General features: G+C 39.7%; 4 protein-coding genes and 1 long non-coding RNA gene across 40 annotated transcripts; 2 read left to right on the plus strand and 3 right to left on the minus strand.

Annotated features, from left to right (window-relative positions):
* Nucleotides 1-20,016: 20,016 nt before the first annotated feature.
* Nucleotides 20,017-25,069, minus strand: LOC117201199 (uncharacterized). The gene is made up of 2 exons (XR_004483168.2): nt 24,940-25,069; nt 20,017-24,861 (listed from the first exon to the last, which is right to left on the minus strand). It is a non-coding gene; the product is annotated as an uncharacterized LOC117201199 (long non-coding RNA).
* A 24-nt stretch (nt 25,070-25,093) lies between these two features.
* On the plus strand, nt 25,094-54,484 carry AP1AR (adaptor related protein complex 1 associated regulatory protein). Of its 6 annotated transcripts, XM_033427746.2 has the most exons (12): nt 25,094-25,525; nt 35,697-35,745; nt 36,239-36,265; nt 38,856-38,881; nt 41,232-41,328; nt 42,501-42,599; nt 44,530-44,588; nt 45,407-45,480; nt 46,552-46,680; nt 49,801-50,062; nt 53,449-53,483; nt 53,572-54,484. In XM_033427746.2, exons 1-11 carry the CDS (start codon nt 25,443-25,445, stop codon nt 53,450-53,452), a joined length of 909 nt encoding a protein of 302 aa, XP_033283637.1. In that variant the 5' UTR covers nt 25,094-25,442; the 3' UTR covers nt 53,453-53,483; nt 53,572-54,484. The 6 variants fall into 6 exon arrangements, with proteins under 6 accessions (XP_033283637.1, XP_033283635.1, XP_004269610.1 ...); XM_033427744.2 differs by lacking the exon at nt 53,449-53,483; XM_004269562.4 differs by lacking the exons at nt 53,449-53,483; nt 53,572-54,484 and having other exon boundaries at nt 49,801-52,569.
* Nucleotides 53,296-67,565, minus strand: TIFA (TRAF interacting protein with forkhead associated domain). 3 transcript variants are annotated; one of them, XM_012532965.3, is made up of 3 exons: nt 67,272-67,561; nt 66,632-66,821; nt 53,296-58,251 (listed from the first exon to the last, which is right to left on the minus strand). In XM_012532965.3, exon 3 carries the CDS (start codon nt 58,225-58,227, stop codon nt 57,670-57,672), a length of 558 nt encoding a protein of 185 aa, XP_012388419.1. In that variant the 5' UTR covers nt 58,228-58,251; nt 66,632-66,821; nt 67,272-67,561; the 3' UTR covers nt 53,296-57,669. The 3 variants fall into 3 exon arrangements, with proteins under 3 accessions (XP_012388419.1, XP_012388420.1, XP_004269609.1); XM_012532966.3 differs by having other exon boundaries at nt 66,632-66,859; XM_004269561.4 differs by lacking the exon at nt 66,632-66,821 and having other exon boundaries at nt 67,272-67,565.
* Nucleotides 67,566-67,596: 31 nt separating this feature from the next.
* ALPK1 (alpha kinase 1) lies at nt 67,597-219,355 on the plus strand. 29 transcript variants are annotated; one of them, XR_007477318.1, is made up of 19 exons: nt 78,650-78,807; nt 91,592-91,643; nt 139,762-139,993; nt 144,273-144,427; nt 177,696-177,894; nt 179,219-179,263; nt 181,624-181,683; nt 183,741-183,827; nt 184,580-184,656; nt 185,530-185,625; nt 187,722-187,826; nt 188,516-190,649; nt 193,277-193,430; nt 196,740-196,902; nt 198,178-198,364; nt 200,379-200,523; nt 200,747-213,341; nt 215,372-215,565; nt 218,819-219,355. XR_007477318.1 is itself a non-coding variant. In XM_049709631.1 (17 exons), the coding sequence occupies exons 4-17, from the start codon at nt 139,873-139,875 to the stop codon at nt 199,730-199,732; spliced, it is 3,783 nt and encodes a 1,260-aa protein (XP_049565588.1). In that variant the 5' UTR covers nt 67,597-67,713; nt 91,592-91,643; nt 106,185-106,304; nt 139,762-139,872; the 3' UTR covers nt 199,733-200,197. The 29 variants fall into 29 exon arrangements, 19 of the variants coding, with proteins under 19 accessions (XP_049565588.1, XP_049565581.1, XP_049565589.1 ...); XR_007477316.1 differs by having other exon boundaries at nt 200,747-206,063; nt 209,462-213,341; nt 215,372-219,355; XR_007477317.1 differs by having other exon boundaries at nt 200,747-206,063; nt 213,298-213,341; nt 215,372-219,355.
* Nucleotides 219,356-228,755: 9,400 nt separating this feature from the next.
* On the minus strand, nt 228,756-231,223 carry NEUROG2 (neurogenin 2). The gene is made up of 2 exons (XM_012535191.3): nt 231,085-231,223; nt 228,756-230,708 (listed from the first exon to the last, which is right to left on the minus strand). The coding sequence occupies exon 2, from the start codon at nt 230,705-230,707 to the stop codon at nt 229,874-229,876; it is 834 nt and encodes a 277-aa protein (XP_012390645.1). The 5' UTR covers nt 230,708; nt 231,085-231,223; the 3' UTR covers nt 228,756-229,873.
* Nucleotides 231,224-238,032: the final 6,809 nt, after the last annotated feature.

Here is a 238,032-nt window from a genome sequence, read left to right on the forward strand (position 1 = left end):
TATATTAGTCTTAAATTGTCTTTTCTTGAAATGTCTTTGATCTGGAATCAGAGTGAATGCTAGTCTCATAAAATGAGTTGGGAAGTATTCCTTTCTCTTCTATTTTCCAAAAACATTTGAGTAAAATTGGTATATTTCTTCCTTAAATGTTTGGTAGAATTTACCAGTGAAGCTATCTGAGCATGGAGTTTTCTTTGTAGGGAGGGTTTTAATTACAAATTCAATTCAGTCTAACAATGTCTGCCATCAAGTTGGGATGTTTGAAGCATTTATAGTTAATGTACTTATTTATATGACTGAATTTAAACCTACCACCTTGTTATTTTTTCCTTTTTCTCCAGCAGTGGACTGTCATTGTTTGTTACTTTATGGGTAGTTTATGGTGGGATGTAGAGGGTTCTTATTTCTCCTGCCCATCCTCAGCCTTAGGCAGGCCATGTGTACCCAGGTGTTTAGGTGTAGGCTTTCCCAATTCTTCTGTCCCTCCCAGCTCTAGGAATCAAACTCTTGGGAGTCTTAGGCTGGAGAAGGTTTTCTGCCTCTTCTCCAGCAGCATACAGCTCTTCTTCCCAGTACAAGACTCGTGGTTGGGCAGAGGAGTTTCCTGTCCTTCTCACTGTGGCATATGGCTTTTGCTTCTGTCCCTTCCTCAGCAGCACTATACCTATGCCTGGGCCCTGGGAGTAGAATGGTTTCCTGCCCATTCCCCAGAGGTTTACAGCTTTTACTTTGCATGTGAGAAAAGTCTAGAAAGTGGACAGATTTTCACCAAGGACATGCTCTTAGATCTCCTGGCCTATACCCAAGATTGTACCCACAGTCTTTTTTGTGAACACCAGGTAGAGACCAATGGACAAGAATTGACAAATTAATGACTCAAAAGTTCCTATATACCCTAAACTGTCAGGGTAGCCCCCACTCAGCTTTAAGGTTTTGTTAAAACTTTAACTGTTTTCTTTTTCCTGCTTTTATGACAACAACCTCTTCTGTCTATGCTCTGCAAAAGGTGAAACAGGTTGTCTGTGCCATTTCTCCATGGCGAGACTTGTCACCCTTTAGAATTTACCTGTTTGCCTTGCAACCTCAGTTCTCTGATGGGTTTGATAAGTTATTACCTGGCTTTTTTCTCATTGTTAGGATGCAAGTGACACTTTTTTTTTTTTTTTTTTGGCCGTGGGAGATGTGCAAGGAGATAGATGAAACAAGACTGGCAAAATGAGTGATGGCAGATGGAGATTAATATTTTTTTTTCTAATTCTGTATATGTTTGAAATTTTCCAGAAGAAAAAGTTTTTGAATAATTGCCTGAAGATTGAAACACTTTAGAGATTAGGCTTCATATTCTAGAAACTGCTTTATAATTAATATTTATTCTAAAATAGAAGAGTCTTTGATAAACTGTATTTATAAAGTAAAGGATTTCACCTCTGAAAGCAGAAGGATGTTAGAAAGAGTGGTGAGGAATTTGCCCTAATAATTAACTCAGAAGCTCTGATTATTGCATTTCCATCCCATGACCTCTGCAATCTTCTTGTTTGCCAATGTTGCTAACTTCACTCAGTGTAAAGAAGTTAATTTTCTTGTCAACTGAACTTTGAGTCTTTTTATTACCAGTTATTACAGATACTTGTTGAGATTTCAATCCTGGGAGAAAAGACCCCAAGGATGAAGAAATTTTATTAAATACTCCAGCCCTTAATAAAAAGATTCTATTTCTAATTTTATTTTTTTATTGAAGTATAGTTGATTTACGATGTTGTGTTAATTTCTGCTGTACAGCAAAGTGACTCAGTTATACACATATATACATTCTTTTTTTTGTATTCTTTTCCATTATGGTTTATCCCAGGAGATTGGATATAGTTCCCTGTGCTATACAGTAGGACCTTGTTGTTTATCCAGTCTAAATGTAATAGTTTGAATCTACTAACCCCAAACTTCCAGTCCATCCTTCTCCCTCCCCGCTCCCCCTTGGCAACCACAAGGCTGTTCTCTATGCCTGTGAATCTGTTTCTGTTTTGTAGATAGGTTCATTGTTTCCATATTTTAGGTTCCACATATAAGTGATATCATGTTATTTGTCTTTCTCTTTCTGACTTACTTCACTTAGTATGATAATCTCTAGTTGCATCCATGTTGCTGCAAATGGCATTATTTCATTCTTTTTTATGACTAAGTAGTATTCCATTGTATATTTGTACCACATCTTCTTTCCTCATTCATCTGTTGATGGACATTTAGGTTGTTTCCATGTTTTTGCTATTGTGAATAGTGCTGCTATGAACATAGGGGTGCATGTATCTTTTTGAATTATAGTTTTGGGAGGTATATGCCCAGGAGTGGGATTGCTGGATCATATGGTAAATCTATTTTTAGTTTTCGGAGGAACCTCCATACTGTTTTCCATTGTTGTCTGTACCAACTTACATTCCCACCAACAGTGTAGGAGGGTTCCCTTTTCTCCACACCCTCTCCAGCATTTGTTATTTGCAGACTTTTTAATGATGGCCATTCTGACCAGTGTGAGGTGGTACCTCACTGTAGTTTTGATTTGCATTTTTCTAATAATTAGTGATGTTGAGCATCTTTTCATGTTCCTACTGGCCATCTGTATGTCTTCTTTGGAGAAATGTCTATTAAGGTCTTCTGCCCATTTTTCAATTGGGTTGTTGGTTTTTTTGTTGTTGACTTGTATAAGCTGTTTGTATATTTTGAAGATTAAGCCCTTGTCAGTTGCATCATTTGCAAATATTTTCTCCTGTTCCATAGGTTGCCTTTTTGTTTTAGTTTTAGTTTTAGTTTTTTTATGGTTTCCTTTGCTGTGCAAAAGCTTGTAAGTTTGATTAGGTCCCATTTGTTTATTTTTGTTTTTATTTCTATTGCCTTGGGAGACTGACCTAAGAAAACACTGATACAACCTATGTCAGAGAATGTTTTGCCTATGCTATGTTTCCTTCTAGGAGTTTTATGGTATCATGTCTTATGTTTGTCTTTAGGCCATTTTGAGTTTATTTTTGTGCATGGTGTCAGGGTGTGTTCTAACTTCATTGATTTACATGCAGCTGTCCAACTTTCCCAGTATCATTTGCTGAAGAGACTGCTTTTTTCCCATTGTATAGTCTTGCCTCCTTTGTTGAAGATTAATTGACTGTAGGTGTGTGGGTTTAGTTCTGGATTCTTCATTCTGTTCCATTGATCTGTATGTGTGTTTTTGTACCAATACCACACTGTTTTAATTACTGTAGCTTTGTAGTATTGTCTGAAATCTGGGCGAGTTATGCCTCCTGCTTTTTTTTCCTCATGATTGCTTTGGCAATTCTGGGTCTTTTATGGTTCCATATAAATTTTTGGATTATTTGTTCTAGTTCTGTGAAAAATGTCATGGGTAATTTGATAGGGATCACATTAAATCTGTAGATTGCTTTGGGTAGTATTGCCATTTTAACAGTATTAATTCTCCCATTCCAAGAGCATGGGATATCTTTCCATTTCTCTGAATCTCCTTTAATTTCCTTTACTAATGTTTTATAGTTCTCAGTGTATAAGTCTTCCACCTCCTTGGCCAGGTTTATCCTAGGTTTGTTTGGTTTTTTTTTTTTTTTTTGGTGCAATTTTAAAAGGTTTGCTTTTTACATTCCCTTTCTGATATTTCATTATTAGTGTAAAGAAATACAACTGATTTCTGAATGTTAATCTTGTATCCTGCTTCTTTGCTGAAGATTCTCCTATTTCTTAAACCACTCTCTCTGGCTTCTTTTTCTTTGCATAACCCCAATGCTCCTTGACTGCCAGTCCACTCTATAGCACTGACCATATATAAGGTGCGTAGTATGTGCCAGGCGCTGTGGCAGATACTTTTATACATATTACCTTCACATCATACAGCCTCTCCTCCATTTCTACAGGTTCTCTTGTTGACCTCATCTGTTGCTCTGCCTCAAATCTCAATTCTAGCATCTCTAGGTCTGCCCTTTGTCCACAGGTCTAGGGCCACATTCCCAACAGATGGACTTCTTCATATTGTCCTCTCTTGTCCCTCAAACTTGATATGTCTGACACAGAAATACTTATGCCATTCCAGCTGCCATTTTATATCATGCCAGAAAATATGTGCTAAAAAATTACCACAGAAAATATTAAAACATATTTCAAGTCACACTAAATATTGAAAAAATTCTATATACCTCAAACCCTACAAAGTTGTATTTTTTAATGATGTGACATTCCTTATCTATGTTATTGACCATGCTAAAAGGGAAATAACTCTTACCTTTTGGCAAAATAGCTGAAGAATTATCACAAAATATATTAAATATTCACTATAAGCTGAAAATATGAAAATGTAATTCCTAAAAAGGATGAACTCTCAAGAATTTGGGGGAAGAGCTTAATAAAAATCATTCTCTGAGTTAACTTTCACAATGTTAGAGTGTTCTCCCAAATTAAACTGCTCCTTAATTTTATCAAAGGGAATAAATATAAAGATAACTTTGGGTATTTTTTATTGTTGTCTATAATGGTGTCATGCTATGTAACTGAAGAGTAATGATCATTATAGGGTCTAAAATAAGAAAGCCAAAGAGCAATGTTTGTCAATATTTATCAACTTTATTCATATCAGAAGGTAACTTGATTGACCAATTCAAGCATTTGAATCAGATTCACTTTGTCTTTTTTTTTAATTTTTTATTTATTTGTATTTATTTTTGGCTGTGTTGGGTCTTCATTTCTATGCGAGGGCTTTCTCTAGTTGCAGCAAGCGGGGGCCACTCTTCATCGCGGTGCATGGGCCTCTCACTATTGTGGCCTCTCTTGTTGCAGAACACAGGCTCCAGACGCGCAGGCTCAGTAGTTGTGGCTCATGGGCCCAGTTGCTCCACGGCATGTGGGATCTTCCCAGACCAGGGCTCTAACCCATGTCCCCTGCATTGGCAGGCAGATTCTCAACCACTGCGCCACCAGGGAAGCCCTCACTTTGTCTTTATATAATAGTAAGAAGCTCTTCTGGTTTGATGACAACTCTCCACAGGTCCACCCAGCTACCTTTCCTTTTTGCTGTACCAGATGGTCCTTCTTTTTTTTTTTTTTTTTAATTAATTAATTAATGGCTGTGTTGGGTCTTCATTTCTGTGCTAGGGCTTTCTCTAGTTGTGGCAAGTGGGGGCCACTCTTCATTGTGGTGCACGGGCCTCTCACTATCGCAGCTTCTCTTGTTGCAGAGCACAGGCTCCAGACGCGCAGGCTCAGTAATTGTGGCTCACGGGCCCAGTTGCTCCGCGGCATGTGGGATCTTCCCAGACCAGGGCTCAAACCTGTGTCCCCTTCATTGGCAGACAGATTCTCAACCAATGCGCCACCAGGGAAGCCCAGATGGTCCTTCTTATTGGGAAGAAATGCAATCAAAAACCAACTCCAAGATAACTGAAAAATTGAATTCCTGTGCCTTAAAGCTAAGACCTGGGCCTTCAACCACAGGTGACTGATCCATTTATAACACAGCCCCTCCCTAGGGCTGAACAAGCAGAATCTAGTTTCCCCTTTCCCTGCCACATCTTATAGTCACCTTCATTTGTGTAAAATTCTGCTTGGTATGACCTAATGAAGTGTTCCAATTTTTATTACAGGCCTAGAATTCTGCTCTTCATTCAAACAGTAAATACATTTGCATTTGCCTGAAATACTTGAATGGATTTTTTATAAAATTTATTTTAAGAAAAATTATCAATGTCTTGTTAAAATACTTGAATTTGTAAAAGGAGAGAAAAGTCCATAACTTTGTTATTTTAATACAGCTGTTATCATTTTTTTGTGTTCTAGTCAAACTGCTTTGCAAAAGAGTGACAACAGTTGACAACTCAGGAATGTATGTATACAGTGGCAATTTTTTTCAGTAAAAGGCCAGACAGTAAATATTTCAGGCTTTGCAGGCCATACAGTCTGATGGAACTATGTGACTCTGCTTTTGTGGTACAAAAGCAACCATAGACAATACAGAAACAAGTGTGGCTCTGTTCTAATAAAACTATGAACATTAAAATCTGAATTTCACATAATTTTCATGTGTCACAAAATATTACTCTTTCTTAATTTTCTCTCAGCATTTAAAAATGTAAAATACAGTCTTGACTTGTGGACCATACAAAAGTCAGTAGCAGGTTGGCTATCCCTGGCTCATAGATGGCTAGCCCTGTTTAAGACCTTATCTCTAGTTGTGAACCATGTCCTGAGCTCCACAGCCACAATTTCGGCTTTTTCCTGAACATCCCAACAGCACCTCAAACCAAAACCATTTCAAACCTAACTCAGAACATATGTCTCATCTAAACTGTTTGCTTGTCTCAAATCTCCTATTTCTGTTCATGGAACACTGTCTCCCAGTCATCCAGACCTGAAGTTTAAAAATCATTCACTACCCTTGTCAAGTCCTGTCCTGTCTCAAATATGTCTCCAGTTTGCAATTCCCACACCCAGCATCCGAGTTCAGGCTTTCATTGTTTAGCCTGCATTGTTATTGCAGTACTATAATTGGTTTCCATGCTTCTAGCACTCCAATGTATCTAATATATTGTTGTCAGAATACGCTTCCTAAAGGGCTGCTCTAATTATGTCACTACGGAACACTATCTTAAAACTCTGTGTAACTCTATTGCTTGTCAAATTAAATACAAACTTTTCAACTAGCTTTCAAGACCATCCAAAACATCCCAAATATCTTTCTAGTCTTGCTTCACCCTAAACCTTTGTTCATTCATTCAACAAAAGTGAAGGAGCACCTATTAAGTACCAAGGCACTGTGCTGGATACACAAGGGGATACAATGATGAGCAAAAACCCCATGACCTCTGCCTTCATAGAGTTTACAGTATAGTTGTGGAAAAAGACATGAGTCAAATAATCACTTAAAAGGTATAAGAAGAACATGAAGCAATATTTTCAAAGTACTGAAAGAAAAGAACTTCAAATCTAGGGCTTTACATAAAACTAAACTATTATCTAAGTGTGTGGCTGAAATAATGATTCTTTCATGCACATAAGCATCAGAACATTCATCACATAAAGACCACCTTTGAAAACACTTCTAGAAGTGCTCCGGCAATAAAAAAACAAAAACAAAAACCTCTGGAGGCTTTGAGATCTATGGGAGGCAGGTCTACTTTAAACTTTGATAGGCCTGATTGTGGTGATATTTTACAGCTGTATACATATGTCAAAGCTTATAAAATTGTACTTTAAATATGTGCAGTGTATGTATGTCAATTATACCTCAATAAAACTGGCAAATATTTGGTAGGAAAAATATTTTAATGTTAATGTACAGTTTAAAGTAAAAATAAAAGGAAAAAGAGAATAAAAGATACACCTAGGTTATTTTTTAAATCCATAAATAAATGTAAAAATATGACTGTGACTATAGAGAGAGCATAGATGCTCCACCCCTTTTCCCATATCTTGCCCTATTCATCTCTTCCATCTTAGGAATGGCTGTTCCTAAGTTATAGCCGTTCATAATTAACCAGTGATCTAGTAAACAAAATGTTTCTCTGAGTTCTGTGGGGCGCTTTGCAACTTAATCAAACCAAAGGAAGAGTTCATGGGAACCTTCAATATACAGCCGGTTGGTCACAAGCACAGGTAACAACCTGGGCTTGCGGTTGGCATCTGGAGTAGGGAGGGATTAGGGAGTACTGTGGAACTGAGCCCTCGACTTGTGGAATCTGATGCTGTCTCTGGGTAGATAAGGTAGAATTGTAGAATACCCAGCTGGTGTCAGAGCATTGCTTGTTAGAGGTGTGGGGACAAAATCTCCACCCCCATAACTTAGAATTGGGTGCTCAGAACTAAACCCTCCCCCCAATTTACAAATTAGGAGCCTGAGGCACAGAAAAGCTAAGTGTCTTGCCTGAGGTCATACCGCCCGTGAGTAGTAGAACTGGGATTACAAACCAAAGTAATCTGGTTCAAGGGTCCACACTCTTAACTATGAAATTAATAGATGATGAGAGAAGAGAAAGAATTTCAAGCAGATGAAACAATACATGAAAATACCCCATGTGCTTGGGGAGTATGGGGATTCAACGTAGGCCAGTGTGGCTAGGGCAGAGAGGGGAAAGAAACGTGAAGATCTCTCTGAGAGGAAGTAGAGGCCTATTATGCAAAACCTTCTAAACCAGGTTGCAGAATGTTGTCTTTATTCTTAGAACAATGGATACCATTTAAGTCTTGTAAGTAAGAACTAATAGGAATTTTGAAGATATTATTTTGGTTTCAATGTGGAAAAGAGATTAGAGAGGGCTAGAGTGGATGTGAATAAACTCATTATTGCAGTTGTACACTTGAGATATGTTGATAGTTGAACTATGATAAAAGTCAGCTTGGGGCTTCCCTGGTGGTGCAGTGGTTGAGAGTCTGCCTGCCGATGAAGGGGACACGGGTTCGTGCCCTGGTCTGGGAACATCCCACATGCCGCGGAGCGGCTGGGCCCGTGAGCCATGGCCACTGAGCCTGCGCATCCGGAGCCTGTGCTCCGCAACGGGAGAGGCCACAGCAGTGAGAGGCCCGCGTACCGAAAAAAAAAAATTAAAAAGTCAGCTTGAAGAAAGAAAGGCAAGCTGGAAATAAACATCTTACTGCATAACTCAGAAGTCTTTTCCTTTGTAATAATTAGAGGCAGATTGATATTGGGAGGGAATGGATCTGCTCCGAAACTCTCAAGGTGATGGTAGACATAAAACTCAAGTTCTGGTACAGTGAAGCCTGGAGGAGACTGCTAGTGTCCTGCCCACTCTAAGCAGAATTTTTAAAAATAGGCTATCTTTGGAGAAGAGCAGACAGCCTTCTCCCATAGAGAAAGTATTAGAAGAACACAGAATATGGCCCCTAGTGAATAACTATTGTTCAATGTGTGCCAAGTGAAATTTTATTATGTACTTTGTTTAAATACTTTCCATAAGAACTCATCTCCAATCTTATAATGGAAGTCAAAGGGAGAAATAAATTCCTACAACATTTAACTTGGAAGAGATACTAGATATTATGTAGCCACATTCTTCTTACAAACGAGGAGCCTCATCTAAGCTGTGATGTTAATAATTTAATAAACAGTAAATTAACTTGAAAAGTACCTGGCAGAACATGACACATTTAGCCACTTAATAAGTAATATTTATTAGTATTATGCTTAACATCACTATTTTTGATAAATATTATGTTAACAATAAGAATTCAATAGATGTTTATTCAGTGAGTTCTATGTGTCAGATGTTGGTCAAGGCCTGGAATATAAAAATAACTAAAACACTATCCTTATTTTGAACTTGATATGTTCACATCCTACTGATGATTAAATAAAATACGTAAAAGGCTAGATTACAACGTGGGGGGATAACTGCAACATAGCAAGTATTAAAGCATTATTTTTAAAGTTTTGTGGGAATTCAAGCCTTATTACTCACAGACCCCATGTTCTTCCCACTCAACCATTTTGTCTATTCATATAACCCAATACACACACACATGTATACATACAAACTCAGAGGCAGGTTAAAAATAATACACTCATATTCCAAATTAGAGAAACACCGAATTGAAAGTGAAATTGGTTTTAGCAGAGGGATTTTCACAGCGTGGACACTGTGAAAATCAGTATTCGAAGCTTAAAGCTTTTGTGGTTCAAAATTCAACAAAATGGCATATACCTCACAGGTTTTTCCTTTTATTTTAAGAACAATTTGGATCCCAAAGAGAAAATAACCAGATAATAGGCTATCAACCTAAACTTCATTTGGATTTTTATGTTTTACTGGGAGAATCCATGCTTATAAGGATTATTTTTGTTTAGATTAAGATCCCACCAACCTCACACATAGCAGAGTGTTAAATATATTAAACTTGAGAAGGTTTTCTGATACATGTAGTAGAGGACATTTCTTTTCTGCTCAGCATCCTTTCCTTTGGATTAATATGAAATCTCATCCATTCCATATTAATAGTTTCAGTCCATGCAAATCAGGTAAGACTGTCATGACTCAAACAAAACCTATTAAAATATCTCCAGATCATCAGAGATTTCATATCTGGTAATTAGGAGGGAGTGTAATGTTCTATTTTTCTGGACAAATGACTTTTAAAATGAAGTAGATTTGGAGCAACACTAGGCACCTTTCCATTTTGATATTCTCTTTCTGAGAATGAGGTCAGGCAAAGATGGATAATCTGAGTGATGGAAAGAAGTAAAGAGTCCTAAGGATATCATTTCAACCCTTGTATCTAGCTGTGCCTTAAAGCTCTAGCTCCTCCCACTGAAATTTCCACATATGGGAACCAAAAGAATATGTTTTCCACTTAAGCTTGTATGAGTTGAGTTTCTGTTGTTTGCAACCAAATGGTCCTGATGCCTACATGCTGGTAGTACATAACATTTATTGCTATTATTATTTCACAATTATTCAGCACCAGCAATACCTCAAACAAAGTACTGTACAATATAACAGGTTTAGCATCACAATTCCTATCATCTAGGAACTCATTTAAATTCGGTCATGACACATATATACAATGGAATATTACACAGCCATAAAAAGAAACGAAACTGGGCTTCCCTGGTGGTGCAGTGGTTGAGAGTCCACCTGCCGATGCAGGGGACACGGGTTCGTGCCCCAGTCTGGGAAGATCCCACATGCCGCGGAGCGGCTAGGCCCATGAGCCATGGCCGCTGAGCCTGCGCGTCCGGAGTCTGTGCTCCTCAATGGGAGAGGCCACAACAGTGAGAGGCCCGCGTACCACAAAAAAAAAAAAAAAAAAGAAACGAAACTGAGTCATTTGTAGTGAGGTGGATGGACCTAGAGTCTGTCATACAGAGTGAAGTAAGTCAAAAAGAGAGAAACAAATATCTTATATTAACGCATGTATGTGGAACCTAGAAAAATGGTACAGATGAACCAGTTTGCAGGGCAGAAGTTGAGACACAGATGTAGAGAACAAACATATGGACACCAAGCTGGGGGAAGCCGCGGGGGAAGCCGCGGGGGTGGTGGGGATGGTGGTGTGATGATTGGGATTGACATGTATACACTGATGTGTATAAAATTGATGACTAGGAAGAACCTGCTGTATAAAAAAATAAATAAAATTTAAAAATTAAAAAAAGAAACTAATACTAAACTTTCTTTGGGTTATTTGTATGGAAATATGTTAATATAAATGTTTCAGACATTACATGAAATTCCTAAAAATCTTATATATTCTGGTATAATGTTATAAGTCATAATTCCAGTTATTACTTTAAAATGTATATCTCAGAAATAACTAAATTTCCTTGTCAATTGCATTATTATGAACTTTCATCAAATCTTTAACCGTGGTCATTTTTAAGTCTTTTGTCATTTACAGACAGTCGTGGGTGTACTCTGATGCTTTTGCAAAAATGTTCCCATAAAAGGGTTTCATCTTCAAGGAATTCACTGACAAGTACAGGTTTCTGGTAACTGACTATACTGCTGAACTGAATGAATAAGCATTTAGAACTCTAATGGAAAACTGATGAATTCATAAAAGTGCTAAAAAAGATCAAGATGAAAAAAAAATTAATTACATGGGACTGAGTTAACTGATGAGGATGATTATAATTTTTGTGACTTTCTGTTTGAATAAAAAAAGATGTGATGTAAATTTATGTAAAAAGAACTTAATGTAAAACAATGCCACTCTTCTCACATATTTTTTCTTGTTTTGGAAAATATAGATATTTTCTGTTAAAAACGTGATTTATGCTGACACATAATAGGTTGATTATTGTTATTATAAGTGAATTAATAAATATTTTTAAGTTTAAAAAAAAGATGCAGACGTAGAGAATGGACTTGAGGACACGGGGAGGGGGGAGGGGAAGCTGGGACAGACTCAGAGAGTAACATTGACATATATACACTACCAAATGTAAAATAGATAGCTAGTGGGAAGCAGCCGCATAGCACAGGGAGATCAGCTCAGTGCTTTGTGACCACCTAGAGGGGTGGGATAGGGAGGGTGCGAGGGAGATGCAAGAAGGAGGGGATATGGGGGTATATATATACGTATAGCTGATTCACTTTGTTATAAAGCAGAAACTAACACAACATTGTAAAGCAATTATACTCCAATAAAGATGTAAAAATGATTTAAATAAATAAGGCCATGAAAATGAGAAGGATATTCACTTGTCAGGAAAGAAGGTGAGGTAAATAGAAAGACTGTGATACTACACTGATCTCTCTGATGTGCTTTTCCTTAGACATTGCCCTTACCCATTCAGAGGACAATCTGTAGTAATTTTACTAGATTAAAGCAAGTATGAGAAGGTAGAATAATAACCAACAAGAGGATAACTCAATTGCCATATACTCATAAAACTAGAATACAACACCAGTAAAATAAATGCACCACAGCTCCACACATCACATTGATGAATCTCAAACACAATGTAGAGTGACAAAGCAACTTCAGAATACTACAAAATCATAAACACTTAATGTACCACTAGAAATATATAAACAGAGTAAAACTATAATGAAAATTGAGGAAATGATCAAATTAATATTCAGAATAGTAGTTACTCTTGGTAAGAAAGGAGAGGGATGTGACTGGAGAGGGGCAGATAGAGGCTCTCAAAGGCATGGTTAACATTCTATTGCTTAATCTGGGGTGAGAGCACATAGGTGTACTGGTCCCTATTGCTGCTGTAACAAATTATTGCAAACTTAGTAGCTTAAAACATTAAAATTTATTATCTTTCAGTTTTGAAGTTTAGAAGTCTGAAATGGGTCTTACGGGGCATAAATCAAAGTGTTGGCAGAGCTGAGAGCTTTCTGGAGGATCTAGAAGAGAATACATTTTGGGGCTCTTCCAGTGTTTAGAGGCTGCTGCATTTCTTGATTTCTGGCCATACTGCTCCAACCTCTGCTTCTGTCATCACATGTCCTTCTCTGATTCTGACCTTCCTACCTCCCTATAATAAGAATCCTCGTGATTACATTGGGCCCACACAGATAATCCAGGATAATCTCCCCATCTCAAGATCTTTAACGTAATCACATCTGCAAAGTCCCTTTTTCCATGTAAGGTATAATATTCATATGCTCCAGGGATAGTACATGGACATCTTGTGTATACGGTGGGGAGGAGGGCAGGGATTATTCTTTCCAACACAATGAGTGTTTGTTTTATTTCTTATGTCTTATTCATATTTTATATATATTCATAGTGGATGCCGTAGTGTACCTCTCAAAATTCGGTTCAGGCCTAAGGCACTCATGCCTTCTGGGGAAACTGGCAGCTGACAGTGCCCTCTCTAGGAACTGCCCTTAACCAAAGAGAGGCACTTCACCCGATGTTTTCCCCTTCTCCAGAAGCAGCAGATACAGGCAGATATAGGAGTATAAAGGCCTGCCCTCCAGAGCTGCCCAACAACTCCCTCTGCCCAATCTTACTTCTTTTCCTCCCCTTACAGGCACTGATCTCAAGAACATGTCACAGTAGATTCCCTGAGCATAAATCTCCCTCTCAGTGTGTTTTCTGATCTACAATAATATCATTTTGTAAAGATAAAATATTTCATGATCATTTAAAAGAATTTAAGGACTACTTAGGGCACTAGTAGGGAGTAAATAAATTCAGAAACAAAAACAAGATGAATTGGAGTAAAAAGAAACTGGAAGCACTAAGTCCAATTTAAAATCCTATGGAAAAGGACACAGGTACCCCAATGTTCATTGCAGCACTATTTACAACAGGCAGGACATGGAAACAACCTAAATGTCCAACGATAGATGAATGGATAAAGAAAATGTGGTATATATATACAATGGAATATTACTCAGCCATAAAAAGGAACGAAACTGGGTCATTTGTAGAGATGTGGATGGACCTAGAGTCTGTCATACAGAGTAAAGTAAGGCAGAAAGAGAAAAACAAATATCGCATATTAACACATATATGTGGAATCTAGAAAAATGGTACAGATGAACCTATTTGTAGGGCAGGAATAGAGATGTAGACGGAGAGAACGGACATGTGGACACTGTGGGGGAAGGGGAGGGTGGGACAAATTGGGAGATTAGGTTTGACATAAATACACTACCGTGTGTAAAACAGATAGCTAGTGGGAACCTGCTGTATAGCACAGGGAGCTCAGCTCGGTGCTCTGTGATGACCTAGATGGGGGTGAAGGGCGGGGAGGGAAATCCAAGAGGGAGGGGATATAGGTATATGTATAGCTAATTCACTTCATTGTACAACAGAAACTAACACAACATTGTAAAGCAATTTTACTCCAATAAAAAATAAAATAAAATAAAAATAAATTTGAAAAATAAAATAAAATCCTATAGATATCTAGATACCTAGTAAATGCTTTGATTGAGGAATTAGCAGTAGATTTCAAAAGAATTAGATAAATCCAACATTTCAAAATAACTTTCAATATGAATTAGCAACTGAATGGTTAACACTTTTAATTTGGACGTTTGGATTTAGTCCCAACTCTGCTTCTTAACTTCTGTGAGCTGAGGTTTTCTTACTATGAAATGAGATAATTGGCTGCTGATCTCTAGTCTAAATAGTTCTAAAAATATTTTAATCCAATCACAAAAATAGTATTTACACCAATTAAAAGATCTGAAAAATGAGAACAGACATAAACCAAACAATTTGCCTTTGAAAAAAATGCTGAATCTTTTGTTCTGCTAGCTATTAGGTGCTCAACATGGTTCCTGTACTCTAAAAGAAAAAGTATGGAAAGTCCAACCTCTCACAGAGGGTCAGTGATAATTCAAAATCTACATTTGAAAATATTTTCCTCTCTACTGACAAAAGTCTGAATAGGTCCTGACTTTCATATTTTACACTGTGTAAATTTCAAATACAACATAACTAAAGAAGATTAACTCAGTATATCTCTTTATCTACTACTTCACTTGGAATATTAATACTGAATGTGTATATTCATGCCATGACCTGTTTTAGAATAATACCTTTCATGTCTATTATGTCATTAGGAATAGTATATAAAATATTCTATATTGTATATAACTATAATCTATCCACACAAGTGAGGATTTATATGGCTAGGGAAGATACATTATATGAAATGGTAAGCATAGACAGATGTTCCCTGCAATCACTGAGCCATTTGGTTTGGAGCAAGCCCTAGTAGCATAGATCTAAACCACCACGGGCTCACAGATTGGAGAAAAGTCCATTGTGGAGTAAACACTCATTTATCAGCAAGTGTGTGTAGTGCAGGACATGTGACAGACATTTCATCTGGAAATCTAGCCTTGGCCTAAAGCCCCAAAACAATTTTAGAACTCACTAGGTACTCTGAACTGAAAATAACACATCCAAAGCATAAGAACCAATTAAGAGACAAACCAACCAACCTACCTCTTAAGATTAGGAAAAGTACTGCTTTAGACTTGCTCTTTAGTTTCCCATGTCCAGTTTGATATTAGCCTCCTAGAACCATAAAGAAAAAATGGTTTTGAAATCATATTTGGGCCTAAATCATAACTTTGCCACATTTTGGTTTTTTGAATTTGGATGATACCTAATTATTTTAGCTTCAGCTTTCTCATTTGTAAATCTAACTTCCTCGTTGAGAAAGAAAAATGAAATAATTAATTTAAACTACTTTAGGATTCTAAAAGGCTATGCAACTGTGTTTCTGTTCTTGATGAAGTTGGTTTTGATGGTGAGGGGTTGACAGTGTTACCACCTTATTCATAATCAATAGAATCAAGACATTAGAAGAAAAAGAAAATGCCACAACAGCAGCATGAAAGAGGAGGCTGGTGGGGCAGGCTTTTTTTCCATTCAATAAATGACTAACAAAGGCAATTACATTGGAAATAATATTAATATGGGATTTGTATACTAAATCAATCCACCTTCTAGGCAGCCATCCTAGTTAACCAGTGAACCTAGCCCTTCTTCCCAGATGTGCAATTCATAAAACTTATCAATCCCATAGGAAACAGTTAACCAAGCCATGTGCCCATTCTTGTATATGTCAAACAACAACAAAAAACACAAAATCACTAAATTGATGGTCTCAAGATTATGTTTCTAATAACTGCAGAAAAATGCTAGCACAAGTTCAGCTCTTGTCAAGCCATTGGTTCAAAGGCATAACAGATTATAGAAAAGGAGAAAAGAGGCTAACTTAGAATATTATAAATGACACTGTCAGTAACCAGAATTCAAATGCTAGCTGTTCCATGAATGAACTGTTTTACTTCATATAAGCCACTTTGCTTGGCTGGGCTTCTGCAATTACAAATGCATTCTTTGGCTTATTTATTCAACAAATATTTCTTGATCACATACTAAGTACCAAGCACTGCTTTAGTTGCTAGTGATTCAATAGTGAGCAAATACAGATATAGTTCCTACCCTCATGGAGTTACTAAAACTTGTTTCACTTTGTAAATCAACTATGCCTCAATTAAAACAAAAACAAAAACCTGCTTCACTGGATTATTGTGAGAATGAAACAAGTTAATATACTTAAAATATTTTGTTGTAATGTACTACAGGTAAAATCTAAATGCCTCAGTGCTCACCACTCTTTAATTTATTTAGGTTTTGAAGCATTTAGAAAAGTATAGAGAATAACATAAACCTGTATGTATCTATCCTCCAGCTCTAGTCAATCTTGCCATTTTTGCCTCATTTTGTTTCTTTGCTTGCTTTAGCTCTCCTCTCCCTCTTTTTCCCAATCTTATTTCCCTTCCTTCTTTCCTACATGTAGCTACTATCCTGAATGTTGTGTTTAACATTTCTATGTAGTTTTTAAAAAATAGTTACTACATAAATTAGTACCTTACGGTAGCATTGTGTATTTTGGAATTCCATTTAAATTGTATTACACTGTACACATCGTTCACCAGTTTGCTTTTTTTCATTAAAAATTTTATTGGAGATTTTAAAAAATATTATCATAGTACTAGTTCATTCATTTTCAGTGCTATAGAGAAAGGACTGGCAAACTTTTTCCATAAAGGGCCAGATGGAAAATATTTTAGGCTTTTGGGGCCATATTGGCTTTGCAGCAACTACTCTGTGCTTTGACACAAAAGTAGACATACATGACACATAACAAATGAGGATGGCCATGTTCCAATAAAACTTTATCTACCAAAATAGGCAGCTGTGGATGGTAGTTTGCCAACCACAGCTGCTGAGCAGTAGTTCTCAACCTTGACAGAACATTAGTGTTACCTGGAGAGCCTTTTAAAAAAACCCATGCTAGGTACTGAGACTAGATTGGTTAAATCAAATCTCTGAAGGTGGCCCCCGGCACTACTGGCTCCCCACTCCCTTTTTCTCAAGAACTTCCAAGGTGCTATTAAAAATTTTTACAACTGATATGCTAATCTAAATTACTATAGAAATCAATATATAGATTCAAATATTAAAAATGTATTTCACCTTTGTCCTCTATACTATAGAATTATGTTAAACTGCTTGTTAGTAACATAAATTATAATGTGTATCATTCATCAAATCATCCTAGTTATTTCCAAATCATTTACTGAATTTTACAAATTGCCATTACGATCTTTTATTTTACATAGGTGTCCCTTGCTGAATGATACCCCTCTCTTAGCCATGACTTGACATAGGAAACTATATCAAACTGTTTCAATAAACTCTGCACTAAACTGAGAGTAATCAGGCAACTTTCAGTCTCAGTACATAAAGAAGTTCTCTTAATATTGCTACCAAGCACGGGCTCGCTGCCAGACATGCATAGAAGTCAATACTATTGCACCGGCCTTTGAGAAAAGAAAGAGCTTTACTGCAAGGTCGACCAGCAAGACAGGAGGCAGGGCTCAACTTTTTTGAATTATGGAGGATAGGCTGGTATGCACAACTGCTGGTGGGGCAGGTTTCCATTGGAGAGCTTTACACTTGGCCATAGATGGTAAGGTATGTAATGGTGGGTTTCAGCATCGGATCTTCCTGGACAATGGACCCCTTGTTTCTGAAAGGGTTCCAGTGTTCAGGTTCCAAGGGGAGGAGATGTAGGTTCTGAGTGTTATTTGAGGGGGGCTTTCCTTCTCTGCACATGTCCAGGTTACATGACTTGCAGTTTTGGCTCTGCTGTATCTGCAGGACAACTAAACATCCTTTTTATCAACAGAGAAGGACCAGTTTGAGCTGGTCCTGTGGTTATAATATTAATAATTTTAATTGTTAAAATATTGACCTATAATTTTTTCCAATTCTCATATTACTGTCTAAGATTTTTACATAGTTATTAACTCTATTATCTCTTACAGGATTATCATACTTAATTCGGTTAAACATAATCCTACAATCCAGAAGAAGCACAACACTGCAATGATTATGACTAACTCTGTGTCTAGGCTTCCTGGGTTCAAATACCAACTCTTCAACTTAAGTTTTGAATATCTTGTTTATGTTTTAGTATACCCATTTGTAAAATGAGAGTGATAGTGATAATTCTATGACCCAAATGTGATTCTATGACCCAAATATGTTAATATATGTTTATAGTGATGCCTGACACAGAGCAAGCAGTATATAATTTAGTTCTCATTTTTACTCTAAAAACAAATGTTGTGTGCCTGTGATGGAGGGTGTAAAAATGGTTTTAACAAAGTCATCCTATTAAATAGAACTGAAAATAAACAGGATAATAAAAAGGGCATCCTCTGGCTCCAAACCACCCATGTAGGTCTGCTTATCCTCTGTGACCTTGTGTCTGTCATGGAATGTCTCCTATGCTGGAAGAACTTGCAGCACCTGAGCAGGGACAAAGGTGGCCTCCATTACTGCTATTAACTGATTTCTGTTTCTTCATAGCTTTCTCAAAGTCCTAAGGAGATTACAGTTCCCACAAGTGACCATTCAAAGGTGAATCCAAAGGCGAGTCAGCCTGCAGCAGGTGGCCACAGCACTGGGGAGGGAGTCAGACTGGTGCTGAGCATTTGTCCCCAAGGGCTGCTCCAGTGGGACAGAAGCCCATTTTGGCCTGGAGGACATTGTATATTGGGTGCTACCACATGGGAGCCACAGCAACCTGGCTTATAAACCTGTAGGCTGGCAGGTACCTGCACATACTTCCAGTGGTACCCACGTTGACCTCCACCACCACAAGGACCAGGTGATAGGCTCAGGCAAAGAATAGGCCAGTCCTTTGGGGGTTCTCTGGGACATCCAATGGCAGTGCCTGGGAAGCAGGATTTGGCAGATGGGCAGGACCCAACTAATCAAAATAGACACCAATCACAGGGCTGGAACAAGGTCCTGGAAGCCTCTCTCTGTGCCAGGAATTAACTTTTTAGTTGTTAGATTCTATATGGATGGGAGGGAGGGTCTCTAAGTCTACTTTTATTGACTATTTTTCTTGATTATAGTCCCACTTTTCTGCTTATTTTCATGCCCATTAAAAAAATTTACAGATATTTATGTAAAACAGCAATGAAAACAAAAATGTAATTTGTATCATTTTGATTATTCCCAGAGAGTGTAAGCCCTTTCCTCAGTTAGGGTGAGGGTGATTATTCAGATTATTCCAAAAGTTATGTTGAAGAGAGTCAAGCCACACGTTTTTTTTAGCTTTAATTCACCCATAATTAGCCCAACTCCCAACACATTAACTCTATGTCTTTTTTTTTTTTTAAGTATTTGAGTTGGGAGGAGGCTGGGTACTTTCAGATAATTTTGGCTCATTTTTAGATTCAACTCTGATAAGGCCCAGAACACCAAACATTGTGAGGATGTAGAGGAGTATATTTTTTATATCTATTTTCCAGGCTTTACTCCTTATTGCTGCTTTCTTGGCAATGTTTGGGTGTAAGTGGTATGTGGAGAGGGGAGAATTGTCAAGGTGCGTAATTTATTTTCAAATTTGGAGCTTATTCCAGTTATCTATTGCTCCATCACACATTACCCCAAATTTCGCAGTTTAAACATTTGAAACAAAGACATTTGAATGGAAATAAAACAATAAAATTTGAAATAAGATCATTTTATTATGTTCAGGGATTATGTGAATCAGGCTGGAAGTAACCTGCCTCCAGGGAGCAGGAATCTTCTAGAGGTGGCTCCAATCACACACACGCTTGTGGGTTGATCCCGACTGTTGGCTGCGAACTCAGCTTGGGATGATCCAGAACATCTCCACATGATCTTTCCTCATACCACAGCAGCTTTAGACTCCTTACATTGCAGTTGGGGTTGCAAAGTCATGCATCGCGAGAGGTCCAGCTAGAAGCTATAACACCTTTTATGATTTAGCCTCAGAATTCACATATCATTATTTTCACCATTGTCACAAACTTGACCAGATTCAAGGCAGGGACCATGAACACTACCACTCCGTGGAAGGAATGTCATTGTCACATTGTAGGAAATATTCTGTAGGATGGAAGATACTGTTCAGGACATTTTTGGAAAACTCAATCTACTATAGTCTTCTTCCAAATTCCTGTGCATCCCACAAGCCCACATTACTGTCAAAATCTTGGTTGGTTTCTTCTCATCTCCATCTTTGACAAGCTAATTCTCCATCTGCCTGTATTTAGACCAGGTGCCTACTCCCAAGTGGGAAATTGCTGAGGCTTTCTGTTCATTTATGAATGCCTCATTTCTCTTTGAAAAGCAGTTCCTCAGGGTTTTCTTTCATTCTTCATTCCTCGCTGACCTCATTAAAAAATATGATTTTAACTTTGTTGAGGTTTTTCTTGTTGTTACCATTTGTCTTTCATGTACTTCTACATCTTAACTGAAAGCAGAAATCTCTCCTTACTGTTTGATTTTAATATCTTCATTTTTCATTTCTATTAGTTGTTTTAATTAACTATTCTCTTGTATTTCCTTGTTTTCTTTTTTATAACATTAACTATTTTAAACATACTTATTTTAGAGTATCTATCTGCTTGCTTTATTACATTTATTCTATAAAATGCATGGGATTTTTTTCCCCTCTGCTATCCCTGTGTCATGCCTATGTCATGGTAGTTTGTAATATGTGATCGCAGGTTCATTTTCAGTGTGGTTTTATATCCATGGGAGTCCTGTGTAACCTAGATGGAAGTTATATCCCTCCCTCAGACCAAATATGTTCTTGCTTTGCAAGAAATCTCAAGGGCATCACTGCATCAAAACCACTTTTATGTTAATTTCTTGGCCTGGCATTTCAAAACTCTGAGGTTACTGTAAATTCCAACTCCTTAAGTAGAAAGAAGACAGACCTTGTGGTTTTTTTTTCCTAACCCAGATCACATCAATATTAAAAAGCTTCCTTTATATCTCCCACCTTTCTTTGCCCTGTTTTTTGATGCTACAACTCAATTGTGCAGACTACCTTTCTCCTTTGCTGGCAGGCTCTATGCTGGGATCTTCCAATAAGGGTGCTAGAGGGACACTGCAAGGCTGGAAGAAGCAATTCACTCTTTTTCTGCTGTTCTGTTCTCCATATGGTGGCAAGCAGATGAGCAGGAAGGAATCCTGGCAGTGATTACCACAGTGGCCACAGCCCTCTACTTCAGTGGTGAATGCCCCCTAGCCTACAGAAGTGGGTTCACCGGCAGACAGCTTTCCATCTAGCTTCTCAGTTACCACCATGATAGGCAGCATGTTTCTATGGCATCCACACTGTCTTCTCAGAGGTCTGAATGTCTAGTATGTAGGGCCTTCCTCTAAATGTCTAAATTTCTTCCCTCTTTACTTTTCCTCAGTCCCGGGCTGGTGGCAGCTCCCAGCAGTAGCTACATCTGTTAGACCTTCAAGTTTCCTTCTAGCATTAATCACTACTTACCTACCTAATGATTCCTTGTGTTAAATTTTCCCTGCTCAAATCACTAGTACACAGTTTCTGAACAGGCAAGAAAGATCTGGGACAAACTCTACCCAGTGGAAGCACTTCATATTAATCACATAACTGTTCTTATTAATCCCTCTCTTTGTGAAATGTAAATGTTGAATGAGCAAAGAAGGAAGGAAATCACTCAGTGTTCATTTTACTCAGTGGTACTGACCAACTAATGAAGCACATCACACACCCAAAAGTCAGAATAAACGGGTCACTGGAGATTCAGCCAAGATTTAAGTAATTTCCCCTTCTACTTTCCCTTTTATCTTTAAGCCCATCTTTGCATCCCTTTGTTCTTGGAAAATCACTTAAACGGTCCATTTACCTATTTAGTTATGCAAATGTAAAGTAAAAGACCACTGCAGAAATAAAGTCATTTGAGAAGAGTGATTTTAAGGAGCTAAACCCCTCTGTAAGATAATGCAAAGGCTGTCTGCATTGTAGGCAGAGTTGTTTCACTTGGACTTTTTTTGGAGAAATGTTTGTTTTTTAAGTATGAACTTAAGCTGTGACATGCCTGCAAAATGTTAGGACTTATTTTTATGGAAATATGCTCTTTTCAAGCCACTGTTGAGCATTCAGAAGCTGAAACTAGGTTTAGTGCACCTAAATTTTCACTTCATAATGAAGGTAAATACGTACAAAAGAACTAGGCAATGCTGGGTTAAGTTAAACCTGGATTGGACTGTTGGTCTTTTACACAGTTAAGAATTAATAACAAGACTTTAGAAATCATGATACTGGATTATTGTGTTATGGTGAGATTGAGGGCTCCGAAGACAAACACTCCTAACTGGTAGGGGATGAGGTCTCCCTGTAAGTCGGTGGATATTCTAACTTTCAATCATCCTGGAAAGAGGCAGATCATGGGAAGATAAGGCCTGAGAGTTTGAGAACTCATTCCCACGTAGGCCACACTTGCTTAGAGCCTGATCTCAAGTAGTAATGTGGGGTATGCCTGAATGCATGCCTAAGAAGTGCAATTTTGAAAAAGCTAACTTTTTTCATGGGATGCCAAGGATTTAGCTACAAACAAAAGAATAACTTGTTGATGAAAATCTCCTTTGGTCTGTGGATAATAATAACAGCTAATACTTATATTACATTTATGGTATTACAGATAATTACAGCATAATATACAGAGTACACGATTGGAATTATATGTGTAATTATATTATTCTAAGCACTTACTTTTATATTACTAAGCATTTGATTAAATGCTTAATCATTTATACTGACAACAATCCCATAAGGTAAATTTCATTATTATCTCCATGTTGTAGTGGTCATATCTAGTATCCTGTGTAAATTTGGTAATTCAAACAATGCTCCAATGAATTAAAAGGATGCATCTACATTGATAAACTCAGTGGACGAGTGTGGCAATGAGGAGCACAGAATTCTCCCCCTAACCCCCAAAACAGCACGATGGTAGCAACCAATCTCAAAAGAACAAAAAGTGATTAATAGTCAATACAGAGGGAGTTCTGAGCGAAGAGAGATTCCAATTTGGAACCAGATAATCCAAAAGACAGTTCAAGGTATAGACTGCATCCTGATGGACTCCAGAGCATCTATAAGAAAAACTCTTGCTTTGACTTCAGGATAAACTACGAGAGAGAAAGGAACTTTGAAAGGGATGGGGAAGACAGAGAAAGGTCCTATTACCTGGAAGGTGGACACATGGGGTCTCTCTAGAAGGCTGACATTAAGTGCCCATCATTGTAAATAATCTATTTGTGTCTCTTACTGGTTACCTTAATATTCTGCCTTGGCAACTGCCATATAAATGAATTCTTTAGCTGTGATACACTTGTCAATTTTGTCTTTACTGATTTCATACCCATGCCCAAATGTAGGGTTGAGAAAGTGATACTGTATCCATTCAGTATAATTTCCTGCAGATTCATTTAAGGTGTGTGTATCAATAATATGTTCCTTTTTGTTGCTGACTAGTATTCCATAGAATGGAAATTCCATTGGAATAGAAATTCCAACTGGAATAGAAATTCCAGTTGCTTTAAACATGTAGAGTTAAATTTTAAAGACTATTTCACAAATATATTTGCTTGATTTCAGGGGCTGAAACGGGAAAAGAAAATACAGTCACTATTCAGGAAGTCATTCAGTCATTCTGCCAACATTCACTGATGGCAGACTATTGGGCCAAATATATCCCTATACACTTGATTCCGAAAAAAGACTAAGACCAAAATAAAATCAAAATTAGTGAAGTAGCAGGGCTAAGGTTGAAACCCAAGTCGGAATAGAATTCAGGAAGCAAGAAAATGAGTAGGTCAAAGAATATGTTATCATTAATAACAATTTTCTAAAATGTAAAAATATTCCTAAAAATTGGCATGTCTGGTTAGTTAGTAATTAAAACATCCTATCCACTAGACCAGGCGTTTACTAAGCCATGACTTACACCCGATTTTAAGGCCAACCACAGAAAAAAACCTAGTTTTAAAGGAGCACTTGAGGAGGGTGCCGCAAACCAAGTTGCATCAGAGTAGCTGTCTCTTCCCACCTACTACTGTTCTGGGAAGCACGCTTGGACTGGCAAGGCTGGTGTCCCTGAAAAACCTTAGCCCTCTAACATATTTCCTCTGGACCCCAACCGCTCCTCCGAAATTATTTGACGGTTCGATTCGAAACCGAACAAATAAGGCCAGTAGGGCACTGTTTATAAACTTCCCTACAATGTTGACAAGTATGGAGACTGAAACGCAAACTAGAGACGAGAGAGAAAAAATTCTTAGTGCTTCAAAACAACCACAGTCAGTTCCCTGACTCTATTTGCCACTTATGGTGTAATATAAACAAAACCTAAGCACACACCTCACAGAGAAGTGCCCCCTTCACACCTGATGACTCCTGGCCCGGGGCTCTAGGTAAGCCGCTCACAAGGCTTTGGTACAAAGTTCGAAAACTGAGCCTTGATAGTGTGACACCGGAGACGCTCGGGACCCAAAAGCGGGAAACTGCAAGGAAAAAAGATTTCCTAGTCAGGTCAATATCCAACAAAACAAACACCCACACCCACGAATTGAGATGCGTACCCAAGAGCTGGCGGAAGTGACGTAAGGCCAGTCGCCGGAGGAGGCGGGGCAGCCGAGGGAACGGCCTATTGGGGCCCGGGAAAGCCTGGGGGTGTGGCGGAGACGGTGGCCAGGCGCCGGCCTGGGCGCGCCGGGGGCGGGGCCTGGGCGCGCGACTCGCGGGGACTGGCCTCTTTCGGCGCCAGGAGGCGGTCACTGGATCTGAGTTTGGGGATCTGAGGCGAGCGAGGGGCCATGAGGACAACGAGGGAGTCTAGAGCCCGCTGCCCGGCCCTCCTCCCTCGCACAGCGGCGACTCGGCGGCCGCTGGAGTAACCGCTGCCTTTGTTCCGAGCGCCTGTCCCTCCCGTCGCCCTAGCCTCTCACTCCGCCGCGCTCCGGCCGGCCCGCCCTCGGTCCCCGAACCCCCATTCGGCTCGTGCCGCGCGGATGCGGCTGACGGGCCTGAATTTGGGCTTTGAGCTGGAGGAGGAGGAGAAGCGGCGGCACCTGGGCGGCATGCAATGGGGAACTGCTGCTGGACGCAGTGCCTCGGACTCCTCCGCAGGGAAGCTGGGCGGCTGCAGCGAGTAGGCGGAGGCGGAGGGTAAGCCCCCGGGGGGAGGGGCCCGGCGCTCGCTGGCTCCTCCTATTCGGCCCCTGGCGGGGAACCCCTTTCACTTCCCCAATGGCTTAGAGGAGGCTGGGAGCCCCGGTACCCTCACAGCTGAACAGGCGTCGAGCGGGTTGTCGTAGTGGAGGCCCTGGGAAAGAGGTAGAGAAGGGGGCGGGGTGTCGCTCTTGCCTCCTCCGAGCGAGATTCTCGCTGGGCGCGCTATCACGCGGGGAAAGAGTGACGGGAGGCATCATCTCTAGGAAGCACGGGGCACCCTCACATGAATGGTCAGTAGAACAGGATCCACGGCGACCCGAGCACTCCCTACGTTGAGCTTGGTTTATTGCTAAAGCTGGTAGTAGCTATGTGTTTGATTCTCTCTTTGGCTCTGACAGAGCAGGTGGAGAATCTCTTCCAAAAAGTTGATGTCTCTGAGAGATTTTTTAGTAGAAGTCATTTGGATGCTGGAGTGAAATAAGGTTTCAGACATTGAGCACTTCTTTGATACTTGCGAATTGCTGGGTTTCCACTGGGCATTCGGATTCTTAATGTTAATAACAAGAGGAGCAGTGTGTAGCTTTTTCATATTAATTTTTTGGAATTTCGAGGGGAATGCCATACCCTGATTGCTACCCACAAGCTCTGTAACACTAGGGAAATCACAGTCCTTCTGAAGTTCTCTTGATTAAATCTGGGATATGCCTAGGTTTTTCTACCCACACCATCCATAGAATAATAGAATTTTGTAATTATTCCATTTTTGTGTTTTTTATTTCATAAGGTAGTGAAAAACTTAAATTCCTTGGAAATTGGCTTTGTTGTTGTTGTTAAATATTTCCCAGGAATTCAAACTTAGAATTGAAAATCTGAACCACACCACTTTATGTAAGGAATAAGACATTAATTTTGCACTCTCTGGAACAGATTGCTAAGTTTTCACCATCTGTCCCATTTAACCAACATCATTAGGTAATAAGATGTTCAACATACACATACTGAAAACAAATGATTTATCATTTGGATCTTTTGGCGATGTAGATATTATATGAGTCACTCATTCGTTCATCAGGCACTGTGTGACCTCTGATGCAGAGTAGTTAGGGTTTTACACTAAGTGTCCCTTGAATGGAAAAGTAAGGACTTGAAGACTTTGTGCCTAGTTTTAGTATTTTGGTTTTCTTGACTTAAGGGTTATTACTGTTACAGGGGAACATGGCAACTCTTTTATCTTGTCAGCAAAAGTCATCTAAGTTACTTCTAATTTTTATTCGTAGATACTCATAATAGTCAAGCTGCTTAAATAGGCTTGCCTAAGGACTAGGTGCCACAGAATCTTTGGCTTTGTTAATATTTTTATTTGTTCATTTGTAGTTGTGTTGTAGAATAACTAAAAATAGGATCTTATACTCAAATTAGGTAAGCAAAAATCATTTATATTTCACTTTGGAGTACATTGTTTGGTGTCTGGGATTTTGGGGTTTTGTTCTTTCATGGTGATTTTACAAACTGAAAATGTTTTCCTTAGAGTATAGCATTAAAATTACAGGTTTTACTCCCTGAGCACATGAACTTGACAGCATAGGGAAGGGTAAGGGGAAAATCAGTGAATCATTGTGAGTGTTAATTGTCTGTAGATGTGTCATAAAAGCATAATAGCTGGATCTGTACTCTTCTGGCTGTGGGCAAAACTTGAACAAACAAGTTCTATTGTGGCAGTGAGAGTCTGTGGGTTGTGGACACTGTCATCTAAAACAATATAATAATGATATCCATCCTTTTGTTTTAATCCATAAATGTAGGTTTGAACAGTCAGTTACTTGAATCTTCTGATTAACTTATTGTTTTATATTCATTTTAGGAGCTTCTAATAAACATGCAGAGAGGAAGGTGGTTATAGTTCATTGTTGTTTACAGAATAAGGTTAAACTTTACCTCTCATGTTAGTAGTTGCTTTTTTTTAATCACCTGGTAGTTCTGATTTTCTTTCAGTTATAGGTCTAGGTACTTAACTAGTAGTTCATCTAAGGGCAAAAAAGTTGAGGAGCAATCTGAAAAACTTGATTTATATTTTGTCAACCGTAGGTGGAAGAATCCTGGGCTTTCTTAGGCTGATTTAAGCTGGGCCTCACAAGGGTACGTTATAATCCAGGGCCTGATTTCTTAGCCTTGTAGATTTCCCAGGGGTAGCTCAGAGTCAGATCACTCACTTTTCACTATCCAATTTCAAAACCAGAATTACCTATTTTTAAATTTATAACATATTAGAGAATTCTGGTATTTTATATTCTAGAATATGTAGACTAGTCAGAATATCAATATCAGTGTTAAGGTATGTCAGAAACCTTGCTACTAATAAAGTTATTTGATGGTTAAAGCAGAGGGAGTTAAATATCTTCAAGGAATAACATTTAGACATCCTAATGAGTCATCCTTTTTCACTCCAGGGAGTTTTGCCTACCACACATTCTAGAGGGCTCCATCTGCTGGTCAGCTCTCCTTTTTTTTGGGTAGTACGAGAAATCTTTTGTATAGACACTTATCGTGTTCTTAATTTTTTCTTTCTCAAACTGAAGGTCCAATTAAGTTTTGTTGTGTTGTATTTTAATTCCTATTTCTATCTTACCATATAATTGCACGTAGTGGTTCCAGTTAAGATGTACTGTAGGTTTATATGAAAGTATGCTCATGTTTTATATCTCTCTTGATATTTAACATTTGTTGGCCTTTTTGGCTGCAGCAGCAAAGTTGCCTTCAGACAATAATTTACAGTGATTTGGTGTTTTCTTTACTGGTAAAAAATGATTTTAATAATAGCTGCCAACATATGATTACTTCCTGTGTTCCAGGCACTGTTCCTAAGTATTTTACACTATCTCATTTATTCCTCACCACAATTCTGTGAGGAAGGTGAGTACTATTATATACACTGTAGGTTGAAAATTGAAGCTTAGAAAGTTTAACTTGCCTAAGATAGCAGAGCTGAGATTGCAGCCCAGGTCCCTCTGAACTGAGAGCCTTTACCCTTAACCACTAATATCTCATGGTTTTGTATTAAACATTATAAACATTTTATTAAACATAAATATTATAAACATTTAGTTGCTCTATCTCTCTGTGCATTATCTTGTACTTTGTCACTGGGAGCTCTTATGCATATATCTCCACAACTTGGCTCTTTATTCTGTGTGATAAGCTGTCTTCCTTTTCTTGAAACTATGCACTTGACCTCTGCAACATTGCTTTTATCTTTTTATTTTCCTGTTCCTGTCCTGGCTATATTTACTCTCTCTACCCATTAAATATGGAATTTTTCTCTGTCTTTTCTTTATGTAGTTCCCTTAATTTCATCCACTCCTATGGTTTCAACCACCACCACTTCCAAATCTCATGTCTTCTGAACAGACTTCTTTTCAGAGGTTCAGCACTGTATTTTCAGTTGCCTATTGAAGAGATATACTTAGATGTACCAAAGCTCCTCAAATCAACTTATCTGAAGTATCTAATATTTAATATTTGTGTCCCATTAAATATCCGAAATAGTGCATTTCCTTTTCCCCTAGATTTTTTCTTCCTCTGCTTCGTGTATTCCCTAATCAGGGATTAGGGACTCCCTTAACAGCTCTGTTCTACCGTCTCTATACTACCAACTTCATAGTCCTCACTAATCAGCTATTCAGTCTTTGCTTAATACATACTGAACCTGTTTCCTTCCTCTGTGCTTCTTCCTTAAACTTTGTCTTTCACATTGCTCTCCCTGTTGTATCTCTACACTTCATGCCATCTCCCCTTCCTGTCAGTAGAGTTAAGCTTTCTAAAAACCACACTGGATCATGCCATTCCCTTGCTTAACAATTTCCATCTGCGAACTATTTCCTACAGCTAAGTTGCTCAACCTTTTTTTCCTTCTGTGACAGATGATGAGTTGCATGGCATTCAAACATGCAACATAATGTCCATCTGAATACTCAGGATTATATGCAGTTCTGCATTTGGGTAAAGAGTATGATCTCACTCTTTGTTCTCTCATTCAGAAAATCATGTCAGAATACAAATCAGAATAACATTAAAAGGAAAACAATGACTCTATTCTAATTTCAAAAAACTTATTCATAAACCTTAGTATTTTAACTTTTTTGATAAATGATAACCTTCCAATTCAGAGTAGTATGAAGTGCAGACTCCTGACAAGATAACTTAACCTATTTTACCAGCCTAATTGCATTTTCTAATTATATTTTCCTTACAGCATAGCATTAAAATTGTAGATTTTACTCCTTGTGCACATAGCGTGGCAGCACAGGCGGGGGGAATTAGTGAAAGGATTCTCTGCCATTCTTTCACTTGGTACATCCCCAATGGCCTGTATACCAGTTGGACTATACCTGTTTCTGTTTTCCTAAATGAACTTGTAAAATCTAGAGAACAGTATTTTCTCCTTTTTTTTCCTCAAGATAATTCCCTAACTTTGGCATCACTCACATAGTTAAATATATATCTTACCAGTTTTATGTTGACTTACTTTTTAAAGAGACCGTATAGAGAATGAGAATTTTAAATATTTTATCATAATGTATATTGCTAAAGTATACTAATCAGTAGTTATTATTGAATGATTCAGTTTGGTTTTCTGCATGTTTGTCAGCTTTGAGAAATATACAAGCATAAGATATTTCTCTTGAAATCTCAGAAGTTAGGAAGGAAAACAGTAGCAGACTTAAATGGATATGAATTTCCTGAACATTCTGTGTTGTACCTTGAAGACTCCCCAGGGCTGTGTTCTGAATCTCACTCTGTTCTTCCTTAATATATTTTCCTTCCTTAATGTACTTTCCCTGGGTGATGGCAGGAAAACAGATGACCTTACCTACTACCTGCATACTAATGAGCTCAGTCATCTCAGTCTGAGCCCTGAATATCTTAATTGCCTACTGAGTATTTCCCCTTGGGTATCAAACATAACCTCAAATTCGGTTTGTAAAGTTGAGCTCATCTTTCTTTCCTGCTCACAGTTCTTCACTCCTTTTCTTCATTTTTTTAAAGCCCCAACCATTTTTACTACTTTGTGTCCTACTTTGTGAGTAGTGAAATAATATACGGTTACCAAAGCCATGAACCTGCGAATCATAATAAACTCCTCCCTTTCACTCATCCTCTAAATCCGCGTTGTCAAGTTCTGAATGTCCCCTACCATTTTCTTCAGTGGTTTACCATACTTCTAGGATAAAGACTGAAATATTTAATGTAGCTTTCAAGACCTCACATTATCTATTCCTTGCCTTTTTTTTTTTTTCTGCCTCATTTGTGCCACACTCTTCCTTGAATCAGTTTCTTCCCTTTTTAGTTAGATAACTCCTACTCATCTTTTAGGTGCCAGCTCAAGGATTATTTCCCACAGAAGTCTTCCCAATCTGTTTCCTACCCTCAGGGGATGAGTTCTCACACCATGATGGAACCATCTTCCTTATCCTCTCAGCACTTCCTCAGGTTATAATTATATCTGAAATAGTGTCATTATTTGGTTAATGTCTGTCTTCCGCTCTCAGTGTAAAGGAACAAGTTCATGCCTATTTTGCTTACCATTGAATACACAGCTCCAAGTTATGTGCATAGTATGTAGTAGATGTTTAGTAAATACTTGTTGACAGAATTAATGTATGCAGTCTTGATCTTTTCATTCCCCTTTGCCTTTGGTAGCTGCTGCTCCCTGAAACATTCCTTTCCACTACTTGGGGGCCTGGCTAATTCCTTCTCCTTCAGCTGATTTTTGATGCTCTTCATCTGAACGTATCCCTTTCAGAGCATGGTAGTTGTTAATTTACCTGTGTGTCTACCCCATTAGACTGTAAACCTCCTGGGTACATGGGTCAATTTTTACTCACTTCTGTACTTTAAATATAAATACATAGCTATGACTGTCATTCAGTTATCCAGGGAAGTAAGAAAAATTAGAACATTCAAAATCATAGACACATAAATGGCAACAGTTTCTGAAAGAAGAAGGTGGTCAACAATTTCAGATGCTGCTCACAGACTGCAGAGGATGAACGAGAAAGAACTAAAAGACCTCTAAGATCCCTTCTAGTTGTTTGTCTCCTCTAAATCAGGCTCCTCTTAAAGGACAGTGACTCTTTTTGACATGTTTTCCATCTTCAACATGTTTAACAGGAGAATTTGTCTCTTCCAAGGAACACAATAAATGTTTTGAACATCCAGTCTTCCTCAATTTGCCTTCATTAGGGAGGGGCTTATTTAACAGTAAATATTATTACTTTATTATTACCACCTATGTTGATGCTGTTCTACCTGGAAAATCTGTTGATGGATCATCCCTTGAGATCTGAATGCTTAAATCTTCACTGAAGTATTTGGTACTAATTGAAAAACAATGTGTCCATCATCTTCAATGTAATAGTTTTTGCCAGGCTTCTATTTGTAACCTTTCCAATTTTTGTCTAGAAAAGAAGAGTCTTGGGAAGCTTTTAATTTTTAATAGACTGTGGAACAGTTTACCATGGTTCTTCATTATTTTTTTATAATGTCAAACAGAAGATATAAGGAAAGACTATTATTTTAACAGATACTATACAGGAGAATATGAAGAAAAGGAACAATAACAATGTAGGATTTATGAGAATTTTTTAGTTATCTTTTACTTAAGTCACTTTGATATGAGTATTTGCCTGCTTTCCGTAATAACATGTAGAAGCATAAAAAACTGCATTTTCATTCTATTCTTGATGAGACTGATTTTATCCTTAATAAAAGATTGTCTTGATATCTGCCTTCACAACATTGACAAATAAATATATATGCAAGAATTGCCACTTTTGTACGTCTTTACTTTCAACCTTTTCCAAATACCTTTACATGCCACGATCATTCAGAGTATGATAGCCTATCTTTTCTACCTTTTTAATATCGTTTACATATTTGAGTCTACTTTCACATCGTCAGCGATAGTAGAATAGTTATATAGAAACTTACATTACTTAGAGACAGCTCTCAGGGGCATAAGGATTGTGTATAAAGGAATGTCCATGGATGGCTTTGGAGAGCAACTAACACACCATTGTAAAGCAATTATACTCCAATAAAAGATGTTAAAAAAAATTTTTTAAAGAAAACACAAAATATCAGGACAGTTTTTTTTTTTTTTTTTTTTTACAGTGGTGTGTTAGTTTCTGCTGTATAACAAAGTGAATCAGCTATACATATACATATATCCCCATATCTCCTCCCTCTTGTGTCTCCCTCCCACCCTCCCTATCCCACCCTCTAGGTGGTCACAAAGCACTGAGCTGATCTCCCGGTGCTATGCAGCTGCTTCCCACTAGCTATCAATTTTACATTTGGTAGTACATGTAAGTCCATGCCACTCTCTCACTTCTTCCCAGCTTACCATTTCGCTTCCTCATGTCCTCAAGTCCATTCTCTACGTCTGCATCTTTATTCCTGTCCGGACAGTTTATAATGGGAAATACTGAAAAAGTCACATTGGAAATGTGTTAGGCTTTTAAGAATCCAATAATACAGAAAGATTTTAGTTTCAGTTTCTTTCATTTACTGCTTAAGTAATGGAGAGCACTCTGAAATCTGAAAGGATACTTTCAAAAACTGGCTTTCTAATTACTTTTAAAATATGTATCACAAAGTTTCTCATCTTCTTTTCAGATAAATTCCAGGATAAAGCTCTTCTAATAAAAATGTTACCCGAGTTTGCCAAATTGCGTATTACTTTAATCTATCAATATAATCTTAGCATTTATGGTAGTAGGAGTCAGTATGTGCCCTTTGTGAGTAATAAGGTCTCAATCTAATCTGTCCTAAAAGGAAAGCTTAAATTTTCTTCCAAACTTATTTTGCTTTTTTGTTTTCTTTCCATTAAAATTTTTTTTGCTATTTTTTAATTTGCTCTTTTGCCATTCTATCTCTTAGACTCTTGTTTACTTATTAGACAGGACTTTGGTTATGGGGACAGAAACCCAAATCAAACTATCGTAGGCAAAAGGTAGAATTTCTTATAAGGATACTAAGTTTGTCAAGTACTAAGGAAACTATGGGCAGGGCAGGGATGCAACTGGTCCTTAGGAATGACTTCAACACTGTCAGAACACTCTTTCAATTGATTTCATTCCTCTTTGCAGGTTGTCAGAAGTATAACCCCTAGCAGCTCCCTAGAGCTCTCAGGAGGGTATATGTCTGCTCAGTTTCTGTATAACCCTGAACCAATCAAATGAAGTCTGGGGGATGGCTATGATCTAGGTTGGTCAGATAATCAGGGAGCCAGAGTCATGCAAGAGCATGATTGTCCTCACCATAGTTAGATATGGAGAGAGGGGACAGAAAAGATAGATTTACAACAGCCAACACCTTGGGCTTCTACTGAAGTTAGCTATATATCTGTGTAAAATTGGGACAGAACACAGTACTCTGCCGTCTAATGTAAGTGTAGTGCAACAGTTACTTCCCTTGGTTTGTATTGAGACAGTCTTAGCTTCAGGCTTTGCTTCAGCAGTGAAGTCACACTGATGGCTTATACTGGGATGCTTGGTATTAAACTTTATTTTACTATTCAGTTATATCATTCAGTAAGCCTGGAAGAGGAAATAGATTAATCAGAGACAAACTCTTCATTCAGGGAAGAGAGTGATGGTTGCTGAGGGAGAACGTATAGCACTTTATGAATGAATCCTAATGCCAGAACACAGTGCTACTGGAAGGCTCAACTCATTTCTGTTTTTATTTGAGAAATAGGGAAAATAAAAGAATGGGAGCACTAGATGCCTAGAGAATTGGGGTATTTTATTTATATTGGATATGTTCCATGAATTATTAGATCTATGGGATGACAATACCAAATGTTCCGTTTCTACCAATGATCTCTTAATGGGCAATAAAACTGCTTTGCATCTGTTAGCAAATAAAGATTGTACTGGAAAAATTGCTTTTTTTATTCTTTATGGTAATAAAAACTTAGTCATGATAATATACCATTCTCTTTTACTGAGCCCATCTGCCACCTCTGCACACATACACACATAATACAAAGCATTCTGACCTGTCCTAACCCCAGGATTCTTCCCATCTCTCAAAGGGGTGCTTTTTGTTCAAGAGTCCTGACACATTAGGAACCCACAGTGTGATTTTGGATCCCCATGGGAGGATGGGGGGGTCTTCTGTGTCATCAATTTAGGCAGCAATAACAGGATCCACATTATAAGTGAAAGTCTTAAAATTTCCTGGTACTTCCAGTAGTAAAGGACCTTGAGGGGCTCTGTCCTGTACCAGCTTTCATACTATAGTAGTTAGAGGACATATAGTTAATAGAATGTGGTGATATCTTTGGAGCAGATATAACAAAGGAGATGCTTATTTGACTACATGTAAGTTTCACTAGTAGGAGCAGAAGATAATAACTAGAATTTTTAAATTTCAGCTTTATTGAGGTATAACTGACAAAATTGTAAGACATTTAAAGTATACATTGTGGTGATTTGATATATGTATACATTGTGAGGAGAAATTAAAATTAAAGTCAATATTTCACCCTAGTTGGAAAAATTAATGTAATGGATTATTTGGTAGATGTATATGTGATGTATATTGTTTTTCATTTTCTTTCTTTTATTTGTGCAGGCATGGGATGAGAATAAAAAGCACCTAAGCTTTATATAAACACATATCCCACCATCTAGAGATAACTATTCTTAGCATATTGGCCTATATCTTTTTTAGATTTTTGTTGTTTTGCAAATGTTTAACAAAATTGGGAACATGTTCTTATACATTATTTAACACAGCAGTACTTTAACAAGATATTTTTCTTGATACAGTAAAAATAATGAGATAAAATTTTAAATTTAATTGTATTCTGTTCTATGTAGTAAATATAGTAAATTAACTTATTATTACAGGTATAGTAAATATTAGGACCAATAGAAAAATATTGGTTGACTAAACACTTTTAAACCTACAACTAAGTTTAAAAATCTGGAGTGTTTATATTCTTATGTAAGTTTAGTGGTTCCTTTTTGTAAATATAAGATACTATACATTGGAGAATTTAAAGTTGCTTTTGAGGAAATGTTTTTATGCCACTATATTAACTCAGTTTTAGGATTGATTGTAATTTTTAAAGTTGTTTTCCTGTTTTTCTTCCCAGATCCAAGTATTTTAGAACATGCTCAAGAGGTGAGCACTTAACTATAGAGGTAAGTAGAGTCGTAAATCTGATTGAATAAAACTACCTTCGGAAGGGCAGGAGAGACACTTTTTTTTAAGTAAGGGGAAGGCTCTGTACCTAAATTTAGTACGGACTCTTTATATTTTAATATTAGATAGCTAGTGAATAGGAAGAGAATTGGAGTGGTGGGGGAAGCATGAATAGGGGAGAACAAGTTTGCAAAAGATTAAGATCCCATTCTTCTAGTAGAATTGTTATTTCTACTTAAGAAGTGGTGGGATTTTTTGTTTGTTTTTGTCTTTTTTCTGCCCTATACAACTGAGCGAGAGGGTACACTTCTATCAATTATAGTGGCTTATAGTAGCCAGTGATTCTAGAGACAGATCATTGGTCTGCCCTAGTAGAGGTGTGGCAGAATCAAAACAGCAAGTTGATTTTGAGCAACTCCACCATATAATTTTTTGTGAGATATGTACCTTAGACAAATATTCATCCTAACACTCACTTTCTTGTTGTTTCAGTTTGAGAATCTAGTAGAAAGTGATGAAGTAAGTATTTTCACAGCAGTATAAAATTCATATTTGTTCTCATTAGTCATCTCATAAGTTCTGACAATTATTTTTTTAATTTTTATTATATTCTTTTATTTTAGAATTTTTACTTCTTAGTTGTTATTTTTACTTTTTAGTCCCTTATCGTTTCCTTCTTTTACTAATTTATATTAGCAAATTATTCAGAATTTTCTATTATTTAACATATGTAATAATATATATACTACATATATATTATAGTTTCATACATCAGTTATATATTATATGTGTGTGTGTATATGTATACATATACATAAAACAGGTTTTTAAAGTATTCTGTAGAACTTGAGAAACTTTAAAAAAAGATATTTCTAACATCTTGCCATCTTACCTAAGGTAAAATTCCTCAGCAATCCAGAGTAGACCCATTGTTTGACCATAGTTTTTATAGATTTCTGAGGGTAGAATTTATACATGTTTGTTCTGCAATCACTTTCTGACTTTAGCCATTATCTTTTTTATAAGTTATTCTTTTTGTTGATTTTTGTATTTCACCTCATCTAAAAATCAATTTTAAGATGCATCCCAAGTACAGAAATGTTAAAATGAAAAAAAAAAATACATTTTAAAATTAGTGAAATATGGTATACATTTCTTATGCACTGGTATAGTTAGAAGAGTTTTAGTTTGTGTGTTACTTTCCAACTTTGCTAAACTAATTATATGAGTTGGTGTAAATTATTTAACCTGCCTTGGGCCTACTTTCCACATCTCTAAAGTATATTTGACTAGAAGAGCATTGCAAGTTTTTTTTTTCTTCATCATTTTTGTTTTCTAAGGAAAGAGAAAAATGTATTAAACCAAATTTAAATTATTCTTTAGCCCAGCATTTCCCAGAGTGTGTATAGAATACTAGTCTCAGAGTGTAAATTGGCATATTAAAGGTTCTGGGAAGAACTATTAGAAAAATTGTTAAAGAACTGTTAAAGAAAATTATTTAAACTTGTCCAATTTAGCATTTCCCAAATTAATTTGAGTATAAATCTGTTTTTAAAATAGTAATACATATTTATTATTATCTGGTAGAATATATTTGAGGACCTGTCTTAGCCTTTTGTTTCCCAGTAAAATTTCTCCCAAATATTTTAGTGTTTCATAGAATCTCGTTTCTTTCCCTTTTCAGAAGTAACATTAATTTTGTGTATTTTTTTAAACAAACACTTAACATATTTTTAAAGTTTCTGACAAGTACTAAATGTAAGATTTCTGTTAACCTTCAATATAGTTCATCCCCCCATCATACAGCTCTTTAAAAGAATGTGTGATTCCAAGTGTTTTCCTAAGGTGCGTTTTGTTTGGTTTGAGTTTGTTTGTTTGTTTGTTTTGCTAACCAGTCTTTTCCTCTCTCATGTCATAGTTAGTGTTTGGTTTAGTTGAATGTCACATCCTGCTTTGTAGTGCTTTTTCCTAAGTTAATTTGGACCATTTGAAATTTTATTTCTGCTGTTACTTAGTCATATATTTTAATTGTGAGATGTGAATAGCACAAATGTGTAAGAAATGCATAAATCCAAATCAGTCTTGAAAGTAGTTACAGTTTGCTTTGGAGGAAAAAACTGTAGGTAATTTCAGAATCCCAGGAAAGAACAAAAGCAGTCTCGTTATCTGTGGTAGTTACATTCTATGAAGTTGCCGTAAATACTGAATTAGTGGATACTGGAACATTACTCCTAGGGGAAATACAGAATTAGCTTCCTACAGGCTTCTGATCACAACATTTTCATCAACTGATCAATATATAACCTTGTTTTATGTTTCTGTTTGACACCTTATTTTAGTGTATATTATTGATTCATTAACTTTGAACTCACTAACAACAGCGCTAATAATTCATGCCTGAATGAAGCTTATCTAACACATGTATGTGTAGGCACATGTAGGCATGTCACACCTTCTTATGATTAGGAACAATAGACAGCACTTCAGCACTACACATGGGCGTCATTTTAAACAGCAAAATCAGGAACAAAAATGCAAAAAGTGACACTGCATAGGCTGCAAAGAGGGCACAGTAAGAGTGCTGAAACAGGAAGGCAGAGCATCATCTTCTACTTCAACTGGGAATGTGTATGTCAGGCAACCAGATTTTTTGCTGCTCTGTGTATGCCCATGAATGACCATAAGAGTGAGGGGAGCATTGGTTTTGATGTTGCAAATAAATTTTAACTCATTGGTGAATTTTCAAATCTGGAATCTGCAAATAATGAAGATCAATTGTAAATGATGAGAACATAGAGAATATGTTGTCTAGTACCATCTTGAACCCAGAAGGTCATTTGGTGTAGAGTAAATATTTGTTATAAAAAATTAAGAAATGTCCAACAATTGGTTGCTATATAATTAAGATAGATAATAAACTAAATTTTGCCTTTGAGAAATAGTAAAATGTTAAAACTTTTTGTTTAAAACACTTTTAATAATGAAATTTATTACCAAGGTAAAATAGATAAGCAGAAAATATTTTGATTAAATAAAAATTTTATTGGCTTGCCTTAAATAGAATTCAGCTAGTGAAATTTGTATAATTGTTTAATTAATTCTTGCACAGGGGGAAAGCCCAGGAAGCAATCATAGGTAAGGCTTTTTTTTTTTTTTTTTTTAATAAAACAAGCGACTTCTATGTGAACTATAAGAAGCTCTCTAAAAATCCAGGCTCTGTCATTTGCTTGCTTTGAGGCATTGAACAGTTTACATTTCAGGACCTTGGTTTTCTCTTTCTATAAGATTGAGGCAATATCTCAAAAGGTTGTTTTGAACATTAAAGAATTTAATCTACATAAGTGCCTAAGTGCTTTCCTACTGAACGTAAGTTGTTATATATATTTTAGTTTTAAAAAACTATTTAATATATTAATATTGATAAGTACATTTCTTTGAATTTGTAAAACTTTATCCCCCTTTTGCTTCCTTATGACATTCTAAAACTTGTTTTACTAATCATGTTTTTTACTTTATATAAGTAATACCTCAAAAAACAAACAAACAAAAAGCCCTAGGCAGAAGTTAGGGCTAAAGGAACAAAAGTAGGAGACATTACCTTATACATGGCTGGTTATAACCATGATAATTATCAAGACCTGAAGTTGGGGAAGGGGGAGGAAGTGGGGTGATTGGAGCATGGAGAGAGAGCAGTTGGTCTGAAGACTGAATAGGCAGACACTAGAAGAGGATTCAGAAGATAGCCAAGAAGCAGTGGGCAAAAAGAACCAGGAGAGCATAGAAAGCCAAGGGAGGAGGTAGAGACAGACTGACAGATGGAATGGAGGGAATGGTCAGCACTGCCACATGAAACTGAAGAAATATTATAAGGACTTAAACTGTCTCATATTTGGCAACATAGAGGCCATTAATTACCTTTGTTAGAGTTAGTAGAGCGATGAAAGCAGATGCAGACTGTCGTGAGTTGATGAGAGAATGGGAAGTAAGGACATAGAAGGGAAGAGAAACACAGTTGTTAGGAGCAAGGAGCTAGACTACTTGGGTTCAGATTCTAGCTTTGCCACATACTATATGACTTACTTGGACATAATCTGTCTTCATCTCATTTCCCTCATATGTATGATCTCTGTATCTACCTTACAGGGTTGTTTTAAGAATGAAAATTAGTCAATATATGTAAAGCACATAGAAAAGAACCTGACACATAGTAAGTGCTAGATGTGCTATCAATAAACTTTTAATTTCAGACATTTTGGCTGAAATGAGAAGGAGAGAGCGAGCAGTAGTTAGAGATAGATATAGGTCAAATGAAAGTTTTTCCTTCTTCCTTTCTTTCCTTCCTTTCTTCCAATCTTTTTTTTTTTTTTTTTTTCTTTCTTCCAATCTTCACAAGGAAGAGAGGTGAAAACAGACAAAAAGAGTAGACTGAAGAAAAGAGGTACTAATTGATGGAGCAATGTCCCACAGAATTCTCTGGAGTGAAGGTGGTATGGGGTAGCATCAGTGATGAATGAATCAAGTATAAGTGTGACAGGTGACCTTGAACAAATTAAGGAATACCACCTCTTTAGAGGAAGGAGGGAAGAGTAGGGAGGATAGACTTAGGTGAGAGGAGGACTGGCAAGAAGTTGAGGGATTTGATGGTTGGAGACATGCTCGTCATGTCTCAGAGTGGGGTGAAATTGACTTCTAAGAGAAAAGACTTTGAATGAAGAACTTAAGGAGTGTGTTTGTGAAGATTTTGAAGTAGTTAGCATAGGATGTGAGAGGGAGTTGGCCATGTATAAGTAAAGGGTTATTGCTAGGGGCAGAGGGCCAAACAGATGTAGGATTTTCTCTCACAGCTCTCAGCAGAAAGAGCTAATCATGGAAATGATCCAAGGTCAGAGAATGAGTAATCTGGGTGAATAAGGCATAATGACAGGTGTGCAGGAAGGCGAGTATGTGGGTAAGAAAGTACTTCAGATTTGCCACAGAGTCCACACTGGTTGTAAGTGAAGTAAAGCCAGAAGATGATCAGGATCGATAAACTGAGAGAAAAGGGAGGATCAAGGGCCTGGGGTGGTTAGAGGGATTGAGCAGGATAAATAGGGCAGTGGGTATGAGAGTTAGGAGTTCCAAAATGATATGAGGGCTGAGATCAGAGTATAGTATACTGAAGTTTATATTTTATGATGAACATTTTGGGATATAGTCAGATGGCTGAAGAGCCAAAGTAAAGGGAGTCCACATTTCTTTAAAGTTGATTTTAGGGCTAAAAAACGGTACTCTGATAGTATATCATCTTATATACCAAATTATAACAAGTATTAGAATGTATGATTTTTTACTCTAACAATTGAAATCATAGCATCAAATTGCTTTAATACATTTTTGACAGTAAAATTTCATAATTTCACTGATTTTATGAGTATTTTATTTAACTTGGACTCATCAGCACTTTTTTTTCCTTTTCTTTCTTTTTCTGCCTTATTTTTCTCTGTAGGCCTCTTACTGAGGAAGAAATTGTTGACCTAAGAGAGAAGCATTATGATTCTATTGTTGAAAAACAGAAAGATCTTGATATGAAAATCCAAAAAGAGGTAAATAGTCTTATGTTGCTTAAGTATATATTATCATAAAGTCTCTGTTTATATGGGAAAGATGTCATTAAATAATATATTGCATGTGAACCTAAATTTAGATACATAGAGGTGAAAATGAATTAAAAGTTAAAAAATTATTCCAGCCTATAATAATTTGGTTTAGTTTGGCACAATTTATCAGAAATCATATGCTGCCAATAAGTGAAGAGAATACATTCTTCTGGAAATAATTTCTGAATTCACAAGTAGGGACTCTGGCAAGATACATGCACCTTTGTGTTTAAAACTAACTTTAAAAATTACTCTGTTTCACAATAAGTGGTTTATTTTTTAAAATCTTTTTTTTTGTCTTGGATTTATTTATTCTTAGTAAGTGAACCAAGTACTTCTAACAATCATAAATGTTATATTTACTTTAATATATTTACAGAGGTGGCCTGTAATTATAGTTTTGCATTCACTAAACTAAATGGAATACGTCATATTCCATTATACATTTAAAAATAGTCTGTTTAGTACCAATTAGTGATTTCAACAGCATTAACTTAAGCTACACAATAGATGCTAATATTAGGCTAAAGAAAAATATTGTGTTGAAATTTGATTTTTAAATTTGATTTGACTTGCAGTAGATTATCAATAAAGCAGTTCGTATGCTATTATGAATGGCAGGAACTTAAATTTGGAAGTAATTTTTTAATAACTTGATGGTAGTAAAATACAGGACATGTGTATCAATGCACCATGAACTTTGTGAAAGCTTACTTCGCTTTGGTAGACAGTGATGTGATTGACCTTAGTTTTAAAGACCTTGGACTAAGGAGGGCCCAAACCATGAAACTAATCAGGGTGATCGGCATTGGAACGATTGTTGAGAATGAAGATCACTGCATAGTCTAAGGAAAGAAACAGTTTTGTATTTATGCAAACTAGATGCTCTACTTTATAATTCAGCTTCTAAAGAATTCTGTAACATGTTTGATATCATTTGAATTATTTTGTAAAAAGAGAAATGAGAAATCGCAGAAATTTAATTCTATTATGCTTTGTAGAACTCAGTTATTTTTTTAATAATTTATTTTTTATTTTATAAATAGAAGCATTTTATTTTTAGAGCAGTTAGACAGGTTCTGATTTTTGTTAATCCTTATTGTTTTGTTCATGTACAGTTAGCCTTACAAGAAGAGAAGTTAAGACTAGAAGAAGAAGCTTTATACGCTGCACAGCGTGAAGCAGCCAGGGCAGCAAAGCAGCAAAAGCTCTTGGAGGTGAGGGGAAAAGACCCCGACATATATTAGGGCTGCTTTTCTCCTGATTTTCTTTGACAAATCTTAGTTGGGACTTTTTCCCCCTAGAATCAAGGGCTTCTTGTTTAACAACAAATGTATTTATTCCTATACTCTTAGGAATTTTAAAGGGAAATTAGTTGGTCTTTAACAGCTAGAAATAACATCAAATTATATGCTTGTTACTGAGTGCTGTTTAGCTTTAAATTACCAGAAGCTAATTCTTGTTTATCCCAAAAATGAACTTTATACTTTTCCAAAATTCAGCATTCTTTTGGAAAAATAAATATACTCTGAGATGAAACATTGCAAAACTAACCTTTAAATATCATTTCTGCAGCATTTTTTAGTTTATTTTGTGAGGTTTTTTTTTTTTAACAATTTCTTGAACTGCTAGACTTTCTTATACTTCCTAAAATTGGGTAAGCTGAGCGATTTTGCCCCATAGGAATACTCTGTATTTCTCATCTTTATATTTGTGTCTTTGGGAGATTGGGAGTTTGGGTCTTGGGAAATCTTTGATGTAGTATCAGAAAAAACAACAGATTTATCATATCTTACCATGCTGTATTCAAACATGGCATTGTTATAATGCCAGACAGCTATTAATAATAGACATTTATGGAGCCCTGGCTAAGTGTCAGTAACTGTTCTGATTAGTTTACATGTTTTACCTTGTTTAATCGTCACAACAATCCTAAGAGAAAGGTAGTGTTTTTAATCCCCATTTTATAAGTGATGAAACCAAGGGACAGAGATGTTAAGTAACTTAAGATCCTACAGCTAATAAATGGCAGAGCCAGAATTCAAGCACTGCTTAGCCACTTTTCTATTTAGTATTTAGTATCTTCCTCCATCTTTTGCCTGTGTGAACTCTACTGCAGTGTTAACTGAAGTGTAGTACAAGGATTATGTCACATAATTATTGTAACTTAGATGAACTAAAAAATCATGTATCATTTTCTGTGTGATTTCTATGGGACCCATGCTCTTCATCTCTCTCTCTTTTTTTTTTTTTGGTGTTTCAACAGATTAATTAGATTATGTGAGGGAGTATCTTTTTTATTTTTATTTTTTACTAACTTCTAAGTAATGGGAAAGTTTAAAAATTAACTCCCTTCTACTAAGAAAGGAAAGTATTTTTCTGGTTATAATTTAGACATCTCTTTTTGCTATAATAAATTCTCTGCTGCTTACCTTTTAAAGACTAAAATGATTCCATATGCAAAATCTGAGTTCCTGAGTTTTTTCTTCCTTGAATAAATATTGATATGGGAACACATAGCAGTCTGTACACATATGCTGACACAAAGATACACAGATACATGCAAATTCATTTGATTTTAACAGTAGCCCTATGAATTTGCTAGGACAGTATTATAGCCATCTGTAATTTACAGATGAAGAAACGGAAAATAAAGGACATGCCAGGGACATACAGTAATAACTGTCAGAGCCATAACTCTGACAGGTTTTCTAAATCCTCTGTTTTTATTATTTCTGAGTCAAGCCAGCCAGGTCTTTTAGATTTTTTAATTGCTACTTATTTCACCCAGAATAGAACTTCATATACTGTTTTAACTATTACTTTCCAGTTATTAGAAGTTCTTAGGTGTAATAAGGAAGTCAGATATACCAATATATATTTTTTAAGTTATTTTTTAATAACAGTATGAATATTCTGACCACTTAAGGATTATACACTGAAAAATTGAGAGAAATTCTACCCATGAATAAGAGGATATAGAAGTGAACAGTGATTAATTTAAGGAAAGAAAAACTTCAATGGAATAACTTTTAAAGTTTTTTTTTCCCCGAAACTAGAAAATAACACTTTCTGGCATTGCATGAATAGTGTTAAAAAACATAATTTTACAACAGAGTGATTTTGTGTTGCATTATGTTTCCAAAGCAAGAAAGACAGAGAGTTTTGCAGCAATACCATCCTTCAAACAATGGAGAATATCAAAGGTAAATAGTGAAATATACTTCTTCCCTTTGTGGTAGAAAATATTATTTCCAAAGAGAACACAGTACACCTCTGGATGCTTATATACATATTCATGTGTATATGTTGCATAAAAAATGATTGCTTCTTGAAGACACTTGTAAGAATACTGAGAACATTTGCTTTATGTTGGAAAATGATCATCATTTATTTTAAATTGACTTTATTGCATTCTTAAGAGTGGTCACATCTTTCATACAGAATATGATGCAATAGCACACTGAATGCCTTTGGATAAATCGTTTATGCCTTGGTTGTTTGTGTTTTCCTTAGCTCCTCTCTTTTCTTATAATAAAGTTTATGTGTGATCTTTTTTTTTTTATGGCTGTGCCATGGGGCATGTGGGACCTTAGTTCCCCGATCAGGGATCAAACCTGTGCCCCCTGCATTGGGAGCAAGGAGTCTTAATCACTGAACAGCCAGGGAAGTCCCTATGTGATCATTTTTTAGAAGATGCATTTCAATGTCACATTTCCAGGAGTATTTCCTACTCACTCAAAGAAAATTGTTCATGCTTCATTATTGTAAATTACAAGTTAGACTTATGGCTAAGCTTTGGATTTTGACTTCAAGACTAACCAAAATCTTATTATTTTTCAGTTTATTGCTAGCATTAGGAAAAGTAAGACCTGTTTTGACTAGGTTATTCTAATTGTACAGCAATTATGAATTTGTATGGAATAGACCTTTTCAAACCAAAATGCCATCATTTAACTTAAGCATGAATTATGTTGTATCTACTATGAATATATAAAAAAAAATTATTTCACTTTTATTACAGTTCAGAACCAGAAGATGACTTTGAATCTTGTTTGAGAAATATAAAGTCACAGTATGAAGTATTTCGAAGTAGTAGTAAGTCTTTTAAAATATCTGCGTTCATTTTAAGGTTACTTTATGCCACGTTAAACAGATAATTGAAGATCCTGGCTCTGTTTTTCTAGAAGAACTTTCTGCCCTTCAATTTGTGTTGCCCAAATAAGTCAATTAACTAGTCCTTAATTATACAATTTTATCTTTCCTTTTTAAAAAGGAGTTGGAGAAACAGGAACAGACTCACAGATACAGAGAACAGACTTATGGTTGCCGGTGGAGGGGGGAAGGGGAAGGGATTGATTGGGAGTTGGGGGTTAGCAGATGCAAACTATTATATATAGAATGGATAAACAACAAGGGCCTACTGTATAGCACAGGGAAGTATATTCGATGTCTCATAATAAACCATAATGGAAAAGAATATGAAAAAGAATATATATGTATTAACTAAATCACTTTGCTGTACAGCAGAAATTAACACAACATTGTAAATCAACTATACTTCAATAATATAAATTTTAAAAATAAATAAAAGGAGTTGGAGCAAAGAAAAACCTCAGGCTATTTCTGTAGATATGTATAGGGAATCAGGAATTCCTTTTTCCATTTCCACTCTGTTCTCACCTCTCCTCCTCCCAGAAAAGGGAAGCAGGTACACAAAAGTGTATTTATTTTACTTACTACAAATTATAAGATTAAACTTTTCTCCAAGTTTCAAAAGTCAGAACTCCTGTGCTCCCCAGATAGGAAAGAATAGTAGTGGTTCCTTTTGAAAATATAGGTGCTTTTCATTTATCATTTTTAGTTTTTCATTTTTTTTTGCCCCCTTTTGTAATTGACTATTAAAAATACTGCCTAGAGTTCATCATATTTTAAATATTTATAATTCATTTAAATTTGCATGTGTACTGTGCTATATGGCAAAAAAAAGTAAAAAGAAAGCAGGAAAAGCTCTTTATACTATTTCTAACAGAAACTTACCAGTGTAATGATTTCAATAATTGTTTTATATGATGTTATGATTTGAAGAGAGGTGATTATTGCAAAATAAATGGTTGTAGTAAAAGAGTATAGCTCACCACATCTAATTGTATTTGGTGTATATTCTAGGACTCTCATCAGATGCCACGGTTTTGACACCAAATACAGAAAGCAGTTGTGATTTAATGACCAAAACTAAATCAACTAGTGGAAATGATGACAGCACATCTTTAGATCTAGAATGGGAAGATGAAGAAGGTATTTTATATTTACAATTTTCCTGAATATTTTTTAAAGGAATTTTGCCTTTTTTTTTTTTTTTTAATTTTATATATTTATTTATGGCTGTGTTGGCTCTTCGTTTCTGTGCAAGGGCTTTCTCTAGTTGCGGCAAGCGGGGGCCACTCTTCATCGCGGTGCGCCGACCTCTCACTATCGCGGCCTCTCTTGTTGCAGAGCACAGGCTCCAGATGCGCAGGCTCAGTAATTGTGGCTCACGGGGCTAGTTGCTCCGCGGCATGTGGGATCATCCCAGACCAGGGCTCGAACCCGTGTCCCCTGCATTAGCAGGCAGATTCTCAACCACTGGACCACCAGGGAAGCCCTACCTGAATATTTTTATTTAATATGTGTTAATTTATAGAAATCTACTTTGTGTTTTACTTTATTTAAACTGAAATGAATGCAAGGCCTTGAAAAATCAGTGTAAAAATTTCTTAGACTGTTATATTTTATCATTTGTTGTAAATTGTTTAGAAAGTTTCTGAATTCTTTTTTTTTAATTGTTTTTATTTTTGGCTGCATTGGTCTTTGTTGCTGCGCATGGGTTTTTCTCTAGTTGCGGCGAGTGGGGGCTACTCTTCGTTGCGGTGCATGGGCTTCTTATTGCAATGGCTTCTCTTGTTGCGGAGCGCGGGCTCTAGGTGCGCGGGCTTCAGTAGCTGTGGCACACGGGCTCTAGAGCGCAGGCTCAGTAGTTGTGGTTCACCGGCTTAGTTGCTCGGCAGCATGTGGGATCTTCCCGGACCAGGGATCAAACCCGTGTCCCCTGTATTGACAGGCAGATTCTCAACCACTGTGCCACCAGGGAAGTCTGAAAGTTGCTTAGTTCTTAGTGTTTCTTGAGATTTAGAAAATAAATGTTGTTTCTCATTTTAAGGTTTTTGTAATCCAGCCCATTTTACTCTGTAGGAATTACTGCCCGCTTGTGAGCAACCTAAAGCCAAAATTTAATTAACTTTTGGTTCATAATAAATAAGCAATTTGTTAGTTCTGTTGGTAGTACAAAAGCCATAACACAGACATGAGTTTGAATTTTACCTGGTATATCTTCCCAGCTATAGTACTTTAGATAGGTTTCTTAATCTCTCTAAACTGCAGTTAGTTCATCATAAAAAGGGAATTATAAACCTACTTTGAAGAATGATAATTCACTATTATATACTGATGGTCTAAAAAAGCTTGGCACATAATAGACAGTCAATAAATATTTGAACAAATTAAATCATGAATGTTAGGAGGAGTAAATAAAATTTATATAAAACACCCAGTACATAGTGTGGCACATAGCAGGTACTCAAAATTATAGCTAAATGTGGACTTTTTTTTTTTTAAATATTCAGCTATTTCACTGAATAAGGCCCAAGTCTTTATTTTCATTTTAAGAAATAGGTAATCCCAAAAGGAAGAATCAGTTACAGAATATGGAACTTTAACTTTAATTTTTTTTAATATTCAGTATCAAATATTTCATAGAATTTTGAGATGGAATAGACCTTAGATATACTCTAGTTGAGCCATTTGTTTTATCAGTAAAGAAACTGAATAACTTTAGCAAAGATTGCGTTAATTTACTTAAGTCTTCTCACCTAAACACTGTTTCCCCAACCCTATACTTTTGTTATTGTGTATTTATATCCCAATCTAGATTTTAAATTTATTTTTATTTTAGCATCTTGTTCAATTTGATCTAAAGCCTTTCAGGTGTTTTAATTCCTGATTGGTCATCCTTGCTGTATGCTAATCAAATTTTTAGATAACATGACTTTCAAGTTTGTTATTCAAATTATTATAACAGAATTATTAAACTAGACTAGGTAGAGGACAGAACCCTCCAGAAACCTGATGATGTCTAATCCAGCTTCCTTTAGACATATTATTCAATTAAATACAAATCCACAAACTTATATTAGTCTCCAGCTCATATTTTTATTGTGTCTATAAGGATGATTTAGTTTGCTAGATTGAGTGTGCAATTTTGGGGGAGTGACAGACAATAGTGATAGATTTATTTATTTTTTTAAAATGTATTTATTTGGCTGCACCAGGTCTTAGTTGTGGTATGCAGGATCTTTAGTTGCAACATGTGAGATCTAGTTCCCTGACCAGGGATCGAACCCCAGCCCCCTGCATTGAGAGCGTGGAGTCTTAACCACTGGACCACCAGGGAAGTCCCTAGATTTAAATGTTCTTTTATTATTGTAGGATCTGATTCTTTAAGCTCAGAAAACAAAATTATTGGGTGTGTCTAGAGATATTCTCTTATAATCTCTTTTCTTAGATTTTAATTCTATTAGCAGTGTTGATTCTGCACTTGCAAATTCAAATTTCTTTTCTGTCCTCCCTCTCTTCCTTCTGCCAAAATCATGTTTTTTTCTTCGAAGATTTTTGATGCTCACTTTACTGATCAGTTTCTTTCTGTTCAGAATTAGATCTAGAACAGTTTACCCTAGAAATGTCTCTACTTTGTTATACTAGAGTCAGACTAGCAAAAGAGCATAGACTTTGAAGCCAAACTGCATGGAATCTGTTTCTTGCCCCACTACTTCTATTGCTATGTGACCTTGGGCAAATCACTTTCCTCTTTCTGCCCTAGTTTCCTCAACTGCAGAATGGGGGATAATGATAGTACTGTAGGTAACTTCATAGAGTTGTTGAGGATCAAATCAGTTAACATATGTCAAGTGCAAACAACATTAACTGGAACCTAGTAAGTGCTGGAAATGTGTATTTCGTTATCATTATCATTAGAGTTACTATTATCTCTGAGAAATGAAATTGTCATCTAGGTAGGAAAGAAGTTTTGCAGACACACTAATTTGGCCGTATAAGACTAATAGCAATTGAAATCCTCCATGCATTCTGCTTTACTTATGGCTCTTCAGAAATTTCATCTTACTAGATTACCAGTGTTGCATAAAACTGTCCTTTGTTGAGTATTAATGTTCACTGTAGGATTATACCCTAACATTTCCCTTAAGAAAGGCTTCCGTATGACTGGCTTTTTAAGTTAATTCACAAATCAAGTCTGATAGTTTGTCTTTAATATAGCTCTTTAAATCTTTACTGAGATTTCTAATAACCCTGCCCATATAATAGGAATGAATCGAATGCTTCCAATGAGAGAACGTTCCAAAACAGAGGAAGACATTCTCCAGGCAGCACTTAAGTATAGCAGCAGGAAGACTGGAAGTAATCCTACATCTGCCTCGGATGATTCCAACGGGCTGGAGTGGGAGAATGATTTTGTTAGTGCCGAAATGGATGATAATGGCAATTCTGAGTATTCTGGATTTGTAAATCCTGTATTAGAACTGTCTGATTCTGGCCTAAAGCAATATGATGTGGATCAACAAAAACGGTAGGGAAAAATTGTGTGATCTTGTTTATCAGTTATGACCAAATGTTTAAAACCAACTAGAATGTATAAATGGTTGTGCTGAGCCTTTTTGTAAGAGGGGAAGTAAGAAACATGTTATAAATGCTTATTAGAAAGGAATAGGAATGATAGGTTATATCTGAATTGCTTCAGAATTAAGTGCAATTTCATCATCTGCCTTCTGCTTTTCAAAAACAATTTAATGGTTCTGTCATGTTATTAATTAAATTTCTTTAACTCTTTTCTTCATAGCAATCCTGTTTACTGTTTGTAGATTTTCAGCTTTTAAAATAGTTTTATTAATTTCACCTTGAATGCTTTCTTAACTCTGTTTCACTAGCTAACTGCGAAAGTATTAAGGCATTTTGTGTTAATTCTCAGCAGATGTGAAGGGATCATGAGGAGGGACTGCCAGATTCAGATTCAGAATAATGTTCCCTTTTCCAGCATTATTCATTCCTATGACTTACTTAAATTTTATTATGTGATAGTAAGCACAATTAATTTGAGTAGTGACCCGAAAGAAAAGCCAAAGTATCAGTTTCTTTCTACACTTGTTGCATATCCTACTATAATAATGTTGACTCAATCTGAACAAGGTATGTGATATGTTAAGATAATCTTTCAGAGTTTGGACACTTAAAGTGAGTAATCAAAAGATATTTAAGAAAATATATATACTTAGGTGGGTTTTTTTGTTTTGTTTTTTTGTTTTTGTTTTTTTTGCGGTACACGGGCCTCTCACTGTTGTGGCCTCTCGCGTTGTGGAGCACAGGCTCCAGTCACGCAGGCTCAGCGGCCATGGCTCACGGGCCCAGCCGCTCCGCGGCATGTGGGATCTTCCCAGACCGGGGCACGAACCCGCGTCCCCTGCATCGGCAGGCGGACTCTCAACCACTGCGCCACCAAGGAAGCCCTATACTTAGGTTTTTCACTTCCTTTTCTGTGCCACTATAAATGAATGTTGACTTTAATTGATATAGTAAATTTCTATCTGTCATTTTTTAAAATTCTGTATTTCCAATGAATGGTCTTGAAAGATTTTACACAGAACATATTCTCTGTGCATGATTTATTAAGAAGGGAAAACCTGAAAAAGGTAATACGGGTATTTCAAAGTAAATAAAATCCTTTCTGGCATGAAAGAATCCATTGATTTTATTAAGCTTTCCTTTGCCTTGTAATACAACATGCTTTAATGGGATGGAACTAAGTAAATCAATATATATAACTGAATTTTATGATATACAGTTAACTTTTCTTTTCTCTAAAGTTTACGTATTAATTTAAAAGGCCAAGGATATAAGACACTCCCTGATTGCTTGTCTTGATTTTGCTGAGGATTGAATATGACTTTAGTAAGCAAACTGTTTTTCAATTTTTCCTTAGTGTTTTTTTTTTATTTTTCTTGCAACAATGACAGTGCATGTTCTCGAAAATATAGGAAGGTCCAGATATAAATAGTAATTTAAAGTTCTTGCTATACTTTAAAAATATCATGTGGCCCTTTCAATATTTGAACTGCTGGGCAATGACATCTATAGTTTTGTCACCTTTTTTTATCTCATAGAAATAAATATGACACTTTAAATATGTAAATATATTAGGTAATGCTGTTATTTATGTCTCAACATAATTTAAGTTGTAGCTATGTCATTGGAAATATTTTAAAGATAATCTATATTCACGTTGCCTGTGTTATGCTTTTTAAAGTTTGTATACATCAGATGTATATTTTTGGTTTGGCATAAGCTACTATTGTAATTTTTCTTGGCATTTTGTTCATAAAGAATTTTTTGAAGGAATGGTAACTTCTCAAAGATTGTGAATAAACACATTTTTACATTTAAATAATTTGATTATTATAATAAATTATTTGATTATTACTAGTTTTACTCCATAAACATGCAACAGTTTTGACTCCTGGCTTGTAATTATTTTATTAAATCTGCTATGAAGACAAAAAAGAATGAATTGGTAAAGCAGGATGGAACTAAACTTGAAAATGTGTTTGAACTGCTAAGAAAAGGATATCAATTTTCTTGCTTTGTATGTTTATAAAAAGCACTAGAAATAACATTTATTCAGCAAATATTGGAGAATCTACTACTGTATCTGGTAGGGTGTTAGGGAGAGTGAATTTTATTTGATGTAGAATAGGAAGCCACTGACTTTTTGTAAGCCAGAGTGTACAGTGATCAGATTTGCATTTTCGAAAAATTCCTGTAGCTGCTATGTAGAGAATATGCTGTAGGAGGGCACAAGTGGATATATGTATAGTACTCCCAGTGGGACATGGTGTGGCTTGGATTGATAATTGCTATAGGAATGCAGAACACATTACCTTTAGAGGTAGACCAACAAGATTTTTTTTCAGTTTTATTGAGATATAATTGACACAGAGCACTGTATAAATTTAAGGTATACAGCATAATGATTTGACTTACATACATTGTGAAATGATTATCACAATAAATTTAATAAACATCTATCATCTCATAGATACAAAATTAAAGAAACAGGAAAAAATTTGTTTTTCTTGTGATGAGAACTCTTGGGATTTACTCTCTTAACTTTCATATATAACATACAGCAGTATTAATTATATTTATCATGTTGTACATTACATCCCTAGTACTTATTTATCTTATAACTGAAAGTTTGTACCTTTTGACTGCCTTCCTCCAAATTCCCTCTCCCCCTACCCTCCACCTCTGGTAACTACACATCTGATCTCTTTTTCTATTTGTTTGTTTGTTTGTCTGTTTTTGAAGTACAATTGACTACAACACTATGTTAGTTCATGTTACACAACATAGTGATTTGGTATTTCTATACATTTCAAAATGATCACCACGATAAATCTAGTTACCATCTGTCACCATCCAAAGATATTATTACATAGTTATTGACTATATTCCCCGCACTGTACATTTCATACCCATTACTCATTTATTTTGCAACTGGAAGTTTTTACCACTTAATCTCTCTCACCTATTTCTTTCCTCCCCTTACCCGCCTCCCCTTTGGGAACCACTTGTTCTCTGTCTTTAACTTTCTTTTTTGTTATGTTTGATCATTTGTTTTTTAGATTCCACATGTAAGTGAAATCATACAGTATTTGTCTTTCTCTAACTTATTTCATTTAGCATTATACCCTGTAGGTCCACCCGTGTTGTCGCAAACGGCAAGGTTTCATTTTTTTTTATGGCTGAGTAATAGTCACACACACACACCATGTCTTCTTTATCCACTTATCTATTGATGGGCACTTTGGGTGCTTTCATTATCTCTGCTATTGTAAGTAATGCTGCAATGAGCGTTGGGGTGTATATATCTTTTCTAATTAGTGTTTTTGTTTTCTTCAGATAAATATCCAGGAGTGGAACTGCTGAATCATATGGTAGTTCTATTTCTAATTTTTTTTTTTTTTTTTTTTTTTTTTTTTGCGGTACGCGGGGCTCTCACTGTTGTGGCCTCTCCCATTGCAGAGCACAGGCTCCGGACGCGCAGGCTTAGCAGCCATGGCTCACAGGCCCAGCCGCTCCACGGCATGTGGGATCTTCCCGGACTGGGGCATGAACCCGTGTCCCCTGCATTGGCAGGTGGACTCTCAACCACTGCGCCACCAGGGAAGCCCTATTTCTAATTTTTTTGAGGAATCTCCATACTGTTTTCCATAGTGGCTGCACCAATTTACATTTCTACCAACAGTGCACAAGGGTTCCGTTTTCTATACATCTTTGCCAACACTTGTTATTTGCTGTCTTTTCGATAATAGCCATCCTGACAGATGTGAGGTGATACCTCATTGTGGGTTTGACTTGCATTTCCCTAATGATTAATGTTGAGCATCCTTTTATGGCCTGTTAGCCATCTGTATGTCTTCTTTGGAAAAAACGTCTTCAGATCCTCTGCCCATTAACTGTAGGGTAATGCATTCAGCATGGTGCCCTGGCGACCTTGCTCACTTTGCATATCTGCATAGCCAACACTCAACCATAGCCTGACCCAGGTCTTGACAGGAACCCCTACGATCCTTCCTGGAACATGGCAAGACAGGCAGTCTTAGAGGAGCCACCACAAGGCCATTTATCATCTGCCTCCCTGGCTTGCAAAAGACTGCCATGAGGCAGTTTCTCAAACAACTCCCTGGTTCCAGCAAGGCAAGGGATGTTCGCCTCACCCGCATTCAGGTACAGATGTAGGCTAACAAGACTGCTTGGTTGGAGTTTAGAGTTAGCTCCTCAGTAACAGAGCTACCCTCCACTGAAGGCATTTGTCATCTGGCCCCCTCGGTTCAGTGTTAGCTCCGGACATCCCTAGCGACCAGGGATGTGGGACACTGACTCCTCACTGGTCCTGCTTTTTCTGTTTGTGTAAGTAATAAACTGTCTAAATCTGTTTGAGTTCATTGCCTTTCTGTTGGCCAAATCTATGGAAGTATGACAGCCAAACTAGCAGCTACAGCTACTCTTGATGATAACTTATTGGTTTCTGACTTAATAAATGTAGTGGGAGGAACAGGTTTGGGAAATTGGAGGAAATTAAGAGCTCTGTTTTGTAAAGTTAAATTTGAGGTATTTATTTTTAAAAAAACCTGAATGAAGATGTCTGCCAAGTAGGTGATGGGATATATGTCTACAGCTCAGAGAAGAATAGGTACAAGTTTAGGAGTCAGTAGTAGGTAAATAGTAATTTAAGTAATTATTCCAGCTGAGATCCCCCTGAGGACGCAGACAGGCAGAGAAGCCCAATTAAGTGTTGCCCTTCAGAAGTCAGGGGTAGAGAACAGGCCAAAAGAAGCAGATAGGGGAGGAATTCGAGGAACCAAAGAATGTGGTGTCACCACAGCCAGAAAGAGAGGAGTCAATGATATCAAATGCTGCTTGGGCACTGAGAGAAAGGGCAGGTGCATCAGCTGGGCTTGGAAACATGAATATTGCCTGTTCCATTTTTTCAAATGAAGGGATGGAAACTGAGAAGTATCTTGTAAGGGGTGAGGAATAAAGAATGGCCAGTGTAGACAATTATTTGAAAAGTTGCGGTCAGAGCAGAGAAATGGGGTAACTGGAGGGTATATGGAGTTGTGTGAAGGTTTTAAGATGCTAGAACTTTTAAAATGGTATAACCAGGAATTATGCCTGCTTTTATTTTTCTTTCCAGTAATTGGAGCGTTGTGCGACTCGTGGGGATCTTAGTTCCCAGACCAGGGATTGAACCTGCGCCGAAGCGCGGAGTCCTAACCACGGGACCGCCAGGGAATTCCCATGTCACACCTTATTTTGACTGTCTAACCCCAGAAGTTTCCTGTTTTAAAATATTACTACTTTGATTTGGGTTTTTGAGAAATGATTCCACTAACAGTATTAAGAAAGCCATTGTGTTCCCGTGCATCTCACGATGATCTCTTCTATGAAGATGCTAGTAAGCAATGCCAAACTGGCTCATCTCTAGTCCCTCAGTGGCCTTCCACCAGCAACAAAATGTTGAAACCAGCATCAGTGCTAAAACCACTGCTTTCCTATTTTTTTCACCAGTGTCCCTGCCCTAAATGCATCACTTAGAGAGATACCTGGCCAAATAAATATTTTCATGTAGGTTGTTTAGTAGAATGATGAGTGATTGGACTTGAGTACAACTCATACCAACTAGAAGCCCAGTAAATTCCAATCACAATTTTCCAAGTGCTCATCCTCCGTCATCACCTGAAATGGAAGATCTAATTGTTTCAATCAGGCTCCAGAAAGTAAAATAGTAACCTTACCTGTTATTTTAACAGATGATAACAATTACTGTAAGGAATTAAACAAGTGTTAGAGAACTGGAAATGTTAAAAGGGCCATGAGATAACATGGAATCAGCTACTAAATATATACACACAAAATGTGAACAACAGTTATCTCCTGGTAGTAAAGATTATAGCTAATTTTTCCACAAGGCATATTAAAATTAATACTACACTCATGTTAGAGCCTACAAGTAATGCTTCTTCAAGTCAGTCAATGCAGTAGATAGTAGAGACAGAATCTTCTACAATATGGTTATATAATCACATAGCATATGAGATTCCACCATTGGAAAGCACCCCCTTGTCATAAAGTTGCAGGTTCAAGAAGAGACTGCCTATGACTGTAACACTGGCACCAATTAATACACCCCTTTACTTAAAGAGCCCAAGAAAAATCAGTTTCCTGGGACAAGTGAGTCCTTAAGAGGTGAACAGCGAGTCTCACAACTTAGCTGCAGTACCTAGTATCAAACACCAACATTTTTGTTTGCCCTCACCCACACCCCACTGTGGCCATTTTTTGAGAAAACTCTTTTCTTATCCACATGGTCACTGACTGGAGCAGCCATTATTTAACGTGACCTGTGGCAAGTTCGTTGGTAGATGGGTGGGCACCTGACACAAGCTGACCCTTCTCTTGGACTGGAATTGGGAGATAAGGTTCTCTTTGGGTGGGTGATTGGTAACATATAGAACTTGGGAGCTACTGGTGGCCATGTGCCTCCATGCGGGGTGAGGAACAAATAATGGAGCCAATATGCATTGAGGGGCACAGCTGGATGTGTCTGAATCCCCAGCCACAGCCTCTGCCTGCGGCCTACTGCAGTCCTCCCTTAAGAGCAGTCTAAAAACAGTTCCTCCCTTTCTTCAGAGTTTCAAAGAAAATGGTTAGAGAATTAAACTTTGACTTTATTATGTATATGGATGCTGCTAAAATTTTGAATTCATGGAATTTAAAACTCTGTAGTACATAAAAAACTATTTAAAATTTGGTAATAAAAATGAAAAATTGGGAATCCCTGGCAGTCCAGTGGTTAGGAGTCGGCACTTCCACTGCCAGAGGCCGGGGTTCAATCCCTGGTCGGGAACTAAGATCCCACAAGCCATGTGGTGCAGCCAAAAAAAAGGAAAAAGAATTCTAAGCTTAACACAGTGGTTTGTTAAAATGTTTAAAATATTGGTTTTAGATACTGAATACAGATAAGGAAAGCGGTATTCTTGGGAATAAACAGTATAAGTCTATAGAGAAAAAAAACAGAAAATCAAGGTATTATTGCTCAAATAAGTCTTCCCATATTAAAACCACAATGACACACTAAAAAACATGATGCTCTGTTCCAATGCTCTGGTACAAGTACCAACAGGCTACAACACCCATAATAACTTGTTTGTAGCCCTGACCTTGAAAACAAATGACTACTGTGAAATAATATGACCAAACCAAAACTTACAAACCAAAATGAAACAATATAAAACATAGAACCAAAATCAGGCATAAGAAGAAAGTAACATAACCATATTTTGAGAACACTATTCCTTCATCACAGAGGATACTGTTTGTACATTAATGCTCACAGATGTACACGTACAGTAATCCTTCACATATCCAGCAATGCAACAGGTGACTAAATCAATGACTAACACAAGTTACAGACTTCAAATGATAACACCAGATCTCAAATTTGACAAAGTAATAGATGACAGTAATATACTACACTAAGAAACTCTTAATAAGTGGAATGTCTGTAAAGTGTCTACAGAGTTCTTCATCCTTCATGATTCCCTTAGCCCTGTGCGTTTACCATTCATTTTCACCCATTTCTATAGGAGAATTGTTTTGGGTGGAACAGGATGAATAACTGCCACACTCAGGTATGCGCTTCTGTGGCAGCCAGTTGTTTTCTTGCAAGAGTGGTCTTGTCGACAAAGAAAATTCAATCTCAAAAAATTCTAATGACTCTCCATCTTCCTTCTCCATCAGGAACTGATAGTCCCCAAACCTAACGAGGCATTTGTGTGGCAGGTCCATTTTATTTAGGTAGCCCAGCTCCTTGTTGTCCACAATCAGATTGGTCTTCTTACTCATATTTTTAATTTCAAAAGAGAGAACTGAGCTATCAAACTTTTTAAATAGCTGCAAAGAAAACTGAACTCGGGAAACCTGTTTGTCCTGAAAGGTATAATGACAGGTGTTGGAATTTCGGCCAAATTTCACCACTTCGCTGGAGGGGAGTTTTTCTCGGTTAAAAAACCTTATTGATTGGAATATTCCATTTTGCTGGTGGCCAGGATGGTAAACAGTCATCTGGAGACAAGTTACTGTCTCTTCTGTGTCGGCATCTTCGAAATTGGACATGATGTACACCAGAATCTGACCCGCCTGCAACAATCAAGTCAGCACGTTAGTTCACTCCCATACATCAGGCATTGAGATCTTTGATTCTAATATTTTGATGAAAATCTTCTGATTTATTTAGACTTTAAGAAAACAATACATAGGCAGGATACTTTCAGTTAATGAGTAGATATGTGAAATCTTGTACCAAACCCCATACGAACTGGTGCATTACTTTTTCCTCTCTATTTTTCATTTCTAGTTTGACCGTAAGACCATACATATAATCTGGACGATAACAAGGAATGACTATTGATAAAGTAATTTGGGGGGAGCATAAAGAAACTTCCGTTCCTTTTTCATTTAAATAGAGTGACTTGGTCCCAGACCAAACATGACAGCTGTACTTTAAACAGAAAATCAGGAATAAAGAAATGAAGATATACACATGAAGAAAACCTACAGTTTATTAACTGAATTAAAACTTAATGTATTATGAATTTTGTATTGTTTTGGGTGGAACTAGATGAATAACTACCACACTCAGGTATGGGCTTCTGTGACTTTTGAGGTATTATGTATTATCCTGATTAAAGACATGTAAAAGTTATATACAAATAACTGCAACATTTGTCCTTTATATCCTGACTTAGATTTCTAGGAGGTAAAGGGTTAAAAATAGTAAATGCTTTAAAAGTTTACTTTATCCTATAATTTTTTAATTTAGACATTACACACTTTTTATTTTAAAAAAAATATCTCCATGAGGTAGTTCTAAATATCATAGTCTGTACTTGTACTGGAATTATTCATTTTTGTCAATGGTTCCTAATGACTGGACAAACTGTCATTAGCCACAAGCAGCTCAATCTAACTGCTGTTAACCCATCCCTCTAGAGTGCACGGCCCCATGGTGCCCTCCACCTCCAACTCACTATATGTACCTTTAATAATCAGTGGAGTAGTTTAAGCAGTAAAACAGACAGAAGAATTATTAAAATCTATGAGAGGTTATTTTGACCCAAAGCTGCCATTTTAAAATGAATTTATTTTAAAAGAATTACACGCACATGATTTAAAAATTCAAACACTTAAAAAGGATTTTTTTTAAGTATCTTCCCTCCACCCTAATCCGTTTTTTATTCTTCTAGAGTCAACCACTATGTTGCTTTTATCCTTACAGAAGTCTTCTTTACACCTCAAGCAAAACTGTGTGCAAAGACACATAACACATTTCTACACAGAGAGAAAAAAATTTCTTACACAAATAGGAACATACTGTATTTAGTTCTAGACCTTGTATTTTTCAATTAGTAACACAAATGGGTGATTTTTTCCATATCTATACATATAAATATACCTCAATCTTAAACAGCTGCATAGAATTCCTTTAATCTAGTGTGGCAGTAAATTATACCAGTAGGTAGAGTGATGCTGAGTGCTCCCTGCATTCCTTAAATACTATACAGTATTTACAGTGGGGTTTGGGGAGCAATAGCCTTAAGCGAAGTTGATTTGTTTTATTGGTTTTTGTTTGCCATCTATATTAGATACTGGTATCAAAATTATGCTGGTTAAAAAGAAAAAAACAATGTTTTCCTTTTCTTTCCATGCTTGCTACTGTTTACTTTTAAAATACAATCTTCTGTTTTTCAAAGTTGTGTTGCAAAAAATCAAACTCAGTTTATTCAGTTACTTAACAAATAACTAAGCAAAATTTCTTTTTTATTGATTTAGAAACGTATTTTTAGTTTTAAATTTACTTTCATAATAGGTTCTTTTTGGACATTATTTTACCATATCGCCTTACCCAAGCAACAAATGTCCAGCTATAAGCAGAAAAAGAGAAAGGAATGCTCAGAATCTTGGAGCAAGGGTGATAAAAATTACTATGAAACCAAAGGCAGCAAGAATTAACACACAGTGGGTAGAACTGGTTAATCACCATGATTTGAAAATACTTTAATTACAATAATAAAGTCGTTATTCAAGAAACAGCTTAGGGGACTTCCGGGAAGATGGCGGAAGAGTAAGACACGGAGATCACCTTCCTCCCCACAGATACACCAGAAATACATCTATGCGTGGAACAACTCCTACGGAGCACCTACTGAACGCTGGCAGAAGACCTCAGACCTCCCAAAAGGCAAGGAACCCCCCACGTACCTGGTTAGGGCAAAAGAAAAAACTAAACAGAGACAAAAGGATAGGGACGGGTCCTGCACCAGCGGGAGAGAGCTGTGAAGGAGGAAAAGTGTCCACACACTAGGAAGCCCCTTCGCGGGTGGAGACTTTGGGAGGCGGAGTGGGGGAGCTTGGGAGCCGCGGAGGAGAGCACAGCAACAGGGGTGCGGAGGGCAAAGCGGACAGATTCCAGCGCAGAGGATCGGGCCGACCGGAACTCACCAGCCGAGAGGCTTTTCTGCTCGCCCGCCGGGGCGGGCGGGACTGGGAGCTGAGGCTCCGGCTTTTGTCGGAGCGCCGGGAGAGGACTGAGGTTGGCGGCGTGAACACAGCCTGCAGGGCGTTAGTGCACCGCGGCTAGCCGGGAGAGAGTCCGGGGAAAAGTCTGGACCTGCCGAAGAGGCAAGAGACTTTTACGTCCCTCTTTGTTTCCTGGTGCACGAGGAGAGGGGATTAAGAACGCTGCTTGAGAGAGCTCCAGGGACGGGCGCGAGCCGCGGCTAAAAGTGCGGAGCCCAGAGACAGACATGAGACGCTAAGGCCGCTGCTGCCGCCACCAGGAGGCCTGTGTGCGAACACAGGTCACTAGCCACACGCCCTTCCGGGGAGCCTGTGCAGCCCGCCACTGCCAGGGTCCCGGGATCCAGGGACAACTCGCCCGGGAGATCGCACGGCCCGCCTCAGGCTGCAACGTCACGCCGGCCTCTGCCGCTGCAGGCCCGCCCCACACTCCGTGACCCTCCCTACCCCCCGGCCTGAGTGAGCCAGAGCCTCCGCATCAGCGGCTCCTTTAACCCCGTCCTGTCTGAGCAAAGAACAGACGCCCTCCGGCGACCTACACGCACAGGCGGGGCCAAATCCAAAGCTGAGCCCCTGGGAGCTGTGAGAACAAAGAAGAGAAAGGGAAATCTCTCCCAGCAGCCTCAGAAGCAGCGGTTTAAAGCTCCACAATCAACTTGATATACCCTGCATCTGTGGAATACCTGAATAGTCAACGAATCATCCCAAATTAAGGAGCCCTGTGGATGAAAGGCTCTTGGTGCTGCAGCCAGGAGTCAGTGCTGTGCCTCTGAGGTGGGAGAGCCAACTTCAGGACACTGGTCCACAAGAGGCCTCCCAGCTGCACATAATATCAAACAGCAAAAATCTCCGAGAGATCTCCATCTCAATGCCAGCACCCAGCTTCACTCAACGACCAGCAAGCTACAGTGCTGGACATCCTATGCCAAACAACTAGCAAGACAGGAACACAACCCCACCCATTAGCAGAGAGGCTGCCCAAAATCATAATAAGTCTACAGACACCCCAAAACACACCACCAGACGTGGACCTGCCCACCAGAAAGACAAGATCCAGCCTCATCCACCAGAACACAGGCACTAGTACCCTCCACCAGGAAGCCGACACAACCCACTGAACCAACCTTAGCCACTGGGGACAGACACAAAAAACAACAGGAACTACGAACCTTCAGCCTGCAAAAAAGGAGACCCCAAACACAGTAAGATAAGCAAAATGAAAAGACAGAAAAACACACAGCAGATGAAGGAGCAAGATAAAAACCCACCAGACCTAACAAATGAAGAGGAAATAGGCAGTCTACCGGAAAAAGAATTCAGAATAATGATAGTAAGGTTGATCCGAAATCTTGGAGATAGAATGGACAATAGAATGGACAAAATGCAAGAATCAGTTAACAAGGACCTAGAAGAACTAAAGATGAAACAAGCAACGATGAACAACACAATAAATGAAATTAAAAGTACTCTAGATGGGATCAATAGCAGAATAACTGAGGCAGAAGAACGGATAAGTGACCTGGAAGATAAAATAGTGGAAATAACTACTGCAGAGCAGAATAAAGAAAAAAGAATGAAAAGAACTGAGGACAGTCTCAGAGACCTCTGGGACAACATTAAACGCACCAACATTCGAATTATAGGGGTTCCAGAAGAAGAAGAGAAAAAGAAAGGGACTGAGAAAATATTTGAAGAGATTATAGTTGAAAACTTCCCTAATATGGGAAAGGAAATAGTTAATCAAGTCCAGGAAGCACAGAGAGTCCCATACAGGATAAATCCAAGGAGAAATACGCCAAGACACATATTAATCAAACTGTCAAAAATTAAATACAAAGAAAACATATTAAAAGCAGCAAGGGAAAAACAACAAATAACACACAAGGGAATCCCCATAAGGTTAACAGCTGATCTTTCAGCAGAAACTCTGCAAGCCAGAAGGGAGTGGCAGGACATATTGAAAGTGTTGAAGGAGAAAAACCTGCAACCAAGATTACTCTACCCAGCAAGGATCTCATTCAGATTTGATGGAGAAATTAAAACCTTTACAGACAAGCAAAAGCTGAGAGAGTTCAGCACCACCAAACCAGCTCTACAACAACTGCTAAAGGAACTTCTCTAGGCAAGAAACACAAAAGAAGGAAAAGACCTACAATAACAAACCCCAAACAATTAAGAAAATGGGAATGGGAACACACATATCGATAATTACCTTAAATGTAAATGGACTAAATGCTCCCACCAAAAGACACAGATTGGCTGAATGGATACAAAAACAAGACCCATATATTTGCTGTCTACAAGAGACCCACTTCAGACCTAGAGACACATACAGACTGAAAGTAAGGGGATGGAAAAAGGTATTTCATGCAAATGGAAACCAAAAGAAAGCTGGAGTAGCAATTCTCATATAAGTTATATATATATATATATGTAGTTTGCTTGAGTGCAGTGTTTTTTGTTTTCTGTACTGAATTCATTAGCATGGGTCGGTATAAAATTTAGCATAGGTCAATATGTAATTTGTAAACTAATAAGGTCTTAAAAGTGAGGAATTAAGTCTTTTAAATTTAATTATTTATTGTAAAGAGCAGAATAGCATACATAAACAGGTGCCTAAGGAAAACTTGTATTCTAATATGGAACTCTCATGAACACCTTTTTTTTTTTTTTTTTTTTTCTTCTAACGGTATGATAGTAGGCCATTTGATTATTTTTATGGCTTTAACTTTACAACAATGAAATATTCGTAAATTTTAAAAAGTATTTTTCTTTATTTGATGCGGGTGGGATACTGGAGAAATGAAAGGTCAAACATCTATTGAGGAATCCATACTTGTCTATATATTGTGTACTTTTATTTCAAGAACTGATTTAAAATTCCTAAAAGGATGCTATAATAAGTTATTATGCCATTTTACAGACTGAATTAAGTGAATTTCAGGGAGGTATGAAACTTGCCTAAGGCTATCCAGCTACCAAGCGGTAGAAGTGAGAATTAAATCCAGGTATACCTATTAAAAAAAAAAAAAAAAAAAAAAAAGAAGGCGAGGGCAGCACCAGGGTATGGGGTTGTTAGTTTTATAGGGGTGAGTAATTTCATACGCTGATGAGTGGGAGGAGTATTCCAGCTATTTTGGGGAAGGGGTGGGGATTTCTAGGAATTGAGGCACCGCCCACTTTTTGACCTTTATGGTCATCCTTGGAACTGTCGTGGCACCTGTGGGTGTGTCGCTTAGCTTGCTGATGTGTTACAATGAGTGTATACTGAGGCTCAAGGTCTAGTGGAAGTAGACTCGTCCGCCATCTTGGACCTATTTTGTTCTAATCAGTTTATGTTGTGTCCTCGGGCTATGTAATTCTTTTAAAGGTTGTGCCCTGCCCCCTTTCCTCCTGTTTCATATTGAATATATAATATTTACCAGAGTATGTTTTAATAATTAATACATGATATATTGTATAATTAATTTATATATCATATATATAATGATATCTATAGGTATTTGTTCTAATAAGTCATTAAAAATAAATGAATATTCTTTTTCTTTCATAAAAAAAAAGAAAATATAGTTAAATAAGAACTGAAGAAACATTTTTAATACAATAAAAATCAGGAAACTGAAAAAAAAAAAAAGAAACAGCTTAGAATAAATATAATAAATCATGAGATGATGCAATTAATGGTTGACAGGAAAACAATTAGCTGATAACAAGTAAAGAGCCTAAAAAGAAAGAGCAAGGGCTTCCCTGGTGGCACAGTGGTTGAGAGTCCACCTGCCGATGCAGGGGACACGGGTTCATGCCCCGGTCCGGGAGGATCCCACATGCCACGGAACGGCTAGTCCCGTGAGCCATGGCCGCTGAGCCTGCGCGTCCGGAGCCTGTGCTCCGCAACGGGAGAAGCCACAGCAGTGAGAGGCCCGCGTACAGCAAAAAAAAAAAAAAAAGAAAGAAAGAGCAAGAATCTGTCATGATTTCCACCTTGTCTAGGATACACTGCCATCACTCTAATTCATTCTTGGACTTTGGACAATAACAGTTCCAAAAGGAGACCTGGATTTTAAAACATGGTATATTCTGGATACAGTCTTTTGGTAACACCCAAATTTGTGTTTTTGTGTTTTTTATGTAACCTAGTAGCTTAGAATTAATTCAGTCTTTTGAGAAAATCCACCATCAAGAAAATTTTGCCCCGTACAGGCTCTTATGCCTAGTACCCAGGGGAGATATATTAAAGGAAAATTTGGCATTCTGGCTTATAAATCAGTGGCTATAAGTGTCTTGGGGTGACTCAATTCTAAGCTTTTGATGAACTTCTGGGTTCACAATTGTAACCTGTGTTACTATCAAGTATCTGCTGCCCCTCACTACCAGGCCTATCTCTACTGGTTCTGCCCCTTTAGAAAGATGATACTTCCCACTCCAGTGACAACCATATCAACGAAATGTGAATGGAAGTAACATGAAGCTTATTTCCGAGCGCAGGTTTTAAAAACCACTGTGTAGATAGACCTGCCTCTTCTCTTTCCGTGTGCCACCTCGGTGCTCCACAAAAGTAGCAGCTCAGCGTGGGCTCCCAGAGGGAAGGGCCAAAGACAGAGCCATAGAGACTCATAATATAAGCAAAAATTAACCCTTCTTGTAAGGTGTTACTGAGCCATAAGGTACCCTGACACATGTACTCACCTATCTTATGAATGTATGAAATGATAACAAAGACTGACAGTAACAAAGGCTGCTACTTACTGTATGCCTTTCATGTGCCAGGTACAGGGCTAGCCCTTTATACGTACTGTCTTACTTAATTTTCAAAATAACGCTGTGAATCACCGCTTCACAGATGAGGGAGCTAAGTCTCAGAGGGTTTATCTAAGTAACCCAGGTCACAAAGACAGTGTCAAAGGCAGGATTCACACAACAGAAATGCACCCTCTCTCTTGCCCACTACAAACATTACTCCCAAATACCAGTTACTTCACAAACTATAGCAGCTAACCAGTAGAGAAGAGGGCCATGGAGGTGTCTGTCAGAACTAGCAGGACACCAACCTAGAATCTAGCGTTGGGGAGGCAAACACACTGTTACTGGCTCCTCATAAGAGGAAGAGGCTGTGAAGCACCAGGTTACTTCGATTATCAGTTAACCTTAAGCCTTCATGTATGGATGTTGGCAGGTCACTAATAATTATAGTGGGTTGTTAGGGAGCTCCAAAATTTAGGAAACCATGGTATCTGACCTCAAGGAACTCAGAAACTAACATTCATTAGTTTGCAGAGCTGCAAGTTCCCTCTACAAAGTGACCTGAATCTCTGACATTTCAGAGTGGTCAGTAGAAAAACAGAAAAGACAGAAACTAACAAAAAAAAACCTAAAATAATAAAATTGTTGGATTTTTTATTTAAAAAGTCACTAGCGTGCAGGTGCTCAAAAGCAGCTTTTTCAAATCTGTTTGGCCTAAGTTATCAAAGAAACAGTAACAATGAGCTTATATAGTGGTATCAGTGGTTACCTCTGGAGAGGGAAACTGGGATTGACGGTGGAAAGGAGACTTGTCACTGCACACTCTGTACTTTCGGAATTTTATACCATGTGCATCTAATATCTATTCAAACATATAACAAATATTTTCTTTACAAAGTCACAAACCATCTGATTTTTATGGAACTAAATGGAGTTGGAGATTATCATCAAAGTGGGTTTAAACCATGATCTCTGACATCAAAAAGCTGTAAAACACTGTAATGATGTCTGACATACAGTAATATTTGTGTTAACAAATGAACTACAATAACTTTGCTGTCACTGAGCTAATAGGAAGGGAAGAGAAACTTGGAAGCACAGCAAAAGACAACTATCCTGACCCCCCTCACCAGGTCATCACCCTGTAGTGTGGTTTTGAAGACATCCGTGAACGCTATTGTTCAGCAGAATCAATACTTACTTAAGTAACAGGTCTTGCTAAAGGAGTCGTGAAAACCAAAATCAACAGGACAAAAACCTTAGTAAAGCTCTGTTTTTTCCAGAGACGATGTCTTCTTTCTCCCACTGTGCGTTGTAGCCAGCCAACATTGCAGAGTCCGGTTCTCCGTGGCTGCGGACTTCCGCTGCGAGGCTCAGGGTGTATTCTCGCTCTAGAAAATTTGGGAAATTCCTCCTTTCAATCTGAAAGCTGGAGAAAGTCCCAGGAAACAACGGATTACGTTATTTTCCTAACCAAATAGGCTGAAGCAAGGCAGGTCTACATGCAACCGCTCGGTGAGCTACACTTCATAAATGGAATTCCTTTTTGTTTACTGACTAGAGGAGGGAAAAAAACTTTGCAAAGCACAGGAAAGTACAAGGAAAACCCATCTCCAATATTTCCTTTCAGTGCTCCCTCGCTCCATTTATAAATATTCCTATAGTTTGGGATCACGCCGTAAATAATCGCTCAAGCGTCTGCCCGCAGCCGAGTCCGCGGGAGGGGCAGATGACTCTACGCAACGCCCCGTAAGACCCCTCGACAAAGCTTCCCTCTCCGGGCGATAAACAGAAAAGACGCAGTCTCCACTTTACACCCCAGACCTCCCCTAGACAGGTACCTTGGGGTCCCAGAGTCCGTGAACTTCCCTTTGCTTTCCGGGCTAGGCACGAGGTCAAAGGACGCGACCTGGAGGAGGCCCTGGATCGAGGGGTGGTCTCCGCCCGCCGGCCGCGCCGCCGCCACTGCGGTCTGCGGTGCGAGGAGGGGGAGCAGATGTGAGCCGAAGCGGAGGGACAGGGCCGAGCGGGGAGAGAGGGACGCAGACGCAACCCAGCCGGGGCCGCGGGGGGCTGCGGCTTTCAGACGCGGCGGCGCGCACGGCGACTCCTTCTGTCGGCCGGCCGAGTGCGCCCTTCCGCTGAGCCCTTAATTCCGAAAGCGCAGAGATTCCCAGACTCCACCCCGGCCTTGCCAGCCCCACTCCTCCCCCTGCCTTCTCCGTGTCCGACGCTGCCCTGTCAGACCAGAAATCCCAGCCTCCAGGCCGGGTGGGATGCGAGGTAAGCCGGCGAGGACCCCACCTCCCAAACGAGGGCCCTTCCGAAGAGGGCGTGGCTTTCGAGCCGGATTTTGAAAAGGGGACTGAATCACTTCAACATTAAGGGCGACTTCCCCCCACACACTGGGAGTGTTGGCCTGGGACCAGCGTGGGGAGAGGCGAGGTGTTGAATTAACCATCAAGCAAGACAGGTGCGGGGCGCACGTTATTCTTATGCAATCCTCACAGTCGGGAGAGTAGGTCCACTTTACAGGTGAGTCAACTGAGGCCCAGAGAGTGATTAAGTTTCTGAGCGAGGAAGAGGCAGAACTTGCTCCAGAGCTCCTGATCAGCCTCCTGGTACCCATGGTGCCCTCACCTTACACTCGAGCATCCAGGCGCTCCCTGTCTCCCCATCTACCTGAAGGCAGTCCTCACTCAACACCCAGGGTCTCGGGTTCCAAAAGTAAGGGCTAGTACCTGATGCAACAGCAAACAACCTCCCAGGAGTCCTTTATAGCTTAGAGTAAATAAGATGATACTATTTCCCTGCCTCAGGGAGAAGATCTGGGATGAACTAAAGGTGGAGAGAGCATAAAGACAATAGGTGTCTAGAGGGAGACAGGAGACTGTATGAAGAGAAAAAGGGCTGAGAACAGCAGTGGGGGGGACAAAGCTTCTGGTGATCGAGGTCATACTGGCTTACTTACTTCAAAGCTTGGGAAACCGCCCACCAACTCTGGTAAATGTCTGATGGAAGCCGCTCATTTGTCTGGGTTCCATCCTTGACTTCAGGAGAGGGCTTGTTTATGGGTCTGTTTCACTGGTAATAAAATAACAGTGATGCTTGCTGCGTCACCACTTGATAAAGAGGTTCTGAGGAGAGGTTAAGTATTGAACTCTCAAAGTTACATGTAATCAAGAACCATAAGCATGAGGAAGGACCGGTGCATCTATAAGTGAGGCAGATTCCTGTAAGGCTGCAATTTTGTTTGTTAATCATCAACACTTACTATTTCTCCCCTGAAAGACAGTCACAGTATCTTCTTTCAGTCAAAGAACATTAGAGCAGGTGGAAGATAAGACATGCAATTTGACTACACCAATAAGCTCACACAATGAAATAGTATTACCGGAATTGGAGTTTCTGATCTCTAACCTTTAAAATTAAATGAGATGTGAAAATGCTTTATAAACTGCAAAGGACTATTTAAGTAGGTGTTATCGATAACACTAATCGAGAAGATGCAACAACTGTTAAAATTCATGATGCTGAACATTATTCCATTTTTCTCTTTCCTTTAAGATGACTTATTTGATTTACTAAATGACCCAAAATGAAATTTGAATAAGCCTTCAATTCCAGATCAGTATCTAATCTCAGTAATGGTTTTCACCCTCTGACAACTGGTTGAAAACAATGGGCCTTGAACTGAAAATGGCTTGTGCAAGTTGAGAAACAGCCAAGAGTGCACATATGAAAAGTTTCTGTTCCTTAAAGGTTTGAAGGGACAGTTGGTGGCGGCTACCTGCTCCTGGTTTCAAACTATGCTACAAAGCTTTATAATCAAAACAGTATAGCACTGGCACAAAAACAGACACAGATCAATGGAACAGAATAGAGTCCAGAAATAAACCCATGCACCTATGGTCAATTAATCTAGACAAAGGAGGCAAGAATATGCAATGGGGGAAAGACAGTTTCTTCAATAAATTGTGTTGGGAAAACTGGATAGCTACATGCAAAAGAATAGAACTAGACCACTTTCTTACACCATAGACAAAAATAAACTCAGGATGGATTAAAGACTTAAATGTAAGACCTGAAACCTAAAAGAAAACATAGTCAGTGTACTCTTTGACATTGGTCTTAGCAATATTTTGGGGGTGTCTGTCTCCTCAGGCAAGGGCAACAATAGCAAAAATAAACAAATGAAGGTACATCAAGCTAAAAAGCTTTCACTCAGTGAAGGAAACCATCACAAAACAAAAAGGCAACATACTCAATGGGAGAAAATATTTGCAAATGATATATCTGATAAGGAGTTTGTATTCAAAATACACAAAGAACTCATACAACTAACATCAAAAAAACTAACATTAAAGAAAGGGTAGAAGACCTGAGTAGACATTCTTCCAAAGAAGACAATACAGATGGCCAACAGGCACATGAAAAGATGCTCAGCATCACTAATCATCAGGGAAATGCAAATCAAAACTACAATGAGATATCACCTCACATCTGTCAGGATGGCTATTATCAAAAAGACAAATAAATATTGGCAAGAATTTGGAGAAAAGGAAACCCTCCTGCACTGTTGGTAGGAATGTAAATTGGTGCAGCCACTATGGAAAACAGTATGGAGAGTCCACAAACAATTAAAAATAAAACTACCATATGATTCAACAATTCCATTCTTCTGGGGTATTGATCCAAAGGAAGCGAAAACACGAATTTGAAATTGTATATGCACCCCAATGTTCACTGCAGCATTATTACAATAACCAAGATATAGAAACAACCTAAGTGTCCACCGATAGATGAATGGATAAAGAAGATATGGTAAATATATACAATGTTATATTATCCATAAAAAGAATGAAATCTTGCCATTTATGACAACATGAATAGACTTAGAGGGCATTATGCTACGTGGAATAAGTCAGACAGAGAAAGATCGATACTGTATGATTTCATTTATATGTGGAATCTAAAAAAAAAGTGAACAAACAAAACAGAAACAGATTCATAGATACAGAAACCATACAGGTAGTTGTCAGGGGAGAGGGGTATGGGAAGGTGGACAAAATAGGGAAAGGGGATAAAGAGGTACAAACCTGCAGTTATAAAATAAAGAAGTCACAGAGATGTAACATACAAGATAGGGAATACCGTCAACAATATTGTAATAACTTTGGTGAGAAATGGTAACTGGACCATGGTGATCATTTCATAAAATATAACAATATCGAATCACTATGTTGTACACCTGAAACTCATATACTAAGTCAACTGTACTTCAATTTTAAAAGATTTTAAATCACTAATATGTAAATTAGGCAAAGTACTCTGTAATAATTGCTTCATTTTGTTACTGTTTCTGTTTGTGTAAAACCACTAGAAACATTTTTAATAGAAGAGATTATTTTACAATTCTACTACAGATTTTACTTTTTTTACTGTTATTCAAGATCAAAGTTTAAATATAGTAACAGTAGCATTTACAGAGAAACATGAACATCGTTCTTTGATAATGAAAATGTCTTTGCTGTTAAAGGAACACAATAGGACTTTATGTGATGAAAGTTTACTAGATATTACAGGAAGAGGTTTATAAAATATCCTCATCTCAGCCTGTGATTTCTCTGAAAGCAAGAGAATTACTAAAAGCCCGTGTGAAAATACTTCAGCCAAAGTAACATCAGTCTGAAGAAATGTAAGGATTCCAGCATGTGCTACCATCACGCATGTGCTGATGAGAACATACCTACTGAAAAGCACTTTTTAGGGCCTCTTATTTGCAGATTTCCGTTTCGGAAAGGAGCAAAACAATTTTTGTTTTGGTTTCGATGCGGTTGTGTCATTTTGACAAACCCGTTCTTTGATTTTGAAGTTTCAAGAACTTTCTCTTGCACTCAGAACTGCTCATGAGTTTTCAACATCTTTTAAATTACACGGAATGTGGATAGACTCCTTTCCTGTGAGTTTAATGAAGGAAGGCTTTGGATGGCTTTAAAGCTTGGTTAACTTCACTTGACACAGCCAAATGCTGTGAGTGTTGCTGGGTATATATGGAGTAAGCTAAATGCTTTCTGGAGGGTTTAAGTATTCCTAGGCTGCTAATTAGAGAGATTAAAAGGAACCCTTCAGAGAAATGGTACCTCAAAGGTCAGACCAGAATTGTTTATCAAAGCAAAACAGAAGAAACACTAGGCATCTATATTGTTGATACCAAAAAAAAGAGGGATTTACTATCTGAATTAATGATGAATCATATAATCTGGAAATAACATAAAATGCCTACAATCCAATAAATTTCTATCTAGCTTTGAACAATTTGAAATTTCCAAATCGTATTAATGTTAAACAATAAAGTAAAATTTTGTCTCAGCTCTCATATTCAATTGATGATGTCCCCTTCAGTAACTGTTTCCCCTTCTATCACTACCACTCACCTCCATGATATGGGTTGCAACATAATTTCTAATTCAGTTACTTCCATGTTTGGAATTACAAAAATATTTGTCCATGGAAACAATCTAAAAAACTGCTTTTAGATACTTTCACTAGCCCATAACTAAGCTGATATACCTGAAAGCCTCCTGTATTTCACTTAAAAATCAAAAATAGAAGAAGCTAATTTGTGGTAATACAATTGCACACTATAGAAAAAAAATAGAAAGTGTTGCTTTTTTGCGTTGCCTTGTGGCAACTGGGTTATATGATACTCGCCTTGTGCTCGGTGCACTCTAAGCACCTTGGATACAGACTCATCTAACTCTCCCAGGCCCAGCTAAAATGTTCAGATTCAGAGTGACTCAGTTCAGGAGTGTCCCATCTCAGGGCTGATGCTCTCTGCAAACCTGTGAAAACATTCAGAATCAACTGAGATAACTCACTTAGCTCTTTTCCCATTATCTGCTAAATGGGAGACAGGAGTAGGCCCAAAGTATTGAGAATGAAGGAAAACTAGCCTAGACTTCACTTTCTCCCTATTTGGGGGTCAAGCATCTGCAGTTAAAACAACTTAGATCTATGTGGAAAGATCTGATGGATGCATCACTAAAGCAAAAAACCAAAGTGCAGAACAAAAATGCTATATTTGTAGGGGGGAAAAATGTTTGTTAATGCATGAACTATCTACAAAGAGATCCAAGAAATGGAACTGTATACCTGTTAGTCTGAGAAAAAGAATTTGGGAGACAGAGGGCAGAATGTGGAGGTGGGAGAGATTTTTCATTGTGTACTTTTTCAAGCTGTTTGGATTTTGGTCTCATTTGCAAGCAATATGGTTCCATGCACACACAAAAAAGCTTTTTTAAGAAGAACCAAATGAAAGAAATCTCCTGAGAGAAAGGTCTCAATGCTTTGATGCCTCAATATTTTTCACATGAGGAGAACTGCAATAAAATTCAGGCTCTCAAGAGAGTGAGCAGATGGTGAGGAGAAAATTGGAGCCCCCAGAGGCAGGACACCTGGAGGGTGGAGGGAGAGAAGGAGTCACGCTGTCTTGGGCCATTTGTCCGGCCCCTCCTTGGGCAGTTATGGGGAAGTTGTGTGGTAGGCAGAATTCTAAGACAGCCCCCAAGATTCCCACCCTGTGGTAAACACAGTTTGTAAAATCTCCTCGCCTTGAGTGTGGGCAGAATCCATGAATATGATAGGATATCTTCCTGTGACCAGGTTTCTAATCAGTTGTCTTTGAATCCAAAGGGAGATTATCCGGTTGGGCCGGACCTAAACATGTGAATCCTTAAAAGGGCTCAGCCCTTCAGGAAGTCAGAGACACATGCCCCTGCTGGCCTGGACACAAACATCCATGTCAGGAACTGTCTACAGAGACCACACGGCAAGAAACTGTGGTTGACATCTAGGATCTGAGAGTGTTCCCCAGCCAACAGCTACCAAGAAAATTGGCAACCTTGGTCCTATATATGGAATTCTGCCAACAACCTGAATGGGCCTTGAAGGAGTCCCCCCAGGCCTCACACGAGAACTGCAGTGTTCTCAGCTGTAATGTGCCCAGATTTCTGACTGACAAGACCTTGAAATAATAAATGGATGCTGGTTTTTTTTTGTTTTTGTATACCAAAGGACCTTTATTACTTTTCCTCTAAATTCTTAAATACTTATAAAATGTCCATGCTCTAGTTATAGTATCATTTTATAGACACTTAAAATGCATCTTCATTTATAAATATTTTACATTTAGTTCATAGAACAGATCATTTAATGGGTACTGTTTTAAGCTGCTAAATTTGTGGTAATTTTTAGACAACAGTAAAACACTAATAAGGTCTTTTGATTAGAGGAGCCCAGTGGATAATGAGAGTCTCCAGTGGATCCTGATCCTGGAATCCCCAGTCACTTATTATGAGAGCTATGTAAGCAGGAAAAGAAGGGCCAGTTTTGGGGGGAGGGATGCATTATTTCTACCTGTCACATATCCTCCAAACCAAGTAACTTAATTTTGCCTTGTTAAATCTAAACTTTGTCATATAGTACTCCTTATTAGTGTAATTTTTAGTAAGAAAGAAAATAACAACCCCACACCTCCTCCTCTTTAATGTTTAAATATTTACATTTCATTTGTTAGTGCTTTTCCATTAATTTTTTTTTTTTTTTTTTTTGGTTGCACTGGGTGTTAGTTGTGGCAGGCGGGCTCCTTAGTTGCGGCATGCAGACTCTTAGTTAGGGGATGTGCGTGGGATCGAACCCACGCCCCCTGCATTGAGAGCACAGAGTCTTATCCACTGTGCCACCAGGGAAGTCCCAGTGCTTTTCCATTAATTTTTAAAATCTAATGAATTACTAGCATCCTAACAACTAACAACTTTATACTACTAATGAGTGATTAGACAATATACATTATTTAATTTATAATACAATAATTTCATTTTCTCATGAAATAAAACAGAAAGTCTTTCCCCAGAAAAATGCCATACCTGGAATAAGTTCTCTTTTTATCCTCCATCTCTGGTTCTTTCTTTATGCTTATCATCATTGTGCTGACAACTAATTCTGAGAAGAAAGTTCCAGAATGACATTCTGGCCATTATGCCCATAGAAATCTCACTATTCCCTGCTGTTTGTGGCCTTCATGTTTATTATGTAGTTAGTTATATAATAAAAGGGTTAAGTTGGTCTTGAGATCATATTGCTCCATCACTGAAGACCTTTGCAAAGAATGTAACCCCCTCCAAAAATAGGCTCCACCTGGATATTTTATTTAATGTAGGCTTAGATGGAAAGTTTCTCTTTCTACTCTATTTATCTTACTAGGATTTTAAAAATATTTCATCTCCTTTCTACCACTACTCCACTGAATTTGTTCTTGTTAAAACTATCCTTGACCTACCTGCCAAGCCAATGGACACTTTTCTATCCTCATCCTTCTCACTTCTCTGCATCATTTGGTACTGTTGACCACTCCCACTTTATTGAGATATGACCCAGCCACTCTCACCTACCTGGCTTTTAGGAAGGGCTGGCTTCATGAGGATGTGACCTGAACGGTGGCACAGGGCCCCATACTCAGGGCCTCATGCTTGGCTCTGCTGTTGCCATCTTGAAATTCTTAATAATTTTTGGACAAGAGATCCCACAGATTATACAGCCAATCCTGTTTTTAGAGCATAATTTTGTTTTGCTTTCTCTGCTGTGATCTACACATTCTTTCCCCATCTCGTTTGTGGCCCCTCTTTTCTGACATGAATACTGGTATTACCACACTTGCTCTTTGTGACTTTTCACATCCTCCCTCGGTAAACTCTAACTACAGTTATTGTTTTTGGACAGCCTCTAAGTCGTTTACCCATACTTCTATGTCTGTCACACAAGCCTGTGAACCTGTCTCCTAAATATTTCTTTCTACTTTTTTTTAAATTTTATTTATTTTATTTGTTTATTTTTGGCAGTGTTGGGTCTTCATTACTGTGCACGGGCTTTCTCTAGTTGTGGCGAGCGGAGGCTACTCTTCATTGCAGTGCACAGGCTTCTCTTTGTGGTGGCTTCTCTTGTTGCAGAGCACAGGCTCTAGGCACATGGGCTTCAGTAGTTGTGGCACGCAGGTTTCAGTAGTTGTGTCTCGCAGGCTCTAGAGCACAGGCTCAGTAGTTGTGGCGCATGGGCTTAGTTGCTCGGCGGCATGTGGGATCTTCTTGGACCAGGGCTCAAACCTGTGTCCCCTGTATTGGCAGGCAGATTCTTAACCATTGCGCCACAGGGAAGCCGGTATTTCTTTCTGCTTTTTATCTACTGTTATTAATTAAGCCCAGTCATGATTGCAGTATAGACCAGTGCAGTAGTCTTCTAACTCAATTTCCTAACTCCAGTCTTGCCTTCTAATCCATCCACTACCATGATTTTCTCCTGGAATAAACCTTGTCCCATAATCCAACCTTCCTACTACAATGAGCATTCTTTCTAAAATAGTTATATGATTTTACCATATTCCTTAAATTTTTCTATGATTCCCCAGTGCTTTCAAGATAAAAGTTCAAACTCCTTAGAATTAAACACAAAGCTCTCATATTATGAGCTAACTCCTATCTTTCCAGGTAATTTCTAGCCATATATCCACCAATCTATCTGTCGCTGTGATTGCATTAAGGGTATTTCTTACGTGGTCAGTCTGAATCCATGGCACCAATGTAACACTAGGCACAATATAAATGCTCTAAACATGTTATCTGAACAAATGAATGATATCAGCTTGTTTTAGCGATTTATAGTCAAGATTAGAAAATAGTCAAACCTAGAAAATAAAAATGAATATGATGGTGCAACCAGTTTTTCTAAGTGATTCATAATGTACTTCTTTTATGAGTGTACATCTCACAATAGTTGAGGCTTGCGTTATTAGTTTTCCATCTCAAAGAATTTTTATCTTTGAAATCTTTCTAAAGCTCAACATTGTGATCATAAATGAGACATTCTATCTTTGTGTTTCCATGGCTCTGGGAATTCTACCAGAAATCGCTATTGGAGACAGATTCAACTGTTGTCCAGATAGTAGGCAAGATAAATGCCTCATTGCATCCCTCAAATAAGGATGATAAAAGTATCAGTACCCTTTTTCTCTCTTTCCATTCCCAAGTATCCAATGCCCTCTTTTAGGCTCTAGAATACTGAATTTCTAACATTTTTGCTCATTTACTCTCAAACAGAATTTTACAAAAACAACACTCACACATTTTTAAGTTGATATCCATCTTTTATCAACACTTTAAATAGTTGCAAATGATCTAAGTCAGATGTTTAATAACTCTTTTAGATGTACCCAATGGAAATTATATATGCTAGTAATTTGCTGACCCCATCATCCATTTAAAAACACAGGTACAAGTTCTTGTACATGTACAAGTTTAACAACTGGAAAGTTTATATTATTCATCTCCTTTAACTTTTATTTCCTTTCCACTTTCTCCATAGAATTTTCTCCTAATATTAGTAGTTTATATGCTTGAAAGTTATTTTAATCATATTTCTTGGGAATTCCCTGGTGGTCCAGTGGTTAGGACTCCGCACTTTCACTGCTGAGGGCCTGGGTGGGGGAACTAAGATCCTGCAAGCCAAGCAGCCAAAAAAAAAAAAAAAAAAAAGTCATATTTCTTTACAATAAAAACATGTGCATACTAAAATTAAACATTTTTAAATTTCTTTTTTATTTCCTCTGACCATAGACTTTAAGTGTTAATTTTTTAAATACAGAGTTATACATTACAAGGATTATGAATTCATAATAGATTAGAAAGACAAAAATAAATGATATATTCTGGTGAATAACTATTAAACAGAATAAGATTTTATGGAAAATGCATTTCTCAGTGAGATTTATAAGGTTTTCTCTCTTTTTATTATTTAGTTATTTATTTATTTTTTTGTGGTACGCGGGCCTCTCACTGTTGTGGCCTCTCCCGTTGTGGAGCACAGGCTCCAGATGCGCAGGCTCAGCGGCCATGGCTCACGGGCCCAGCCGCTCTGCGGCACGTGGGATCCTCCCGGACTGGGGCACGAACCGGTGTCCCCCACATTGGCAGGCGGACTCTCAACCACTGCACCACCAGGGAAGCCCGATTTATAAGGTTTTTAAAAATTAGTTCATGGATGAATGTTACTGAAAGCTGGAATAAACCAGCATTCTACAAAAAAAAATGCATACAAAGAAAAGAGAAACTCTTTACATAAATAAAAGGAGATAGAAAGAGTTTTGATATACAATTCATTTGGTTATTTGAACTTCTTCTAAGGTCATATATTAAGAATTACATAGTGATCTATCATAAAAATTTTTTTAAGTTGTCTAAATACTGAGTATTTAGTACTTAAAATACTTAGTAGCTGAATACGTAAGTAGTTTCTTTTTCTGTTTTGTTGAGAAGCAGAGTTGGAAACCATCCAGCTTGCCGAAGGATTTGTCACCCACTTATTCGTCATTCAATTTCTCAGTTTGGGGGAACTATATCAAAAAGGTTTTACCAAGATTTATCAAATTACTACTAATGAAATGTCTTACTCCTTCACTGGAGAGGACACTTCTTTAATCCAGCAGGCTCAGAAAGGACTGAGGAAATTACAATATTGTTGACGTCAACAACTTTTCCAATAAAATGTTGTTAAACATTTAAATATCTTTTCATGTACTTTTGATATTTTTTTGTCAAAATTTGGAGCCGCAGATTTAGATTGAAGGACGATATCCACTATATAACACTAGTTGATAGTCCTCACTGTTAAGCCAGTCAGCCCAATGAGATTTTCTATGAGATAAATTCCAACTTCATTTTTTTTTAATTTTTGAATTTTATTTAATTTATTTTTTTATACAGCACGTTCTTATTAGTCATCAATTTTATACACATCAGTGTATACATGTCAATCCCAATTTCATTTTTCAATTCAAAAACTTGGTAGTATAGGTGTCCTTGTAACAATAAGCTCAATTCTGCACACTAATTCTAAAATAGATGGAGCGCCGAATGGTGCTGTAACATGAATTTCTTTTGATAATAGATCACAAACAATGTCATGTTCATTGTTTCTTACTAACGGTCTCTTTCCTCGGCTCTCAAGGGGACTGGCTCTCCATTCTGACTTAGTCCAAATAAGGAGTTTTCTTGCACTTTCTTTAGAAGAAGGAACTTTTCTGTAGTAATACAACTCCCAGAATACCTTTCACTTAAGCAATTCCAGAACTGCTGAAAGTCCCGGAGTTGAATTGCACAATCAAACTCTGAGACAATAACAGTCTATGTTTTCTTTCAAATTCCTACTTCCTGAAACGGAGGCCGTTTATGAGAAACAGTATATTTCAGGGAGGTTGTGCTATAATTAACTTTTTTCAGAGTTAGATTTGCTAGTTTTATAGTGTATTTCCTCTTCTTCGAGATAAAGGTGAGTATCAGCCTTTTAATGACAAAAACTCAGTAGATGTGGGTATAAAAGATGACATAGTTTTTAAGGCAGTATTTTCTTAAATTGTGACCCTGTTTCCACCTGGTGGCCTTCTCTACATTGAAATAACTTTGGAGCTCCAAGAACATTTGCACTTCTGAAAACTCCCCAGAAAGGGAGGGGGAGGGGAGAAGGACCACCTACAGCAGTAAAGTTAGGTTATTAGGAAGAGAAAAGAAACCAGCTTCTTTTTTTTTGAATATTTTATTTATTTTTGGATGCGTTGAGTCTTCGTTGCTGTGCGCGGGCTTTCTCTAGTTGCGGTGAGCGGGGGCTACTCTTCGTTGCGGTGCTCAGGCTTCTCATTGCAGTGGCTTCTCTTGTTGCGGATCACGGGCTCTAGGCGCACGGGCTTAGTAGCTGTGGCTCGCAGGCTCTAGAGCTCAGGCTCAGTAGTTGTGGAGCACGGGCTTAGTTGCCCCACGGCACGTGGGATCTTCGCGGACCAGGGCTCGAACCTGTGCCCCCTGCGTTGGCAGGCGGATTCTTAACCATTATGCCACCAGGGAAGTCCCGAAACCCCTTTCTTTTAAAGGCTTAAATAATGGGTACTTCCCTGGCGGTCCAGTGGTTAAGACTCCGGGCTTCCACTGCAGGGGGCGCAGGTTCCACCCCTGGTCAGGGAACTAAGATCCCCCACGCCGCGCTGGGCGGCCGAAAAAGAAAAAAAAAAAAGTTTATATAATAAAGTCCTCAAGTCATGAGACTTGCTAGAACTGCTGCTAGTGAACATCTGGCTTTATTTATCACTGAATTATGATCTTTGATTACAGGAACTGGGATTACTTATTTGAAAAATTAACCTTGGGACGTTTGCCTGGAGTATATAGGTAGTGATAACAGAAACTGTCACTTTTATCATGGCCTCAATAGTTTTGCCAGGAAACAGATAAGGCTGAAAAATTGCTCTTCTCATTTGGGATGAACCCCGAGGGGAATTCTGGATGTGGAGAAGCATTATGTAGAGAGAAAGTATGAAAAATTAAAATCCTTCGTATTTCTATTCAAAAGAGTCCTTTCATTAACCAATTTTAGCATTTAAAATTAGGGGTCCGGATGACTTTTTAAAGCCACAGATTAAAACCTTTAGAATTGTTTGGAATTTGCAGGTGGGTGAGGGCGAAAAGAGAGGCAGGATCAGAAGGGAGGGGACTTTATGTCACAACATAATGGCATTTCTGTTTGCTTCTATCTCCCTCTGCCTTTTCTTTTTACTTAGTGCAGCTAGTACTCTTATGAGAAACAATATTCGGTTTTGGTTGGCTGATACTTCATTGTTAAGAACATTTTTAATTCTTCACATGTAATCACTGTTGCTGTACAAGTCTATACATGATGCTTCATCATAGTCTCAAGATTCTGTTGTTTCTCCTCTTTCCTCCTTGACCTCGAATTCAAGTGAACCAAAAAGAGTATTAGTAATTATACCACAGAAGCTGTGCACCCCTAGGTCTGAGTGGTGTGTCAGCAGATTACATGACTGTACGGTGTGCATTATTTTGGGTAAGGGTGGGTGTAGGTTAATTTACCGCTTGGATAACACAACAGATGTAAACAAAAGCCAAGTCAAGTCTTTATATCCACTGACCAAAATAATTTACTTCTGTCTTCCCACCTCCTTTGTCCAAATCCTGTCAACCTGCAGCCTCAAAAGAAACAAAACACTTTAAATTATTCTAGCAATAATTTACTCTCCACTTCAAATGTCTTTTTGAGTCTGAGATGAATTCTTCAAGTTCTTCCCCCAACAAGACTCCAAAATTTTATAGCATCCACTTGCATGAGTAGAGAGACAATAACTACTTTAAACTCTAAAATATTATTTTTTGAAGTTAAAAAAAGCTATATGTAAATTGTGATGGATATTATAAAATCTCACATAAAATAATACTGATTTGCGCCTGATTTGTTAAGCTGTAACAATCCCCCCTTAAGTGCTATGTGATCTAAGTTTGGGTTTAGAACCTGGAATTTTCCTTAAGAATAAGTGTGTGCATTTCAAAATATTTCTGAAATTCCATGGCTTCTCCCATTCCAAAATTTCACTGACCCCTTTCCCAGAACACAGCACATGTACTATTTTTCTGTCCCTTAATCTTTTGCAGAGAATGACAGCTTTTCAAAATAAAATGTTCATTGTAAATGCTTTTATTTCCTGATATTTTAAGTTCTATGGGTTGAAGAACTTTAACAAGAATGGACATTCAAACTTTTGTTGTAAACTCATTCCATATTTATGGGTTTTTTTAATTTATTTATTTTTGGCTGTGTTGGGTCTTTGTTGCTACGCGAGGGGCTTTCTCTAGTTGCGGTGAGTGGGGGCTGCTCTTTGTTGTGGTGCGCGGGCTTCTCATTGCCGTGGCTTCTCTCGTTGCGGAGCACGGGCTCTAGGCGCGCGGGCTTCAGTAGTTGCAGTGCGTGGGCTCAGTAGTTGTGGCTCACAGGCTCTAGAGCACAGGCTCAGTAGTTGTGGTGCACGGTCTTAGTTGCTCCGCAGCATGCGGGATCTTCCCGGACCAGGGATCGAACCCGTGTCCCCTGCATTGGCAGGCGGATTCTCAACCACTGCACCACCAGGGAGGCCCCATATTTATGTTTATTGTATTTGTTGCCGCTCTATATGGGGGACTCTGTTTCTTGTTATTGACAGTGACATCTATTTTCTCAGGATGTTGTGATTTGCTCTGTTTATAGAGTTCAGTGGAGTAGGTGAATTTAAAAGTAAGAATATTATCTGATGCTATCATTCTTCTATGTCTGAAGAACAGAAAGAGATGATCATAGCTTAAATATCAGTTACATATTAATATCATTTGCCCAAAGTATGGTATACAAATTACTGTTTTTAGGTGTCACATATCCAAACTGAAAATTTGAGTTGTGCTTAGTTTAATGTGCATTAAAAATATAATTAGCTTTTAAAATGTATGATTTCATGGATATTATTGCCCAGAAAGATGTTAAGTAAAAAAGAAAGTGAGCCACTTTACTATTGATTTTAAGGAAATGATTAAATAACTACTGTTACAGATAATATGCAGATATGGTCAAGATTGTGAAAGTGGCATGTAAATGGCTAAAATTTTGGAAATACTGCTGTAATGTGTTTGAGAAGTGGATATTTTCCGAACCAGTGCAATATCTTTGAACTTCACTGGTCCTTGGTGACAGAGCTCAACTGATAATACAATCTGTTGAAATTCCTAATTATAGATGTACAAAATATAGATAGAGAAATGCTTTATCAAACTTTTATCAGACCTGCGGTCCTCATGAATTGTCATAAAATCGAAGAGATGCAGCATGTAGCTAATATTTTTTGAAATAAGAATCATAGAGAGGGTGAATTATCCCAGAGTAAGCATTGTAGCTCCATTTTGCTGGTTTCATTGAGATACCATTATCTCTGAAGTGGGGTTCAGGTTGGGGCTGAAGGGTGGGAGTTGGGGAGAGCATCATCTAGGTCCAGGGCCATTAACATAACATGGTATGTGCCAGTGACCATTAAAATGGTCATATTGGCAGTTTCTTTTTGGGAATTCATTCTAGGGAGGAAATAATTCTACGTTAAATCCCGTGGAGACCACGTAGCTCCTATGCTAGCAGACCAGGCTGACACTGATCTTCAGTTACTTGCTGCTGAATTTTGAGAGGTGGAAATAGCATTACAGAATCGTAGAGTTGGAAAGGACTTTAGAGACCTTAGCAACCACCCCTAATTTTATTAAAAAATTTTTTTTCTTTTCTTAACATTAAAAAAAATGATTTTGTATTGGAGTATAGTTGATTTACAATAGTTTGTTAGTTTCAGGTGTACAGCAAAGTGATTTAGTTATACATATACTTACATCTATTCTTTTTCAGATTCTTTTCCCATATAGGATATTACAGAGTATTGAATAGGTCCCTGTTGATTAACTATTTTATGTATAGTAGTGTATATATGTTAATCCCAACCTCCTAATTTATCCCTCCCCCCACCTTTCCCCTTTGGTAATCATAAGTTTGTTTTCTAAGTCTGTGAGTCTGTTTCTGTTTTATAAATAAGTTCATTTGTATAATTTTTTAGATTTCACGTGTAAGTGATATCATACAATATTTATCTTTCTCTGTCTGACTTACTTCACTTAGTATGATAATCTCTAAAACCCCCCTAATTTTAGAGGTGAGTAAATTGAGGTCTAGCAGGGAAAGGTGATTTGCCTAAATTCATACAATTGGTTTGTGACAGCGCCAGAATTAGAACCCAGGTATCCTAATGCGTGATGAATAGAAAGAGCCTGGGAGCAAGAGACTTACTGTGTGGCTGGGATCCAACATGAAGTGAACAGATCACAGAGTTCAGGGAATTCATGAACAGGCAGTATCTAAAAGTCTAAGAAGCCATGAAAGCAGGTCTCTCTCCTACTCACCATAAATGACAATCTGTTCACCAATGCTAAATATAGTTAATAATAAGTATCCATTATTCATTAATGCATATTTATTGAGCATATTCTGTACAGTAGTCCCCCTTTATCTATGATTTTGCTTTCCATGGTTTTAGTTACTCTCCATCCGGAAATATTAAATGAAAATTTTCAGAAGTAAACAATTCCTAAGTTTTAAATTGCCCACCCTTCTGAGTAGCGTGATGAAATCTCGCGCTGTCTGGCTGGGGCGTGAATAGCGTGGATCGTCTGTTTGTGGAGTGTAGCCGCCCATTAGTTACCTAGCGGCCATCTTGGTTATCAGACCGACGGTGGCGGTATATGATAGGCAGGCGCTGCGTTCAAGTCACCATGATTTTACTGAACAGTGGCCCTAAAAAGCCAGAGTAATGGGCTTCCCTGGTGGCGCAGTGGTTGAGAGTCCGCCTGCCGATGCAGGGGACACGGGTTCGCGCCCCGGTCCGCGAAGATCCCACATGCCGCGGAGCAGCTGGGCCCGTGAGCCATGGCCGCTGAGCCTGCGCGTCCGGAGCCTGTGCTCCGCAACGGGAGAGGCCACAACAGAGAGAGGCCCGCGTAACGCAAAAAAAAAAAAAAAAAAAAAGCCAGAGTAGTGATACTGGCAATTCGGATATGCCAAAGAGAAGCTCTAAAGTGCTTCCTCTAAGTGAAAAGGTGAAAGTTCTCGACTTAATAAGGAAAGGAAAAAAAGTCGTGCGCTGAATTTGCTAAGATCTACGGTAAGCAAGATCTACGAATCTTCTGTTCGTGAAATTGTAAAGAAAGAAAATGAAGTTTGTGCTAGTTTTGCTGTCACACCTCAGACTGCAACAATTTTGGCCCTAGTGCATGATTAGTGTGTAGTTAAAAGAGAAAGGCATAAAATTTGTACAGTAAGATATTTTGAGAAAGAGACAGAGGGAGACCACATTCACATAACTTCTTTTACAGTATATTATTACAGTTGTTCTATTTTATTATTAGTTATTGTTAATCTTTTACTGTGCCTAATTTATAAGTTAAACTTTGTCATAGATAATGTGTGTAGGGTATATATAAGGTTCGGTACTGTCAATGAAAATTCACTTACCAAGTTAAGAAAACGTTAGTGTCGAAGAAAGGGAAAAAAAAAATTGACTTTTGCGGTTGAGCAGGCATTCCCACCTTTGAAGAGGTCTGGTTAATGTATAATGCAGATGAACACGGCACACTAAAGGGGGAGGGAGGAGGCCCAAACGGACAGAGAGAATTTTATGCTTAAATTTTCTTGTCCTACTTTAAAATACAAATTTTATTTCATCAGTACTATTCACGGTTTCAGGCATCCACTGGGGTGTCTTAGAACTGATCCCCTGTGGATAAGGGGGGACTACCTGTATGTCAGTCTTATTGCTACAAGGCTTATATACATTATCTTACTTAATATGCACTACAGTTTTGTGAGTCAGGTACTATTATTTGTCGTATTTATTTAATAAATGGTAATAATTATTATTTCCACCTCTTGGCTGTGCTGTTAGGGTGACTCCATTACTCTACCTCATGCAGTACACTTCCTCCACCTCTAATTGCAACCATTTGCTAGAACTCTGCCAGTGTCTTTTCACATCCCTTGCAAGTGAGATGACATACCTGCCAGACCAGACTTTCCCCAGTACCTGCAGCTGTGTTTGTCCTTCAAGTGCCTTCCTGACTTGAACAGATAACTCCAAAGGAGGTTCTGGCCTTACTTCAGGCTCCTGCATCCTGCTATTAAGTGCACTATGCCTGCCCTATACACGATAGGAGAGATCTTTTCTTAGGAAAATTTAGATAAAGGTTAACACTCACTGATGAGGGTTGGGATTAGTCATCTGTGAGAGGTGGGATGTAGGGGGCAGGCAGAGTGGTAAGGATGTCTAGTTGCAAAGTAAGGCTGAAAGAAAAACAGAAGATAACACATGCAGTAAACATCCCTAAGTTAACCATAGGACATAGTAAAAGGAAGTGCCACCAAAGTATGTACAGTGTCACCATGTTTTGTTAAATCACTTCTGAATATATGTAGGCATCGTAATTGAGAGGCAAAAATCAGACTGCTTAATTATAGTCAAAGAATACTCAAATTTTGAAAACTTACACTTTTTAAAACTTCATTATGAGTATTATAACCATGCACAGAAACAATGATATCAAAATATTTATAGCGCTTATTTATTAGTGAGACCATAGGTAATTCTTATTTTCTTTTTTACCATACTTTTTCTCCAGATTTTCTACAATAACACTTTTTGCACTCATAATAATAAACTGTTTCAAAAATCTAAATTCTTGGGCTTCCCTGGTGGCGCAGTGGTTGAGAGTCCGCCTGCCGATGCAGGGGACACGGGTTCGTGCCCTGGTCCGGGAAGATCCCACATGCCGCGGAGCGGCTGGGCCCGTGAGCCATGGCCGCTGAGCCTGTGCGTCCGGAGCCTGTGCTCTGCAACGGGAGAGGCCACAACAGTGAGAGGCCCGCGTACCACAAAAAAGAAAAAAAGAAAAATCTAAATTCTGAAATAATACATCAGAGATTACTGTGGCACAACCTTCAAGACTTTTATAATTTAAATACTTCTTGACCAAGGCTACTGGGAAGCATCCAGTAGGCTGGTAATACCTCTCACCTGCAAGCTAGTAGCCACTGTGTGTGAAAAAGGAAGTCAGAGTGGAAGAAAAGAAAAGCATTACTTATTATGCAACAGATTTCAGAAGTTCCACAGCATCTCAACACCGTAATTCCCCCAAGTCACAGTTGTCAAAGGAAAAGCTTTTTAGACTGAAAGCTGCACACATACAAAGTGAAAGGCTGAGTGAACCTGAGGGAACCAAGGAGTTCCCCTGGCCAAATTTCCCCAAAAATATGTATCCTTTCCAGTCACCCCATCTGCTCCCACTCAGCATCTTCTGAATGCACAGCTCTTCTAAGAGCTGGTCTTTCATTTCACTCTCCTGGAAGGGTGTAGGCATAAGCTGAGGCAGATCAGGAGTTCAGTGTGGACATCTTGAAAGTGTGATGCTTATTGCATATCCAAGTGCACATATCAAACAGTTGAAAATATGCTTCTGAAAAGTTCAAGAGAAAAGTTTGAACTGGAGATAGAAATCAGATGACTTTTAAACAATACGTGGTATTTAAAACCATGAACTGAATGAAATCACCAAGGAGTGGATCTAGATGGAGAAAGGAGGAGGGCCAGAGACTGAGCCTTTGCACATTCCAATATGATGGGGTCTAGGAGAGGAGAGGGAACCAACTGAAAAGTCTGAGGAGTGATCAGTGAGATAGTAGGAAAACCAAGAGAGTGTGGTATCCCGGAGGGCAGTAGAGGAGGAAGGGACTGTGTACATGCTGTTGGTAGGTCAACTAAGATGAGGAGTGAGAACTGACCATTGGATTTAGGTATGTGGAGTTATCAGTGACTTTGACCAGGGCAGCTTCAGTGGAGTGATGGAACAATAGTCTGATTGGAGTACATTTAAAAGAGAATGGGAAAAGACAGGTTGAAAGCTCAAGTAGGAACAGTTCTTTCAAGGAATTTTTGCTGCAAAGAGCAATAGCTACTGACGAAAGTGAAGTCAGGAGACTTTTCTCCTAAGGTGAAAGAAATAATGGCTTGTTTGTAAATTGATAAGAATGAGCCAGTGGAGAGCAAAAACTTGGTGATGTAAGAGGCAGAGAGAGGAGAGCAAAAACGTGCATCAATGTGCTTGAGTAGAGAGAGGGGTAGAATTATTGTGTGAATGGAATGATTGGTTTTACATAAGAGAATGGATTATGGTTTTCTCTGGGTACATGTCCAGTAGTGGGATTGCTGGGTCGTATGGTAGTTCTATTTTTAGTTTTTTAAGGAACCTCCATACTGTTCTCCATAGTGGCTGTGTCAATTTACATTCCCACCAACAGTGCAAGACGGTTCCCTTTTCTCCACACCCTCTCCAGCATTTGTTGTTTGTAGATTTTCTGATGATGCCCATTCTAACCGGTGTGAGGTGATAACACATTGTAGTTTTGATTTGCATTTCTCTAATAATTAGTGATGTTGAGCAGCTTTTTTTCATGTGCCTCTTGGCCATCTGTATATCTTCTTTGGAGAAATGTCTATTTAGGTCTTCTGCCCATTTTTGGATTGGGTTGTTTGTTTTTTTAATATTGAGCTGCCTGAGCTGTTTGTATATTTTGGAGATTAATCCTTTGTCCGTTGATTCATTTGCAAATATTTTCTCCCATTCTGAGGGTTGTCTTTTCATCTTGTTTATAGTTTCCTTTGCTGTGCAAAAGCTTTTAAGTTTCATTAGGTCCCTTTTTTTTTCCATTACTCTAGGAGGTGGGTCAAAAAAGATCTTGCTGTGATTTATGTCAGAGTGTTCTTCCTATGTTTTCCTCTAAGAGTTTTATAGTGTCCGGTCTTACATTTAGGTCTTTAATTAATTTTGAGTTTATTTTTGTGTATGATGTTAGGGAGTGTTCTAATTTCATTCTTTTACATGTAGCTGTCTGCTTTTCCCAGCACCACTTATTGAAGAGACTGTCTTTTCTCCACTGTATATCCTTGCCTCCTTTGTCATAGATTAGTTGACCATAGATGTGTGGCTTTATCTCTGGGCTTTCTATCCTGTTCCATTGATCTATATTTTTGTTTTTGTGCCAGTACCATATTGTCTTGATTCCTGTAGCTTTGTAGTATAGTCTGAAGTCAGGGAGTCTGATTCCTTCAGCTCCCTCAAGATTGCTTTGGCTATTCGGGGTCTTTTGTATCTCCATACAGATTTTAAGATTTTTTGGTTCTAGTTCTGTAAAAAATGCCATTGGTAATTTGATAGGGATTGCATTGAATCTGTAGATGGCTTTGGGTAGTATAGTCATTTTCACAATATTGATTCTTCCCCAATGTTCATTGCAGCACTATTTACAATAGCCAGGTCATGGAAGCAACCTAAATGCCCATCAACAGGCAAATGGATAAGGATGATGTGGTACATATATACAATGGAATATTACTCAGCCATAAAAAGGAATGAAATTGGGTCATTTGTAGAGACGTGGATGGACCTAGAGACTGTCATATAGAGTGAAGTAAGTCAGAAAGAGAAAAACAAGTATCATATATTAATGCATATATGTGGAATCTAGAAAAATGGTACAGATGAACCAGTTTGCAAGGCAGAAATAGAGACACAGATGTAGAGAACAAACATATGGACACCAAGGGGGGAAAGTGGCTGCAGGGGTGGTGGTGGGATGAACTGGGATATATGAACTGACATATATGCACTAATATGTATAAAATAGATAACTAATAAGAACCTGCTGTATAAAAAATAAATAAAATAAAGTTTAAAAAATAAAACAGATAACCAACAGTGACCTACTTTTTTACAAAATAAATTAATTAAAAAGAGTTGTTACAGTGTACACTCTCACAAAGCAGTATAGGCAAGTGATTTTAGCCCTGTTTCATCCAGTGTGCTTTGTAATTTTGTAATTATCTGTTTTTATTAGTTTCACATTTCTCAGATTTATCTACCTCCATGTGAATCAGATGGTCCAAATATGTTAATGAGACCAACACTATCCATTTAATTGTTTCAGGAGGTAAGAGTTTTTTAATCACTAGTTAAGTAAACAAATCAAAGGGAATGTCCTACTGATAGTAAATCAAGACCATCATTTCCATACACAAGAGACAACATATTAAAGTTAATATTTTTACTGACATAAACAGTTCCTTGATTTTTATCTCAAGCATTTAAAAATCTATTTTGTACTCTATGACATCTCGATAAACATTTGTTGATTTTCTTTTAAACACACACACAAAGAAAAAAAAGAGAATGGGTGATTCATCTCTGACATCAGATGGGAAGGCAGGGTGTGGGGTGCAGCTGCTGTTAGATTGGTAGAGGGGGGTGGCAGTCTGTGGAAATCCTCTTCTGATTGCTGAGAATGAGGGTAGAGGAGGGAGAGAAAGTGTGAAATAGGCAACTAAGAGATTGGAAGGTGAATGGACCCAAGAAGTGCAGTGTGATTGCAGCATTAGTTGCTGAAGTTCTGTTTTGCTGAAAGCCTGTTTTCGGTTTTAAGGTTCATTGGATTCACTGGCAAAATAACCACTCGTTTCACATAAATAGCTTTAATCAATTCTTTAATGAAAGGTGATTCAACTTAATTTCAATATACAATCATTAGAAGGAAAGAAACAAGAATATTAGGGAAATGTAACAGGGTATACATCACTGAATTGGGCTGACACCTACTTCCGGATCAAAATAGCAGCTGCGAAGTCTCAAGTGACAGCAGTCTGGAGCCCCAATTGGGAAAGGTCCCAGGCCGTGCATCCACCCCACGGGTGAGACTTCAGATTGGAGTTCTGGGGGCTTCCGTTTATAATTCCAGGCCGCAAATTGATACCATCAGTTTGCGTGCAAAAATGCAGCTCTGGATTCACTTTTTAAAATGCTGTTGATTTCACCATGTGAGTCACAAGATTTTCCAGACCCTGGGGGACTGGCCAGGTCTCCAGGGCTCAAGAAATTCCAAGACCCATTCCCTTTCTTATCATAAGCGCCACTTGACTTGCTAGCAGCAGTTGTTAGGTGTGCAAGCAGGGGCGGCGCAGTCCGGGCAGGGTCACAGGTCTGTCAGAGGCCTGCTTCTGCCTCTGAAGCCTGAATATTAGTTTTCCCAACAGGTTCAGAGTCAGAAATTTAAAGTGAGAACAGGTGGCACAGTTATGTTTTCTTCCCATCATTGCTCAGCTGTGTAAAAGTTGGATTTAACTAAAGTTGTTATTTTGACATGCAAATATTAAAAACAAGGGAGTCAAAGGTGTATGTGGATGGTGATTATCATGATTGACCATGGAAATTAAGCTGGTTAAAAAGAAGAGACAGGACCTCAAAGGGGGTGAGGGTCTATGGAAAGGTGACAGGATCAGTGGATTAGAAGTCCCAGTGGAATGTTAGGATTGTTGGATTTGGGAGACTCAAAAGGGACAAGATGTGTGGTAGTGGACAGAGAGTGGAATACATGAATTTGAAAGTATGGAAGAATAAATTTGGTCATAACAAAGTGTAGGCTGTATGACCTTGGGAACGAATACCTAAAGTTGGGTTAAGGACAAGATCTTTGAAGAAACGATTTCAAGGAACTGAGAACCCCTCATCACTATATAGTTGAATTCTCCAAGAGTAGGGGTGGTTTGGAGAGAATAGTAAGGATCCAGGAATTAAATGCCCTGGGAGTTGGCAGTTGACAAGAACAATGAGGGACAGTGGGTGATGACATGAAATTCAAAGCTGTGGGGAGGAGGGCTGTGCAGCTTAAACAAGGAAGGAAAAAGCAAGGTCCAAAGTGGCAATAAAACACAGGAGGCTGCTTACCCAGAACTGGTGGTTCAGGGGCGCTAGGTACCTAAGCTGCCCCTTGAGAGATTTTTCAAGGTGACTGAAAAATGTAAAGCGTTATGAAATGTAATATATTGCCTTTTTTTTTTTTTCCGGCCACGCTGCTCAGCAGGCATGTGGGATCTTAGTTCCCCAACCAGGGATCGAACCCTTGCCCCCTTCAGTGGAAGTGCAGAGTCTTAACCACTAGACCACCAGGGAAGTCCTGTATTGCCATTGTTAACATATGAAAAAGTAGTGATTATTACTGCAAACTCTTTTAACAAAATTTTTGTACAAATAACCAGGGGAATTCCCTCTCTCTGGCAAGCCCCAAAAGTAATAAATAGATTTTTTTTAAAGTCGGTGAATGGGAGTTAAGAACTTCAAGAGACAAGATATCCAGTAGGGTTTTTTCTGCAAAGGCTCGCTATTTCCTGCATAACAAAATTATCAGATAGTACCACCCCTGATAGTTTAGACCTGCAATAGTGAGGTTTCTCTCCTTTATGGTTGAACTGCTTCAAAAGTCTAAGGAGAGACTTGAGACCTCCTCCTCTCTTTAAGGGGCTCGGGTAAGGGGGAGACCAAAAGAGATTTGTCCCCCATCAAGCACTCTGGACAGGATCTGGTCTTCCTTGATGTGATATTCCTCCTCCTTGTGTATCTAAAGTGAGGAACAGCGATGACCAGATGTAACTTCTCCACTCTCGCTGGGGACACAGGAACATGAGTTTCCTTTGTTCTCTTACCCGGATGTTTCAGATAGCAAGCATGCAACAATGCCTATGACATAATGCAGGAAATAAAGAGTAGAGATTATTTCCTACTGTGTTTATACTTTTATTATAAGAGAGGCCTCTGAGTTTAACTTTCTTTTTCTTAACTAGGAAGTTCTCCTAAATCAGAAGTGGATTGAAATCTAATAAACGCAGATTTTGGGTAACTTTTCATATAAAACTTCTGAATTAAATTCTTTTTTCCTAATGATATAGCTATATGTAGTCATTGTAGAAAATATGAAAAGAAGAGGAAAATAATCAAAAAATATTACTTAGAGTCAAAAACTCAATATTTTGATGTATTTCCTTCTGATTATTTTTAAATTATTTTCTTAAATTGTGGTAAATTGCACATAAAGTTTACTTTTGTAACTATTTTTACGTGTACACATTTAGTGGTATTAACTTACATTCACGTTGTTGTGCTACCATCACTCCCATCCATCCACAGGATTCTTTGCATCTTGCCAAACTGAAACGCTGTAACATTAAACAAACACTTTTCATTCTCCCCTCTACCCGCCCCCTGGCAACCGCCATTCTACTTTCTTTCTCTGAATTTGACAACTCTAGGGACCTCATGTGAGTAGAATCATGCAATATTTGTCCTTTTGTTACTGGCTTTTTTCACTTAGTACAATGTCCTCGAAGTTCATCCATGTTTTAGCAGTTGTCAGAATTTCCCTTTTAAGGCTGAATAACATTCCATTGTACGTATATACCACATTTTGCTTATCCATTTATCTGTTAATGGACACGTAGTTTGCTTCCATCTTTTTTTGGCTATTGTGAATAATGCAGATACCTCTTCAAGCCCCTGCTTTCAATTATTTTGAGTATGTACTCGGAAGTGGAATTGCTGGATCATATGATTATTCTATTTTTAATTGTTTGAGGAACCACCATACTGTTTTCCATAGCAGCTACACCATTTTATATTCCCACCAACAGCGTGCTAGGGTTCCAACTTCTCCACATCATGGCCAAAACTTTTTCTGTTCCTTTTTTTTTTTCATAGTAGCCATCCTAGTGGGTGTAAGGTGGTATCTCATTGTGATTTTAATTGTCATTTCCTTAATGGTTAGTAATGTTGAGCTCCTTTTCATATGCTTATTGGCCATTTGTATATCTTCTTTGGAGAACCGTTCAAGTCCTTTGACTGTTTTTTAGTTGGGATTTTTGTGTTTTTGTTGTTTGGTGGTAGGAATTCTTTATATATTCTGGATATTAACTCCTTATCAGCTATATGATTTGCAAATATTTTCCCCATTCCATTGGTTTCCTTTTTACTCTCTTCATTATGTCCTTTGATGCACACAAGTTTTTTAATTTTGATGTAGTCCAATTTATCTAAAGGTGGGATACCTCCAACTTTATTCTTCTTTTTAAAGATTGTTTTGATTATTTAGGGTCCCTTGAGATTTTATATGAATTTTAGGGTGGATTTTTGCTGTCTCTGGAAAAAACATCATTGGTCCTCAGTGACTTTTTAAAATATAATTGCTATCATACTGTATGAACTATTTTATATTCTGCTTTTTCTTAACATTATATAATATAGTTATCCCATTAAAAAATAAACATTAGTTCTTTTTATTGAAACACTTCATGAACATACTGTACAGTGACTACATAAAGGAGAATATAAAATGGAAGTATAACTGAAAGATTAGAAAACATTTATGCCTCAAATTATGTGACATCTGTATACTTTTCAATACTATAATCATAAAAGTGAGAAAAATTTGATTTGAGACATATCAGAGTATTAGGATGCAATATTTATACTGTGAGTAGGAAGGAATGACAACCAATTGTATTAGTTTAAAAGACTTAAAATATATACTTATATTACTTTTGACCAAATACAACTCGAATTCATTTATTTACTCAGCAAACATTACTGAGTCTCTGTAGTTTTTGAAGCCCTGGAAACCTAGATATACATTAGATATGGTCTTCACTCTCAGGGAAAGGCAATAAATACTAAAATTTCATGAAAGTCTAGTATGTGTCATGAGCCATGTGAGATCTTAGTTCCCCGCCCAGGGATGGAACCCGTGCCCCCTGCAGTGGAAGCGTGGAGCCTTAACCACTGGACTGCCAGGGAATTCCCTCACTTTCTTTTTTAATCTTTGCATTAAACCTATGGGGAAGCAGTGTTAGCCCCATTTAGAGATGAGGAAAATAATGTTCATTTCATAAAAGCTGACCAAAACAATAAAATAATTTGGAAATTGCCTGACGGTCCAGTGGTTAGGACTCCACGCTTTCACTGCTGAGGGCCTGGGTTCAATCCCTGGTCAAGGGATAAGATCCCCCACAAGCTGCACGGTGCGGCCAAAAAAAATAAAATAATTTAACAACAAGGTCCTACTATATAGCACAGGGAACTAACTATATTCAATATCCTGTGATAAACCATAACGAAAAGAATATTAAAAAAAGAATGTCCATATGTGTATAACTGAGTCACTTTGCTGTACAGCAGAGATTGGTACAACATTGTAAATCAACTGTACTACTTCAATAAAAAAAATTAAACATTAAAAAAAAAAAAAAAGCTGAGCTACCTGTTGAAGGTGACACAGAGAATGAGTGGCAGAACTAGAATACAAGCTCAGGGCTGTCTGTGTCCACAGCTCATGCTCTTTTCACTCTCCCAGGTTGCTTTTCAGCGATTATGACCTAGCACAGGAGACAGGAGTATATACAGCTAACTGTAACATGAACAAAAAACTGTGATAGCAATTAATTCTGCTAGATAAGAGTCAAGAAAGGCTTTAGGGGGATGGCATTATAATCTAAGACTCGAAAATGGAGGATTTCATTAAAGGTGGGGAGAGTAGCATTCATTCATTCATTCATTCATTCACTTATCTGTTCATAAACCTGCACTGAGCTTCTCCTGTGTGTTAGTTACACAGCTAGCTCCAGTTGTGTGCTGGAGATTCAAAAGAGAACCAGTGAGACACTGGCCACTCTCAGGAGTCACAGTCTCTGGGAAGACAGTTAAGTAACTGATGTATGACAGAGCCTCGGACCAAGCTCTGCCACAGAGTCAAAAACAAAGTGCTGGGGGATGCTATTCCAGGATACTAAGGGCAGGTGCTCAGTGGCAGAAACTATGCTGCACTGTATATAGTGCTGAGCATGGCAGGTTGGACTCTCCATGCCAAGATCAGAGGCTTGGACTTCATCCTATAGGCAACAACAAGCCAACAGACATTTTTAAGTAGAAAAGTGACACAGTTCTGTTGTTAAGAAGCTATCTGGCAGTCCGTGAAGAGTAGAATGTGGAAATGGGGGAAGAGACGGGTAACAGGAAAACCAGTATAGAGGCTAACAGTCTGAACTGGAGAGGACCCAGTACAGGCAGCAACAGGAGAGACAGAGAGCGTGGAGACCACATTTATGAGAAGTTGGCAGACCTCCTTGACTGTAGGATGTGTAGTGAGAATAAGGTAGGAGTCAAGAGAATAGTGTGAACAGAGGATTCAGGTGATATGTATGTTCAGAACTACTGCATTATTTGAAAGTGAAGGACCTATGGAGCATTTCATAAATAGATAATACTCTTTTGAATTATCAGTATTTCTTTCATATATTTAGTCATTCTAAAATACTCTAATAGTTTAATAGATTTTTTTCTCTCAAGCAATTTAAACATGCCCTGCAGTGCTATTTACACTGTTAATTTGGTTAGCAAACTCTTTCTCCGTAGTACAAGTGTAATTTTTATTGTTGTTATATTAAAACATCATAGAGATAAAACAATGGATTAATTTTTTTTCTATAATGAAATTCAAAAAGATTAATGGATTTTTACTGAAATGGAGTTAAAAGAAGATTATTGGTGAGGTAAATATGTCACATTTTAATGTTTCAAAATGTTTTCCATTTTCTCACATCATTACTCAGTCTTGTAATTTATTAGTATCTTTTTTGTTCTGTGGAGTGCAATATTTGTTTTCATTAAGTAAAAATATACATCTAGTTATCTCATGTGCCTGTGCTGTTATGTGCCACCAGAAGAGGGCGGCAGTGAGGCGTTAGAAAGAATAAATTTACAGGCTCTTCAATTGCTGAAAGACAGTTAAGATCATGATGTGAATGACGAAAACATTTGTTCGGGCAGACAACCTAATTAACTGACTCATTTTCTGAGCCAGAGACTATGACATAAACATTGTCACAGAATTTTCAGAAAATCTGATGATGATCTTATAAAGCAATACGGTAATAAATTTGTGGAAATTTCTGTTAAGATTGGTGAGGATCGACACTAAGAGATACTCTGAAAATTTTACATCAGTTTGCAAGGAGGAGATTGGAGGGTGAATTAAAAGTAAGCATGTTGTTTCTTGTCATTTCAACAGTGTAGGCAGAGAATGTAATAGTTTATAGAGACAATAAAAGGCATTATCTTCTTTGAACATTATAGATATTCCTGAAATAAAAAGAAACATTTCGAACTTATCAAACATGCAGTAAGCAATGCATACGACAAATTGACTAAGAGAGGTTACCCAGACATATCCGGTATCTTCTTTTATAAATATTTAACAACCACAAATTTTTTTTATTGAAGTATAGTTGATTTACAATGTGTAAATGTTGTGTTCTGATGTACAGCAAAGTGATTCAGTTATACATATATATACCTTCTTTTTTTAATATATTATTTTCCATTATGGTTTATCACAGGATACTGAGTATAGTTCCCTGTGCTATACAGTAGGACCTTGTTTTCTTTTTTTTTGATTGTTCATCTTTTATTATTATATAGCTTAGTAGTGGAAGAAATGATTGTGGTCAGTACATGTATGAAAATTATGAAGGTCATGGTTTAGATAGTAGGACCTTGTTTTCTATCCATTCTATACATAATAGGTTGCATCTACTAACCCCCAAAATCCCACTCCATCCCTCCCCCTTGGCAACCACATGTCAACAACAAATATTTCTGAATACCTCTTATGTGCTAGGAATTATTCCAGGTGCTGAATATTCCAGGATATAGAACAGAACAAAACAGGCACATTCCCTGCCCAGTTGGAATGTATATTATAGTGGGGAGGATAGACTTTACACAAAGCCTCACAATTAATTCATTAGTTACAGTTGAGAGAAAAAATGGAAACCAGTCTACCACAGGGCCCTAAATAAATTAGTTTGGGCTCAACCCCCAAATTGGAAATTCAGTGAAGTTTTAAAAAGGATTCAAGAACAACTTGTCTGAAGTTCTTAATACCCATTTATATTATTTATGTCGTTCACAATACATAAAATGGATCAGGTAAAATTTACAGAGTTGTGAAAATAACATTGTAAAAGAGTATTTGGGTAGTTGATATGCAGCAATAAAACACTTTGCCCATTTGAAGTGTTGTAAAATGCCCCTTGCCTCCTTAGACTTCTGTTTTGTTTCTTTGACCTCCATTGTATGCACTTCCCTCGGTTGGCTCAGCTCTCTAAGCCAGAGCTGAGATGGTTCCCCAGCTGACTCTGATGAGATCCATTAAGGTGAACCATAGCTGGGTTCTCAAAGATGCTTATCGATTCTTTTATTCATCCTTAATTGATTATCTTTCCAATTCTCCACAGCACCTGTTTCAATCCAGGATCTCTCTTTTCAAGCTGAACTCACTCCTGCCAGATTTCCATCTATTTGACTTAGGTTACCGGGTTATCCATGGTGAACTCTCAGATTTTCTCTATATCATTAGCCATTCATTTCTCCTTCCATTCTGCCTCAGAAAAACAATGTTCTACCTTGTGTCCAAGCCTACTCCTTCTATCTTCTTAAACCAACATCTTTTTACCTATTTTGTGATTTTTCTCATTATTCATAGTCCCTTTCTTTCATCTCTCTTTTTAAAAAATTTTGCCTTCTGACATCTTCTCCTTAGCCTATGCACATGTTCAAATCTAATGATTCTTATGAAATATTCATTTCCCTTGAGACTATATTCTTTTTCCTTCCCTTAACAGCAGTGCTTCTCAGAATAGTTCTGTTAAACTTCCTTGTTTAACACTCATGCATCAACTCTTCTGGTCTGTCCTCTTCTGAAACATCTATTTACAAGATCAATGAAAACATTCCAGGCACCCAATCTAGTTGCCTCTTCCTAGTTGTTATCCTGGGGCTTCCTGTAGAACTTGTTGCACAGTATCATGTCTCTACACTCTCCTGGTTCTCACATTTCCAGCTGCTGCTTCTGCAGGCCACTGTTTCACTCTTTGACTCCTGGATAGAGGCATTCTCTAGAAGTCCATGTCTTCTTCATATCCAACCTTTGCTTCCTTTAATCTCATGTAATGGCTTCAATTATTGCCCCTGTGTGGATGATTCCCAGATTCATCTCCTGTTCTAATCTCTCTCCTCAGTTTAACTAACATTTCCCACCTCTTGTAGAGAGCGCCATTTCTCTACAAGATTTCATGGGCACTTCAAGCAGAAATGGCCTGAACTCATCATCTCTCAGTGGTGTCTGGGCACCCTGGACTACCTGCTGGTTCTTGTTATGATCTGCAAGATCCTTCTGCATCTTTGCTCTTGCTGTGTCCCCATCTCATGCCATCTGTCTGCAATGCATCTCTTCACACCATTTCCCTCGTTTCCTATACCCTGCCTCTCGCCCATTTTTCCCACTTGTTGGTGTCTCCGTCCTTCAGTGTTTGGCTCATGTTTGGACTTCTGAATAAACAATAACTGAACTAAATCTCCTCTCCCCCATCCTTTACCCATTCTTTGCTTAGAATTCAACTATATCTGATCACACTCAGTCTTGTATTTGAGATACACATTTGTGTTTGCTGTCTCTGTTAAACCCTGAGTCCTAAAAGTACTGGGACTATGTCTCATTCATCCTTACATCCCCTGCAGACCCTGGCACATAGCAGAAACCATGGAAATTTTGCTTAGTTTGCATTGTTGGAAGAAAAGTACCACAGATCTTAATTTTTAAGAATTGTTACTTTTGAAGAGCATGGAATTTGTAATATGCAGGCTACAAATTTGGGAGAATGTAGAAAGTATAAAAAATTTATAATGAATAAAGTTGACATTTTTACCTTTGTCCTATTTTAGACAGACTTTTAGGGAATTTTACTCTGCAAGAGGCTTGTTTAAGGGTGATGAAATTCTTGGAAATTAAGATTGTTTCAGGGTCTGGGATTTTATTTTACTCTCCTTAGAGTTAATAAGTTAGCCTGCTACTGTTCCATGGATGCTGGCAGAAGACATGAGACTCTTGGGTCAAAGGCAAAGGACTTTACTACTCAGAGCACAGCAAGCAGCATGAGCATCATGTTGCCATCAGTTCTTCATGTCCTCCTAGTCCAAAGGAGTGATACTGAGCGATCCAGGTAGATGTTAGTGGGTTTCTGCTGCAGCCAAGGAACATTGAGCTTGGGGAATCCACTGCTTTTATAGCAAGGCTACTCTTTGGCCCAGAGTAAGACATTACCTCATCCCTCAAGGCTGAGGCAAATACAAACCTGATAGATAGCCCAGGCAAGGAGAGATTGGTCTGGCATTCTTAACATCCAGCAAGAACTTGCAGACATGCCCACAGCCCAGGGTGGACTGCCCCTCCCCAAATCGTGTGGTGAGAATAAGGATTGTGGTGATCCTGGCACATCAGAGGGGCTTAATACATACTTGTTGAATCAAATTAACTAATTAATGAGAAGAAGGGGAACCACTAAGGAACTGAAAAAAGGCAAAGAGTCCCCTGGTTAGGATGACCATCCCCTGAGAAAACAGTTCTAGATTTCAGATCTGATTAGGAGAGGGCTAATGAGAATAAGCTATTGTAGGCCGCCTGGTTTCATAAATAAAATTTCTAGACACCTTACCTCATGGCAAGTGAGTCTATGACTCATATACAAAATAACTGCTAAGTCCAAACAACCTAAGGCAATGTCTGTAGCTTGCTAAGTTAGTATTACAGTAACTATAGTTCTTTACATCTGCAGCCTTTTGCCATATACTGAATTTCATTGCAAGTTTTAAAGAACTTTAGACACTATACTCATTTGGGAACTTTTACCAGACATGATTTTTACTTTCTCAAAATGGTAAGTTGAACTACAAATCAAAGTAGAGTCTGCTAGTAAATCTGATCAGAATTAAGCACTTCCTTAGAAATTTGCAGTTGAACAAATGACATATCTTACCCTCTCAAGATTCTCTTGAAAGAAGGGAGTTAACCTGAAATATCTCGTCAGTGTATAGAAGTGAGGTACCTGAGACATTCAAGTTGGCAGTCCAGACTTCGGAGAGGAGTTTATTTTTACATTGATAATTATAATTCCTATTTCCAGAGACCACATTAGCCCTAATGCCTGAAAAACTTAGGCAACCATCACAAAAATTTTATCATTGCATATTTCACCTTTTAGCCACTCCACTCCCCATTTTTTGGGAGGCTTTCCAGTCTTCGTAAGCTATTGCTGCAGTGTCACTGTTCCCCATCTGCTGCTCTTAAAACTGGAGATTGACTGCCTCCAGGGTTTACAAATGTTTCTTCTTACCTTAGATAATTTGAACTTCTAAGCAGCCACAGGATTTTTTCAGACTTTTCAAGGAAGGCCTTGTTTTTAAGATCTGTAATTCCCCTGCTCTCTCCTCTCTGCTCGCAAGGAAAGTCACCAAGGTTCCCCTTATGCAGGGTTAGAGGGCTTTTGAGTAACCCGTTCTTCATTCAGAGCCTTCCACTCAGACTCAAACTTGTGTCCCCACATAGGCCATATGTCTGGGAACCCTTCCATACCTCATGGTGAGTTTTCAGCCCTTCTGAGGTGCTTTCCTTTTCTTTTATCAAGTTATGGAAACTTTCATCATTCTTTTATCTTTTTTTTTTTTTTTTGCGGTACGCGGGCCTCTCACTGTCGTGGCCTCTCCCGTTGCGGAGCACAGGCTCCGGACGCGCAGGCTCAGTGGCCATGGCTCACGGGCCCAGCCACTCCACGGCATGTGGGATCCTCCCGGACCAGGGCACGAACCCATGTCCCCTGCATCGGCAGGCGGACTCTCAACCACTACGCCACCGGGGAAGCCCCATTCTTTTACCTTTGAAAATCTTTGCAGTAGAGATGAGATGATCATCATTTCCTTCACCGGTCATATCCTCCTTACCAACAACCCGTTTCCACACAATTTACTTTCTTCTTCCCTGACTGCTGAGACTGTCCCATGCAACTCCCCCTCCCTCCCTACCAGAGTCATTGTTGCTGTACCTGATTGGACCAGGGGTGGATACCTGATTGGACCAGAGGTAACAAGCTGTGTGTTGTGCTAAGATTTTGTCTTTGAACTGAGGATGCTGAGACTGAGTCAGTTTCTGTTGAGGGCTTGAATCAGGAGGGCATGTAAAACCAGGGTAAGTGGATCAGATACGGATGGTCTACAGAGAGGAATAAAGCCGACCTTATCTGTTCTGTTCACCTCTGCACTCTTACCACCTAGCATGGTGCCTGACATAGTAGGCTTTCACTAAGTCTTGGTGGAATGAATGAAGCAGACTGTGGAGTGAGAGAGAGAGATTATTTTTGCCTCCAACAAATTTCCATGTCCTGATTGTAATCCCTCATGAAGACTATCTTCATTTTCTGTCCTTACGTCCATGAGATATCCTTGTGTCCACCCAATAATTTCCCCTTTATGTTAAAGCTAGTTTGGGTATGTTCTGTTCCTTGCAGCTAAATTAAACTGAAGAATCTCCTAATTCAGTCTTTAAAGTATTCTTGTCCCCAGGGAACTATGGTTTCTCACGCAAACTAGTTATTTCGGTAGCCTATCCAAAAATTACTGGATTCCAGAAGTGGGCATGCCTCCACTTTGCCCAAGTGAACCTCACCTTTGGGGACAGAAAAGAATAGAAACTCAAGTTCAACTAAAAATAAAGAAAATACCTCCCCAAATAAATCTTCTTGATCTTCTAAAAAGGCAAACTCTGAAGAAAAATATGACAGAAACTGCAAATTGAGGATCCTTTAGGAGAGAGGGTTGGACCTTAGGCATTGTTGATTGAACACGACTTTAAATTTAAAGTCAGTGGAGAGGGCCAGATATGATCAGGACACACTTGCCAACCTAAGCTCCAGGAAGAGGGAGAAGAAGAGTGGGTCACAACTTTACCCCGGACTTCTGGAATGCTTCTGGAATACTACTGGACTAGCTTGGTGATGCAAGAGACTGCTTCGCAGTTTCTGGTTGTACTCTTGGCTGTTGTACAGCACGTTGAGGAAAAAGGTTATTCTTTCCTGCTCCCTGCCTGGGAGGACACATATTTATATGTTTACCTCAAGGCAGGGGAGTAGTTGAAAAATACATAGGCAGTCATTGTAGGCTTGAAACACAGAAAAATGGAATCCTTGGGGGCAGTATGGTGGGTTTTTCAAGAGCATAGATTTGAAGTGAGACAGATCTCCAACTCACTAACTAGCTCTATGTCCTTGGCTAAGCTGCTTAATCTCTTAGAACCTCAGATTTCTCATCTACAAAATGAGAATAAAAGTACTTCATAAATGTGCTGTAAGTATTAAATTAGTTAATGTTTATAAGTTCTTAGGCCAATGGTACCAAGCTAAGGGCTCAGTAAATGGTAGGGATGATTAGGATTATTAGTGCTTTGTAATACGAGCATTAATGAATGTGTGTTATTTTTATGTTAACCAGAAGGGAGGTTGTATTTTTTTAAGTTAAGAAACATGACACTAAAACATGTATTTCATAGCTCCTCTTCACTGTTAACTTTTTAACGTAAATCCCTGCGTGTAGACAGATGTAAAAGAAGAGTCCAGGAAATATCTAACAAGACAGTAGTTATGCAGTAAATAGCCATCAGTTGTGGTTATCAATCAACAGCAGTATAAACTCCCCCAAAAGGAGGCACATGTGAATCCTCCCATGCAATCTTCTCAAAAGCAATTGTAAATTGTATGACCTGCAGATGGCGAACTTGGATCGGATGAGTATTAAGCAATGACTACCTAGAAAAGAAAGCAGTGGTTTTTGTTTTGTTGAATGGAGGGCTAAGTAAAGTGGATACATTAATAAAGGCTGTACAAGCCAAAAGCATCCTTTGCCGACACACTGGGTTCCTTCTTCCAAGGGGACCATTAATCTGTCTGTCAAAGTGAGTCCACCCTCAATCATATGTGCTTTGAGAGACAAGTCTGCATTTGCTTCTGGTAGAAATGTTTTGTTGAGTATTCATGCTGGTTGCTAGTCACTGATATAAAGAAAAAGAGTATCAAGTAGGGAACATCAATAGATTTCTTGTAAGTCTCTTGAGGGGTACAGAAATGTTACCTTCTCAGAATATCCATATGTAACACTATTTAATTATCTGAACCCATTGTACATGTCCAAAGAGTCCACATGTTTTGATGTGTATAAGTAATTATATCCTCCCTTGCTTGATTACGCCACTGTTGAGTATTTGTTCTGTACCCTCCCCAAGGCAATCCTTTAGGGACCAATTACCATCCTTTAGTGACATCATTTCACTGGCTGAAGGAAATTTCTAGAGTACCACACTGGGCATTCAGGACTCCTAAGGGAGCTCTGTAGTACTTTGTATAATCTATGTGCCCTACCTTCTGGAGAAACATATTTTTTTTCCTCAAAATTCTACTTTGGAGTACAGGTTTTACTATCCCAGATCACAACTACATGAGTTTGTGGGAAAATTAGTGTGACTTTCCAAAACTGCCTGTTCCTGCAGTGACCTGAGATGTTTTGTTGGTTCTTTCAGTTGTGAAAAAGCTCAGCAACTCACGCAACAGGATGGATTGATGACTTTTAGCTGCATTATAAAGCAGGGTCACTGTCCCCAAAGAGCCTCTCAGCTTGTGGGTCAGGTGAAGGGACATCTCTAGGCCTCTATAGTGCCTTTGCCTTGTCACCTATCATGAGGCTGTAATTATTGTCTACATATCAGCCTCCCCACAACTGTGTACTTCTAGAGCCCAGAAACAGTACCACGTTTATCTCTTTATCCTTAAACATTTTGTGTCTGGCACATAGTAGGTACTTACAAGAATGTTGAATGAATTAAAGAATAAATATATGTGCTTGGGTAGAACAAGCAGCCAGGAAGGAGGAAAGGTCAATTTAGGGGAAAAAAAGAGGAAGATAGTCCACCTACCCATGAGGGATTGTACCTATATCAGACAAGTATTATTCCTAAAGAATAGAAAAAGAGGAAAGAGCAGTGGATTGTGTGCAGCCTAATCCTTTTATTTTTACTAACCAAACTCTCAAGAGACTGACATATACACCAACATCCTGGTTGACTATTGCCAGTGGAGAGCACATCTCTCCAGAGATTGCATTGTGTCCCAATTCCATGTATTTCACATCTTCATTCATTTCACAATACAGACTACTAATCACTATACGGTCACGGCATCTTCATTCATTTCAAAAGGAAGAAAGTCCCTAGCTCTCAGGATGAGGCAATTCTGGTTTTCAGGTAACTTCTAAAAGCTTCTAAAACGTTGTAGTTAGTCTAAGCCATGGTAAATAGAGAAGTTATCAGAAAATTCAGAAATTATAAGATCTTATTTAAGAGTGGATTTGGGTCTAAAGGCACCCACTGGTGTAAGACAGAACCTAGAGGATGGGACTGAGGAACAGTCAGAAACAGACTCTGAAAGACAGTCCAAATAAGAGGAGCCACACATCACATAAGTGTTGCCCATGGAATTGACAATGGGCATCTGACATGAAATAATAGGGATGCTCAAGGATATGAGGACTGTGCGCAGTGAAGAGGAGTGGCCCTGTTGCACCTGCACATGGTAAGCAGCCAACAAATCCTGGCTGAGTGAACAGGTCATTCTGTGGCTCAGCTGCTGCTAAGGGAAGTCATGAACTGCTTTGCTAAAGGCAGGGTTTATCTATAAATAGGAGCCAAAGTGACATGCACCGTTAAAAGTGGGTATAAACTAGTGCAGGAAAAGTTAAAGTGAAAAGCACTGATCAGAAACCATTTAGAAGAAAGGAAGGAAGCAGTGTCTGGAAACCTGAAGTGAATGAATCATTACAATGGAGTTTATAGGAATCTCTGAGCTTCTAGACAACCAGTTTAAAAGAGAAACATGCTAGATTGTACTGTTCTCATGAGTCAGTAAAGTGTGTAAATTCATCTGGAAATGCAGACTCATTCTTAGAACTTAATTCTAGAAAGAATTTATTGTGTAGACAGTTAAATAAGAAAAAGAAGAGGACATTTGATAAGTTTTGTGAAAGCTACATATATATTATTCACGGACTAAACTATAAAGATCATCACCACCGACACAGCCTAGGTAAAATGATAGGTGAAAAGAGATGGGGAAAAAACAAATAGATTACTGTATGAACATATACACTACCATGAAAGCAAGAAAATATAAATGTTGACCACAGCTCCCCTTTTTGCAACTATTATGAGGCTAGATTTATAGCTTCCTTAATGCACTCTCAGTAAGGGGAGGAAGCGTAGTATGAGAGGTTCTACTCCCACTTCTTCCCTATGATCCCTGGATCCATGTGATCTGTCCTTGGGTGAAACACACCATATATTGGTTATTGATTTGGAGCATACACCATTTTCTCTATGCCAGTACCCCAACTTCATAAGATGCCCTCCAGCTGGCTCTGTGAGTCTTTGTAACAGACTATTGCACTTCTCTACAAGGCCAGCTCCTCCTGAGTTATGGTAAAACCAATGAATCCTGTGGGAATCCTATAGCACTCTTGGCCAGAAGTAATAGTATATGGATTACTGTGGGCTGAATAAGCTTTCAGTAAGTTCACAGAAAGTTTTGCTCATAGAAGCATAACAGGGAAGTAAAATCTATATGCATAACATATTCGAGTGAGAAAAATTGCTACCAAGTCCACAGTGAAAGAGGTTCAGTATAATCAGTCAGCAGGAGGCTAGCCACGCCACCCTGTTCCCCACACTTGGAGCTGTATGGAGGTCTCAGCATGGGTTTCTGCTGCTGGCATTTTAAGCGTTCAATTGAGGTGGTTGCTGGATCTGCCTTGGTAACAAGTTCTCGTGGTTGAGCCCATGGATAACCTCCATCTCTGTCACCACGGCCACTTTGCTTTTGAACCTACTGAGGAATAGTCATGTTTCTGGGGAGAAAGGATAGCTGACATTTGCAGTACTGAGCTTCCTGCCCATCTGATTATTGAGTCTCCTCTGTAGTGAGAGCCCTTTGCTGAGCATTCACATGAGGCACAATATTCTCACAGCGTGAACCTATTTTGAGATGTGTATACATGTACCTCTACCCTAAACCTCCTTGTCATCCAATCTTGTTCCTTCCAACTTGCTCATCATTGAAACAAACCTTTAGGCTCTATGTATAAATCTTCACTATGATGATCTTTCTTTCTAGGTAAAATATACAATTAGATGTACTTCTCAAAGTTCTGCTTATTGTGAAGATTTATCTTCCTACTTGTCCTTCATGGCCAACAGTGTGGAAAACTCTAACGCTGCATCAATTTATTTATGGCCATTGCCAGTATATTATGCATAATCATTAGTAAATCAGTCTTGAACTGTCTCGTCCCTGTCCATAAGGTAGTCCCTTATATGTGTGGGTCCAGGAAGAGGTGGCATTACAGCAAGAGTAGGGGCCACGAGAGTTGGAGCCATTTGCTCATGAAAGTTTCTTGTGCTTCTAGAACGTGGTTGAGGGTGACCTTGTATGTGCCATTTCATCTTGATGATGGAGAGCTGCTCTGCGCATCCAAATTTAACAATAGGTCCGTCAAACAGCATCTAATTTGGGAGAGACAGCACAGGTATCATTATCAGTTCATTTCCCATGACCAGATATTCAGTCTTTACAAGAACCCAACAGAAAAAAACAGAAGTTTCTTGAGGACATTAGTTATTTGTCAAAGAGGTATGGCTTTGCTGTCAGTTCTAGGGGCTGTACTATTATTGTGTTATTTGGAAATTCCATGGGCTCAATGATCTGCTACAGAATGTTGTACACATTAGATTTCCTGGGTCACAAGAGCTAAGTGGCAAGAGTGGCTTTTTCTTTAAACTGAACTGGCTGAAGAATATTCATTTGCTGTGAGCCTTCCTTAAATATAGAAGCCTCATGGCTTATTCAATAAGTAGGAAGGAGCAACACCAATGTAATATTATTTTGCCTCTCTTATACTAGAATCCCACCAAATGTGTGTGCCTCTTTCTTTGTGGAACTGGATACAAGGTGCAGCAAATTGTCTTTTAGTTTGGAGGGGATACCTCAGTGTACCCCAGATCTCTAGACTCCCAGAAACATCAGTGAATTAATAGATCTCTGAACTCTCGTGGAATTTGTCTCTTATCCTCAGTTACATGTGTGTCTTACCAAGGCGTCTTATGTATTTTCTACTTTCTAACCAAATTGTGATAACCAATCCCACCTAATGAAACAGCACAGTGAATCTAGAATCTCTGGTAAATGTACCCATGTTAATCATTTTGACCCAAGGGAGCTATGTTCTTTTCTCCTTCCTTAGTCTAGCATTTTAGAATTTATTTTCACACACATTCCCCTAGTTTCTGTTGATATCAATATAAGTCAGAAAAAAATCATGCAATTTTTTTTTTGGTGTGTAAGCCCACTCCTCCAGGTGTAACTTGGTCAGACTCTTTTTCTGCTATTTAGATACCTCAGTTTTAAAAGGTAAGACATTACAGCTTCATGATTTTTTTCCTTTCCCTTTCTTCCTCTCTCGCTCTCTCTTTCTTTCTTTTTCTGGAAACCAGAATAAATTGGCTTTATTTTTATTTATTTTATTGTTTAACTTAACATACAGTAAAATTGACCTTTAGTTTGGTCTTTATTTTATAATTTTAACACATATATAGATCTGCGTAACCAACATACAGTGGGGATAGATAGGGAAGTACCCTGCATAATGGAAAGTAGGTTCACTAATAGAGTGGGTAAAATGAGATTCAGATAGATGTCTTTAAGCATTCAATCAGGGGAGGACAGCAGACAGAAATTACAGTTTGAGGTATGAATTCTGATGTGTAAAACAAAAAGCTTTAACAGCAAGCAAGTTACTTAATTTCCTTGAGCCTCATTTGCCTCTTTTGTAAATAGGGATAACCAAAAATTAATGAATGAAACTTACTAGCTAAATACAATTTTTAACGTCTTTATTGAGATATAATTTACATACCATAAAAGTTACTCATTTAACAGTACAATTAAATTCTTCTTAGTAAATTTACCAAGTTATGCAAATATCACCAAAATCCAGTTTTAGAACATTTTAATCACCCAGTGTTCCCTCATGCTCATTTACATTTAATCCTTGTTCCTATCCCCAGCCCTCGTTCTACTCCATTAATCCTCTTTCTTTATCTCTTGACTTGCCTTTTCTTAAAATTTCTTATAAATGGAATCACAAAATATGTGGTCTTTTGTGTCTGGCTTCTTTTACTTAGCATGATTCTGAGGTTCATTTATGTTGTAGCAAGTTCCTTTTTACTGCTGAATAATATTCTGTTGTATGGGTATGCTACACTTTCGTTTCATCAGCTGATGGACATTGGGGTTGTTTATTAAAAGTATAGATGATTTAGGAGAGGATGACATCTTTAAAATATGAAGGCTTTGAATCCATAAATATTATTTGGTTGGTTGTTCTTTTGTTCACCTCAGTAAAGGTTTCTTTCCTCTTATGGCTCAGATTCACCTCTTATTAAATTTACACTTGGCAGTTTATATTTTGGAGATGTGAGTGGGCAACAACTGTGTCTACTATAGTTATCTTTAGTTATCTTTTTTTTCATTTTCTTGGTCAGATATTAATAGTAGTGTTATGTCAGCCTCATAAAATGAACTGGAAATGTCTTTTACACTTTCCTGTCTTCTGTAATAATTTAAATATCCTGGAAATCACATAAATCTGAAAGATTTGGTGGAAATTGACTCTGATATCATCTGAACCTGACACCTTTCTTTTGAAAGTAAGAGAATTTTTTCACTTGTCTTAATTATAGTCTAGATTTTTTTTCAGTTTTGATAGTAAATCAGAATTATCCTAGAGGGCTTCCCTGGTGGCGCTGTGGTTGAGAGTCCGCCTGCCGGTGCAGGGGACATGGGTTCGTGCCCTGGTCCGGGAAGATCCCACATGCCACGGAGCGGATGGTCCTGTGAGCCATGGCCGCTGAGCCTGCGCGTCCGGAGCCTGTGCTCCGCAACGGGAGAGGCCACAGCAGTGAGAGGCCTGCGTACCGCAAAAAAAAAAAAAAATTAGAAGTGTGGGGGAAAAGTGACGCTAAACAGACACTCAGGAAGAAATGTAAGAAAGAATAGGAAAATCACCCAGAAAGAGGTGCCTTAGCAGCTTTAAAGTGGTACAGACACAGAAGGAGGCACGCCACCTAGGAAAGGTATTTGTTAATGTCTGGATGACTGTAATAAAATCTTTCAGAGTATGTTTTACCTTGGAAATTACTGGACTATAAGAATAAGCAGAGAATTATACTAATTATAAATGAGGCTTTAGTCTGAATTTAGGTATTGCCAGGATTAAAGCAAGGGGTACAGCAAGAAAACGTACAGCAAAGTTTTCTTTGGTGTCTGGAAGTGCCAAAGTTGCCTACAGCCACGGAAATAATTGGTTGCCTGCCTCACGGCTCAGTCACCTCAGAAGAGCAGGCAAATAATTCCTGCCACTTAGTAGGTGTACGGCAAATCCAGGCCTATTTTACTCCAAGCGCTGAGTTCTTTCCATTGTTCCAAAAAGACTTTCTGGCACATGCTTGTGAAGAAAATGGCGAAATGAAATAAGGAACACTGTTGTGAATTGCATTTTAACTTGCACACACGTTCAAAAATATTTGAAATTACCTATAAAGAGACACATTCATATGTCTAGAACTACTAAGCCAATGGTAAAGAATGTGGACCAAGTAACAAAGGGTCTGGGTTAGATGGTTTGTACAAGATTATCTAAGTGAAGGACAGCATGGAACTGATCACAAAATCTGAGTTTCCTGGGAGTAAAGGCAAAAAGGGACATAGTCTAATAAAAAGAAATATTTCCATTTGGTATGAAAATCAAAGTGTCTCCTGTTTTAATCATAGGAGAATTTACCATGTGGCACTTTAAGTAAAATAACATTAAGCAGTATAATGGACATCTTCAATAGCAATTTTTACCAAATAATTATTTTCAAAATTACAATTTATAAACCATTTTTTACAATTTAATTATAATCAAATAAGAAAAACAAGATCAATTTTATTTATAGTACAATCTAAGCATTAGTAAGGGAATATCATCAGTAGAAGGATGTACTCACTTTAGTTTTTAACTAAAAAATTACATTTTCTGCAATGTTGTACAACTTTTAGTTTGTTATATTTTGTTGAAATTGGATACTGGATTATCTATCTGCTGCATAGATAATGCTAGCTAAGTCATCTTTGTCTGCGGAGAAGTGAGCTACTACAAATTACTTCATCTAAATGTTTAATGTTATCCTATAAAAATAGGGTAAAGAAAAGAAGACCTGTGACATCACTGAGTCTCTTTCCTCTGATTATCCACGATCAGATTCCCTAGATGAAAGATGTGGTTAGCACTTGATGCTAATCAAAGGACCCAAAATACTTGGATATAGTTCATTTTAATCTTAGTTGAAAACATTGTGGATAGACACTTAGGAAAAAGTGAAATCAGCATAACATCTCCTCTTCAAGTACAATCCAGCTTTCAGAGTGGTAACGTGGATTTCGGCCTTCTCATAATTCTCCTTGATGAAAACAGAAGGATTTCACAGCACAGAAAGCAGTGGTTTATGAGTCTGGGTACAGGGGACGCACAAGAGAACTCTGTTCATCGTCTTCAAAGTGATGCAACGATGGCACGGCTGCTGCTGTGGCTACATGTAATATAGCCTGTAGCTCTTTAAAGAGGATTAGCTTTAGTGTGCTGGGAGCATTCAATGCTGGATTTCACGTAGAGTAGAATATGCTAATGAAATGTAAATATCTATGGCAAACATGGCATAATATCGAAAACCCTCAAAACTGAGCTTTGTCTCTTGCACAGTGGGAAACCAAACTTTATCATATCAGAAGAAAAACTAAAAGAGAAACAACCTTTTACTCTTCTGCCTATGCATCTGCTGCTATGAAAAGTGAATTTAAATATATACTCATATTTGAACTAAATTAAGTTGCCATGTCAGTAGAAAAACCAAAGTTCAGTCATTCAAAAACATCCTACTAGATCTGTGTCCAGAGATGAACGTGAAATAATTCATCTTTGTAGAAAAGGATATACATATAATATGAATTTTAAAAAATATTTTAACACTTTTTTAAACACTATTTTAGGATTACAGAGGGCTTGCAGAGTGGGTCTTTTCCCCATTTCACCTTAAAATTTCTTGCTTGTAGTTTTTACTTTTTGCCTGTACAATGTCTTTCTGCTCAATATTGGACAAATGCATCTTTTTCATAGTTTTCCATATAGTGTTTTTACTACTTTCATAGGAAGCCAATGTGAGATTTGATCGGTTTCTTAAAACTGCACGTATACTTAGTTAATATGAAAATTATTTTCACATATTTAGAATTTCAGACCATATCTGGCATTGGGAAGGTGAATTCATTATAAGGTGTATGCTTTGCAAACCATGTAACTCTGTGTAGCCTCTTGGAATCTATAGACGTGGTTCCCAAAGATTGAAAAGCCCCCTAAAGATTTCATCTCAATTGCTGGGAAATAAAGATCCTGCAAACACATGGAACCGGGTGCCTGTGGCTCAATTTCCAATGCGTGATCTTTCATTAGTTACTAGCATTTCCCTACACTCAACCGAGTAGCTTAGGTTCTCTTGGTTTTTGTTGATCGGTGGTGTGTGTGTGTGTGTTTTATATCTCCGTTTTGAAGGGTTTGTCTCTGTAGGCTTCGAGGGATGGTAATACATATTCATGAAAGAGCACTCTTTCCAGTCCTTGCCACCGCTGACAAAGCCTTAGCTGTTTCACACAGCAAGCTGGCTGGGATTGTGTGTGGGGCTGCATGGCCAGATTAGTGCAAACAGCAAGCCCACTCCTCTGCTTGTTAGGCCTTGCCTTCCTGACAGTTTCCCCAATTGTCGTTTGTGACAAGGCTGTCATTAGGTGATGGCTTCTTTTGGCCATTTTCAGATAAAGATAATTTCATTAACTTCCATTTTATTTGACAACAAGCTGTTTGGGAGAGAAAGGAAGTGCTTCAGTAGTTTATGGATTAGGGTTTTGTCACTTCAAAGGCATCTTTGATCTAAAAATATGTGCTGTACCAAATTCATTATGTCTTTCCTTAAAGAACTTTTAAATTTATTGATCTTCTCCTCAATTATTCTCCTTTTACGTCCAGTAATGATGTGTGAGATGGTAGTGTTGGGAAAAGCCCAAGGAGGAGGGTGGGGAAAATACAGCCAACTGGTCACTTCTGAGGCCATTACGAGAACGAAACAACAGGTGCTTTTGTTTAGTGTCAATTCTCTTCTGAATCTCTATGCAGACAAAGGCCCCTCTGCTGTCTGAAGATCAACATGAAGATATCATACCAATAGAATAAGAGAAAATTATGTTTGGCACTACAGCCTAATGAAGATTTTGAAAACTTCACAATTTATATAAAAATTGTGCCCACAGTTGTCTTCGTCCTCACTATTGAGTCCATGAGTTTTGAAAGCCAGCAAATAAGTAATGGAGAAAGAGCAAGCACTTCTTTGTGGACCAATAATTTGGCTTCCCCTAGAAGCAATCCTACATTTTGCTGAGGCTCACCTTGCTCCAGTTTTTATAACTGGATCAGTAGAAGTCATACAGAGCAGAAAATGAGAGACTAAGAATACATAAGTGAAAATTTACTTTAAAAACACAGCAAGAGGAGCATGTACAGCTAGTGGCTCTCTTGTTTAGAAGGTCCACTTACCCTTTTTGCCCTCCTTTTGTTGTTGTTGTTCTAAACAATTGCTATATGGAATTAGTGTTTTAAACAATGCCATGGACAAAGAGGTAAATAGTTTATATCCAAACTATCACAGTTAACTGTTGTCTTCTAAAACGTCACATATAATAACCTCAATTTACAACAGCACAAGCTACTCACTTCCATTTCTACAACTAGGAAAAGGGGGTTAAAACAAATGCCTTAAATTTGGGGGGGGGTCTAAGTATTTTATTAGCCTCTTGACAGACTATTTTATATTTTAGAGATATTCAGATGCTATTGATAAGTTTATTTTAGCAAATCATAATTTCAGAATCTTACACATTAAAGGAAATATGTGAAGTATGACCTTAAGTTCCTAAAAGCAATACAAATTGTTTCTTTTGAAAATCAGTTTTGTGAATTTCTAAAAACTAATAGAACATAACGCCTTTCATTTTGAAAAATTAGTTTAGAGGTTTGGGCCTCTAAACCAAGCCTAAGGAGGAGGCTGGGGAAAATGGGCCCTCAGTACTCCTCTTCATAAAGTCAGGATAGAAATAGCCCTCAAATAGTGTCAGAAACATTTTCCATGTGTTAGGTTATTTCATCCTTATTAAGAGGTAGATACGATTATTAGCTTGATTTTACAGATAAGGAAAGTGAGGCACGAAGAAGTTCAGTAACTTGCCCACTGTGTCATATCCAGGAAGTGGTGGAGCCAGATTTGGGTACTTTGGGTCCAAAGCCTCTGTTCTTAATGCTTGGGCCTGGGAGACACGGGGCCTAAAATATCTAAATAGTCATCTCCTAATTCCTTCTGGTGCTGAACAAGTAAATGTTAGTTCTCATCTCCCCTGCCATGTCTTTAGCTCCCCAGTCCTGGTCGTTTGCTCCATACAATCCAGGGAAATGAGACGAGAGAGTGCATGGGGAATCTTATTCTCTGTTTATGTTCATCCAGTTTTCCTTCTGCCTGCACGTTAAACACAGGGGGATTGGCATGCCAAAATCTGATAAATTCAGACAGTAGGGTTCATGGTTCATTTTGCTGTCTTTTCAAGGAATCCTGCATCACTTCATTGAAGTTCTGTGATGTAATCTCTCTTGACTGTTTTAACCAGAAACCCTTGATTTTGACTTCCTTGTGAAATCAGTAAAAGCTGCTTTGGAGGAGGAAAGAAATAGATTTTGAGGAAGGTTTTGGGGAGAGATCTCTGTTTTGTCTTAGAGTTCACCTGCTTTGTGACACGTGAACGCACCACATAAACTGGCAGACAGCAGCACCATCAGCCTGCCTCAGAAGAGACGAAAGTAAACACCCATCTCAAAGAGATTGCGCTGAAATATGATATCAGCTGCAAGAGAAGGCCATCTCCTACGGTCAAATGAGAAAAATCATATTATCCTCACTGTGGTATACAAATAGCTTGTAAGCCACATTCTCCGTTTGAAAGATAACAATAAAGTGCTAACCTCGCTGCTTCGGGCCAGCCTGATCCCATCTCCAAACACAAACACTCTGCCTCAGTTTTGGCTGCGGGCTGTGCAGTGGCCTCCCAACCCCACCCTTTCTTTCCCCCTGTTAATTGGCTGAGACCACCAGAATTTGGAGGACACAGATGTCACTGATAGTTTTCCTAGGGAGCACATTCATGCCCATCTGTTGCAGCCTAGAAGGCTGTTCGTATATCCACAAGGCCTTCATTTAATTCTTGTCAGAAAGTAATGTAAATCCAGTTTACCTCAGAGGTCGCAGCCAAGATTTATGCCAATGAGCCCCCTGCAATTTACACACACTGTAGTTGTATAGGATGAAAAGAAAGCCTTTCATGTTGGTGCATATTAACAAGAAAGCCTGCCTTCTGAGAGGGGCTTTTTGATTGAGGTTTTTCCTGATTTTAATACAGCCGATGCCAGTTGGTATACTCAGCTTTAGAAAGAGAAAAAAATCTAATCTTTAAACTGAAGTTTCTTCTTTTATAAGAGGTAAAAGAGAAAGAGAGAAATCCTAGCAAGTGGCACTGCCATGTCTTTAATTATCTTTATGAGACAAAACTCCCCCGAACTTGGAGAAGATAGAGTGTGACAGGAGAGCGTGTTCTGGCCTGAGTTATTGCTGCTTGAAGTTTAGAGAGAATTCAGTTGTAAGCAATTGTCTTTCCAATGTGAAAATAGTAGGAGTGACCAGCTGAATTAGTCTCTGACTTTTCAGCTGTCTCTCTCTAGTGTATTTAGAGGAAATTGTGGAATTTGATTAACTTTCTTTGGACCCGGCTGGGTAGAAATTGATTCATTAGTAAAATGGAAGCATACATACGTGATACACACATATATATTTATAGAATTACTTTATTGGAAGTCTAATAAGAGTACCTAGAAGGGCTTCTGTTAATCCTACCTTTCTGTATATTACTGCATTCTGAAATGTTCAGGACTATGTCAGTAAGCTGGAAGGCAAATGATTTTAAAAACACCCATGGGGTCAAAATCTTCTGGAAAGTTTGAATATGCCCCTTATTCAGTATGTGACCTTAAGGCAAATTACTTAACCTCCATGACCCTCAACTTGCTTATCTCTAAAGTGGGAATAATAAAGCCTACATCATAAGGGATTATGTCTGAGGTACACAGTACCTAAAGTATAGAAAGTATTCAACCAATGAAAAATTCCCTCTCCACGCTGCCTTTTGGTGACAGCAAACTATGGATTAAAAATATTAGTTAACTTAGCTCAAATACCCTAAACATTCAGATCATCAGACTACTTCTTCATATTTAAAAAATGTTTAAAGACAGATGAAGTTGGAGATTTTCCTTCCATAGTTTGGAATTTTCATTTTGTTTAACTTTTTAATTCTGTGAAAAGTAGAAAAATAGGAGCATGTCACATAGTTTTGGTAAAAGCAGCCATGGCCTCTCTACTCATTCACAGTCATAGCCTCTGATTTCCCAAGACAGTGTTAATAGCGGGTGTGCTTCTTGTGTTTTTATAGACAGAACTCATTTACCCGTGCTAATGGCTTTGAAGTATTTGATATGATTATTTTTGCACCACATTTAACTTTTTGTTTATGTTTTGCTTAAGATAATATTGAAATTCGGGTGTGATTTCGAAGCACAAACTAACAGAAAAATGCAACAGAGTACGCTAGAAATGTTATATGATGGGTGTGTAGGTAGAATGGGGCCATGATAAAAAACACAACGTGTTGTTGGTAACTCATTAGGCAGACACTCCAAATGTACATCATCACAGTCTGGGCTTAATTACAGAGTTGGATGAAGCCATAGCCTCACTTTATAGAGCCTTACTTCACATTAGGGAACTAAAGCCCAATTTTGTTGACTATCGAAAGCAGGGACTAGGCAGAATTAAAATAATTTCAGAAATGTCTTTTGCTGCTTCTCAGAGTTCATCAAAGCCATTCCTTTTTGCTTACAGTCCTCAAAACAGAGTCTTTTAAAATTTTTTATTATGAAAGGTTTCAAATATGTGCAAAAGTGGTGGGGGCAATATAAGAAATCTGATGTAGTTTGATTCAGCCTCAACATTTAACGACCTATAGCCAATCTCGCCTTATTTACATTCTCACTTTCTCCCCGCTTCCATGCCCTACATCTCAGACTTCATATAATTTCATCTGTAAATATTTCAGAGTGTTTCCTTAAAAGATATGAACTCCTATTTAACGTAACCACAGTACTATTATCTCACCTTGAAAATTAACACTGATTCCTTAATATTATTTATTGTGACTTAATATTATCAGTCAGAAAATGTCATTCTCCCCACACCGCCCCGCTTTTTAAAGGAACTTGATTACTTGGCTCTCACGTTCCAAATTAGTTGTTTTGCTTCCATGACACAATCGTTTCATGAATACTCTTTCATAATGACTTTCATTGTGGATGTATGTAGTTGGTATGTTTTGTGATATGTTGTAGTATCTTCCTAGAATGAAAATTTATCACCTAATTGAAAAATAAAAATTGAATCATTATTCTAGTCCTACCCCACCTTCACTGATTCGTTTGGATAACTGTTCTCCAAACTTATTATCTTCAAATGAAATTACATGAGAAAGACCACTGTAGAACATGGATAAAAATGAAACTGCTCTGGGGCTAAGCTGCTGACCACTAATTCAGCTCATTCTTTCCCTGTGTGGGTTCTTGCAGGTTTTGGTATGTGAGTGCTTTTTTAATAAATGTGTACCATTTTCCCATTTTGATTTCAGGGCAGACGAATTGCTGTGCAAAGCAATGTAAAGAATAAGAAAGGATTGCATGCATAGCCAGTATGACAAAAAAAGACAGTACAGTGCTTAATTTTTAAGTTTACTACCACTGAAAAGAATGTTTCACTTAAAGTAATTAAAAAGTTTATTGTAATCAGAAAAATCCACTGTGCTCATAATGACCCCACTTCTCAGTTGGCTATATTGGGGCCTCCTGGGAGGAGATGTTATTTGTTCCCTGTCAAGATTAATCTGTAAATGCAGTCACCAGTTAGACCTCATCAGTTCTTTCCTTCCTCTTCATTGGTCCCCCTGGAAATATATTGCTGCTTGAATAAGGTCAAATTAGGATACTTTTTCCCAAGAAAAAACATAGCAGTTGTTATTTCAGTGCTTTAAAGTTTGAGAATCAAGCCTGTTTTTTTAAACAGACCGTGTTATACATTTCTGTCACAGAATCAACAAACTACCAAAATAATACATACTTTTTTTCAGTGTGTGTATTGGTTTCTTCCCCCACAAAAGCCAGGACACAGAGTGGTCTCATGTAAAACCACAGTGGATTGGATATTTAATAGCTTGTGTCTAACTCATGCAGATAATCCCAGTGAATTCCCACTGAACTTGGACAGATCACTAAACTTCTGACTCTACTTTCAAATTGGCACCATATTACTTGCTACCTTCGTCACTGTAATGTTATAAAAGTAAAATTATCAATCCAGTTCTTCTATTTCCTTTTGTCAAGGTGTAATATGAAATGCCTTTTCTTCTATAATAGTTGGAAGTATAGAATAAGTTCTCCAACTTGTCTAAATTTAAATAAACTCATCCTGTGAGTCAGAATGTTGCTTTGGAATTTTTTGTAAGTTGAATTATATACTCATTTTACTTCCCCAGTAAGGTTGTCTTTGAGGGTTGGAAATGTTTATTCTGTTTCTTGGTAACCTTTAAAAGTTTGAAGTACAGTATATAATGGATACTCAATAAAGGCTTAACTACCATTCAGCAGTTTGCAAATACAGTCAGTATGTATTATTTTATATTTTAAACCTCTAAGTTAGCTATTAAAGCCAAGCATTAAGGAAACAGTAGGAAACAAAACTTTTTTGCCAGTAATAGATGGTGTAGAAAGCTAGTGTGTTTCACTTGCCTTTTTTGATTTTCTCATTTTTTAAAAATTTTCTGTATCACTGTTAATTCTGTACTGGCAAATATTCCTTCATTAGCTAAAAGTAAAGAATAGAATTAACACCAAGTCTCAGATCTCTATCCTCTTTATTAAAGAAAAGAGAAAATGAGAGTTCTTCCACTTGAGGAGCTACCAAAGAAAGTGAGTGGAGTGGCTCAAAACAATCAAGTTATCCCCCAAATCAGGTGATTTAACACACTGAGAGCATTTGCTCCGTGACTGAGCGGCATTTTACTGAGTAGCACAACTTTTACAGAAAGCATAGAATCCTGAAATTCTAAAACGTACTCATTTTCCAAGTCAGCCTGATGAAGTGAGGGCCTTGGGGTTCTCCGCAGGTACAGAGAGAACAGAGTAGGTCTGATGTTCTACTTGAGCCTTTTTGGCTAAGATGAGCCATGTTGAGGACTCTGTGTGTTTGCATGTGCGTTGGGTTGCCTACCTCAAGAGGTAAATACCCTCCAAATTAAATGTGCTATCTTTCCTTTTTAGACACTTCTTCTTCCTTTACCATCTTACAGAAGTAGTAAAATTCTGCTGTAAACTCTTTGTCCTACGGAGCCCCTTGCCTCCAGGCTCTACTTGGTTGTCACCATGTTGAAGTAGTTTGGTGTGTGGATGTTTGCCCCACTGAACGATATTTTTGCCTGTGGGCCCTCAAAGTGTGTGGATATCTGAGTGGTTCTCCATCACAGTCACTTGCCACTGGAGGAAACACAAGTCCGTACTTGTTCCCAGGCCAGAAGGAGGCTCCCTGCCAAGACCCATCGGTTGCTGCTGACATGCACACGCTGTGTGAATCACACGGCCCCATGGTGGACTTTTATTATGTCTGCCCAGGAGTGTGGTCTGCCAATCCCTGGTCCAGAGGCCCACCCCCAGGCGCCTTTGACATTTCAAGTATAAAGTAAATAAAGAGCTTTGCATGTGTCTCAGAGCAAAGAAGAAGATGAGGGGCCGGGGGTGTTTCTGTCTGATCTGTAATCCAGTGGACACACTTTCCCTTAGCCACTTCAGGACTCACTTTTCTGACACTTCAGACAGCTGATTAAACCAAGTTGGCTGGGTTTAAGGGGTTTTTTTCCAAGCAAATAAAACTCACATCTTTCCTTCTGAAGATGTCTGACTGGTCATAATATTTCAATTCTCTAACAGCATGTCTATTCATTAATTGAATGTGGACCTGGAGAATTATTTAGGTGATAATCCCATTTATTACATGGCTTTATACTGGGAAAAATATCAAGAACCTGAAGACTTTGCATAGCCAAGCAATTTTCTTTCTCAAAACCATAAATGCTAATGAAGCCAACAAGGAAACCAAATCCAAAAATAAAAGGTAAACTAAGGAGAAACTGGGTGACCCTTTAAAAATAAAACTTTATTTCTTGAAAACTTTATTTATAACAGTAACTGATACCTACAAAGCACTTATTACATGCTAGGTAATGTTCTTCATATTTTACAAATATTAACTCAATTGATCCTTTTAACACTCTGGGAGATTGGTCCTATTACTACCTCTTTTTTAGAGATGAGGAAACTGAGACATGATTTGCCTAAGGCTGCTCAGCTAGCAAGTAGCAGAACTGAAATTGAAACCCAAGAACCCTGACTGCAAAGAGCAAGTGCTTCATCTGGCTGCCTGTTGAAGACCATCACAGTGAAACTGCAGTTCTTCATTTCAATACCTTCATTTTTCTGCTGCAACAGTTTCAGAGCCCCCTCATCCCTTTTCTCCAATACAGACTGCTCCTTTGTGGGCTATCTCTAACTTCAAAATCTACATGGTTATTTGTAAAATAACTCTCTTGGCTGTGGGAATTATAGATAACAGATTTGAACATATTTTGTTGCAGAGTTAACCTTAATCCTCGCATTTGCTGGCCTCATCAGAAGTATATAATGCTTCATAGCCCTGGCAATTTTATATCACAGTACGCTTCATGCCATTTGCGTATACATACCACACCATCACCTGGACTTTCCTCCTATTCCGTCCCTGGAGACTTCCAGCAGCTTTGCCATTCTGACTCTGTAGGAATAAACAGAGCATTTCAGTTGCTTCATCCACCACAGCACAGACTACTCCATTTCTTCTTTTAAAGAAATTTCTCTTTTAAAAGAAAACTGTTTCTCTTCTAGCAAATTACACTTGCTGAGTTTATCTCCAGAACTCTAATGTCTATTTAAAAGGGAGCAGGTGTGTTTTGAGGACAAGTCAGAACCCTGAATTCTTACCTGATCTCTGCTTGGGGCTTGGGGCAAGTTACTTGACCTCCTTCTGCCTCTTCACCCCCTCTTCATGGCTCAAATTCTTTACCTAGAGTTTGGGTAGACAATATCTGCTTCCCAGAGGATATGCCTCAGATTGAAGGCCCTCCAAAGTTTATAAAAATCACTTTTCCAGGACATCCCTGGTGGTGCAGTGGTTAAGAATCCGCCTGCCAGTGCAGGGGACACAGCTTCAAGGCCTGGTCCAGGAAGATCCCACATGCCGGGAAGCAGCTAAGCCCGTGCACCACAACTACTGAGCCTGCGCTCTAGAGCCCGCAAACAACTACATAGCCCGCGTGCCACAGCTACTGAAGCCCGCACACCTAGAGCCCGTGCTCCGCAACAAGAGAAGCCACCGCGACGAGAGGCCCACGCACCACAACGAAGAGTAGCCCCTGCTCGCAACAACTAGAGAAAGCCCGCGTGCAGCAATGAAGACCCAATGCAGTCAAAGATAAAAATAAATGAATGTATTAATTAAAAAAAATTTTTTTTCCTACTCTGCAAATGGCTCCCAGTATCATGGCAGCTCTGGATTTGGGGACATAATGGAGTCGGTATATGGGAGTGCTCTTCTCTTCTTTGAGGTGCAGAAATACAAAGAAAACTCTCCTAGCAGGACCATTTGGTAGTCATAAGCACAGGAGCCCTGAGCAGGACCAGATGGCAGGCCTGACTCACCTTGACCTGAGATGTCGCTCTTCTAGCCATGGGGGCTAGGCTAATAGTTCATCAGATGTCACCATGGCTGATGAAGTAGGTAATTGTAGCCGGGGAGTATGAGCAACAGACCCTGCAACTGTGGCCTTTTCTTTTTCCTCTTCTTTCTTCCTGAGGCCGGCAGGTAACCCGTTTGTGACCCGGAACACTCTCATTGCACTTTCCTGTGCAGTCAAGTTTGATAAACACATTCAGCTGCAGGGAACTGGAGAGGGTGGGGCACATTAGCAAGAGAGAAAGAGGGAAGAGGCAGCTTTGGCCTCCAGTCTCCCATTTTAACAAGGTGTGGCCCTCAGGCTGGAAATCTTGATATAAAAAAGCCATAGCAAAGAACTTCATTTTCACTTACAGAATTTTCTAAAATCTATTTCACTTTTGTTTTTTTTAATCACAGCACACTCCATTTTCTTTATAAATGGAGTGAAAGATAAATTGAATTTCTGGGCAATCTAGTGTTTGTTAAACTAATGGTTCAAGCTGCCTGTCTCATCAGTTACTTCAGTAGCCTATGCATACTCATGACTTCCCAACGCAAGAGGAGGATCTCTTCCTTGAAGTCTCTGCTCACTTCATTCCCCAACTAGATTTCTTTCCTTATCTTCTCTTCAACTATTACAAATCCTACCCTTGAAAAGTCCCTGTGCAAGTGCCCTTACCTGCTCTGAAATCCTGTCTTTTACTGTCTTTCAGTGGAATCACTGGCTCCATCCCTGTGGGTGGGAACTGACTTCAGACCTGTGCAATACTCCTAGACTTGAGTTTCCATTATATTATTTTTAATTTTTTCATTAAATGTCAAATAGATATCAAAAAATTGTAAAATAGGTGTAATATACACAGAACACGGTGAATACCCATAGATCGAACAACCAATTTAAGTAAAAGAACCTATCACTTTCTTTGAAATCTCATGTGTCCGTATACCTACCTCCCATCTTCTTCACTCTTCCCTCAGTAAATCCACTATTATTTTTATTTTTTAAGTCCTTGTTGAATTTGTTACAATATTGCTTCTGTTTTATGTTTTGGTTTTTTGGCTGTGAGGCATGTGGGATCTTAGCTCCCCGACCAGGGATCGAACTTGCACCCCCACCGGTATTGGAAGGCGAAGTCTCAACCACTGGACCGCCAGGGAAGTCCCCACTATTCTTAATTTTTAGTTTATCATTCCCTTTTGTTTGTAATTTTACCTTATATATTTGTATCCTATGTATGTTGTTTAGCTGTGAATGTTTATAAATTTTATGCATGTATTCATCTGTGACTTCCTTTTTTATTTCGAAGATTCATCCATGTTGTATGTAACTGTAATCCGTTCATTTGCTTATTCTATTCCAGTGTATAACTGTACTTCAGTTTTCTAATTCATTCTCCTATATTGATGGACATTCAGATTGTTTCCTTTTGTTTGTTTGCTATTACAAGCTGTCACTGTGGACAGTCTTACACATGTCCTGTTGACACAGGTCCAGGAGCTTCCCTAGAGTATATGCCTAAGAGTGACACTGGGTCATAGTGTGTGTGCATCTTTGATTTTACTGGATAATACCAAACAGTGGTGGATGGGAGTAACTAATATTGACTGTTCTTGACAACTGTTATCCAACTTACATTTTTTTTCCCAATCAAGAAGTTGTGAATGTTTTTTCATTGTGGTTTGAATATATATTTCCAAATTACTAATGAGGTTGGACACTTTTCATAAGTTGATTGGCCATTCATGTTTACTTGTGTGAAGTTTCGTTCAATTATTTTGCTCATTCTTTTTCTACTATGTGGTTAGTCCTTTTCTCATTGGTTTATAGGAATTCTTTACACATTCTGGTTAGAAATTTTTTGTCAGTTACATATTTTACAAATACTTTCTCCCAGTTTGTGACTTCTCTTTTCACTTTCTTTTTTGATGACTTTTTACTAATCAGAAACTCATCTTTCCAGTTAATTAAATATATGTCTTTTCCTTTATAATTAGCATTTTTTTGCAAGTGTTTAAGAAATTCTTTCCTAACCAAAACTCATAAAGATATTCTCTTGTAGGTATTCTCTTTTAGAAAGTTGCATGGTTTTGTCTTTTTTTTTTTCTTTCATGGTTTTGTCTTTCACTTTTTGGTCTGTGACTTGTATTGATTTTATTTTATTTTTTCAAAATATTTATTTATTGGTCTTCCCTGGTGGCGCAGTGGTTGAGAGTCCGCCTGCCAATGCAGGGGACATGGGTTCGTGCCCCTGGGAGGATCCCACATGCCGCAGAGCGGCTGGGCCCGTGAGCCGTGGCCGCAGGGCCTGCGCGTCCGGAGCCTGTGCTCTGCAACGGGAGAGGCCGCAGCGGTGAGAGGCCTGCGTACCGCAAAAAAAAAAAAATACATATTTAGTTATTTATTTGTTTATTTTTGGCTGTGTTGGGTCTTCGTTGCTGCGTGCAGGCTTTCTCTAGTTGCGGCGAGCGGGAGCTACTCTTCATTGCGGTGCGTGGGCCTCTCAGTGCAGTGGCTTCTCTTGCTGCGGAGCACGGGCTCTAAAAATGCGGGCTTCAGTAGTTGTAGCATGGGGGCTCTAGAGCACAGGCTCAGTAGTTGTGATGCACGGGCTTAGTTGCTCCGCGGCATGTGAGATCTTCTTGGACCAGAGCTTGAACCCGTGTCCCCTGCATTGGCAGGTGGATTCTTAACCACTGCACCACCAGGGAAGTCCCTATATTGATTTTTAAAAAATCAATTAGCTCAGTGTCATATATTGAGCTCTGTAATAAATCAAGTTTTCATATGTACGTGGGTCCTTTGCTAAGCTCCTGATTTAATTTAGAAGATCCATTTGGTCTATCCTAGTGCCAGTAATTTTTGTATCATTTAATGTCATTTTGTATTAATTATTGACATCTGGTGTGACACCCCCTCTCCTCCCTTGTTATTTTTCACTAGGAGTATCTTGATTATTCTTGAACTTTGTTCTCCCACATAAATTTTAGAATCATTTTGTAAGGATGCACACAAAGACAAGCACACACAGAGCTGTTTGTTTTGCTTGGAATTGCATTAATAATTTAGATTAACTTGGTGAAATTGATGTCTTGATAATATTGAGTTTTCCATGCCACTAACATGGGGTATCTCCTCATGTATTTAGATTTTCATTAATATCTTTCAACGAAGTAAGTTTTATAATTTCTCTCTAAATGTCTTGCATATTTATTGTTAGAATTATTCTTAGGTACTTTATATATACACATATATTGTTTTTATTATAACTTACATATTTTATACCATTGTAAATGGTATATTTTTATTAAATTATATTTTCTAGCCATTTGTTGCTGATTTTAAAAATAATTTGCATAAGGTTGGATTTATTTGCCCAATCAAGTTTACCGGTAATTTGTCAATTTCATTGGTCTTTTGAATTTTATTTTCTTGATCTTCCTATTATTTGTTTTTTTATTTCATTAATTTCTGCTCTTTATTTTCTTTCCTCTACTTTCTTTTAGTTTACTTTTTCTATTCATTTCCTTAGTTTTGGTTATATAAGCTTAACTCATTAATTTTCCATAATTCTTTCTTTCTCTGTTATAAGTATTTGGGCTATAAATGTCCTTCTACATTGCACTTTGACCAAATTCCACACTTTTTGATATGTAGTGCTTATCATTCCATTTTAATATTTTCTAATTTTCATAATGAAAACTTCTTTGAACTGTGAGTTATTTAGAAGCATATTTCTTAATTTTCATTTATATAAGGGTTTTAATCTAGTCAACTTTTCATTATTGATTACCAACTTAATTGAATTTTGGCCATACAGTGTCATCTGTATATTTTTTTTCTTAATTTTTAATTTTTTAATTTTTTTTTTTTTTGCGGTACGCGCCTCTCACTGTTGTGGTCTCTCCCGTTGCGGAGCACAGGCTCCGGATGCGCAGGCTCAGCGGCCATGGCTCACGGGCCCAGCCGCTCCGCGGCATGTGGGATCCTCCTGAACCGGGGCACGAACCCGTGTCCCCTGCATCGGCAGGCGGACTCTCAACCACTGCGCCACCAGGGAAGCCCTGCCTCATGCTTTTTAAACAGTTTTTTTAAGAAAAACTTGAGGAAATAAAATCTAATCTGAGACCTGAGGGGAGAGCGGATTTGTTTAAGGAAGGGGAAGGAAAGGGTGCATTATAAGTCAAGGCAGCCTGGCAAGAAGAAGCGGGTAGCTTAATGTGGAGGAAGAACTTCCAGACTCGCAGGCTCAGCGGCCATGGCAAAGGGGCCCGGCTGCTCCGCGGCATGTGGGATCTTCCCGGATCGGGGCACGAACGCAGTCCCCTGCGTTGGCAGGCGGACTCTCAACCACTGTGCCACCAGGGAAGCCCTTTTCTTAATTTTTAAATTTTATTTTATTTATTTTTTTATACAGCAGGTTCTTATTAGTCATCAGTTTTATACACATCAGTGTATACATGTCAATCCCAATCGCCCAATTCATCACACCACCACCACCCCCCCCCTGCGGCTTTCCCCTCTTGGTGTCCATACGTTTGTTCTGTACATCTGTGTCTCAATTCCTGCCCTGCAAACCAGTTCATCTGTACCATTTATCTAGGTTCCACATATATGCATCAATAAATGATATTTGTTTTTCTCTTTCTGACTGACTTCACTCTGTATGACAGTCTCTAGATCCATCCACATCTCAACAAATGACCCAATTTCGTTCCTTTTTATGGCTGAGTAATATTCCATTGTATATATGTACTACATCTTCTTTATCCATTCATCTGTCGATGGGCATTTAGGTTGCTTCCATGACCGGGCTATTGTAAATAGTGCTGCAGTGAACATTGGGGTGCATGTGTCTTTCTGAATTATGGTTTTCTCTGGGTATATGCCCAGTAGTGGGATTGCTGGATCATATGGTAATTCTATTTTTAGTTTTTTAAGGAACCTCCATACTGTTGTCCATAATGGCTGTATCAATTTACATTCTCACCAGCAGTGTAAGAGGGTTCCCTTTTCTCCACACCCTCTCCAGCATTTGTTGTTTGTAGATTTTCCGATGATGCCCATTCTAACTGGTGTGAGGTGATACCTCATTGTAGTTTTGATTTGCATTTCTCTAATAATTAGTGATGTTGAGCAGCTCTTCATGTGCTTCTTGGCCATCTGTATGTCTTCTTTGGAGAAATGTCTGTTTAGGTCTTCTGCCCATTTTTGGACTGGGTTCGTTTTTCTTTTGATATTGAGCTACATGAGCTGTTTATATATTTTGGAGATTAATCCTTTGTCCATTGATTCCTTTGCAAATATTTTCTCCCATTCTGAGGGTTGTCTTTTCGTCTTGTTTATGGTTTCCTTTGCTGTTCAAAAGCTTTGAAGTTTCATTAGGTCCCATTTGTTTATTTTTGTTTTTATTTCCATTACTCTAGGAGGTGGATCAAAAAAGACCTTGCTGTGATTTATATCAAACAGTGTTCTTCCTATGTTTTCCTCTAAGAGTTTTATAGTGTCTGGTCTTACATTTAGGTCTCGAATCCATTTTCAGTTTATTTTTGTCTGTGGTGTTAGGGTGTGTTTAATTTCATTCTTTTACATGTAGCTCTCCAGTTTTCCCAGCACCACTTATTGAAGAGACTGTCTTTTCTCCATTGTCTATCCTTGCCTCCTTTGTCATAGATTAGTTGACCATAGATGCGTGGGTTTATCTCTGGGCTTTCTATCTTGTTCCGTTGATCTGTGCTTCTGTTTTTCTGCCAGGACCATATTGTCTTGATTACTGTAGCTTTGTAGTATAGTCTGAAGTCAGGGAGTCTGATTCCTCCATCTCGTTTTTTTCCCTGAAGACTGCTTTGGCTATTCAGGGTCTTTTGTGTCTCCATACAAATTTTAAGATTTTTTGTTCTAGTTCCGTAAAAACTGCCATTGGTAATTTGATAGGGATTGCATTGAATCTGTAGATTGCTTTGAGTAGTATAGTCATTTTGAAAATATTGATTCTTCCAATCCAGGAACATGGTATATCTCTCCATCTGTTGGTGTCATCTTTAATTTCTTTCATCAGTGTCTTATAATTTTCTGCATACTGGTCTTTAGTCTCCCTAGGTAGGTTTATTCCTAGATATTTAATTCTTTTTGTTGCAGTGGTAAATGGGAGTGTTTCCTTAATTTCTGTTTCAGATTTTTCATCATTAGTGTATAGGAATGCAGGAGATTTCTGTGCATTCATTTTGTATCCTGCAACTTTACCAAATTCATTGATTAGCTCTAGTCGTTTTCTGGTGGCATCTTTAGGATTCTCTATGTAAAGTATCATGTCGTCTACAAACAGTGACAGTTTTACTTGTTCTTTTCCAATTTGTATTCCTTTTATTTCTTTTTCTTCTCTGTTTGCCATGGCTAGGACTTCCAAAACTATGTTGAATACTGGTGGTGAGAGTGGACATCCTTGTCTTGTTCCTGATCTTAGTGGAAATGCTTTCAGTTTTTCACCATTGAGAATGTTTGCTGTGGGTTTGTCGTATATGGCCTTTATTATGTTGAGGTAGGTTCCCTCTATGCCCGCTTTCTGGAGAGTTTTTATCATAAATGGGTGTTGAATTTTGTCAAAAGCTTTTTCTGCATCTACTGAGATGGTCATATGGTTTTTATTCTTCAGTTTGTTAATATGGTGCATCACATTGATTGGTTTGTGTATATTGAAGAATCCTTTCATCCCTGGGATAAATCCCACTTGATCATGGTGTATGATCCTTTTAACGTGTTGTTGGATTCTGTTTGCTAGTATTTTGTTGAGGATTTTTGCGTCTATATTCATCAGTAATATTGGTCTGTCTTTTTTTTTTTTTTTTAGTATCTTTGTCTGGTTTTGGTATCAGGGTGATGGTGGCCTCGTAGAATGAGTTTGGGAGTGTTCCTTCCTCCACAATTTTTTGGAAGAGTTTGAGAAGGATGGGTGTTAGCTCTTCTCTAAATGTTTTATAGAATTCCCCTGTGAAGCCATCTGTTCTTGGACTTCTGTTTGTTGGAAAATTTTTAATCACAGTTTCAATTTCATTCCTTCTGATTGGTCTGTTCATATTTTCTATTTCTTCCTGGTTCAGTCTTGGCAGGTTGTGCATTCTAAGAATTTGTCCATTTCTTCCAGGTTGTCCATTTTATTGGCATAGAGTTGCTTGTAGTAGTCTCTTCGGATGCTTTGCATTTCTGTGGTGTCTGTTGTAACTTCTCCTTTTTCCTTTCTAATTTTATTGATTTGAGTCCTCTCCCTTTTCTTCTTGATGAGTCTGGCTAATGGTTTATCAATTTTGTTTATCTTCTCAAAGAGCCAGCTTTTAGTTTTATTGATCTTTGCTATTGTTTTCTTCGTTTCTATTTCATTTATTTCTGCTCTCATCTTTATGATTTCTTTCCTTCTGCTAACTTTCAGTTTTGTTTGTTCTTCTTTCTCTAGTTCCTTTAGGTGTAAGGTTAGATTGTTTATTTGAGAATTTTCTTGTTTATTGAGGTGGGCTTGTATAGCTATAAACTTCCCTCTTAGGACGGCTTTTGCTGCATCCCATAGGTTTTGGATAGTCGTGTTTTCATTGTCATTTGTCTCTAGGTATTTTTTGATTTCCTCTTTGGTTCCTTCAGTGATCTCTTGGTTATTTAGTAATGTATTGTTTAGCCTCCATGTGTTTGTGTTTTTTACAGTTTTTTCTCTGTAATTCATTTCTAATCTCATGGTGTTGTGGTCAGAAAAGATGCTTGATATGATTTCAGTTTTCTTAAATTTACTGAGGCTTGATTTGTGACCCAAGATGTGAACTATCCTGCAGAATGTTCCGTGCACACTTGAGAAGAATGTGTAATCTGCTGGTTTTGGATGGAATGTCCTATAAATATCAATTCAATCTACCTGGTCTATTGTGTCATTTAAAGCTTGTGTTTCCTTATTAATTTTCTGTTTGGATGATCTGTCCACTGGTGTAAGTGAGGTGTTAAAAGTCCCCCAGTATTACTGTGTTACTGTCGATTTCCTCTTTTATAGCTGTTAACAGTTGCCTTATGCATTGAGGTGCTCCTATGTTGGGTGCATATATACTTATAATTGTTATATCTTCTTCTTGGATTCATCCCTTGATCATTATGTAGTGTCCTTCGTTGTCTCTTGTAACATTCTTTATTTTAAAGTCCATTTTTTCTGATATGAGTATTGCTACTTTAGCTTTCTTTTGATTTCCATTTTCATGGAATATCATTTTCTATCCCCTCATCCTCTCTGTATGTGTCCCTAGGTCTGAAGTGGGTCTCTTGTAGACAGCATATAGATGGGTCTTGTTTTTGTATCCATTCAGCAAGCCTGTGTCTTTTGGTTGGAGCTTTTAATCCATTCACATTTAAGGTAATTATCGATATGTATGTTCCTATGACCATTTTCTTAATTGTTTTGGGTTTGTTTTTTGTAGGTCCTTTTCTTCTCTTGTATTTCCCACTTAGAGAACTTCCTTTAACATTTGTTGTAGAGCTGGTTTGGTGGTGCTGAATTCTCTTAGCTTTTGCTTGTCTGTAAAGCTTTTGATTTCTCCATCTAATCTGAATGAAATCCTTGCTGGGTAGAGTAATCTTGGTTGTAGGTTCTTCCCTTTCATCACTTGAAGTGTATCATGCCACTCCCTTCTGGCTTGTAGAGTTTCTGCTGAGAAATCAGCTGTTAACCTTCTGGGAGTTCCCTTGTATGTTATTTGTTGTTTTTCCCTTGCTGCTTTCAAGAATTTTTCTTTGTCTTTACTTTTTGCCAGTTTGATTTCTATGTGTCTCGGCATGTTTCTCCTTGGGTTTATCCTGTATGGGACTCGCTGCGCTTCCTGCGCTTGGGTGGCTGTTTCCTTTCCAACGTTAGGGAAGCTTTCGACTATAATCTCTTCAAATATTTTCTCAGGTCCTTTCTCTCTCTCTTCTCCTTCTGGGACCCCTATAATGGGAATATTATTGCGTTTAATGTTGTCCCAGAGGTCACTTAGGCTGTCTTCATTTCTTTTCATTCTTTTTTCTTTATTCTCTTCCACAGCAGTGAATTCCACCATTCTGTCTTCCAGGTCACTTATCCGTTCTTCTGCCTCAGTTACTCTGCTTTTGATTCCTTCTAGTGTAGTTTTCATTTCAGTTATTGTATTGTGCATCTCTGTTTGTTTGTTCTTTTTTTTTTTTTTTTCCGGTATGTGGGCCTCTCAGTGTTGTGGCCTCTCCCATTGCAGAGCACAGGCTCCAGACGCGCAGGCTCAGGGGCCATAGCTCACGGGCCCAGCCACTCCGCGGCATGTGGGATCCTCCCGGACCGGGGCACAAACCCGTGTCCCCTGCATCAGCAGGCGGACTCTCAACCACTGCGCCACCAAGGAAGCCCTGTTTGTTTGTTCTTTAATTCTTCTAGATCTTTGTTAAACATTTCTGGCATCTTCTTGATCTTTGCCTCCATTCTTTTTCCAAGGTCCTGGACATCTTCACTATCATTATTCTGAGTTCTTTTTCTGGAAGGTTGCCTATCTCCACTTCATTTAGTTGTTTTTCTGCGGTTTTATCTTGTTCCTTCATCTGGAACATAGCCCTCTGCCTTTTCATCTTGTCCATTTTTCTGTGAATGTGGGTTTTGTTCCACAGGCTGCAGGATTGTAGTTCTTCTTGCTGCTTCTGTCTGCCCTCTGGTGGATGAGGGTAACTAAGAGGCTTGTGCAAGTTTCCTGATGGGAGGGACTGGTGGTGGGTAGAGCTGACTGTTGCTCTGGTGGGCAGAGCTCAGTAAAACTTTAATCTGCTTGACTGCTGATGGGTGGGGCTGGGTTCCCTCCCTGTTGGTTGTTTGGCCTGAGGCAACCCAACCCTGGAGCCTACCCGGGCTCTTTGGTGGGGCTAATGGCGGACTCTGGGAGGGCTCACGCCAAGGAGTACTTCCCAGAACTTCTGCTGCCAGTGTCCTTGTCCCCACAGTGAGCCACAGCCACCACCCGCCTCTGCAGGAGACCCTCCAACACTAGCAGGTAGGTCTGGTTCAGTCTCCCCTGGGGTCACTGCTCCTTCCTCTGGGTCCCGATGTGCACACTACTTTGTGTGTGCCCTCCAAGAGTGGAGTCTCTGTTTCCCCCAGTCCTGTCGAAGTCCTGCGATCAAATCCCACTAGCCTTCAAAGTCTGATTCTCTAGGAATTCCTCCTCCTTTTGCCGGACCCCCAGATTGGGAAGCCTGACATGGGGCTCAGAACCTTCACTGCAGTGGGTGGACTTCTGTGGTATAAGTGTTCTCCAGTCTGTGAGTCACCCACGCAGCATTTATGGGATTTGATTTTGCTGTTATTGCCCCTCTCCTACCATCTCACTGTGGCTTCTCCTTTGTCTTTGGACGTGGGGTATATTTTTTGGTGAGTTCCAGTGTCATCTTGTTGATGATTGTCCAGCAGCTAGTTGTGATCCTGGTGTTCTCACAGGAGGGATCCAGAGCTTGTCCTTCTACTCCACCATCTTGGTTCAGGGCCCTCCTCTCTTTTGTTATTTAGTTCATGTCATCTGTTTGATATTAATCCTTTGAAATTTGCTGAGATTTCTTTTATGGCACAGCAGGTGTTAAATTCTTGTAAATGTTCCAGGTATGCTTCAAAATAATGTGTATTCTGCTACTGTTGAGTATGCTGTTTCATAAATATCTATTAGATCCGTTGGTCAATTCTGTTGATCAAATCAATGATATCATTTCTGACTTTCATTTGCTTAATATGTTAGCTTCTAAGAGAAGTGTGTTAAATTTTCCCACTATTATTATGTATTTGCATATTTTTCTGTATGATTCTTTCAATTTTTGTTTCATATATATTAAAGTTATGCTACTAGATATATGCAAAGTTAGCATTGCCATACCTTTCTGGTGAGCTGAACTATATCATTGTGAAGTGACCTTTTCATCGGTTCTAATGCCTTTTGCCTTAAAGTCTGTTTTATCTGATATTAATATAGCTACATCAGCTTTCTTTTAGTTAGTATTTTTCTATATCTTTTTTCATCTTACTACTTTTAACATTTCCATATTCTTATGCTTACCTAAATCCATGTAGCTATTTTTTTTGTTGTTTGTTTGTTTTTGCTTTTTTTTTTGATTTTTTGCGGTACACGGGCCTCTCACCGTTGTGGCCTCTCCCATTGCGGAGCATAGGCTCCAGATGCGCAGGCTCAGTGGCCATGGCTCACGGGCCCAGCCGCTCCGTGGCATGTGGGATCTTCCCGGACCAGGCACGAACCTGTGTCCCCTGCATCGGCAGGCGGGACTCTCAACTGCTGCGCCACCAGGGAAGCCCCATGTAGCTATTTTTTAATCTAGTCTATCATTATCATTTTACTGTAGTATTTAACCCATGTGTATTTATTGGAAGCATTAATATGTTTATGTTCCACTTTGACTGAATTCCATTTTGATATGTAGTATTTGTCATTCCATTATAATATTTTCTAATTTCCATAATAGTGACTTCTTTGACCTGTGAGTCATTTAGAAGTATATTTCTTGATTTTCTTTTTTTCTTGCCTTCTTTTAGATTGGTTTTTTTCATTTTTTTTCCTTTCACTAGTTTCTAAGTTATATGTTTTATTTTAATTTTTTATGGATTATCTTAGACATTTTATCATAGTCTAAAATTAATGTCTCCACTCCTCCTGACCAACTCAAGAATCTTAGAAAACTTTAATGTCGCTCACTTTCCTCCTGACATATATGCTGTTGGTGTTTGTATGTGTATTGTTCTATTTTTTTCATCCACAAGACAGACATTGTTTCTGAAGCGTTATACAATCAATGTTTGTTTATACTTAGCCAGTAACTTACCACTTTTATTATTATTACTTCTCCTTGAATCTCAAGCCTTTCATCTGTGACCACTTTCCTTTTATCTAAAGTACATACTATAGAGGTATGTTTGGAACTGTTGATGTTTATTTTTAAATACCTTTATTTTGTATGGTTTCCCCTCCTAGCATATTAAAGCTATCTTTTCACTGTCTTCTAGTTTCCACTCTTGCTTTTAGGTAGCTATCTATAAATTCATTGTTATTTCTTTGAAGATAATCTGTCTTTTCTCTCTGGCCATTTTAAAGATCTTCTCTATGTCTTTTGTGTTACCTACTTTCACTCTGATATTTCTAGGTATGAATTTTTATTAATTTATCCTGCTTGAGTATTATGGGAATTTTGATTATTGTCTTTCTCCTGGTCTAAAAGTTGTTAGTCATTATCTCTCCAAATTTCTTCTGCTTCCTCAGCTTCTTTCCATCTAAGACTCTGAATATATGTTAGAGCTTTTCCATCAGTCCTCTGTGTTTCTTAATCTGTCTTGTATTTTCCATCCCTTTATCTTTTTCTGTTGCATTCTAGGTGATGTGTTCTGATGTATTTTTCAGTTCAAAAATTCTGTCTTTAGCCAGAGCTAATATTTTATCAAATATATCCAATGCCCTGAATTTAAAATTTTTATTATGTTTTTTGTTTGTAGAAATTGTATTTGATTCTTTTTCAATATGCTTGTCCCTTTTTATAGTTTCTTGCTCTTTACTCATACACTCAACATTACTCTTTCAGTTCTTTAAACATGTATATTTTGTAGTATATATCTGATAATTCCATTATCTATAGTCTTTTGTAGGTCTAATTTTACTATCTGTTGTTTCTGCTTTCATTCATTGTTTCTTTTTATCTTATGCATTTTGTGAGCTTTGACCAGGAGCTCATGTTTCTTGGTATTTTATAGGTGACAGTCTTTGAAACTTGGATTGAAATCAGATTCCTTTAGAGAAGATTATGTTTCATTCCACCAGTTGCCTGAGAAAACCACCAACCTGGGCTCATTTGTAAATAGTTTATTTAAAAATAATTATCAGCTAGATGGGGCTTCCCTGGTGGCACAGTGGTTAAGAATCCGGCTGCCAATGCAGGGGACACAGGTTCAAGCCCTGGTCCAGGATGATCCCACATGCTGCAGAACAACTAAGCCTGTGCACCAAAACTAATGAGCCTGCGCTGTAGAGTCCACAAGCCACAACTACTGAGCCCACGTGCCACAACTACTGAAGCCCATGTGCCTAGAACCCGTGCTCCACAACAAGAGTGGAGAAGACACCACAAGGAGAAGCCCGTGCACCACAACAAAGCATAGCCCCCCCTTGCTGCAACTAGAGAAAGCTCACGTGTGGCAACGAACACCGAACGCAGCCATAAATAAATAAATAAGCAAATAAAATCTATTAAAAAATAATAATTATTATCAAACAGAGGTTTTGCAGACCTGTGCCTTCCAATTTGCAAGGGAAAAATTTTTGTTCTCCTCCTTGAAGCAGCATGTTTTGCCACAGAAAATTTTCCTGGCAGGTAGGGGAAGAAGATGAGAATATATTTTTAGCTCACCCCTACACTAAAAGTGCAACGTTTTAGGATCACAGTTTTATGCAGGGGGGAGTCTCCTCTTTTACTCCCTCCTGGGTAGGCCTTTGGTTTTATTTCCTATCCTCCCATGTTCCAAAACAGTGAAAACCAGTTTCAACTCACAGTGTTTGGCAAATACACTCAAGACAAACGCTAGCCTCTGTGTTAACTTTCTGGGTTCCAGCTTTTACTTGATTTTTGTCTTCTGAGTAGTCCTTCCTTTTTTGCCATTTCATTGATATATTTTAGATATTTTAACACGTTTTTCCAGCATTTTTAGTTGTTTTTCCAGCATTTTTAGTTGTTTTCAGCAGGAATGTTGGTCAGAGCATATCGTCTTCTATACTGCTAGAAAGAGAAGTCTACCCTTTAGGTTTTTTGTGGCTTAGAAGTTGCCTTCTCCTTCTCCCTTTTCATGCAGTTTTAAAATGCTAACAAATGGCTGTCACCCAAACGTATCTAATCAAGCTGCACAGTTGTATTACTCTCCAGTCAGATTTCTTTTTCTCCTTTTATTTACCCATTTCGACCACCAACCAGTGAAAGAGGTAATATGGTCAGAGTTGATGTGTGGTGTTGCTCAGAAGAGGGTGAAAAGGTGGGAAAGGCTGGATTGTCATTGCTGGGGCCTGATTAGAGAAACTTATTCTTGTTGTTCTATGTGGGAGACCAGAATATATTTTCTCCTAAAAACAATGTGATACATAATTTTGAATGTAGATGAAAAAGTACTTTTAGTATAATTATTCATGTGCATATGAATTAAATGAGCTCTTTAAACTTGCTTATAAATTTAACCAACCATTAATTAAATTCCAACAAAGATAATTTAAATAGAGCATTTAGAATACAATCATGTGTGATATGCTTTGAATAGTTCATTTTTTATATATTTATGTCTTATTCCTCTAATTACATTGTAAACTTCTTGACAGTAGGAGTCATCTCTTTTACCTCTTTATGCTTCCCCACATCTTCAAGCCTAAGGATTCTCACTAGTTGGCTGGTCATTTATTACAAAGGTGGCAGCCAGTAGACCATGGAATACCTTTGGAGTTCTTTTGTTTTCCCTAATTTACCCCCTAATAAGTATACTGATTGTCCAGTGAAAAAAACTTAAACACAAATGCCAAAAGAAATGGGGCTTTGAATAATCCACTGATGTGCTTCTTTCTAATGATGGCTGATTTGCCAGTTATTCTATAAATCAGCTACTCAGCTAAATTCTTAGTCATTAATAAAACTATTCATATGCCAAAATCAAACACAGAGTGTATGAACAAATAACCATTTGGCTGTGTGTGTGCATGTGTGCCTTAGAGTATATGAGTCTAACTTATTCTAGAGTTATCTGTTTGCATGTTTGTTTGCTTTTTCTGGTCTCTTTCTATTTGATTTTTAAAGAAAAAATATATGGGGAGATGTTAAAATAGAAAAAATAATTCATAGATTATAAAAAATATTGGGAAACATCCATTTTCCAATTTAGAAATAATGTATAGCTCACAGAACATCACAGTTCAGGGGGGCAAAAATCAATATGTGTTAAAATTGAAAATGATTCTTTTATAAATGAAGCTGACCAAAATTTTCAGCGGGACTGTTGCCTGAAGGAAAATTTCCTGGGCTCCAGCCTCTGTTATGCCTAACAATGAACCATACAAGTCTAGACAGATGGTTGGATTCCACAGTGTTTCTCATGTTACAATATTTCTTCCTATTGTCTCTCCTGAATTCTACAGGGAAAGGGGGAAATGCTATAACTTTCAAAAAGTATAAAGAATATCTTTGGTATAGTTTGGGAAGTCACAAGTAATAAACATTCATTATCTTGGAAATCTCTTCTTCCGTTTTAGACATGCTTTCTTGGTTAAAATTTGATTGCTTATGTTGAACTGTATGATTTAGCTTCCTTACTATCTTTATTGCTAGAAGTAGAAGGTGTATTTATGTCTTTTCTCGTCTATGTTCCCTGTCTCAAAGTATGCTAACATCATCTATTCAGTTTTGAGCTATGGTGAGGTAGAAATTTGGGACTCATCCTTAAGACCATTCATAGCCATCCAACACCAACAGTGCATATACTCCCTAAACAGTTCTCAAATCTGTCCAATTTTCCATATCTCTGATATCATCACTCTGGTCCAAAGTCCTTGTATCTCTCACCTGGATTATTGCAATAAGTACCTAACTGATCTTCCTGCAGTCACCCTCTTCCTCCCTGCCCCCTTATATACAAACTACGTCCAAAACAGAGTGATCATTCCCAAATGTAAATCTGGTTGTGTTCCTACTGCTACCAGTAGTTTTCTGTGACTCTTAGGGTAAACACAAAATTCCTTACCTGGCACACAAGGCCCTCCACAGTCCCTGCTTACCTCTCCAGCATCACTTGATGTCAGCTTTCTCCTTTTATGTCTAGTTCAGCCAACCTGACCTTCTTTCATTCCCTCTATATTTCCTTCTACGTTAGGACTGTTCCCTACCATTTTAACTTCATTAAGCCCTGTTCCTCTTTCAGAGGTTAATTCAGGCATCACATCCTCAGAGAAGCCCCCCTTGACCTGCCCTATCCTTACCCAAATGCTTAGGTCAAGTCCTGTTGTTTGCCCTCACAAAACCATGTATCTTATCTCTCTTTCACAGCACTTAGACAAAAGGAAGAGATTTATGATCCTGTGCATCAGGAATCAGGGTTTCAAGTGAGGAAACAAAAGCAAAGAAGAATATTTAGTAATCAGCCTCTAAGATTCAAGCCCATACTTCTAACCCACAGAGAAGAGTATGCATAAAAATATTACACTTAAGGGTTCTGAAAAGAGCCAGGAATTTTTCAGTAAATAAATATCAGATATTCTTTAGTCTATCTATTCTTTAGATAGACAACCTGGTCTATCTAAACTGCTGCTGAGTATGTAATTTAAGACCTGGAAACATTTTAACAATTGTTCCCAACCAATCCCCTCAAAATATAGATGAGAAAAGTGAATCTCAAAAGTGAAACTCAGAGGTCTCACAAATAGTTAATAGTAGAGAATGAAGTGGAATTAGTTGTTGAGCACTATTATGTATATTAGTTTTCCTATTTCTAGGTCTTTTCTTTACTACATACTCTCTCTGCTTAAAATATTAACAGAAACAAAGCAGTTAAAATTTATAATGGAAGACTACTGTCTACCCTAAGAGGATGATACAGCACTAATAAAACATTAAGCCTTTAGACAAAGGGGTGATGTGCTATTAAAATTATAGTGCAGTTTTATTTCTTTGTGCATGAGCTCTTCATATTTTCTTTTTATACTTCTATTTCTATATGAAGTCCTATAAAAAGGATCCTGGGAAAGTGAACTCCCTTCTTGATTTAATTTAGGACTTGAAGAAAAGTGAGAGTCCTACTCACCCGTTACTCATTCCAAACAAAGTTTGTTCTTAACTTTCTCATCCACCAACTGCATTTCCCAATTTCCATACTAACCTTCCATTATAGTCACCATCTCCCTTTTTCAGGGAATGGTGGGAATGGGCTATCATTGCTACATGGCCTCTTGCTCACTCTAGTCTACTGATTAACTCTCTGACCAGCCCTTACTGTTTAGTTCTTTTCATAGAAAGGCAAGCTAATGGTCAGCTTGTACCACAAAACATTGACATAAACACTTGAGCTAAAAGGGACACTGAAAACCATTTAGTCCAACAACCCAATCCATGCAGGAATACTCTATGAAACATCTTAAGCAGAAAAGAGATTAAATTTATATTTATGTTTAAATGCTTCCAGTAACTAATTTCATGACTTCACTTAATGTAAATGCTCTTTCAAGTAACAAGACTGTTGTATGAAAACTCTGCTTGTGTTCTTCATCAATGAGTACATGATTGTCTTCATGAAACAAGTCTGTTGCATCCTAAAACTTTGCTTTGGCACTTCTACGTGTGTGTGTGTGTGTGTGTGTGTGTGAATGAAAACCTAAAGTACAGCGAGGATAAAATTCAGGTTAGAATGAAAATTACAGAGTTTAGATTTCACAGTTCATCCTTCATTTTCTGTTCCTGTTAAGTCATAGAATAGATAAAAGATAGAAAAACACTTTCTTGCTATTTCAGATTCAAAACCAGCTTCTTAAAGTGAGGCCATTGTGTAGCAGAGCACATTTTCCCCAACACCAACACAATAATTCACTGGTTTAATAGTTTTAATGATTACTAAAACAGTAAAATATTGTGTTTCATGGATCTGCTAGATAACAGAGGGAATAGATCATATATCTGTTGTACTTTCTTCCTTTTCAGATTCTCTTTCTTTGGTAATAAGATTCTACATGCCATACAAGAGTGTCACAACCAGACAGCAGCTCCACTGTCTATTCTGGCAAATTCAGAAAGAGAATAACTTCCTTTGTTTTGTTTACAATGTACATTCTTTAATAAAAGGAAAACAAGCAAAATGATTTGTTAAACTACTATATAGAAAATAAACAACAAGGACCTACTGTATAACACAGGGAACTTATACCCAATATTTTGTAATAACCTATAAGGGAAAAGAATTTGAACAAGAACATATATATATATATATGTGTGTGTGTGTGTATGTGTGTGTGTGTGTGTGTATGTATATGAAATTGAATCACTTTGCTGTACACCAGAAACTAACACAACATTGTAAGTCAACTATACTTCAATTAAAAAAAATTTGTTAATCAAGAGACTTTTCAGTATTTGTCAGGCATTTTTTGTACAGTCAGTGGGTTATTTTGTTCCTGAAATTACTTTGACTGCAATAGCTCATTACAGTATACTCATATTTATATAAGAAGTCCCTCAGCTGTATATGTGTTAAATGGAATATAAGTAGATCTATCCATATGATAGATCTAGGAAATTGGGTTTTCTGGGATTACATTTCTTTATTTTATTTGGCAATGTGCCTGGCAGTGAAGAGCTTTAAATTTGGCATCTGTCATTGCCTATTTTGGTCCAAATTATATGATGCTAAATACCATAAAGAATACTGCACAGGGGAAATCAGCAGTGGGTTATGAGAGTGGTAAACTTCATATTACCATGTGCTTGTGTCTGAATATTAGAACTGTTAGCCAGATGCTTCCTGTAGACTCCCAGAGAGGCAAGAAAGTGTGGTGCCCCTGGGATCCAGAGGCACTGATATGAGGTATTCAGAAGATACATGAATCATAGGGTATATTCATTTCATTTGGCTCCATGTGATTCCACTGACTTCACTGTGGGTAACCAGATCTGCACCAGGACCCTTTCCCTTCTGCTCTCTGATGACTTCGAGGTGCTGCCCATCTAGACCAGGCCCTGCAGTAATTTCACACACTCCCCTAAGAAAGTCCTCAGGGGCTGTCATGTATTTTCATGTGCTTGCTCTATTATCCCTCCCTGCTTGAGTCTTACAGATAATTGATGACGCTTCAGTTAATCATCTTTCCCCCTCTTTTGTTCACCAGGTACCTCAGGCTTGAAGGGGCTCTTTTATTGAGAATCGATGTCTTCTCCTAGGTAATTGATCACTGTAGACCCAGGGACACTCGACTCATCATCGAGGGAGGGTAATCATCATGAATAATCAAAAAGCTGTAGCTGTGCTACTGCAAGAGTGCAAGCAAGTGCTGGACCAGCTCTTGTTGGAGGCGTCAGATGTGTTAGAGGAGGACAAGAGGGAGGATCAGCGGTGCAGAGGTGAGGTCCTTATGGGAGGTGCTGGGGGGAATGGGGAGCAGCAGGTTTGCTCTCCTTTCCCCTGTCTGAACAACACATTCTCATCTCTGCCCTATTTTTCTTCTCTTGGCAGATGACCACAGAGAGATGAGTGGATTTCTAGGGCATGAATGGGACATGGGCTGTGGGTGGACGGGCAGGGGAGGAAGCCCACTTTGTTGCAGTGAATTGCTGTCAGTTCTAATTTTAAGCTTCAGTAAACATGAGGCCACAAGAAACAGTTTAGTTCAAGAAGAACAAAGGGTCCAAGTGGGCTGGTGCACGTAAATTTCAATTATTAAAAAATTGAAGCAACTTCTGAATGGTGGCACATACTTTTTTTTCAAACTAGGCTTTTGTGCCTCATCAGTTTCCATAGACTTCTACAGTTTCCACAAATATGTCATCTCATCTGTCCTATCTCTCTTTTTTGATCGTCAGTACATTTTCTTATCTTGTATTTACATGCCATTTGTAAAATAAATCCACTCATACTGATAAATGCTTATTGCATCATTATCAGAGTTTAAGAATTTGGCTTTTTTGCTCATTCATAGTTTGTGCCGTTCATAGTTTTAGATGAGTCATTGTTTGGGAAGTTTCAATCACAAAGTCTAGAAAGTTAAAGCATTTCTGATTTCTTCTTTAGCCAGTTTTGAAGAGGCAGCCTTCTTAGATTTCTTTTTAGCATTCAGATAAATTTCCCTTCATTTCTATCAGTGTGTCCCTTTTATGTGCTTTTAATATTTTTCTTTGTATTTTTAGTCATTTGCTATTCCTTACAGAAATAAGATCCCCATATAAAATGCACACTCCCCATCTCTTTTGTTGTTGTTGATTATGTAATGGGAAAAGGTTCTAGGAGAGTCTTTTTCCCACATTCTTGTATATAGGCACATATATTTTTATAAGAGAACTTTTAGGTGCCTTTAGAAGTCTAACTTTTTGTAACCTGTCATCCAGGCTCTTTTCCAGATAACATGCCCCATGTCCAGTTGTTGCACAGCCTTAGTGTTTTCTTTCTTTACTAGCCAGATACATCAGAGTCTAACTTCACTTGCTCCAGTGCTGGTCCTGGTTCTCCCCAGGGGCAGTGCGTTGTGTTCTGTTATTACTCCTGAAGTTTTTCTCTTCTCCTTTTACTACATCATGTCCTTTGTCTCTTCAGCCCAAATTCCTTTAAGCTTTGTGTTCTCCTTAGTGAAGACTCTGAGCCCTCATTCAGGAAGGATTTTCATTTTCTTTTTCTTCCCAAGTGCCACAGAATAGGAGAAATAATCAGTTTAGTTCCAGATAAGGCAAATCACGACTGCAAAATCACTCAATTAGCCATGGCCCTTCAGGTAAGCTGCTTGGGGAAGTAAGTGACCAGAGAGGCAGAGGAGGCTACTGCTTGGTCAGGGGCGGACTGCTGGGGTTGGCTGAATCCAGTAAACCAATGGTGGAGGAACCCTGTGCTGAGCCATTGACAAACTCAGCATTCGCCCATCGCCACTGCCTGTTGCGTGGTCCACCCGAGCGCCATCAGTGTGGTTGGACACAGTCTGAACACGGAGCCTGTCCCTCGGCAGGTGGTTTCTGAACAGCTCTAGCTCACGGGTCGGGCTGCCACCACCACTGATGTCATCACCCGCATGTGCTCCCAGAGAAAGGCATTAGTACAGGGTCACTTAAGGCGACAGGGCCAGCCGGTAGACTCGAACACAAACACTGTGGGTTTTATTCTTTTCCCTCTTCCTCTCAACCCCATCCCTTTTCTTCAGAAATTTTCATAGTCAGCATGGGTGACTAGTCCTAGCAACTCTAACCCACTGGGATAGAGAAGGAACTGAAATCCAAAAAGAGATATATTTTTAAAACGTACTTCAGAGGCATCTTTTATTTCAGTATTCCCCAGTGGACTATCCACGTTCTGGCACGATCTGTAAGGAAACGGTGGTATGAGGAGGAAAAAAGGATTTGTGACAAATATATCATCATGAAGAAATTTTGAAAATATTTAAAGCTATTCATTGCCAAAATGCAGTGAAATTCTGTGAATCCAGAAATCACATTTCTGTTGTCATTTAACTAATCCTTTGACTCCTGAGCTTGACACTCATGGACAGAGTATCCAAATAATTTATCAGAATTGAAGTACTTTTGAGAGTTAAAGAGCACTATTAATAAGTACGCTATGATTACATAGGACTGTCCTAAGCAAACAGAACTGAATAGTCATCCTATTCATGACTATTTAGAAATATCATTTAAGAAATTTTCTCTATATGTATATTGGAAACATTTTCAGAGATTAAAATTATGTCAGTGGTGGTAAGAGGAGATTGTGACCACATAGGCTTCCAACCTTGTGGTTTTGCTTTCACTGGGGGAGTGCCATTGCACAGAGGGTGCTCAGTAGTTCTGGGTTACTGAATGGGGCAGGGGGTGGGGGGACAATGGTTTCAGTGTGATACTTGTAAGTTATCCTTAGTAGTCAGTCCAGATCGATCCTTCATTGACATAGCCCATGCATTATCCCCTCAATGCCAAGCAGTCCTTCCCCTCAGGAGACTTCCTTACATTTGTCCAGCTGGTGGCAAGGACTCAAGAAGACATCATGAACCAAGGCAGAGTTAGCTTTTCTTCCTTCTCTTCTTTTTTTTCACTCTCTTTGTCATATCTCTTTTGTCTTATTTAGCATGTCTCATGTAAACATGAGACTAATCTTTCTTTTAACCATCATGGTGTGATTTACAAAAGTGATAAGATGTGATGCCAGTTTTCAGGGAGCTGACAGTCCACAGTTCAATGAAAGGATAGATGTGGCTAGAGAACAGTGGGATGAACGCTGAAAGGAGCATGCACCTGTGGGTTTGGGAGCACTCATGAGGGACATCTCAATTCCACTGGGAGATCATGGCAGGGCTAATGAGAAGTGGCAGTGTTTGCGCTGAATGCTGAATGAAGTCAGTGGGCCTGAGCTTGGTCATGAGGCAATTGAGGGAGGGCAATGCAAACAGTGAGGACAGGATGCGCAAAAGTATTGGAGAATTTTGTGCAGAGCAATGGCCTGGTCCATCTTGTTTTTAGCAAAATGGATCAACAGTTTGGAAGATGAAATGGATGGGGGGAGATAGAAAACAATGATTCAGGAAAGAATTACTGATAATTAAAAGGAAGAAGTCGATTTTAGGATCCACAGAATTTGATAACCAATTAGATTCAGGGAGGAAGAGAGAACAAAAAGTCTAGACCAACTTCTGGGTTTCAGACTTGGGCGAGTCAGTGAATGATAGTAGCATTCATCAAAATAGAAAACAGAGAGGGAAATACAATATTTAGAAAAAAGGTGATGAGTTCAGTTTTAGATATGTTGAGTCTGAGATGTCTGCAAGACAAGCACCTGGAGATTTATAGCTGGCAGTCATATATACAAGTCCATGATACCTTATTCACAGCCCTGGAGGGGGGTCACATGTGCTGCAGAATTCAGAATTTTTTCAAATGTTAGAAAGGGAAGTATGGTGTATATACACTCCAGTAGAAGCTGGGGCAGCATCTACAGTCAAAAATTAAAATTTTCAGAACAAAATGTTGACTAATCTCACGATAACAAGATTATAAATAGCCTCTAGTCAATTCAAGTCTGGTTCAGGTGCCAAACTTAAAAAAAACCTTCTAGTTTGCAGAGCTTTTGGGTTTCCCAAGTTTGGATAGGAGGTTGTTGACTTATATAATTAACTAGGTTTGATGTCTATTAAGAGATTAACTATATCTCCTAATGTGAAACAAGGCCATTTCATAATAAATTGATATGGGTTTTTTTGCATTCATTGTCTATATTCAAATGTAGTCCACAGGGAAAGTCTGAGGTGAGGTGAGGTCTTAGAGGAGAAAAAAGAGGTTGCATTACCCAGCTGCCACAAGCCCCAAATGCCATTCCATCTCAGTCCCGTTCTCATTTTACAGGAAAAATAATATTTCCTTCGTTCCTTTCTCTGATTCTTCATGCAGAGATAGTCACTGAAGTGCTTTACTTCCTGCTAAAACCTTTTTTAATGCCTGACTACCCCAATTTACCCGTAGGGCGAAGTAGACCAGGGCCACCCCTGACAGATAGCTTTTTGCTATTATTCTTTGAGTCAGAACCACCAGGTTAGGCCAGCCAGCAAGAGGTAGGAAAAATTTTTTTGCCACTGAGGTGCTTCATCATAACATTGGTAACTCAACAGCCTTTTCTTTGACTGCAATTTCCTTACCTGAACTCTGACCTTTGCAGCTTCACTCCCCAGCGAGTTAAGAACCCTGATCCAGGAGGCAAAGGAAATGAAGTGGCCCTTCGTGCCTGAAAAGTGGCAGTACAAACAAGCTGTGGGCCCAGAGGACAAAACAAACCTGCAGGATGTGATTGGCGCCGGGTTGGAGCAGTTACTGGTAGGAAGAGCCACACCACCTGTTCCTCTGACACCCCCAAGTGAGGCATTTAGCCTCTAAGTGGTCTAATAGATTAAATTTCTTTGAAGCATAAAACAGCCCCTACCCTTATGGTCGGCTCTGCCAGATTGACTAATGTGTGTGGGGGGAAGCTTTTTAAGAGGGTTTGCTTGCCCATAAGACCTTCTGTTGGAAAGGCAAATCAAGTACAAGTGAAGAAGTGTGGTCATGTCATGCTGAAATATTTGCATGACTTAAAAAAATATATATATTCTTTTAAGTCTTTATTGAATTTGTTGCAATATTGCTTCTGTTTTTTATGTTTTGGTTTTTTGGCTGCGAGGTATGTGGGATCTTAGCTCCCCGACCAGGGATTGAATCCTCACCCCCTGCATTGGAATGTGAAGTCTTAACCACTGGACTGCCAGGGAAGTCCCTATGTGCATATTCTTGGTGGGCCAGAAGCAGTAGTTTTGATTCCACCATGCCTCATAGCATTTTTATTTTGAAATACTACTTTCTAAAAGTTGGGTAGGTTAAAAAAATAAATTCACCACTATTGCATCCATGTGACTTGCTGTCTAAGCTACTGAGGTCTGGCATGTCCCTTCCCTGAGCCCTGCCTGGAATCCTGTTCACTCCCTTATCTCCTCATGATTCACACTGTTCAGGAAGTATCATGTCAAAGTCATTGGCATGCTTATTCCTCAACTCATTTATTGGAAACTAATCAAATGGGTACCTCTACCTCAGATAGGAGAGAGCCTCAAGAATAACACATGAGCTCAGATTTGAGCTCAGATTTCAGGCTTAGGTTCTGGGGATGCTACTAGGAGTGCCATTTTCCTTTCTGATAGTGTTTGGTTTTTTTTTTCCTACATTCTCTTAGATGATTATCAAAGAAGAGACTCTATTAGCTTGTATTTTTTTTCTCACATAAAATATAGACGTTTGTCTGGAGACCAGGCATTACAAGCAATGATAATATTCCCAAAATTTTATTTTATTGGTTTACATGGGAATGTGTTTTGGGGTCATCCCAAAATAAATGTATAGATATAGACATTGTTTTTACCTATTAAAACAAAAATCCAGGGAAGATCCCCTAATCTATGTACACATAACAGCATTGTTGGAAACAATGACTCCAACAGTCATTACTGTGGTCCAGTCATTACTGTTACTGGAGGAACAGTAACTTCCCCCAAAAAAACTTTCCAGCCCTCCAAAAAACAAACACCCAAGGTTAAGCAGACTCAGGACCGCAAAGGAAAGTGAATACTTGGAACGAATTCAGTGGTGAACCAGGGGTTTTAAATAAGTGTGCTTGTTGTTAGTGGAGAAGTGGAATGGAACAAAAACTGTAGTGTGTATATCACTGTAGGGTTTACAAAATGCTTGCACATGCATCATGTCATTTAATTCTCAAAGTAGCCCTCCAGTGATTATTACCATTATCAAGCCCATTTTGCAGATGAGGAAATTAAGGTGCAGGGAGATTAACTTGCCTAGGGGAACAGACCAGTGAGTGGTGGAGCTGTGACTTAGCCCCTTCCTCCGTCCTGCTCCAGTTCTCCCTCTGGAAGCCTCAAGGAATGAACTTGACAGCACAGGTAGAAGTCCTGAAACTTGTTTACTCTAATGCAAGCTGTAGAGTAGAACTTTCTGCAATGTTGGAAATGTTCTATATCTCTGTTGCCCAATACATTTAGCCCCTGGCCACATGTGGCTCTTGAGCACCTGAAATGTGGCTCGAATGACTGAAGAACTGAATTTTTAGTTTTATTTAATTTTTAAAATGAACTCCTGTGTAAATAGCCACATGTGGCTAGGGCTACTGTTTAACTGGATAGTGCAGCTCTAAAGCAATGGTGCTTTAAGTTAGACCTCCCAACAACAGCACTAGCATCACGCAGAAACTGAGTCAGATTCCTGGGCCCTGCGCTAGTCTTACCAAATCAAAAACTCTGGGTGTGAGGGCCTAGCAGTCAACATTAGACAAGCCCTTCAGATGATTCTGTTGCATGTTAGAGTTTAAGAATGACTGCTGCAAAAAATAGGGTGGCGATTAATTGGGCAGCTCTAAGAATCAGTCCATTAGGCTGCTTTAGCCCGTAATGTGTTTAACCTGGGAGCTCTTTGAACTCTGAGCATCATTTTTTTTAGATTACCCAGCAAGCTATAAATTAAAGGCAGACAGCCTGAACAGGAATGTGAGTGGAGAAGGGCTTGGAAAGCCCTATGTGATTCGGCCAGTGGCATATAAGAACTTTCTACGGCTTCCCCGGAAGGTAAGAGAGCAGGATAGCTTCACAGAGGGAGTGACCCCTGCTTTGGGGCTTAGAAAGTTCCTCTGAATTTCCAGCATAGGCTGAGAAGCTGAGATGCAGCACGTCACTATAACCAGGGTTTTATTCCCTTCATTCCATGCACGCTTACCAGATCCCCCTTGCCGTATTCAAAGCTGGTGGTGACGTTGGCTGAAAAACTGAAAATGGTGTTTTAAAAACTTCCAGGTCTCGCTGCATTTGGGGTTAATGTGAGTTGAGAGACAAACAGCTCATAGTTGTTAGACTATTTCAGGAATCCATTCATTATTCCTTCTACTTTCCCTCTATATATTGCACGGATGTCACAATTGGGGGGAAGTAAAGGCATAGAGAATTTAAGAAGTTTGTGCCCCGCTCACAAGATCACTCAGGCGCAGCTCTAAGAATCAGTCCATTAGGCTGCTTTAGCCCATAATGTGTTTAACATGGGAGCTTTTTGAACTCTGAGCATCATTTTCTTTCGCTTACCCAGCAAGCTATAAATTAAGCAACCACACCTCCTAAAGACTCTCAGGATGCTTTCTTATTGTGTCAGACCCCAAGTGCACAACTGCTAAACCACTCTGTTTTGTAAATACGGAGAACTATAGCACCCTGTGAACTCGGGCTACTATTAATATCTTAGTTTGTCAAAAGTATCTCGAGGAAATTCCATGATCCATGATTTGTTTTTGTCCCGTTATCCACTGGTTTCAATATCACACTTTACTGAAGCTGGACGACCTTGTTATAATATAATTGTGAGATTCTGTTCTTACATAAAAAATAGTTAAAGGCTGCTGAGTTTGTCTTTTCCGTTATCTCTTCTTACCATTTATTTTATAAATCTAAATTTCCGTGATTTTTTTTTACCTTGAAATGAATCCTTCCCATAAAAAGTTTCCCTTCCATTTTAAAAATTAGCATTACACTTGGAGTGTAAACGCTGTCTTTAAGTTAATTCCACAAATAACAGGGCAAAGTTAAGCATAGAATTGTGCTGAGCGCCTGAGTTAGTAAAATTAAGGGTCATTTCTAATGTTCCTCTCTTAGGCTTAACTTAATCAAGAAAAATCGTATGTGTTTTGTGCTCTCCTTTCTGTTCTCCACAGCCTCCCCTGTTTCCTCCCTCTCCTAAGTCCCCATCCCCCCAATCTTTTCTCCTTTGGTGTGTGGCCACAGACAGAAATTTATGGCAGGGGCCAACCTCCTTTACACTCCACACAAAGCTTGCTGACTTGAGAGAGTTTGTCTGCTCTCTCTCAGAAAAAACACCTGCAGCATGCTCCCCAAGAAACCTGGAGAGATGGGAGATTAATGTGGCTGTAATAGCTGGGCAGTGTTTTTGGTATTATGCCCTCTCCCCAGGTAGATGGGTCTTTTCTGAGATGATACCAATTATTTATTGCTGAAACATCTGTTGATAACTGCAGCTGCCCTTGCGAAACAAAGCATATCACGGGGTCACAGGCTATAGGGACCTAAAATCCTACCTCATGCTAGTTTTAGACTATTCAGCAACACCCTCAAGTCCATGGGTTACCGTCATCTTCAGTGTCTTATCGTGCCATAGAAAATACTTTGTAAACACTGCCCTGCCCTGCCCTACAAGCTTTGAAGTATTATTTCATCTTCATCGGTAATTTATATTCCAGTGCCATTGTACTGTGGGAAAAAGAGGGGGAACCTTTTTTGTTTTCCATTTAATTGTATATCGCCTGACACTTTGACCTGTATTATTAGTATTAGTCAGAAAAAGGATTTTCTCCCTCTCTTATTTAAAAATAAAATTTCAAGGGAAAGTAAGCGCTCCTTCAGCTCCTTTCACTCAAAACAATGTTTACACTCTGAGAGGGAAAGATGAAAAGCACAAGCAATTTTTTTCAACTGTCAGAGAAGGGCATTTCAGTTTTTGAAAGAGAACAGTAAGGCCCTTATAAATATCATTCAGCAAAACCTTTGATGGATTTTTCAAAAGTATTGAAGGCTTTTAGCATTAGCTTCAGTTTAGCTTGGTTTTGGGAGGACAGAGCAGAGTTCTAACTAGTAAAACTGTCCTTGCTTGTGAGATGCCAGGACGCAAAGGCACTGGCCTCAATGTGATTGCCAACTTTCGTGATTTCTTCAGTGACTTTCACACTCCTGAAAAGGACAATTTCTACACGATTAAGAGAAAATATGAAAAGAAAACTTTTGAAAGGGAGATAAAGGGCCTGTTTAGATTTGCGTGTCAGTGGCAGTTGGGAGCAGACAGGGCTGCAGGGCCAAGAATTGTTTCATAGACCAGGGTTTTGAGCATTCCCTGCAAATTTGGGGGTCCTGATGCAGGGACTGGCCTCTTCCCAACCCTGCTTCTGTGTGGGGAGGGAACCTGGATTTAGTGTGGTACCTCTGTAAAGAGACACACCGTTTATAGGTTGGCTAACTATATACAGTACAAGGAGATGAAGCAAGCTCACAATGAGGGTATTTTTTCCATTTCCTTTTCAACTTCACAACCATGAGGATGGACAATATAACCGTTACTCAACAGACTTTTAGGGAAATATCTGTGCTACCTTGCAGGGATTTGAAGAGAGACCAAAAAAATAACTGTTTTCTTATGCTCATATGGTTGAAAAACATTTGTGAATGAATCCAGTTTGATAAATTTAGCTTTCAGAATATTGTTTCTAATATGTCTCTTTAGATAATCTAGGTGCCTTTAAGTTGTTGATATTTGTAATTTTGAACTACTTAAAATATTAAAGCGTCAAGAGTTAAAACATAAATAAATATGAATAAATGTAAGAATCGCTCATTACAAGACTGCAGGGAAATATTTTTAAATGTCTAGTATGGGGCTTCCCTCATGGCGCAGTGGTTGAGAGTCCGCCTGCCGATGCAGGGGACGTGGGTTCGTGCCCCGGTCCGGGAGGATCCCACATGCCGCGGAGCGGCTGGGCCCGTGGGCCATGGCCGCTGGGCCTGCGCGTCTGGAGCCTGTGCTCCGCAACGGGAGACACCACAGCAGTGAGAGGCCCGCGTACAGCAAAAAAAAAAAAAAAAAAAAGTCTAGTATGAGTAACCTAGAAGCAGAGAGGTAATAAAGAAGGGCCTTTAGCAAAAGATAACTAAAGTATGAATTTATTAGAAAATGAAATATGAGGTCAAAGAAAGATACGGGTATGAGGACAAAGTAAGGGGGTGAGATGCTATCCATGGGAACAATAAAATTTCCTCCATGAATAAGCTCTGGGTTAAAAGATGTTCTTAAAACTAATTTTAAGACCATTTATTTCAGGCACCAGTTTTCATATTAATAATAGAGAACTCAGAACAGTAATAGGTGCTTTTGGGGTTATGATTTGTTCAGCAACTTATTTTCTCAAATGAGGTTTTCATCTTTAACTATGTCCTTTGGGGCTTTAATAACTGAAATCTTTTTCATCAGGATGCTAAAAGCAAAGTGAATATGAACTGTATATTTATTCATTCATTCAGGAAAACTTTATTGAGTATTAACATGTGGCAGGCATTTGATATAGAGCACTGAGAGTAATGCAAGAGAAATAGAAGACCTAATTCATGTTCCAGAAAAACTACCGGAGTGAAGAGATAGGGCAACCCTTTGTCAAAGGCCTGCTTGTTGGAATGGTTTCTCCCATTTTTTAACCACCAAATGTGTGGCGGGTAGTCAATACATATTCTTCTAATTCCTACAGACTTAGCCATATGACCTGTCCTACCAGTGAAGAGTGATTAGAAGTGACAGAAGCTTTATAAGCCATTGCATAGTTCAGCAATTGGGTGCTTTCCTTTGCCTCATGAGAAAAAGAAGGGCTGCTCCCTCAGCCTGGATCCTGGAAAGGGCAAGATACATGGAGTAGAGTCTCCGAGTTGGAGACAGACTGCACCCAATGTGAAATATGAACAAACACCAAAAACTTTGTTGTTAAAGGCACTGAAATTTGGGGGGTATCACAGTTTTACCAAGTGTTATGGGTTGATTTGTTCCCCATCAAAATACCCTGATGTCCTAACTCTCAGTGCCTCAGAATGTGACTTTATTTGAAAATACTGCCATTGCAGATGGAATCAGTTAAGATGAGGTCATAGTGGCGTAGGGTGAGCCCTTAATCCAATCTGACTGGTGTCCTTATAGGAAGACAGCCTTGTGAAAACAGAGACACAGAGAGAATGCCATGTGACGATGGAGGCAGAGGTGGAGTTATGCAGCTACAGGTCAAGGAATGCCACGGATTTCTGGCAACACTAGAAGCTAAGAGAAAGGCAAGGAACCTTAGAGAGAGCATGACCCTACTGACACTTTGATTTCAGACTTGTGGCCTCCAGAACTTTGAAACAACACATCTTTATGTTTTAAGCCACCTCGTTTGTGGTACTTTGTTATGTCACCCACAGGAAACTAGCTTATGCACATGTAGAATATAATGAAACAAGAAAGCTTTCAAATGACTTCAAGATTCTTAGCATGTGGTCCTCTGCCCCCATAGGGAGGAAGGCACAGTCCAGTCAAGAACAGAATTTGTTCCAGAGAACATTTCAACAAAAGTAGTGTCTACAAGGGAAAAAATGTAGGTTCTGGTATCTAGTATCTGTATTATTTCATCCCTAAACATGACTGGAGAAAGTAGACTGGAGAAAACATATCACTCTTCCTACTTCATGCCGTTTTGAGCTGTAATACAGCAGCCCACTAAACATCTCCATTTGGATGTCCCAGATGGCTCAAGTCCAAGAGGTCGAAACCTGAACTCCTCATCTCCCAGCTCCTTCTCCCTCCGCCAACTACGTTTTATCCTCCTCCAGTGGTCACGTACCATTAAATGGTACAATGAACCACCCAGTCACCCCGGTCAAGCCCTAGGAATCTCCTGTAACTCTTATCTCCCCCTCAACCCTCATTTCTTATTGGTTATCAAATCCTAATTTTCCTCTTAAATATCTCCCAAATGCATCTTCTTCAACCCTAGTGCAGCTATACTAGTTCAGCCCCTATTATCTCTTTAGACCATATCCAACCCTCTCCCTATTTCTAATCATGTCCCATGTGTCATAAGGATAGTAAGGTTATACTGCAGGAAAAAACCCAAACAACTCCAAAATCTTAGGGGTTTAAAGCATGTCCATCTGAGGGAATGTTGGTGGGAGTTCAGCCTTATGTCACTCCCCTTCAGAGACAGCTTGATGGGATACCTATCATTTAGAATATTGCTGGTTGCCATGGCAGGGGCAAGGGGAAATTGTGACTTGCACAGTGGCTCTTAAATACTTCCATACAGAAGTGACCATTGGTCAAGATAAGCCACATAGTCACACCTCATTTCAAGGAGCCAGGGAAGCACAATTCTACCATGTGCTCAGAAGGAGGAGACCCAAGAAATACATGGGCAGATAGTACCCATTATTGCCATGACTCCCCAGCTTTTCTCCACACTGTAACCAAAGCCATCTTTCTAAAAGAGCAATCTGACATTTCTTCTTGCTTAAAATTTTTAGGGTGAGGGTGGAGGAATCTCAGTTAATTTAGAAATAATAAATAAATAACATGTATATTTTACAAAAGCATCTAATACTAATCCTGAACAATAAAATCTAAATAAATTTGAATGAACATTTTTATTAAAGTGGTGAGATTACAAGTTACTTTTATTCTTTATATTTCTTTGATTCCATAAGAGACATCTCTTACCGTTATAAACAAAAATATGGAAGGGGATTGAGAAAGAGAAGAGCATCTGTTGTTCAGTTGCCCTTAAATCTAAATAGGATCAAATGTTCAAAAACCTAAGTGAGGATAGTAAAGTTATGCTGCATTGCTTCTCTAAGAGCATATAAAGTCAAACACTGAACCGCTCAGATTCTAATGGAGAAGCTAACATCATTAATTAAATGACATCGACCATGCATCTTTTCACTGATAAAGTGAAGATTCAAAATGCCGTGCTCTTGTTTCTGATTCTTTTCTGTTCCCATTTGATGGCCTGCTGTAAGCTAAGTATCATTATTCTCCTGTTAAGTTTTTGGAGATCATTTTAGCACACATGTGTGAAGACACATACACACACTTATGTAATATACACATTATTTTATATATCTACATAATTGATATTCATGAATACAAGTTATTTCTTTATCAAATGATAGAATACCAAACCTGGAGGGCAATTTAGAGGTCATCTATTTCAAGCCCATCATTGGATACATGAGCAAACTGAAACCCAGAGAGAGTAAGAAGTGGCTTGCTGTAAGTTGCACAGCCCATCAGTGGGAGCAGCAGGACCACAGCACCCAGGTTTCCTAGCCTGAGCCTGGCGTGTCCTCCATCAGTCTACACAATTCCATCCTTCACACAGGGCTGTTGCAGTGCTGGGGCAGCCTTTCCCTGCTGTATTCCTATCATCTCTGCTGCCCTGTAACCTGCCCTCTGCCTTCTCTGTTAATGCGATTTGACTTTTTTACTCAGAGCAGAATTAATTGAGACAAATTTTATAATTTCCAGTTACCAACATTTAAAACTTTAGTTTCCTCTGCTGAACATTATAGTTCTTCTTTTGAAAAGAAGCCAGCCAAAAGGTTCAGATCCATCAAAAATGAATTTCATTTAATAAGTAAAAATCAGGCACCAAGAGAATGGAGCCTTCGGAGGATAAATACTAGCCCCAAGGCCTCTGTGTGTTCAGACTTCGGGATAGAGTATGATTAAAATCACCAAGTATTTAAAGCCTGCTCTACAACTGTGCCAAAAAACTGCCCCTTTTTATACGGTACTTTCAAGCTTCAATGGAAGATAAATGAAAATGGTGACTTGTCCTTAAAATTCAACCAGTGAAACTTCGGTTGCCACAGAATCAGGCATGCGAGTTATCCCTTTGATGAGGACTAACCCTATGGCATGGATTTCACGTCTCCTCATAATGAGGCCCAAAAGCTGAGCCAAGTCTTGGAGGAGTTCATCAAACTAAGACAAGTGGGCAGAGCAGCCCAGCTCAAAATGCAGAAAATGAACAGATTGAAGTGTTGGGCAGAAAAAAGAAAGTGATAACCTCCTGAAAATGATCAGTCCTAGGGATGTGCTTATTCAGTCCTGTCGGCAAGTAAGAATAACATCACCTCCATAACATATCTGATACTGTTTATATTAGTTGAACCACAGTGTTGTACTGTATGTCAACAAACACCAAATACAGGCAATTTCATGTGATTCGATACGATATTCTCTTCACAACATATAATATTGATAAAACCCTGCAAAATATTTAGAATTGATTATGTCCATTTTGCAGATGAGATGATTAGCTCAGAGAGCTTGAGAGATGTTCCCCATCCATACTACTAAGTGTGGTGAAGCTGGGATATGACTCCAGACCTCCCCTCTGTGCCACCCCCATCTGCCTGCCACCATCCTTTGATGATATAGAATCACCTGCCCTGCTTATTAAACCAACTTGCCTCAGAGGGCAGAAACCAAAAATGTTTAAGCTCAACAAATTCATAGATGAGTGGAATTACTTCTTTCTTTTTTTGGATGTGTTTGTATAGAACAAAAGAAGATTTTCACTATCCCATTGATTAATTCGTTCTGAATCTGTTGTCTTTAATTTTTTTTTTTTTTTTTGCTCATCAGTAAAAACTTTTGAGCAGGCACTCTGATACACATTTATTTATTTGTTTAATAAATTATATGCATGTGCTACGCATACTATGTTATACATATTTCTTTAGGATAGAAATTTAAGAAGAACAAAACAAAGATTAAATGAATATTTTAAAATATTTTTTTAAACTGCGTTACTGGCACAAGAACCTTTTTGTTTGTGTTAAAATTGTAATTGAGTATGTTTAATTACTTTTTAAATTTCGCTTAGCACTTTCTTTTGAAGATATGGCTAGTACAGTTTATTTCAGTACTTAGTTCTGACTGTAATAGCTGAAAAATTGTCTCAAAGATATGTAGATACGAATAAGAGATAGGCTGTTATTGCTAATCCATGCTGCTCGTATTTCAATCCATCTACCAATTATGAAAAATCATTTGATAAAATTCAGCTGGCAAATTTCCACTTTCTTCAGTGTCAGTTGTGTGTTTCTGCAAGGTAATCAGAAGACATGTTTTAACAAACGATGTCAAAACTCATTCAGATTCTTCATTTGGGAGATTTTTAAACAGGTGGAAAGTTTCCCATTTGTGTGAGTGTTTTTTATATGTGATACTTTCTTTTTAGTATGAAAATCACAATGATGAAAACACTTCCAGCCTCATTATCTGAAAAATATTTTCAGAATACCTGTTGGATAACATACTATTGTCAGCTACTTGTCATCACAGAAAAGGTTGGCAAATTTGGAGCACTTGTCTGTTTCAATTAGCAATAATCGCACCTCGGATAAAATTTATTGGCTATGATACTGCCAAAGCACAAAGCTAGCACTTGTCTTTCTTTTATAGAAAGACTTCCAAACTCTTTACATTTGACTATTCTTTAAAGCACTTTGCCTTGAGATTTTTTGCAGTCTTTCTCCCTCTCATTATGAATTAACATATCTATGATTTGTGATAATATAGCCTGTAAATCTACTTAACCAGGTATAAATAAACTGCAATACAATAAGCTGAAAACAGTCCAGTGGGTGAGTCCTCATCATCAGCCCCTCCAAGATGAGGAATTCCTTGTGTACCATCTGTGATGAGTCACCATCTGACATACAGGCAAAGTAAGGGGCTGGGGTCTACCCAGTTTTTAAAATGTTAGTAAAGCTTCCTTACTTTCTCATCGGTAAACTTTGGAGGAAACTTTTGGAATTTTCTTTATATTTTGAGATCTCAGGTACTGATTCCACAGGTCTACCCTCAACCCACTCAAAATAGTGTTATTATTTATGGAGCATCTACTAATGCAAGGCACTTTACATATATTTTTCTTTAATTTTCTCAGTAATCTCTGTGGTATTATTATCTTTATTTTATGAAGTATCTCTCTCTAGTAACTGATTTGATTTGCTTCCTCCTGAGAATAGTCTCAAACAAATTGATTTCTTTTCCATACATATGTATAATCTGTCACATTTTGAAAGTATTACCAACTCAATTCTGGAACTTTTTATATTTCTTCACCATGTAAAGACTGGAAGCAAAATATGTTTCTTTCATGGTTACTGAAAACCTTCTATCATGTTAGGCATGAATTATTCCCACTGGTATTGTATAGGAAGTTAAAAATTTCTGGGCCTCTGGAGTCATCCTCAGGTAGAGTGTTAAAGGGGCATAGGGGTTGGGCTCCTAACATTCTCTCTCAGTAACTCTCACATTTTATTACTTTGAACACAAGACTATGGCAGCTTCTCTTCACTCTTTGTGTAAGGCCAAATCTTTGCCTAATATGCTTAAAATGCACATGATTTAGACTTACTTATGACTTTAATGATTTATGGTTGAGTTCTAAATGCTGCTCAAGGGGGTGACTGAATCAAGATTACCTGGTGTCTGTGTGCTTGTGTGTCTATGTGCGTGTCTGTGTGTGCACGTGCATTAGTTGGGGAGGGAGAGGAAGAATGGGGAAAAGTATGGCTTTTTAAAAAATATATATTCCCAAGTCCTACGACCCAGAGATTCTGATTTAGTGAATAATCATTCCTTAAGTTGACACTTCCTAGTTTAGTAGTCTGAGATTTTTTTAATGAGGTTTTATTAAAGCAAAGCTAACCCTTACTGTTAAAACATTTATTTCTGCTTTGCTTATGTAAATGTGATTCTCTTGGATAATAAGATTCTAAAGTGACAGATCAGTCTGTTTCTCTAATCATGCATCGCTCCTAAAACTGCAAAAGGCACAATAAACTCTCAGTCCTTTCAGTGATAATTATTACTTTAAGAACAAGTAAAAAGCCCTAGGGACAATGAAGTTCAAACAGTTCTCTTTGTACTATATATCTGCCACTATTCTAGTATATGGTTTTGGTAACAGTGACAATGACAATCTTGATAAAATTAAGGTCATATAGGTAGAGATTAAGGAAGCTAACTTGGGAGCTAGACTGCCTGAGTTTGAATCCAAGTGCTGCCCCTTATTAGCTTTGTCATCTTGGGTACCTTACCTAAACAGTTGGTTTCCATTTTTCTACCTCTACAGTGGTAGTAATAACAGTGCCTACTTCATAGATTGTTTGGAGTATTAAGTGAGTGGATAACATAGAATGCTTAGAACAGTGCCTGGCATTCAATGAATGATAGCCCTTATTATTGTATAAGCTAACTGACAAAAGGACATGGCTTAGGACCAGGTGGGATTATTATAGTTATGAGGCAAGACAGATAGAAGCTAAGATCAAATAGTGTAGTCAAGCCTCTAACTCAATTTTGCCATCAGGACATCAAAAAATGACTGTGATATATTTTCAGAGTAATCCATTAACATGTATAGGCAACCTTTCAAACAATGCAAACAACTTAACATTCCAAATAGTATGTTAGTGAATCTGACAGTTTGAACTTCTCCATAAGAGTCCCTCCCCAAATACCACCAGATACGCACTGCCACTGTTTAAAAAAAAAAAGGAGGGAAGTGGTGATCAATAATGAAGTTGTGGGAGGACCTAGACAGCAAGACTTAGGTTGTCATGCTAGCCACTTCCTCTGCAACTTCATTATTGATCACCTCTTCACTGAGTTAAGATAGAAGCTGCTTCTATCTCAGTGACAGCCACTGAGATAGAAGAAGCTTCAGGTCGCGGTGACTCAGTATTATGGATTGCTCCCTGCAGAGCCTTTGGGACAAAGCCTGAGACTTGTTAGCCTTAACCCTCGATGGAACACACTGGTCGTTAAAAGGGGTAATATCCACATGGGGTAGACTTAGTTCCCAGGAAACAAAGGAACACCCCACCATAAGTTACAAGGGTCTTCCAATTCCATATCAGTTAAAAAAAGACTTTTACCTTTGACCTGACTTTGTACTCTTCGGGGAGGAGGGGCATGTTCCCATAAGCCCGATTGGTTGGGATATGGGAGAAGAATGCATCCTCTTCTTCATCAGATAACTCTTCCTCTCAGGACCCTTTTTTGGGGGACTTGCAGTTAATGCATTGACTCAAATTAGAATCCTAATTTGCAGTCTAAATATTAAGTTTTAATCTCCAACTCTGATACTCATCTGTGCTATAGTTTCTATAAGCCTCCCCACCCAACCCATTTAGCTGGGAATTTTCATCTTCAGAATGTTTACAGATCAGATAACACCGGGTCTGTCTTCCACTGTTGTCTTTTCAGTGAATATCAGATGCATCTAGGAGATGCTTAATAAATATTTTGTTGAATAAATGCATAAATTCCCACTAAACCATGTGCCAAGAATTATTTGCTACATTATAAAGCTTCAGGTGCAAAATTTTCCCCTATTAATGTAGTATATTGCAATGATGAGTTCCCTCTCATTTTTTTGAGATTAAGCTCATGGGCCCCAAATCTGTTAGTTCTGTCCACAGCAAAGTGTTATTTTGATTTTCATTTTTATTTTATGGTTATTTCTAGTGGAAAGGTCCTTTAAGAGAATATGGCTTTACTATGGTTTTATAGGCATTTTCATAGTTAGAAAAGAAAAAGGATCCCAATTTCTCAGGCTTCTCTAACATTTCTTTGTCACTGCACATAATCATGACATCGGTTTCACTAATAAATGTTTTCATAAAAATATGGACTTTATACCCAATGATAAAAGTCTATATTTTTAAAGCATGCTAGCTTGGAAACTAAAATCCCTCTGTATTCCTTTTGTCTGTTTTGATCTTCTTTAATTATTTGGTGTTTTACTCCCTGAAAAAAACTTTGATCTATCAATATTTTCACTTATGCCTCATATAACAAATGATCATGATCTAAGATCTGAAGTAGCACTAAGGCAGCCATGCATGCATATGTGAAAACAAATGAATTGAGGAAACAACTAGAGAGCCATGAACTAATTCATTTATTCAACAACTACTTATTGAGCCACTTTTCAAGGCACTGAGTCTACAGCAGTAAACAAAACAAAGTGCCTGGGCACTGACATTCAGTGTAAACGAAAAGCTTATATTTTGGTGGGAAAAAAGGAAATAAACAGGTAAACATTAAAGAATATACAATTTAATGTTGTAGGTTAAGTGCTATGAAGACAAATAAAGAAGAGTCAAGGAAAGGATAGCAAGTGGATATAGATACTATAATTTTAGAGAAATGCTCAGAGAAGGCTTCTTTGAAAGGGTAACTGGGGCCCAAATCTGAATGGGGGAGCCTTGCAGATAGCTGAGGGAAGAGCATTCCAGACAGAGGGAACAGTAAGTGTAAAGGCCCGAAGCACAAACTTGACTTGGAGGGTGAGCAGGGAGGCTGCAGAACAGAGAGAAATAATGAGAATGAGAGGAAATAGTGAAGTAGTCAGAGGCACAATCATATAGGGCCTTGTTGGCCAAGACAACAGATTTAAATTTTATTTTAATTGTGATGGGAAGTCGTGTTGAAGTTGAGAGCAGAGAATCAACATTATTATTTGATTTACATTTTAAAGGGATCACTTCGGTTGCTGTGTGAGAAATGTGGGGAGAAGGGGGAGAGGACTTAGGTGGCAAAGGGAGGGATTCAAGTTAGAAAGCTGTTGCTTGTATCCAAGCAAGTTTATAATAATGGCTTGAACTAAAGTGGTTGCTCTAGAGGAGGTGAAAAGGGGTCAGATCTTGTGCATGTTTTTTTTTTTTTCATCTTTATTAGAGTATAATTGCTTAACAATGGTGTGTTAGTTTCTGCTTTATAACAAAGTAAATCAGTTATACATATACATATGTCTCCATATCTCTTCCCTCTTGCATCTCCCTCCCTCCCACCCTCCCTATCCCACCCCTCTACGTGGTCACAAAACACCAAGCTGATCTCCCTGTGCTATGCAGCTGCTTCCCGCTAGCTATCTGTTTTACGTTTGGTAGTGTATATATGTCCATGCCACTCTCTCACTTTGTCCCAGCTTACCCTTCCCTCTCCCCGTATCCTCAAGTCTATTCTCTAGTAAGTCTGCATCTTTATTCCCATCTTGTCCCTAGGTTCTTCTTGACCTTTTTTTTTTTTTTTTTTTAGATTCCATATATATGTGTTATCATACGGTATTTGTTTTTCTCTTTCTGACTTACTTCACGCTGAATGACGGTCTCTAGGTCCATCCACCTCATTACAAATAACTCAGTTTTGTTCCTTTTTATGGCTGAGTGATATTCCATTGTATATATGTGCCACATCTTCTTTATCCATTTATCTGTTGATGGACACTTAGGTTGCTTCCATGTCCTGGCTATTGTAAATAGAGCTGCAATGAACATTTTGGTACATGAATTTTTTGAATTATGGTTTTCTCAGGGTATATACCCAGTAGTGGGATTGCTGGGTCATATGGTAGTTCTATTTTTAGTGTTTTAAGGAACCTCCATACTGTTCTCCATAGTGGCTGTATCAACTTACATTCCCACTAACAGTGCAAGAGGGATCCCTTTTCTCCACACCCTCTCCAACATTTATTGTTTGTAGATTTTTTGATGATGGCCATTCTGACTGGTGTGAGATGATAACTCATTGTAGTTTTGACTTGCATTTCTCTAATGATTAATGATGTTGAGCATTTTCATGTTTGAGCATGTGTTTGTTGGCAATCTGTATATCTTCTTTGGAGAAATGTCTATTTAAGTCTTCTGCCCATTTTTGGACTGGATTGTTTGTTTTTTTGATATTGAGCTACATGAGCTGCTTGTAAATTTTGGAGATTAATCCTTTGTCAGTTGCTTCATTTGCAAATATTTTCTCCCATTCTGAGGGTTGTCTTTTCATTTTCTTTATGGTTTCCTTTGCTGTGCAAAAGCTTTTAAGTTTCGTTAGGTCCCATTTTTTATTTTTGTTTTTATTTCCATTTCTCTAGGAGGTGGGTCAAAAAGGATCTTGCTGTGATTTAGGTCATAGAGTGTTCTGCCTATGTTTTCCTCTAAGAGTTTGATGGTGTCTTGTCTCACATTTAGGTCTTTAATCCATTTTGAGTTTATTTTTGTGTATGGTGTTGGGGACTGTTCTAACTTCATTCTTTTACATGTACCTGTCCAGTTTTCCGAGCACCACTTACTGAAGAGGCTGTCTTTTCTCCACTGTGTATTCTTGCCTCCTTTATCGAAGATAAGGTGACCGTATGTGCATGGGTTTATCTCCGGGCTTTCTATCTTGTTCCATTGATCTATATTTCTGTTTCTGAACCAGTACCATACTGTCTTGATTACTGTAGCTTTGTAGTATAGTGTGAAGTCTGGGAGCCTGATTCCTCCAGCTCCGGTTTTCTTTCTCAAGATTGCTTTAGGGCTTCCCTGGTGGTGCAGTGGTTGGGAGTCCGCCTGCTGATGCAGGGGACACGGGTTTGTGCCCCGGTCCGGGAAGATCCCACATGCCACAAAGTGGCTGGGCCCATGAGCCATGGCTGCTGAGCCTGCGCATCTGGAGCCTGTGCTCCACAAGGGGAGAGGCCACAGCAGTGAAAGGCCCGCATACTGCAAAAAAAAAAAAAAAAAAAAAGATTGCTTTGGCTATTCGGGGTCTTTTGTGTTTCCATATAAATTGTGAAATTTTTTGTTCTAGTTTGTGAAAAATGCCAGTGGTAGTTTGATAGGGATTGCATTGAACCTGTAGATTGCTTTGGGTAGTAGAGTCATTTTCACAATGTTGATTCTTCCAATCCAAGAACATGGTATATCTCTCCATCTATTTATATCATCTTTAATTTCTTTCATCAGTGTCTTATAATTTTCTGCATACAGGTCTTTTGTCTGCTTAGGTAGGTTTATTCCTAGATATTTTATTCTTTTTGTTGCAATGGTAAATGGGAGTGTTTTCTTAAATTCACTTTCAGATTTTTCATCATTAGTGTATAGGAATGCAAGAGATTTCTGTGCATTAATTTTGTATCCTGCTACTTTATCAAATTCATTGATTAGCTCTAGTATTTTTCTGGTAGCATCTTTAGGATTCTCTACGTATAGTATCATGTCATCTGCAAACAGTGACAGTTTTACTTCTTCTTTTCCAATTTGTATTCCTTTTATTTCTTTTTCTTCTCTGATTGCTGTGGCTAAAACTTCCAAAACTATGTTGAATAATAGTGGTGAGAGTGGGCAACCTTGTCTTGTTCCTGATCTTAGTGGAAATGGTTTCAGTTTTTCACCATTGAGAATGATGTTGGCTGTGGGTTAGTCATATATGGCCTTTATTGTGTTGAGCAAAGTTCCCTCTATGCCTACTTTCTGCAGGGTTTTTATCATAAATGGGTGTTGAATTTTGTCAAAAACTTTCTCTGCATCGATTGAGATGATCATATGGTTTTTCTCCTTCAGTTTGTTAATATGGTGTATCACGTTGATTGATTTGCATATATTGAAGAATCCTTGCATTCCTGGAATAAACCCCACTTGATCATGGTGTATGAATCTTTTAATGTGCTGTTGGATTCTGTTTGCTAGTATTTGAGGATTTTTGCATCTATGTTCATCAGTGATATTGGCCTGTAGTTTTCTTTCTTTGTGACATCTTTGTCTGATTTTGGTATCAGGGTGATGGTGGCCTTGTAGAATGAGTTTGGGAGTGTTCCCCCCTCTGCTATATTTTGGAAGAGTTTGAGAAGGATAGGTGTTAGCTCTTCTCTAAATGTTTGATAGAATTCGCCTATGAAGCCATCTGGTCCTGGGCTTTTGTTTGTTGGAAGATTTTTAATCACAGTTTGAATTTCAGTGCTTGTGATTGGTCTGTTCATATTTTCTGTTTCTTCTTGGTTCAGTTGTGGCAGGTTGTGCATTTCTAAGAATTTGTCTATTTCTTCCAGATTGTCCATTTTATTGGCATAGAGTTGCTTGTAGTAATCTCTCATAATCCTTTGTATTTCTGCAGTGTCAGTTGTTACCTCTCCTTTTTCACTTCTAATTCTATTGATTTGAGTCTTATCCCTTTTTTTCTTGATGAGTCTGGCTAATGGTTTATCAATTTTGTTTATCTTCTCAAAGAACCAGCTTTTAGTTTTATTGATCTTTGCTATCGTTTCCTTCATTTCTTTTTCATTTATTTCTGATCTGATCTGTATGATTTCTTTCCTTCTGCTAATTTTGGGGTTTGTTTGTTCTTCTTTCTCTAATTGCTTTAGGTGTAAGGTTAGGTTGTTTATTTGAATTGTTTCTTGGTTCTTAAGGTACGATTGTATTGCTATAAACTTCCCTCTTAGAACTGCTTTTGCTGCATCCCATAGGTTTTGGGTCGTCGTGTTTTCATTGTCATTTGTTTCTAGGTATGTTTTGATTTCCTCTTTGATTTCTTCAGTGATCTCTTGGTCATTAAGTAGTGTATTGTTTAGCCTCCATGTGTTTGTATTTATTGCAGATTTTTTCCTATAATTGATATCTAGTCTCATAGCATTGTGGTCAGAAAAGATACTTGATACGATTTCAGTTTTCTTAAATTTACCAAGGCTTGATTTGTGACCCAAGATATGATCTATCCTGGAGAATGTTCCATGAGCACTTGAGAAGAATGTGTATTCTGTTGTTTTGGGATAGAATGTCCTATAAATATCAATTAAGTCCATCTTGTTTAATGTATCATTTAAAGCTTGTGTTTCCTTATTTATTTTCATTTTGGATGATTTGTCCATTCTTGAAAGTGAGGTGTGAAAGTCCCCTACTATGCTTGTGTTACTGTCAATTTCCCCTTTTATGGCTGTTAGTATTTGCCCTATGCATTGAGGTGCTCCTATGTTGGGTGCATAAATGTTTACAATTGTTATATCTTCTTCTTGGATTGATCCCTTGATCATTATGTAGTGTCCTTCTTTGTCTCTTGTAATAGTCTTTGTTTTAAAGTCTATTTTGTCTGATATGAGAATTGCTACTCCAGCTTTCTTTTGATTTCCATTTGCGTGGAATATCTTTTTCCATCCCCTCACATTCAGTCTGTATGTATCACTAGGTCTGGAGTGGGTCTCTTGTAGACAGCATATATATGGGTCCTGTTTTTGTATCCATTCAGCCAGTCTGTGTCTTTTGGATGGAACATTTAATCCATTTACATTTAAGGTAATTATCAATATGTATGTTCCTATTACCATTTTCTTAATTGTTTTGGGTTTATTATTGTAGGTCTTTTCCTTCTCTTGCATTTTCTGTCTAGAGAAGTTCCTTTAGCATTTGTTGTAAAGCTGGTTTGGTGGTGCTGAATTCTCTTAGCTTTTGCTTGTCTGTAAAGGTTTTAATTTCTCCATCAAATCTGAATGAGATCCTTGCTGAGTAGAGGAATCTTAGTTGTAGGTTTTTCTCCTTCATCACTTTAAATATGTCCTGCCACTCCTTTCTGGCTTCCAGAGTTTCTGCTGAAAGATCAGCTGTTAACCTTATGGGAATTCCCTTATGTGTTATTTGTTGTTTTTCCCTTGCTGCTTTTAATATGTTTTCTTTGTATTTAATTTTTGACAGTTTGATTAATATGTGTCTTGGCGTATTTCTCCTTGGATGTATCCTGTATGGGACTCTCTGTGCTTCCTGGACTTGATTAACTATTTCCTTTCCCATATTAGGGAAGTTTTCAACTATAATCTCTTTAAATATTTTCTCAGTCCCTTTCTTTTTCTCTTCTTCTTCTGGGACCCCTATAATTCGAATGTTGGTGTGTTTAATGTTGTCCCAAAGGTCTCTGAGACTGTCCTCAGTTCTTTTCATTCTTTTTTCTTTATTCTGCTCTGTGGTAGTTATTTCCACTATTTTATCTTCCAGGTCACTTATCTGTTCTTCTGTCTCAGTTATTCTGCTATTGATCCCTTCTAGAGAATTTTTTATTTCATTTATTGTGTTGTTCATCACTGTTTGCTCTTTAGTTCTTCTAGGTCCTTGTTAAATGTTTCTTGTATTTGCTCCATTCTATTTCCAAGATCTCAGATCATATTTACTATCATTATTCTGAATTCTTTTTCAGGTAGACTGCCTATTTCCTCTTCATTTGTTAGGTCTGGTGGGTTTTTGCCTTGCTCCTTCATCTGCTGTGTGTTTCTCTGTCTTCTCATTTTGCTTAACTTACTGTGTTTGGGGTATTCTTTTTGCAGGCTGCAGGTTCGTAGTTTCTGTTGTTTTTGATGTCTGTCCCCAGTGGCTAAGGTTGGTTCAGTGGGTTGTGTAGGCTTCCTGGTGGAGGGTACTAGTGCCTGTGTTCTGGTGGATGAGGCTGGATCTTGTCTCTCTGGTGGGCAGGTCCATGTCTTGTGGTGTGTTTTGGGGTGTCTGTGACCTTATTATGATTTTAGGCAGCCTCTGTGCTAATGGATGGGGTTGTGTTCCTGTCTTGCTAGTTGTTTGGCATAGGGTGTCCTGCACTGTAGCTTGCTGGTCGTTGAGTGGAGCTGGGTCTTGGCGTTGAGATGGAGATCTCTGGGAGATTTTCACCTTTTGATATTATGTGGAGCTGGGAGGTCTCTTGTGGACCACTGTCCTGAACTTGCCTCTCCCACCTCAGTGGCACAGCCCTGACGCCTGGCTGGAGCACCAAGAGCCTGTCCTCCAGACGGCTCAGAATAAAAGGGAGAAAAAAAAAGAAAGAAGAAGATAAAATAAAATAAAGTAAAATAAAAAAAATAAAGTTATTAAAAATAATTACTAAGAAAAAAAATTTTTTAAGTAATAAAAAAAACAAAACGGACAGACAGAACCCTAGGACAAGTGGTAAAAGCAAAGCTATACAGACAAAATCACACACAGAAGCAACACATACTCACAAAAAGAGAAAAAGGTAAAAAATATGTATATATCGTTGCTCCCAAAGCCCACCTCCTCAATTTGGGATGATTCATTGTCTATTCAGGTATTCCACAGATGCAGGGTACATCAAGTTGATTGTGGAGATTTAATCCGCTGCTCCTGAGGTTGCTGGGAGAGATTTCCTTTCTCTTCTTTATTCACACAGCTCCTGGGGTTCAGCTTTGGATTTGGCCCCGCCTCTGCGTGTAGGTCGCCGGAGGGCATCTGTTCTTCGCTCAGACAGGACAGGGTTAAAGGAGCAGCTGCTTCGGGGGCTCTGGCTCATTCGGGCCGGGGGGAGGGAGGGGTATGGATGCGGGTCGAGCCTGCGGCGGCAGAGGCCAGCATGACGTTGCACCAGCCTGAGGCATACCGTGCGTTCTCCCGGGGAAGTTGTCCCTGGATCCTGGGACCCTGGCAGTGGCGGGCTGCACAGGCTCCCCGGAAGGCGGGTGTGGATAGTGACCTGTGCTCGCACACAGGCTTCTTGGTGGCGGCAGCAGCAGCCTTAGCGTCTCATTCCCGTCTCTGGGGTCCGCGCTGTTAGCCGTGGCTCGCGCCTGTCTCTGGAGCTCCTTTAAGCAGCGCTCTGAACCCCCTCTCCTCGCGCACCAGGAAACAAAGAGGCAAGAAAAAGTCTCTTGCCTCTTCGGCAGCTCCAGACCTTTACCCGGACTCCCTCCCTGCTAGCTGTGGCGCACTAACCCCCTCAAACTGTGTTTACACAGCCAACCCCAGTCCTCTCCCTGTGCTCCGACCGAAGCCCGAGCCTCAACTCCCAGCCCCGCCCGCCCTGGCGGGTGAGCAGACAAGCCTCTCGGCTGGTGAGTGCTGGTCGGCACCGATCCTCTGTGCTGGAATCTCCGCTTTGTCCTCCGCACCCCTGTTGCTGTGCTCTCCTCCGCGGCTCCGAAGCTTCCCCCTCCGCCACCTGCAGTCTCCGCCCGCGAAGGGGCTTCCTAGTGTGTGGAAACCTTTCCTCCTTCACAGCTCCCTCCCAGAGGTGCAGGTCCCGTCCCTACTCTTTGTCTGTTTTTTTCTTTTTTCTTTTGCCCTACCCCGGTACGTGGGGAGTTTCTTGCCTTTTGGGAGGTCTGAGGTCTTCTGCCAGCGTTCAGTAGGTGTTCTGTAGGAGTTGTTGCACATGTAGATGTATTCCTGATGTATTTGTGGGCAGGAAGGTGATCTCTGCGTCTTACTCTTCCGCCCTCTTGAAGCTCCTCCAGATCTTGTGCATGTTTTAAAGGTAGAGCCAACAGCATTTGCTGATGGATTAGATGTAGAGTATGAGAGGAGAAGAGCCACAAACTTAGAATGAAACCTCTGAAGTTTTGTCCCTCAGCAAATGAATGGATGAGTTGTCGTTACTGAGATGGAAAATCAAGTATGGCAGAGAAAATAAAGAGTTTTGTTTTAAACATGTTAAGTTTGAGATACCTAACTGACATCCACATCGGGCTATTTATTGTCTAGGCAATTTCATACACTAGGCAGCATTGCAGGAAAGAGACTCAGGATGGTATTTAAATTTGGGATTGTCAACAGAAGTGATATTTGAGGCCATGGGACAGTCTAAGTGAATGTAGCTAGAGAAGGGAAGCCGTCTTAGGACTGAATCTTAGGGCTTTAACATTCTGAGGCTGGAAAAGAAGGATGCTCCAGCAAAGTAGAGTGAGCAGCCAATGAGGTAGGAAGAAAAGCAGGAGAGTGTGAAATGCCAGAAGTCACATGAATAAAAAAAGAGGGGTTGATTGTCACAGCCAAATGGTTCTAGGAGTTTGAATAAGATGAGGATTAATAAATGGGCATTGGGTTTGGAGGTTGTTGGCAACCTAGAAAAGAATGGGTTCAGTGGAGTGCTGGGGATGAAAGCTATAGATTTAAGAAAGAGTGGGAGGTGAGGAAGCAAAGACTGAGTTTAGACAACTCTTGAGATTGGCTGTAAAGAGGGACAGAGAAATGGGACAGGTGCTGGAGGCAGAATGCTGTGGACTGAATATTTGTATCCTTACCTCCCAAATTCATAGGTTGAAATCCTAACCCTCAAGGTGATGGTTTTGGAGGGGGTGCTTTGGGAGATGATTAGGCCTTGAGGACAGAGCCCTCATGAATGGGATTAGTGCCCTTATAAAAGAGGTCCCAGAGAGACATGGAGAAAAGATGCCATCTGTGAACCAGGAAGCAGGCCCTCACCAGGCACGGAATCTGCCGGTTCCTTGATCTTGGACTTCCCAATCCCCAGAACTATGAGAAATAAATTTCTGTTGTTATATAAACCACTCAGTTTATGGCATTTTTGTTATGGCAGCCTGAAGGGACTAAGACAGAGATATATGGTTAAGGGAGGACTTTTTAAGATGGAAGATATTGTAATGTTTGTATGCTGATGAGAATGATCCAGTAGAGATGAGGAAATTAATGATGCAGAAGTGAAAGAAAGTATTTACAGGCATAATGTCCTAGAGTAAAGAAGGCAGGATAGAATTGAGTATTTAAGTGGGGGGTTGGCCTTAAACATGCCAATAGGAAAGTAGGGAGGACACATGGGTTACAGTACAAGAGGGTTGGCAGATTTGGGTAAGAGAATAAGGAAGATGTCATCTCACTGACTGTTTCCTTAGTGAGATAAGAAGCCAGGTCATCAGCTGAGTGTGAGGAGGTTAAAGGGGCTGTGGCAGCTGGAGAGGAGAGCAGAAGTATAATAGTAGCTGGGTTGTTAGGCCATGCTAAGGGCCAGCCTCAGGTCATGGTCATAAATTTGAAGTGTTATGGTTGTGTATTTTTCTCCAGCCACATTCACTTGCTTGGGTAGAAGCTCAGATTAGGCAGAGAATTACATATAATTTGAAAATATTAAGTGACAATAAATAATATTCATCTTACCCTCCTGTGTTCAGAACCAACTGAAAGATAGATGCAAAAGAGCAACCTTTATTATTCTAAAACAGATAGGAGAATGTAGCTTTAGGTTTTCAGACAAGTGGGTTGGAAAATTCTTCACTTCAGACACATCTTATTGCTGGCAGGCCCCTTCCCTTACTGTAGAACAGGAAGGAAGACTTGAAGAGAGGAAAGAGGAAGGTCTGAGCCAGGTATGCTACTCCCATCAGATAACTCACTCCACCCCCAGTAGGGAGGAGGAGTGAGGGGTGGGGTAAGAGGCTAAAGGTCAGGCTAGCTCCCGGGTTCTCAACTCTAGAATCATGGGAATCACCTGGGGATCATCGGTATCACCTGGGCATCGTTTAGAGAAACATGCCTGGGTACACTTCCAGAGATTCTGATTTAACAGGCTTGGGGTGCCATCTGGGCATCTGGATTTTTAAAAGCCTACCTAGGTGATTCTAATACAAGGCCAACATTTTTCCTTGACAATAAACATGGTCAGAATTGCCAGACAAATATGATAGAAGTTGAAAGCAGCAAAGGAGCGAAGAATGCCTATTAAAAAGTTGCTATGTTGATGCACCATGGAATTTAAAGAGGCAAGTGAGGACATGAGGGATTGATGGCGTAGCACACACACACACACAAAAACCCAGTAAGGGCAGCAGATAGTGTGGGTGTCCCCAAAGGGTTGCAGAATTACTGGAGTTGGGCTATCCAGGAAGGGAGCTGGGAGAATAAGAGGTAAAGATTAAAGAATCAAATGCTGGAATTGAGATTCTGATTGTGATGCCACCAAAGTAGCAAGTTCTAAAGTGACTGACCATGAGAGTGACTAAGCTTAAGTGTAGAACAAGATCCTTGGAGATAAGGAGGCCATGGCAAGAGAGACCAGTGTGCTGGGTGAGTCATCAGTGTAGATGCTGAAATCACCATGGTGGCTGTAGCAACCTGGAGTCCAGAAGAAAGGTAAGACACGCAGGTCCACAGTACCCGGGGCCGTGAGGCTCACCAGGATCCTGGGTGGGTGGCCTCTGTTTTGATACTGCTTTCTCGTTCTTTTAACAGACAGCCCAACTCCATTCACAGTAGATTTGAGAGAGGGAGGGTAAGAAAGCAGGGATAGATGATCCAAATTATTATCTTTAGGTATTGAGATTGAGAGAAAGGTTATAACTATTTCTGGAAAGTGATTGAATCTGCATGCCCCACTGGTAAAATGAAGGAAAGATTGGTGAAATGTTAACAGGCCCTGAATATAAACTGTAAGAAGGTTCAGGATTTTTCCTCTCCTCCTCCTCACGTTTCGGTGGGTGAACAAACGTGGTGCATGCTGTGCCTGGTCTTCCCTTGACCTTGAGTAGTCCAGTTTGATCAGTTGACTCTTACTCAGCCTTATTGTTGATATATAACTATGCAGCCCTCAGTCACTTTTCATTTGTTTATTCGGCTAATTCCTCACCTCAGGACACTTCCCCCCTCCCTTTCCCCTGCCTTTTTCCTATCTCCCAATTTGCTATGCAGCAGTAATTTCCCCTTACACTGCGCCTGCCAATTGCAATGCCAGATGGCTTCTGTTCTGAGTCCCCTCACCCAGCCCCCCTTGAGAACAGCTGCCATTGTCATTGCTGTGAACACATCGTGGCTTTGAACCCATAGCTGGGACCCAAACTTGATGCTCAGCGTTGGGAGGGGCTAGCACTAATGCCAGGAGCCATGAAAACAGCACACACTTTTCCTGCTGCTGTTCAGTAAAAGCCCTTAGAAAAGGCTCTTTCGCATTTTTTCAATCATCTGCGTATTGAAATCTCATTGTGGAGTTTAATTCCTTTACCACCTGACTCAGCTTCCTCGCCATGAAGTTCCCTTTGTGCCATAAACTCAATTAGGACCCCATATTTCCCATCCTGAAAACAGATGTGAAAAAACTGTGGTGTGTGTGTGTGCACATTTGTGAGCCTGTCTCTTTAGAGCTCCAGCATACACACTCCCTTATCTGTATCCATATATTTTTATTTAAACAGGTTCATTCAGGAAGAAAAGCCACAATTCAGTGGCTATTGGGACAAGCTTCCTAAGTCAGCCTCTGAGGAAAGATAATAAAACAGAATTCCTTTTTTTTTTTTTTTTTAATCTTGAGTTATCCTATGTTGGTTCCATCACTAAAATTCTGTTACTGTGACACCATCTTAAAAGATTATATTTTTGAGCCCTCTGTGATGGCAGGTCAGTCGTGGGTCTAAAAACCCAGACAAAAAGAATCCTGAATCAAATACCACGTAGACCAATATGCATTTCAAAGGCACTGCCACGTAGTCAGTGGGTTAGGGTTTTTGTGTTGTTTTCTTTCTTTTTGGGGGAGTGGGGGAGGGAAAGGGACTCTCTTTCATGTTAATCTAATTGTGCATAACCCAGGCACATTTTACCATGTAGGGAAACGTTCTCTTTAGCGTCCTTCCCTACCACACACTCAGGCCTCCTTTCATTCCTCCCTTTCTGAAGTCAGAGTGCTCCCCCGGTGTACATTTGGGGGAGATTCCCAGGATGGTGATGTATTCTGCTTTGCTGCTGAGGAATTTACTATCCCCCCACTTGGCAACAAATGAAAGTGGGTATTAATTTCTCAGAGTGCTGGTGGAAACGCGAGAGAGGGGCTGCAAGAATGATACCCACCTAAATCTGTATGTAGTGCACAGCAGGCCACCGTTTCAAAAGAGGGAGAGAAAAGACAATGACAAGAAAGAAAAGATTCCCCTGAGTTGACTTCTCTGCATTTTGCGTCGTTAGGTTTTGGAGAGAGATGCGAGAGGTTCGGGCCCTGAACAGAGTCAAATTATGCAGCTGCGGGGATGCCAGGTCCTCCAGAATAGGATGCTTCGTTTAGATTTTCCACAATGCTATTGAAGTGCTTATTTTCCTCCTGAAGAGACACAAACAGATGCAAACTTCTGTAAACACTTTAGAAATGAATTCAGTGAGTTTGGCCTCTCAGCAGTGCTCAATAGCTGACAGAAAAATGTCTAATTAGTGCAAGTGGAAATAATAGGGCCACTTGGATTCCTTCCATCCTCCTCCAACTCTACTTTTCCAAGGAACTCAAAGGGCCTTTGTCTGGCAGGTCACCCTCTCTCAGGCTTTGTGCTCCAAACTATTAAGAGTAGAAGGGGGAAAAATAGATGAGGGAATGTTCTCTGCTCAAATATATGGCGTGTTCACGCAGGATGCAGAATGGGGTGTTTGTGGCATCCTTTACAGGTGCTCGGGAGGGATTCCTCCATTGGCGACAGCCAAAAGCAACTCATACGTGCACGCTAAGAAGCCTCCCTTTCAAGAACCAGCTTTCCTTCGCCAGTTGCCATAGAGCCTGCTCATTTTCCTTTTTTTTTTTTTTTTCCTCAGCTTCCAGTAACATCAGTCCTTAGACTTAGTGAAGAGAAGAAATTAAATGAGAGGTTTCACCATTTTCTGAGATAAACCTTAGAGATGTTATATGCATGATCTGTTATTTCCTTTTTACTCTGTTGAAAATTCCACTGACATTTCTTTTAGGAGCCTGTCTTTGCTTGTTGTTATTTCATCATACAGGAGAATGGGAGCACGTGAACGGAATTCTTTTTTCCTATTTTTTTTCGTAGTGTTCCTCTTCATTTATTAAGCACCCACAATGTGCCAGGCTCTGTGCTGAACATTTGACCCACATTTCCTCTAATCCTAAAACAGCACTGAAAATTGGTACTATCCACATTTCACAGATGAGGAAATTGAGACTAGGAGAGGTTTAGTAACTGACCATGGCAAGCAAATGGAGGACTTTGGACACAGTCCAGATACCTGTGGTTTCATCTCAGACATTTTTTTTATCTCTAGAAGTTGGATTTGGATCATTTTTTATATCTCCCATGTCCCTAATCCCACCTAATTTTTACCCTACCTTCTTGAACTTATAAAATACAGTTAAAACTGTCATTCGGGGTTCAGTTTCTATTGATTTCTTTTTCTTTTTAGTGTAATTTTTGACTGGATGCCAAACATTATAAATTTTACCTTATAATATGGCAGATAATTTGGGTGCCTATAAATATTCTTGAACCTTGTTCTGGAATTCAGTCAAGTTAGGAAATAGTTTGATCCATGCCATGCTTGCTTCTAAACTTTCAGAGTGGGCCAAGAGCCATCTTCCTCTGAGGTTAATTTTGTCTCACTACTGAAGCAATACCCTTCTGAATATTCTACCCCCTGCCCTGTGAATGACATGATTTCCTACTATGGCTGGTAGAAACACAAACTACATGAGGCTTGGGGATTGTTTCCTCTGCTCCTTTCAGATGGTTCTTTCCCCGGCCTTGGGTGGTGTCTTTTCATACATGAGCTGATCAGTAGTGTTCTGCTGGAGACTCAGAGGGGACCCTCTGCAGACCTCTGGACTTCTTGCTTTGTGCAGCTCTCTCCTTCTGGTTCTCTGCTCTGTGAACCCTGGCCACCTTAGCCTCTACAGACTCCTAGAAGCTCCATCTCCTCAACTTGGGAAGACCACCTCACTAGACTTGTGGAGCGTCCTTTCAGCTCTGTGTAAGAAATTCCCAGTTGGAGTAATCCCCAGCTAATCACCAAATTATCATTTGGTCCTTTGGTACCAACTTTCACTAGAGAATTTCAAAATGCTGAAATTAAAGGCCATCTCCTGGAAGGTTTTCTTTTCTTTCTCTTATTTTTTTTTTTTTTTTTATTTTTTTTTTGGCGGTACTTGGACCTCTCACTGTTGTGGCCTCTCCCGTTGCGGAGCACAGGCTCCGGATGCACAGGCTCAGTGGCCATGGCTCAGGGGCCCAGCCGCTCCGCGGCATGTGGGATCTTCCCAGACCGGGGCACAAACCCGTGTCCCCTGCATCGGCAGGCAGACTCTCAACCACCGCGCCACTACGGAAGCCCTCTTTCTCTTATTTTTAAACACATAACAAGAACACTCTTTTCAATTGGGGTTTGTTTTTATTTGTCCCTGTTTTTTTTTTTTTCTTATAATTTTTTTTATCATAATAAGAGATATGGGTTCCTTAGAACCACTGTTTGGACTCAGTGAGTGGTGAGTTCAGCCCTAGCTACAAAGACCCAGATTCCTGTGCCCAGATTAGGCCCTACTCAAAATCACCTTCATCAGACACAGGTGGAAAGCAGACGAAAAACTGACCCTTGAGAGACTTGGGTTCCTCAAGTATTAGCTGAGGATGTAAAGAAATTGAAACTCTGTGCACTGTTGGTGTATTGTAAAATGGTGTCAACTCTATGGAAAACAGTATGGTGGTTCCTCAAAAAATTAAAAATATAACTACCATTTAATCCAGCAATCCTATTTCTAGGTATATATCTCAAAGAATTGAAAGCATGGCCTCAAAGAGATATTTGCACACCCATGTTCATAGCAGCACTGTTCACAATAGCTAAGTGGTGGAAGCAACCCAAATGTCCATTGACAGATGAATGGGTATAGATTCATCCATACAAAAATTGGTATATACATACAATGGAATATTATTCATCATTTAAAAGGAAGGAAATTTTGTCACATGCTACAGCACAGGTGAACCTTAAGGACTTTATACTAAGTCAAGTAGGCCAGTCACAGAAAGACAAAAACTATGATTCCACTTATATGAGTTACCTAGAATAGTCAACTTCATAGAAACAGAAAGTAAAATTGTGGTTACCAGGGGCTAGGGAGAAGGGAGAAAGGGTTGTTGTATCAAGTTTCATACTTGCAAGATATAAAAGTCCTGAAGATCTAATTCACAATAATGTGACTATACCTAACACTACTGAACGCCATTCTTAAAAAAAGCTGAGATGGCAAATTTTACGTTCTGTGCTTTTTACCACAATAGAAAAGAAAAAAAAAGACGAGTTCCTTCCTGCCTCACCCTGACCCTTTTGGCTTTGTAACTTTGGAAAGTCAACTTCTCAGCCACGGTTTCCTTATCTTACTTAGATTTTTTAGTTACTATAGATTTAAATGAGTTCATTTGTGTGAACGTTTTTCATAAACTAGATGGTACTACGAAGATGGAAACCATTATTATCAGGGAGGAAAGGGTGGAGATTCAGCCCTAGAGAATTGACCGGCCTCTAAACATTGCATCCCTTGTAGGAACTCAGTTACCCCAAAACTGAAGTGAAGCACCTGTGAGAATAGAGAGCAGAACTAAACATGAAGCATGTACCTCAAAGAGAGGAGACTCACTCTGGCTTGCTGAGTACCCTCCACAGGGTACATAGTCATGAGCAGGGTGACAGGAATAGAGATGCTGTTTCAAAGAAAGGTTTAAGGGAGCCTGGCAGTGGCAGAAGCTGCAAGTTCTACAGATGGCAGCTGAGGTTGCAAACCAAAGGGCTATATTTATGTGTAGCTAGCATAGAAAGGACTCTTGATCAGAGACTGTCCTTACTAAACAGAGCTGGGCATACATAAAATCATCAATTTCCTATTCCATCTTTAAGTTTACATTTCATGAATGTCAAATGACTGACATGTTCTCATTTTAAAACTTGTGTTTTTCAGATTGATAGTTTATTTGACAAACCTCAACTGCAGTTTTGAGCATTTCAGTTTTAGTTAGGCTTTTTTGGTTGGGTAAAACAGAGGCTCACACAAGCAAACTCATAAAATGGAGTGTACATTGTTATGAAGATACACATGGAGCAATAAAGGAAACCTGTAGCTCTAAGAACAGCACTTGTGAAAAGGTGGCTTTGGAGTCATATTCTTGGATCTTCACTCTGGTGTCGTCTATAAATGTAGCTTAGCTACACTCTACTCTCTGCTTCTTCCCATCCTGCAACAACTGGAAAATTTTTTCTATCCTTCTTAGTTCAGATCAATAAGTTCATTTTTCAAGCCAGGCCACAGAGTCATGGGCCAAGTGTCAGGTGTGTACTCTTAGGTTAGCCTTGGAGCTGGTGGTAAGATGGGGAGAGGGGATCAAAGTCAAGTAGCAAAATACATTGCTGCTTCAAAGGCAGTGGCTGTGGGCAGAGCAGTTTCCCTTAGAAAGGGTTACGGTGTGTCAGGCAGTGATTAATGTTGGGGTAACTAACACCTCTCTTCCCCTCCTGGAGCAAACTAAGATATAAAACAAAAGAGGAGTTAGGCAGACAAGAGATTAAATATTACCTTTAATTCTGACAAAGGCTAAATTGAAATATATAGCTTGGTATTAGAACAAGGGGGTCTGCTAGATGAACCCCAGAATTATGTTGACTTCCCCATTCAGTCACAGAAATTACTGGGCCAAGCAGAACACCCCATATAGGGTGGCTTTCTGATATAGAAGAGCAGAGAAGAATCCCTGTTTCCTTTAGACAACTCATTCCCAAAAGAAAAAAGAGAGGAGCTAAGCCATGCATGCCCAGTTTCTTCTTCCCAATTTTTCTTATCAGTGTAGTCCACCTCTCCTGGGACAGAGTGGGTAAAGGAGTAGAGAGAGGCCAGGAGTGCTACAGTACTTGAGCTCCCTTCACGTGGAAGGAAACATCAAAGGAGAGAAGAGGTATTCCCCTAACAATTGGCATCACTATCACAGTTTCAGTAGTGATCAACTAAGAACAAAAGGATAAATACAAGAGCACATTATCACTTTTCAAACTTAAAAAACACAGCGATAGGTTAAAACCCTTAAGTTAAGAAAGCATCAGTTTGATAAGAGAAGGATTATTGTGCTGATTCTCGGTAGGCAAGGTATAAATGAAAAGAAATAGGATTCTAGGAGTAAGAATAGGAGGAGTGATTCAATTGGATGATTAAAATATTGGTTTTGACCTTTAAATAAATAGAACCTGCCTCTTAGGATTGTTGTGAGGATCGAATAAATTAATACATATAAAGCTCTTAGCACTGTGCCTGGCACCTGGTTTTGCCCAATAAGTGTTAGTACTTATGTGGTGAAGAAAGCAATGTTTGTATGATAAGATTGTGGTGGGAGAATGGGCAATGCTTACAATGCCTTTCTAGGCTTCATACGTGAGCTAACATGCCCAGAAAAATCTCTGCTTGATATAGTTTAGCAAATGGAGAAAGTACTAGTGGGTGGTAAACTCATTTATGCTAACAGCTGCATGACTTTCAATGTCTTTTGTATAATACCTTAAGAGGCCAAAAGATGATTTTTTCCATAAAAGTTTGCCTCATTTATCTCTACTTCTCACTCTTTATGTTATACTTTCATTTCATGTCTGTTTTTTTCTTATTTTATTCATTAACTAAACATAATCATATTAAACAAATATAAAATATTGCCTAGAAGTCTATATTTCTTCTTTTTTTTTGGCGGTACACGGGCCTCTCACTGCCATGGCCTCTCCCGTTGCAGAGCACAGGCTCCGGACGCGCAGGCTCAGCGGCCATGGCTCACAGGCCCAGCCGCTCTGCGGCATGTGGGATCTTCCCAGACCGGGGCACGAACCCGTGTCCCCTGCATCGGCAGGCAGACTCTCAACCACTGTGCCACCAGCGCAGAAGCCCCTATATTTCTTCTTAATTAAAATAGAGGCAATAAATGAAGCAGAATATTATGAACTGACATGGAAACTTCTAGATGTTATGATGACCAAAAATATCAAGTAGCAAAAGAATATATCTAGTGTAATGCCATTTAGGAAGGGAGGGAGGGAGGAAGGAAGGAAGGAAGGGAGGGAGGGAGGGAGGAAAGAAATAAAGGAAAAGAAAGGGAGGGAGGGAGGGAGAAAGCAAGGAAAAGAGAAAAAAGAAAAGAAAAATAGAGGGAGAAAATGAGAAAGGAGAGAGAGAGAAGGCAAGGTAGGACAAAGAATCAATGTCTAAATAAACAGAAAAGGGTAGAGGAAGTTCTGGAAGGATCTCTGGAAAACCATTAACAGGAAGAATGAGAATGAAATTTGTGGAAGGGAAAAAATAAGGTAAAGTGTCAGGAAAAAACAAAGGGGCACTTTTAATTTTTACTTGCTGTTTGAATTTTTTCATAACAAGAAATATGCATTTATTACGTGTATAATATTAGAAATGTAATAGGGAAAATGGAATGAAAGAAATATTATTTTATCCCACAAATGAATTGGGCTTTTCATTATCGTTATTATTATCATTATTATTAGCTTTTTGTTCAGTAGCGTACTGTTTCCTCTCCTAGCTCTAGGTTTTGTTGTTGTTCTTGTTTTGATAATAATACCTAGAAGACTACTGGTCCCAAGACTGCCTTCTTTTCTGCCCGACTTTATTTCTTTTCATTCAGGCGTCCCTGAAAGCCTCCATCCTCGCCCGGGAGTGTGCCACCGCAGCTGCCATTGTGTTCCTGAGCGACCGGTTCCTGTACGGGCTCGACGTCTCGGGCGAACTCCTGCAGGTCGCCCAAGGGCTGCACAAGCTGCAGCCAGCAACGCCAATTGCCCCGCAGGTGGTTATTCGCCAAGCCCGAATCTCGATGCACTCAGGTAGGCTCCTTCCTGCTGGCCCTCCTCGTCCCGGAGTCGTCCCGTCTGGGGCTCACCTTCCTCGGGGCTCCTTGACTTCCGCGGGGACGGCGGGCACCGGGGCCCTCGGGCCTTCTTTTGTAGCCGCCGGCGCTCCCGCCAGCCCGCCGCCTTGCCCTTCCCCCTGCCTCTAGCCAGCACAAAGGCCCTGGCATAAAGGATTTCAGAGCCAAAAGCAATAGAGAAAATTGTGAAAGGGGGTGGAAAATACTAATTGGAGCTTTTGTCGTCTAACAAATCTGTCCTGCTGCTTTCAAACAGGGGTATCTGAATTGCTATACTTCTGACCAGCAGCCTTTAAAAATCAGATTAGAATTCTACTATTTTCTCTTAGCTCTCCAGTCTCCTTTCTGTAGGGCCACTTGACTATGCTAACAATAGACCTGACAAACCCACTGAAGTAATTTGAGATATTTTTCCATCACATGGAACACCAGTACAGTACCTGATTAGGCCTTAAAGTATCTTTTTTTTTTCCTTCTGTCACTTTGAATAAAATGAAAAATGAGGCTGACATTCTAACTTAGGCTGTAATGTAGAGGGGGACTGGAGGGGAGAGGGGCCTGCTATGTGTTACAGCAAAGTTCACTTGCATAGAATTCTTGAATTATTTAAATTACTGATAACCATGAGGTTTAGAAACTTGTAGCCTGCTGTTCTCTTTTCCAAGAGTGAAAGGATAAAGGATGAAAATAGAATGCAAGTTGCCTGTCCCAGAAACAGGACTGGCTCATTTTTTAAATTGGGTTTAGCTATTGCTATTGTTTTAATAACTCTGGCCTTGAAGAAGTTAAAATATCTTTTAACTACTTCATTTCCTTTGAAAAGGAACTGTACTAACTGTAATGAATGGGACAGTTGCTGAGTACAGAGAGGGATAGAGATAAAAGGACATGAGAGACATGGGCTTGTGGAGGTTAACTTTTCACAAACCCAAGTTCATTCACTCTCAAGTTCTTGCAGCTGTACATAAATTGTACCCATATCTTATTATTTACTTTTCTAAAGTAATTGCATCAACAGAGTTGAACTTACGAAAAAATTCTTACTTCAAATGTCCATGATTTGGGACATTTTATAATGTTTGGGGTTTATCATGTTGAGGGTATGAGAAAAACCTAACCACTAATACGCCTTCTGATGGCATCAGATGGAATAATGTGTGAGCAGAGCATTCTGTTAGGGGAACCGAAAGTTGAGGGCCGGGTGTGCGTGGGCAAACTAATGTTGGTTCTCATCAAATTGAACTTGGAACAGTTACTGAGGCATGTTTCATGATACACAGATTTACAGATTTGCTATAGTGTGACATGGAAATCAAGGTCAAGTGGTAAGTAGTCATGTTGATAGCTTTGCTTTACACAACCAAATAATCTTTTCACTTACTTGTTTGGTTGATTGTTCCTCTCATGCCTCTAACTAAGGTGGTATAGACTTTTTCTTCTGATGACAATTAAGCCTTGATACCATCATGAGCAGCACGCTCCTCTGCCCGCACATCACATGTCTAAGGTAAAAGTCCTAGATCTTATTCTGCAACAGTTGGGGTTGTCTTTTCCTCAAAGATACTGCCAGAAATGCCACAAGAAAACAGACACAGCCTCAGAGTTAAAGTGCTTATCTGTAAACTTCTGTCCCCAGATATCTCTTGAGGCTCTACCTACACTGGGTTTCTCAGCCAGAAAGGGGGACTTAAGGCAGGAGTGGTGTCCTGGAAAGAGAACAAGGTACAGTGAAAAGGGGTCTCAGTCCCCAGCATTTGGGAATCCTGGGATAGAGAAAGGAGAGGTGTGTACGATGTTATAAGGGGTAAGGGAAAGGGATAAAGATAATATGAAGGGACAGCACAGTCTGCCTATTTTCCCCTTTGACCCAGCCCATCCTGGTATCCACTCAAAACCCATTCCAAAGGTCCAAGCATTCAATGTCGTGGGATTTCAGAGGCAAGAGAGGATGCCCTGGGCCTGCCCAGCGCACTCCTGCCTGAAATTAGGAGACAAAACCTTTCAAGCCACAGTTAAAAACAAAGAGTCAAACTTCCAGTTCCATCAGCGTGGAGGATTGAGCAAGTGTGGAATCTTCTCCCACTTAAATATTAAATATCGAAATATTTAATTCACGGTACATAAATATCGTGAATTAAATATTTTTTTAAGTGCCTGAAACATAGAAGACATTCAAAATCAGAATAATGGACTATTGCTCCTGACACTATAGCCAAAGAGATTTACACTTGGATATAGTCCTAGGGGAAGGGATTGCCACTTTAATTCCTGTGCAGGGACAAGAGACAGGACCTTGGGCCTACGTGGAGTGAAATATTTGGATAAAGCTGGAATCCTTAAAGGTTTGCACAGCTATGAAGTGGGACTGAACTGCTCTACCAGCCCACCCAGGGAGGTGATGAGGAAGCTTATTCTCTGCCCAAGCTCTGAGGTGGAGGCCAAAAAAAATCTCTGTAAAGAAATAAAAACCCCAAGTCTGTGCCAAATGTCTGTGTGGAGTCTGAATTTACCCACAAGAGAGGGAATCACGCACCAAGTAATTAAGAAGAAATTAATTCAGGACTGAAATTTCTGGGACCTAGCAGTTCAAGTACAAAATTATGCTGTAGAGAAGCATCCACACTCAAGAGGCATCTCTTAATGTCCCGACCAGAAAGGTACACAGTGTCACTTCTGCCACATCGATTGGTCACAACAGGTCACAGGGCCAGTTCAGGCTCAAGGAGAAGGAAAATAGATTCCACTTCTTGATGGAGGAATGGCAAGGTCACGTTGCAGAAGAGCATGTGGAATAGAAGATATTGTTGTGACCTCCTTTGGATCACAATCTACCACAGTCAGGTATATGTCTGTATCTGCACTTTGAAATAGGGTGGTCAGGGAAGGCCTTATGAGACAGTGAAGTGACATTTGAGCAAAGACCTGAAGGAGAAGGGAGCAAGCCTTGGAGATACCTGGAATAAATGCATTCCAGACTAAAATAAGTACAAAAGCCCTGACATGGGAACAAGCCTGGCAGATTCAAGGAGCAGTCAGGAGGCCACTGTAACCAAAGTAGAAGGAGTGAGGATGAGGGAAAGAATGCTAAGAGAAGAGGTCAAAGAAGTCCCAGGGGCCAGGTCATATGGGGCTTAGAGGCACCTGGGAGCAGAAATGGATAAAAGGATGAATGATTGAGTTTCCTCCTTACAGAAAAACAGCCATCCATAGTGTAGGCCCCTCCTACGTGGTGTTAATGAAATAAATGAAAAGTTTACAAAGAACCTCTCTACCCACCCCCTAAAAAAATTCCTTCCTGATAATTCTGTAAATAGACCTATTCACGGGCAACTCTCCTCCACTTCTGGAGGCATAGTTTTCACAAAAAGGAGACACAGCCTTTGACAAAGGTTTGCCTTTACTTCTCAAGCCTTACTCTATATGAATGGATTATTCATTCATATGAATGAATATGTGTGTGTATATGTAGGTACATGTATATGAATTTAATTGCAATTTCAGATACTGTACAACTTTCCACCTTACCAGTTCCTGAAAACTTCTTTTTCACTTTTGTGTATGATGTAGTTACTGATTTTAAATTTTAAAATAGAATGTTTCCCCGTTATAATGTGTTAACCTTAGAGCATGAACAGCAGTATTTAAAGCACATGTTCAGAACTAATTATGTGTTGCTTCTTTTCAGGGAAACTTTTAAAAGCAGAGTATATCCTGAGCAGTCTGATAAGCAACAGTGGAGCAACAGGTAAGGTGCTCTCATATCTTCACAATGACCTTCACCCTCCATCCCTACCAGAGTTCCAGTTTAAAAGCAACTTAGTGGGGACTTCCCTGGTGGTCCAGTGGTTATGACTCCACGCTCCCAATGCAGTGGGCCAGGGTTCGATCCCTGGTCAGGGAACTAAGATCCCACATACTGCAACTGAGCCTGCATGCCGCAACTAGAGAAACCCGCACATCGCAACTAGAGAAGCCCGTGTGCCGCCATGAAGACCCAGCACAGCCTAAATAAGTAAATAAATATAAATAAATAAATGAAACGTAATGACCTGGTAGTTACTATACACTAGACGTTCCCAGAACTACCTAGGACTGGCTCTGCTACTGATAAATGAAATGGTCAAGCAGGTTACTTCTCTATGTTTCCATTTTCTCTATTTAAAAACAAAAACAAAACAAAAAACAACCCAACCAAGTCTTCTAATATCACCCTGCTTTATTGTAGAGTGTGTTATCTAATCAACATTCGCTGTGAAGGTAGGTAACTCCCTGGACCTCAGAAAGGGCTCAGCTACAGCTTTGAAAAGAATTGTGAATGGAAATTGAGCCTATAAATTCAGGAGAATACACTTACAGTTTTATGTATTTAAAGGGTCTGGAAAATAAATTTTATTTTGCTACAGAGGAGCTATAATAAAAACTTACTTTGAAATAGATTTCTTTTGATATTTAATCATACATGAGAGGAAGCAAGTCCTAATAGTTGGGTAACAATTTAAGCCTCAAATACCTTGTCTGAATTTCTGGGCACTTAAGTCAACTAGTTTCCTATTACATTGAACACAATTCCTTGTCGACTTTTAAGCTCAATATGCTTGGATATAAGGTCTTGAGCTCCTTGAAACTTGTAGACATTTCCAGTGGGGAGGCAGTTTGAAATAACAGATATTGACCACATACCCCCATTTGTGACCACCATCACTAACCTACAATATGCATACTTCCCATCTTCTACACCACACACACACATGCACGCACACACGCACACACACAGATTAAAAGCTAGGGAGAAAGTAAGGAGGGTGATGTGACACAGAATAATAAGAGCATGTAATAATGAGTCTGACTTTATTTTTGATGTTTGGCAACTGGCAGCTGCTGTCAGGCCCCAGCTTCTTCCCTCTTTGCCCCACATCTGAACAGGCTGATTTTTTTAAAGCTCATTTATCAGTAAACCCTGGCCTAGCTGTGGGAACCTTTACCCCAGACCCACACCCTAATCGCAATAAAAACAAAAGCCACTCACCACTCCCTTCACTTAAGTCAAACGGACCAGCTTCGGTGCCTTCCCTGCTCTCCTCAGAAAGGCTTATTATGTGAGCCCTGAATCTTTTCATATACTCTTAGTGCCGTGTAGAGCCATCAGTTTCAACATTCAAACCAATTTTGGGTGGATGGGATGGATCCCGCCCTCCATGAGGCAACCACAAGACAGTGGGGTTGACACTGTAGTTAATTAACCTGGGGAAGCCTCGGAGGCAATAGCATTGAGGATAAGCCCTGAATTAGGAGCTAGAGGGGGCGGAATCCCTCCCTCTAGGTAGAGGGAATGGCAAGTGCAAATACCATGAAGCAGGAGATGGCTGCTATTACAAGGAACACAATGAAGCTGCATGGCAGAGCCCAGTTGGTAACGGGGAGAGGTGGAGACCAGGCAGGATTCAGTTCCTGTGAAGCCTCGTAGGTTGCAGCAAGAAGTATGGACCTTATTCTAAATACAAAGAAGAGATTGTCTCCCGAATTTATATCACATGTGTTCGTTAAGGCTTCTATGAAAATCGTTTTATCTCACCAGGCTATTTCTTTAATAATTCAAGGCCAGGGACTTCCCTGGAGGTCCAGTGTTTAAGACTCCGTGCTCCCACTGCAGGGGGCACAGTTTCGATCCCTGGTCAGGGAACTAAGATCCCACATGCTTAGCGGTGCAGCCAAAATAAATAAATAAATAAACATTAATTTTTTTTAATTTTAAAAAATAATTCAAGGCCAAAAATGCTTTTCTTTTTTTCCTCTTTATTGTAGGTACCTGGCTGTACAGAAATGAAAGCGACAAGGTCCTGGTGCAGTCGGTCTGCATACAGATCAGAGGGCAAATTCTGCAAAAGTTAGGTACAGTCATCCTCTCAAGGCTCATTTACCAAGTCTGGCTACAAGATTTTACTATGGACTTTTCTCATTGTATCTGGTTGATACAGTTCATCCCCACTTCCCTTAGTTTCCTTATGGAAAAGAGAATGACACTTAAGATGCCAGGAATATTATGAACATTAACAAAACAAAATATTTTTCTGTTGAGTTTTGTTAAAGACATTTACAGTTGTATATTATGACTGTTAACCACAGGATTCTCGGTATTATTTCTGGCATCTGGCTCTCAGCTCATTAGGACTCCGTTTGATATAGTGACACCTTATTCTAAACCCACCCTGACAGCTTACCCATTCGTTCCTGGGAAGGTATTCCTGAGTTTTACAAGCAAAGTTTATAGGACCCTAATTATACTTTAAAATGCAAACTAATGTATTTGAAATTTAACAGAGGATGGTAATTGTTATCTTGTAAATAATGGAGAAAATTATTTCTATATTAATATATCTTATATGTACACATGTAATATATAATATTTCTTACTGTTTCCCTGTGAAGGGAAAAATTATCTGTATTAAACCAACCGGAAAAACAGATTGCTGTTTTTCCAGCAGATTGCTATCTGCTGATCGCTGTCAGTCTAATCTAGTCATATATTTTCTTAACAAAATCCAATGAATCTTCTTTCTGTATTAGTTTTTAAAGGTATTTTCTGACACAAGAGCACAGATACTCGCAGATACTAGCAGTTTGTCCCATCTCCTTTTTTGCAGGGATGTGGTACGAAGCAGCAGAGTTAATATGGGCCTCAATCATAGGATATCTGACACTTCCTCAGCCAGATAAAAAGGTTGTTTGTCTAGTGCTTATTTTCTCATTTCCTGTACTTGTCTTTGAAAGATTATCTCCTTATGGCACAATTCAGTTTATCATTTATCAATTTTATTGGTCCTATTTTTATTGATTCTACACAGGCGTCGGACCAGGAACATTTGGTAACTTCCTTCTAGTGTCTTGCTCGTCCTCATTCACAGCTAGACGCCTGGTATATATGTAGTATTTCTATATATATTTGTAACTATTTATGCATTTATTTCTACCAATCCATTTATTTTTATTGATACCTATTTTATTATATATTTAGCCTTTACCTAATTCCATAGCAAAGTTGAGGTGGTCAAGTTGCTTATATGTAAAATCATTTTTCTTGAGTTGAATGGGAAAAGACTTCAATTAACTGTTTACGCAACATCTTTATTCAAGAAATTGAGAAGCAACATTTGCTTTCCTACTTGATGTTTTCATTCTCTGTGACTCTGTGAGAATATTCTCCTTGTTAATTGAAGCTTTGGGTTATACATCTTCCCAAGCTGTGTCAGCAGCACTGCCGCCTACAGTCCTTTTAACAGCACAAGTGGAATGGGGTGTGGGGACTCTTGATTGGGCCAATTCATTATGCCTAGCAGTATGGACAAGTTAGTGTTGACAATCCAGTGAAGCCCAACTAAGAAATAGCTGAGTGCATTACTCCCATGTCCTCAGGATGTGATGATCTCGCAAGCCCAGTGACATCCAGTTGAGAAGTATCCGCAGTGTCATAATAACAATAGCAATAATAAGCAATGGTTTATTTAGAAGGCTAATCATTGACTTTAGGCCTTGAGATGAGAGCAACAATTGACTGTGAATTCCTAATCTGTGTTTTGTTTGTGTTTCCTTACAGGGCATTTCCACATCACTAGGTATACTGGCAGATATCTTTGTTTCCATGAGCAGGAAAGATTATGAAAAGTTTAAAAGCAATCCTGAAATTAACTTGGTAACTATCACTTGTCAAAACCACGGTGCAGAGTGGCATCACCTGCAAAACGGTCAACATTATTTTTGGCGCTTGGTTAGTTCTCTCTCCAGGAGTCAGGCGGCACGGTGTCCCTCCTCTTCAAGTAATGTGAGCAGTCCTGGAGACGGTTCCTATGGTGTCCTGTTTGGCTTTATTATCCCAGCACCTAGCAAGTACCTACAGAGGGTACTGGGGAAAAAAAGATGGATGAATGAATGAATGAAATCAAAGTGATAAATGCTTTGAACCCCATGATTTCCTTTCAAATTATCACAAAATTCAGTTTCTACACTTGGGCTATCTCAATGACAAAGTAAAGGGGTAATAACTTTAAGACTTTAATTACCATCTGTTCAAATCAGAGCATCAGTCACTTGCTTAGGCTCTTATCTGTGATAGTAATGATTACAAATATATGTATATTGCTTTATAATTCAGAAAGTGTGTATATATGTATATGATCCACATACACCACATGTGCCTATGAGGCAGGTAGAGCAAAATGTGTCAGTCCCATTTTTGAGAAAAATAAACTAAGGTCCAGAGAAACTAAGTGACCTCTGCAACTTGTACAATAAGTAATAAGAGAACTGGGAGCAGAAGCCAGGTCTCCAAGCAGTTTGCAGCATTGCACAGACATTGACTTCTCTCCTGCACTGCACTGAAATTGAGATTTTTAACGGTATCGTCAATTATTGCCTTTTTAAAAAATACCAGGGGGCTTCCCTGGTGGCGCAGTGGTTGAGAGTCCGCCTGCCGATGCAGGGGACACGGGTTTGTGCCCCAGTCCGGGAAGATCCCACATGCTGCAGAGCGGCTGGGCCTGTGAGCCATGGCCTCTGAGCCTGCGCGTCTGGAGCCTGTGCTCCGCAACAGGAGAGGCTACAACAGTGAGAGGCCCGCGTACGGCAAAAAAAAAAAAAAAAAAAAAAAAAAGAATCCACCTGCCAGTGCAGGGGACATGGGTTCGAGCCCTGGTCTGGGAAGATCCCACATGCCGTGGAGCAACTAAGCCCGTGCGCCACAACTACTGAGGCTGCACTCTAGACCCCATGAGCCACAACTACTGAAGCCCATGTGCCTAGAGCCCGAGCTCCGCAACGAGAGAAGCCACTGCAGTGAGAAGCCTGCGCACCACAACGAAGAGTAGCCCCCGCTCACCGCAGCTAGAGAAAGCCTGTGCGCAGCAACGAAGACCCAATGCAGCCATAAATAAATAAATAAATACGTTTATAAAAAAAAATACCAAGGCAGCAACAGTAACTGTACTCAGTACTAATTAGTGTAGCATAAGAACACATACAGCTTGCTGCTAGCAATCTGAATCTTAGCAAAATGTTGCTTTTGCTGTCAGAACAAAACACAGGAAAAGGGTTATGCCCCTTGTTCAGTGAAGTTGTCTCTGAGGACTGTTTAACATTGCAAACTGCCCTTCCGCCTTGGACCTCCTCAGCCTCTTCTCACTTTATTTTCCTTTGGAACACTTGCTGCCATCTCAAATACTATGCATTTTACTTGTTTTGTGTATTGACTGATCTCCTCCCCTTAACGGGAAATAAGCTTATTGCAGGCTCACTGTCTGCTCTCTCCTTCATGGCTAGAACAGTGCCTGGCACATGGAGGTACTCAATACATATTTCTGGAATAAATGATTCAATCTTAATTGCTGTGAAATCGTACATGAAAGGGCTCTTTGACAAGAACAATGCAGAAATCATCAGTGAATCTGACTGCAAAATGTGCAGAGTTCTGTGAACAAAGAGCTGCATGATCCTCCAAAGAAACTTGTCTGAATTACTTTGCACAGGCAGGCAGTGTGAATGTTTGCACATGTGAGGCCTTCTCTGCGGTATGAGTTGGGGATGGATGATGTATGGGTGTGGGGGAAAGGACAGTCACTGTCCTGGGGTCTTTTGACCCACTTACTCTTTCTTGGCCCTGTTCTGAAATGCTTGTGATTAGGCGCAGGGCATGCCTCAGAATCTTGAAAGAAAAGCAAAGGAATTTTATAGCCTGTCTTTTGCTAATGGATCAATAACTGTCAACAGTACACTCGGCCTCCTGTTTTCTCACAGGGCTTGCTGAAGGAGTTTGACCACCATTTGCTGTCAGCCGCTGAAGCCTGCAAGCTGGCAGCCGCCTTCAGTCCCTACACGCCTCTCTTCGTGCTCACGGCTATGGTAAACAGTGCAGCCCTCACTGCTCCTCACTCCAGTGACAGATGTAACTGCTGGGAGGGAAGGGTCTAACCTTAAAATAGGCTTTGTGTATATCATTAGATAATTGTGATCAGACCTCACATATGTAAAGGTTTTATCAGTCAGAGTAGTGACATCCTGGTGGGAGCTAAGTTAATACAGCTGGAGGATTTGATGTTATCTGCTCTAGAACAATGGTTCCCAAGCATGTCAGAATCACCTAAAAGCCCTTTCCAAATACATATTCTTGGGCTCTACCCTAAATCCACTAAATGTAAATCCCTGGGGTTTGTACCCAGAAACCTTTCATTATGAAATACTGCCCGGGTGATTCAAATGCACAGAGGGGTTTGGAAGCCACTAATCTATTGTTTTGACTATTATTAAACAAATGATGTGTTTGTATATAGCAAAATTATTATGTCCACATTCCACATATAGACTCTGTTTGCTAAAACTAACAATAGCAACAGTAACAAATTTATCGTCTTTGATCAAAAAGTATCAGGGCTACGGTAGGATGGTAGCTGGTAGTTTCTGTATTTTTCCATGACACATGTTTATTTTTTTATAATATTTCTAATGACTGTCCTCCAGGGATGAAAAGTTTTCCCTGATTCACCTCCAGTTTCCAATTCAGTGTCTGATTTTGTATTTGGTATTTTCCTCAGAATATACGTGGCACATGCCTGTTGTCATATAGTAGTTCTAATGACTGTCCTCCAGGAATGAAAAATTCATATCTGTGTGAAGCCAAAGAGGCCTTTGAAATTGGCCTCCTTACCAAGAAATGTGATGAACCAGTTACTGGAAAACAGGAGCTCCATAGTTTCCTCAAAGCTGCTTTCGGTCTCACCACGGTGCACCAGAGGCTCTATGGGGAGATGGAGACGGTCCACACAGCAAGTCAGCTCTGTAGTGAAGCTATGGGAAAGCTGTATACTTTCAGTATTTCCTCCAGAAGTCAGGAGAGAGAAGCTGTCTCTCAGGAAGTCATGTCTCTTATCACCAGGGTGAAGGAACAGTTACAAGTTCAAAGCTTCTCAAATTTAGATGACAAGTCTTATGTTCCAGAGGGTTTCAAGTGTGGGTTGGAGAAACCCATCTTGCATGGGCAAGTGGATTTCCAAAAAATTATTGAAACCTATTCACAGCACCACACTTCAGTGTGTGAAATATTTGAAAGCACTTGTGGAAACAACAAAAATAAACAGGAAGATACAAAAACAGGAGTCTGTATCACTGATCTAAAAACAGAAACAAAAAACATAGATACTGTGAGTACTACTGAGGACAAACCACGTTTTGAAAAAGGCATGGTAATATCTTCCTCCCAAATGGCTAGGAGTGGTTGGGAGAAACTCAGGAGGGTAGGAAGGAGAAACCTGGCCAGTTCTGATGCATTTCGAGTCTCCGTGGATGAAGATGTGGAGACTGAGGCTGAGTCAACACACCATAGCAGTGGTGGGGGAGCTGTTTTGAACAAGTCTCTGAGCGACAGCCAGAGCTCCAGTTCTTGGAGCAAGTTATCAGGGTGTAGTTCTTCTACAAGCTGGGAGGAAGTGAATTACCATGTTGGTGATATGTCAGCCAGAAGAGAGCCTAGCAAGGAAGAGCATCATGTGGACACTCAGTGTTCCACTGCCCTGGCAGAAGAACTGGAGATCGATGGGGAGAGCAGAGCTGTACATCCACTGTCTTCAGAGCTTCAAGGGCTCTCTCTCCAGGTGTCCAGGGATGACAGTTTAGAGTCTTCTCAAAGTCAACTACCCAAGCCCATGCCCTTGACAACTTTTCCTCCTCATAACACAACAGGCACTTTGTTGGCCTCAGGTGCAGGGCTGTTAAAAGGAGCTCCAGAAGGTATGTGGGAAGCTGGAAATGTGGGGTCCAGAGATACTTCTGCTCATTCCAGACCCTCATTTGGTTCTGCTTCTTGGTCTTCTGATTCTGGTTGGCCCAAGAACATGGCCACATATCCTCCGATCCAAGAAGAAGAAACCTTTGAAATAATTGATAAGTTTCCAGAAATCAACTGTGATGCCAAAGACAGTCATGAAGAAGAGAAGAGAGAAGAAATCAAAGGAGACACAGGTCCCACATTTAAAGATAGCCCCTGCTGGGTTGACGCAGAAGAAGAAACAGCAGAGAGAGCAGAAGATAGGCCCGTAGACTTCCACATAGTTGTGGACGAGCCTCTGGGCAAAAGTTCCATGATAGCATGTAGCACTTTCACTCCTCATTGGCTTGTTCAAAATCCTGACTCAGGGAAAATTGGTGGCTCAGTCAAAGAGCAGGGCATTGACCCTGATGCCTCCACGGTGGATGAGGAGAGCCAACTGCTGGACAGCACAGATGTTCACGCCACAAGCACACATGGCTCTCACAGATCATGTGCTCTGAGGCAGCTGCGTGGTCAGGGAGCCCAGATCCCCAATTCCTCTGTAAGTGGTAACACTTCCATCCCTGTCCTCAGCGAGGACTGCACTACCACAGAGGAAGCAAATGAACCTGGAAACCTGCTAAACTGCAGCCAGAGCTCCAGCTCGTCCTTGGCATGGTGGTTGGAATCACCTGCAATTTCCAGTGGTTCTTCTGAGGGAGAAAATCCATGGTCCTTTCTGAATTCCAGTGGAAGTTCTTTTGTTTCATTGCCAGGAATGACAACACAAAAGATCCTTAAGGCTCGCACCCTGCAGCCTGATGACTTTGAAAAACTCTTGGCAGGGGTGAGGCATGATTGGCTGTTCCAGAGACTGGAGAATACAGGAGTTTTTAAGTCCAGGCAACTCCATGGAGCACATAGTAAGTACAGCCTTTCAGGAAGCATCTCTGCATGTTCCGGGCCCTCTGAAGCTCTTGTTATGTAGATCACTTAAAGCTCATGAAAGATATCGACCCCATTATGCTTTGTGAATATATAGAGAAATGTGTAGTTCAGGGACCTTCTTCCGTGCTATAAAGACACACAAGGCAGTAAGGGAGAATCTTACAGGACTCAGGAGCAGTCATCAGTCAGGGCTTAAACAGCTCTGGATGCCATATACACTCAGCATTTGTCTCCTCCACTGATTCTCATTACCAACCAGCTGATTTTTCCCTATTTTTCCCATTCAAATCCTAGGGAGATGGGGTTTGACCTAGTTACACATCATCCTTCTAGTGGGCAGAGATTTTCACACCTGTCCTAAGTGGTTTCTTGCCAGTCAATGGATTGATCAGGTACAATTACCAACTGCTTCCTGCTTAAGGAACAGCGCAAGGTCTCTTCCCCTAGCAGGAAGCCTCGGCTGGGGCCACCCAGCCATCAGCATGTCCACAACAGCTTAGAAGTGGTGGAGAAGCTGGGACAAAGACAAAAGAAGGTTCTTCTCTTAGCCCAGAGGATCACATTGTAATGCCCTCCAAGGTACTGAAGAATTATTTGAATGAGAAAAAAATATATATTGTAAAATGAATTTCAGAGGAAACAAACTACGTAGATTGCTGAGCACTGGATATTAAAGTAGTAGTTCTCAACACTGGTATCGCATGAGAATCTCCTCCCAAAAGGCTTTTTTTTTTTTAAGGCTGCTTTGGGTCTTCATTGCTGCAGGCGGGCTTTCTCTAGTTGCGACGAGCGAGGGCTACTCTTCGTTGCGGTGCACAGGCTTCTCATTGTGGTGGCTTCTCTTGTTGTGGAGCATGGGCTGTAGAGGTGCGGACTTCAGTAGTTGTCGCGGGCTTAGTTGCTCTGCAGCATGTGGGATCTTCCCAGACCATGGCTCGAACCCGTGTCCCCTGCATTGGCAGCCGGATTCTTAACCACTGCGCCACCAGGGAAGTCCTGAGAATCTCCCAAGAGGCTTTTTAGCTTTTTTAAACTTCCAGTGCCTCACCCCAGAGATTCCAGCCTAATGGGTCTGTGATGTGATCCAGGCATCCTTATTTTTTAAGAGCTCCCCAGTGACTTAGTGTAAAGCCAATGTAAAGAATTTCTGTTTCAAAATATTTCAGTGTTTTGCCTGCCACCTTGAAGTCAGACTAAAAGACAGATCAGGTTGTTGCCAAAAGAAGCAAAATTTTCTAATAATAGGGTTTCCCTGCTTACTGTGAGATTCTGCAGTTTCAAAAGCACATTTCTGAGAGTTAGGTAGCTGCCTTATTGTTTTGTCTGTGTGCCAATTTATAGGTGAAAAAACACATTGGAGGAAGCAAGGCCCAAAGTTGAAAAAACTGAACAAGTTATGCATTCTCCCCTTGCTTCTTCCCTCAGTTCACTGCCCTTTCTATGTGTGTGTGCAAGCAGCTCACCTTCCATTTCCTTCCCCAGCTTCTCTGATTGAGTCACCCAACCGCGATCACCATCTCCCCCAACCCCATCATCTCCCTTACCGATCCCAGACCTGTGGGTTTATCTCACTTTAAGTATTTTCTCTTCCGAGTCTCCTGTTCATTTACCCTTTATCACAACCTAGACACTGGAAGTCTTTGTTCACTTCACTTTAACTTGGATCCAAAATGTTGCATTTCTTCCTTAGGGTTCATGTTGGTCTTCCCCCTTAAAGAGATGTTTTCTTGCTAGCATTGGTCTTCCTTTCTTTAAGGTGGAAACAACCCTTACTTTTTCCTCTTATCTTTTGCTTTTTCAATTGAGTTTGCGTCTTTGTACAGTAGCTATATTTTCTCAGTAGTTCCTGGACTTTCCCAACGTAAACAAAATATGTAAGAGAAAACTAGGGTGCACTTTCATATGCAATCTAGGATTCCTGGTGTTGCCAGGAGCCTTTGGGGTAGAATTATTCAATTTATTTCTATCTGCGTGATCTGGCATAGGTAGCAGCCTCTATTATTTGAGGTCCCCAGATAATTAGAAGAAGATGCACACACATATCACTTGTTCCAAGATGGTCTCTGGGGTTTTGCTGTTTAAAAAGCCCTTTTGGGCTTCCCTGGTGGCGCAGTGGTTGAGGGTCCACCTGCCAATGCAGGGGACACGGGTTCGTGCCCTGGTCCGGGAGGATCCCACATGCCACGGAGCGGCTGGGCCCGTGAGCCATGGCTGCTGGGCCTGCGCATCCGGAGCCTGTGCTCCGCAACGGGAGAGGCCACAACAGTGAGAGGCCTGCGTACCGAAAAAAAAAAAAAAAAGCCCTTTTATTTTCCATTACTTTCATACAGAAGCTCTGACCTTAATACGTTTCCATCACAAACAAGAGATTTTGTGAACCAAAGGCTATTCTTCACTGTAATTTCTCAAGCTTTACCTTTTTATCGTACTTCACTAACTTTTTAGTAATAGTCATAGAAGAGGATAAAGTTTGAGAAAATATATTAAAAAGTTGAATATTTCAAATGAGCTGGACTGGGACCTGTGTTACTTCAATTTTATCCATGAATTGTAAGATCTTTTTGAAAAATAAGATCAATATTCATCTTATCTTTTTTTCAAGATGCTCTTTTGTTAAAATATTCCAAGAAATCTGAACTGTGGACAGCCCAGGAAACTGTTGTGTATTTGGGGGACTACCTGAATGTGAAGAAGAAAGGCAGACAAAGGAATGCATTTTGGGTACATCATCTTCATCAAGAAGAAACTCTGGGGAGGTATTGCTTAAAAGCACCTATATCACTAATGTAAAAAGGGCCAATTTTTCCCTTCTATTAAGTAATTGTTTATGAGACTTTGAAAGGGCTCAAAAAATGGCTCAAATATGTTTTCAGAATTCAGCTCCTTTTTCCTCCTCCTCATTATCATATATGGAGGACCCACATTATGTCAGCCATTGGGCTGGATGTTTTATATACATGATTTCAAACCCATTAGGGAACATTAAACCCCATTGTACAGATAAGAAAAATAGTGTTCCTGGCTATATGACAGGCCACAGAGTCTTAAACACTGTCACAAAAAATGGTGGCAAGAAAGGCTAAACTATGCAAGCCATATTTCTAAGTAAATGGACGAGTCTGCAAAAAAAGGCAGAAAAATCCTCTAAGGCCAGGGTTGAAGTATATCCAGGGATATAAGTGAATACTGAATCCTTAAGACATCCTCCATAGAAGTTTTGGGCAGGGGAGGGATGAGAGAGCAGCTAGTGACAGAAGTTACACATGGAAGGGGATGAGTTTAGAGACCACGGAGATATATATATATATATTTTATTCCCCCCAGTTGGAGTATAGTTCCTTTACAATATTGTGTTAGTTTCTACTGTACAGCAAAGTGAATCAGCTATACGTATACATATATCCCCTCTTTTTTGGATTTCCTTCTCATTTAGGTCACTACGGGGCACTGAGTAGAGTTCTCTATGCTGTACAGTAGGTTCTTATTAGTTGTCTATTTTATACATAGTATCAATAGTGTATATATGTCAATCCCAATCTCCCAATTCATCCCACCGCCCCCCCTTGCTATCCATTTGTTTGTTCTCTGCATCTGTGTCTCTCTTTCTGCTTTGTAAATAAGATCGTCTATACCAATATTTTCAGATTCCACATATATGCATTAATATACGATATTTGTTTTTCTCTTTCTGACTTCCTTTATTCCGTATGACAGTCTCTAGGTCCATCCATAGAGACCACCGATATAAAGCAGGGACAAAGGAATGGCTACATGCTCAAAAATAGGTTTTTTAAAGAAGTGCCACCCCCACTGAGGCAAATAACCTGGAAAGTTTTTTGTTTGGCCTTAGTTCTTGACGACAACTTTAAGCAAAATCTCACCTGAAAATTAGTGATCACAGGTGGTACTCATTGGGTTTAAGGCCTAATTTTATACCATGTGTGTATTTTAAAGGACCTATGGGCAAGACTTTTAATGTAGACCTTGATCTTTAGCCAAATCCAAAAAATGTAAGAAATAAATAGGAAGAGAAAAAAAGAGAGAAATTGGGTGACTCTTAAATAGTAGAAATACATTTCTTGAAAAGGTTGTTGATGATAATACTAATAATAGTAAACATGTACATTTCTTACTACTTCCCAAGCCCTGTTTTAAGTCATTGATATACTAATTTAATTAATCTTCAAAAAACCCTATGAGGTAGTTACTACTGTATTAGTATCCCCATCTTACAGATGAGGGAACTGAGACACAGAGATGTTAAGAAATCTGCACCAATTCACACGTCAAAGTGGTGAAGCCAGGTGTTACGGGTATAATTGTGTCCCTCCAACCCCAGATTCAAGTTGACTTTATAACACCAAGTACCTCAGACTGTGATCTTATTTGGAAATGGAGTCATTGCAGTTGTAATTAGTTAAGATGAGTTCATACTGGAGTAGGATAGGCCCATCATCCACTATGACTGGTATCCTTATAAAAAGAGGAAATTTGGAGATAGACACACACAGGGAGAATGATGTGAAAATTGTAGTTACACTGCCACCAAGCAGGAACTATCAGAAGCCAGGAGAGAGGCCTGGAAAAGATCCTTCCCTAATGCCTTCAGAGGGAGCATGGCTCTGTTGACACCTTGATCTTAGACTTACAGACCCTAGAACTGTGAGAAAAATCAGTTTCTGTTGTTTAAGCCACCCACGTTGTGGCACTTTGTTACAGCAGTCCTAAGCAACTAATATACCAGGATACATGATAGGAGGATCTGAGATGGGAAATAAAAGAGAGAAGAAGAGACAGGGAAGATGGAGTGAAAAGGTCTAACATACATCTGACCAGAAAAAGATAACAGAGCAAATAGAAAAGAATTACTACTTTAATAGATGATTTCTGACAATTTTCCAGAACTGCCAAAATATACTAATCTTCAAATACAGGAATCACAATGAATCCCAAGTAGGATAAAAAGTGTTGTGCACATAATAGGTGATGATGGAAAACAAGTATTTGAACAGATGAAGTAATTATAAAAGGAAAGGGTAGAGGAAACCTTCAGATTGATTAGTTGACCTAATATAAGGTCATGCTGCAGGGAGTGAAAGATCTGCTTCCAGAGTCCATGCACTTTCCAGTACCCATGCTGGCTCCCTTGACTTACCAAAGAAGTCTGGTGAACTACTACACTAAGTGGACACTTTCTCTTTAAAATCAGTATCATCTGGGGTCATTGTATTAGGATTCTCCAGAAACACAAAACCAGTAATGTATATGTGTGTGTGTGTCTGTGTGTATATATACATATATATACATATATATATATATATATATATATGTATACATATATACATAAAGATTTATTTTTAGGAATTGACTCCCATAATTATGGAGGCTAGCAAGTCTCAGCATCTATAATTGGCAAGCTGGAGATCCAGGAGAGCTGATGATATGTAGTTCCAGTCCAAAGGCCAGCGGGCTTGAGACCCAAGAGGAGATGATGTTTCAGTTCAAGTCCCAAAGCAGGAAAAGATCAGTGTCCCAGCTCAGAAGCAGTCAGGCAAGAATTCTCTGTTACTTGAAAGAAGGTCAGCCTTTTGTTCCATTTGTCCCTTCAACTGGATGAGGCCCACGCACATTAGGGAGGGCAACCTACTTTACTCAGTCTATTGATTTAAATGTTAAACTCATCCAAAAACACCCTCACAGAAACACCCAGAATAATGTTTGACCAAATACTTGGGCACCCTATGGACAAATCAGGTTGACACATAGACTTAACCATCAGTCAGCTAGTATGAATCATGTTTCACTGTTCAGGTGGCTCTTACAAAATTATTTGAGTCATGAGATAGGATAACATCTAAGGCGGAGAAAGAGTAACATCTTTCAAGCTTTTTTGCATATCTCTCTTGACCTCTTCTTTCTTACTGTATAGTAGGATACAGTAACAATCTAAGGCGGAGAAAGAGTAACATCTTTCAAGCTTTTTTGCATATCTCTCTTGACGTCTTCTTTCTTACTGTATAGTAGGATCACTTTGCATTTCTTCTTGTGGTTTTTTCCATTCACAGATATGTTGGGAAAGAATATAAGGAGCAGAAGGGGCTCTGGCACCACTTCATCGATGTGGAGAGGCAGATGACTGCACAGCACTATGTGACAGAATTTAACAAGAGACTTTATGAACAAAATATTCACACACAGATATTCTACATACCATCCTCAGTATTACTGGTAAGATTAAAGAAATCAAGAGTTTGATTAAGCAGGACTGTAAATATATATTAGGTTAGATTTCTACTGCCAACCTACCATTCATCTACCTCCACCATCATTCTGGTAAAATTCAATAAACTCAGTTACCAGCTTCCTTCGTCTACTTCATCTGCTTCAACTACTTGTAAGATATGTAAGAAATATGACCCTCTGTACCCTGATGCATCATTTGGATCCTTCAAGTCACATTTGAAGATCTGTTGATCCTGGTACCTGGTCCGTCATGGTCGAGTTAGCATTTTTAGTATACTTTTCCTTTGTGTTGTCTTTGTACTTTTAGAGAGAGAGAAGGGACCCTAAAGATCATATCTAATACAAATTATTCCCTCAACATGATGCATAAATCCTGTTTCATACTCATTGACCCCCACCCCTTGCAATCAAGTGATAACTAAGCCATAGCTTAAACACCTTCAGTAAGAAAAAGATAATTATCGTTTTTTTTACTTTAAATAATTCCAGTTGTTAGGAAGTTGGCCCAGATCGGTCATCTTCTAATTTCTACCTGGATTGTAGCTCTTCCCTCTGGGACCGTTGAGACCAATCCCTCTTCACTATGATATCTGTTTAAATATGCAAAGGCACCCATCCCCACTGACATTTCTCTTCTTTGGATTAAGAATACCCTGCTTCCCCAAAGGTGCTGGATCTTAGCATATTTACACCCTAAAGAATTTTTTTTTTTTACTTTGGCCAGAGATATTTTTAGACCCATATTTTATTACTTATTTAATAATAGCTATTATCTATTTTGCAATTTCTTTATGTGAAGCACTATGCTGGGCATTTAACAAACAAACATTAACTCTAACCTTTGAAACAAAATAGTTCTACAGTCTACAAAATAGATCACATTGCACAAAAATGCTTGAGCTGATATTCTAACCCAGAGTCACAGTGCATGATCTAGCTACATGCCCTGGCAAGCCAGCCCCCTAGCATAGGTCACTTCATGGACTAATTTTTATTTGTACTTTTTAATAAAAGAATAATAAAAATTTTAGGTTCTATTATATGCCACATACATGTTAAGCACTTTACATGCATGGTCTCATATAATCCTTTTAATGGTCCTATAGCTATTATTACACCCACTTTACAAATAAGGAAACCAAAATCTAGAGAAGTAATAGTGCTCCTGAGTGGCAAAGCCTGGGTTCAAATTGAGATCTTCTGACCTCAAAGACCATGGCCTTCACCATTGTTATACTGTCTCCCATTTCTACTTTTCAGATTTTAGAGGGCAAGACAATAAAAGGATGTGTCAGTGTGGAACCTTACATACTGGGAGAATTTGTAAAATTGTCAAATAACACGAAAGTGGTGAAAACAGAATACAAAGCCACAGAATATGGCTTGGCTTACGGCCACTTTTCTTATGAGTTTTCCAATCATAGAGATGTTGTGGTTGATTTACAAGGTATGTGAAACTGGGAATTATTTTTTTATTTTTAGTATTATTTATATGTAAATGTGAGGTTTTGTAACTAGCTCTACTAATCATTATTTAATAAATAGATTGTTCAGTGCATAGGCTACTATTTGGAATTAAATTAATCAATTTTGCTGTATGTAGCAAATGATGCCTAGAAAAAATGTTTAAAGCTTTCTACAAGTGTCTAAGGTGTCAAATAATCAGTGAGAAGATCTGGCTCACATTCTCTTGGGCTTCATTCTAGAGCAAATCCGTAACAGCTTTTTTTAAAATTTCACTTAAGTGGATTTGAGTGATGTAGGTTTCTTATGACTGCATGTTTTAATGTGTCACAGTCTTTCCACACTTTCTTTCCTCTAGCTCTTTACCTTTATTACAGGTGTGATACTGGGTTTCATAACTGGAATCATTATGGAACAGAAAGCTGTGTGTACTTGAATCTAACTTCCTTTAAAATCTGCATTAACATTTAAATTTTGTTTCAGTTTGGTATTTTATTTATCAGAATTGTTAGCCATTATTCTATACTTCATTTAAATGATAAATGAGTTTTATTATAATTATTTCTAGTAAAGATTCTATGACCATCCTCCAAGATCTTTTCTATCCCCCTTCCATAGCATTTATCATCACTCTGTTATATTACATATTTTACTTACTTATATTATTTATTAATCTGTCCCCCTTCACAAGAATGTTACACAAATGAGTACAGAGATTTTTTACTAACTTGTTCACTGCTGTATCTCCAGCACCCAAAACAGTGTTTTATACAGTGTGTACACTCAATAAATATTTGTTAATGAACAGAGGAATGTATGAACTAATGAGTGAAGCATTAAAGAAACTTCTGGATCATGAAAATATTGTGATTTAATAATTATACTAAGTGCATGTTATTGCTCTCTAATTCCTGGGTCTGGTATGTCATATTTGACAAATTTAATTACCCAATATTTAATTATTCTTCTTAAAGCAATAATTGGAATATGCAACGCCAAGTCCCTTAACAGAAATTTATTTGTCATAAACCAGAGGATGACCAGGTTTTTAAAGTGTCTTGTATATATTATACATATGTTTTTTTTTCCAGAAACACTTTACTGACATTTATAGAGGATTTAATTCTCAGACATATGTATTTCTCTTTTAGGTTGGGTGACTGGTAATGGAAAAGGGCTTATCTACCTCACAGATCCCCAGATTCACTCTGTTGATCAGAAAGATGTCACTACCAATTTTGGAAAGAGAGGAATTTTTTACTTCTTTAATAACCAGCATGTGGAATGTAATGAAATATGCCATCGCCTTTCTTTGACAAGACCTTCAATTGAGAAACCAAATAATTCATAGACTATCTAGAGTGATAATGACCACTTAGTGCTGCTCACCAGTGCCGGGCTCTCCCCTCCTTCCAGGGACACCAATTATGGCACAGCCTGGTCCCTTGGGTTTAGGTGGGAACATGGGACTGGTTCCAGCCAATGATTTGTGAGAGGCATTGATAAGTATCACTTTCAGGCCCATATTAAATTGCCAGGGCAACACCAGGGCAGAGTCTCTTTCCCTCTGCGCAATTACCAAGAGTACACCAGGAGATAGCTGCTCATCAGCATAAGTCCTGCAATGAGGAAATCACAGGAAAGAGCCCCACTGACCCACGATAGACAGAAAACACACATGAGAAATAAACTTTTCTGGCTTAAGCCAGAAATTTTGGAGCTTTTGTCACTGTCCATCAAGACTGATACTATTGGTGTTTTTCTTATTGATTTAGGAGTTCTTTATATATATATTAAAGAATTCAGGCCTTTGTGATATGCGTTCCTTTTTTTTTGTTTGTCTTTTGACTTTGTATGAACCTTTTTTCCATGCAGAATTTGTTTTATACACTTGAATTCATCAGTCTTTTATTTTATGGCTTCTAGGTTATATGTCTTCCGTAGATCTTCCCTACTCTGGGTTTTGTTATTTTTAATCCTCCCATATTTTCTTCTAGTGCATTTACACTTGTGAGAGGTCTGAGGGAAGATGGTGCATTTTGATGGCCACCACAGTCTGCCCTTGCACCACACAGATCTGGTGCTTCACAGGTTTGGGGATCAGTGCCTCCATGAGCTCACCGGAAGTTTACAGAAAGATTGGTGAGCTATTCCCTTACTGCAGTTAGTCTTCGGGGCTGCAACTGGTACACACTCTCTCCCTCCTCCACTATTCATTCTAAATTTCCCTTAACTATTACCTCAGCAAATCTGAGTGCCTTACCTAGTGATGTGACTCAGGCCTACATACGTGCAGGTTCTGAATTCTAAATAGTTATTCCTTTCTCAGTTTGAGTTTACTGCACATGTCTTTTCATAATTGCAGATGGAGCAGGTGAGAACCATTCAGATCTCCTGATACGGGGAGTATAGTTGACTGACACCCCCAGCTTGCACCCCTCTCGATCTACCACTGTGTTCACAATTGAAGTCATGCTCCCCCAGTGGCTCTCAGCCAGTGACTAAGTAAAGCAAGGATGCCAGGCGTAAAATACTTCTAACGGGTGACTATGCACAAGCTCTTCCCATTAGCCTGACCAGAACCTTCTTAGCACTCTGCTGTGGTCTCTGTTGAGACTCTTCCTGCCCAGTCCTCCTCTGTCTGCCCTCTCCTTTCACAGTGCCAGACCTCCATCATGGTCTCCCCCACTGATCCTTTACAGTCATTTCTCCCAACCAATACCTTATATGTCTAATCCCTTCTTGGCATTGGCTTCTTGAAAAACCCAAACTAACAAAAGTTTATTAAAGAAAAATTTTTAATTTATCTTATTAACAAAATAAAGGAGGAAAATCATATTATAATCTCGAAGATGTAGACAAATCAGTTTATGGTTAAAAAAAGCTCTTTGCAAACTAGGCATAAAGGAAAAGGTTCTGAATCAGATAAAGGGTATTTTAACTTTTTTTTTTTAAAGGAATATCATAATTAATAGTGAAGCACTTAAAGTTTTCCATTTGAGAAAGGGGATAAGCAAATTAGCTCACTATACCAACCCTATCCACCATTTGGAAAAATCAGAAAATATATATATTGTCTCTGTCCCTAGTTCCTGGCACAGAGCTCCTAAATCCCTTGGAATTTCCTGGTGATAGGAGTGTCTCTTGTTATAATGAGGTGACTCTACACCTCAATCAATCATCAGTAAAAGTGGGACAGTAAATCAATAATAAAATAACATTTTGGGGACAATTAGGGATTTTTAATGTGTATTGAGTGTTAGATAAAATTAATGAAGTGACGTCTTTTAAAAATACTAAAGCCAAAAAAAAGTGAAAGATGCTTGGCTTTTTCTTGATAGTCTTGAAGCAAGGAGAAGGGTACATAAGAATTCATTACACTAGTCTTTCCCCTTTTGTAGATATATATATTTTTTTAATTAATTAATTTATTTATGGCTGTGTTGGGTCTTCGTTTCTGTGCGAGGGCTTGCTCTAGTTGTGGCAAGCGGGGGCCACTCTTCATCACGGTGTGCCATCCTCTCACTGTTGCGGCCTCTCTTGTTGCGGAGCACAGGCTCCAGACGCGCAGGCTCAGTAATTGTGGCTCACGGGCCCAGCCGCTCCGCGGCATGTGGGATCTTCCCGGACTGGGGCACGAACCCGTGTCCCCTGCATCGGCAGGCGGACTCTCAACCACTGCGCCACCAGGGAAGCCCCTGCTTTTGTATATATTTTTAAATCTCCAGAAATGTTCTTTAAATGTAAGATCGTATAAAGGAAAAAATACCAAGAAAACTCCAAAGGACTGGATAGATAGAGATGATCAAAACCAAGATTTACATCAAACAAACTAATCAGAAATGAATATAATGAGTGTTGGACAATGTAAAATCCTGCAGAAAAATCAAGAAGAAATAGAATTATGTATTGGGTGAGAGACTGAGGACAGTGAAAAGAGATTGCTAGCAGCAAAAAGAAGCCATTAACTGACAGAGTGACTTTTTTTTTTTTTTTTTTTTTCACACGGGCCTGTCACTGTTGTGGCTTCCCCCGTTGTGGAGCACAGGCTCCGGACGCGCACGCTCAGCGGCCATGGCTCACGGGCCCAGCCGCTCCGCGGCATGTGGGATCTTCCCGGACCGGGGCACGAACCCGTGTCCCCTGCATCGGCAGGCGGGCTCTCAACCACTGCGTCACCAGGGAAGCCCCAGAGTGACCTTTTGGATGTTGTAGAACAGGGATCAGCAAACTGGCCCATGGATCAAATCCTGCCGCCATCTGTTTTTGTAAAGTTTTACTGCAGCACAGTCACACTCACCCAGTTATGTATTGTCTCCGGCTGATTTTGTGTTACAGTGGCGGAGTGGAACAGTTGTGTCAGAGACTATTTGTCCTGCAAAGTCAAAAATATTTACTGTCTGGCCCTTTACCAAAAAACTTTGTCAACCCTTGTTGTAGAAGATGAAAGCGGAAAAAAAAAAGGTCGGGATGTTTACACACTTTGTTACATATGGTTTGTTGGTAACATATTACAAAGAAATATTGATGTCTCTACTAACGTAAAAGAAAAAGGGGTAATAATGGGTGAAGAAACTGGAAATTGAAGGTAATAGAGAAAGAAGTTATTAGAAAGCATATGTCAGAGCACATTTTTCTTTGTGAAGTGAAAAAGATAGGATACCTGCTAAGTTAGATGAGACTAGCAAAGTCAGGAATTTGAAAGGAATAAAGATTTTGAAACAATACATATCTCTGTATTTCAAAAGGCAGAAATAGAACTATTGAGAGGAATTTGCAGAAAATTACATTTTAAAAATCTCTTTAAATTGTTATTTATTTACACCAACACCCATATATCTGGCTTAAGAAATTAAATGTCCTGATCTCTACCTCCTCCTCCCCACAAGAGGCAATCGCTGCCCGGAAACTGTTGGTTCTCATTCCCCTTAATGTTGTTACTCATTTATTTAATATGATACACTTATATTTTGTATAAAAGTAACAATAAATATCCAGTATTAGTTTTCTGAAATACTTTTAAGCTTTGTATAAATACAGGAAAAGACCAGCTGGGTTTAAAAAGAGCCACAGACTTTCTCAAAAGTGAAAAATACAGTCACTGATATTTATAATTTAATAGAAAGGTTAAATAGCTGACTAGGCATAGCTCAAGTAAGCATTATTAAAATGGAAGGGAAATGTGAAGAAATTAACCAAAATGCAGCAGAAAGATAAAGGGATAGAAAATATAAAAGAGAGACTAAGAGATTTGGAGGAAAGAAGGAGAAGGTCTAACTAACATCACTAGCTGGAGTTCTAAAAGGAGAAAAAGAGAATGAAGGAGAGGAAATCCTCTCAATCAAGTGAAGAAAATGAATCAAGGAGGGCATGATCCATTGTGTCAGATGCTGCTGATAGATAAGATGAGGGCTGTGAACTACATTGTTGAAGTTAGCGATGTGGAGTTCCCTGCTGACCTTGATATGGGCAGTGTAGTTTCATACTGGGGTTGAAAACTTGCCTGGAAAGGTGTGTTAGTTTTCTTTTGCTGCCCAATTAATTACCACACACTTAGCAGCTCAAAGCAACACTCATTTATCATGTCACAGTCACCATGGGTCAGAAGGCTGGGCACAGCTTAGCTGGTCCTCTGCTCGGTGTCTCCCTGGGCTGTGATCAAGGTGTTGGCCAACTGTGTTCTCATCTGGAGGCTTAACAAGGGGAGAATGCACTGCCAAGCTCACCAGGTTGTTGCAGAATCATCTCCTCACAGTTGCAGGGCTGAGGCCCACATTTCTCTGTAGGCTGTTGGCAGAGGGCCACGCCCACCTCCCAGTGGCCACCTGCAGCTTCCTGCCAAGGGGCCCTTTCACAGCGCCTCTCATCAGCTAAGCTTCTTCAAGACCAGCAGGAGAGCATCTCTTTCCTTTCCAGTAGGTTAAGAGGGAGTTTTATGTAACATAACCTAATTAAGAGCCTATTCTGATGGATAGAAGCCACTCACAACTTACACCCACATTCAAGGGGAGGGAGTTATACAAGGGTGTGATTCTCTGGGGTTTACCTTAGAGTGTATCCACACAAAAGGGTTTAAGAGAGAAGAGAGGAAAAGAATTGGAGGAAGAGCAAATAGAACCCTCTGTGTGTTTTGCTGTAATAGGGAACAAAGGAATGGTGTGGTATGTAGTGGGGAAAGTGGAATCAGGAGAGATACAGATTCTTTTTTTGTAAATGGGAGAAATTACAGCATATTGATGGGAGAGTTGAAGAGATTTAAGAAATGATGATACAGGAGAAACAGAATAAAGAATTGTTGGTGCAATGCCGTTGAGTAGGTGAGAGGGATGGAATCATACAAATGGAGGGAATGGCTTTAGACCAAAGCACGGATAGTTTACCCATGGTAACAGGTGAGAAGGCAGAGCCCTGAGTGCAATGCACATGGGCGTGAATAGGGATGTAGGTAATAATGTGAGGAAACTCTCTGTGAGTCCTTCTCTAGCTCTTCTTGAATTCATTTCTTTCTCTGTCCCTATGACCAGAACCTTAATTGAGGTCTGTGTGATCTATGACTCCTGTTTTGCCCCACATTATCCTCCGAGACACTGGTGATCTCTCTTAAATACAAGCCTTACCATGTCATTAACTTGCTTTAAATCCTACCATAAAACACTAACAAACAAGGAGGAAAAAACAGACAAAGAGTGTAAATAGTGAATTCACAAAAAAAGGAAATACTATTTTCAGTCATCAAATTGCAAATGTGTTAAAAGGTAATAATTCTGGAAAGGTTGGAAGAAACTCTCTTATAACTGATGAAGGGAATGTAAACTATGACAGCCTTTACGGAAAGAACTTTGACAATCTATCATGTTCATTCTTGGACCCAGTAATTGTACTTCTACAAATCTCTGATGAGGAAATAATCAGAAATGTGAACAAATGTTTATATACAAGCATGTCTGTTACAACTTTACTTATAATAGTAAAAAAAAATTTTTTTTAATAAAAAATAAAAAAAAATAATTTTTCAAGAGCAGGGAAATAGTTATATATTATAATTTATCCATATGCCTAAATATTATTCATCCATTGAAATTGTATATTTCCAGAAATATTTAATGATATACAAACTTCAAAGTAAAGAAAAGCAATCTATAAACTAGCATTTATAGTATTGATCACAATCTCAGTATATATATGTAAATAGAAAAAATAATATATAGACAATATATGGAAATGTGTATTGTGTTTTTCCCTGGCTAGTGTATTGGTGGTAGGGAATTTTATTTTCTTCTTTATTATCTATATTTTCCAAGTTTTCTGCAATAAGCATGTATTTCTTATACCAAAAAATAGTATTTAATAAGAAATTCAAACGGTTCTCTTTTTCAGTAGAAAGTCCACATTATGGACGATCATATAGTGCTTTCTCCTTTAGCCCATTGCCACTGTCAGTCTTGTAATATACTCTCTAGGAACACCGAACTGCTTATGGTGTCAGTTTGTAGTCCACCCTGCCTCCTTCCACCCTGGTACAAAGATGCTTTGTCACTTGGTGAGTGTTTTCATGCTTATACCTACAGGGACAATTACACCCTATATCTTCTCATCCTTGAAGGCTCACTTCAACCAACACCACCTTCAGAAAACCCTCCCTGATACCCTTCATTCTCATTCCCTCCCTTCCCACAACCTAGGTAAGTTACCCCTCCTTGGAACTCCCCGAATAACTATGCAACGATCACTGCACAGTTATCATGGAAGCTAATATACCCTTGTGTCGTATTACCTACACTATAGGTGAATTATAATTATCTGTCGTATTATTTATGTATTACTTCATGACAAATTACCCCCAAATTTTAGAGGCTGAGAATAACAATTATCTACCATCTCAAAGTTACTACAGATCTTGGGGATTGGGGATTGGCTTTGCTGTGTAGTGCTGACTCAGAATCTCTCTTGAGGTTGCTGTCAAAATGTCAGTGGAACTGCAGTCATCTGAAAGCTTGACTGGGACTTAAGGTTCTGCTTCCAAGCCTTCTCATGTGACTGTTGGCAGGAGGCATCTTCCTTGATGACTGTTGGTCAGAGACCTCACTTCTTCACCACGTGGGCCTGTCCATATGACAATATGGCAGCTGGCCTCAACCAGAGCAAAAAATCTTAAGGTCAAGAGGGACAGAAGTCACAACATCTTTTATAACCTAGCTTCAGACGTGACATACTATCACTTTTATATTCTGTTAGTTGCACAGACCAACCCTGGTACCGTGTGGGAGGAGATCAAAAGGGCATGAACAGCAAGAGGCAGGGATCACTCGGAGGCCCCCTCGAAGGTGACTCTGTCTATCTCACTAGCCTAAACTGAGCCTTGGGCCCCTTTGTATCCCCCATCCCACACTTGCATTTTATAGTGTCTGCTTAACAGTTGGTAATTAGTTCATTTTTGTTTAAGTAAGTGAGTAAATGAATGAGACATCAGTGGTAATTCTATGTATTTTATATGCTCAGTAAGTGCTTATTAGCTAACTACCTCTTGCTACAATAAGGCAAGAGGCAATGATAATTTATGTCTTAATTATAGAAGTAAAGAATGTCTGAGCTCTCCAGCCTTCAGAAAACCGTTCTGCAATAAGGTGGGTTGTGGGTAGATAAGTGGATGGACAGAACGATGGAGAAAGTTGGAAGGAAAGAACAGCAAAGTTCCCCTCAGCCCCACCTCTGTTTTTATAAGGAAAACTATTTTGCTTCATCATGTTTACTTTTTTCTAACTTCTTCCCCCTATTCTTTAATTTCTCATAGCAAAATTGATATTAGGAAATTTTCAAGTAATTTTTAGAAAAATTCCATTATTGAACTAAATAATTAATTTATATTATAATCTTTTGTGTGTAGAGTTGTGAAATGACAATATTTTGAAAGCTAAGTTTGAGGAGTTGAGTTCAAGATAAGGAGACAATTTCTGTCCCTTCGAACATCAGAAATGTCAGGCTTTTGTTACTGTCTTTCAGCACTGCTATTGTTTTGAGGATGATGCTTGTTCTGTGCAGTTTGGTTATACAGATGTCCTCTGCCTGAACAGTTCAGTAGAAACTAGGTGTAAAGTGTAAGAAGCAAGAGAGAGTGAGAGAAAAAAAAAATAAATCTCTTTATTATGGTGCATAAACCTTCAGTGTGAGGGAGCTTTGCAGCTGCACAAGGAGAAAAATGCATTCAAAACTATAATGCCAGTGTGAATAATCCTTTCTCAAATGCTGCTTGCAGACTGCTCCAGCTTTGTCAGGTGAACTTGAACCAGGCCATCAGATTGGCCCCTATTCCCATTGCACACTCTGTCTATCACCCCAGGGCATTCACCATCTTGACTGTTGTTTAAAGAGAACAAGCAATCCATCATTGAACCAGGGAGTCACTTTCTCATAGAAAAGTAAAATCAGCATGTGACACTACTCAGCCCTAGTGTTTTGCAGATTAAAATGATACATGGCGACTCACGTGTTACTAGGAAGATTAAGTCAGTTATCTTGTTCTGCTGCCCAGACAAAAGAATTCCCCTCAAGCAGTAAGGGGAGCTTTACAGAAACTGAAAAAGTTGGACTCAACTATACGGTGGTAAATCAGAGAATCTAACAAGAAGGCAGAAAAAGAATGTTACTTTACATCTAGGCACCTTCCCTGAAAAAATGGTACAAAGAAGAATCCATCACGAAAGGAGGAGCTATTAAATCTTTGTACAAGCCTCTGCTGTTTGAGATGCCAATTTTATTACCAGAGATGGGCACGCAATTTATTGTCTGACTGCCTTAGCAATTGATTTAAATATGGTGAAATAAATGAGCAGCCGCTGGCCCTGGGGCAGTTAGCTTCATGAGAGTAGGTTGCAAATCCTGCAGCTACAGTATCTAGTTATTAACACTGTTATTCCATTGTGTGATCTACACAGTAATAAAATTTTTAATGAATCTCATACAGAAATGAGTTCACAATGGAAGGTTGGGATTACAGCCTTTAGTTTAACAAGCTGAGGTAAACATTTATCATATTACAGAAAATAGTATTTTTAAATAATTGAATCTGTAACTGTTATATTTGTTTTCAAAAGTAATTTTCAAAAGGAAGAAGACCCAAGTGAGTATCAAACTGTTTAAGATTAAATAAGTGCATTAATTAAAGTTAACATGAGAAAAATTCATTTCTCTCTAATTAACTTTTTTAACTTAAAATGATATTCAAGTTTAATTTGTGTTTTGCCATTTAAGCCATACACTGAAAATGACACAGGTTAAAGAGAAGGAATTCTGTTTTCTTTTAGGTTCTCATGAATTTTAGGCAACACTGTTGTTAGAAATGTCTTCACTATGTACATTTTGCCCATACTTTGCCAAGCCAAATTCTTCCTTAAAGTACAGACCATTTTTCTAGTCAATGGGGTTTCAAATCAAAGAATGCCCTATTTTGTTACTTTTAACAAAATTTTCAAACATTGCTTATCTATATCCATCTATATATTCTATACATGTTCTATATGAATAAATGATAGTGCTGGAATATGCAAGTTTTCTCTGCCAAGGACAGACACCAGATTTAACCCTCTTTTCCTACACAAATCACCAAAAAGGAGAGGGACTATTTAAACACTTTTGTTAGACATTTGACATGGTCTTTTCCAAATAACAGAAGGACCCACAGAGACTGGCTTTGAAGGGCCGTGTTCCCAACGTGGTTTCAATAGGGAACATTCTCTCTGGGCTGAGCACCTGGATCGTGTGCAGCGTTCCCTTGGGCTGGACAGCAGTCACTGAGCCACCTGCATCGGAGAGGATGGTATATGAGGGACGGGAGCCTCTGGCCAGCTGTATCCTTCCCCAGCCTCCGGGGCATGTTAGTGCAGGAGCCAGGCCAGGCCCGACCAGCACACAGGCATCATCTGAGTGGCTGGCCTCTTTGCCCTACCATGGACATGTTAGCAAGGTCCTTCAATGGGTGTAGATAAAGGTTAAGTGCAGTGGAGCCTGGGGCCGTTGAAACATGCCTTGTGCAAAGACTCAAAGCCATAAATTGTACTGACAAAGGCAATTTAAAATATCAAAGTCCTAGGTCTTTCAGACGAGCACCAAGGAAGACGATGTGAGATGGAGCTGGACGTTAGTGAGAGCTCTGCAATTCAGCGTGACATCGACAACTACTGCAAAGAGACCCGAGCTCATCCCCTCCTGCCTGCTCTCCTCACTCCATCCCGGCAGCATGGCCCCTGCCCTGTCTGAGCTGAGCAAGGACACAGTCAACAAACAAAAAATTATTCCTAAGCATCCTGAGACAACATGATCACATATAAAGGCTAATTAAACTTGGCATCTCTAAAACTCTGCATTGCTAAGTATCAGCTTTTATTACATTTCACTCTTGGTTACCAGAGGGAAGGGGAAAAATGCAAACAATCAAAAAGAAGCCTTTTGTTTAAGATCCGTTCTACATAGGCCAGTGACACATTGTTGTTGTTCAGTGGCTAACACAGTAGCTGATGATTGGGAGACAGAAAGCTCCAAATTGCCCTGGATGTGAAGAGATGCCAGATTTTGTCAGTAACTTAAAAATTAAATTAAAAGACAGATCAAGATGAATTAAGTGCTTTGGTCACTTGGTATATGTCAACTATTTTAGTTCCTTGGTGATTTTTGAAGATGTGCCCAAAATGCCTTGCTCAGAACATTTACCAACCAGAGTGTATCTCAAATGCTAAAATGGTGAATTGAAAAAAAAGGTGAATTGAAAAAGAAAAGTCAATACTTTATAAATTTTAAAAATCAGTCCAGTCATCAAGCAAATATTGTTTTCATGAAGCATTTTATAGTTCAGTACAGCTAGCTCATGCAATTGCTAGAAGAGAGAAGAGACCCTGCCAAGTGATCTGTGTATTTATTGTAGTGTTTCTACTGGAAAGACTAAATATATATTCCACCCTGCTGACAGTCGCTTCCCTTTTGCCCCTGCAAAATAACCCTAGAGTTATTTTCTCTTTCAAACGCTAACAACATCATGTTTCTTGTGAAAAGAACTAAGACTCAGAGAGCCAAAGGCACCTAAGTCTAAATTCAGAAGTATGACTTTTCAGGAAATACACCCACTTTTTTTTTTTTTTTTTTTTTTTTGGAGAAAACTGTTTAAAAATCCAGACTGAATAGCTGCTTCTCAGTTGGAAAGGTCACTTTAAGTGCACTGTCCACAACATTAACTAGAAATGACCCTTGTCATCACTCTCAGCATGTGGGACAGAAGAAACAAATGAAAAGGCACACCCAAAAGATGGTTTCTAGAATAGGCCACTTGGATAATAAATGAGATGCTGTGCTCGTGGACCACATGGGCTCCTGAGGCATTGTTCCCACTGTGAGAGCATGCTGGGTGGCTTCGAGATTACAAGGCTGCAGAGAACTGCAGCATCTCCACTGGACCATCATCCCAAAGTGATGAAAACACTGTCTAAAGTTTCCCAGCTAAGAACACTCCTTCAGTAATGTATTTCAGATTGTGATGTTGTATTTTGGTGATTGTATATTCCTTCCTATGCACATTTTTAGGAGAATAAAGCAAGGAAAATGTTTTAATTATATGATGTGCACACAGTTTTTTCCCCCTGGTATTTAGCTGTTGTCGGGAAGGACTTCACTAAGCAGAATGTTCTTTGTCCTTGCTACAGTAAACAGTTAAATTATAGAGCCAGCTGGTTGCTTGCCAGGGAGGTTGGAGAGGAAAGAGCATCCTGTCTTCACTTTTCTTCCCATGTTACCAAACTGCTTCTTATAGACCCCCATCCTCATCTCCTGCACCCTCTCCTCTTCCTCCCTCCCTACCTCTCTAAAGCCAAAAACATTAAAATTAAAAATCGAGAACTTCTGGCACTGAACTGATGGGTGGGGCTACACCGATTTTCTGGTCTTTCCTATTCTGGGAAATAACTTTTAAACATCAGCAGGTGGTGACGTCACTTCTAGTTCTACCTGCAGTCACTCTCATTTGGCCTCCTTGAAGGGAAGAGTCTGGTGAAATCACAGGAATGTGCCCTGGCTCTGCCACTTACTAGAAGAATGGTACCTAGCCTCTCAGAGCCTTAGCGTTCCCATATGTAAAATGGGTGTAAAAAGACACACCTTGTGATGTCGTGAGGATGGAGATAATGCATGTGAAGGACCTAGCTCAGTGGCTGGCACATTTTGGTGTTCAGTAAGTGATAGAAGTTTGTTATCATTATTATCTAAACTCTTTCTCCTCTGCAGTCCTGCTGAATTCATTTCCCCAGCCCCACTCTCACTAACTTTAGTGGCCAAGGCCACTTAACTGCAGGTAACCTCAGACTCTCCCCCCAGATGCAGGGGATAGTCTTGCTTTTAAGAAGTCATTTCTTTTTTTTGAAAATTTTTATTGAAGTATAGTTGATTTATGATGTTGTGTTAGTTTCTGGTATACAGCAAAGTGATTCCATTTATTTATATATATATATATATATATATATATTCTTTTTCATATTCTTTTCCATTATGGTTTATTACAGGCTATTGAATATAGTTCCCTGTTCTGTATAGTAGGACCTTGTTGTTTATCTATTTTATGTATAGTAGTGTGTATCTGTTAATCCCAAACTCCTAATTTATCCTCCCCCCACCCTTTCCCCTTTGGTAACCATAAGTTTGTTTTCTATGTCTGTGAGTCTGTTTCCATTTTGTATATAAGTTCATTTGTACCTTCTTTTTAGATTCCACATATAAATGATATCATATGATATTTGTCTTTCTCTTTCTGACTTATTTCACTTAGTATGATAACCTCTAGGTCCATCCATGTTGCTACAAATGGCATTATTTCATTCTTTTTTATGGCTGAGTAATATGCCATTGTATACATGTACCACATCTTCTTTATCCATTCATCTGTCAATGGACATTTAGGTTGCTTCCATGTCTTGGCTATTGTAAATAATGTTGCTATGAACATTGGGGTGCATGTATCTTTTCAAATTAGAGTTTTCTCTGGATATATGCCCAGGAGTGATATTGCTGGATCATATGGTAATTCTATTTTTAGTTTTTTAAGGAACCTCCATACTGTTCTCCATAGTGGTTGTACCAATTTACATTCCCACCAACAGTGTAGGAGGGTTCCCTTTTCTCCATACTCTCTCCAGCATTTGTTATTTGTAGACTTTTTTTAATGTTAGCCATTCTGACTGGTGTGATACTTCATTGGACTTTTTTGGTTTTTTTGGTTTTTTTGCGGTATGCGGGCCTCTCACTGTTGTGGCCTCTCCCGTTGCAGAGCACAGGCTCCGGATGTGCAGGCTCAGCGGCCATGGCTCACGGGCCCAGCCGCTCCACGGCATGTGGGATCCTCCCGGACTGGGGCACGAACCCGTGTCCCCTGCATCGGCAGGCAGACTCTCAACCACTGCTCCACCAGGGAAACCCCCTTCATTGGAGTTTTGATTGCATTTCTCTAATAATTAGTGATGTTGAGCATCTTTTCATGTGCCTATTGGCCATCTGTATGTCTTCTTTGGAGAAATGTCTATTTAGGTCTTCTGCCCATTTTTTGATTGGATTATTTGGTTTTTTGTTATTGAGTTGTATGGGCTGTTTGTATATTTTGGAAATTAAGCCCTGTCGGTCACGTCGTTTGCAAATATTTTGGAGAAGTCAGTTCTAATCAGGGTGTGAAGAAGTGGGAAATGCAAATAACAAAAACAGCAACAGTAATAGGTTCCATTCATGTAGTTATTTACTAATGCTTATTCATCATTATCATGTCATTTAAACTGTATCAAATTACTGTTTTTTAAGTCAAAATAGTCTAATATTGACAAGTTCATTATGGCCTAGCCTAAATAATACTCAACATGATCCTCTTGTTCTCTCTCTCTTCAACCTCATCACCAGGTAGTCCCACATCCACCCAGCCTCATCTGACTGCAGTTCCCCAGGTAAGCCTGCCCTCCCAGAACTGTTTCCCGAGGCTCTTACCTTTGCCTGCAATATCCTCCCCTACCTCTCCTGGGAAGCTCTTATTTGCCCTTCAAGACAACTCAAGTTTCACCTCCTCAGGGAAACCTTCTCTGACTCTTCTCCTACTTCCCTCTAGTTACACACGCACACAAACACACACTTGCACGTACACACACACACACACACACAGAGCCTCCATTACACCATCACCAACCTTTATGGTGGGACCTCAGCTGAGCAGTAATTGCTTGTTTATGTATATGCCTCCCCCATTAGATTATGAGTATGTGAAAGCAGAGATTGTGAGTTCATTTTGTCAGCACCAGTGCCTAGCCTAGCACTTGGTCGTTAATAAGGCCCTGTTGAATGAGAGAATTAAATCATTAAAAATCACAAGATTAATTAAGAGTGTAGTTTTATGATTGACCCATTGTGGCATAACTCCTGGTGTAGTACACTATTTAACATTATGCCACGCACATTGCACGTGTTCCATAAATGTTTGTGAACTGAATGAATGAATGATGGCGGGTGAAAATCTCTTAATTAGATCCAGAGGGTCCTCTTTATTTGTACAATCCAAACAAGAAAGGCGTTCGTTCTCAGACACTGAAAAAAACTATGCCGCCATCTTTGTCTTACAAAAGACTCATCTGAATGATAATGAGTGTGGAAAATGGATTAGCTCCTGGGTGGACAGGTTTTTTCTGTTTGTTTGTTTGTTGTTTGTTTTTGTTTTTCGGCTGGGTAAAAAAGTGAAAGAGTGATGAGTGCTCCACGGCTTAGGGAGATTTAGTCCCCTCTTATTTTCCATGATTTTAATTTTAGTGCTTATTTAATTAAGAAAATTAAACTATTTTGGGTACATTAATTAAAATTGATAAAAAATAATGGTTCCCAGGGTTGTGTTAATGTTGATTTTTATCATTATTTTATAACTCTGGAGAAATTGGTTATCATCTGTTCTTGGATTCTAGTGATAAGGCATCATTATCACCAGGAGTATTCTACTATTATGTGGCCAAAATGTGTTAGTAATCAAATTTTTAAAATGATCAATAAATGTTGCTAACCCTCATTGTATGTATTACTACATAATATGCGTCAAATAAAGTACTGAATTATTTTTAAAAGAAGCAATAAAGAAGACCTAATTTATGGGTCTTGGCTCGGAAACCAAGTGTTTTAAAGTGCATTAAGAAGGCTGTTTTTCAAGTTTCATGAATTAAAGACTGTGGTTCATCCTTTAGCCAGAGCAGACAAGCATCATTGAGATTAAGGATACATCATAAAGCTAAACTCAAGCAAAACAGACTTCAGAAAAAAAAATTATCAGGGATAAAGAGGGGTTTTAATTGGGTAGTGTGAAGTCTATGGATCAAATTGGGAATCTAATGAAGTGTCTGACTCCATTTTTGATGTTTGATGATTGCCAGCTGTGAAGCCCCTCCACTGTCCCTTACCTCTCTTCCCCACATCTGGATGAGCTGACCAGAAAGCCTAGGTGCTTTTTTCTTTGGCACCAGCAGGAAGTTAAAAGCATGAAACCCCAGCCCGTGGAAAGAACTCTCACACCAGCCCTACCCTCTAAACTCCATGAAACACTAAGCCCATTCTTTCAAGCCATTTTACACTCGTTTGGGAGGCTTCCTTGTTCTCCCCAGGAAGCCGTGTTATGTGAATAATAATCTCACACCCTTTTGGTGCATGTGTGGCATCGTCAGTTTTGACATCCAAATTTTGGATGGAGCAGGGGATCCATTGTGCATCTGCAGGCTGACCACAGTAGGGGAAAATTGATATTTTTAACAACGTGGAATCTTCTGATCCATGAGTACCATACATCTCTCCATTTATTTAAGTCTTCTTTAATGTTTCCATAAATACTTTCTAGTTTTCAGCATGCATATTTTGCCCATATTTTGTTAAATTTTCCCTAAGTAGTTTATATTCTGATGCTGTACATAGTCTTATTTTCTTGTTTCGATTTCCAATTGTTCTTTACTAGTACATAGAAATATAATTGAAGTGACATCAGCAAGATGGCAGAATAGGAGTTCTCCGCCTTCATCCCCCCACAGTACATCGACTTTTACAGTCACCCACGGATAAGAGCACCCTTGTGGGCGTCCAGGAGTCCAGCAGAGAAACCCCAGCATGCCACTGAAGCAGAAGAATCCAGGAATAGATTCATTGGAGATGGTAAGAGGAGCAGTTTCACTTTGCCCACATCACTCTTCTCCTAAGGCTCGGTGCCAGGAAAGACCCCCACGGCCATGACTTCTTTCACAGGGAAGACTGAGAGCATGTGAGTGAGTGCCCAGGTTCCCCAGCTGGGCAGGATGCTACCCAAGAGACCCACTTCTTTCTCACTTCACCCAGATTACTGAGGGGATCTGCAACCTTGAGTGTTGGGAGAAGTTGAGAGTACAGCAGCCAGGGCTCGGAATTCAGCAAAGGAATACTACTAATTGCTTCATGGTTCTGCCTACTAACTGATTCACAGACTCTTGTCAGAAAGTCCCTCCACGAGAAATGATGGATGCCTCACATGCAGCCCCCCCCCAACGCCCCCCCACATGCACCCCCAACGCCTAACTGCCCGCCTCCTCGCGTAGCCGTCTTCTGTGGACAGTGAGAACAAGTACTTGCAGATGACTAGCAAGCAAGCGCAGAAAGCCAGTCTAATTCTGCAAGATTAGATGAAGACTCACAGACTTGAGCGTTTCAGAACACTTCATCAGGGAAAACAAATGGCACACTTTCAACACCTAGCCAGGCTTTGCAGGACTGAGAGAAGGTATACACTCTTAGGAACTTCCCCAAGAAGGAACAAAAAGTGTGGAGCAGGCACACCCATAGAAAAGGTCTGGAAAAGCCTCAGAACCTCTGGCTGGGCTATCAAGTGAAAGTATCTCTCTGCTAAAGCCAGTCACTAAAGCCTAGAGGTGACTGCTGCTTCAAAGGTGAAAACAGCAATGTAAGACTTCAAGCAAGGAGCATGAAAAATCAAGGAAACATGATATCATCAAAGAAGCACAATAATTTTCTAGTAACTGACCCCAAAGAAATAGAAATCTATGAATTGCCTGACAAAGAATTCAAAATATAATAATTGTTTTAAGGATGCTCAGTGAGTACAGTTCAGTGAGCACACAGACAGACCGTGTGACAAATTCAGTAAAACAACGTATGAACAAAACTGAGAGTTTCAATAGAGAGATGTAAACCACCTGAAAGAGAAATTAAGAAAGCAATCCCATTTACAATAGCGTCAAAAAATAAATAAAATACTTAGGAATAAATTTAACCAAGGAAGTAAAAGATCTGTACACTGAAAACTATAAGACATTGTTGAAAGAAATTGAAAAAGAGACAAATAAATGCAAAGACACCCTATGTTCATGAATTGGAAGAACTAATATTAAGATGTCTATACTATCCAAAGCAATCTATAGATTCAATGCAATCCCCATCAAAATTCCAAAGGCTTTGTTCATAGAGATATTTTAAAATCCTAAAATTCTTACAGAACCACTAAAGGCCTCAAATACCCAAAGCAATCTTGGAAAGAAGAACAAAGCTGGAAGTATCACACTTCCTGATTTCAAACTATATTGCTTAACTATAGTAATCAAGAGTATGGTACTGACATAAAAACAAACACACAGACCAATGGAACAGAACAGAGATCCCAGAAATACAGTCAACTAATCTGATAAGGACACCAAGAACATTCAAATGGGGAAAGGATAGTCTCTTCAATAAATGGTGCTGGGGGCTTCCCTGGTGGCGCAGTGGTTGAGAGTCCGCCTGCCGATGCAGGGGACACGGGTTCGTGCCCTGGTCCGGGAGGATCCCACATGCTGCAGAGCGGCTGGGCCCGCGAGCCATGGCCTCTGAGCCTGCGCGTCCGGAGCCTGTGCTCCGCAACGGAAGAGGCCACAACAGTGAGAGGCCCGCGTACCCCCCCCCCCAAAAAAAAAAGAGAGTTTCTGTAGAATAACTTCCTAAAAATAGAATTTCGGGTTCAAGGGGTATCTGCTTTTTAATTTTTGAAACAACCCCTCCAAAACCACGCCACATAGGCTCCTTTCTTGTTCTACGATGTATTATCAAATGATGAAGCATTTTATTTCATTCTCCAAATAAATACATTAATTATAGTTATTAACTATAAATAATGTCATTCTAAATCAATGGTAATTATGATTATTCTAGATTTTTACTAATCTGGATTTTTCTTTGATACTTCAATAGAACTCATGTTGTTTTTTACCTTTCTCAATTATTACTTTATTTTTTTATTGAAGTAAGTTGCTGTACAATATTATATAAGTTACAGATGTACAACATGGTGATTCACAATTTTTAAAGGTTACACTCCATTTATAGCTATTATAAAATATTGGCTATATTCCCCATGTTGTACAATATATCCTTGTAACTTAATTTATACCTAATAGTTTGTACCTCTTACTCCCCTTCCCCTATATTGCCCCTCCTCCCCCTTCCCCTCCCTTCTCCCCACTGGTAACCACTAGTTTGTTCTCTGTTATTTTTGAAATAACTAAAAATCCGAAGTCTGTATAATTTTTATATTTAAAATACCATATTCATTTGTTACTGAACTTTGCCCCAAAGTCCAGCAAGCCAAATGCTGAGACGTGGAGGTTTGCATCAGACAAAAGGTTTATTCAGGAGGCAGCCAAGTGAGGACAAAGAAGAAAAAGTCTCAAGTCAGCCTCCCCCAAGGCGAGGGGCTCGGAATATTTATGGGATAAAGCTGAGGCATGGGGAGCGTGGGGAAAAGTGACTGAAGATAAGGAAAAGGTGAGGTACTTGTCCTGCCCTGTAGATGCCACAGGTGCAACTCAATAACAAGCCTCTTCGTGGAGGAAAACGGCGGTTAGCATGCTGTAAGGGTGGAGGTTTTGGCCCTCTGACATCACAGGGTCACCAGTGGACACTCGCACATGCCCAGTTGGAGGGTCGGTCGTCTCAAACCCGCTCGAACTAGACACAGCTTACTCCAAGTTCCTGATAGAACAACTTGGGCAAACATTGTTTAGGCTACCTGACACTTGAAGGACGTGCAAATTTTTGCAAAAATAAAGTGGAGATTTATCAGAGAAGGTACGTTACAGTGCATTATTTATTAAACAATTTAAAGGCTGTAACTGGTGACTACCCTTGGTTTCACATTTGGTACACGTGTATTTCCAAAGAATAACCAAATAGCAACCATTTGTTGGGACTTACTATGTGCCAACCACATTACATGTACTAGCTCATTTAACTCTATTTAGAAATAGGGAACTAAAGCCAAAATTAAGTTGACCACACAGCTAATAAATATTAGAAATGAGGTTTGAACCCAAGCTGACTGATCCCCAAGCCCAGGCATGTGATACTCAGAGGATTCAAATTTAACTTTTCTATTTTACTGTGATAGAGCAATGTGAATGGAAGCTCAAGTATATTACAACGCACACAGAAAGGTGCTACTTAAGCCCACGCTCCACAGCTACCCAGCCCGAGCACTCTGAGGCGGGAGCACCAATACCAGAGAGAAGCCGGCGCTGCAAGGAAGAGCCCACATGCTGCACCTAAGACCCAACGCAGCCAAATAAATAAATAAAAACAGGTGGGAGAGCTTTGAGATGTTTCTTAATTGAGTATGCATATAAATAGGAATTTGGGACTGATTGTTCTTTGTCTATTAAAAAAATTCCTCATTCGTCAGCGTTAACTCCACAAATACTTGCTGAGCTCCTACTGTATGGGAGGCCCTGTTACAGACGCTGGAGAATGAGAACCGGCGTGTGTGCCCGTGCGCGCACACTTCCTCCTGGAGCTTACTGTAACAAGATAACTTGGTAAGTTCTTATACCTGTTGGGGATAAGTGTGAGGAAAATAAAGATGGTTTGACCTTTCCAAAGCGATGTAAACAACTGGACAAGAATAAACAAATCATACATGTATTCAATACACTGTCTCCAATTGAATTAATATCTAAAAATAAGGTATAAACTTTAAAAGGAAAAAGCCCATTTGTTGACTTGGATCTCTCAAAGTCTCAAAGAGAGTCTCAAAGTCTCTGCATCATAAGGTGAAGAGCAAACCTCCTTACTAAAAGATCCATACTTTTATTGCTTTTTATGAAGTTCAGTGACAGAGTAGTATACTTCATCCAGCTTTTGGAAAACAAGTATTGACATTAATCTAAGGTGAAGCTAGGAGAACACTAGTTCATAAGGAATGAAGTAAAAATCCAAACTGCCATGCTTGGGGCTGATTCCTTCAGCTTTCACTACCTCTCCTCTGCTCTACAGCTCTCTGCTCTGAGGCCCACCCTCTCCCCTCTTCAGCAAACCAGACCATCATGTTAATAAGAGTTGATTTGTAAATAGCGTCTCCCTCACGCCATCTCCATCCCCCTTTGGCCAGGCTCCTACTTTTCTGCTCAATGGCACAGATGCGGCTTTGAGCTGACTGGGACCAGGCAGCTATTAGCAGCAAATCCAGTGAGGGAAATTAATGAAGGGGACAACTAATAAAAGACAGCTCAGGACAGCCAGACTAACTTGCTCCGAGCAGTAATTAACTTTTTTTCTTTTTCTTTTCTTTTTTTTTTTTTTAGCTCATGAAGGTAAATATGCCATCGGCACTGGTCCAGTCTAACTCTTCTTTATTAAAAAGGAGAGAGCAGAGCTATTCATGGGGAGCTGAGACTTAATCTGTTTTCCCCCCAAGAAGAACAATTTTAAATTACTTGTGTGATGTGTTTGTAGATCCTTGATGCCCAAATCAAGATATACCTTTAAAGATGAGGGAGAAAGGAGGTAGATGAAGAAATATGTCTCTGAATAAAAAAAATAGTCATCCTCTGCTCAGAGGCAGCTTGAAAGAGAGAATCTTGTTTAAAGGTTTGCTCTTCTTCCGTACCTAAAATGACTGACTTTTTCTGTTCAAGGCAAGCACTGAATAAAAAACAAGATTGGATTCAAAGTGCACGGCAAGTCTTAGATGTCGGTGTTAAATATGAGCCTAGCTTGAGGGACGTTTCAGTTGCCTTTCTCCATCCTCCAGTTTCCATTTTTAAAGACACAGTTATAAAAGGCAACTTAAAATCTTGTGTCTTCATCTATTTTTGAAAATCAACACAGCTGTTCTTCTGAAGATATGTCTTCTGAAAATACACGTACAAACATAAAACAGTTAGGGTTTGTCCAAAAGTGTTTCTAAAAACAAACCTATAGTATTTTATAAAAACTTTGAAAATCAGGACTAGAAAAGACTTTGGAAATACCTAGGCTTATCAGGCTTATCAGGCTGAGAGACTTACTCATGGTCACACAGCCAATCAGTAACAAAAAGGACCCTCACCACAAATTCAGCCTCTTGACTCAATCCAGTGCTCTGGCTTCCCCAAAATGAAAAGCCTCATCACATACTCTAAGTTAAGCTGATTATAGTACTTCGGCCAAATGTGTAATTTATCTTTACTGTCCCCTTACAGGCTTGGGTACAACAGGATCAAATAACATTATCACAGTGAGTTTTATCCATAGCACCCCAGGAGTCAGTCTACTCTTCAAACTAACCTCCAGAACCTATGGAAGCACCTCGGTCACTTTCTGGATAGGATGGGGCAAACACATAATTACGTGCAGGGCTCTCTCAAGAATAGATGGCTTCAGATAATGGGTGCCCTCCTGCAAAACTGCCTTCAGTCAATCAGCAACACTATACAAAGGAGAGTACAGCTGCATATTATTATTTCCCACAAGATAGCAGAAAGGTTATGTGTCGTGAATGACAGAACTTCATACATGCTTACTTCTACATCAGCAGTAGGGAGAAATAAAATTAAAGTTTATTACAATAGAGAAAATGAGGACAGTGACACTATATGCTTTAAAAATAAAAATAGCTTTTATTACATAAGGTATGTAAAGTAGTCAAATTCATAGGAACAGAAAGAAGAATATTGGTTTCCAGAGGTTGGAAGGGAGGAGAAATGGGAGCTGTTGTTTGATGGGTGTAGAGTTACAGTTTTGCAAGATGAAAACATTCTGGAGATTGGTTGCACGACACTGCAAATATACTTAAAACTACTAAACTGTACAGTTAAAATGGTTAAGATGATTTTTAAAAATCACTCTAAGAATGGCTGTAGACTTTGAGACATAAAGCTTTCTTGCATGGCCAAAAATAAAAATAAAATTGTCTTTTATAACAGAATCTTCAAACTATTCAGAGGTGAGCCACCAAGTTTTACAGACTTTTTTTTTTTGCTATAAATAAGTTATATAGTCTTCAAATAAATATACTTCCATATTAATCAAAGTGGGTTTTTATGATGCAGCAACAACTTTCAAATCTTCCTGGCTTTCAACTCACAAGTTTTTTTCTCCCTCATGTACCATCCACTGTGAGGTGAGGTGACTCACAAGAACCACTACTCTTTATATGATCACTCAGAAGCCCAACGAGCTTTGATATGTTGGCCTCACCCTCTCAAGAGAAGAGGAAGATAGAGACCAGAGATGGAGCCCCACCCTACTGTAAGGGGCCTGAGCATGCCCAATAGGGTTAGAACATCAGATATTCATGGAGACTAGAAATGTCCTCCTCAGTATCCAGCGGCAGGATTTTGTCCAGATGGAATGAAATGAAGTCACAGGCTTTGAATAAGAGTTCCAGAGTAGGATAAAGATAGTACTAATGAAATTCTGTTTCCTGAAACATGCAGGAATATTGCCTAGTGTATATGGGAGTAATACTGAAACAGTGATACCATGATGAAGGGCAGTGGCTGACGGTTGTGACTGTTACAGATTCTGTGAGACAGTGAAGATACTGTGTGGTGTAATCATAGCTACCTTGTTTAATGTTATTTGGAGACTCCCAATCCCTTCAAATATGCTATCAAAATTCTAAAGTGTGTCATGAATACCAAAAAGTTGAGAAGCCTAACATTTATGAATACTCTCCTTTTAGTCCCTTACGGAAGATCTTGTAACATCACTTGTTTTGCTGGGGTAGGAAAGGGGAACCATTGAACTTTGGTGTCTTTTTGGTGGAAAGAGATGGAACTAGCAATTATCTGGAGAGCTATGACCAGTAGTTGCCACCATAAGGATTTGCTCCAGCCTGCTTTGTAATGTGTTATCACCATTACCATCTTATACATGTTGTTATCGAAGACATGAGTATCTGAGAAATTCAGAGTAATGTGAAGGTGAGGGAAGTACTCTGGCCAGTGCCTTCAGCAGTTCAGTTTCATCTTACATAGTTTAGAACCATTTTGCTCTGACAAAAACTCTAGGAAGTCTAGAAAAGTCTCCCCAATGTAGGAGAGCAGAATGGTCTTAAGATTCCAGGACAGTTTTACTCAAGTAGAACTGAAACCCCTTTTAAATTATTTGCTCACAAAAAAATAAAACTCAGTTTTCACTACACTCTTTCTGATTCTTCCCAGACTAAAGATGTCATATAGACCCTCCTAGGTCTACTGAAAATGATAGGAATTTCTTTTGCAAAGCCATCAAGAGCTCTATTGGCAAGGCTTGCCTGTGCAGTGCCCATGTCATGCAGATATGGTGAAATCATTTTCTTCTAATTGAAGAGAAACACTGGATTTGAACTCAAAACTTTTGAGTTGCTTTAGTGCTCCACCAGCAAAATCATGTTTTCTTCTTTGTCTGTTTCAAGCTGCTGCCATGGCAATTTTGAGTTAAGGAAGATATTAGTTCAGATAGGTTTGATTCAGAAAAAAAAATTTTTTGATCATGTTCTAGGAATGAAAGAAGTATTAATGCATTAATACAATAGTTATGTAAAGTTTATGGTTAGACTTTTCTCCGTACAGTTTCAAAGGTTTTACCTCATTTGATTTCTTTTCCAAAATTATGTGGAAAGTAAGGCAAAAAGATAAATTGATCATATCCTCACAATGAATCAATCTTCTTGTACATGTTTGCATGTAGTGTTTCAATAGATGTGAAACGTATGAAGAAAAACCACAAAATCAAATTAAAGTTATCCCAGAATCTCTCATTTTTAAATTATTTCAATGCATAGCAAAATTTATGTTACAGAAAGAAAGCAATGGCAAGCCCGTGGGGTTGTCCTTTGTCACACTGGCACTAGTTTGGCTTCTTTCTGCTATTCTTATACCAAAGAGGCAATAAACCCCCTTGAGAGTCATAGAGCTGCCTGTGGAGGCCTGACAGAGCATAGAAGCTTTTATGCCAAAATACAATGCACAAAGGGATCATAAACACATGTGAAAAGGAAGATGACCTCTTTGTCACAAGGAATTAGGCTTTATTGCAAGCTGCTACCCTGGAAACCAGCCCCCAGCTTTCCCTGCTTATTTTGAAGGTTCCTGTTCCCATATAACATGGATTTCAGCACTTTTACTTAATTGTTTCTAGATCAAGTAAGATAGGTGAAAGATTTTGGTTCTTTGCTTCGTTGTTTAATGTCTCCAGGTATGCCTCCAGGTCCTGGAGTGAAGAGAATCAAGGAGAAGGTGGTAATGGAATCATTAGAAGGGAAGGATGAATGAAGAAAAATACTGGTGGCACAGTCTGTTCTACACTTCAACAAGGTCAGAGAAGATATACACTTGTTTTTGAATCTTTGAAAGACCAGCTACAGTCCAAACAGCCTCTCTGGGAGATGTGTCCTTTGAAATAACTCTAACTTTTTGCCTCTTGATTTCTTACATCTCTGGAATTCAGTATACCCTACAGTGTCTACCAGGTAACATGACTCTACAGGGCTATTGTCAAAGTCCAAACAAAATTAAAACTATGCTTCCATTGGGAAAAATCTTGAATCCCAAGTCCTTCTATTTTGTAAGAAGTATGACTTTTGTGAGAAACTTGATATGAAGGAAAACGATTGCTTATACAATTACAGCCTTGAAAAGTAAAAAGGAAAGATAAGTAAAAAGAGAATTTACAATGAGCTAAACAACTGTTGAAGCTCTGAGTCCAAAAGCTGGTGGGACACTTGAAGAATGCCCCGGAGTCCAGCTTGGTGAGATGCGGGGGCTCGGAAGAGGAATGGGACCCCGGTCGCGCAGGTGCTTCGCGGATCCCCCTTCGTTCCCGCCTGCGTCTCCCCGCCCCCGCCTTCCCGGAATCCTGGGCTTAGGGCCCGAGGAGGCTGAGCGTTTTTCCCACAGGTGAGACGTACCCAGGCTGGAGCGCAGAGCTGGCGGCTGTCCGGTTGCTCAGGAAGCCCCAGCCTCATCACATTGCGTTCCTAGTCAATAATCCAAGTTGGCTTTTCCCCCTTCGTGCTTGAAGGTTTGGAGAAGCTGGGTGAGAGAGAAAGCAGAGATGAAAGCAGAGAACTCCCACCGCCTTCCCTCCTCCTGCGACCCCGGCACCGAGAGGAAAGAAAAAAAAAAGTCATTTATTGTAGTGCACACAGCATCAGGACTCTTTCCCACTCCATCTTCCGACTCCCGCCACCGTGCAGGGATATAATAGCTCCGGCCACACTGGCTTTCTCGATCCGCTTTCCGGATGACTGAATTTCTTTGCTCCTCTCTCCTGTCGGGGACCATCTGAAACTGCCCCCATCTTGCGTTCCCAGGGGCCCTCCCCACCCGCCTCGTTTCCACTCGGGGACCAAAGAGCAGCTCACTTCGGCGTCCTCCATAAGACGAACCCCACCCAGGCTGGGTAAACCAAACTGGGAAAGGAAAAACGGGTGGGGAACGAGAAGGACCGTTCCTGCAGACCTCGGCCCCGGCGGACCCCGGCGGGTGCCCACTGCGAGCCACGTGGGGAGGCCCCAAGCGAGGCGCACGCCCGCAAGGGCTTTGGAAAAGAGACTGCCGAGAACAATGAACCCTGGAGGACAGAGGGAGGTGGAGGGGGCTGAGAGCTCTCGTCCTTCACCACCTTCCCCCTTTGGGGACATTCCTTAGGTTTAATCATTAAAGTGGATCCTTTTTAAAAAGGAGGCAGGAGCTTAACGCAGCCGTTTCTGACAATCTGCCCCACACGCTGTCAGCGAAGTGAAAGATCTGGATCGAGCTTTGTTGCTTCGCTACCAATAGCAGACTTGGGGAGACCAAGCCTCCTATTTCTGGCCACATCAAAGCAGTGATTATGCAAATACCCATTTTTTTTAAAAGAATAAAATGGAGGGGGAATTATTTATCAAACAATGAACCCCCTGCCAGGGCGGGAAACAATAGATCAGACCAGATAGCCCTTCTAGCCCCAGGCTGGGGGAGCGGGAAGGGGGGTGCTGGAGCCCTCACGTTTTATTGGTCTAACCTAATTTCACTAATTCTCTTTTCACACATTTTTCTTTTGCGGATTCGGAGGCCAGGACTTTCACACTCCCGAGAGCGCCCTGCGTTGGCGCGATTCAAGGGCTGCCTGCTTTATTTAATTAATACATTCAAAGCTCGCCTGGGACCCGGGAGCCTGGGGGTGGGGGAAGAGACCGAGGCCGGTCGTGAGGAGGAGGCGCTTTTAACGGGTTCCAGGTGTCGAGGCCCAGCAGTCACAACCTGCCCAAGGCTGTGCACGCGGCGGGCGGCGGGCGGCGGCGGCGGCGGCGGCTCGCAACTCCCTGCCTCTGCCTCGGCCCTGCCGCAGCCGTGCGTCCAGGCGACCCGGGCCGGAGGCTGGGCGCCGCAGAAGCGGGCCCTGGGTCTAGATGCGCTCCGCGGTAACAGGACCCTCGCTCCCTCCCGGCCAAGGCCGCCTTCCGAAGCCCGCGCCTCCGCAGGGCCCGCAGGGCTCTGCCCGGGAGAGAGCCTACACGGCTCCTGCCCAGGTGCTGGGGGCTCCGGGAGCCCCAGTACTCCTCTCGTCCCTACCTCGCCCGGCGGCCCACCTTTCCGCTTCTCCGTTTTCTCCTTGTTCGCCCTCAGATGGATTTGTCTTAGATCTGATGAAGGAAAATCAGCCCTAAGTCCTGGGCACTTCAGAACAAGTAAATACAATCAATGCCCGGAGCCTGGCGGCGCCGAAGCAGAGATCCACCCGGGCCAGGACCAACCCTCGCACCTCTCCAGGCTTAGGTAAACACGCCACCGCGCCCCTGGAGCTGGAAAGATCTGGCAAATTTTGCGGTGTGGGACTGTCATCAGAACAACATCTTCATGGCCTTGCTTGAAACGGCTCTCAGCAGAGAGCTCCAGAAATAGAATGGCTTGGCTCAGCGGCCCACGAACCTGCTTGGTGCAGACAAACCGAGCTGGTCCCAGGGCGGGAGGCGAATGGGTAAAATGGAAGAGCGACTATATTCCCTACCGCTGAAGCTTCGACCAGTAATTCTCATCTCTACAGGGGACGGGAGAGGACGACTGGGCCTCAACCCACAGGCTGCGGAGGTTGCAGTGGGTGGCGAGGAGAACTCCCAGCGCGAAGTGAGGCAGAAAGAACATCGTTCTTAACCGCTAAAAGTGATTAGACGCCATAAAAAAATAACTGCACCTACTTAGTGTAAAATTAGGTCTGCTGTAGATAGCGGGGGAAAAGCCCGAGTGTAGACCACAGACGGGAGACGGAATTCCTCCCGTATATGACGTGATGCTGGTGTGTAAGAGGACCTGCAAGCTCTTGCTGAACGGGTCTCTGGTCCTGGAGAAACTGCAGAGGTGGCTGCTAGATTCAACTAGGTCGCAGGTTGAGTCATTAGGTGTATTACCCATTACTCAAAACTATGACTATTGAACCCTCCCCCCATCTGTGCCTCTCCAAATAAGCTGTTAGGGTCACCACCTGTTTATAGGATCCCCCTCACCAGCTGAGGTTTCCTGAGTACCTGCACCTGAAGATTTACCTTCCCCAGACTTGTGTCATGAACCTGTTTCCTTGGCAAGTTTCCAAAAGAAGCCTATAATCACCATAAAAGCATCATCATCACTAAATTAACAGTTATTTGGCATTAAAACCGTGATTTTAAAAACTCTCATACTATGATTGCTTTGCTTGCTGGCTTGGCTTTTTAAACACTAGAAACATAAAGGTGAATGTACGAGAAAAATCACTTTCTCCTCATATCAGATAATCGAGTGGCTAAGAATAATACAACCTTTAAACTAGAAGGGGTTTTCCAACAGGTCTCCCTTACACCCAGAGATGAAAGCCAGACAAACCCTGGGTTGGTTCTTCCTTTTATTAAAAATGGAGTTATTGGGCTTCCCTGGTGGCGCAGTGGTTGAGAGTCTGCCTGCCGATGCACAGGACACGGGTTCATGCCCCGTTCCGGGAGGATCCCATATGCCGCGGAGCGGCTGGGCCCGTGAGCCATGGCCGCTGAGCCTGCGCGTCCGGAGCCTGTGCTCCGCAATGGGAGAGGCCACAACAGTGAGCGGCCAGCGTACGGCAAAAAAAAAAAAAAAGGAGTTATTGAGATATTAAACACTTAATATTTTCCATATAGATGGAGAGGAAGAGCAGTATCAGATAGACGTCTCAGGAGAGTTATCACTGCTTTATGCAGAGGAGTGGAAGATTTGGCTCAAATCAGAAGCAGGTATGAAGTTCATGCGGGTTGGGGAGACAGTGAACAACCAACATTTCTTTACTGACATGATCTTTTTTTAGCTTGTGTTATCCTGGACACCCTTCCCTAAGGGGCTTAAACCTAGAATGTGGTCAACCTTCACTTGGTCATCTTTGACCCAAGGCCAAAGGTCACTGATTTCTGCTTTGGAGATTGAGGTACAAGTTACAGAGTTATGTACCCTGGAGATTAGGAAAACATCTTTGCTTTTTCTTTGAAGAAGTTGTGTAAACTATTTTAACAAAGATTGGATTGGCTAATATGAAATCAGCTTTCAATAATGAATTTATAAATACTCAGTTATGTCACAGATGTTAGAGCTGGAAGGGGCCCTTAGAGATCACTGTCCAATCCCTTTAGTTCACAGATGATAACTGAAGCTCAAAGAAGTGAAGTGTAAGAATCAAATTTCTACATACTCCACCAAGAAATTTCAACTTCACTGTTTTTTAACATCAAGGTTTCTGAACATTGGCACTTATCATGGCTTAATTATCATTAATTAAAATAATTATTAATTATCAAAATAAAATTATCGTAAATGCTCCCCCAATTTTTTACTAATCTTGTTTGCTCCGAAATTGATTTCTTAGAAACTAAGTTTTGTCTGTACTGAGAGTTATACTTTTATATCAATGTTAGTGTCTCGAATATAATTCAGCTTCCTGTGATTGCTTAGACCTTATGTGTCAGTGAAATCTCTACACATTGACAAAAAAATACAAGTACTCTACTCAATTTGATATCGGGAGAATTTCAGAAAAATGCAACTCATTCTTCTAAAAGCCACATAAGCAAGAAAAAATTGTCATACAACATACAAAAACTATGAAAATTAGATATTTTATTTATAGTTTAATCATGAGAACAATTTTCTTTTTCTTCCAAGATGTAAATACATACTAGAATAAACTCTGTAGAATATACAAAAAATACATACTTTTCTCATGAAATTTTTCTTTATAATAAATAGAAGGAAACACGTGTGTGGCTGATCCTGGCAATGCTCCGTGTCTGCTTAGGTTTTCAGCCTGTTGATTTATTTTTAATCTCTTGAAAGAATAGGGGAGTTCCTTCTCCCCTAAAAGGTCGAGATAAATAATACATGAAGCAATCCTCCCTCCTGATTTTTCCCTTTTCCTCCACATTTCTCCTTTTGATAGAGAGTTCAGCCTAAATTTCCACGCTTGCATTCAATCATTACAAAGCCTACAAATTATACAATGACTTCTAACCTGGCCCTCTAACAAAACAACTTTTTCCCCCTTATAAATCATAAGAGACAGATGGCAAAATGGAGAAGAAAAAGGAAAGAGAAGGGCGGGACAATAGGCATTGTGACGAATCTGGGAAACAGAACAAAGTGCACATCAGAGAGGGAAAGTTTGGTTTGACAGGTGAAATTCCCACAGCCCGCAGACAGCACTGGGAATAAAGCAGATGCCAGCCATTGCAAATCTGTGGATAATATTATTACCGGTAAAATCATTCAGATGCTAAGATACATTTCTTTCTACTCGACATTAACATCTCTACATAGAAGCAAAGGTGAAGAGATCACAGGAACCAGTTGCATTCCCTCTGGGAGATTCACACGCACTGCACCGAGAGAGGGGAGGAGCGTCAGTCCGCTCTGCAAACTCTTTCGACATGCCACCTTCATCTCTTCCCAGCATCTTTTTAGCCTTAAGAAGTGCCCCCCGAACTCTACCATCCTCTTTGACAATAAGCTCCATCACACCAATAAATTAGAGAGCCCGTCTGAATGAAGGAAGCCCTTCGCCAAGGAAGGCAACAAACAACCCAGGAATCATAACGGCTACACCTGCTCTAAGTAGTGAGATCGTTTCTGGGGCATGGAAGCGGGGTCAGGAGAGGGGTGGGAGGAGGGCTTGAAAGGGGACAGGAAAGGGTAGCCACTAAGGCCTGGCGTGGGTAGCAGAGATGGCGGCTCTAGATACAGTCCCTGACTATGGGCAGGTGAGGTGCGTAGCGGTGCTTGTCGGGAGGTGGCGACTGCCAATAGTCCATGTCTGAACCCGCCGGGCTGGCAGGAGATAAAGTGCAGCTGTAGGGCGAGGTGGAGTTGGAGGAGGCGGAGGAAGACGGCGCGGGGCTGTTCGTGCAGCTCCACGTCGAGGCAGGCGAAGGGCTATCTCCGCTGTTGCTCAGGGCGGCACTAGAGCCTCCGGGGCTCAGCAAGACGGCCTCGGAGAAGAGCGCCCCCGGCAGGCCGCCGCCGCCGCCGCCGCCGCCGCCGCCCCCGCAGTGGTCAGCCAGGCGCAGCGTCTCGGTGAGCGCCCATATGTAGTTATGGGCGAAACGCAGGGTCTCGATCTTGGTGAGCTTGGCGTCCTCGGGGAACGTGGGGAGCACCTCACGCAGCGCGTCCAGCGCCGCGTTGAGGTTGTGCATGCGGTTGCGCTCGCGGTTGTTGGCCTTCAATCTACGGGTCTTCTTGATGCGCTGCACCGTCTCGGCCGTCTTGGCGCCGCGAGAAACGGCCCGCGCCCTGGAGGGGCGCCGTTTGCACTCGTGCACCAGACCCAGCAGCCGCGCTGGCCGGCAGCCCTCGGCCCCTCCCGGCGAGCCAGCCCGCGCCCCGGCCCCGGCCCCGACCCCACGCTGCCGACGCGCCCCGCCCGACGCGCCCGGCTCCTCCTCTTCCTCCTCGTCGGCGCTGGAAGATAGCGGGGTCAGAGCCGCCGAGGCGGGGGAGGCCGAGCCGAGCAGCACCAGCACGTCCTCTTCCTCCTTCAACTCCAAGGTCTCAGATTTGACGAACATCCTGGAGAAGAGAGCAGAGAAGGAGAAAGAACCAAACGAGGCGTCAGTATAGAAGCAGAGGCATGTTCTTGGTGTCACCGGGATGTACTGCTGCGCGCACCCGAGAAGAACGCCTCGGAACGGCGCCAAGGAGGAAGGTAAATTGGGGAGGAAACCCCTCCAGTGCTCCCCAAGCTCAGGAGCGCCCCTGTTGTGACCCCGTCGCCAGCCAACTGAGTCCCGAACTCTACCGGCCGCCCTGACGGCTGTGTTCCCGCCCCGGAAAGGGCTGCGGCCCCCGTGACAAAGATTCAGCGCGAGCGAAGGGCGTTCGGGCGTGGTGGGACGGAGTGCGGGAAACACCCTTCCAAGTTGGAAGCCGCCGCGCGGATACTTACTTGGTTCGCTCTCTAAGTGTGCCTCGGCGTCGCTATTTGGCGTGTGCTGCTATTCTCCGAGCAGTCCGGAGCGCAGTGCTGCCCCTTCTGCTGCCTTGGAAGCAGCGAGACTGGCGCTACTGCGGCGCGGCTCCGCGGGGGACCTCTCCGTCGTGCGAGTTTGCCAAGAGCCCCGGCGGCCGCGGCGACCCGCCCGGGTCTCGTGTGTTGTGCTGGTGGTGCGTGTCTGTCTGTCAGTAAGTCCCCGGCCGTACGGCTCGTGGCACGCGACTCCCAGGCACTCCAGTTAAAGCGAAGCTGCTTGTGGTTCAGTGGCTGCGTGTCTGGCACACGACTCTCCTTAAAACCCCTTATATACCACCAAGAAAACAATCAGATCTGCCCCCGGGGCCCCCATCTCCCCCCATCCGCGGCCGCCGCCGCCTCCTCCCCCTGTGCCAGCCCCCCTTCTCCCCCGCTTTTCCCTCCCCGGCTTACTCTTTTCATTGCATTATCATCATTCATTTCTTTCTCTTTCTTCACCCACTTCCCCCCTCCCCTGGCCCTGCCATCCATCCTCCTCCTCCCATCGCCCCCGCCTCTCTTCTCCCCCTTTATCTAATCAGCATAAAATGGTTCTAAAGCTCCTGCTGGAGCTCGAGGCTGCGGTCGGAGTGCTGAAGCGGTGGCGGCTGCACCGGCTCAAGCTGCGGCTGTTGTCGCCGCCGCTGCCCATTGTGATTGGTGGCTCGCGCTCGGCTGGAGCGTGCCGCTAATTTATTAATGAATGGAGGTCGCGAGGCGCAGCTGGCCAATCAGGGCGCCCGGGACTCCGGGAGGCCTGCGAGCCACGCGCACCGGAGCCCGCTCCCTTTCAGCGGCTCATTAGGGGCCAGGGCTCCGGGGGCCGGCGGGGAGACCAAGGCGACCGCCCCCGCCCGGGTCCTTGCGGCTGCACCCCACCCCCGCCCCGACGCGCGCGCGCGCACCGCACCGGGCGTTGCCCGGCCTCCTAGCTCCCGGACGTCGGGATCCGAGGAATTAGTTAATGGGGGTCAGAATCCTGGGGAAAGCAGTTAGCCCTTTGGTGATGCCGGACGTCTCTTGGCAAAGCTTCTTAGGAGCTGTATCAAATAGTAAACTATTTAAAAACGCTTTCATTTGGTTAAAGGAGGAATGGGATATGGATGACGAGCTGTGGGCACTTGGTGGGCAAGCGTGTTTAGGTTCCAGAAGGACTGACGTGGGAGGATGAAGAGAGAGGAGATTGGAGGATTCATAGGGGCGTCTCCTGCCAGGGCAGATAGAGTAGGGGAGCAGCTGATAGGCTTTTAGGGGATGCGAGAATAAAAGCACTCACATATGAGAACGAAAAGGGACCTCTTCATTTTACGTGTGACACACTGAGGCTCCGAGCACGGATATAGGTTTTTGGTTTGCTGTGTGTGTGGGGCGTTAGGGTTAACCCCAGTTTATGGCGGGGCGGGACAGCAAAGAGGCTTCCTGCGGGGGGGGGCCAGGGGGAAGAGCGGCCGACTCGCAGCTCCCTCGAGAGAATGGGCAACGTTGACATCTCCATGACCTCTGCTCCGCGCTGGGGGGCGTTGTAGGGACATGGGGCCCGTCCTCCCGATTCTCCCGGCTTTTCAATAGGAAAAAAAGAGCTGGAGGGCTACTGGACCTCGAAGGGAACTTGTTCTGAATTGCTCAATAGCCCTCCCTGCGTCGTCCTCCTCCTCGCGCTCACGCCCACCCTCTTGTCGAAGTGGCTGACTTCTTAGAACCAGAGCCCCCAGAAGTGTGTGCTGGGCCGAGTGTTAGACGGTGCATGAGTAGCGGGGATGGATCTGGACTGCAGTAGATTGGAGAGGAGTCCCTTTTGCAGATTTAAGTTTCAGCAAGGCACAGTTGGAATGTTAGGATGTGAAAAGTGGCCGGAGAAAAAGGATATTGTCTGTGGTCTCGGTCTCATTCGAATTGTAGGAATTGGAAACAAGTTGTATTTCAGAGAAGGGGATGATGGAAGTGTTTTGGAGTGGTTTCAATTTGTTTAATGTTTTCTGCAGGGAGATCATGAGCCGGCCTGAAAGGCACAAAGTAAAGAAAATGAAAATTAGAATCCCATGAAAGAGACTGTTATCCGCTGCAGCTACCCAACCTCTAGACTTCCTTCTGTCCTGAATTTATTTGAAAACTGCCATGATTTTCACCTTGCTGGTTGATATTTGTGCTTTGCGTCTCCTCCACTTTAAAAACAAACTCCCTAAATTTAAAAGAATTATTTCCCCAGTTCCCTCCTCAATCCTTTTAGAACAGATTAATTTCATAAGGCAGAAATGCAGATATTAAAAAAGAAAGAAATGTTCAGTGTCTCCAGAATACAGCATTTGCCTCTCTCACACTTCTTTGGGTCTCTATCTCTGTATCATGAGCCTGCAGAATAAGAACTTCATAAAAGAGTTTGACCAAGCAAAAGATGTGTCAGTAGTGAAAGATAGCAGAAGTGCTTACCATGGTTGCATGCACACGTTAGCATTATTTTATAGGTGAGGATCACTGATACCAAACAAGTAAATACTCTTTACAGTCCCCCTAAAAGAAAACCCTCTAATGTCTTGGCTAGCCAAGGTAAAAAATTGAAGGGACACATGGGAGTGGATGCAGGATTTTTGTGTTAATTTTAAAAGAAACAGAGGATGAGAAAGCTAGGTTCTGAGGAGATGATCAGACTGCTAAAAACAAATACTGGAATGATGGGAGATATTATGGAGTGTCAGTCTTTAGATATCTACATCTCATGGAAGGAGTTGCCCGCAAAGAAAGACAAACCAATAGGTTAATGTAATAGAAACAAAAGAAAGTTTACTTTAGCATCATAGAAACATGCTTCTTTGCACAGGTCTTAAATTTTTGGTTAAGCTAGGAAGTACTGCGTTGATTTTATGATAAAATATATTGGGGGGAAGAATAGAATCAGAATCCAGTTAAGTGGAGGACTACCGGAAGACCTGATTAGCTTTTATAACTCCAAACAAACACTGAGATCAAGCTGGTTCTAATGGTTAGGGCTAGTGAAAAACACAATGGATTTCTTTTTCTTTTCTTAATTAATTAATTTATTTGGCTGCATCGGGTCTTAGCTGTAGCACCCGGGCTCTTCGTTGTGGTGCGAGGGCTTCTCTCGAGTTGGTGGCGCGCAGGCTCCAGAGCGCTCGGGCTTGGTTGCCCCGCGGCATGTGGGATCCTAGTTCCCCGACCAGGGATCGAACCTGTGTCCTCCTCATTGGAAGGCGGATTCTTAACCACTGGACCACCAGGGCAGCCCCACAATGGATTTCTTTAGTTGATTTTTAACAGTATTTGGGTATCTGATCCCCCAGTTTTTATGTTCTCCCAAGACTTTATGTTTTTATGATGCACTGAAACGGTGAATGCTTTTCTTTGTCAAAATCCAAACTTTCTCTACTGTCTATGAGAAGTTAATAGTGCATATTTAAGTGTATCCTGTGCAGATATGTAGTAACAGTAAAATATTATTATGATGAATTGCACATTTCTGATTCTGGAAATTTCCAGGAAAGGAAATTATTTTGAAAAAGAAAAAGTATGCCAAGAAACTAATATATTGTGTACATATTCACATGACATAAATCAGTCTCTAATCTATGTAACTCGAAATATATCAGGGAGTTTATATAACTTTATTTTTAAAATAAGGGCTTCTTTGGATATATGCAGTGGTGTGTGTTAGATCACTGTGCAAAAGTACAGGCGTTTAAAAAAAAAGCCACCCTCTATATTATCATGGAATTTTAAGAATTTTGGTTGTGTGTTTCCATTGTAACCTTCAAGAGAAACATCACTCTTGATAATATTTCTGGAAATATTTCCCACCATGAAGAGTATTGTTTTTCAAAAGAACGCCAAGAACAACTAACTTGCTAGTGCAATCCAGAAATCAGCCGTTCACACTCAGTTGCAAAATTTTATATGTTCAACATTTTGCTCGGTTTTGCTGAAAGAAAGCAATTTCGATTTGTACTCAGATTTGCAAAGACGTGACCGACGCCAAATATCCTTAGCTGAACTCTTCTTACACTCTTTTAACTTAAATAAATTCAAGAGGCACTTGTGTGGTCTAAAAGATTGTCCAGATGAAACGAGGCTGAAATGTTATGCGAAGGGGGAGGGGAGCGCGTGAATAGTGTCAGGGAGTTTGGTGACCGAGAACTGCTCCTGTCCATTGCGTGAACTGTCCTAAAGGGTCAAGCTGTTCATCTTCAGCCCCTCTTTCAGTGTGCAGTCCTACTTTAAGGGAACAAAAGCTCAAAGCAGGCAGTTATCAAGAAATGGGAGCCCAATGATTTAAACTCATCCCCAAGCCTTAAAAAGAAAGGGGGACCGAGTGTGTGTAGGGAGAGAAAAGTGACGTAAGGGGACGGGAAAGGGGGTGGAGACCTTTAGAAAGTCTTTGTTGTTTTTAAGAAGTTTGAACTTTGAGACGACCCAAAAGCCCCAAAGTTTAGGGTAGGTGTTGCTGTGGAGCCACAGGCTACATCCCCTCCACACTTCGACCTCACAAGTGGCCAGAGAGGACAAATGATCCCCACGCCCATACTCTTGCTGTTGCAGGTGAATGGGGCGAGGGCGGCGGCAGAGAAGGGCTCCTTTCCCAGAGCGTTGCAGGAGCAAAAGTTTGCCCGCCCATCAAGCCTGTCCCCCAATTCACAGTAAACCGCCCTGCCTGCAGGGGAAGGGAGGGTCTCTGCTCTGCCAAAAGGACCGGATGACGTATCTGCCAAGGGTGGCTTTGTAGCCTAAATCCTAGTCTGCCTGGTGAGCTCTCAGAAAGGCGGAAAGAGGGAGAGAAAAAGTTAGCCGGTCCTGAAGAGCTTTAGTTCTTCGCCGCAGGCTAGAAGCACAGTTTCCAGCGCCGAGGAGGCCCGAGTGGGAAAGATCAGCTCCCCCCCCTACCCCAGCAGAGGACTCCTCACCCTGTCAGAGTTCATTACCGATGATGGTGAGTGCTTGGGAGCCGGAGTGAGCCCGGAATTTTTGGCAGTCCCCTTCTGGGGAGCCAAGGAAGCCAAGAGCAATAACAGTGTAAACTCACGCCCCACCTTCTTACTGGACCCCTGTGCGGATTTCTCAGTCTCATCCTCGATTTTCCCTCGGATCCTGTCGGGGAGGATTTGTCAAATCTAGTCCTGCAGAGGTCCGAGCTAGGATGCTGCGCTGTCATTTCAGCGCGCCAGCCCCTCCCCCTTCCGTGTTTGGGGAGAGGCGGGAGAATCTACAAGAGGAGAAGAGAGGCAGAGAAGATCGTAACCCCTCCCCCGGGACCCGCATTCCGAGGCCTTTGCCCTGAACCCGCATAACGTGCTTTGGTGCCTCAAGTCAAACATTCAGGAAATCCAGCTTGACGCACAGGTCGTCTTGAAGGCGGCGAAATCCGCCCGGCAGGTGCCGAAAGGCTCCCTTCCTTCTGCATCGACGCTACCCTCTCCCCACCCGCTCCGGAAAGGCAGCGCCCGGCAGGCCTCTCTTCGCTCCTTACGCGACCCGCTGCCCAAGCACCCCTCTTCTTTCCCACGAAGGAAAGAAATCACTGTAGGAGATTTTGCCAATCTCCGCCAGCTTTCTGATTGTTTTCCTCAGGTAAGGGGAAAAGAACAGCCGGCGCGTGAATGGGGGGGCTGGGGGCCCACTAGGGAGAGAAGCCCCCCACCCCTCTGTGCCTGCAAAAAGGGACATTGGCCATCCAGGGGAAAGTGCAAGAAAGAGAGCACTAATCGCTGAACCAGGAGACAAACACGATTACCAGCTCCGAGCCTTGAGTCAGAAAGTCTCATAGACTTTAAGATGTTAATCCCCAGCATAATCCTTCCTTTGGCGTGTAGGAATAGTGCAGCCACAAGAGTTGTTTTGTTATTTATATTGGCGTTTAATAAAACTCAGCCAGTGGTGAATGGGCTGCCCACTCTCCAATGGTAATTAATTCCCTATTTCAGTGACCCAATTGTCCTGGGACAGAGCGGTGGGCCCGTCCCGGTGCCCCGGTCCCTCTTTGTGCGGATACACGGCCCTCGTGCTTCAACAGCTATGGAAACTCATTCTTTTGATGTCATTCAAGGAGTTTTCCTTGGGCATCTTCTAAACTTCAAGGACCCTTTTCTTTCTCCGTTTCTTGAAAAGCAGTGCGAGCTTGACCACCTCTGTAGAATTTAATGATTTGGTGAAAGAACTCTTTGGGGTTTGTGTAAGGAGTTAGAAAGAGAGAATGGAAATTTGGCAGCCTGCTCCCTTGCACGGACAGTCCCGAACCTGGAAAACACAAAACTTATTCAAAGCAATGGATAAAGATCTGAAAGCCGGTTTTCCCTCTCCTCTCCCCACTAAGGAAAAACATAACCTCCCAGAATTCTCTTCTGGAAATTGTTGTTTGTTGATGATATAGATTAAAAGGGTGAGGTGGGGTAAATAAGTTCGAATCTTTAGCAGAGAAAGTTCCTAAATCTGTTCCTTTGGGAAATAAGATATCATCCTTCCACGTTAGCGCGTTCATTCAATCATCTCTCCCTTTTACCTTCAAAATGTACTTAGTGAGCACCCAGTGTGTGCCAAGCACTGTACCAACCCCTGGGAACAATGCCATGCACAAGACAGACACCATTCCCACCCCCATAGAGCTTACATTCAAATAAGTAGACATAAAAATGAGAAAGTTACATGCCAGAAAACCGTGTGTCGGGAGAGGGCGAGGCTACCTTTTCACGGATCCAAAAGGATACTTTAGGACACAAACCATTCGGGGTCAACCCGCGTAGCTGATTTATTCATTTTATCATTCCCCCCGAATATTTCTGCAAGCGCCTGCTGTGTGCCGGGCGCCGTGCGAGGCGCGGAGTAGGCACCGCGAGCGAACCGGGCAGCTGCGGCCTGCTGGTCGTTGGTCCCAACCGCGCGACA

Source organism: Orcinus orca, chromosome 4 (genome assembly GCF_937001465.1).
Source record: "Orcinus orca chromosome 4, mOrcOrc1.1, whole genome shotgun sequence".
In the NCBI taxonomy this organism is placed as follows: domain Eukaryota; kingdom Metazoa; phylum Chordata; class Mammalia; order Artiodactyla; family Delphinidae; genus Orcinus; species Orcinus orca.

Coding starts and splice junctions, on each gene's coding strand:
- AP1AR (XM_033427744.2), top strand. CDS start 25,443: ATGGGGAACTGCTGCTGGACGCAGTGCCTCGGACTCCTCCGCAGGGAA. Junction 44,589..45,406: donor AACAATGGAGAATATCAAAG/GTAAATAGTGAA, acceptor CTTTTATTACAG/TTCAGAACCAGAAGATGACT. Junction 45,481..46,551: donor TGAAGTATTTCGAAGTAGTA/GTAAGTCTTTTA, acceptor TGTATATTCTAG/GACTCTCATCAGATGCCACG.
- TIFA (XM_004269561.4), bottom strand. CDS start 58,227: ATGTCCAATTTCGAAGATGCCGACACAGAAGAGACAGTAACTTGTCTC.
- ALPK1 (XM_049709631.1), top strand. CDS start 139,873: ATGAATAATCAAAAAGCTGTAGCTGTGCTACTGCAAGAGTGCAAGCAA. Junction 177,895..179,218: donor CCGAATCTCGATGCACTCAG/GTAGGCTCCTTC, acceptor CATGATACACAG/ATTTACAGATTTGCTATAGT. Junction 183,828..184,579: donor GCAAATTCTGCAAAAGTTAG/GTACAGTCATCC, acceptor CCTTTTTTGCAG/GGATGTGGTACGAAGCAGCA.
- NEUROG2 (XM_012535191.3), bottom strand. CDS start 230,707: ATGTTCGTCAAATCTGAGACCTTGGAGTTGAAGGAGGAAGAGGACGTG.